The 226,183-nt window shown below is 46.1% G+C and overlaps 4 protein-coding genes and 1 long non-coding RNA gene across 11 annotated transcripts; 3 read left to right on the top strand and 2 right to left on the bottom strand.

The window, feature by feature from the left end:
- Nucleotides 1–14,654: 14,654 nt before the first annotated feature.
- On the top strand, nucleotides 14,655–55,628 carry LOC308343534 (solute carrier family 22 member 4; the record flags this gene model as incomplete). The annotated part of the gene is made up of 10 exons (XM_080804589.1): nucleotides 14,655–15,047; nucleotides 29,980–30,083; nucleotides 31,460–31,614; nucleotides 40,062–40,233; nucleotides 44,325–44,451; nucleotides 47,443–47,543; nucleotides 48,648–48,862; nucleotides 49,882–50,064; nucleotides 52,737–52,872; nucleotides 55,076–55,628. 10 exons carry the CDS (start codon nucleotides 14,655–14,657, stop codon nucleotides 55,149–55,151), a joined length of 1,662 nt encoding a protein of 553 aa, XP_080660715.1. The 3' UTR covers nucleotides 55,152–55,628.
- A 15,683-nt stretch (nucleotides 55,629–71,311) lies between these two features.
- On the top strand, nucleotides 71,312–95,231 carry LOC308342791 (organic cation/carnitine transporter 2). 4 transcript variants are annotated; one of them, XM_080803385.1, is made up of 11 exons: nucleotides 71,333–71,752; nucleotides 78,998–79,101; nucleotides 83,862–84,016; nucleotides 85,010–85,181; nucleotides 86,346–86,472; nucleotides 88,152–88,252; nucleotides 89,938–90,152; nucleotides 91,593–91,775; nucleotides 93,119–93,254; nucleotides 93,836–93,943; nucleotides 94,519–94,655. In XM_080803385.1, exons 1-10 carry the CDS (start codon nucleotides 71,360–71,362, stop codon nucleotides 93,921–93,923), a joined length of 1,674 nt encoding a protein of 557 aa, XP_080659511.1. In that variant the 5' UTR covers nucleotides 71,333–71,359; the 3' UTR covers nucleotides 93,924–93,943; nucleotides 94,519–94,655. The 4 variants fall into 4 exon arrangements, with proteins under 4 accessions (XP_080659510.1, XP_080659511.1, XP_080659512.1 ...); XM_080803384.1 differs by having other exon boundaries at nucleotides 71,312–71,752; nucleotides 93,836–95,221; XM_080803386.1 differs by having other exon boundaries at nucleotides 93,200–93,254; nucleotides 93,836–95,231.
- Nucleotides 93,588–111,832, bottom strand: LOC308342796. The gene is made up of 2 exons (XR_013966811.1): nucleotides 111,439–111,832; nucleotides 93,588–94,201 (listed from the first exon to the last, which is right to left on the bottom strand). It is a non-coding gene; the product is annotated as an uncharacterized lncRNA (long non-coding RNA).
- LOC308342794 (uncharacterized protein) lies at nucleotides 110,351–181,490 on the top strand. 4 transcript variants are annotated; one of them, XM_080803392.1, is made up of 5 exons: nucleotides 110,890–111,020; nucleotides 125,197–125,291; nucleotides 153,141–153,181; nucleotides 173,165–173,318; nucleotides 180,878–181,490. In XM_080803392.1, the coding sequence occupies exons 1-4, from the start codon at nucleotides 110,900–110,902 to the stop codon at nucleotides 173,310–173,312; spliced, it is 405 nt and encodes a 134-aa protein (XP_080659518.1). In that variant the 5' UTR covers nucleotides 110,890–110,899; the 3' UTR covers nucleotides 173,313–173,318; nucleotides 180,878–181,490. The 4 variants fall into 4 exon arrangements, with proteins under 4 accessions (XP_080659516.1, XP_080659519.1, XP_080659518.1 ...); XM_080803391.1 differs by lacking the exon at nucleotides 180,878–181,490 and adding an exon at nucleotides 175,566–175,725; XM_080803393.1 differs by lacking the exon at nucleotides 173,165–173,318 and having other exon boundaries at nucleotides 110,887–111,020.
- A 2,056-nt stretch (nucleotides 181,491–183,546) lies between these two features.
- On the bottom strand, nucleotides 183,547–190,824 carry IRF1 (interferon regulatory factor 1). Its single transcript, XM_080803389.1, has 10 exons — nucleotides 190,594–190,824; nucleotides 189,398–189,489; nucleotides 188,009–188,108; nucleotides 187,026–187,202; nucleotides 186,860–186,909; nucleotides 186,620–186,752; nucleotides 186,312–186,434; nucleotides 185,858–185,907; nucleotides 184,828–184,963; nucleotides 183,547–184,534 (listed from the first exon to the last, which is right to left on the bottom strand). The coding sequence occupies exons 2-10, from the start codon at nucleotides 189,482–189,484 to the stop codon at nucleotides 184,422–184,424; spliced, it is 969 nt and encodes a 322-aa protein (XP_080659515.1). The 5' UTR covers nucleotides 189,485–189,489; nucleotides 190,594–190,824; the 3' UTR covers nucleotides 183,547–184,421.
- Nucleotides 190,825–226,183: the final 35,359 nt, after the last annotated feature.

The raw sequence follows: 226,183 nt of genomic DNA, 5'->3' as shown, positions 1-226,183 counted from the left end.
TGACTCCTGGCTTTTGCCGCCGCGGCGTTCTTACGGGTTTCTCCCCGTCTGCTTTCCCGCCCCCTGCCCATTTTATGCTTGCCCAGACCCCATTTCCCCTTTTCCCCCAGCAGGGGGCGCGCTTTGAGGTCGGGAAGGGGCAGTGGGAGACAAGAGAAGCCGAGGCAAGGCGAGAGGAGGCGGGGCGGGGTAGGGGGGGTTTTGGGGAGAGGCGAGGTAGGAAGAGGAGCCTAAGGCCGCACCCTTCGCTTAGCTCCTATCGCCAAAGCCAAGGGTAAACACACCCCTTCTCCGAGGCCTGGCGGTTACAGGGTGATGGGGTGACCTGGAGCCTTTCACTGCTCGGTTGCACAAGCAGGCACAGACTCTAACTTATTAAAAATATAAATGGTTAGCAGAGTTGGTGAATTACGGCTGTTCACACACAACAAACTGTCCCAGACTCCAGGTCACACGGATCTGTGCTCTCCACAGCGAGCTCCAGGCCGGAAGCAGTTTCATTTACTTAGTCCGGGTTTATTTAGGGAGCCCCAACTAATGAACATTTGTGCTATTTTCAATTTTGTACTATCGCAAACCACAAAAGACTTATCAGTTCACACTCTTACCATAAGCACACGACAGTACCCTTTTCCTTCATGCTCTTGCCAACACAGGATATTATCTTTTTTTTTTTCTTTTTGGCAATCTGATAAGTAAAAGAAGATATGTACTTGCTTTAATTTGCACTCCTCTGATTACCGATGATGCGCATTCATTCGACAAATACTTCTTGTGCTTGCTGTTGGGCGCTGACTGAACAGTGGGGAACAGGATGGTCTTCTCTCTCCAAGAGTTCTTGCGTGAATTGCCCTAAACCCTTCACTCATTTTCTGAGGCTTATTTAACTTTTTTTTTTTTAAAGATTTTATTTATTTATTTGACAGAGATCACAAGTAGGCAGAGAGGCAGGCAGAGAGAGAGAGGGGAGGAAGCAGGCTCCCTGCTGAGAAGAGAGCCCGATGCGGGGCTCCATCCCAGGACCCTGAGATCATGACCTGAGCCGAAGGCAGAGGCTTAACCCACTGAGCCACCCAGGCGCCCCGAGGCTTATTTAACTTCTTAGTGATAGGACCTTTTCATATTTTTTAAGAGTCTCTGTTCCTGGACTCGATTCCACGGACACCATCGCATTGATTTAATTACTACTGTTGTAGAGTTTAGTATGCCAGTCTCTCCTATTTGTTCTTCATTTACAAACTTGTCAAAGCTGCTCTTGAACATTTCCAGTTGTCAAGCTTTAGACTCAGTGTGTCAAGCTCTGGAAGAAGAAACAAACAAACAAAACTTTTTGAACTGTGACCCTGTCTCTACACACTCACTTGGTAAGAACTTCCCTGTCCCGAAGAAAACTGTGATCCGTGCTTACTCTGCATTTTTTCAGGGGCTGTGTACATAATCTCGTAAATTTTTACTTCTACTTGCTTCTCTTAGACATCGTGTTCCTCCTTTAAGTCGTTCTGAGAGGCGCGTTCCAAAGGCTCCTCCCAATGACTCCTCCCCTCCCGGAGGGCGCAGAGGCCGGGGCAGCGGGCAGGTGTCCCTTGACAAGTGAGGCGAGAAGAAAAAGGGCTGGAGTCCAAGGCCCGGGTCCTGCGGATGACCTCGGGCGCCGCCCCGCCCGTGTCTCCTTCTGCTTCGCGAGGGGTCAGACGGTGAGCGGGGAGGCGGAGTCTGAAGCGGACTGAAAGTCCCTCCCGGCCGCGGCGCCGCGCGTGCGCGCATGCGCACACACGCACTCGCACCCTCTCACTCTCGGCCTCTCAGGCCCCGCGGGAGTCGGGTGCGGTGGTGGAGGCTTCTGCCTTTTCCTTCCCACCCAGCCTCGCCCGCGTACAAGGTCCGGGCCCCACCCGGTTCCAGGCGGGAGCAGAAGGGATGACAGGCAGCCAGGGAAGCCATTAGGCGCAGGAGCAAGCAGAAAATTAAATACCTGAGCCACAGGAACGGGGACGCCCACGGCTTAGCGAGGATCAAACTCGCAGATTCGGCTCCCCACTCCCACCCGCCGCTGTAGATCCACCAGGCACTTGTGCTAGCCTTAATCCCGGGATACACAGAGTGACTGTGTCACAAGTTTTCTGTGACCCAGGGTCCCAGTTCTGAGACAGGGCAGCAGTCCCTCCGGAGGAGACACAGGTTCAGGATCCCCAATTCAGAGTGCCCCAGCCCACCTGGCCCAGACCTAGGGCTCATTACCGACCCAAACCTGCCCCTCTCTCAGGTCCTTACCTCAGAGACCTTCAAACCAGAGATTTGGGTATCATCTGCACCCTCATCCAACCATCACATCCTACCCATCACTGTGTTTGGGGTACTGCTTCCTAACCATTTATGGGATCTATTTCAGGGCAGCTGGAGCATTCTCCCACTCCCTTGTTTCGGAGACCCCTTCAAGGCCCCCAGAGCCCTCAGGATAGAGTCCCTGATCTATCAGTTGTAGGCCTAGCCTTTCAAGCCTCTCTGACTCATGTTGCTGACTGCTTGGTCTCATTTCTTCTGCTACATCATACCATCCTGCCTTTTCATACCTCTCAGATCTTCCCTCAAACTCAAAATGTCTTTATTCTTTCTCCTCCATCCCGCAAACTTCTACTCACTCTCTAATGCCCAACTCCACTGCCACCCATCATCCATTCCCTTAGAACAAAGCCCTGGTCCTCGCATCCCCAGGCAGAGTAAGTAATTCCCATCCACACCCTTCCATACCTACCCCATGCTTCTGGGCACAACCTATTATCTCCTTTGTCAGAGCTTGGTTCAGACCTGCATCTGTCCTACCCGGACCTAGGCTGCTAAGAGCAGCACCCCACACCCCTTCCCCTACAGACACGCATGCACACACACACACACACACACACACACATGTTCTAGCCCTCTAGGCCTCCCACCATCTTCCTCCTGACTTTGCTGTACTTGTTTCTGCTGGCATACTTCCTAAAACTCGCTGGGAAGGCAAGGCCTAGAGGACAACTATATCCTTCTTCTATCCTCAGCCTCCCTTTGGCATCCTTAGTCTCAACTCATTCATTCAACTAATTTCGCTAAGAATCTACTATGTTTCAGGCATTGTGCTTCATCTGTGGAAAACATTTTGAACAAATATAAAGTAAGTACAGATTATAAGCACTACCATAAAATAAAGAAATCAGATATTACAGTAGAGAATTAGTGATCCCTTTGTATATAGAATTGAGAAAGATCATCGCACAGTTAAGGTGACGTTTAAGCAAAGACCTGAGGTGATAAGGGAGCATCTGTGTGGGTATCCAGGGAAATTGCATTGCAGGCAGAGGGAGCAGGAAATACTGCTGTGTGGGGGCAGGGGGAGGAGGCGTGTGCTTGCCATGTCCTAAGAACAGTGAAGAAATGGCTGGATTAGTGTGAGTGATATGCCTAGGAGGGGTAGATGAGGCCAGACAGATGTGGGGGCAGTAAAGCTGACTCTGGTTGACCCTGTAAGCCACAGGAAGGACTTCGGCTCTTACTCTGAGATGAGAAGCCAGAGGAGTGGCCTGACCTGGACTTTTATGTTTTAACCAGGATCACTCTGGCTACTCTATGAAGAATAGACTGTAAGGGGCAAAGGTGGAAGCAGGGAGACCAGTTAGTAGGCATGACTGCGTTCATCTCTAACTAATCCCTAACTAGCCCATTTCCCTCTGCCTTCATAGCTCCAGCTACCGTCCAGGCCCTCACATTCTCTTGCCTGGGTGCTGTAATAGCCTCCTGCTTAACCTTTCTGTCTTTTGTCTGGTCCCTCAATCCTTTCTCCACACAACAGCAAAGGGAGCTTTTTAAAATGCAATTTTGATTACATCACTCTTGTCTATTAAAGCTTCCATAGCTCCCCATTGGCCTTAGGACACAGTCTAAACTCCCAATCCCAGCACACAAGGTCACATGAGGTGCAGCCCCTGCTGATCCCTGCTGACATCCCTGCCTCATGTCTTGACTGCAGTCATGCTGACCTCTAAGTTTAATTAGAGCTCATCAAGCTCTCCTCCAGCCTCCTACAGCCTTCCTGGACCCTCCAAGGAGCTTGAAATGAAAATGGAGTCCTTCGTTTTAGTTCTCTGTGTAACAAGCTTTGTTTGCCCCACCTTTATCCTTGAGACCCAAAGAAAGGGCTGAGGGCAAGAGAAATGTCACTTCTTGCCAGCCATCCCTTCCAGTCTAAGGACTGATCCACTCCAGGGGGCACAATAGTCTGGCTCTGAGCTCATAGCCAATGAACAACTAAGTTGGGAGATGTTGTGACCAGCAGTGTGATGCCCAGATGATTAGGCTGGGGGCCCAGAGTCCCTCTGCCCACCTGGGGAGCACCCGGCCCCCTCCTCAGCCTCTGGGTCTCCCTGCCTAGCTTACCTACACTCTGGCTCCATCTTGGGCTGTACACTCTTACCCAGGGTAACAGCTTCTTGCCATTAGACCCCAGCCATCCCCTTACTTGTCTCCACAACTCTGGATAATTTCTTGATTTATCATTTTCCCACATAATATTCAGTATTTTTCCATACGCTATTCTTCATCACCTCTCAGTGGAGGTGGAAGTCTAAATAGGATTGAGGGTAATAAAGGGGCCTCTCTAACAAGCAAGGGCTATCCTCCTGTGCCCTCTCTACCACGATGGGGAAATTCTATTTGAGTCCCCACAGAAATCAAATTTCTTCTTTGCTCATATCTAACAAATGATTTGCAACCACTTGTGGTTGAAGGCAGTGGCCAGAAATCCCAGGAGAGGCTGCCAGAAGCCTCACCTATTCCTGCAGGGTCTGGAGTCGGCCTTAGCCATGCAGGCTCAGAAACTTGACTGACCAGGTTGAGGGGTCTGTCTCCGCAATTGGACCTGGTAGCCAAGCTCAGAGGTTGACGCACTTCTCCCCACACACATCTACACCAAGAAAGGCAGCAGTAGAAGGACACTCAGCAGTTGTCCAGGGCACTCTTGGCCTACGGGCATTTTTCACGGGCAGCTAGAGCACAGCCACAGACTTAGAGAAAGATAAATGGGCTGGATAATAGCTCTCACAAGAGCTGATGTGTCCCAGGCCTTCATCCTGGAGTCCTTGGTGAACTGATACTACTCTTTCTTAATCCTCATTCACATCAGTTTGAAAGGAAGTTATTCTCCACATTTTATGGATGAGCTGAGAAATGTTGAGAAACTTGCCAGTGTCACATACCGGCTAGCTAATCTTAATGACAAGGGCACGTAGGACAACTGCAAGTACTCATCTGCCCTGGAGAACATTGCCTGCCCTACTAATGATCTGGTCACTCCAACTAGGTCACTTCTGAAGGGTGCTAATCTGTCTCTGCTTGGTAGGTCTCCAGAAGGCCAGAGTGCAGGCTTCAGACTCATCTTCTCCTCACCTGGGGCTAAGCTTCCAACCCTCCATGGAGCATGAAATGATACAAGTTGGGCTGAACCAGGGTGACCCCTGAAGTTTTGGGTCTGAGTGTAGACGAGGCTGGTGTCCACAACATCTCATCATAAATTGTGGCATGCATGAACCCAACCCCATGCCTGTTTCTGGGGTCAGGTCATGATTTATGCTAAACAGCTGTTGGCTGCTTAACAGCTCCTCAGTGGTTCTTGGCGCCACTGAGAGAGAGCTGGGAATGGCCCCCTCCAGCTCCCAGGGCTCTTGCTCTGACCACTGGAGCCACCCTCATCACTCACAGAGAGATTCCTGGGCGGGGAGCAGTCTCTTGCCCCCAGGCCCTTAGGCCATGCTTTCTCATCCTATGTTCCTGCCCGTCTCCTGACTGTCCCTGAGGCAGTGGCCCAACTCCACCCGTCTTCTCCAGAAGCTCATTATCTTCAATGGCTTGGGTTGTTTGGGCTGTTTAATAGCTAGACCCCTTCCAAACTGCCCCTGCCATCCTTTTGTAGTCCCACCTCGAGCACAGCGTTTGGTCTGGGAGGACGGAGAACAAAGGACAGCCTAGCCCAGGCAAGGGGGAGTTCTTCCTCTAGGATCGATCTGAAAGCGACTGTCCTGCTCGGACTCCACTTAGGTTTGTTTACTTCCCAGCACCCAGAGCCACCTCCATGGAAGATTTCCACTTATCCCTGCCAGATGCCCAGCTCTCCCATCAATTCTCTGAGTCTGCTTGCAGCCAGGCAGCCTGACTGGCTCCAGTCCCTGGTGATGGGACCTCTGCTGTCATGAACATTCCCAAGTAGGTATCTCCAGCCCAGACCTCCGACTGGCTGTGCATGTCTACCTGGATGTCCCAAGGACACCTCAAACTCAAAATATCCCAAACCCATCTCACAATCTTCTCTCAAACCTACTTTTACTCCTGTGCTTCCATTTTAGACAGAGACAACACCCCAGATCAGGCATCTTCCCTTCCTCCTCTCCCTCCTCATGCCCACATCCAGCGGGTCGTCAAGACCTGTCCTGCCACCACCTTCGGAGTTCCAGAATCCATCTCTCACTTGGTCACTACCCCCATCACCCTCTCCAAACCCTGAAACAGTCTCCCTGGTGTTTTCTGCTTGCACCCTAGCTCCCTTCCCTGCATTCTCAATTTGGCCACCAGAGGGAACTTTCTAAAACACAAATCTCTAGGTTTTGCTCGGACTCTCCTTGGCCTCAGAATTAAATCTAACACCAAGTAACAAGAATGTTTAAGGTCAAACACGGTGTAGCCTCTGCCAACCTTTCCAAACTCATTCCTCTGCCTTCCTCCGCTTCTGTTTAGTGCTCACAGGGGAAGGGTCTGAGCTGGATCGCATTGTTCGGTGCCCAGAGTTAGCCCATGAAGCCACATTTGTCCCTGCAGACCCTCTTGGCCAGAAGGAGCAGAAGCAGGAGTTCATCTTATTAGTGAGGCTGCTGGGGGCCTGCCTCCCTCACACTCCCGAGCAGCACCCAGTGAAGGGCAGCACAGGCTGTGTCCTCCCGGCTCATACACAACTAGGATGACGGAATATGACACCTCCCCCTCGCTGCTTCAGTCTGTCCGGGCCTTACGGCAGCTGCACATGTCCAAGCTGGCCCAGTCTCAATGCGCTACTCACTTCCCACTTGTTGCTCCTGGGCGTCTCGGAGCCTGAGGCATGGAACACATACAGGAACCTGCTCAACACTCACACGTGTGCCATCTGAAAGTGGAGGGGAGTTAACACCCAAAGCAGCACCCCTGAGCCCAGGAGGGATCGAAACCGATGGATAAATGTTGCCTACTTCTGAACCTGAGATGGATATTTCTGAGACACTGTCCTCCAGTCTCCCACAACTGAGACAACCCTATGCTGTACCCTTGGAGTAGCTTTTCTTCTCTGTTTCACTCTCTTCAGTCCCTTACTCTTGTTTCCGTAGGTCCATTCCCAGATGGAAGACTGATTTTGAAGGGAGGGATTCTACAACTGGAACACTCTCCTTTCAAACAGGGTTAAGGAGCCCATTACTGTTAGTAAGTAGGCTGGTAGTGATCCCTGGTACTGGGTGGCAAAACTCCCATCCATGGAAGATAAGAAAGAGAGATAAGTGGAAAGTGAATCGTTGGCTGGCGTCAGTGTTTTTGAACCAAGGGTGATATAACCCTCCCCACCTCCAGTGGATTTTTCTGATGCCTAGAGATATTTTTGAAAAAGATTTTATTTATTTATTTGAGAGACAGAGAAAGAACACAAGCAGAGAGAGGGGCAGAGGGAAAAGGAGAAGCAGACTCCTCGCCGAGCAGGGAACCTGACGAAGGGCTCCAACCAAGGAGATCATGACCTGAGCAGAAGGCAGACATTTAGGGTGTCTGGGTGGCTTAGTTGGTTAAGCAATTGCCTTCAGCTCAGGGTCATGATCCTGGAGTCCCAGGATCGAGTCCCACATCAGGATCCCTGCTCAGCAGGGAGTCTGCTTCTCCCACTGACCTTTCTCCTTTCATGCTCTCTCTCTCATTCTCTCTCTCTCTCTCTCAAATAAATAAATAAAATCTTAAAAAAAAAAGAAGAAGGCAGACACTTAGCCAACTGAGCCACCCAGTTGCCCCCAAATATCTGCTTTTCAAAAGAAAAATAGCTCTCTGCTACAGAAGACATGACCTTGCTCTGGAACTCTAGAGATCTGTACTGAAATTCTTTTATTACAGCTTATCAGAGACCACCCAGCATTCTTATCACCAAGCACCATTGATTTTGCTGGATCATGTGAACCAAATGGCAGGGAACCTTGTACTATAGTTGGACACAGTGTAGAGCTCTCTCTTGCTCCGGGCTTCACCCACAACTGGGAGCCTTCCAAGGCACCCAATAAATGGGTCAGAGTAGTATTCTCATCAAGCCCTATGACTTTATTACTAGTGGGGGGACAGGGTACAATGACTTGACTTTCTCTTACGGAGAATCGCATGGCATACTCCACACTACTGGTCCTCTGGTAACTTGCCATATTATTTTGAAACAAATTGCTAAAGCTATTAGCATGTGTATGTCTTACTAGGACATCTAGAGCACTTGTTTATTCTTGCTTATAAGTCATATTAGCATTATGTCATCAATACAGCAGCTATCATGATGTTTTAGGGAATATCAAGGTAGCCAGTCACTAAGTACTATATTGTGACAGAGAATAGGAGAATTGACATAGTCCAGGGGCAAGAAAGTGAATATGGGAGTGCCTGGGTGGCTCAGTTGGTTAAGCGTCTGCCTTTGGCTCAGGTCATGATCCCAGGGTCCTAGGATTGAGCCCCACATCAGGCTCCCTGCTCAGTGGGGTGTCGGCTTCTCCCTCTGCCTCTGCTGCTCCCCCTACTTGTACTCTCTCCCTTCTCTTTCTCTCTCAAATAAATAAATAAATAAATAAAATATTTGGAAAAATGAATATGTACTGTTATCCATCCCACAGAAAAGCAAATCACTTTTGGTTCTCCTTACTGAAGGATTTTGAAGAGAAAATCCATGATGTTGGTGCTAATCTCACAATTCCTCCCAGGATATGGTATTACTTCTGATTTAATAAAATGGTCAAAAATGTGGGCATGTTAGAGGCTTCTATTTGTCCCTACCTACCATAATGGCTCTTATTTAATAGGGCAGAGAGTAAATATTAAGTTCTTGATAGAACCTAGCTATCCCAGCTATGCACTTAGGGACCAGGTATACACTTAGGGATTGCTACAGTATGGATCTTTACATCCATTAGACCTGTTTGAATGAGAACTCCATTAACTACCTGGCTTTCATGAGCCTCCAGTCTAACTGGGGGACCATGATAGGGTTTCCCAAACCCTGGGAGCAAGGCTGGCTCATACTCTGAATCCAACAGCTCCAGAAAGGTCTAGGACTTACCCTTTTCCTAGGCCAGAGTTGTTCTGGTAAAAGATCACCACTATAGACTGAACTGTGTCTCCCCTAAATTCATATGTGGAAGCCCTAACCCTCAATCATATTTGGAGATGAGGTTTTTGGGGACTAATTATGTTTAGATGAGATCATGAGAGTGGGGCCCTTATGATGAGATTAGTGCCTTTAGAAGAAGACACATGAGGGAGCCCATAAGAAGGTGGCCATCTACAAACCAGGAAGAAGACTCTCATGAGAAACTGAATCTGCCAGCACCTTGATCTTGGACTTTCCAGCCTCCAGACATGAGAAATAAGTTTCTGTTGTTTAAGCCTACCAGTCTGTGGTATGTTGTTATGGCAGCTTGAGCAGACTATGATAGCCACAGATCCCTTGTGGGAAGAGATTAGAGAAATAATTATCATATATACTTTTGGCAGTATAGGAGATTTGGCCTCCTTTCAATCAATATGCTCTGAGCCTATGAACTGGCCTACATCTGGGAAATTAAAGAGAAAATACTCTTTCCCATTGTGGTAGCATCCATCAGCCTTCTGCTTCTTAGTTTTTGCTTTTGGAGGTGAGTTTGTTATACAAGTCAAGTAACACTTGGTCATCTCCCCATTCACTTAAGTCCTAGGAACACCATGGTCGATTAGCCATCACCACCACATGGCTATAGGACCAAGCATGCTGGTTGCTACTTTGGTCTTGTAATGACCTCCACCCTGCCTCTGATTATTGTGTCACCATCTAGTCTCTGCTATTCTAGAATCTTATCGTCACTGACACTAGGAATCCTCACCTGAGTATTTTGTATTGCCTTAGAGAAGGGAGTATCCTCAGGACGTGCCTTGGGAATGCAATATGATGATATGTTCTCTGGTCTGGCATGATAAATACAATCTAACACTCTCACTCCCCTGAGCCTTCCTACTCCTTTCATAATCGGTCAAGAAAGTTCTGGCATCTCCAGCTTCTTTCAGTAGGCCATAATTGTGTCCAAAAAGTCATCTCAGAAGCAAATGGATATGTTTTTCTGTATCCTTGCTTCGATGTTAAACCCAGCATTATGACAGAGTGCTCCTACGTTAATAAAGTCCCACATGTTACTCATGTTCCTACGAAAACATAGGGCTTGTTTTTTTCTTTTCTTTTCTTTTCTTTTCTTCTCTTCTCTTCTCTTTTTTCTTTTTTCTTTTTCCCCAATGAATATGCCACTTCCTTGTGGATCAGGGTCTATATTTCCCCACCTGGGCTGTGCTGAGACTTCACCATAGTTGTTGGTCTGGAGGCAGTGGTGGGGAGTGGGCAGGGGAGGATCTTGAGGAAGATAAGCATCATCTTTGGAGCCCCTTGCCTCTAGAAGAGTCTTAGCAGGGATTTCCATCAAGGAGAGGTTACTCTCATATAGGAAGGAGAAGAGAGCTGCTGCTGCTGCAGCTGCTGCTGAACTTGAAGGTTTAAGAGAATCCAGGAATTCAAAATGCCCACATTAATTTACCAAATATTTCTGTTCCATGTTTCAGGATTCTTTGCATTTCCTATTAGGGGCATGACTTTGTCAGAGAACACCTGTCAGACCTGTGCATGCAGAGGTGTATGGGTGACTCAGTTGGTTAAGCAACCAACCCCCACCTTTTTTTTTTTTTTAAGATTTTATTTACTTATTTGACACAGAGAGAGACAGCGAGAGAGGGAAAACAGGCAGGGGGAGTGGGAGAGGGAGAAGCAGATTTCCCGCTGAGCAAGGAGCCCCACGCAGGGCTTGATCCCAGGATCCTGAGATCATGATCTGAGGCAAAGGCAGGTGTCCAATGACTGAGCCACCCAGGTGCCCCAACAACCAACTGAGCAATTTCTGTTCAGATTGTGATCTCTGGGTCATGAGATCCAGCAAACCCCTTGTTGGGCTCCTTGCCAGGTGTGGAGCCTGCTTAAGATTCTCCCTCTCCCTTTCCCTCAGCCTCTCCCACCACCCCCCAACTCATGCTGTCACGCTCTCAAGCTCTCTCTCTTAAAAAAAAAAAAAAAAAAGCTGTGCATGCAGTCTTTTTATGTAGCTGTCCTACTCTTACAGTTAAATCAGTTAAATCCTGGATTTGATTTCCAGTACAGCCTTCTCTGAGGCCGCAGGGAATGAGGGCCTTGTTAAGAGCTGCCATGGAGGTTTCCAGGCTTAACACAGTGTGACTTCAGTTTATAGATGGCTGACCTGGGCCTATCATTTTCTCTGTGTGCGTGTGTTTTTAAGCTTTTATTTATTTATTTATTTGAGAGAGAGAGAGAGAGAGCACGCACATAACTGAGAGAGAAAGAGAGCAGGAGGAGGGGCAGAGAGAGAGAGAGAGAGAGAGAATCCTGAGATTACAACCTGAGCTGAAGTCAAGAGTGGGTCACTTAGCCAAATGAGCCACCCGGGCACCCTGGGCCTATCATTTTCTTTCTTCAAGGCTCTAAAGCACTTAACAAAAGCCATTCAACTCCATGATTCTTATAATCACCATACATTCTATGTGCCATAATTGGGGTTTCTTGACTTTGGCACTTTTGAAGTTTTGGGCCAGATAATTTTTGTTTGTTATGAGGGGCTGTCCTGTGCATTTTAGGATGTTTCATAGGTTGCTGGCCTCTGCCTACTGAATGCCAGTAACATTTTTCCTTCGTTGTTGTAAAAAAAAAAAAAATATATATATATATATATATAGATCTATCTATATAGATAGAGATATATATAGATATATATATATAGATCTATCTATATAGATAGAGATATATATAGATATATATATATAGAGATAGATATATAGATAGATATATAGATATATATAGATCTATATATCTATATATCTATATAGATATATATAGATATATAGATATATAGATCTATATATATCTATATATCTATCTATATATCTATCTCTATATATATATATCTATATATATCTCTAGGGGCACCTGGGTGGCTCAGTCAGTTAAAGGTCTGCCTTTGGCTCAGGTCATGATTTCAGGGTCCTAAAAATCCATGGGTCTACATAAAAATCCATGATCAACAATATCAAAATTTGAAATAAAGATAAGATCAATATTATTAATTTTTTCCTTTGGCTTTAGGATCTAATATATTTCAGCATAACATAATTACTGACCTGGGTTCCAATAACCTACTCAGTTACACAGTCTTTGCTGGCCTTACCTTCTTCCCTGTTCACTCTTCCTAGCCCCTCACTTCCTTTTCCTGGGATCACTACTCGAAATTAACTATCTCCACATAAATTTTTATCTCAGACTTTGCTTTTCTCTTGGGGGAAAAGGGAAGGATGAAATTCAAGTTAAGTAAGACAATGATGACATAGATTATTGTTTAAAGGAAACTTTTTAAAAAGATTTCTTTATTTATTTATGCAGGGGAGTGGGGAGGGCAGGAGGAGAGAGAATCCCAAAGCAAACTCCCCACTGAGTGTGAAGCTCTTGGGGGGTGGGGGAGTGTCTCATGCAATCCCAACACCCTGAGATCATTACCTGAGCTAAAATCAAGAGTTGTGTACCCAACCAACTGTGGCACCCAGGTGCCCCAAGGATACTTTTTAAAGTAAAGAGATGTGCTATTAATAATTTCACACAACTAACAGGCATAAATCAGACCTGTCCTGGCGCAGAAGGACATATGGTCTTTTTCCTTTTTTTAAAAGATTTTATTTATTTATTTGACAGAGAGAGACAAAGCAAGAGAGGGAGCACAGGCAGGGGGAGTGGAAGAGGGAGAAGCAGGCATCCCCTCCCCTCCCCACCCTCCAGGAAGCCTGATGGGGTCTGGATCGCAGGACCCTGGGATCATGACCCCAGGCGCTTAAGGACTGAGCCACCCAGGCACCCCAGACATATAGTCTTATCACAGAAAAGAAAACAGGTTCCAAGGAAGTGAGAAGCCAGCTTGAGTGGAGAGGTCAGACTGTGAGCTATGAAAACCGAGGCAGAAATGTCCCTCAGTCTCCTAACCGGGGCCTGGAGAAGCAAACACCCTTGTACACAATCTCCAAACACCTGCCAATCTCATCTGATTGCCTCATGAACTCCAGGACCCTGAGCACAGTCTCTGGCTAGCTCACGCAATAGCAGAGGGCCCTAAGCCTGGGCACCGAGCAATGTGTGGTCCCTGCTCTGGTTTCCCTGCCAGATCTAGCCAAACTGGACATTCTCCTCCCCGCCAACCCCCCTTCCCAGAGTGGGGGTAGTGCCTTTTGCAACCCAGAGGCCTTCCAGTCCAAGAAAACTCTGGCAGTCAGCCCCAGTAAAGAACCCTGGGGCATGGGGACAATGAAGAGATCCAAATCAGACCCCAGAAGTGGTGAGAGGAGAGCCACCGTGACTGTGCTCTAACGGCCAGGCTCCGTGTGCATGTCCTCTGTAGAGGCCCCGGCGGGATCACGGGACGACTCGGTGGCCCCTGCCCCCACCTCCCTCCGTCAGAGCCTGTCACTGACGCCGCGTGACCTTGCTCATCCCTTCCAGGCTCTGGGCTTGTTTCCCCCTTTTCTAAAGGTGAGGCTCCGGGCTACCCCGAAGACGCTTTCCCGAGAGGCGCCGCTTGGGTGACTGAGCCCAGCCCTCCTCCGACTGTGGGGAGTGAGCGCTCTGGCGCCTGGCGCCGGCCACCTGAGCCGCGTGCGTGCCAGCGCAGAGGTCGCACTCCCGTCACCCCTGCGCCTGCAGAAGCTTCCCAGGAGAACCTACTCCTGGACTCGCCCACCAGCGCTCCGCCGGAGGCCCCCTGAACTCAGACTTCGGATTTGAAGGGCCAGGGAGAGACCCCTGTCCCGGGCGAGGCCTGGGGCGACGCTCTCCCCTGTGGGACCCAGTACCGCGGCTTGGGTCTGGGAGCTCAGCATTTGGGGTCGCGGGCGACGCAGGGTGCGCGGGAGCCGAGTTTCCATTGCCTCAGGCAGGCTACACCCCCGGCCGGGTCAGGCTCCGCAAAGGGGTCGCGGGGGCAGAGGGGCGGAGCACGAGGCGAAGCCGGCGGGGAGCCCCACCCCGGCCGCGCGGGCTCCCTCCCCTCCCCGCCCCTCTCCTCCCCGCCCCTGCGGGGACGGGGGTGTGGTCCCGAGAGCCTACCGTGGCTTCCAGCTTTGCGCCTCGTTCCCGGGAGCTTTCGAACGCCCGCAGCCTGTTTCCCCGGGACGCTTACCCGGCCGTGCGCCCGTCTCCCGCAGGCTCTCTGGCCGCCGGGAACGCTCCGGGCAAGCCCTCGACAGCGCGACTCTGTCCGGGGGCCGCTCTCAGCACCCCTTGTTGCAGCCGCGGAGCCGCGGTGGGCAGCATGCGGGACTACGACGAGGTGACCACCTTCCTGGGCGAGTGGGGGCCCTTCCAGCGCCTCATCTTCTTCCTGCTCAGCGCCAGCATCATCCCCAACGGCTTCAATGGAATGTCTGTCGTGTTCCTGGCCGCCGCCCCGGAGCACCGCTGCCGGGTGCCGGACACCGTGAACCTGAGCCGCGCGTGGCGCAACCACAGTATCCCGCTGCGGCTGCTGGACGGCCGCGAGGTGCCTCACAGCTGCCGGCGCTACCGGCTGGCGGCGATCGCCAACTTCTCGGCGCTCGGGCTGGAGCCGGGGCGCGATGTGGACCTGGAGCAGCTGGAGCAGGAGAGCTGCGTGGATGGCTGGGAGTTCAGCCAGGACATCTACCTGTCCACCATCGTGACCGAGGTGTGTATGTGAATGACCCTCCATCTGCTTCAGACCCCTGGAGACTCCCTGGCAGTCCCTGGGTGAGCGTTCCCCGCTTTCCATCAAACCTGAGTGGCTGGCGAGCAACCTGGGTGACCCGTCTAACATGTGTGGGCCACGCACAAGAGCAGGACTTCTGTGAGGTTTATTCATGATGGGTTGGAGGGGATGGCGCAGGGACTGTTGTCACCAACTGTCTTTTCCTTTACGAGTTTCACAACAGAGGAAATTGTTTCCCAAGAGGCCTGTCCCAAGCTGCTCAGATGTACAGTCCCTGTCAAGTTCCTGCTCCCCACATGAGGAGGGGTCTGGGGATCTCTGCTGAGCCCAAGTGCAGACACAAAGAGTCTTGCTGCCCAGTGTGCAATAGGCAGGTCTGACCTGTTCCCTGGCCACAGACTTCTCCAAGCAGCAGAGGGTCTACTGTTCTGCCATCCACCTTTTGGTGAGGCTTGAGGTCCTGTCTTGGGGCTCCAATTTCTTTGAAAAGGAACAGAGGCCCTCCTGATGGTGACTAGGTTCAGGGGACCATAGGAGCTATAAACCCAGCCCCAATGTACTGATAAGCAGACCGACTCACTTAGACCCCTTTGAGCACAGGATCCAGTGGTGGACAGGGGTTTCAGATTATGCCATTAGCCCCTTGGGATCCGAAGTGGTTTGGTGGCAAGTTTTCTAAGTTTCAGGAGTCAGGCTACACACACACTTCCTCCCCTATACTTCTTGCTTTGCATCTGGTAAGGGCCATGAGATGCTGGGTCCATTTGAGGAGGGTATACCTAAACTAGTTTCCTGCTTTTCCTTATCAGGAAGGTAGAATTTTCCCAGTTTCTTTTCCCCCACTCTATGTTCCTCCCAAGAAAAACCCGAGTGTGGTCCCTCTTAGCCCTTATTTCTCTTCCCAATGTGGCAATTGTCAGACTGGCCTTGTGCGGGCACCAGGCTGTAGACATCTGGGGTTTGGGGCCTGCTCTCAAAGCTCAGTTGCCCATGGGGCACACTGCCATGTTATAGAGGGGGGGCTAACTTCCACCCTGCTTGCTAATCGAGTTCTGGAGCCTGAATTCAAATTCTGACTGGCTTGCTGTGTGACCTGGGACAATATATATTACCCTCTCTGTAGGGATAACAGGGTGAGGAAATACTCCAAGAAGAAGAGATAAAATTTGACCTGAATCTGGAAATATGAGTAGACCTTGTCCAAGCAAAGAACATGGCAGATTCTGTGGATAGAATTCCCATAGATCCAGGTAGCTGGTGTTCAGGGAATGGCAGATGTGGCTAGAAATGCCTACAGAAATCATTTCACAGTGGGCATTGCAGGAATGTTGAGGAATTGATTTTACTCTGAGGAGAGTGAGGAAATTAGGAAATAATAGGGTTTCTAAGCAAGGGGTAACATGGCCATAGTTGGCAGAGGCTTACTTTAGCTTCTATGAAAAACAACAAGAGTTGTTTTTGCAGGAGTTTCCTTGGCAAGAGCCTGGTGGCCAGCTAGGAGCAGTGACTACAGAGTCTATAGGACCTGTGAAAAGTGGGCTCAGCCTGTGGACCACCTCTGGATCCCCCTAGCATTGGCACCACAGGTACCTTGGGCTGTGAATTGACCCTGATTCTCTGGTGTTGATCCCCTAGCAGGGGTTTCTAGTGTGTGCCTATCCTTTGCCCACAGCCTGTTCCTGGGGCATCTAAGATTGGGGGCAACTCCCTCCAACTCAATTCCTGGAAGTCTCATCGGAGCTTGAACTGGAGCTAGCCCTAGTAGCCACAGCACCCCCCGACAACTGGTTTGACTTGTCTCTTTTCCCTTCCTTGCTGGTGTCATTCACGTCAGGGTGAAGAGTGAGGTACCTGTTGGCCTCCAAGGCCATAGCTCTCCCTGTTGTGCTCTGCTCATAGTATCCTGTGAGCACCTCTGGGGCCGCATATCATCACGTTCACACTAATGCAAAATGGTTTGCTTTTTTCAGCAGCCTTTCCCTTCTCTGCTTCCTTTTTGGGTTGTGGGGTAAAATAAGAGATAAATGGGTGCTGCTGTTTGGGAGGGAGAAGGGGAGAAGCACCAGGGTAAGTAGGGGGAGGTGGCTCTCCCCAGAGAGATGGTGGCCCAGGGAGAAGTTCTGGAGTCAGACTGGAGGGCCGGTTCTGACCCCAACCCTAGCCTCTTGGCTCACCTCAGCAGGTTACATCACTGCTAAAAGCCTCAGTTTCCTTAACTGTAAGAGGGGATCCAAGTGTATGAAAATAGGCTCAACATGACTAATCATGAAGGAAATGTAAATAAAAAACACAATGAGATGCCCCTTCACATCCATTAGGATGGCTCCTATTTTAAAAATACAGAAAATAACAAGTGTTGGCAAGGATGTAGAGAAATGGGACCCCTTGTGCACTACTGGTAGGAGTGTAAAAAGGTGTAGCCACTGTGAAAAACAGTATGGTGGTTCCTCAAGAATTTAGAAGAAGAATTCCATTGAATCCAGCAATATCACTTCTAGGCATAAATACACAAGAATTGAAAGCAAAGTCTCAAATAAATATTTGTACGTTTATGTTCATAGCAACATTATACACGACAGCCGAAAGGTAAAATCATCCCAGATGTCCATCAATGGATTAATAGATAAAGAAAATGTGGCATATAGATATAACGGACTATTATTCAGCCTTACAAAGGAGGGAAATTCTGACACATGCTAAAATACAGATGAACTTTGAGGACATTATGTTAAGTGAAATAAGCCAGTAACAAAAAGACAAAAACTGTGTGATTTCACTTACATGAAATAACAAGAGTAGTCAAACTCATAGAAACAGAAAGAAGTAGTTACTAAGGGCAGGGGGGAATGGGAGTTATATAGGTCAATGATATAGAGTTTAGATTTGCAAGATGAAAAGAATTCTGGAGATGGAATAACAATATGGATATATTTAACTCTACTGAACTATAGACTTAAAAACCATTAAGATAGTAAATATTGTGTTATGTTGTTTGGGTGGGGTTTTTTTTGGTTTTTTTGTTCTTTACAATTTTAAAAATGAGGATCATAAGCGTGCATAGCTTCTTTGAGTTGTTGGGAGGACTTGGTAAGGCCATGCTATAGTCCCCAGCACCAGCAAATGGGCAGCATCCGCCAGTGGGTGAGGAGAGGTAGGGCAGGACCCCATTACCTCTGGCTGTACACATGGGCATTATGGGAGCTGTGCTAAGGTCAAGTTGCAACCAGTATCATAGGTGATGAGACTTGCCGCAGGCTGAGACCCTTTCCCCCTGAGGAAGTTCCAGGACCCACAGAATAAGACATAGTTCCAACCCCACACTGACTTGGCCAGTGCCCATGGGAGAAGTGGTCCTAGTTCAACCATAGGTTCAAGCCCAGGGGCCCTGAACAGGTTCTCTGTGTCCCACCTGGCACGATACAGGTAGAGGGACTATTATCAAATTGTTTCTGCTTTACACCTCCGTGCAGGATCTCCCAGAGGACATACTCTCTGGGACAGCTGAACCAATGCCTGACCCCAACAGGGATGGCAAGTTCAGCCAGGAACCCAAGGATGGCATGTTCTGCTATGTAAATGCCTTTCATAGAATGCCAGGAGGCAGGAGTCTGGTGTTTGAGCTGGGACTTGCTTGAGTGCATCTATCTGTCTGTGTATATGTATGTGCATAAGGTGGTTTCCTTCCTCAGGGGTTGTTTGTGAAGTCCAATTTACTATTCTTGTGTAGTCACTAAGAATTACATTTTTAAAAACTTCATTTTGATTTAATTTTTGACAGAGAAAAGTTGTAAAAATAGTACAGATAATTCATATATACCTTTCAACCAGCTTCCCTTAGTGTTAATAATTTACATAACCATAATTCATGTATCAAAATCAGGAAATCAATGTTGGTTGAAGTACAATTAACCAAACTACAGACAGTATTTGAATTTCACTGGTTTTTCTAGTAATGTTCTTTTTCTGTGTTTGGATCCAAGCCAGAAGCCCATGTTGTATTTAGTTGACATGTCTCCTTAGTCTCCTCCAGTCTGTGACAGTGTCCCAGTCTTGCCTTATCTTTCATGACGTTAACAATTTTTATGAGTCTATCAGTTATTTTGATGAATGTCCCCTGGCATGGATTTGCATGATTTCTCTCATGATAAGATTGAGCTCATATACTGTTTGGTCAGAATATCGTAGAAGCCATATGTCCTCAGGGCATCATACCGGTGGGTATATGGTGTCAATACAGCTTGTTTGTCTGTTTCTAAGATTTTATTTATTTATTTGTCAGAGAGAGAGCACAAGCAGGGGAAGTGGCACACAGAGGGAGAAGCAGTTTCCCTGCTGAGCAAGGAGCCTGTTATGGGACTCGATCCCAGCACCCTGGGATCATGACCTGAGCTGAAGGCAGCGGCTTAGCCAACTGACCCACCTAGGTTTCCCTCGGTACAGTTTGTTAATGGCAATGTCAACCTTGGTCACCTGGTTAAGTTGGTGTCTGTTGGGTTTCCCCACCCTAAAGTCACTATTTTCCCTCTTCATAATTGATAAATATCTTGGGGGAGAGACTTTGAGACTCTACAGGTATCCTGTTTATCCTCAAACATTTACGCACTGGTTTTAGCATCCATCTGAGGACCTTCACAGAAACAAGTAGCAGGTGGTGTTTGCCTAGTGGTGATTTTGCATCTCCCACGTTCCTTCTACATCCCTTCCAATTTATTAATTGGAATTCTTCTCTGCATAAGAGATTCCCTCTCACTCCCACTTATTTATTTACAAAATTATTACTTTATGTAAGTACAGACTCATGCACACTTATTTGATTCCATGAGTCACCATCTAATACTATCCTTATTTATCTTGTTGCTCCAGCTGGTCTACCTTGACCCAAGTTATTTTTTACTTCAAGGATAGAGACAGTAAGAATCCAAGGAAAGGTCCTTCTTCTGTCTCTGGAGTCAGAGCTGGAGGAACCTGTATTTTCCCTTGCAGGGTGGAGTGCCAGACACCTCTTAGTTATGTTGTCTGCAGGCTGGCAGCACAGGAATGGGAGCAGGGACTGGTGAGATCTGGCTCCATGGATTGGGACTGAAACTTCTGGTGAGGAAGGAAGGGACCCCAAGCATCCCCAGTCTGTCTGATATGGAGTCCTTGTTGCTGAGACCTACTGCAGTGGCGAGACCAGTCTCAAGAGTGTGGCTCTCCATATAGCCCTTTGGTGCCACAGACCCCAAAGAGAAAGGGACTTTGTGTGAGAAAACTCAAAGGCCTCCTGCCCTAAGGCTGAAGGAACAGAGAGGGTAGCAAATGTCCTGCTCTCCAGGGGACCTAGATTTATCAGAAGGGCCACAGGGCAAGCAGTAGGGGTGAGCCTGACTGGTGACATGGGCTCTCTTCCCCTCAAACATGCCCACTTTTCTCTTGGAACATCATTAGGTAGACCTGACCCCCTTTAGTCCATAGGTGGGGAAAATGAGGCACTCACTTCTGAGCTGAGTACTGCTTCCCTTCAGCCCCATGAAAGCCTTTTTGTTAAGGACCAGCTTTCTGTGACAGGTTCCTAGTGGCGTGAGGTAGGCATATTGCTTCATCACATGGACTTCTGTCCTCTCCAGCAGGTGGCTGCCTCCTTTAGGAACCCATGGGTGGAGCTCCTGGTGGGTACACCCTTGAGCTTGATACAGCCTTCAGCAAAGGGTCTGTACCTCTAGAGGCCTTGTGCCATCTTTCCTGGGACCTGGGGTCAGGGCATGGACAGAGCAGGACACAGTGATTCTCCACCCATAGCCCAAAGGTATGAGGTAGGAACAAGGGGGCCTCCTCTGTTATCAGGGCACTTATGGGAGGCATTTGGAGTAGCAAAGGAGGGATGATGAGACAGACCAAGGCTGGTATCTAGTTGGTCACTACATGGGACAGCATATGGAAGCTCCCAGGGATGTGAATCCTCTGAGGCCTGGGTGGGCTCTGGCAAAGGTAAAAACTTTGAGTAGTAGGCAGGCTTAGACTGTATTCTTTCTGTCAGGCCTACAAGTTACCAGGAAATACTGCTGGCTGGCATGGGGACTGGCCGCTCAGCTGTCAGCAGCCTGAATATTAACCACATTCATTCTCAGACTTAGCTCTCTGTCCGATTCCAAAGGGGAGAAGGTGTCGGGCCTCCGCCCAGCCAACAGAAGCAAGGTTTTCAGAAAGGTCTTTCTAGAAAACAAGTAAAGGACACTCAAGGGTTTTCCCTAGCTCTGGTATGAATGCAATTCCCTGTTTGTTTATCATCTGCATCACCCCGAACCTTTTGCTTGTTGCCTCCCAGCTGTGTTCCTCTGACAAAGGCCACCAGGATCTGGGTGTGCTTTTGTCTGGAGGCTACTTCACCCACATCTCCTGCCAAGTTTCTGGGTAAATAGACTTTGTTCACCCCTCCTGGTGGGCAGCAGAAGCCTCACACAGAGTGCAAGAGTTAGGATGGTGTACTGACCAAAACAAAACTTTGGCAGTGTCGGTCAGAGGAGCTGCGGGTGCCTCAGGACTCTGCATGGACAGGAGTTTGTGGCAGGCTAAATTCAGTTCATGTTCAAGGCTAGCGCAGGGCTGCTGTCTTATCCAAAAGCTCGGTCTAGTTTTAAGCATGCCTCTGGAGCCCAAAAGAAAAGCAAGGATCCCCATTTGGAGTATAGTGACAGTGGAGAGAGAATGGAGGCTCTTGGGAAAGGCTTGAGCCACATGCCCAGCAATGGGCACAGATAGCCCAAGGCCAGAGGCTTTTGCCGTGTATTTGCAGGACTGGAGGGCGGATTCACAGCGGCACCTTCCGGAATTTCGTCTCCATGACCTTTATTTATGTTCCCAGAGTGGAGCTCGGAGACCTGTGGCAGATCCAGCACCGGGATGCAAGGGGGAGAGCCCCGTCTTTGACTGCCCCTTCTCCTTCCCTCAGGTCCCTTTGCTCCCATCCTCACCATCCCACTCAAACCCTCTGAGTCTTTTGCTTTGGTTCCGCCTCCAGTGACCACAGAGCTCTCCACTGAGGCCTCCCCACCTAGCCTGCTTTTTCTTTATCTCTAATCTGAGAAGAAAGGATACAAAAACATTTTAAGGTTTAACCCACCTCGATCCCGTGAGCTCCGAGCAGTAGAGACTAGATTCCTGGCGAGTATAACCAATAGAATCTCTTGGTTCAGCTTGTCCCAGATTGTTTGTAAGGGAGATGTTCCACCCAGGAGAGACAATCTGAAAAGACAGAGGGTACCACCTTCATCCAGGATCCAAGCCATAAAGCAGGGTGTCTCTCCGAGGGCTACTTTGCCTACCACCAGCTCTGGGGCAAGGGTTCAGAGATTTGTCCAGGGGGACATGTAGTCCATAAGAACAGAGAGTTCTGAAGCTGTCCCCACAGGAAATAATTTCATTTGAAATAGGTTGAGGAAGAAAAAAACTAATCTGTACAGCTCAGAAACTCAATGAATTTCAAGTAAAAGAAACAAAAAGAGTTCCACACACAGACACTTTATGGTAAAACTGCTGAGAGCCAAAGATAAAGGGAAAGTTCCAAAAGCAGCAAGAAAAATATGACTTGTCACATACAAGGGAACCCTAATAAGTTTTACATTTGACTTCTCATCGGAAACAATGGAGGCCAAAAGGCAGTGGAATAACGTATTCAAAATGCTGAAAGATAAAAAGATGTCAACCAATAATCTTATTTCTAGCAAAATTATCTTTCACAAATGAAGTAAAGACCTTCCCAGATACAAAAACAAACAAAAAATATGGGGAGAAATTTTGATAGTCGTGCTGTCTTATAAGAAATACTTAAAGAAGTTCTTCAGGAGTTAAGGTTTTTTTTTTGTTTTTTTTTTTTTGTTTTTTTTTTTTTAAAGATTTTATTTATTTATTTGACAGAGAGAGAGATCACAAGTAGGGACAGAGGCAGTCAGAGAGAGATGGGGAAGCAAGCTCCCCGCTGAGCAGAGAGCCTGATGTGGGGCTCGATCCCAGGACCTGAGACCATGACCTGAGCCAAAGGCAGAGTCTTTAACCCACTGAGCCACCCAGGCACCCTAGGAGTTACGTTTTTTTTTTAATGCACATGAAAATGCAAATGAAAACTAAAAAACATCTTTGAAAGAAGTTAAAGGAGGGATGCCTGGGTGGCTCAGTCGGTTAAGCATTTGCCTTCCACTCAGGTCATGATCTCAGAGTCCTGGGATTGAGTCCCACGTTGGGCTCCTTGCTCAGCGGGGAGCCTGCCTCTCGCTCTGCCTGCTGTTCTCTCTGCTTGTGCTCTCTCTCTCTCTCTGACAAATAAATAAATAAAATCTTTAAAAAAAAAAAGAAATTAAAGGAGACCTAAATAAATGGAAAGACATGTCATGTTCTGTTCATGAAGCAGAAGGCATAATATTGTTAAGATGGCAGCACTCCTCAATTTGACCTATAAGTTCAACAAAAAGGTGTTCAGCATCATTAGTTGTTAGGTAAATGAAAATTGAAACCACAATGAGATACTTCTTTTTTTTTTTTTTTTTAAGATTTTATCCACCTATCTGACAGAGAGAGACCACAAATAGACAGAGAGGCAGGCAGAGAGAGAGGAAGGGAAGCAGGCTCCCTGCTGAGCAGACAGCCTGATGTGGGGCTTGATCCCAGGACCCTGAGATCATGACCTGAGCTGAAGGCAGAGGCTTTAACCCACTGAGCCACCCAGGCGCCCCCACAATGAGATACTTCTTAACACCCGCTGGGATGGTTAAAATTAAAATGACATACAATAACAAGTATCAGTAGGAATATGGAGAATTGTAACCCTCACTCAGTGCTGTTGGGATTATAAAACAGTGCAGCCACTTAACTGTTTAGAAAACAGTTAGGGAATTTCTCAAAACTTAGCAGTTCCACTCCTACGGATATACCCAAGAAAAATGAAAACATATATCCATCCAAAATCTTGTACACAAAAGTTCATAGCATCATTATGCATAAGAGCTGAAAAGTAGAAACAACCCCATTGTCTAGCAACTGATGTCTATTCATACAATGGTATATTATTCAACCATAAAAAGCAAAGAAGCAGTGATACATGCTAAAACAAGATGAATGAACCTTGAAAATATTATGCCAAATGAAAGAAATCAGTTACAAAATACTACATATTGTATATGTTCCGCTTCTATTAAATGTCCAGAATAGGCAAATCCCTAGAGACGGCAAGTATGCTAGTGGTTGCCAGGGGCTAGGGGAAGAGAGTGGGGAGGGACTGCGAATGGGTGTGGGGTTTCTTTCAGAGGTACTGAAAATGTTCTAAAATTAGATAGTGCTGATGGTCGCACAACTCCTTGAATATACCGAAAACCACTGAATTGTACACATTACAAGAACGAATTTTATGGCATGTAAACTGTACTTCAATGAAGCTATTATAAACAAAAAGAATAAAAATGCCAGGTTCCCCTCCCCATTTGCCCCCTGGCCCGCCCTACCATCACAGTGGCCAGGAAATGTCTTGCTTGGTCACAACAAAGTTATGAAAAAGAGTGGACATGTATTCTACTATTAACTACTCCCAAGTGTTGCCCTGGAAAGAAAAAAAAGTGTAAGATGACACAATAGAAACTTATTTTTCATTCTTAAGTGGACTATTGCTAGCTTTTCCTTCACAGTCATCTTTGAGATTCGTATCCATTTATAAAAGGAGTTTACACTTTGTGTCAAAAGTTTTTTCAGTTTTGAGTCATTGACCAGGAAGTTATTATTTCTAAGAATTACTGTTTTCTAGTCAGGTTTAAGTGTAACCTGCTTCACTTACTTATTCATGCTGTTTATTCTAAGTCATGGTTTTGCTGTGAGGACAAAGGCAATAGCTCCGTGGAAAGGGAACTACCATTTCATGATGACTGAAATGTGTCAGACCCTGTGTCAAACACTCCACTTATATTTCCTGTCCTGTGCTCACAATCCCAGGAGGGGGTATTTTTTTTTAAGATTTTATTTATGTATTTATTTGACAGAGAGACAGAGAGAGCATAAGCAGGGGGAGTGGCAGGCAGAGAGAGGGTGAGGGAGAAGCAGGCTCCCCGCAGAGTAGGGATTCCCTATGTGGGACTCAATCCCAGGACCCTAGGATCATGACCTGAGCCACTGAGCCACCAAGGCGCCCCACCCAGGAGGGAGTATTATTGTCCTGTCTCTGAAGATGAAAAAGGAGGCTGATCCAGGTGAATGAGTGCCTAAATTCACACAGCCAGAAAGAAAGTGCCAGGGCCCAAGAGAACCTGTGCTCTTCGTTCAGCACCAGAATGCCTTCTGGAGTTCTCAGTTCTACAGAGATCACAGCAATGATTTATCATTATGGTCCTTCGATGTCTTTGGTAAAGGCTAAAACCTCAGAACTGGCTAGTTGGAGAGTTCAAGGTTGAGGGTGATTTCCAAAGGACAGTGTGTGATACCTCGCATTTCCCAAAGTCATTTTCCATTACCCCAATCGTTCAGCATTCAGCACTCATGCATCAACAATTTGTGACGAATCCACCACGTGCCTAGCCTTGTGCAAGCATTAGTTATCGAAAATTATTTCAGGTTTTAGAATTCTGTCCATGTAGAGGAGGATGAGGAGGGGGTGCCTCTTTTCCTGTCTAGCCAGAGAGCAAGGGCACAGTGGTCCAGAACAGAGCCCGCCCCGCCCAGGACAGCCGGGCTCATGCATGCACATATGCACACCTGATCTGTCCTGTAAAGTATGCTTGACCTTGAGCTTTGTGGAGGTAGAAACCATGTCCGTTTTGTGCCCCACACAGGGTCTGGCCCAGAGCACGTGCTCAATGACAGGTGAATAAATAAGCGATTCATTTTACCATCCACTAGAACTTGGGCTAGTTGTTTCATTGCTCTGGGCCTTCATTTCCTCATTTGCAAAATAGGGATAAAGAGAGTACCCATTTCACATGGCAACCTTGAGACCCCATGAAATAATACAAGGCACACAGTGAGCACCCAACATACTATAGTTATCATTTCTATTATTACTGCTAAGCAGCATGAGAGGCATACTCTTCGATGCTGAGAGTGACCTCCTGTTTTCTAGCACCTTGTGACCTGGGTTTTTGTTTCTTAAAGCAAAGCTGAAGGCCAGATGGCCCTTGTGCAATTTTGGTTACACAAAGAGCTTTCTCTGCTGTGTTATGGAATTGTTGGTCTAATACCCTGAGGATAAGACAGACACAGTAACCCTAGGAAGGCATAGCTTAGGGCCAGTGAGTTCCCACAATCTACTCTCTGTCGTGTGTGTGTGTGTGTGTGTGTGTGTGTGTGTGTGGTGGGAGAGGGATTGTGTTTTAGAAATGTTGGCGCTTGGCCTGAAAGCACAGCTCCAGAGCCATGCCAGCCAGCTCCTCCCCAGACTGTCCACCACGAGTCTCTGAGCAGACCACATGTAGGTGTTTGTGTGCAACTGTGTGTATGCATATATGCAGAGACCCAAGGGACAGCTCTGTCTTATTTAGGAAAAGACTGTCTTCCGCGGGGTCTAACACTGTCCTTGTTAGCCCCAGGGACTTCTCTGGGCTCTGGCTAGTGGGGCCCTCAAGACACACCCCTCAAATCTCAAGGGGCTGGTCACAGGTAGGGCCTGGCCTTCACTAGAATAACCCCATGGAGAAAAGGACCCTTTTTCAGGCTGGAAGCTGATTTACCAGACTCCAGTCCCATGAGTTACAGCTGGAATTTGTATGCCAAGCCTGTGTCCTATTCCCGTCCTTCGCAGCTTTCCAACAAGATTCTTTGGGCACAGTACATCCTCAAGAGATGGCCCAACCTTGGAACTAACCATTAGTAGCCATGACATCAGCTGCCTTCCTCTGTTGGGTATGAGCAGGATTTCCAAAATCCAACAGCACCCACCTGGGACAGGTGGCTGCACATGGCTATCTCCTTTGCCACATGATGCCGATGGGGGCCTTCTGGGGCCCTTTTCAGGGAGGAAGAGGGACTTAGGGCCATGGCTGCATGGGGTCCAGTAGGAGAGCAATGGGGAGCTGGCCCATATCTCATTCTTCCCAGCACCCACTTCAGAATTTGCCCTACTCCATTCCCACTCTATTCTCCACTATGGAGCCATCTTTCTGGGCGTACAAACCGTGCAGTCACACAGGTCCTCACACTCGGTTGTAATGCCCTGCTACTGATGTCTTGAAATTCTTCATGATTTTTGGGCAAGGGGCCTTGCACTTTCACACGGCAGTCGGCCTGCAAATTAAGTAATCAGTCCTGCTCACTACCCATGCCATGTAATCCCTGCTTCCACATCTGACAGTCTTCTTCTTTCCTTTCTGTCTTCAAGTCTTATTTATCCTACCCTAAGGAAAATCCTGACAGAATAAATATTCAAAAAACCCACAAAGGAAAACACATCCTCTTTGGAAGAGCTTTTCTGCTTGACTGCAGATGGAATGGTGACAGTGGATAATAGACACATGGATACCCCTACCACATGTAAGATTTTCTCAGCTCTGCCCAGCGCTAAAGGCTGTGGTAAAGGTTTTTCACCCCAGTCCTAGCATCTTCCTTGTAGTGGATAGTATTTAATAAGCTCATTTTTCTGTCCTTTGGAGTTCTTGCTCAAAGCATAACATGGGTAAAGATTGAGTTCTGAGGCCTGAGTTGGTACCTAGCAACCCCACGTACTTGCTATGACATCAGACCAACACTAGTCTCAGAGCCTGAGTTTACCTTTTTTTTTTTTAAGTTATTTACTTATTTGAGAGAGAGAAAAAGCATGAGTGCGGGGGGGGGGAGGAGCAGAGGGGGAGAGAGAGAAAGAGAGAGAGAGAGAGAATCCTCAAGCAGACTCCATGCCCAGCGCAGAGCCTGATGCAGGGCTCGATCCCACAACCCTGAGATCATGACCTAAGCCGAAACCAAGAGTCCAATGCTCAACCAACTGGGCCACCCGGGTGCCCGAGCCTGTTTACTCCAATACAAAACAGGCAAAACAACATATTATGAGGCTTTGGAGTCTCAGTCCCTAATCTCTCTGTCTGTTGGGACAAATTCCAAGCTCTTTTCTGACGCTTCAGCCCGTGATTTTTTGGAAGGGTGTGGCCATTACTTTAGGTGCATGTCCTGCCTATGCCTTCTGACCCATGGTGCAGCAGGGCACCTGAATCCAGGCATACAGTTTTGGAGGGTTTGTGCTCTTTCCCCCGAAGCCCATTCAGGAACCTCAGTTGAAGCAACCATACTCCTGGCATGGTCTCAGATGCGTCCTCTGGTTGTGCCTGAGCATTAGAGAGTCAAGTGCCTGGCCCGCTGTGTTTTTCCCCTGCAGAGCTGTGCTTAGGCCTTCTGCCTGGAGCCAGCACTGTGGGTGCCAGGAGAGGCGGCCTCATGAATCTTGTTATTGTCTTTAGGACGGGGGTGTTCTCAAGGACATTATCCTCAACATCATGGCATGACCTCTTAGTGGAAGGAAGTATACAGGGGGAGACTTCTCTCAGGTCTGAGTACTTAGAAAAACTAGCTTTTGCAGAATGAATTTAACACTTTGCATAAAATGGGGATCATGTGAGCTGAATGGCTAGAATTCTCGGAGCCTGGCAAGCAGGCAGGCCCCTGGGCAGGACAACTGGTTGTCAGTCTTACCCTTGGCTTGCTTATTTTGCAGTCCCTCCTCCCCTGTGCTGTTTGCCCTCATTTCTTAATGTTTTGTTTTACACTTTTCTCTGGTCTGTGTCCTTCTAAACACCTCTCTCTGCTACAGAGTGAAGTGTGATATAAACATGTGAATTCATTTTTGAATCTATTATTTCAGAGGAGCTGTGAGGATTAAGAACTGAATTGCTTCACGAATGTCAGGGAAGCTGCACCACCACCGAGGGCAGGTGGGACTGGGCAGGAGGAAGGGGCTTTTTCCACTAGACGGAATCATCTTGCTACATACAGCAATCTCCTGATCCACAGCCCCCAGAATATTTGTTGGTACCTGTATGTATGTATGTATGTATGTATGTCTATGTCTATGTATGTATATATGGATATATATAATATAATGAAATATATATAGAGAGAGAGCTCACTGAACACACTTGGAAATGTTTGCAGCCTCCCTTGAGATTCTGCTGACTTGGCTTAACTGAAGAGCTGAGAACTGAAGTTTGTGTTGAAGCCCTCATTTTACAGATCCACCAGCAGGGACTTGTTAGGGCTACAACAGCCCACAGGCCCTGGGGAACGGAAGGAACCACCCTTCTAGGAAAGCTGGGTGGGAAGGAGTGTGGAGGAGTGTCGAGGGAGATAAAGAGTGCTAGAGAGGTGTAGCTACCCACCCTGACCCCCGCCACCCAGTGGGCCCTGAAGTCAGGTCCCAGGCTTGGCCTGTGGTGTGAATGGAGCAGGGAGGAGAGGGTTTTCTCTGAGTTTTCTTCTGAGTCAGCTCAGAAGATATCATCACAGACCACTTGCCCTTTTCACCAAGGCAGAGGAAACTTCTATGCCTGGACCAAGCGACCAGGCCTTCTGCCCTGCCCCTGGGGAGTTTCCAATACCTTCCCTCCAGGCTCGGATGCCTTCTGAGGCAGAAATACTACCTTGCTTCACACTACTTCACAGCTCAGGGGTTACCAGTCACAGCCATGGCCTCACTAGCTTCTCAATATGGGAGGCAAGCAGAGAGCTGAGGTATCGCTCTCCCTTACCCTCAGAAGAGGAAGGTGGGTCCCAGGGAGGACAGTGACTTGCCCCAGTAAGTGGCAGAATGAGGCGTCAAGGCCAGGGCTGTGAGGACTCTGCTCTCAGCACAAAGTCAACAGCCTGTCTCAGGAAGGAGAGAGCCCATTCCAGTGGGCCATGCGAATACTCCCTCAGTTCTGGGCTGGGGCTGGACTGGCTGGAGGGCTGGGCTCACACTTCATGTTGTCTTCCCTGGCAGTGGAGTCTAGTGTGTGAGGATGATTGGAAGACACCCCTCACCTCCTCCCTGTTCTTCGTGGGCGTGCTCCTTGGCTCCTTCGTGTCCGGGCAGCTATCTGACAGGTAAGGAGCCTGGGAGGGAGGAAAGGCGCAATAGGGCCCCTTGTCAATTCACTGCCTATCTTGGGTTGGAATGAATTGATGGTATTTCTCCCCAGAGAAAGAGAGGACCCCAACAAGTCAGTAAAAGGAAGAGCCATGACGTCTCATGGTTTCCGGTCTCTCCGTCCCTTGCTTGAACTTCTTTTGTTCATTTTTCCCAGACTCGCCCTGCCAGGGCTTTGGCCAACGGTCAGGAGAAGGCAACGGCCCCACTGCAAGCCAGTCCTTTTTGCACCAAAACTCTCAAATAAATACAGTGCTGCCATCACCACTGCCTCCCCATCCCACCCCTAACTTTTAGATCACAGGGCATCTGTCCATTACAGAGTAAGGGCCAGACAGTGGGTACCCACATTGCTGCTGGGGGTCAGGCCCCTGGCAGGGCCCCAAGGCTGCAGAGCTGACCCATGCTGGTTGTGGGCCTCCTGGAATGCAGAGTCTAGAGGAGACAGCACCACAGCTCCAGGAGAAGTGCCCTGCTGGCCCCTGAATGTTCTAAAGGGACCAGAGCAGGAAGGTGGGAGTGCTAAATAGCAGTGTTGGGAAGGCTTCCCGGAGGAGTGCCTGTCCCTTCTCCTGTTACAAAGTCCCAAGGGAACGCAAACCCAGCAGCCCGAGACCTGATTTTGGAAAATGAGGTAGGAGACTGTTCTGCTCACACCTGTGCTCCATTCTACCCACTGGTCACTATCTGAAAGTGAAATGAAGACTCAGGCCAACTCCCATGTCATGGGTACGGTGTAGAGCTACACTCCCGGTAGAGTGTACATCTGGTTGTACATTAGACTCACCTGGGTAAACTGTTTAAATCCCAATACCCAAACGGCATCCCAGAATATGAGAATCTCGGGGGAGGGGTGCTGGCCCCAGCATTTTTTGGCACCAGGGAATTTTAAGCACAGCTAAGGTGGAATCTTACTGCCACAGAGGGGATCTTCATTCTGGATGGACAGAATTCCCATAATGCTGATATTAGATGTCTCTGCAATCTGTACTTACCCATTTTCCAGAATCGGGTGGCAGCTTCTACCGTGGTTTGCTCTGAGGACCAGATTTCTATGGGGACCTTGCATGAGCTGCTTTGTGCTTTCAAGGTACAGGTTCTCTACAGAAGTTTTAGAATCTCTAAAGGCACCTCCTGGCAGATGGATGCCTGAGACATCACCAGGGAAGAGCTCAGGAGGATGAGACAAGGAGAAAAGTCTGTCATAGCCCTGAAAACAAAACAGAATAAAATGAACAAAGCCTGCTGCAATGCGTGACTCGGGGCTTGCCATGTGCCCAGAGTTACAGCCGCTGTGGACCGCGTGTGCCATGTGCTGTGCTATGTTCTACAGGTTTGGCAGAAAGAGCATCCTCTTCGCAACCATGGCTGTGCAGACTGGCTTCAGCTTCCTGCAGATTTTCTCCATCAACTGGGAGATGTTTACTGTGTTATTTGTCATCGTCGGCATGGGCCAGATCTCCAACTATGTGGTGGCCTTCATTCTAGGTAGGAATGTTCTCTGACCCTCAGAGCTTCTCCTTCCAACCCTCTGAGAGGCCCGGAAAGAGGGGGGCCCCTGAAGAGGGCCTAGGGAGCACCTTAACTCATGGGCTCTGTTTCTACAACAGGATCGGCCTTGGATATACATGTGTTGGGCAGGGGGTCTGTGGTCTTAGGATCTTTGATCTGGTCACAGACATGGCAGGCGCTCACAGGGAGCCTGCTCTGTGCTGCCCCTGAAATGTGGTGGTGAAGAGAGGCTAGAGCTGACCAGAACCACCGACACGATAACGGAGACACATTTCAGGAGCACAGGGCTTGGGAAAGACACAAAGTTGGGGTGCTGGGGGAGGAACCACCTGGAGAGGTCTTTGATCTGAGTTGTGAAAGCCTGGAACTTCTGCCTGGGCCAGGGCAAAAGTGTTTCTGACAGCTGTGCACAGCCTATGGAGGGACTTAGAGCAGCTGGTGTGGCTGGTACACAGGTGGAGGAGGCAGGTGTGGACAGAAGTTCAGAGCCAGGTCCGCCATCACCGGGCAGGGCTAGTCTCCCCCTGAGTCACTGCGCACCCCAGAGCCCATCAGCTGTGTGCAGGACGACAAGTTCTGTGGATAGGAGTCCTGTCTCCTTACTGAAGCCTTGCTTCGAGAGTGTAAGGCAGCATGAAGGGGATGCACAAACTCAAGGACATGAGGAGGCCCCCAGGGCCCTCACCAGAGCTTCCTGGGAGAAAGTGAGGTGAGCTCCAAGCAGCCTGGCCAGGGTCAGGCATAGGAGCAAGTGTCCCCCGACATGCTGTCTGTGCCGACCTGCTCTCTGACCAGCTGAGGGTAGGGGGAAATGAGGGCCACCTCTGGGACAGCAGACACCCATTCTCATAACCTCTTGTGTGATGGTATACCCCTGTTGGCTCGGTGGTGGCCCAGTTTGTCCCTACTGTCACAGTGTAATTATTAATAATGTCCTTTTATTGTCAGTCTAACAATTCTTCCTGTCTCAAAAGTCTAAATCTGTTAAGATGGATTCTGATTGCTTTTAGGATTCTGAAGGACTCATTAGCTTTGGAGATGCTGTGTCCTCTTAGTTGAGGAGGTGTACACTCTCCGCAAGGTTGCCAAGATGGGATTGCTCACATTCCGCTCGTGTAATCATTTGTGAAGAGCTCGTTGCCACAGCCAAGGTGTCTGAACGGGGGTAGGGGTAGGGGAGAGCATGCTGAAACCACATGGGCCCAGCAGCTAGCACCCTCTCTAGCAGGCCCCAGCAGGAAGGGGGCCTCTCTCCTCCCTGTGGGGAAGAAGGGGAACCAGATGTTCTTAAAGAAGGTCCTTTGTGTAGACGACACAGAGCTTCAGGCCAGTGGCACTAGAAATGAGGGATTAGAGGAATTTGGGATGGAAACTCTAAGTTCCTCATGTCTGATGGCCCCAAGGACACAGGGCTCTTGAGTAAAGCTTATTTGTTCTCATGGGCAAAATCTCCAGGACTCCATCTTCCTAAATAAATCCAAATTTATTTTGCACAGTTAACTGCCTTCCTGTCTTGACCGATCCACTAATTCAGTATTTTCCTAGTAATCCTCCCTAAACCCAAAAAGTCCAATTTGTGGCTCTGCCTCTGGACGGATATATACCAACATACAGACACATAGGGGACTGTGCAGGCCTCCTCAAAACAGGATTCTGCCTGAGGCCAGCGGACCCCTTTAAGGAGGACCTAAAGGACTGTCTGAAATGGAAGGGCAGAAAATCATAGAGAAGCCCCATCATTAGGACTGGGACGCAGGTTTGCGCCAGATATGACATCCCCCAGGTTCTACTGAATGGCCAAGATTGAGTCCTTCCTTTCCAGGGGCAGGGGATGCTTGTGAGGGCCTTGGAACCTCCCCTCTGGGAATGGCTGAGGCTGGGAGAGCCCACCCAGGGCCTCCTGCAGGGAAGTCCTCCATGCCAAGGGGAAAGTAAGATCTTGTAAAATCCATCGGAGCCCAGATTTACAAGCCAGCCATCAGTGAGCTGGATGCTGGGTGCAAGGGGCTCCCCATTAGCCTGGGTCCCTCCCTGGCTGTCGATTTACTACTCCACTGTGCTCTAGGAAAATTGCTCACTTTTTTGTCCTTGCATGAGACTCTTTGTGTTGGGTTCTCGGGTTTGGGCATTTAAGAATGTCACTGAAAACCTACCCGCCTCCCCCCCCCCCGCCCCGCCCCGTGCCGCCCCCTCTCCCCGCCCCCCCCACTCCCCACCCCGTGCCGCCCCCTCTCCCCCAGCTGCAGACTCAGGCCCCCCCCCACTCTCCACCCCCCCCCACTCCCCACCCCGTGCCGCCCCCTCTCCCCCAGCTGCAGACTCAGGAGTCAGGGCCTGGGGCGGGGCGGGGCGAGGCGAGGTGAGGCGAGGCGAGGTGAGGCGAGGCGAGGTGGGGGCGCGAAGTGCCGGCGCTGGGTGGCGCCCGGCTTCTCCGCAGCGCAGTAGCGCTCTCTGGCGTCCCAGGGCTAAAATAGTGAATTCTGGGTTCTGAGAAAAATAAACGAAACGCTTGGGGTCTGGGCCTTCTCTTTTGTCTTCTGGCTCTAGCGCAGGGTTGGCAAGACTCTATGATAATAATCTCAATTTAAGGGACTTCCCATTAAATCGGGAAACTGAATTACTCCCATTCTCAAAAAGATGTAGCAATGGATCCTTTCTTTCCTTGTTCTACTTTTTAAAAATTGTAAAGCTTGCCAGAGTCATAGGAAACAAGAAAAGGGAGGGAAGAAACAGTGCTAGCCAAAGAGACATAAAGGGGATTCACTTGGTAGTGAACACTCTGGCAAAAAGATGCTGATCTAGGAGGAAATGACCACTCAGGGCCAATGACACTGACCTTGCCTGCACTCCAGCTCCCCCTCACCATCTCCTACCGTTTCCCAGAAATAGTGCCTGGAAGCTGTCCACGGCCTTCTGGGTAAAATGCCAGGGGCTCCTCCTTTGTCCCTCGTAACTATTTGTTCAAATTTATTTTGCACAGTTAACTGCCTTCCTGTCTTGACCGACCCACTAATTACGTATTTTTCTAGTACTCCTAACATCAACCTCCTGTGCACTATTTGTGCCAGCATGCTGACCTGTTTCAAACTCTGCTTCCTCTCGTGAATAGATGCATGCTTCCTTTCCAAAAGGATGTAACTGATGGCATCCTCCTTTACAACTCTCCCTGCCAGAAGACTGAGGCAAAATTGAAATTTAACTCTGTCAATTGTACAGTCTTTCTCAGTCACATATATATTTTTAAAGTACTTTTAAATTGAGATACAATTTGCATACCGTACTATTCACTCTTTTAAAATGTATAGTTTTGTGGTTATTAGTATATTCCAAAGTTGTACAACCATCAACTCTTTCTAACTCCAGAACATTTTCGTCACCTCCCCAAAAGCCCTGTATCCATTAGCAATGACTCTCCATTCTCCTCTTTTCTTAACCCCTGGCAACCACTAATCTACTTTTTGTCTGTATAGTTTTATCTATTCTGGACATTTCAGATAAGTGGAAATATACAACCTGTGGCCTTTGTGACTGACTTCCTTCACTTGATGTTTTCAAGGTTGGTCCATGCTGTACTGTAGTGTGAACCACTATTCAATTGAATGGATTTACTACATCTTCTACATCCATACATCAGTTGATGGACATCTGGGGTGTCCCTACTTTTTAGCTATCAAAAATAATGTTACTGTCAACTTTTGAGGACAGGTGTTTTTTGGATAAGTGTTTTCGTCTCTTGGACATGTACCTAGGAGTGGAGTTGCCAGGTCATATGTTAATTTTATGTTTAACCATTTAAGGAACTGCCATACTGTTTTTCAAGGGGATCAGTTGCATAGTTTTTTCATTCCTCCAAGGCAGAACTTTTGCCTTTCTTTGTATTTTACTTTAATGCTGCTCTTACCTTATTGTGTTTGAATTATAAGGTACGTCAAAGACGTCAAGGGAATGAGATGGGATATAAATACATTAAGAGGACGTACAAATTAGCTGGCACCCCTTGTTTGCACTGTACTGTGTGAAGAAAGGCATTTTGGGATATATGCAAAGATAGCAAGGGTCACTTTTAACTAGAATGATCTCTAAGTTCATGAGAGGAGAGAGGAACGCCTGAGTAGAGGAATGTCTGTTAATTTGGAGAGAGTTCTGAGTATTTCCAGGGAGCAAAGAGAGGTTCTACTGTCTTCCATTGGGTGTTTCAATCAAAGGCACTGTACTTTCTTCATTCCTCTGACATTCAGCACAGTTCAGCTGTTGGACCAGGGATAGAGAATTAGCTACTCCTGAGCGCCTGCCACATGCCAGATCCTCTACTAGGCTCTTTACACATGGTATCTCAGTCCTCGTAATAAAGACCTCCATGAAGTAGGACTTATCAAAGTCACTCTAGTAGCAAATGACTGTCGAGGAGGCTCTCTACAGATGCCTCTCTGCACACGGCCTTTCAACTCACAACCCAGGGGTCCCTGGGTCCTGGCAACTGTACCATCTTCTTATTTCTTGAGCTGGGGTCTGGTGGGGTCTGCTGCAGGCCTCTGTTAGTCATTCATGGAGATGCATGTCCTGCCTTGCTGTGGAATGGAACCAGTGGTTCCTGGGATGACCACCAGAGAAGGGCCTCAATCAATGTTGATGTTTTCTACAACATCTCTGTGTTGAGTGACCCTAGCTCTCTCTGAGTCACTCCATCTCAGAGAGAGTACTTGGATTGGCAATAGACAAACACTCCTGATCAGGACATGCCTGTCAGGCTTAGATGACAGAGTTCATTCCCAAGAGACATTCTGAGGCCCAACCAGACCAAGACATACTAGGAACAAAACCCTAGGGGGCAAACAAACCCAGGACAGGTATCCCCAGCCAGCAGAGCCAGAAGTCACTGCTGTCATCTGTTGGACAGCTGCAGGTCATGGAAGGTTTACAGGAACCTGGGCTCCTCTCCTAGTGCTCCTCACAGAAAGCTGGTCAGCTATCAGTTGGCTCAAAGACTAGCCCAGTAAATCCTCATTTCTTGAAAGGAGGGCCTGTTGTGCCCCATCTCCCATCAGCATCTCCTTTAGGCATCTCAGCTGAAGGACTGCTTGATAAGGCCCAGTCTTTGCCTCCTGGTGATTTTTTTTTTCCTAGATGGTATCCATAGTTCAAACAGATCAGGCTTAAATCCTTACTGCCCCCACCTACTCCCTCTATGTGAGTTGAGGCAATTTGCTTCAACTCTTTAAGTCTCAGCTGATGATGTGTAAAACAGGATTAATATTAGTTCTTTTTTTTTTCTTTTAAGATTTATTTATTTATTTTGCAGAGAGAGAAAGAGAGAGTAAGGGGGAGGAGCAGAGGGAGAGGGCCCCCAAGTGGGGCTCCATCTCACGACCCTGAGATCATGACCCAAGCTGAAAACCAAGAGTAAGACGCTTAGATGACTGTGCCACCCAGGTGCCCCAGAAGCAATCTTAATTCTTGCATAACTATTGTGAAGCTTCAAAGAGATGATGTATGTCAACAGTCTAGGACCGGCTCAAACACAAATGTTAGCTAGGAAGATGATGCTGGTGACGACGACCATGATCATGTGTCAGGAGGGGTGGTTGTCTAAAGGTCAGAGGGCAGGAAGTTATGTTGATAAGATGCTCTTCGGGGTCGTGCCATCTGTGTTGCTCCCCAGAATGGCAGAAGGGTAAATTTAAAAGGTTCTATCCCCCATGGGTACTGTACAAAGTCAGAACAACTCTGTTCTGGCTTGAGACTCGAGCTTAGAGACAGAGGTTATCCAGGAATCCAGTGGTGCCTCTTCTCTCTTCTCTTACCAGGGTCATGGAAGCAGGGGGGAGCTCCCCTGCCCTCACGATTCTACCAGATTCTCACTTGGTCCCGTGCACTTGCTCTTTTCCGCAATCAGATCCTCTGCTGCTTCACTTCTGAAACTCTGCTTAGGAACAAAGTGCCCCCTATTCATTCCCATGTCACGATAATGACAGCCAAAGTGTTTAGAAACGTGGCATGGGGAGTCTGCCTCTGGAGTGGTAGGAGGGTCATTACTGAGGTAAGAAAAGATCTGGAAATAACTCATGATCCTCAAAGAAGTCAGGTCCTGTCTTTGGAAATTAGCAGAGAGGCTGAAAAGTGCCCTAAGGGGTTAGGCCTATTGCCTCCAGTCCAGAATGGGAGAAGCACACATTGTTGGCCATTTCCGTCAGTCTGGGTTTTAGAAATGGGCTGTTCAAGAGGGAACCACTGAGGCACACCTCTCAGTTATGATGAGTGAAGAAGAAATGGGCTGGGGATAAGGAACAAGTAGGCGGTGAGAATGGGAAACTAGCCGGGTATAATTGATCCGTGAACAATGGGGGGTTGGGGCAATGACCACCCTTCACCCACATAGTCGTAAATCCACATATAACTTTTGACTCCCCCTGAACTTAACTACTAATATAGCCTCCTGTTGATCAGAATGATCAGAATTACTGATGATGATGTGGAAACAAAGGCAGAAGGAAAATTATTAAATTTCCTTACAGCCTGCAACTCATTGACAAGTCCCTGAAACAGGCAGAGGGACATTCCTCTAGGGACTCAGCTGCCTCGATGTTAATACTTTGCTGAGGGCGAAAGACAATCCTAGCCTGACCCCTTCCTTCCCCGCCCAGGATCCTGTAAGTCTACTTTAACATATAAAAACTCCTTTAGAAATTTCCTTTATCTCTAAACTCCCCAAGAAACGTGTTGGCAATCACCCCCTTTTCCAAGCATATGGCCCACTGATATACATCTGAAGGGTCTCATGACTAAGGTTTTATTAGATGATAATAAATGACCTTTTCCCAACAATAGCTAGCCCCTCAAGGTCCTAGAAACCTTGTTTCCAAATTCCTTAGAGACTTACACTATCCCCAACCCCCTCACAACTTAAAAGTATACAATGGGTCACTCCTCATGACCCTGGTGCAGCTCCTTCTGCCCACGGGTCCTGTCCCATGCTTTAACAAAATCACCTTTTTGCACCAAAGACATCTCAAGAATTTTTTCTTGGCCGTCGGCTTCGAACCCTAACGTTATTTCCTACATCAATAACATAGAGTCAATGAACACATATTTTGTATGTTACATATATTATATACTGTATTCTCAAAATAAAATAAGCTAGAGAAAAGAACATGTTATTATAAAAATCATAAGGAAGAGAAACACATTTATAATACCGTGCTGTATTTATTGAAAAAAAAAAAATCCTTGCATAAGTGGACCCAGGGACTATAGTAATCAAACGGCTCCTCTGGAATTAGCCCTTAGCCTGTGCTCAGGGAATATAAACACAACTGAGAAAATACCTCCTGAAAGACAAGACTGAATGGTCTTTTGAATGGTCTGTTCTGTGTTTCCTGGGCTACTTTTCTGTACTGGTGGGCTGATCTCAAACAAAAAGCAGAGCTGTTGCCATTGGCCAGATCTCTCTGTCAGGGGAGGGAGAGAGACAGAAGACCAAGAGTAGGTTCTGGAAAGGGCCTGGAGCTCTGTGCCAACAGAGGAGCTTGTTCTTGGGCTCCCCCATTGCAACCAGGAGCTCCAAGAGGCGGGCACTATCTTTGGAAGACCCGTGGCACTGAGCAGAGCCAGAGCCAACAGCCACCTGTGTGTCCTGTCCCCAAACAGGGCCCAACACCACCAAGCAGTCTTGGGCCTTTGTGGTGTTCTGGGAAAGCTCTGTGAAGTTCTCTGGGTGTGTGGCCAACTCTAGGGCTGCCTGCCACCTACTGGGCCTGCAAAATAGCTCCTTCTTTCTTTCCTTGTTCTGAATAGATTGTGTCTGCCTGGGCCTGATCTCTGGGTACAATGTGGCTGCAGGGAATTCAGCTCGGGGTGCATGAGGAGGGGTTGGGGCGGGGCAGCTGCTCTGTGTACCTCCCAGGTCAGCTGGATCACAGTTATCATTTCTCAGGGCTCAAGGGTTGCTAATGGTATCCCAACACGACTTTGTTAACTATGAACTGTCCACTGTTTCCCAAGACCCCGTGGCTGTCTGTTTATAGGGGGGAAACCTGGGAAAGGCTACATGCATCGTGACCTCACAAAGCCCTTCAGAAGAGCCCCCACCATCTCCCAGGACACCCTGTCTGCTCCTCACCCTGGGCATTTATTTTGGAAACAGGGCCTCCTCAGAAGAGATGACCTCTCAGGGCTGGGCATGAGACAGCCTGCAAAAGATAAATCTGTGGCTCCTTTAAAATCTCATGAAAACTCATCTTCTCTGAAGGGGCAAGTCTTGGGTCACCTCCCACTTTCCTTCACCCTGATCTCACCTCCTCTGGGCCCAAAGGCAAATGCCTTTTCCCAGCAACTGTAGTTTGAACTCTTAACTGCCAGGTAATGATATAAAACGGCAAATATTAAAGTGAGCTAAAATGCTAATACTCCTCCCTTGTTTTGAACAGGAACTGAAATTCTTGGCAAGTCAGTTCGTATTATATTCTCTACGTTAGGAGTGTGCACATTTTTTGCAGTTGGCTACATGCTGCTGCCCCTGTTTGCTTACTTCATCAGAGACTGGCGGATGCTGCTGCTGGCGCTGACGGTGCCCGGGGTGCTGTGCCTCCCGCTGTGGTGGTGAGTGTGGCTCTGTCCCAGACAGCCCCCTGCCGCGGGCCAGCATGCCCGGAGCCAGCACCTGGTGCTGACGCTCGCACGGGCTCCGTCATCTCCTTCATCTCTGTGGAGCTGGCCGGGGCCCAGGCTTCCAAGCCCAGGGCGTGTTTGCCTCTCTGCAGGCGGGCCTGCGTGCTGCGGTCCTCGGATTCTCCACGATCCCACCCAGCACCGTTCTCAGGAAGCCCGTCCCTGCGGGGGCCCACCCCACTCTTGTCTGCTGTTGGTTGTTGGTGTTGTTTGTAGAGATGGTACTGGTGGGTTTTGTTTGTTGTTTCTAACTCTGCCCCATGCTGCTCTTTGGACACTTTTCTCTCTCTAGGAAATCTCTTTCTCCTTATGGATTCTATTAATGTAATTTCCTCAAGCTTTCCTATCACGGGGTGATTCACATCTAGGATGTGCCTGTTTATCTACTTTGTCTTTTTGAAAAATATTTTATTTATTTATTTGTCAGAGAGAGAGCACTCACAGGCAGGGGGAGTGGCAGACAGAGGGAGAAGCAGGCTCCTGGCTGAGCAAAGAGCCCCATTTGGGACTCTATCCCAGGATCCTGGGATGATGACCTGAGCCCAAAGCACTTAATCAACTGAGACACCCAGGTGTCCCTCTGCTTGTCCTGAAGGGCGAGAGAATTACTTTCATTTAATGAGAGAAATGTTCTCTCCTTCCTCAATCCTGCCACCCAATTTTGACACATCAGTGTGGGATTAACCAAGTTTGGAGATACTGGCCCCAGATTCACCCAACAGGATTATGTGGGAATTTTCAGGTGAGATTAGAAGAGATTAGAAGAGTGAGAAGAGATTAGAGTAATGGAATAAGGTCCCAGCTGCACCTTCTTTGGGGGATTCCCCATTTCTTTGTTTTTTTGTTTTGGGGTTTTTTTCCTCCCATATTTAAGCAAGAGGAAAGGGGATTTCTTCTATTGGTGGGTCTCTCTCTCGCTCTCTCTCATTAATTCTTCTTGCTTTGGTTTCACGATATCAATATCAAATCTCCCAACAGTGATAGGTTTTACCAAACTGCTTGATCTCCACCTACTTACACACAGTGAAAGTTTCTTTGACTATTTTTTAAAAACTCATGGTTTAGATTCGCCCTCATGGTCCTGTCCTTTGTACATAGCCTAGGAATTTGTCAGAAGGTCCTTTATCTTGCCGCAACTGTTAGGCAACCTTAGAGGCTGACAGGTGGCACATTTTGGCCCTGTTGGACCAGTTAGCTCAGGTTGGACCACTCCCAGTTACGGTCTTTTTATCGTGTCTAAGACTGCTATCGTTATTCAGGGTAAACTCTTGGCATGGATGTGCCTGGGAGGAGAAAGTACTTTTCCCTCAGTTGCCTGGAGTTTGAGAGACAGTGTGTTAAAGGTTAGATACTGCGCTGGTTTGGAGGTTTCCTCTGCAATCCGGTCTGAGGGTCAGGAAACCTTATGGTAAATAAGGACGGGCCATTAACTCCACAGCTCTGTCTCCAAGGAAGCACCCCAGATTTATAAGAGCAGGGCAATTTTCTGGAATGAGAGCCATCATGATCATCATCATAATCACCAACATCAGCTTCGTCACATCTTCTGACCCTCCTTCCACAATTCTCCTGCTGACTAAATTTGTTGTAAACAAAGTTCGTGACCAGAGGTTCTCTCAAGACACAAGACAAGACTATTCAAAGGTTATTTTCTGCCTCCACAGATGAATGACGTTAAGAATCTGTGATCCCTGGCTCTAGCTGTCATTTTGGCCCGAGAGACCAGTACTTCTAAAATATGTTATAACCAACCTTATTACTGTGTGATTCTATCAGAGAGAAAGAGAGAGAGAGAGAGAGAGAGAGAGAGAGAATAAAAATAAAAGGGCCCTGACTGACTATAAGAGGTTAGTAAAGATTTTAATTTCTAGGGCCTGGACCTTTGCTTTGGGTCCCAATATTGCCACAAGGAACAACTCTGACAGGTCAGCCCCTGTGGTTTACAGCAAAGACAGTCCATCCCATGAGGAGCTGACTTACCCTTGCCCTAAGGAAAAGTCTTCCTTCCGGACTGGCTTGTGAATGCTCTGGGCTGTGGGCACACTGTACAAGGGACAGAACTGCCCCAGACAGGGGGCAACCCGGGGACAGCACTACAAAGCCATGTGCTTGTCCTAAAAGTTTAACAACAGTCTTAGCATTTTCCTATAAAAACAAAATAGCTTTCTTATGAACACCTCGTTCTTGAGGGTGGGACTTCCTGAAGCCATGCTCATCAGTCTAGGTGGGCTGGGGTCATGAGGGGTTGGCTTTGGGCTGCCATGCTCCCTGCTGCCCGCTCAGTGTAAGAGACTTTCCAGCAATGCCCTGCCCCTGCTCTATCTGAATTCAGTCTGCAGAGAGTCTATAGTGTAAAGCTTGTTTGGCGCTCCACTAACTTCTACAATGATCAACTAGGCTTGATTCTCCATCCAGCACAAAAGCCACGGCCAAAGTAGAAATCATGGCACCCTGAGCACCATGGGCTGGAAATGGGAGTAAGCCCTACAGGTGGTTTGGGGATTTTTATATCTCAAGTTCCCTTTAAAAGGTTTGGCAAGAACAGACCACAATCATGAATGGAATATATATATAGGGGGTGGGGAAGGAGCCCATAGATGCAGCATGGGGGAAGCTTTGCAATATCTAGCCAACTAAACATTAGGAACTTGAGGTCTGTGAGGGCCCTTAGAGCCTGTGGGCAGAAAGTAGGGTATTTCTAAGAACAACCCATTGGAGGAAAGACATGGCTCAGAATTAGAAGTGTGGTATACATGGATATAGGCATGAAGTACACAGTGGCTGGAAAGCAAGAGCTCTAATTCTGCACTAAAGCAGTGGCCACTAGCCACATGCACATACTTTGATTAAAAGTAAATAAAATAAAAAAATTCCTTTGCTCATTCACACCAGTTACACTAGCTCAATAGCCACATGAGGTTATTGGCTACGATATAAGGTAACGCAGCTACAGAGCCCTGCAGAAAAGCTTTCCTGGACAGAGCAGCTCTAATTACGGAAGGTCAGTGACCTAACATCATCAGAGTTACTACAGGGACCAACTAAGGGCATGTTCCAAAGTGACATAAACTGGGTTCCTTTTTCAACCCATGTGCTAGGAGGCTGGGGAAGGGAGCTGAGGCTTGGCCATTTGACAAGTTGTGCTTTACTCTGAGGTTAATTCCTGGTGAGGCTTTGGAGGAGCCCCTTTAATGGGAAGGCCTCTGTGTCTGCTACATGTGATGTATTTTCTCAGATCACTGAGTACTGACCAATAGGTAAGAAAAACAAGAGCTGGCAGAGGAATGGCTAAGAGATACTGAGAAGCAAAAAGTAAGAATAGAATATATATAAATAAATATAAGTATGAGAAAAAGAAATACTAATAGAAAAAATAGAAAAATTAGGAAAAAAATAGAAGCGAACTCTGTGTAATAAAAAGTTTCTAGACATTAAAAACAAACAAACAAAAAAAAAATTGTCTCCCAAAACCTCATTTGGTGACTCATTGCCCTGGGGATCTGAGAGTCACAGGGACAGCCCATGGGGGGGCTGTCCACATTTCCACCTTTTCCTGTGACTACAAGAAAAGCCCAAAGAGCACAGATGCCTTGGCCACCTTTGCTTGGTAAATTTCTGACGATCATCAGTTGGGCACCAGGAGTTCTCCAAGGGATGGACGCACTGAAAAGACACTAGATTGTGTTTCTTTAAGAGCCACATTGGTTATTAAGTTTAAAATGACTTTCTCCCCCTGCCCTGGCTTACAGCACCTATAGTTAATGTTACCCTTTATCGTCTGATCCTGCCTTCTAGTCCAACTGATGATCAGCCTTGTGATTTGATCAGAACTTTGAAACTTGGAGGTACTTTTATTTATTCCTATTATCAATGAAAATCTTATGAGGCCTCCTTCCTGTTTTTTTTTTTTAATAGACAAACTACAATCTGACAAAATAAAAATTGCTTGGGGGCAACTTATGGTGATCAGTATTAAACCCTGCTATTGTGAAAAATTATAAACAATTACAAATTTATTCCAGGTTTATTCCCGAATCTCCCCGGTGGTTGATATCCCAGAGAAGATTTTCAGAGGCTGAAAGTATCATCCAAAAAGCTGCAAAAATGAACAAAATAGCTGCCCCAAGGGTGATTTTTGATCCTATGGAGGTAAGCATTTGCAGATGTGTCCTCTTAAAGTCAGCAATGCATTCTTGATTTAATTGAATCTGACATGTGCCCACTGTGCACCAGGCTCTGTGTGAGTCCTTGAGACCCTGTGATGACGAAGTGCTGACGTGAAACCCACCTCAGAGGGCTGCGAGGGAATGAGATGCAATCATATATGTAAACTGCTTAGTTTACAACATGTGTTGATTAAATACTAGTCCCCCTTCCCTTTGGCAAGTTTTATCTCCAACTTTATGTTGGTATTGCTCCATACCACTGGTGCAGTTACATACCGGTGATTTCTCAATGTCCAGATGAAGTGGAAAAAATGTGGTTGAGGGGTATGCCTTCCATGATGTCCCCACCATACTCTGAATCGTGCTGCAGCTGCTGAGGAAGCTGTGTTTGCCTTTGGTTTGCTGCGTCGTGTCTACACCCTAAAGGCGTGAAGGCACAGGCTCAAGGGGTCACCCCTGAAAACAGGAGGCCACAGGGAAAGATGATATTCTGTGGTAGCAGCCATACTCACTGACAGTCAGTGGGGAATTACAGTGTCCCTGTCCACACCCTCTGCTGGGTCCTAGAGAAAATAAGAAAATACAGTTTCTATGCTTAAGGAGCACAGCGTGTAGCTAAGGTAGTCCAGAGGATTAGATGTAAACATAAACGGGAGGAAGTGCTGAGTATCCAAGGTAGGGATGCTGTGTAGCAGCAGAGAAAGGCAGCAGACGGACTCCAAGCTGAAGAGGCAGGTCCAAACCAGGGTCTGGGGGCTTAGATGAATGGAGAGGATGGGGGCAGGGCATTTCTGGCTAGGAGAAGGGCAGGGGACTATTCAGGATACCCCAAGAAGATGGGGACAGCTGCAGTGACAGTATGCCTGCTCCACACTCAAGTCTACAGACTCAAGTCTGGCCTCCCCAGAAAGCAGGACTCTGTGGAGGTTGGGAGGCACGTGGAGCCTGAACTGGACGAGCCCGCTGAAGGAAAGGGAGCTTGTGCTCCTCTCCGCTGCTCACCTCCTGGCAAAGGTGTATATGCCAGCACATACAGCCTGCTCGGAATGACAATGGAGAGTCTACCAGATGTCAGGCATGGTGTTAGCTTCTTTGATGTTCATGCAAGCCAGAGCTAGTGGGTAGTACTCCAGGCCCTTTTTCCAGGAGTGGACACTGAGGTACAGGGAAGCTAAGGAATTAAGCCCACAACCACATAGCTAGAAATCTCACTAGGTCTCTCGGTACCAGAGTACATGCACTTAAAAGCATGTCATTTCCTAACTCATGTTAGAGGCAGTGGATAGAAAAAAATACAAAATAGTGTCATGTTGGAAAGCTATCTTGGGCTTTCCTGGCTTTCTTTCTGAAGTACCTTCGGCCTGCTCATGGCGTCTGGTCCAAAGGTATTTTGGTGACTCCATATAGGCACAATCCCTGGATATAAGACTATTCTTGTCCTTAGTTTTCTAAAACTGGCTGTTATCAAAATCACCCAAGGTGGGGGTGGGTGGGAAAAATCACCCAAGTAGCTTTTAAAATACAGAGTTGTAGGCATCAGGGCCCCAGGGAGTCGGCACGCCCTGGGTGGGACCTGGCAAGCTGTGTTTTCATAACGGCCCTGTGGAAGCAGCAAGTGTGAGCATGAGCCTGATGCACGGGTCCTATCCATGCATGGCACCACTTCCAGAACCCTCCATGAAGACTAGTTCCCACTAGTTTATGCAGGGGCTTTACTTTGATTGTGATAATAGGGTTTTGCTGCCAGGGGCATGTTCTAGGGCTGTTCACTCCACTGTGTAGAAGAAGAAAAGAAAAATATCTGTGAGCAGCAGGTGGGAGTGTCTGGTTATTCTTGGAAAGAAGGATGCTCATATCTGGGGAGCACCTGCTACAAAGGCAGGTCTGGCAGTCTTAATCCTTCACAGCAGATACTCCTTCCTAAGCCTCTTATTGCATATACCTCATGTCCTAAAGAGATTCCACACCTCAGAGCCTTGTAACTTTTTTACAAGCTCCAATAAACTTCGTTATCTAGATTTCTACCACATGGCAAGTTAACTTTAGTAAATTAAAAGTAGAGGAAGGAAGCCCATTGACAGCAATAAGAAACTGCCACCAACCAGATCATTAGCATCTTTTTCTCAATGGTGCAGTCATAGTAATAATTATAGTTAAAAAGAGTTGGGCATCTATCATGGTTCAAGTACTATGCTAAGCTATATATATATATATATATGTATATATATATATATGTATTTATGATCTCATTTAATCTTCTCAACTCCCAATTATTATATCTTTTAAAAAAAGATTTTATTTATTAACTTGACAGAGAGAGACACAGTGAGAGAGGGAACACAAACTAGGGGAGTGGGAGAGGGAGAAATAGTCTTCCCACCGAGCAGGGAGCCTGACGGGGGGCTCGATTTCAGGACCCTGGGATCATGACCCGAGCCATAGGCAGATGCTTAACAACTGAGCCACCCAGGTGCCCCTATTTATACCTTTTTAAAGGAGAAGTGAACTGATGCTCTGACCTCTCGTCCAAGGCCCTCCGTGAATCCAAATCTCTTCTGACCCCGAGACAACAACAAGAAAAATACAAAAAGCAGACATGGACCTCAAGGGAGTTGGGGCTGTTTGGCCCTATCCACTCAACAGGTCCTAAGGATCACAGCTCAGTGTGATTCAAGTCACCACAGTGGTGACCATGAGTCAAGAAAAGGCTATTAGCAGTCAGGGTTTATATAAAGAGGCAGTGAAGCCAATGTTACATATTTCAAAGGCTCTGTCTAAAATGGGCCCCAAGTATTTTAAAGTGTTAGGATAAGCATCTTATATGTAGATGCCCTTATTCCCCTCAAATTCCAGACTTCTGAGCATATTCAAGGTGAAGGAGCGTTATATGCATAACAGGTTTTTCCCACAATGCCAATGGTTGAAGATACCTCCTCATTACCTCTTAATCTCACAGTTATTTGCATTATTTTAGCTACAGGAACTAAAACTCCCTGGTCAGCAGAAAGTTCTCATTCTGGACCTGTTCAGGACTCGGAATATTGCCACAATAACCATTATGTCCTTGCTCCTGTGGTAAGTAATAAGTGATCTATGGATATGACACACAACACCTAAGGATACAACTGATTTTCTCTAATTCACAACAACGTCTGGGCAAGGGTTGAGTCTTCCTGAGACAAAACAGAAATTCTAGAATTCTAAGTTATTTGGAAATGGCTCCATTCAGCTTATGGAACTGGATGCTGAAAAAAAAGTCACAGGGAACGTAAAAAAGTAACATGACATTTAAGCCTGCAGTACTGTGGGCCACAGGGAAAGGGTCCCTCCCCTCCTACAGTCATTGGGATTCATACTAATTACGTTGCTGGTTCCTGAAAGTGAGAGGCTAATTCAGCTCCTGCTTCCCGAAGCTATACTGTCAACAGAATGGTGACATCAGAGTAACAATGTTCCTGAAAACATTTTTCAGATATCCTCTGCTTTTCAGTCATGTTAATAGTAAGCAAACTTCTGCACAGAGGAGTCTGCAAGGAGCAGTTGTTTTTGCACAGAAGAGCTTTACAGTTTTGCGGAAGTCGACTGTAATGACAGGGTGTGCAGTATGTACTCTGTTCCATGGGACTTTCATTCTCTTCCCTAAAGTTTGTTTTAATAAATCGATTGGAATTCACCAAAAGAGAATCCCACAGTATTACCTATGTGTCCTCGTTTTTCTTTTGGATAAGAATAAAATCTGGATTTTGTGTTCACTGACGTGACTGACGGTCTTTCTTCAGATAATAGTTGTAAGGGAACAAGGATGTACGAACTATTCAGGAAATACTGAAATTTGAAATTAACTAGACCAGGGTAGGTGTTGTTAAATGTTGGCAGATCTAGACTAGTGCTGTCCAAGAGAACTTGCCACAACAATGAAAATGTTTTATGTCTGAGTTGTCCATTGTTGTAACCACTAACCACAGGTGGCTCTGAAGCAGTGAAGTGTGGCCAGTGTGACTAAAGAACTGAATTTTTAATTTAATTTAATTTTAATTGACATACTTTTTAAATAGCCATATGTGGCTAGCGGCTACTTGTAGGACAGAAAGACCGAGACAATTTCTTGACCATCATGGAATCATTGAGTGGTTCAGGCTATCCCCTTGGCATTTTTGCCTTTTTTCTTTTGTCTTTCAGGATGCTAACCTCAGTGGGTTACTTTGCTCTGTCTCTCAACGCTCCTAATTTACATGGAGATGCCTACCTGAACTGTTTCCTTTCTGCCTTGATTGAGGTTCCTGCTTACATTACAGCCTGGCTGCTGCTTCGAAGGCTGCCTCGGCGTTACATCATTGCCGGTGTACTGTTCTTGGGAGGAGGTGTGCTTCTCTTAATTCAGTTCGTACCCGCAGGTAAGAAGTTAACCAATATTAACTGCTTACTGGAAAAGAGCTGTACCTTGACTAGACTAATCATTAGTCACTGCGCCCTGTTTGTGTCGCCTTTACATCATAAGCTCTTCATAAGTTAACCGGACAAGTGATAGCTAACTATGGCATTTCCTGTGTTCATAACTCCCCTGACATGGGAGTCAGCCTTAAGGGATCAGAAATCACTGCCTGAGAGGAAGCCTGATGCCGTCCATCATTCCCTTGGTACTTTCAGACCTCTTCTCTGAGAAGCATTTTCCAGTGTTGCAGTGCGTAGGACTGCCAGTTCCCATATAAGGCAGTGGTTTTTAGGGCCTGTAATCCTTAAGTAGTTGAAGAGCACACGAAGACATTTGCTTCTTTTTTCTCCTTATGCCTAACTTTCTCATATTAAAATGTTGTCAATAGATCACTGATAACCTAATATTACACATGAAACATATATCTCTTTGATAATTATAAACAGGTTAGAAAGGATAGGTCTTTCTCTTTGAAGATTAAACATAACTATATTAACATGCTAACAACTTACCATGAAACTGCTGTAACAAATAAAAGTGGGCAACGGTCACTGAATGCATAAATGATCTAGAAAAACAGTAGAGCAGAACAGAAAGCAACCTGTCACTCTCCATCTTTCTTTGTGTCCAATTATTAAGATATTTGAAGACAAAGTGTTACTTGGGGAATACCTCCTTTTTTTTTTTTTTAGAGAGAGACGCGGGGAAAGAGAGGGGCAGAGAGAAAGGGAGAGAGAGAATCTTAATCTTAAGCACACTCGGTGCACAGCCCAGGATAGGGCTGGATCCCACAATCTTGAGAACATGAGTTGAGCTGAAATCAAAGTTGGAAGCTTAACTGACTGAGTCACCTAGGTGCTCTGGGAACATCTTTACATTATAAAAACATTGCTGTACAAGCAAAGAGGACAATGAAAGCAACTGAGTTAACAAAGTCTTACTTCTAGAAGCACCTCTATTTACACGGGGTCTCTTTTCCAGATTACAACTTCTTGTCCATTGGTCTGGTGATGTTAGGGAAGTTCGGGATCACCTCTGCTTTCTCCATGCTGTATGTCTTCACCGCAGAGCTTTACCCTACCCCGGTCAGGAACATGGCCGTGGGGGTCACATCCATGGCCTCCAGAGTGGGCAGCATCATTGCTCCCTACTTTGTTTACCTCGGTGAGATGCATCTTGTCAATTTGTTCTTTCTTAAAAAATATAAAGGAATAGATTTTTCATTGTGAAAAAATGCAAACAGCACAGAAAGTACTGGAAAAAGTACAACTTCACTTCTTCTCCCTTGGCTCCCCAGACTGCAGCCCTAGAAGTAGCTAATATTAACACTTTGGTGAGTAGCCCTTCAGACATTTTGTTTTGCAAAAGATATATATATACACAATAAAATTAAACACACAAACAAAATTATATATATTGTTTCACAACATTTTAAACATAACATTGTATCAGAATATCTTTCCTTATTAGTGTATATAGCTTTTACCTTCTTTTTAGTTAGTATATATTCTTCCAATGTATGTATATACATAATTTGTTTAACTAGGCTCAATGGATAGACATTTATGCTATTTCCTGGTTTTTGTTATTACACGTAACACTGCAATGAACATTCCTCTATCCCCCTAAGACCCTTTGTTCATTTAATTACATACACTTGGATTCGTGGACTGTTGGAGCAAATTAAAATTTTCATAGATATTGCCAAACTGGCCTCTAAATATTGTACTAATTTACAATCCAACTATCAATATATGAGAGAGCCTGTTTCTCCATATCCTCACTAACAACGGGGATGACCCAATTTTTTAATCATTGGTAATCTGTTATCTGAAAAATGGATATCATTATTGCTTTCATTTCGAATTCAATTATAAATAAGGTTGAATATCTTTTTAAAGATTTCTTTATTTGAGAGACAGAGCACAGGAGCACATGCTCACATGAGTTGGTGGGGAGGGGCAGAGAGAGAGAATCTTCAAGCAGAAGCCCCACTGAGCACAGAGTCTGATGTGGGGCTCTATCTCAAAACCCATGAGATCATGACCTGAGCCGAAATCAAGAGTCAGACACTTAACCGAGGGCTGAGCCACCCAGGCGCCCCTGATTTATGAGAGCTCTTTGTAATTGAAAGAAACTAGCCCTTTGCATATATGTAGTAAATATTTTTCCTAGTTCATCATATACTTTGACTTGGTGATATTTTAGGAAATTTTAGTTTTTATATGGTCAGATTTTGCAATCTGGAGTAACACCACAGGGGGGCTTTGGTGGGTTGCTCAATGAATGTAGGATCTCATACTCCAAGCCTAAGCCTCATTAAGGACTCTGACGGTGAGAGATGCTGATACACCTCCTATTCTTCCTAGTCATCCATTGGTTACCTACTGGTTCAAACACGCATGCAAACAAATACTATATCTGAATTCTCACAAAAGGTACACCCTAATTTTTGCAGAGAAAGTGAAACATTTTCTTATCTTAAACATACTCTGCATTGCTGCCCTGAACAAGCCCTAAGAAAGCACATTACAATATTGAATGGTGTCGGGGCGCCTGGGTGGCTCAGTGGGTTAAAGCCTCTGCCTTCAGCTCGGGTCATGATCTCAGCATCCTGGGATGGAGCCTCCTGCCCGGCTCTCTGCGCAGCGGGGAGCCTGCTTCCCTTCCTCTCTCTCTGCCTGCCTCTCTGCCTACTTATGATCTCTGTCTGTCAAATGAATAAATAAAATTTTAAAAAAAATTTAATGGTGTCATTTTCCCCTTCGTTCCTTCTTCTTTCAAGCCATGCTCACTTGGTCTAAGGGCAGACCACTGGTACAGATGAAAGGGAGTAGTCTGAGACAGCTTTCTGTTCTACAACAACTACTCCTGTTAGTGACACAGACACCTCAGAGGAGCTTCCAGATTAACATCTGTCAAATAAAATTCTTGGGTGTGTTGTTCCTCTATAATCTCTGTTTGCAGAAAGGAGGCAAGATGAGGATCTGTTATTCTCCTGTCCAAGTAACGCCACATAAGGAAGAGGTGGAATGTTCTTATAAAACCAAGACACATATGGGGCGCCTGGGTGTCTCAGTGGGTTAAAGCCTCTGCCTTCGGCCCAGGTCACAATCCCAGGTCCTGGGATCGAGCCCCGCATCGGGCTCTCTGCTCAGCAGGGAGCCTGCTTCCTCCTCTCTCTCTGCCTGCTTGTGATCTCTGTCTGCCATATAAATAAATAAAATCTTAAAAAAAAAAAAAAACCAAGACACATAAATGTTGCAAAAAGAAACCAAATCCAGGTATACAGTGCATTCACTATGCCTGACTTTGAGTGATTGAAATTGGATTAAACATATTACTTAGGTTTTTTTTCTTTTAAGAGTTTCATGGCTCTTTGGACCTAGCTGTCCACTGCAGCCTACTTCACAGTTCAGGCAAAAGCAAAGTTCACACCAGTCATCATGGCCTGTACCTGTACCTGTGATGTCCTTTCTCCTCCTTGATGTCCTCTCATCCCAATCTCCAATGACTTCCACCTTGAGAGGGAAAACTTGGTTGGCAAAGACTTTCATCAATGGAATATCTGTCACTCATGGTTCAATAGTGGCTTAGAGAATGCCAAATGGCATGAAAGACTTTACAATATTGCGAAAGCACATAGGGAAATGATTATGGAAATCACAGAGGCAATGGCTTCTGCCAAAAAGAAACTATGATCTTTTGCATACCTTTTTCCTTCTGAAAATGTTCAGATTTGAATACTCTCAAATACTGTTTGCCACCATGACAAAACAATTCCCAGGAGTATCTGGAGAATCCCTGTATCCAACTGATGTTCTTGTGCCTTCCAGGTGCTTACAACAGAGTTCTGCCCTACATTGTCATGGGTAGCCTGACTGTCTTCATTGGAATCATCACCCTTTTCTTCCCTGAAAGTTTTGGAATGACTCTACCAGAGACCTTAGAGCAGATGCAGAAAGTGAAAGGGTAAGTGGAACTTTAAAAACTGGTAGCAAAATCCCTCAGAAGGAATAAATATCCAAGAATAGCCAGGAAATTTCTGAAAAAGCAGAGTAGAAAGTAGAGAGTAGCTCTATCAGATAATAAAGCATATTACTAAGCAAAGATAATTAAAACTGTATGATAAGGGTATAGGAATAGAACTCACTGGAATAGTATAGAGTTCAGAATTAAATCCAAGAAACTATGAGAATTCAGTCTATGCTAAAAAGTAGCAATTTGAAATCGGTAAGGAAAATTAGATTATTCAGTAAAGGGTGTTAGAGAATTCAGTTAGAGAATTTATCCAGCCATGCTGGATAAAGTAAAAACTTACATCTTACTTCAGAATAAATATATCAATAAATTGCAGAGTGTTTAAAAATTGAGGCCTAAAAATGTAAAATCATAAATGTACCAGAAGAAAACACACATATTTTTGTTATGTTTTGCTCAGAGAAGGCCTTTCTGAGCATGATATGAAAAGCAAAGAGACGTAAAGGAAAAGATTGCTACTACTGATTATGAAACTTTAGAAATTGTTGGCACAGCAAGAAAGGAAACTGTAAATAAAAACAAAGGTCAAAAAGCCAGGGGGGAAAATATTTGCAACACACAATATACACATGGGGCTTATACAGCTAATATACACAAAGCTCTCAGCAGACAGTGGGAAAAAGACAGACAACTCAGCAGGAAAACTGGCAAAGATCACCAACCATCAGCTGACAGAAACAAAATCTCATTGGCAGGTATATACATGAAAAACAATACTTGTCCACATTAATAAAGAAATACGAAATGAAACAATTTAATATCTTTTGGGGGGGCCTATAAGATTTATGAGAGTTTTCCCTCCTGATACCCACCATTTCTGACACCAACTAGGTGTCCTACAATATCATTCAATTCCAACACTAACCACCAGAGTTTGCATCAGAATCCACAGGTTTTAGAGCTTAGTCCCACAAGACTGCCCTCCCTTTGATGCCAGTGGTAAATATCAGGTCCCCAGGTTATTCATACTTCTATCCAACTTGGTTGCGAAGTCTGGTGTTTCCGCAACCTCCCCTCCCTCCACTCAAGTTCAGTAATTTGCTGGAATGACTCACAGAACTCAAGTAACAGTTTCCTTAACATTTCAGGTTTATTATAAAGAATGCACATGAACAGCCAAATGAAGAGGTACAAAGGGTGAGGTCCAGAAGGGTCCAGAGTGCAAGAGCTTCTGTCCCCATGCAGTTGGGGACCACCACTGTCCTCACACATGGATGTGTTCGCCAATTCAGAAGCTCTCCAAACCTCAGTGTTCAGGGGGTTTTATGGAGGTTTTATCATGTTGGCATGATCCATAACTAATCCAACCTCTAGCCCCTCACCCCTCCTTGGAGGTTGGAAGGTGGAGCTGAAAGTTCCAGGCTTCTAATCAAGGCCTGGTCTTTCTGGCAACCAGCCTCCATCCTGAAGCTATCAAGGGGTCCTCCAGGAGTTGCCTAATTAGAACAAAACACAGGATGCTCCTATGCCCCCTATCACCCAGGAAATGACAAAGGATTTAGAAGCTTTGTGTCAGGAACTGGGGCCAAAAATCAAATATCTTTCTACAGTATCACAGATTGGCAAACAATTAAAGATGAGTGGATTTCTAGAAGTTGAGATTCTAGAGTGAAACTGCCTGGCTTCAAATCCCAAATCTAGAGCGTGAATTTGGGAAAATTACTTAATTTTCACTAAACCTTGGGATTCACATCTATTATATGGAAATAGTTCATATGACTATCTTGAAGTTCTATAAGATAACACGTCTTTAGTGCCTGGCCATGAAGAACATAAATCTATGTATGAATGGATGACTCTGATCTCTGACAGAACATGTATAACAAAGTGTGCCCCAAAAGTTGTTTTCTTCTAATGATATAACTATTTCAACATTAACTTTAGCATGCTGAGAAGTCATGTTTACCATTCCATCCTTTCCTTGGGGAAACTGTAGAATTAGAGAATACAAGCTCTAGACTCCTGAGCTATTATTAGAGTTATATTCATTGACTGGATAAATGTTTTTCTTTTTTCTTTATTTCTTATTTATTTTTTTTTCAGTGTTGGATAAAAGCTTTTCAGTGTCAGTCTGGCATTATGAAGAGGAGAATCCTGAATATTTAATTTTCTTTAACCCTTATTTTATTTTCAGGTTCAGGTTTAGGAAAAAACCAAGAGATTCAGTGGAGAAGGAAGAAAATCCCAAAGTTCTAATAACTCCGTTCTGATAAGATCTCCACCCCATTTGGTGACCTGAAAACTAAATGCATCAGACTCTGTGAGGAAACCAAAGCCTTTCCTAAGCAACTGGACCAAGCCTAAAGATGAACACTAAGATGACTCTGCTGTTGAGAAATACTTGTCATAGAGCACACTCTGGGCCACTCTTCCAGATAATCTGCTTGTTTTAAAAACCATTCCCAGAGAGTCTACCATCCTAATGAATTCGATGAAATGGGTTCATAAGATTTTTTAAAAATCTTATGGTCAAGGACTGGTAAATCCATACAAATATTGACACTCATTTCCAAACATACAAATACTATTCAAATAAAAAGAATGTCATTGTATTAACGCAACTATCAGGTGATAACAGTATGTGTGTGTATATGTGTATCACTGAAACAGCACATTCAAAATTATAGTCATGTTTGAGGCAAACTCATATACTGCTGTAACTAAATGATTAAATGTGGTATTCCCATACAGAAAATTTTATATAGTCCTTTGAAGGGAATTGATGGCAGATAACAGTAGTGTTTTGCAAGTAAAATGCCACAGGAGATCAAGTAGCTTGTGTCGTATGACCCACTGGCCTTTAGGAAGGGAACCCAGACAGTTCCCTGCTACAGTTTCAGCGGCTATAACTCACCAGTCCGCATTCACTGTGATCTTTTTGAGCATGTGTTTAAACCATCTGTTTCTTTAGAGCGGCTGAAGAGGTATTTTGCTAGTAAACAGAGAATCAGGAGAGCCACAAACCAGTTAGGTCGGTAAAGACCGTTCGTATGCCCTGCAGCCAAGAGCTACCGGGCCCCCAGGAAGGAAGCTTTTTCAAGCCAACAATCTGGAGAGACGTTTAAAACAGTTCTTTCCATTAATAGATTCCTTCCTAAGTGTCGTCTACAGCTGCTAGTCTCTCCAGTCAAGGCTGCATCTGGTTTCAGCTCCACAAGTGAGCCGGGGAGAAGAAAGCTGGGGTCGTGTATCATGATAAGCTCAGGAGGGACCCATCCAATCTCTGTCTTAGCATGTTTTAGGCACACTGAGATGACAACAGAGCAGGACATTACTCCTGGACACCTGGGCGGCATGCTTTCATTGAAAGTGGCCTCTGTGACCACAGCACAGTGGTAAGCTCCCCTTTCCTATACCCAGCACTATGCTGTGTGCATAAAAATAGGTAGCCACTGGTTTTAATATGATGCTTGATGGCATCAGCTCCGAAAAACAATTATCCTCAAAAGTAAATTTTCACAAACTATTTTTTAGAGGAAACTTGGATGTAATATTTTTGATAAATAGTCCTTATTATTTCAGGTTCCTTATCTTGAACTTTTCTGATTAACCCCTAATTTTTTTTCTCTCTATTGCCATATTTCTAACACATATTTTATATCCTACTGACACACTGATCCTACCTTTTGACTGTTACTTTAAAATCCACCAGAATATTCTAGAATAATTTATGTTTCTCATTGGAGACAGAAGCACAGCTTCATCCACCCAGTGCTTTCATCTCCCCCATGGATGCAGCCTGTCTGAATCAGCTTTCCACCTACCTTGCTGAGCACTGGGCAGCCTGTCCCACAGAGAGCAGGCCTTGCTGCCTCCCAAGAAGCTCTTCTCAAACTTTCTTCCCACCCCACCGGCAGTGGCTGTTCCCTCCGAGCTCTTCAGGTACCTGTTAACCCTCACTGAGCTGGACTCTTGTCTTATTGCCCCCACAGCCTCTCAGCCTCTGGGGGGCTAGGACCCTTACCTTGTTTCTCTTTTTATCTTCTATAGATCTATTTAGCACAGTGCCTTCTTGCATTTAACAAGCATTGATAAATATTTTTTAGTTAAGAAACTTTGTAACTCCAGTTTGGTGGAAATGTTTGTTTGATACATAGACATTAAAAATTTTAAATGCCTATTTACAAAATGCTCTTAAAGCTTTTTCTAAATATAAGAAGTAAGGGTGTGATAATTACCTTTTACTGTTGTTTGTACATGGGGCGCCTGGGTGGCTCAGTCGTTAAGCGTCTGCCTTCAGCTCGGGTCATGATCCCAGGGTCCTGGGATCGAGCCCCACATCGGGCTCCCTGCTCAGTGGGAAGCCTGCTTCTCCCTCTCTCACTCCCGTGCTTGTGTTCCCTCTCTCGCTGTCTCTCTCTCTCTCTCTGATAAATAAATAAAATCTTAAAAAAAAAAAAAAACTGTTGTTTGTACATTAAAATAGTAAGAGATGACTTTTTAAAATGTTTCTATAAAGGCAACAAGTACACAGATGATTATCTCTTTGATAGCTCAAAGACCAAGTAGATCAACAGATGTCAAAAGATCATTTGATTAAATTCAAGATATGTTCCTGATTTTTAAAAACTGCTTTTAAAGTTAGATCTACAAGGCAACATCCCACACTGGCTTATGAATAGCAGTCTCAGACTGGCAGCCAATCTCACATTGCATGTTCTAGAATCTAGTGTCTTGCCTGGATTCTGTTAGCTTCTGAACCAGACCTTCCTCCTTAATTCTGCTCCTGCCCGCCCTGAGTCTATCCTCAGCACAACAGCCTGAGTTATCTAAACAAGACCATGTCACTTTTCCACTCAAAACCTTCCAAGAGCTTCCCATCTCAGGTACTCTTCTTCCCCCCTTTATGGTCTCACGGGACATGCTTTTATTTGCATGAGTTTCATCCTACTTCTGTCAGGTTTTTGAAAAGTTAAAGTCTTTTCAATAGTCTATACGTAGGAGGTTCATATGTCCCAGTTTTCCAAAGACAGTCATAGTATCTATCAATGGGCCTAGGGTGATTATTAATACCCCCCCAAAACCTTTCACTCTAAAAATGTCCCAGTTTGGATGACGAGTTATATATGCTCACCAATTATAGGGTCCTGCTCTGTGTGTCCCTACCCTATGTCTTTGCTCAAATGTCACCTGCTTGATAAATAGTTACCTGACTACCCAATTTTAAATTGTATCTTGTTCTTTCTGTCCCAAACTCACCTGTACCTGGTTCATTTTTCACCATAGTTTTTATTACCCTCTAACATCCTAATTTACCTCTTCATTTTTTTTTTTAATGTCCTTCTTCCTCATGGAGCTTAACATTGCATCCCCAGAAGTTCGAAGTATGTTTGGTACATAGTCGATACTTGATAAATATTTGTTTAAAAATAAATAAATAGGGGAACCTGGGGGACTCAGTCGTTAAGCATCTGTCTTCAGCTCAGGTCATGATTTCAGGGTCCTGGGATCCAGTCCCGCATCAGGCTCCCTGCTCAGCAAGGAGTCTGCTTCTCCCACTCACTCTCCCTCTGCCTGCTGTTCCCTGCTCATGCTCTCCCTCCCTCTCTGTCAAATAAATAAATAAATACTTTTTTAAAAAAATGAATAAATATATTATTATAATCATTATTATAGTTAAATTGACAAAAGTAATTCCTAGTTTTCAAACAAGAAAAGATTAGCCAATAAACATACCAAAAAAGTGTTCTGGGTCTCCTGGTGCCTCAATTGGTTAAATGTCCAACTTTTTTTTTTTTTTTTAGAGATAGTACATGTAAGTGGGGGGATGGACAGAGGGTGAAAATCTTCAAGCAGACTTCCTGCTGAGCATGGAGACTGATGCAGGCTCAATCTTAGGACCCATGAGATCATGACTTGAGTGAAAGCAAGAATCAGAAGCTTAAGTGACTGAGCCACTCAGGGGCTCCAAGTGTCTGATTCTTCGTCTCAGCTCAGGTCTTGATCTCAGGATTGTAAGTTCAAGCCCCATGTTGGGCTCCAAGCCAGGTGCAGAGCCTACTTAAAAAAAAAGAAAAAAAAATTCTGCTTCACAAGCAATAGAAAAGAATACTAATTGGCGTGAAAATGTGATGTCATTTTCCAGTTAACACGTTAGCAAAAATTACAAAATGATGGTATTCAGTAATAATGAGAGTATGATGAGATATATTTTCATATTCCTCTGGTGAGAATGTAAATTGGATTATTTTTTCTAGAAAAGAAAGGGCCTTAAAACGCTTGGGTATTTTTTCTTTTTCCTTTTCTTTCTTTCTTTCTTTCTTTTTTTTTTTTTAGAAAGAGAGACAGTGTGCATTGGGAGCAGGAGGGGGGATGTGGTAGGGAGGAAGGGTAGAGGGAGAGAGAGATTCTTTTTTTTTTAAGATTTTATTTATTTATTTAACAGACAGAGATCACAGGCAGGCAGAGAGGCAGGCAGAGAGAGGGGGAGAAGCAGACTCCCCGCTGAGCAGAGAGCCTGATGTGGGGCTCGATCCCAGAACCCCAGGATCATGACCTGAGCCAAAGCAGAGGCTTTAACCCACTGAGCCACCCAGGCACACCGAGAGAGAGATTCTTAAGTAGGGTCCATGCCCAGCATAGAGCCTGATGCAGGGCTCAGTCTCACAATTCTGAGAATATGACCTGAGCTGAAATCAAGAGTTAGACACTTAACTGACTGAGTCACCCAGGCATTCCACAAATAGTCTGATTTAAAAATGGACAAAAGATTTTAATAAGAAGTTCTCCAAAGAAGATATACAAATGACCAGCAAGTATATGAAATGATGCTCAACATCACTAATCATGAGAATCTCAAACCAAAAGCACAAGACACTGCCTTATACCCATTAGGATGGCTGCTATAAGAAAAGCGGAAAACAAGTGTTGACAAGAATGTGAAGAAATTGGAATACTTATGCACTCTTGGTGGGTATGTGAAATGGTGCAGTCACTCTGGAAAACAGCATGGAGTTCCCTCAAAAAAATTAAAAATAGAACTACAGTATGATTCAGCAGTCCCACTTCTGAGTGTATTTCCAAAATAGTATCTCGAAAGCAGTATCTCAAAGAGCTGTTTGCACACTCGTGTTCATCACAGATTTATTAACAATAACTAAGAGCTGGAAGCAACCCAAATGTTCATCAACAGATGAATGGATAAAGAAAACGTGGTGTCCATGTACAATGCAACATTATGGATCCTTAAAAAAGAAGGAAATCCTGTGGCATGCTCTAACATGGATGTGTCTCAAGAATGCTGTGCTGAGTACAATAAGCGAGTCACAAAAGGACAAATAGTATACGATTCCACCTACATGAAGTATTTAAAATTAGTGTGGTTCGTGGGTTTCAGTTTTATAAGATGAAGAAGTTCTAGAGATCTGTGCATAGCAATGTGAATACTACCGAATGATATGTCATACTGTTGAACTGTACACTTACAAGTGAGTAAGATGGCAGAATTTAATGTTATGTGTGTTTTTTTTTTACCACAATAAAAACAAAGCTGTGTGGAAATAGTTAAATAAATAAATAATAGTGTGCTCTTCTGAAAGAATACAATTCAGCCTTTAAAAATGGTATTTAAGAATTTTTTTAAGTTTTTTTTTTTTTTAAGTAATCTCTACATGCACTGTGGGGCTTGAACTCATGACCCCGAGATCAAGAGTCACATGCTCTCCCAACTGAGCTAGCCAGGTGCTCCTAAGAATTGTTTTTCATAACATGTAAAATATTTATGATATAATGCAAGTATTAAAAACAGTACATAATAGCATTAACTAAACAAGGAGCATATGCCTGAATAAACTATGTTTAAAACATCTGAAAAAACAACTAGAAGGAAAGATTTCAAGGTATTAACAGTAGGTATGTTTGGATGGGGGATGATGGATAACTTCTGTTTTAGGTTCCTTTTTTGTAGTTTTCCATACTTCACAAATGTTCCACAAAATACATTACTTTTATAATCAAAAAGAAGTTAAAACATAAAAACTTTTATTAAGTGTCAACTAAGTGTGAGGGCTCTGGAAGCAAAGATGAAGAACATGAAGAACGCAAAATTCTTGCTCGCAGTGGGCTTGTTGTAGCCAGATGGTAAATTCCTGTCTGTGTGGCCTCGGCAGCTAGCCCAGTGCCCCGACCTGGAGCTGAGTTCTGTGGAGCGGAAACCCCGGTCAAAGTCATTTTTCCCCATCCAGACCTGGGCATTTTTAGATCTCTCCTCTCTGCTTGAACAGTAGTCAAGTCTCCCATGATTGGGTTTTACCAAGCCACACTCATTCTTTTGAAGCTAATCACCTTATCACGGAGGTTATATTTAACAGATTATAAAAATGGATTATAAAAAATTATGAGGCTTTGCTAAAAAAAAAAAAAAAAGATTATGAGGATTTGAACTACCAATGCCTCTATGTTGGCACAGAAAAGTCTTAAACCTGAGTGTGAGAACCTTGAGAACTCCTTTCTCAAACACTGCAAATTTGACCCTCCTTGTCACTCTGATTCTGACTTGCCTCTGTGCTCCCTGTCCCTGCAAAGCCTACCACCTCATCCTCCCACTGTTGCCTTCCCCACTGCTGTGTTCCACTGTGGAAAAACGCCTGTGGTCCTTCACGTATATCCCTGGGTGCTTTTACCATATCTCTCCTGACAGAGATCTGGCTGCCCCCTGAGCACCCCCACTTCCCTCCTGGTCCTGTCCCAAAGGGAGGCTATTTACTTCCCCCTTCCTGTGAACTTCAGAGACACTAAATTCTCAGCATTGTCCTAGTTGCCCACTGCCAGTTCCAAACCACAAATCCTTCACCTTCATATATTAGAAATACTTCCCTCAAGGTTTGGGCTGTACCCTTCCTGTTGCTGTTTCCAACAATCTGCCTGGTTGCCTATCTACATTCTATGAGCCCTCTGGAATCCAGCCACAGGTACTGATGACTTTTGTGCTCAGGAGCATGAGTAATCCTACACCCCCGTCTCAGAGTACTTGACCTTTACCTGTACTTCAGTTCCTCCCTGCCAACGACACACCCTGGACCCTGTCAACCTCATTCCAGTCCCTTTTGTGTTCCTCACAACACTTCAGCTCCGACATAGGCATGGTTGGTTCCTTTTTCTTCTAGTTTCTACTTTGTGATCCCCTCAATTCACTCACCCATGGCCCTGGTCCATTTGTTTATTTTTCTTGCAATATCTAAACCAAAAATAAGTCAAACTATGTTCCTCTTAACTCTCAATCCAAGCTGCTGAATTAAGATATAGGAAAGGAGGTCATTCATGGGCTGGAGGAACATGTGGATTGAGAAAGGGATGAGTGGGTTGAGGGTCCAGCTGTGACTGGAAATGTCAGTGTGCAGAAATACCAATTCACATTGTTGTGTGATTTTTTTTCCAGAATCCCAGGGTAGGAATAAAATGCACACATGGTTGGATTTGGGGGTGGCAGTAACAGGGAACAGAATGACAAGACAGTGGAGGAACTGAGATTGATGAAAGCAAAGGACCACAGCATTTAGATTGAGGAGGAAAGGGAATGAAACATGACAACCTCTGTTATCCTAGTATGCTGTGCCCACCTACTTTTTTTTTTCTTTATTTGGGGTATATGAGAACCTAGCACATTAAGATCCAGAGTGTTCAAAGGAAGAACTTGCAGATCAGCCCAAGGCGGTAGAATCTGTCCCATTCACCAAGGATGTGACTGTGTTGATAAGAAACCTGAGGAGACTGAAGGCAGTTACTCAGTAGTGGCCAGGGGCTAGATTTCATTTTTTAGCATAATGAGATGTAGCATTAATAATTAAGAGTGTAGGCTTGGAGGCAGACAAAGCAGAGTTCTACTTTGGACCTGCCACATAAACAACTGTAGCAACTGGGCAAACTAACTTCTCCTCAGTTTCTTTGTCTATAAAGTGAGGACAATAAGAATATATATCTCATAGAGCTGTTGTGAGGACTACATGATGTCATGGGCTATTGTTAGTATTACGATAGCAGAGAGGACGGATGCTGGATCAGGACTAATTTCCACCCTAATCTGGCATCTAGCTCAGAGGATTAAGATCATCAGTAACTTTAGATTATCTAAACCTAACTCAGCCAAGGCCTCCTGATATTTTCCTATGGACTTTTACTCCAATTTGTCACATAGCCCATCATATCTCATAAGGAGACCTACATGTTCCTACATATCTTTTCTCTTGGGTGATCTTGTCCAGACCTGTGGCTTTAAATACCAACCATATGCAGATAACTCTCCAATTTATATCTCATTCTGACCTCTCCTATGGACTTCATACTTACATGTACAACTGTCTCCAAACTTACACTGAAATATAAGTTTAAAATATTAATATACTTAAATATAAGTTCATTTTTATATTTATAATAAAACTCTTCTACAGGCAACAAAAGAAAAAATAGATAAACTGGACTACCCCAAAATTTAAAATTCTTGCACATAAATGGACACGATCAACAGAGTGAAAAGACAACCATTGAATGGGAGAAAAGATTTGGAAGTCATGTATCTGATAAGCATTTAACATCCAGCAAATAGAAAGAACTCCTACAACTCAACAACAACAAAAACAAACAGCACAATATAAAAATGAGCCAAGGACTTCATAGACATTTCTCCAAAGACAAGACGCAAATGGCCAATAAGCACATAACAAGATGCCCAACAACACTAATCATCAAGTAAATACAAATCATAACTACCATAAGATATCATCTCATGCCCATTAGGATGGCTACTATTTTAGAAAAAGTAGAAAATAACAAGTGTATCATAACTGGAACTGTTGTGTGCTGTTGGTGGGAATGTAAAACGCTGCAGTCCCCATCGAAAACAGCACGGCAGCTCCTCAAACAATTAAAAATTGCATTGCCATATGACCCACGTAATCCCGCTTCTTGGTCTAGACATAATAGAATTGAAAGTAGGGACTTGAAGAGATATTTATGTACTTGTGTTCATACAGCAACATAATTCATGATAGCCAGAAGATGGAAGTGACCCACATGTCTATTGACAAATGAATGAAAGAATAAACTGTGGTATATACTTACAGTGGAATATTATTCATCCCTCAAAACAAGGAAAATTCTGACACGTGCTCTGGCAACACACGTGGACCTTGAGGACACTGTGCTTAATGAAACAAGCTGGTCACAAAAGGACAAATTCTGTAGGATTTCAGTTATATGAGGTACCTAGAGTGATCCAATTCATAGAGACAGACAGTAGAGGCATGGTTGCTGGGGCTGGGGGTAGGAGGAAAGCAGGGAGTTATTGTTTAATGGGGACAGGGATTCAGTTTTGCAACATCAAAAGAGATGGATGGAAAAAGATAGATGGCGGTGATGATTGTACAACGGTATGAATGTATCTAAATGCCATTCATTTGTGCTCTTAAAAATGGTTAGGATGGGGGCGCCTGGTTGGCTCAGTGGGTTAAAGCCTCTGCCTTCAGCTCCGGTCATGATCCCAGGGTCCTGGGACTGAGCCCCGCATCAGGTTCTCTGCTCCGCAGGGAGTCTGCTTCCTCCTCTCTCTCTGCCTGCCTCTCTGCCTAGTTGTGATCTTTGTCTGCAAATAAATAAATAAATAAAATCTTTAAAAAAATGGTTAGGATGATAAATTTTATTAGGATAAAATTTTAAAATAATAAATAATTTTAAATTATTTTTAAATTTAAATTTTTAATTTAAAATAAAAATTTTTAAATTAAAATGAAGTAGAACTCTTAATTTTCTATGCCCCCCACCCCATCCAATTTCTTCATTCTAAAAACTGGCACCAAGTTGGTTAGGCCAAAAACCTAGGATTCATCCTGCATTTCCTTCCCTGTCACCTATATCCAATAATAAGTTATGTCACCTTTTGCTTCTGAAATACATTCTGAATTCATCCATTCATCTCTTCTGCAGATACTGCTGTCCTTCAGGCTGTCACATGCTCTAGTCCGTGATGTTGTAATGGCTTGCTAACCAGTTGGCTTGTTTTCATTCTTGTCCTCTCCAGTCAATTCACAGAGCAGCCAGAGTGCTCTGTTTAGGGTAGAAATCACACCTTAACCTTTCTCTATTTAAAAATACTCTGATAGGGGCGCGTGGGTGGCTCAGTGGGTTAAAGCCTCTGCCTTCGGCTCAGATCCTGATCCCAGGGTCCTGGGATCGAGCCCTGCATCGGGTTCTCTGCGCGGCAGGGAGCCTGCTTCCTCATCTCTCTCTGCCTGCCTCTCTGCCTACTTGTGATCTCTGTCTGTCAAATAAATCAATAAAATCTTTAAAATAAAATAAAAATACTCTGATAGCTTCTCACCACACCTAGAATAAAATTCAAACTCCTCGCCAATGTTTACAGAGTGCTAGATGATCTGGTGTCCATACACACTGGTCTTCTGCCAACATCTCTGACCTTATGTCTATCACCATTCACTTTGATCACTATGTTCGTCACGCTGGTCTTCCCTCTGTTCTTCCAACACCCCAAGATATGCCCTTTCCTTGCAGCCTTTGCATTTGCTGCTCCTCTGCTTGGTACACTCTCTTCCCACATCTTCACATGATAGGTTCCTTCTGATCCCTTGTGTCTCAGCTGAGTTATTTCCTTCTCAGAAAAGTACTCATTTACCATCTGATCAAAGGTAGCCACTCACTGACTGTCACACTTGACACCGTCATCCTCTTTTCTCTCTTCTTGACACTTACCATTATTAGAAATTCGTATTTGTTGTCACAAGTTTATCAACAGCTTCATCATTCCCCAACTGAAGTGTGAGCTCTGTGAGAAGAGATACCTTGTTTGTTTCTTCAATTCCCAGAACCTGAACACTGTTGGGCGCATAACTTCCTAGTCAAATATTTGCTGACTGAAAGAAGAAGTGAATAATATTAATGATCCAATTTTCCTTCTGTGTCATATATATATATGAATATGTATGTATATCTATAATATGTATATATGTGTGTATATATATACACACAATATATGTATGTATGTATTTACATATATATGTATGTATGTATATTATATGTGTGTATGTATATAAATGTGTGTGTGTGTGTGTGTGTGTGTGTATGCCTTTTGAGAAGGGATATCTGGATAGCTTAGTCAGTTAAGCTTCCTCTTGATTTTGGCTCAGGTCATAATCTCAGGGTTGTGCGATCAAGCCTCAGGTGGGCTCCGTGATGGGTTAAGATTCTCTGACTCCCTCTGTCCTTCCCCACCACTTGTGGGCCCTCTCTCTCAAAAAACAAAGCAAAGCAAAACAAAACAAACAAACAAACAAAAAACCCACCTTTTGTGTAAACTGGTATTTCTAACATTAGACATCACCAGTGTCTTTTCTATCTATTCTAGAATGTGGTAGCCAGTCTTTAAAATGTAAGCAGCATATCTGACATTTCATTTTATGTAGATATACCCTGAAGAGAACAAGTTTACATAGCCTACTCTGGCCCCAAGTGTAGCAAAGTGTAATTATTTATATGGAATTTCAAAATTGTCCTGTATTTCTTAAAACCAAATTGTAGGCTTTTATATTGGAAATTACACTCATTCAAAGTAGAAGCCTAGACATTGAAGTCTTTAAAAGATTGTTGAAAGTATTTCATTGTATACTTTTTCTAGTCTAAAGAATGTTTCAAGATTCATTCTCTTTATGGTTAGTTATCTAACTGTCCAGGCCAAAATAGACTGGGCTTAAAGGGCAGGACCATATAGCAGCACAAAGGTGACTTCTCTGGTCCTTCGACCTATGCAACACCAAATCTCCTTCAAAGTCAAACTTCTAACCACAGCTGGACTCATGAATATAGACCATTCTGTCATTATTATTTTTTTTTACTTTTCATTAATAAAGTAAGACTTTATTAATTAAGAGATTTAAAAAGATAAAACAAAGGAATATTCTAATATAACAGTTCAATTATGGATTAGCTTTCCATAAACTGAATGTTCAATCTGCCAGTTAAAAGGATCATTCCTATAGGAAAGTGATTTAGCTTCTCTGCTCCATTTATATACTAATAAAAGAAAAGATGAAAAAGTATCACCTCGATAATAATATTAATAATAAAATGGTCTTAATGAGATAATGTTAAGGATTTCATTGAGACCTTCTCATAACAAACACATATTCAACGTAAAAATCTCTAAAATTGCAATATTTAATCAGAAATAGATACACAAGTTTACTCTGTAAACAATTATACTGAATTGAAAAATTAAGGGAAAGGGGAAAAGATTGAGTTTAAATTTTATAATAACTATCCAATATTATTGGGAAATATCCTGGACTCTGTCATTAATATTATAAATCTAGGGGCAGCACAACGATTTTGTGTTGGTTCCATGTTAAAATGATAATATTTTAGACATACAGGGTTATATAAAACATTATCTGTCACGATTTTGAGGTGTGTTTACAGTAAACAGCAGGAAAATGGCGCAAAACTGCTGCATTCCCACTGACAACTGAAGTCCTGTCATGCCAAGTTCAACTACAGCGGCTCTAGTGACCCCAAACGCTGATATGCATGGGTCATGACATGCCACTTGGGATGTCTGATGAGGTGGACAGACTCCTGTTCTTCCACTCTTGAGTCACATTCTGATGTTCTGAGGCCAAGGCAAATAAAATCTCACAGACATCTTGGCAAAAATAGCTATTTCAGATTTTACTCAAAGCGCCCATTTCATAAAAACTGTACATGCTCTGTAAAATCAACAGCAGAACATGGGCAGACCCTCTGAATCATCCTTCACTCTGATGCTGAAGCCTAGACCTCCTCTTTCTTTTCCCAGAGGAAGAGTCCTTTCTTAGGAGGCTTCCCCTTCTCTGGGCAAGTAAGGGTGACTGCTTCAGCTCACATAACTATAAAAATGTCCAAATCTAGGGAGAACACATAGTTCCTAAGGTGCTTCTTTAGAGGTAATAATCAAAATAAAAATAATAACTATAGCTAATATTTCTTTCACACTTAACATGTGCTGGGCACAGAGCTAACCACTACCTTCTAGAAAATTGAGGTTTGTGAAGTTTAAAAACTTGCCCAACCTTATAAGTTAGGATTTGAAGGAGTCAGCAACTGAATGTTGACAGCTATGCCCAGAGGCTATGCTCTTAACCAATACACTGTATTGTCTCTTATCCTAGAGGTAATTACAAGGTTTGTAAAATTCTATCCTGTTGAATATATGTTAAAACAAATCAAGGAGGTATAGATGTTTATTCTTCCTTATTTTATTTTTTAAAGATCTTATTCATCTGCCAGAGAGAGAGAGAGAAAGAACAAGCAGGGGGAGCGGCAGACAGAGGAAAAAGAGCCTGATGGCGGGACTCCATCCCAAGACCCTGGGATCATGACCTGAGCCAAAAGCAGACACCTAACAACGGAGCCACCCAGTCTTCCTTATTTTAATTCAACATATTGTTTAATAATCTGTGTATTAGTTATTCATTGCTTCATAACAAATCACTCCAAAATGTAGCCACTTAAAACAACAAACATTTATTACCTCTCTCAGTTTCAGAGGGTCAGGAATCTGAGAGTCACTTAGCTGAGTGGTTCCAGTTCAGGTCTCTTATAAGGTTGTGGTCAAGCTGTTGGCTAGGGATGCAATCATCTGAAGGCTCAATTGCTGCCTGGCTGGCTTTGTAGTAGAATATATGACTCTTGATCTCAGGGTTGTGAGTTCGAGACCCATGAAGGGTGTAGAAATTACTTAAAAATAAAATCTTAAAAGAGAGAGAGAAAGAAACTCAACAGATGCTGAAGTAATCGCTAACAAGCTCTCTCACACAGGTACAGAGGGCCACAGTTCCGCATTGGTTGTTGACATTAGCCTCATTCCTAGGCCCCACCTGGGCCTTTTAAAGGGCTACTTACTACGTTACAGCTTGATTGTCCAAAAGAAATAGAAAAGGGGGAGGGGAGAGTAAAGAAACAAAGAGGAAACACTCAAGATGGAAATCTTGTAAAACATAATCACTTAAGTGATGAAACATCACTTCTGCTCTTTGCTATTGGTCACAGAGACCAATCCTGGTACAAAGTTGGTGGGGCCTATGCAGGATATGAATATCAGTAGACAGGGATCACTGGGTGTCATCTTGGAGACCAGTTGCTGTGTCTGCTAGCACTTTAATCCATTTAAACTAGGGTTCTAACTTTGAATCTACTATCTGCCATGTAAATCAGTTTTACTTTATATTATTTATAAAATGGGAACATCCTAAACTCAGAATCTTGAATGTTGGAAGGCCTTAAGTAACTGATTCTCTCAGAGTTTAAGTTCAAACTCTCTTTTAAAAGAATCAATTTCAATAATAACATTCAGATGGTAATCATGGCCCCACCTAGAACTGGAAGATGCTCCTTTGCTTTGTGCAGTGACAAGCGGTTTTTGGCAAAAGGTTTCTTTTCTTAATATCTCCAACTTCTCCCATAACCTATCGAATTGTTTTCAAACCCCTTCAGGAGTGTTTTCTGATATCCAACTGATGTTTCTTAAAGTAAGACTTTTTCACATTGTTTGGTCTGGACACAGGTCAGCATTCTTCTCATAGAAGCTTTCGTTTATTTTGAAATATTGAAACAATTTTGAGAATTGATACAAGAAACAAGTTTATTTTCAAGACGCTTGGTTTTCCTTTTCAGTTAGTTCCAGAAAAGGACTGTTACTTGAGATAAGATGTTAGAAAGGATTAAGTGTATTTCTGAAGCCAAAGTCAGCCATCTTCTGAGGGCAGGAATACTGAACAGTAAGTATAAACAAAATGACTAATACCTGTTTTAACATTTTAATCTTCATTTTTAAAAAATTCTATTATGCTTTAAGGAAATTTTTATATTTCCCTGCATAAAACATGCTGGCTTGCTCTTCTTTATTTTTATTTTCAATTTAGAATATAATCACTATTAACTAGTGTTTATCCAATAGATCACATTTAAAAATGTACATTTAGTTCTCCATCACTAAGCCACTGTTATTACAAAAAGGAATATGCTGCAATGTTAAATTTACAGCCCTCATTCTTAAAGGCTTTAGAATAGTGCTGTCCAATAATGGCCACTAAATTGCCACTAAAGTTACATGTGGCTACAGAGCCTTAAAATGTGGTTAATACAAACTGAAATGTGCTGTAAAATACAAGGTGGATTCTTAAGATTAGTGGAAATGAAAAGGATGTAAGACTGTAAAATATCTCAATAACTTCTATACTGATTACATGATGAAATGGTAATGTTGGATATACTGGATTAAGTATATTAACATTAATTTCATCCATTCCTGTTTACTTTTAATATGCAGGGTTCCCAGATAAAAATACAGAACACCCAGTTACATCTGAATTTCCTATGTCCCTGCTCATATATTAATATTATGAAATTATTCCTTGTTTAACTGAAATTCACATTTTAACTGGATTTTTATATTTCTATATTTTTATTTGCTAAATCTTGTAACTTTATTAATATGACTACTAGAAAAATTAAATTACAAATGTGTTCTATCGGACAGTGAGGCTTTAGAATTATCTAGTTTTTTGTTTTGTTTTTGTTCTACCGACTGAGTTAACTGTGCAGAAATGCCTAATCGGAACATTTAATCCTAGACTGGGATCGACAATATGCTCGAAGTTAAATTTTTACATTTGTTTCAACAAGTTAAAGCCCAACGAAGGGGATATGTCGCAGACCAAAGTATAGAAAGGGCATTTGGATTAGAATTAAAAGGCAATGCTCCCAGCCTCCCCATCGGGGTACTTAAGGGTTCCGGTTTCAAAATAATCCCTGCCACTCTCACACGGATGGGCGGTGTCAAGGGCAGCTACCTGGCAGTGAAGACTCTGGGCTAGTCACAGTCCCTCAGTAAAAAGTTGGCGGGGGTCGAGGATGCAGTATTTTTAATACTTGAGCCTCTCACCCTGCTCGTCTACACATCCCCTCCTCTGGCTCGGTGCTGAGCCAGCGACCTGGGCCTCGGACGCCAGGGCTTCGACCCTTACCGCCTTCCTTTGCCAAGCCAGAGTTAACTGGCCTGCAAGCTGGAGGGGATAGGCCACAGCCAGCCACACTCCGCGGCCACTGCCCCGCGCGAGACCGAAGTCCGCGCGGCGGCCCGGGCCCGCCCCTCCGCCGTCACGCACAGCTCCAGCCCCGCCCCCCCGTCCGCGCCGCACAGCCCAGCCCCAGAGCCCGCCCCGGCTTTCAGCTCTATGTAAGTCGGATCCCTGGGGCCGCGGGAGATTCCCAGCCGGCTTTAGCTAAAGGAGAGCCGCCTTTCGGCGGGTCCTGCGTTCGGTCGCGTACCGAAGACCCGGCGCGCACGCGCACGCACACGCCCCGCCTCTGTCCCCGCCCCCGCGCGGCGCTGCGTCCTTCGACTCCGGGCCGCGCGCCGGGGGCCGCTGCCGACGGCATGCGGGACTACGAGGAGGTGACCACCTTCCTGGGCGAGTGGGGGCCCTTCCAGCGCCTCATCTTCTTCCTGCTCAGCGCCAGCATCATCCCCAACGGCTTCAATGGAATGTCTGTCGTGTTCCTGGCCGCCGCCCCGGAGCACCGCTGCCGGGTGCCGGACACCGTGAACCTGAGCCGCGCGTGGCGCAACCACAGTATCCCGCTGCGGCTGCTGGACGGCCGCGAGGTGCCTCACAGCTGCCGGCGCTACCGGCTGGCGGCGATCGCCAACTTCTCGGCGCTCGGGCTGGAGCCGGGGCGCGATGTGGACCTGGAGCAGCTGGAGCAGGAGAGCTGCGTGGATGGCTGGGAGTTCAGCCAGGACATCTACCTGTCCACCATCGTGACCGAGGTGGGTATCAGTCCCCGCGCCGAGGCCGGGGACCGGAACGTGGGGAGGACCTTTGCACTCCACCGCACATGGTGCGTTCTGGATGCTGTCCTTCTCTCCCCCAACACATTACACACCTCCAAGTGGGCATCCTCCAGGCACCACTTAGCGAAGTGACTTCTAACCAGACTGTGCCCCTCATAGCACGGGTGTCCTGCTGGCCACCAGTCTTGATGGCCACCTCGAAGAGGGAGCCAATAAGGCCATGGTAGCCCCTGGTAGATACTCTAAGACCCTGAATAATCAAAGACTTTTTCTAGATGAAGGTGGGAGTGTTGAATGGAGCAGAGCCAGAGCTTGGGCCACTGGGCTGTCACAGTTTTTCCTCTGGTCTTTTGGCATCCGTTCAGAGAGAGAAAAACACCCCTTTTCTTTCTTGAAGAACTTTTAAAGCTAAAGGAAGCATGTGTATAAAATTGTCACGGCCTCCCTTCTCCAGTTACTTTCCTCACCCACCCTCACCCCAAAATGACAGTCTGGTCATACCCTGTCAGGAATTGTTTACCTTGTGCTTTGGATTAGTTATCAGAATTTTAGGGTCTATGCATCTGAAGATCCATTTGGGGTGACTTGTTGGTCTGGGATGTTTTGGAGTATTTGAAGGTAGTGTCGTTGGTTAGATTGACTTAAAGCATACAGTTTTTTGGGTAGGAATTGTGTGTGGGGGGTGGGAAATTCTCATTCCCCAACCCCTTGGATTTTCCTTTTTGGGTGGCTTTGTCTGTCCCCTGGTGACCCTACAGCCATTAGAGCTACATGTATGGCTGGTGTGCATGTGCTTTGCGTCTTACCCAGATGCTGGAACTCTGACTCTGTGGAGTCTCAGCAGAAGTGATCTAGCAGAACAGTGTAAAGAGTCCTCAACAGGCAGCAGTTTCTCTGAGTTCAGGATCAGAGATTCACAGACTGGGAGAGCTTCCTGGAGGTGGCAGCCTCTCTGAGTCTGGGGTGTTCAGCTCTTCAGATGCCAGGATGGGAACAGCAGGCAACAACCTAGAAGGAGGGCAGGGTTCACAGGGAAAGGGCTAATGAGGAGGGTGCACAGGTCCTGGTATGGCCTCAAACTCTCCGGGAGACTCACAGGCCTTACAGGGGTTGTGAGGCCCCCTCTTATGTTTCTTCTGGGGGTGTCACCCTTCAGGGGAACCTAATCACTGCTCCGAGACACATGTGTGCATATACATGCTTGCACATGTGCACTCGCTCTCTCTATGTCAGTATGTTTCGACGTTTCATGTCCTCAGCATCTGTGCCTCCTTAACTCCCCCAAATATGTTGTGGGAGTGTGATCTGAGTCCCACTGGGATCTCTCAGCTAGTGACATCATTCCAGTGTCCTGAGGCGTTGTTATGCCTCACAAGAAAGTTTGTCACACTCCTGGAAGCCAATGAGGGTTGTGGAAACAGAGGCTGTCCCTCAGGTTGCTGGCAAGAGGCCTCCAAGAAGTCATACTTCGCAACACAGGAGTCCCTACAAATTCTGCTTCTGGCTGCCCATGGAAGGGGAAGGCATTGAAGTCAGAAGAAGCTCCTGCCATGTTTTTGGATTTTACCCTGACTTTTAGGTTCCCTCAGCTTACTCTACTCATTTGTTCTTGCTTCACCGCCCCCATTCTGTCTTGGGCTGAGGCTAGTGTTGGCACTACTGAGCTCCCAGAGGTCGGCTCTAACGGAAGGGTCCTTGAGCAGCGGCTACTTTGCTGCTAATGTCAGTCTTTCCTTTTTTGTATTTAGCCTATTTATTTAGCTGTCTTAGCAGTTTCATAAGAGCTCTGTGCCCTTTTACCTACTTATAGGTTGTCAGCCTTTGCAGGGAGGCAAGGTTAATACATTACTTAGCCTTTTGTTTTGGGATGCTGGAATGCCTGACTCTTAAGTCCGAGGCTGCCTGTTCCTCCCAGGTGAACAGCCGCCACCCTCGGAAGTTACTGCATTAACATTCTGATTTTCTTTCAACCCGGACTTGGCTTGCTGATCACTGCAGCTAGTCCTGTGTGTGCTAAATGTTTCAAGCCTGCCCTCTGCCCCAGATCACAAGTAGAGGTGTTTATAAGTACATTGGTATTAAATTCTTCTTTGTTTTTCAACAGAAGATGAAAACTGTAGGTCTCTTGTTTGATTTTTTTTTTTTAATTTGTTTAAGTATATATGTGTAGTACTAAACTCTGTGGTAGTTTTACATCTTGGCATCTCCCTGACATCATGCTGGATATAGACAGGGATATCCAGGGAAATTTTTGTTGAATGTGTTAATGAGAAATCTAAGAAAAATTGTCTACAGTTTAAGAGCTAAAGAAGGAAAGGACAATTTAATTCATGGAAGGGAAGCTTGGGGCTGGTCAAGAAGCATTGACTGAAATATTTTAAAAGAAAATGTAATTGCCCAGCCCTCAAACTGTGGCTTGCCCCTCTATGGATCTGCACAAGTTATTGGGATTGGTAGAGAAGAGGCGACCCTGTGAGGTGAAAGGGAATGTTTTGGGAATAGTTTGGTGGTCGTGCTTCTACGCTGGCCCCTTCCCCGGCCCGTCATTCATGCATGGAGTACTTGGAGAATCAGCCATTCCACCTGGCAGGGCTGCTCCAATCCCTGAGTGCTTCTTGGCCCAGGACTGCCCCCTGCTCTGAAACCTGGGTGATTTCTCAAGCTGCCTGGGCTGCCTGCTTTTAGGTGTCTCCCTAGCCCAACTTGTAGCCAGAAAGATTCTTTTAAAAACTTACAGTTCTTCTGGTACCCATGAGTTGGGGTCCCTTCATCTAAGACCTGGCAGTTTTCTGTGTCCCTTTGCTTCTTTCCTTTCTGTACTTCTCTGAAGCCTCCTCCCCCAGCCCCTAGCAATATTCTTATTCCTTGTCCTGAAAAGCGTATTTCTCTGGACTGTCTTTTCTGTCGGTCTTATCTCATGTACAGATAATCTTGGAATATAGGAGAGCCCCAGCTATTATTACAAGCCATCCTGAAGGAAAAGCCACATCAGCCTGGGAGGCAGGGCTGGGCTGACTCCTTGCGGAAATACCTGGAGTGTGTGCTCCACTGTTAAGTCTTTGCTGACTGTCTCATTTAAAGGAAACACAGATCTTAGCCTTGCCTTTGGAGCTCAGGGCAAGACAGAGATGTCACTTGCAGGGTCCCTGGGGCCCCTGTGCACACAGAGTCATAGCAGACATATCTGACCATGAATGGTCAGATGTAGCTCCAGTCTAGATAGCTGAGAACCAACACCCTGGGTCAAAGTTCTTAGAGGTGACACAGAGAAGAGGTTGAAGGAGCAAAAAAAAAATAAATAAATAAAATCTATTCTAGAGATTGAAGTTCAGGGTTCATCTGGGTTTTGAGCAGCCAAGCCTAATGTCCAAGCCCTTTGGTGTTGAAAGTTAACAGCCCTTTTTTTCATCCCTTCCCTCACTCACCTATATACCAAACAGCCTTTCCTCTGCAGGGCACTGCCAGGCATTATAGAGGATATAGCAGCAAATTCTTTGTCTCCTTGCCCTGACAACCTTGGGGCAAGGATCTGCCTTTAACTGCAGCAAGAGGCAGGACAAAATGTGGGTAGGAATACATGGCATTCAGTAACAGGTGCTTATCAGGGTGTTTGACCATTGATGTGCTTAGGCCGGGTACATCTCAGCAAAGAGCTTGTGCCCTCTGGGCACAGACCCTATCTTATTTCACTTCCAGCCAATTCACAAGTAAGAACATTTAGTTCTCAGGGGCGCCTGGGTGGCTCAGTGGGTTAAGCCGCTGCCTTCGGCTCAGGTCATGATCTCAGGGTCCTGGGATCGAGTCCCGCATCGGGCTCTCTGCTCGCGGGGAGCCTGCTTCCCTCTCTCTCTCTCTGCCTGCCTCTCTGCCTACTTGTGATCTCTCTCTGTCAAATAAATAAATAAAATCTTTAAAAAAAAAAAAAAAAAAAAAGAACATTTAGTTCTCAGGGACTACATCATCTCTGTATATCTCATAACTGAGAAGGAGCTCTAATTATATGGTGTGTACAAGAGACATAATTCTCTCTCTTCATAAAATTGTGTTAACAGCTTTATTGAAGTGTAACTGACATAAGTGGCACATAAGTAAAGTGTACAATTTGAAAATATTTGAGAGAGAGATCCATGAAATCATCACCACTAGAGAGGCACATTTCTGACCAGGAAGGATGGCAAGTCTAGGCCCCTTGCCAGAGTGGCTCCCAGATTTTTTGCAGGTTGTGCCCACTCTCATAGCTCACCCAGCTGAGGGGTCCGAGTGCTTGACTCATGACCTGAATCCTAAACCCACACATTTAGTTCTAATTCTGAGACTTGTTATCATCAGCCAGTCCAGCCCATCCCACACAGCAAGTGGAAGCATCAGTGAGCTAGTCTGTAGCTGCTTTAGTCCCAACTGGGGAGACGGGACCTCGGTAGAGGAATGCTAGATTCCTTTGCAAATGCAACAAGCCTTGGGTGCAGAGCTTGGACTGCGTGGGCTTCTCATCCTACCCACCTAAGGAGGGTGCAAGCCAAGTCCTAGCTCCACTGCAATTCATTAGGTGGTTGACAGGTAAGTGAATGGGCTTGGCTGGGTAGGATCTGGTCTGTGCGTGCCCTTGTGTTCATATTTTGAGACCTGTTATCTCTCCTGGCCCTACCCATAGGCTCCCTGTGGCCAGTGGGCAGGAAGTGTTAACCCATCCTGGCTTTTGGAGGGCCCAAAACCAGGTCCCGAGGATTGTTAAGAATCATCAGTGGTGGGGGTTCCTGGGTGGCACTGGTTGGTTAAGCTTCCGACTCTTGATTTCTGCTCAGGTCATTATCTCAGGGTCGTGAGATTGAGCCCCACGCTGGGCTCCACATTGGGCTCCACTGGCAAGGAGCCCACTTAAGATTCACTCTTTCCCTCTCCCTCTGCCCCTCCTTGCCTCCAGAATAAACAAACAAACAAACAAACAAACAATTGTCAGCGGTGGATGGAGAGCCCAGTTACTCCAGGGGGTTACATGTTTGCCCAGAGCAAGAACAGGCTGGACCCAGTGACAGGGGTGAGGCTACAGGCCCTGGAGAGATGCTCGGGAACCTACCCCAAGATGCCTTGTCTGCTGCAGAGTATAGTCAGACCTGGTTTGGGGTAGCACCTGGCCTTGTCAGCCCAGAATTCCTACCAGCCCGTACTGGGGGACCTGACATTGTCAGGGGAGGGGGCTGTAGAAGACCCTGTGGGTTTGTAGTCTGGCTCAGCTATAAGAGCCTCCAGCCCTTGCGAGAGTCCTGATGAGAAGCAGCTCCTGACCCTTTCTGCAGTTTTTCATCTCTGTTGCTACCAAAGTTAATGTGTGCCGGCTGGAAATGGATCCCGTCATAGGAGCAGCGGTAGCTGTAATCTGGCCCCTGGAGCTCTGCCTAACACCCTACCTTACACCCGGATGCCAATACACCAACACCATGTCCCCCAGCTCTGACTCCCTGGCCGCTCCCATCCCGACTGTATTTATTTATTTATGATTTCATTTATTCATTTGTCAGAGAGAGAGAACGCACAAGCAGGGGGAGCAGCAGGCAGAGGGAGAAGCAGGCTTCCTGCCTCTGAGCAGGGAGCCGGATGCGGGGCTCCATCCCAGGCCCCTGGGATCATGACCTGATCCCAAGGCAGCCGCTTCACTGCCTGAGCCACCCAGGCGCCCAGCCTATCCTGACTGTAGCAGCCATGTCTGTATGGGGGCTGCCCTAGGAGCACTCACCCTTCTAGAAGGCAGTTGGTGTCTGGGTGTTAGCACCCCCAAGGCTGCAGGGGTGGGAGGGCCGCTATATCCTGAGCACTCAGGTATTGGTGCTCCAATACTTTTGCCTCCTGCTAATCTGAATTTTCTTTAGATTTGAGTTTGAGATCTCTGCCTCTTCCTTGAGATCTCAGCCCACCCAAGGTTTATTCCAGAGTGAAGAGCCGGCTGTGTGGCTAAGTGATCCTTACCATTAGCTGCAGGGGTTCTTTGTGTCTACCCTGGGGACTGCTTCCTACCCCTCTGAGGTGCCTGGAGGCTTTGTGCACACACTGCCAGCAGGAAAGCAGACTTGTTTTTCCCTCTGTCGCTGGTCTGGAAGAAATGCTCTCTTGGAAGCTGTACATGCCCCTTGCCTCTGTGACTGGGGAGCCAGCGGGCTGCACTGAGTGAAGGCCAGCAGCCTGGCACCAGGTGGGCCAGGGTCTGAATTCTCTGGAGGGCAGCGTTCTTGGTGATTACTGAGCACCATCTCTCTGTTCTGGGAAACATTTTTCTGGGAATCACCAAAGTTCTTGTTTTGGCTTTTCCCTTTTTTCGGCTCCTTGTTAGGCTGGGGCGACCCAGCGTCTGAATGTTCAGCTGCTTCCCTCTGCCTGCAGGCCTCTTTTCGTGGGAACTGTAGATGGAACTGCCCATTACGAGCTGGGAAACTCGAGCAGTGCAGCCTCTTCATGCCCCCATCCCTGTTTCATACTCAGGGAAAAAGGCAAAATGGTGGGGGGGAACATCTTGTCTGACATTCGATAACCAATAAGCAGGGGAGTGGAAGCTAAACCCAGTTTCTTGACTCCCAGCTCAGAGCTCTTGGCTGTAACTGGGCCTAGTGTTGTGGGCGCAGCATGAGGGATCCCAGCTGTAAATGTTACCTGAGTGTTCCAGGGCTAATTGGCTCAGAGTGGCACCTGAACAGAACTGCAAGAACAGATCCGGGTGGTGAGTCCCAGGCCCTCTGGCCCTAGTTCCTTGGTGGGTGCTTGGACTCTTATAGCCCCAGAGCCCCGCTGTAGAACCACTCCTGTGCCATTCCCATCCATGACCTGAAGCCCTCTGAAAGGGTACCCTGCCCCATCCACAGCCCTGGGCTCCCCGCCCCCCCTTCCCGGTTCTCAGAAGTAACCATGAAAGGCCTCACCTTCTCCTGGATTGACAGATGAGCACTGTACTTGCTCCCTCCCTCACCTCCCTCCTCTTACTAGTAGCAAAACAATGGAGCTGAAAACTATGAAAATCAGGGTGGGAGGGGGCCCACTCTCCATGTGAGGGAGGAGCTTCTCTGCTTTGCTGCCCACAGAAGCCTTTGCCTGCCTGCAAGAGCTCAGGTACTGGTGCAATAATGCAAACAGAGCCTGTAGGGGTAGAGGATATTCTCATTTCATTTTCCAAGGGGCCATAAATGTAAAACATTTAACAAAAGAAGTGAGTGATACATCTCTTTACTCCTCTTACAGTGGAACCTGGTGTGTGAGGACGACTGGAAGGCCCCGCTCACAGTCTCCTTGTTTTTCGTGGGTGTACTGGTGGGCTCCTTCATTTCGGGGCAGCTCTCAGACAGGTAAGGTGGGTGTCTGTCTGCTGCAGCTGCAGGGACCATGGCACCAGACGAGGAGCATGTATGTGCCTGGCCCTTGACTTCAGATGGTGGTGTTCTCTCAGCCCAGGACCTTGTGTTTTATAAAAGGAGAGGAAGCTCTGTCTATAGGATAGACTCCATGCCAAGCAAAGAGAGCCAACAACCTCTTCCCCCTCGTTCTTCCTGAGCAGAACAATCTGAGCTAAGTGTATACATAATGAGTAGACCAGGAAATAGCCATGATTCACTGCTTGTACCAGCCTGGCTGGCCTTCCCGAGGTGACTCTTTCATGTCTCTGAGCATGGGAGAGGTAGACACCACATACACATGCAGGTGAACTTTGTTGATGATCCTAAGGCGTCCCGTGAATGGCCACCTCTGTATTCCCCAGACTGTCATTCTCTCTGTGTGATGAGAGGAGAGCTCACTGGCCAGTAGTGCTGTAATAGGCAGAACTCTTGTGTTCACACTGCTGATGCCCCTTAGCTTATAGCTTTTAGCACCTAGTTGACAGCAAGCAAGACATGTACTGTTTTGACCCATAAGCAGGTTATTTATATAATTCCAAGGCTTTTACCTCAAATTCCATTTATGGCTTAAGGAGTTCATCTACTCTTGAAATTATGTGCAAAATTTTAGAGATTGTATATGAACATTTTTTTCTGGAGAAAGATCCAGTTTCCCTGAAGTTCTCAGAGGGGTCCATTATGTGGTATCTTTCTACCCCAGGGCTCCAGGGTCTATTGGAGAAGCCCACGGTGAGAAGAGTAGCCTTCACTAAGGTCCTTGGCCATCCTGGACTCCCAGTGGAGTCCCAGCATCCTCCTAGCTGGTTGGGTTCTAATAGAGAAGTTCAGGATGAGAATGTCATCCTACTTTAAGAGCAAAGTTATATTATCCCAGAGCACAAACTCAGGTGAAGTCCCAGTGTGTTTACCTCTATAGATTATTGTCTTTACCTGAGAATTCATTCCTCATGAGAAATATGTGCATTTCTCACTAGATTTATGTTTCCCAAGTGTCATCTAGCCATTAGAAAAGGGACAAATTCTTGCAGTCTCCAGTGAGCATTAAAGAGTCAAGTAGGCCATGACCACTCATTGACAATTCTAGACAGGCCTGAGCCATGTGCCCTTTCAGGGGAGAGATCTTTGCTTCCTGAGATCCTTAATCTAGCAGCAAGTATCAGTTGATTATTTGTATTTATCTAACAAACGCACAGCACCTAATTGCCAGCCACTCTTAGAAGCACTATGCAAATTTAAAAGAAATAAAAGCAAATAATCCCAACATAACCCTTTGAAGTAGGAATTATTATTACTCTCATTTTACAGGTGGGGAAAATGAAACCCAATGGAGTTAAATGACTTGCACAGTCCCAAAACCGGCAGGTGGCAGAGCTAGGATTTGGGCCCAAAGAGTCTTGACCCCCTGTTCTCGGGCCATGCTCTTCTAGAACTTGCCTTCTAGCAAGGCAGAATGTATTAAACAATTAATTGAGGGGTATACTTGTCCTTCATGGTGTAAATGATACAGAGAAGTACAGGATGCTAAGAGAGGGTCTGATGGAGGAGGCCCGGAGAGGCTGCCCTGAGAAGGTGAAGCATGCCCTGGGAGTGGAAAGAGGAATAGAAATCAGGCAGCTATAAAGGAGTGGAGAAAAGGAAGGAGCATTGGAAACAGTAGAAGCAAAACTAATGAGTATGTTGAGGACCACCTTAGTCCTCTGAAGGGCAAGTACAGTGTTTTACAAACCCTCTAGAATCTCATCAGCAGACTTCTTTTAAGGGCATCTAAGTCGAGTAGATGAAGTAGCTAAAAGTGTGGCTGTTCTGACTGGGGCCCTCCCTTCAGCTCCCAGCATCACCCTACAAACTTGGCGACATCCCCATGGAAGATGCCAGACTCTGTGGGGTGGACAGTTTCTGATCTCATTACTTCTAAGTAAGCTGGCTCAAAAACCTAGGCCAAACAAATGACCTCAGAGCAGTAGATTCATGCCTCAACTTGTCTGGGATAGACACACTTTTCCTTTAGGGCAAAGATCAGTAAGCCTGAAATTCAAGAGCAATGAAAATAATCCTGGTGGGACGCCTGGGTGGCTCAGTTGGTTAGGCGGCTGCCTTCGGCTCAGGTCATGATCCCAGCATCCTGGGATCGAGTCCCACATCGGGCTCCTTGCTCGGCAGGGAGCCTGCTTCTCCCTCTGCCTCTGCCTGCCACTCTGTCTGCCTGTGCTCGCTCTCTCTCTCTCTCTCTCTCTCTCTAACAAATAAATAAATTAAAAAAAAAAAAAAAAAGAAAGGAATCCTGGGTGGTCACCACATTTTATCTGACCTTCTTGAGTTACCTTTGTGTGCATGAATTACAAGAGGGGCGCAGCCCTGGGAAGAGGTAGACTAATGTTTACTGTTTTTGTAAGCACATTCGTGGTTGACCTCTTGTTGACAAACTTTAAATCTGAGCCCAACCTCAGACTGGTTGCTGAGGACTGGTGCTATGTAAGGATTCGCTGGGTCTTTCTCTTCCCTACTATCCATCCCAGGGAGCCCATGGGAGGGGAAGCCATGGGTAGAGGTCACACCTGTCTCCCTGTAGGAGGGGACCTTCCCTTGGTTGTCATGTTTCATGCTCTTGTTATAGAATCATGCAGGGGGACTTAGTCTCCTTCTAGGCAGGGTTTCTCAACCTTGGCACTATTGACATTTTGAGCCAGAGAATTCTGTGTGATGGGACACTATCCTGGGCATTTTAGGATGTTTAGAATATCTCTGGCCTCTACCTGCTAGATGCCAGTAGCACAAAAAACCAACCAAAAAAACCTGTTTCAGTGGAGAGAAGTGCCAGACTCTTTAACGTGGCAATAAGGGTTTTGCAGCATGATCCCCAGCCAACCCCCATGGTCTTCTGTTGAACAGCTAACACCAGGCCCACCGGCTGCTGTCTGCTCATGTCTTTGTGCCACCTCCAACCACGCCTGTGTGTGCTCTTCTCAACATTCCCCATTCACCCCCATGACCTTCCTTGACCATCAAACCTAACTCAGGGTCCCCAGTTTATATTATCCTGCTTCCTTCTGCCTTTTCTTCATAGCACCCGTCAGAAATTGGTAAATAAGAGGTGTTATCATATGTAATGTTGGTCCTCTCCACTATACAGTGAATATCATCAAAAGCTTGGTCCCTATCATCTACTCCCCCTCATCAATAATAACTTCTTCTTCGGGCCTCACCTCGGTGTCCCGTCATCAGGGAAAACTTCCCTGAATCCCCATGTCCCCAGCCCCTACTCCCAGGCCAGGGTAGGGTCCTTGGTTGTGTCTCTTGTGAACCTGGGTGCTGGTCCTTCAGCACACTTGTGTCATTGTGTAATTGCATGTTCGATAGTATGAGTTGTTTGATGAGACTATGATTCCTGTCTGTCTTACCACCTGTAGGCCACAAGCCCCTTGAGGGTAGAAACAAGAGTTTTGGTCTGTGTTTTATAATTCACCTATGTCCCTAGCACCTAGTATATAATTGAGGTTCAAATATATATTCTTTGAATGAAAATGGGTGTCTGGCCAGAGTCAGGTGGAACCTGCTAGGTTGAATGAAGGACATTGACTTGTTCCTCCCTAACTACGACACTGTCTTTAAAACAGATCAAGCCCACAAAAAACCAACATTAAAAAAAATTTTTTTTAATGAACACAGATACAGAAAACCATGCAGAAAAAATGTGTGGGTTGATTAATTATTCCAGGTAAATAACCTTGTAACTACCACCAAGTCAAGAAATAGGACCTTGCTGGCCACCAAAGAACCCGCTGTGCACATGTCCCATCCCAGGAACCACAGCCTCCCCCCGAATAAGTAACCACCAGCATGGCTATTACAGTAATCCCTTCCTTGTGGGGTTTTTGCAGCTTTATCAGCCAGATGTGTATCCTTAAACACAAGTTTAGTCTTGTCCACTTAAAAATTTTTGATAAGTTTTTGCAGGATTGATTAAGGGATTCTCCCTCCATCCTTTTCTTTGCCAGATGTTTTATCTTTTGCACTCAGGGCTGTTCCACTATAGAAATTTCCAGTCTGCATTTCGCTGATTGCATTCTCATGTGCAGTTCAGCACACTCCTCCTTTCTTGGCGTTTTCTGCAAATTGGTGGTGGATCTGGAGACTTCATCAGAAGTCTCAGGAAAAGACTGTTAGTTGCTAATGAAACACAGTGCCCCCATCATAATGCCCATTTGTTGAGGAATATAAAATTGTGATATTCTAATTTTATCACTTCTTTTTCATTTAATAGTTGGAATACTTTTATAAAATGATATTTTCTCTTACCCGTTACTGGTTCCTATTCATATACTTTATGGTAATTTCAGGACAAGTGTTTCTTTCCCCCTGTTTGCCAGTCTTCATTTAAAATGACTTGTTTCTCTATCATCCTCCAAAGTAAATCAGTTCTTTAAAAAAAAAAAAAAGCCATATGAATGTATGGATTTAAGTATAGTGAATGCATTTTGATTTCTTGCAGTCATTATCATAATTCTGACACTGCCTTGAGGGCAGTCCTGGTGCCTAGGGGAGAGGGGTGAGTAACAGCCCTGGGACCAGAGACGGGGACTGTCCGTGCCCTGTACCCTGGCAGCCTCATCCATGACTCCTCCCTGAATGGCTCTGGGGAAAGTCCCTTTTGGTGGGCCCACTTCTGCTGCCTTCTCCCAGCTGGATCTCTGTTACTGTCTTTTCCTTTCCAGGTTTGGTCGGAAGAACGTGCTCTTTGTGACCATGGGCATGCAGACGGGCTTCAGCTTCCTGCAGATCTTCTCAAAGAACTTTGAGATGTTTGCTGTGCTGTTTGTCCTTGTGGGCATGGGCCAGATCTCCAACTACGTGGCAGCATTTGTCCTGGGTATGACCATCAAGTTGGAGTGGAGTACTTGATCCTGTGTTTCACTGTCACTCCACCACCCACTCTCTAGAGACAGCTGTGGTGCCCCTCAAGGGGAATTGGTCTCTAGCAACACCAACCAGCGCTGTGTGGTAAACTCAGTTTGCCCAGCCTTGAGTCCTCAGGAGCACGACAGCCTGAATGCTGAGTTCCAGATCTTTTCTGGTCTTGGAGATGTGCACCTTGGTCCCCTTAGTATTCCATAGCCATTTTACTAGAATTCACCCAAGATCATCTGTGGAAAAATGGGACCTTCCCAGATCTGAGGTTGCTGAGGAAAGATAAGAGACATGATATGAGGAGCAAGGGCCACGAATGGCAGGCCCGCTAAGAAAGAAGGCTGCCTCTTCTGCATAGCATTGTGTCCAGAGAAACTGACTGACAAGAACAAATTTATGTGAATACACTTGAGTTTCAAGACCTTCAGAGTTTTAAGTCCGAGTACACACTGTGGAGCTTTGGCTTGTTTTCACTGAAGAGTCACCAGTCTCACTGTCTGGAGGAATCTAACTCAATTTTATTGATCTTTGGATTCCTTGGGTTGTATGTTGAAAGGATTGTTTCTTTCTCTTCACATTCCGTAGAATAGGCTTTTAAAAAAAAAATACTTCCTTGAGTCCGCATGTGTGTTCTTCATGATGACTTCCCCTTTCATAAATTCTTCCTCGTGTGCGGATTACACGTTAAGGCCTCATGTGGCATCTTTAGCACATGGCATGGGGAAGTGATGAAATTTGCAATGCAGAACTGTTCCTGGGAAGCCTAAGAGGTCACGGTGGCAGTGGGGATGGGGGTACCCCAGCAAGTGGTCAAACTGCAGCTGGTTCAGAATCCCATCCCTCCCTAGGGCGTGGCTGCTCTCTTTCCTGTATGTTGAGAATTATACAAGAGAAGATGAATAAGGAAATGACCTAAATGAAAGGACTAACATGCCTCCTCCCTCGTTTCGCACAGGAACAGAAATTCTTGGCAAGTCGGTTCGTATTATCTTCTCCACGTTAGGAGTGTGCATATTTTATGCATTTGGCTACATGATGCTGCCGCTGTTTGCCTACTTCATCAGAGACTGGCGGATGTTGCTGCTGGCGCTGACGGTGCCTGGAGTGCTGTGTGCAGCTCTCTGGTGGTGAGTGTCACCTGTGCCCAGTGGTGCCCACCAGCAGTTGTATTCTGTCTAGCATTCACTAGGGGGCAGCAGCAAGCCACAAATCCCTATCAAGGCTCCCAGAGACCGGAAGTAGCAATTCTCTGCAAGTCATTTCAGAATGCTTTCTCCATACTCAGAAGAGCCAAAAAGAAAACAGGACGAAATCCCCAGACATCAACAGACTTGTTCTCAGTCCTGTGCTGCGCTGATCAAAGTGCGGGGAGAGGAAGAAGTAGTAGCTGAGAGATGATGGGGTCTAGCATGACCTTCAGGAAGCCTAGGCCCGAGTTCTGGCTTGTGTTCCTGAGGCCTCACAGTGCAGTAGCTGGAAGAAGAGGGAGAGCACTGGAAGTGAGAGTCCTCAGGGTGGCCACACAGAGGAAGCCAGACTCCATATGGGCCTCCAAGATAGAGGAGTTAGGCCAGCAGAGAAGAGGCCCTCCTTACCCAGAGAGGGAACACAGCAGAGAGGCTGAGGTGGGAATCACACCTTATAGGTGGGATTGTTGAGATCACGGCTCCCCTCAGAGCTGAGAGCATTTCAAAGCATAATGGAAGAGAACATAGAGCATAGCATGGGTCCTGGTCATGACCAAAGGGCAGAGGCCATCGAATGACATAGGAAATAAGATCCACAAAGTCTCAAAGTCCCAGGTTCTTTGATAAACTTATGTAGGGGGGTCTGACAGGTCACTTGGGTGGATCCAGTATGGGGAGTGAGGAAAAACTATAGGCAAAGAGGTCAGTGCAGAAGTTTCTGTGGATGCTGGAGCCAAGCAGGAGAGTACAGTGGGGCAAGGGGCTGGGCCAGCCTGCACCCACCACAAAAGCCAGCCTTCCAGAGCCCATCTTGTGCCTGTCTCCTCACTGTCCAGCAGGTGGCACCACCGCTCTTCAGAAATGGAGGTGGCCAGCCTGAAGAGGAGCAGGCCCCTCTAAATTTTATGCACTCCAGGATACTCAGAAGCTCACACTTTGGATCATTAGTGGGTATGGTGTGAACCATCTCTGCTTGGTCTGGAAACACCAGACATTCCCCAAATGCATGTCTGGTTCTAAAAGCCCGTTTTCCCACCTCCACATATGTTCCACCTGGTCTGTTGGGCAGGATGGTCTCAGCGAGATGGCTCCTTGTACTTCTAGGTTCATCCCTGAGTCCCCCCGATGGCTCATCTCTCAGGGACGACTTAAAGAGGCGGAGGTGATCATCCGCAAGGCTGCCAAAATGAACGGGATTGTTGCACCCTCAACTATCTTCGAGTCAAGTGAGGTAAGCTCTGCAAGGGAGCTGGTGAGAGGGTCTCAGTGACCATGATTTTAGGGCAACACCATGCAGGAGCCCAGCCCTCTCCCTGCCTGAGCCCCAGCGGCCCCCAAGCAGGCCCTGTTAAAATTCACAAGTTGGGGAGAAGGCACCAGCTGTCTAAATCTCTTCACCTTTCCCGTGGGTTTTAAGTTGTCATACTCTGTAATTCTTTTCTAGGCAATCATATAGTCAAACCATTAAGTAACACTTTGAGTAATAGGCCTTTCATGAAGTTGGCATTGTGGGAAATCATTGCTTCTTATGCCTTACACTTTCTCATTTTAAAAGAAATATAGTGCATAAAATATGAAGCAGAAGTAGGTTTGGAGTTAGAAATGTTTGGTCTCCCTCCACTCACCAGTCGCTAGTTGCTGCATATCCTCTTGGAGCCAGGTCCTTGATATCGGCCCCTTCCCCCTACCCCACCTCTCTTGCAAACCCTGTTCTCATACACCATGAGTAATTTCCTGGCTCTGCCTGATTCCTGGGTCTTGCTTCTGCTTCTCCTTCCTGTTCCCTCTCTCTCCACCCTCTGTAGCAGGCAGTTTTTCTTAGTCTCATGACTACCACAAGAGGTTAGAAGTTGTAATTGCTGGCTGATGGGCTTCTGGAATGTGTCTCTGATCTGATGGGAAGATAAGGGACCTGCTGTGAGAACAGTCGTACTCAAGTGTGTTCAGAAGGAACGTGAGAGACGCTTGGGATTCGGGATGCAGACCCAGGGCTTAGGAGAGGGAGACCAGCTACCATGGGCATCAGAGAAGCTGCTGGCTTGGACCTCACAGTTAAGTGCTGGCCCAACACCAGCTCCCACTCAGCATGTTCTAGAAGGGGCTCAAAGCTCTGATGTCAGGGTCGGAGGAGGTGGCAGGGAGGGCTTTTAAGTGTGGGAGCCTTGGTGGCTTTTCATTGGGGGGGGTCTGTCTGGGGGAACCCAGAACCCCACTGGCTTTGTTGAGGAAATGAGGCTATTTCAGGGGATCCATTAAGTCAGAAGTTGACCTTTTGTTGAACTGCTAACTCGAGAAAAACAAACTCCAAAGCTGGGTTTGCTTAAGAAAGCAACATCAGTGTGTTTAGACATGTGGTTTATTAATGTTTGTGGCTGTGCCAAATTTCATAGGAAGTAACTCTGGGTGAAGCTGAGGTCAATTTTCCTGTTTTTCTATCTGAAATTTTTTTCCTTGGAAATAGACCAGTAACTACATGGTATGAGGACTCAAAACATTAATTCTTTTAAAATATCAGATCAATAAACTACATAGCCAGTTTCTCTCTCTGACCCAGAGGGCAGGGAGCCAGCCTTGGGAAGGAATGCTCAGAGGCCTCCCTGGAATGTGGTCACTGATGGAGGCCGGAGGTAGGGCCAAGAGGCTTGGGCCTGTGCCTTGGCTGCCTCTGCTGAGGGGCTGGTCACCACTTTTTCTCCTTATTCTCGTTCACTAATGGGTCATTGACAAGGCCTGGGGAAGCCTTCTGCAGCTCAAGGTGCACTCACTGAACTTACTCTTCTTTCAAAGAAACATAAAACCCTGGCCAACTCAGAGATGCAGAAAGCTAAGGTCCTAGGGTTTTGGGTTTATTATTGGATCCCTGAGTCTCCAGCCTCTCCCTCCCATGCCCTTGTCATATCGTTCGTGCAGCTGCAAGACCTGAGTTCTGAGAAGCAGCAGTCCCACAGCATCCTGGATCTGCTTCAAACCCGGAATATCCGAATGGTCACTGTGATGTCCATAATCCTGTGGTGCGTAAGTGAGACCTACCTGAAGCTTCCAGACAAAGCGTCTGGCAGCAGCTGCCAGGCCTCTCATTGGCAAATGTGTCTCAGACCAAAACTGAAGATCTGTGTCATCAAAAGTGGAAAGGAGCTGCCATGCAATGAGAGAAGTGGGCATATCAAAATTCTGAGCTTGATGGAATCTCAGAAAAGGAGTATGACATCTGTTGGATTTTTGGGAAGCTGTGGAGTCTTCAGGGAATCCTTCCAGGTCATGAGACAGATCTTGGTCACTGTGGGCCCTAGTTTGTTTCTGTCCCTTGTGCTTTAGACAGTGACTGAAGATCCTTTAAGAAGGATCTAAGTGAAACCATTATGTCCTTTCCATTACAGAGACTGCTGAGTACTGTCTGGAAATGTGGAAGCAGGACATCCTCCCTCTGGGATGTTCAGAGACTGTCCTGGAGGCAGGGCCGTGGCTCCTTCTAAGGAGGCATTTCGCCAAGTGTGTCAGGAGGGCGTTTGTGAGTTACCAGAGAGAGGGGACACAGCCTAGTGCCTCAGTAGCATTTGCTCAAGGATTCTAGCACTTGCTAGAATCCTTGGGATTCTAGGAGAATACCTGAGCCTGCTGGGTGACAAAGGCAGACTTTATCTCCGAGTCCTTATTACTAGAGTCATCTACCTTTGCGGCTGCCAGCTCTTTGGCTCACTGAGGGGGTTACTGTGAGTCACCCATTTCTAAGGAATGGCCCAGGATCCCTCAGGGTAGTGCACCACCCTTGCGTTGGCCTCAGAGGGGACCAGCATTCAGCCTGCCCAGCAGACCGGCAAGCCTGCGATGAGTCATCTGTTCTGTGGTTCACCCAGGTGCTCCTCCAGCCCTGGATTCCCCAGGGACTCCTGGACATTCACTTTCCCCAGATGGCACCAACTGTGGTTTCTACGTGCAGATGAGTTAAAAACCTCTAATCCTTAAAGGTCTGGTTTGCCAAAGAGTGCTTATCATCAGCAGAGAGAGTGCCTGCTAGAGATGGAGTCTGGGTCTGGGATGCCAGGAAGCATGCGGATGAGAGATGATGTGGCCCGGCCACTGGGGGCCCCTCCCCTTCTCCACGAGTACAGTGGGGTTGGGGTCTGCTGCCTCTATCCAACCTCCTCCTGGCTGGTTGCCACAAAAAGAAGGTCTGCTGGGGGGTCTTTCTCCCAGTGTTTGACCTAATGATTGTTCTTCCTTTTATCTGATCCCTCCAGTCCTGTCACACCCCACTCCATACTGGCCTCTATGCTCACTCCCTCCCTCCTTCTGCAGTTGCTAGATTTGGGGAGGGTTAGAGGGTAGGAAAGTAGCTTTTGTAGGTACTTCAGCTTAGGGTTTTTAAAGCCAAAAGGCAGGTTGGAGGGTGTTACTGGGTTTTTGGTGTTTTTGGTTTGTTTGTTTGTTTGTTTTAAGAAAGTAAATCTGTCTGAACTCTATATGCCTTTCTGCTGGGACACTTTCTGTTTGAAATGTCCTAATACTGCTCTGGCTCAGAGTTAGCATGGGGATGGGAGGATATACTTTTCCGTTCTAAGAAGACTTGGGGTTAAGTCTGCTCTCCTCCTGGTAAGGATAGTTTTGAATTTCCTGCGATAATTGTATTTTAAAAGTTGTTCCGGTTGGGAGGCACGTGGCTGCTGCTTCTCCAGCTTCTCCCTGCGCTCTGTTTCAGGATGACCATATCAGTGGGCTATTTCGGGCTCTCCCTTGACACTCCGAACTTGCATGGAGACATCTATGTGAACTGCTTCCTTTCGGCAGTGGTTGAAGTCCCCGCGTATGTGCTGGCCTGGCTGCTGCTGCAGCACGTGCCCCGACGCTATTCCATGGCCACAGCCCTCTTCCTGGGCGGCAGCGTTCTCCTCTTCGTGCAGCTGGTGCCGCCAGGTAGGGACCCTGTGCATCTGCAGTCTGGGGTTTTCGCTGAGTCACTCACCTCTACCAGGCTGTCTTCCCCAATTCATAAAGAAAATAAATTCATGATGTGGTAGCTCACTTGCATATCTGCAGCCTTCACCAAACAATCAAGAGGAAGTGTCTCCTGGGACCAGACACCGGCCATGGCCGGGGCTTTTGGGGAGTGGTGAGAGCAGCCATATGGGCTGGTGGTTAATGGTACTCTCTGCCCCAAGTTAATGAGTGCGTATGTGTTTTTCTCTGAAGAGTAAGGGGCAGGAAAGGGAGCCAAACCCATGGCTTTTTAACCTGGCCTATCTTAGTCATTTATTCAGCGAGTGGCTCTGGAGTGCCTCTCTGGGCTAGGCACTGTGTTTGGGGCATGAAGTAATGATGCAGAAGCAAACAGGTCGGGCAGAACACCAGGTCTGGAGCTCACACTCTAGTTGAGAAGACAAGAGACAAGTAAATAATATGCTTAATATGGTACAGACCGGGTTACCTTTTATCATAACAAGAAAGGAAACGGAGAGCTAGTTTATATAGAGTGAACACGGACAGAATCCCTGAAGAGGGGGCAGTGGAGCAGAAACATAGATGAAGTGAGAAGGAGAGAGCCTGAGGAGGAAGAGGGAGCTGAGCTGGAAGAGGTGAAGGGAGGGGCCGGGAACAGCACGGTTCTCACAGGCCATTAGCTGGATTTTCTTTTCCAAACCATCTTGTATCCCACAGATGGGTGGGAGGTAGCTCTTTTCTGCAGTTTATAGAACACTTTGTGGACCCTCGTCTTCCATCGTGGTGCCCAGAGTTGTCAGTGTACGTATGGATTTGGGGGTCTCTGGTGATCTCTATGTGCGGGCCCCTGAGCCCCACAGCACTCTGCACAGGAACAGTGTCCCCTGAAGCCTGGCAGGGGAGTCCATCAGGGTATACACAGAGGGGTTCACCCCAGAGCCCAGGGCAACCCACAGGCCAGAGTCTCACGATCGGCACAGGTGGTTCGGAGGATCATTCTTGGGGGTCTGCTGCCCTCTGAATTGTTGAGGTCTGAGTAGAGGGAAACTCCCATCATCCACAAGTCCTTCAGTAACTCCAGTGCATGCAGAGTGCCCTTCGGGGTACCACCTGACCCCTTGACTGGCACATCTTTAATGACTGTGGCCTGGAGCAACTTTACTTGGGCTGTTGAGGGGCTCATCTCGGTGGTCTGTAGGCTGAGAAGAGTGTGTCCTCACACAGTGGCAGGTCCCGGCCTCCTCTCAGTAATCAACTGGGAGGGACAGCTTGGCTACATTCACTTATCCCACGGTAGGACATCAAAGAAACTGTCCCCCATATCCCAAAAAGCAGAAAGTATGTTTGCTTCGGGCATGCCCTGTAGCAGCATAGCATGAGTTGGTGCCTTCTACTCTCTTCCCTTTTCCTCCCCAGGTTGGTACTACTTGGCTACCATCCTGGTGATGGTGGGCAAGTTTGGAATCACTGCTGCCTTTTCCATGGTGTATGTGTACACTGCTGAGCTGTACCCCACCGTGGTCAGAAACATGGGCGTGGGGGTCAGCTCCACAGCGTCTCGCCTGGGCAGTATCCTGTCTCCCTACTTCGTTTACCTCGGTGAGTGCCATGGGCTGAGGGCATGTAGGAGGCGGGTTGGAAGCACTGAAGGCCCTTGATGTGAGCCATTGGGGGTCATTAACGGCAAAGCCAGCACCCACAGCAAGCGGGGTCCATCCAGGATGGCAACTGTGCCTGCAGAAGACATGTGTCCAGGCACACTGGGGAGGACACATTCACTGATACATGGAAAACAACTTAAAGACTAGCTGGAAATCAGTGAGATGAGCAAGCAGAGTTTTTCTGTTTTAGCCCTCCTAGGCCTTTCATCAGAGGATACGGTTTCTTTATCCTAAGAAACTGCATGGTGGTATGAGGAACCCATGTACTTAACAGAAGAAATTTCTTCTTGGAATCAAAGTATAAAAGGAGCACAGAGGGAAAGATGGCCATTTAAGAGGTCTGATGTGCTGAGAATTATTGTCATTTGGAGCAGTTTGGTTTTATACTGTGTATAGATCTGCCTTGTACCATTTTTTTTAAAGATTTTATTTATTTATTTATTTGAGAGAGTGAGAGTGCAAAGCAGGGGGAGCGGTTTTATACTGTGTATAGATCTGCCTTATACCATTTTTTTAAAAAGATTTTATTTATTTATTTGTTTATTTGAGAGAGAGCAAGAGTGCAGAGCAGGGGGAGTGGCAGACAGAGGCAGAGGGAGAAGCAGACTCCCAGTTGAGTAGGGAGCACAACATGGAGCTTGATCCCAGGACCCCGAGATCATGATCTGAGCTGAAGGCAGTTGCTTATCTGACTAAGCCACCCAGGCGCCCCTTGCTTGTGCCATTTCTGTGTAACAGGGAACCGATTTATTCTTCCTTGAAATTGTTCCCTCATGGCAGCTGCTGTTCCCTGGCACAGCCCTCGCCAGCACATCTTTGGGGTGAGTTGGCACCTTGAGAGTACCCAGAATGTGTTGTGAACATATTACATGGATCTGACAAGCAGAAACACCTTATCGGGCCTCAAGGCAAATCGAGCAAGTTGTGACCCATCTGGAGAGGTGGAGGAGTTATTTCTGTCCCTGGATGAGAACGTGGAGTTCTGTGGAAACCCAGCATTGAGAAATAGGAATAGTAATCACAGTTCAGTTCCCCTCCTCCCGGTCTGCTCCCTTTCCCTGCACCGTGGGGCACTGCGGGACATCTGGGCGCCTCTGTGCCGGCTCAGTTCTGAGAACTGTTCCGGTGCCAGATGCCAGTCTGGCAGCTTGGACTGTGAGAGATGCAGAAGCCTAGGAGTCATATGGTCCCCGATGGAGTCCTGGGAGCACAGAAGGAGGGAGGGAGGGAGACCAAGTCTGACCACATCCCTGGCGTGGGGTTCTGTCTACTCTGCTGTAGGTGCCTACGACCGCTTCCTGCCCTACATTCTCATGGGGAGTCTGACCATCCTGACAGCCATTCTCACCTTGTTCCTCCCAGAGAGCTTTGGCACTCCCCTCCCGGACACCATTGACCAGATGCTAAGGGTCAAAGGGTAAGATTGCTCTGGGTTGTAGTGTTGATGCCCTGGGTCGGGGCCTGGCTGAGAATTCCCGCACAGACTCTCATACACACCATGGACTAGTTTAGCCATCAGAGGGGCAGAAATGACAAGGTGCTTACAGACTGGCCTGTCTGGTCTGACCCAGACCACCGTGTCACCATGTACCTCTTGACTACCATAGCAACTCTGGGACAGCAGAGACTAGGAGAAGCCTTTCAGAATCTGCTCTAAGACTTTTTTCCCCCTTAGTGAGATAACCTCAGGTCTGGGTTTTGTTTGTCTGTTTAGAGACTGGTAGACGTCTTTTTTTTTTTTTTTTTAAGATTTTATTTATTTATTTGGCACAGAAAGAGAGAGACAGTGAAAGAGGGAACACAAGCAGGGGGAGCGGGAGAAGGAGAAGCAGGCTTCCTGCTGTGCAGGGAGCCCGATGCGGGCCTGATCCCAGGACCCTGGGATCATGACCGGAGCCAAAGGCAGATGCTTAACGACTGAGCCACCCAGGTGACCTGAGACTGGTGGACATCTTTTTAAAGATTTGTTACTAACATTGGTTTTACTTGTTTTTATAGAATAAAATACAGGCAAACTCCAGGCCACACAAGGATGTTAAAAGATGGTGAAGAAAGCTCCACAGTCCTTAAAAGCACAGCCTTATAACACAATCTCCAATACATGAGGTGAGGAGGGAAGACTGTGTCTTGTCAGAAGCAGCTTGTGTAGACACGAAGTCCTTCAGCAGGGGAGGTCTTTGCTGTTCACCCGCTTACCCGTGGGTCTGACTTGCTCCTGGCTGGATAGCTGGACTCAGGCTGCCTGTGGTCTAGGCACACCACCTTCCCTACAGACCAGCTTGAGATACCTCCGAATGTGCAGACTTGCCGGATGATGGATGGGTGCTTCCTAAGAAGTTAACTATTCACCAGGACCTATGGGACCTAGAAAAATAGGAGAGGCACCTGCTAAATTTACATATTAATTTCAGACCTCTTGGAAAGACTGGAGGTCCCATCTCCCCACCTAACCTTATCCCCGTTTCCCTCTCATGGTGCACTTTAAAGGAAAAGAAAGAATCGCACAGGGAGTTTGATTTCTCACACTTTCTTAGTCACTGGCCACATTAACTGGGATTGTTGGCTTCCCCAGGCACGAGAGCACAGATCTGGGGAAGTCTAAAAGTAATTACTTTGGAGGGAACTGAGCAGGTTTAGAACAAGGGCAAGTGCATTGATTTGTGAGCTCTTGTACCCCTCAGTGTGACTCCTGGGTAGACTTGTTTACATCTGATCCAAGCACTGGGCTTGTCCAGGCCCATACGAGGTGCATCACCAAATCTCCTCTTCTCGTTTTCCACTGCGGTGTAAATCACATCTCCTAGCTACTGTGGTTTCTGATGTGTGGTTTGAAGGAAGTCCATCAGTGAGAAAGAGAGACAAGCAAACTCATCTCTTCTCTCAAAACTATAAGGTAGAATTTATTTGTGTTTTGTTTGTTTGTTGTTTGATGTTATGTCTTTTTCTGCTTAAGTTATTTGCCCTTCAGAATAGACTTAGGAAGGGCTGGTTCCCAGCCTCCTGATCGGTGTCTTTGTTTGTGTTTTTGTGTTTTTCAACCCAGAACCCCTCTGGCGAAGGTGTGCAGTTGCCGTTTGTGCAAGGCCTTATCAGCCTTCGCCACTAGCACCTTCTCTGTGTGCCAACAATGCCGTCATTGTCTGTTTCCTTTTGTGATACCTAATCATGGGGAAAAATTATAAAGAAGAAAATCAAATTGTGTTCACAGTCTTTCAGCATTGCTCACTTGAGAGATATTTTGTGTTTGGTGTAACTGTCTTCTATGATTATGTTACCATGGTACTCCTAAAGCATAAGCCTCACCTGGATAAAAACCGTATTTTTGTGAAAGCTCCTGAAGTGCCTTGGGAAATGAAGATGTTTTAATAAAGAAAATGATTTTTTAAATAACAGCAACTGCCTACCACCTTTATTTCCACCATTTGGTGAGTCAGGCTGTACCATCACCTGACTTTGGTCTGTGTCTGCTTGTGCTCATTCTAGCCATAATTGGTGCTTAGTGCCTGAGGCTCGGATTTCATCCCCTTCACCCTAGTAAGTGACTGTAGACAGAGCAGCCTTCTCACACAAGTGTCTTGGACTCGGTTCCCCTGAAAGCAGGGGCTCAGACCAGCACTTCTATGTGGCTAGGTAGTGTATTTGGGAACAGGATTCCAGGGAGCAGGACTAAGGATGGGGAGGAAACAAGGAGAAGGGAGACCCAGCATGAGGATGTTAGAGCCAGCCAGAGCTTCTGAGGAGCCTTAGGGAATATGTCTCAAAACCATCTGATCTGCCTCAGGGACAGAAGGGCATTTATTTTTTGGCCCCCCTTCCCATCCATCAAAGGCAGCCCTGCAGGAGTCCCCTCCCCACATTTCCAGGTTGCCCCTGTGTGAGTTCTGAGCAGGGTCTTCCTTCCGGGTAGAAAGCAAGAGGCAATCTATCGCAGCCTCCAGGGTGAGGCACTGTCAGGTTTCGCGTCAGGGAACACGGTCAAAGCTTGTGTGAACTGGTCAGTGCAATAGCGACTAGAGTTAAGTGGTGGGGCTGGGAAGACAGTGGTTTGGACACAGTCCACAATACATGTATATATAAAATGTGCCACAGGGTGATTTGAGCTGGAATGTACAGAGAGACCTGGGTAAAAAGCTCCAGTGTTAGGTAAGTCAAAGGCCTGTCGCATAATATAATATGCAGCATCAAATTCAAGTGGGAAGGAAGGAAGCTCATCTTCTGTAACCCTGTTGGCTTCTCCACGCTCCTCAAACTTGATTCTGTGCCCGGTTTCTGATTAACTGCCTTCACTGTGACTCCAGAATATAAATTATGGTCCCGCCTGCCCTTTCTCCTGTTGCATGAATGAACAGTTTCTGAGTTTTCTCTCTTATTTTCAGTGCTACTGATGTCAATCATTTGTGGCTTTCTGGGGGCCAAAATCACAATTACCTGAAAGCTAAGAACTCTTCCTTTGCCAAGGCAATAGCCCATGTTACTGCTTCTGGGGATGAGCCAAGTATCTGAAAATCTAAGCCCTCTGTCTGGGCCTGTTGGACCTGTTTCTGTCAGAGCCATGGCTTGATAACCAAGTTATCCTGACCAGGGAATCTCCTCTCAGGGAGAGAGGGGTGCATAGCCTGTAGTCACAGGGGGAGTTTGTGCTTAGTTAATACCCATTAGAGTTAGAAACCGGGATACCCACAGAAATGAAAAGGGCAAAGCAAATGAAGTGAAGGAACAATTCAGATTCAAAAACTATTAAGGGTTCTGCCACAGATAAAGATAAAGGCAAGAGTATCCCCTAATGATCTTTTTCTATTCCTGGCAACTAGTTCCTCTCTCCCTCAGAGTTCCCTAAACAGTCTCATGAATTCCAGAAGGGGTAGTGTTTGCCAAAGAGAATTATTCTACATAACACCTAGTATAAGTGATGGTGAACGAGTTGGGCAGAGAGCCCTGCTCTCTATCAAGTAGTAAGTAGCCCAACAAATTTTCCCCCTAGGTGTTTATCATCTAATTGGTTTTCCTATAGGGCTTTGAGGTCAACAGAGCCTGGATTCAATACAATATTAGCAATACCTTATGTTGTGTGTGCCATTACTATACAAGCAATTTGGAAAAACAGAGGCCAATCCTGTTTTATTTATTTATCTTCACTTTGTTGTGCTTTTTACAAATTGAAGGGTCAACATATTAGTGGACGAAGTCACAGTGGTGGTGGTGGAAAGAGCAAGAGAACTAGAATTGAATTAGGTGTGGATCCCAAAGGTATGACTCACTCGCTCCCATCTCATGGTAGAACTTGAATGGATGAGGAGTTGCTTCTTGTGGCTGAGAAGAGAACATGGTTTCTTGAGACAGAATCTACTCCTAGTGGAGAGGCTGTGAAGATTGTTGAAATGACCACAAAAGTATATAAGATATGATTTAAGCTTAGCTGATCAAGCAGCAGCAGGGTATGAGAGGATAGACTCCAATTTCAAAAGAAGTTCTACTGTGGGTGAAATTATATCAAACAGCATCAGAGAGAATAGAAAGGAAGAAGCATTCAACGTGGCAGACTTCATTGTCCTATTTTAAGAAATTGCCATAGCCTGCCCGCCTACAGCAACCTCTACACTGATCATCAACAGCAAAAAGGTTGCTACTGGCTGAAAGCTCAAATGATGTTTAGCACTTTTTTTTAGCGTCAAAGTATTTTTAAATTAAGGTGTATATGTTGGTTTTTTACATATAATTCTATTGCACATTTAATAGACAATAGTGTAAACATAATTTTAAAAATTTTTACTTATTTATTTGACAGAGATAACAAAGAGAGAGAAAACAAGCAGGGGAAGCAGCAGGTAGGGAGAAGCAGGCTCCCCACAGAGCAGGGAGCCCGATGTGGAGCTCTGTCCCAGGACCCTGGGATCATGACCTGAGCCGAAGGCAGACACTTAACTGGCCGAGCCACCCAGGTGCCCCTAAACATAATTTTATATGCACTAAGAAACCAAAAAGTTCATTTGACTTTGTTTCTTGTGATATTTGCTTTATTCCAGGGGGCTGGACCAAACCTTCAGTATCTCCAAGGTATGCCTATTCCCCTATTTGCTCATTTGATCCTTATACAAATCCTGTAAGATTGACAGAGGCTGCCCAGGAAGACAAAGCCAGAGGTTCCTCAGCAGAAGGCACATGTCTTCTGGAGTCTCAGATGGACCCACCCTGGAAGGTCTCACTTTGGAAGGAAGGGGCTTAACTCAACAACAGTTGTGCTGGAAGTTGCCAGAAGACACTGGAACATTATCTTTCTGCTGGGCCAGCCAGAGGGCAGCAGTCAGGCACCTGACTAGCTCTTTTTACCTTAGAAGAAGTGTCACATGAGACACTCTTCTCATGAATGTGTAGAGTTGTGGGCATAGACTGTACACATCAAGAACAGGGTGCCAAGTGCATGCAGTGGTATGAGTTTTTCACAGAGCCAATCTCCTGAGGAGATCTGAAATATTTAATTATCAAGTAACCTTCAACCAGTTTTGAAAATTCCAAAAGCCCTCATAGAACTATGCTCCCTTACACCAGTCAAATGAGTATAAAAATGTACAAACCTATGAAATGTTTTCAACAACATCAGTCAAACAAGTATGCAGCATGATGTAAAACATACTCTTTAAAAATTGGTGAAAGGAAAGAGAAGATTCTAACACTGTTTTTAGAACATTCTGTGTACATCCTAGCAATGTAATACCTAATAACCCCTACACTCTTTAGTGATAGTAAAAAGTCATCAACATCTGGAACAATCTCCCTAATACTCTCAAATCTGGGTGACAGCAGACTAGATGAAGGCCTCTATTTACTTGCCTCTTCAAAGATTTTTGGAAACTATTATAGAAAACAAATACATGAAATGGAGAAAATGGACAGTGGGGCTAATCGCTTAAAGGAGTATGACCTGCCCTATGAGAAATGTTCAAGAGAGTCCTTCGGTATGAAATGAAAAGGATACTAGACAGCAGCTGAACTCCACATGAAGGAATAAAGCACATGGATAAAGGGAACAACCTAAATAAATATAAAAGACAGTTAATTAGTGAAAGTGAGGAAATTACTGCCAACTTTCCAGAAATAATAAGGATTATAAGAGAACACTATAAACAATTGTGTGCCAACAAGTTAGACAACCTGGAGGAACTGAACAAATTCCTAGAAACACAAAGATTATCAAAACTGTTTCAGGAAGAAACAGAAAATTGGAACAGACTTAAGGAGAGAGATTGAATTAATAATCAAAAACCTCCCAAAAAGAAAAGCCCAGAACCAGATGACTACACTGGTGAATACTACCAAACATTTAAAGAAGAATTAATACCAGTCCTTCTAAATTATTTGCACAAATAAAAGAGGAGAAAACACTTCCTGACTCATTCTGTGAGGCCTACCCTGAGACCAAATCCAGACAAAGACATCAAAAGGGAACCTTAGATCAATATCCCTTATGAACATAGATGTGAAATATTCCATAAGGTACTAGCAACCCAAATCCAGTAGCATACTAAGAGGAGTATATATTGCAACCTAGCAGGTTTATCCCAGGAACACAAATGTAGATCAATTTGAAAATATTAATAATGTAATACAACACATGAATGAGCTTAAATAAAAATTCTATCAATTGATGCAGCAAATCATTTGACAATATTCAACACAATTTCATGATTAAAAAAAAAACCCTCAATAAACTAGAAATAGAAGGGAACTTCCTCAACATGACAAATGACATCTACGAAAACACCACAGTTAACATTTTACTCAATGTTGAAACTGAAACTCACACCCTAAAATCAGTAACAAGAGAAGGATGCCACTTGCCACTTCTGGAACTATGCTGGAAGTTCTGGTCATAACAATTAGGCAAGAAAAAGAAATAAAAGCTATCCAAGTTGAGAATTAAGAAGTAAAGCTACAGTAATCAAAACAGTGTAATATTGGCAGAATGACAGATACAGAGATCAATGAAAGAGAATAGAATCCAGAAGTAAACCCTCACAGATATAGTCAAAAAGGGTGAATTTCAAAAAAAAAGTGCCAAGACCATTCAAGGGGAAAGAACAGTCTTTTCGTGAAATGATGCTTAGAAAACTGGATGTTGTCCACAAGCAAAATAATAAAGTTGGACCCTTGTACCATATGCAAAAAATAACTCTAAATAGATAAAAAAACTAAACATAAGAACTAAGATCCTAATACTTTTTAGAAGACAACAGAGGGGAGAAAGTTTCTTTGGATTTAGCAGTCATTTCTTGGATATGACACCAAAAGCACAAGCAACAAAAGAAAAAAATAAACTGGACTTAATTAAAAACTTTTGTTATATGTCAATTACATCTCAATAAAGCTAGGGAAAAATGAAAAAAATTTGTGTATCAAAAGACACTATGAAGATTGAAAAGGCAACCCAGAAAATGGAAGAAGTTATGTATCTACTAAGGTGTTAATATCCAAAATATATAAAGAATTCCTACAGCCCAACAATGTAAAAAAAAACAAAAACAAAAACAAACAAAAACAACAACAACAAAAAAAACAGGCAAAGCGCTTAAGTAGACATATCTCCAAACAAGATATACAGATGGTGAATAAGCACATGAAAAGAAGTGCTATTCATTAGGGAGATTTTTTATTTGTAATCAAAACCACAATAAGAAATCACTTTAGGGGTGCCTGGGTGGCTCAGTGGGTTAAAGCCTCTGCCCTCAGCTCAGGTCATGATCCCAGGGTCCTGGGATCAATCCCCACATCTGGCTCTTTGCTCAGCAGGAAGCCTGCTTCCTCCCTTCTCTCTGCCTGCCTCTCTGCCTACTTGTGATCTCTCTCTGTGTCAAATAAATAAAATCTTAAAAAAAAAAAAAGAAATCACATTATACTCACTAGGATGGCTGTTGTTAAAAAGAAAAACAGAAAGTAAGTATTGGTGAGGACATGGAGAAATTCGAACCTGTTCATTGCTGGTGGGAATGTAAAATGGTGCAGCTATATTATGGAAAACTGTATATTTCCTCAAAAAAAAATTAAACATAGAGTTACCATGTGATCCAGCAATTCCACTCCTAGGTAAATAACCAAAGGAATTGAAAGCAGGGACTCAAACATTTGTACACCTGTGTTATTGCATAGATAGCAGAATTTTCTACTGTAGATAAAAGGTGGAAACAACCCAAGTGTCCGTCAGTGGATGGGTGGTTAAACAAACTTAAGTATATACATACAATGAAATACTATTCAGCCTTAAAAAGGAAGGGAACTCTGATACTTGTTAAGCACTGAAGAATAATGGTTACTAGGGCCTGAGAGGAAGGGGTAATAGGAGTAATTGTTTCATGGGTACAGAGATTAGTTTGAGATGATGAAAAATTCTAGAGATGGATGCTGGTGTTGCCCACCCAACAATGTGAATGTACTTAATGCCACTGAGTTGTACCCCCAAAAGTAGTAAAAATGGGAGACTTTATGTCACATATATTTTACCACAATAATTAACTTTTTATTTATTTTTTTGTTGTTGTTGGATGACTATTTTTTAATGGATTCTGGAATGGAATTAGTTTTATTTTGAAATTCAGGTTTCATTTATTTTGAGTGTTTTAAAAATTATTTTATTTTTCAGTGTTCCAAGAGTCATTGTTTATGCACCACACCCAGTGCTCCATGCAATATGTGCCTTCCATAATACCCACCACCAGGCTCACCCAACCCCCTACCCCACTCCCCTCCAAAACCCTCAAGTTTGTTTCTCAGAGTCCATAGTCTCTTATGCTTTGTCTCCCCCTCTGATTTCCCTGATTCACTTTTCCTTTCCATCTCCTAACGTTCTCCATGTTATTCCTTATGCTCCACAATTACTGTGAAACCATAGGATAATTGACTCTCTCTTCTTGACTTATTTCATTCAGCATAATCTCCTCCAGTCCCATCCATGTTGATACAGAAGTTGGGTATTCATCCTTTCTGATGGAAGTGTAATATTCCATTTTATATATGGACCATATCTTCTTTATCCATTCATCTGTTGAAGGGCATCTTGGCTCTTTCCACAGTTTGGCAATTGTGGACATTGCTGCTATGAACATTGGGGTACATATGGCCCTTATTTTCACTACATCTGTATCTTTGGGGTAAATACCCGGTAGTGCAATTGCAGGGTCATAGGGTAGCTCTATTTTTAATTTCTTAAGGAATCTCCACACTGTTTTCCAAAGTGGCTGCACCAACTTGCATTCCCACCAACAGTGTAAGAGGGTACCCCTTTCTCCAGACCCTCTCCAACACTTGTTTCCTCTCCTGATAATTTTGGCCATTCTAACTGGTGGAAGGTAGTATCTCAATGAGGTTTTGATTTGAATCTCCCTGATAGCTAATGATGATGAACATTTTTTTCATGTGTCTGTTAGCCCTTTGTATGTCTTCTTTGGAGAAGTGTCTGTTCATGTCTTCTGCCCATTTTTTGATATGATTATTTGTTTTTTTGAGTGTTGAGTTTGAGAAGTTCTTTATAGATCTTGGATATCAGCCTTTTGTCTATAGTGTCATTTGCGAATATCTTCTCCCATTCCGTGGGTTTCCTCTTTGTTTTGCTGACTGTTTCCTTTGCTGTACAGAAGCTTTTTATCTTGACAAAGTCCCAAAAGTTCATTTTTGCTTTTGTTTCCTTTGCCTTTGGAGATATATCTTGAAAGAAGTTGCTGTGGTTGATGTCAAAGAGGTTACTGCCTATGTTCTCCTCTAGGATTTCGGTAGATTCCTGCCTCACGTTGAGGTCTTTTATCCATTTCGAGTTTTTCTTTGTGTGTGGTGTAAGAGAATGGTCGAGTTTCATTCTTCTATACATAGCTGTCCAATTTTCCCAGTACCGTTTATTGAAGCAACTGTCTTTTTTCCACTGGATATTTTTTCCTGCTTTGTCGAAGATAATTTGCAGCTCCAAGCATCATAAGATACCATACATAAGATACACCATAGCATCAAGAACCATAAGATACCTTGGAATAAACCTAACCAAAGAAGTAAAGGATCTGTACCCAAGGAACTACGGAACACTCATGAAAGAAATTGAAGAAGACACAAAAAGATCAAAATGCATTCCATGCTCATGGATTGGAAGAATAAACATTGTTAAAATGTCTATACTGGCCAGAGAAATCTATACTTTCAATGCTATGCTGATCAAAATTCCACCCGCATTTTTCAAAGTGCTGGAACAAACAATCCTAAAATGTATATAGGACCAGAAAAGACACTGAATTGCTAAGAAAATGTTGAAAAAGAAAAACAAAACTAGGGGCATCACACTGCCTGATTTCAAGCTTTACTACAAAGCTGTGATCACCAAGATTGCATGGTACTGGCACAAAAACAGACACATAGACCAATAATTAACTTTTTAAAAGAATTGTTCATGGATAATGGCAATAAAAATTCTCAAGTATCCAATTCAAATAGTAAGGTGACCATGAATTCTTTTTGAGAGAAACTATTTAAAAATTATGTCTAGGGATGCCTGGGTGGCTCACTTGGTTGATGTCTGCCTTCAGCTTGGGTTGTGGTCTCAGGGTCCTGGGATTGAGTCTGGCATCAGGCTCCCTGCTTGGGAAGGGAGGTCTGCTTCTCCCTCTCCCTCTCTCCCCATGCTCCTGCTTTCTCTCTCTCTCAAATAAATAAATAAATAAAAGTGAAAAAATTAAAAAATGAAGTCTAAGCTCATAATTAATCCATTTGCAATTCATATAACAAAGAGCTGACTTACCTAATATAAAAAGATTTCCTACAAATAAACAGGAAAAAAACCAACCCCAATTTAAAAATGGCTAAGAGGTATAAACAATATACCGAGGTTGAAATTGAGATGGCTTTTAAACCTATGAAAAGATCATATACTTTACTCCTAATAAGAGAAATACAAATGAAAACAATACTGAGATATTTTCACCTACCCATCCATCCTCTTCTCTGTATAAATGTGAAGAAAAATGTGTAGAATATTTTTCTAATAATATATAGCAATACTTTTTAGATGGTACCAACATTTGGAGAAGCTTTTAAGGCATTTATTGTACTTTCTATAGTGTTTGTATTCCTTACAAGGAGCACATACATGTTTCAAAGTGGTTTTAGTTAAAAAAATAAAGCTGGAAGTAGATATGCGAGATGACAATAAAGATGAATTCTTTTTTTCTGCATATTTTTTAGTGTTTTTAAAAACATCCCCAACCCTCTCCCAAACCTTCACATATTTTTAATTTTGATTCCTGATATAACACTCTCCCAATTTTACATTTTTCCTAGACACGCCTGTCGCCATCCTTCTCTGATTTCCCAATTCTACCCACGTTCAAAGTTCACCTCAAGTGCATCCTCTTCCTGGGATGCATGGTGGCTTATACAAGTGCCCAAGCCTGGAGCAGATACATGGTCTAGCTGGTCCAAAAGTAGCTTAGCAGCTCTATAACGTCAGGCAAGTCACTAAATCTTTCTGAGACTCAGTTTCCTTACTTATAAACTAAATCACCTGTCTCATTGGGGTATCAAATATTTTATTTATTTATTTTTTAAAGATTTTATTTATTTATTTGACAGACGGAGATCACAAGTAGGCAGAGAAAGAGGAAGAAGCAGGCTCCCTGCTGAGCAGAGAGCCCTATGCGGGGCTTGATCCCAGGACCCTGGGATCATGACCTGAGCTGAAGGCAGAGGCTTTAACCCACTGAGCCACCCAGGCGCCCCAAAGATTTTATTTTTTAAGGAATCTCTACACCCAATGTGGTGCTCAAACACATAACCCTGAGATCAAGAGTCGCACACTCCACTGACTGAGACAACCAGAACCCCTCTTTGGGGTTTTAAATGGATTAAATTAGCATATAAAATCCTTAACCATACTAAATTTGTGTTGACAATAAAATTGCTATCCCTCCGGGGCTCCCTAAGGCAATTATTAACTCTACAAATAATTAGTCCTTGTTACGTTCTGTTTGGTCCATCAGGGAAATTATAACTACCTTTGGGAGAAATCTTTTTTACTCATTCATCCCTTAATGAAAGCCAGAGCCCTCAGGAAAAACTTCATGATGCCCATACCCCCTCCTTTCTCTTTTTAGTCCAAGCAGGCTAATGGGCTTCTTGTAAACTCACCTACTGTCAGCCTCCACACTTGACACTGAGATGGATATGGGCTGTCTGGGGTCTGTAACTAGTCAAAGACATGTTGTTTGACTTATGAGAGAGGTTAGTGCTCAAATTATAGTCACGATGTGTGTCCAAGCCTGATTTAGGAGGATGAACCAATGTTGGACTTGAACATAACCTGCCATCTCACAGGGATTCACTCAGATAGGATGATGGGGACTGCTATCTTCATGACAGGGCCATCCTCTGCCAGCCTCTCAAAGGACACCTTGCTCAGGCAGACAAACATCAAAGCAAGAATGCCTTTGGGAGTACTGGCTTCTTTTCCCCACAGAGAGACAGATTTCCTTCTGTGTTGCCAAATAGGTAAGTGTTTTCCTTTAGGAACACTTATGAGAGACTACTCCTTTTCTCAGGAAACCAAGGCCACCCAAGGCAAAATTACTTATCTTTGTTCGAGAACAATTGTTAACTCATTTTCTATTTGTTTACTTTTTCCTCCTCCTTAAGAAAGTTAAAGGATATTTTTGCTATTGGTAGGTTGTATTTTTCTAGAGGTTGTTTTAGTTTTGAGCTCTAAACTGAGGTTTGGAGGTTGTCCATGGAACAAACACTTCAAAAGAAGACCAGACCCTAGCTCACATAGAGGACATAGTTGATAGTTCAGTAGCAAAGCACAAACATAACTTATGAGTGGGAAAGTGGACATGAGATTCTCTGCCCACCTGACACCTCACCCAAGATGGGCAGAATCAAAGCCCCACAAAATGTGATCCTTTCCCAAAATTCTCCAGCTCAAAGAAGGGCAGCATTGTGTTAGTTCAGGTCCTCTTGGAGCATATGCCAAGATGGAATTAAACACACAAGAACTTTGGGGCGCCTGGGTGGTTCAGTGGGTTGAGCCTCTGCCTTCGGCTCAGGTCGTGATCTCGGGGTCTTGGGATCGAGCCCCGCATCGGGCTCTCTGATCGGCAGGGAGCCTGCTTCCCCCCTCCCCCTCTGCCTGCCTCTCTGGCTACTTGTGATCTCTCTCTGTATCAAATAAATAAAATATTTAAACACACACACACGAACTTTTCGAAGGAAATGCTCATGAAGGGTAAAGGGGAGAAGGAATGAGAATAGGCAGAGAGAGACTCAGATCATGACGCGGTTCTGTTCCCTCTGGAAAGGGACAGTGAAGGGAAAAGAATCGGGCAGGAAGAGCTTCAGTCTGCAGATTAGTTCTGAGAAATTATTGACCACACTGAGGGGAAGCTGCACAGCACCAATCGCCTATTAGAGGAGTCCCAGCTTGGGCAGAAATGGCCTGGCTCTTGTACCACCACTGAGTTCATTCACTGTCTGAGAGCAGCCAGAGAGTGTGTAGCCTGGTGTGTGTGCTGCAACAGATCAAAAGGGGAGGCAGCTAGTGGCTCTCAGCTCTGTTCTTTGTAGAGGGTTCTCTTGAAGAGTGATGTGAGTAGCTACATGTCTGCCACAATCATTCATTCAATTATGCAACCTGCCTGATATTTTCTCCTTTAAGACCCAGTCCACTGGCAATATGCTAAACATTTCAACTCCTAAATATCTCTAACATCTGTCTGTTTCTATCTCCTCCACCACTACCACCATCATCTTGCTCCCAGCTGATGACCATCTTTCCAACTTTTCACCATACAGCATGTAGAGTAGGCTTTTTATTTAAAAAAAATTTTTTTTGTAAGATTTTTGTTTTTAAGTAATCTCTACACCTGACATGGGGCTCAAACTTATCACCCTCAGATCAACAGTTGCAGGCTCTACTGACTGAGCCAGCCATGTGCCCCAGGGCCATCTTTTTAAAACATAATCAGATCAGTTTAAACAACATCAGAGCTCATAGGATAAGGATCTAGGTCCTCAGTATGACCTTCAAGGCCCTGCCTATTATGGCTTTTGCCTTACTCTCCAGCCTCCTGAGGATTTGGGCTGTCCTTACTCTCTCTGCTCCATTGACCCTTTGAGCATCGGTTAGATAATAGTTCAAATCTAGCCTCCTTCGTTACCCAAATGCTCCAAGTTCTTTCCTGCCTCGGGACCCTTGCACATATTGTTCCCTCTACAAATTATCTTTTCTCCAATCCCATTCCCCTTTACCCAGTTAACTAATCCTCACTCCTTAGCTACCAATTCAAATATTATTTCTTGAGGGAAGCCTTCTCCAACCCTCACGCAAGTTCGAATCCTTTTATTTTGTCATATAGTAAATTAAATGCACTTTGTAGCATTTAGGATGGTATTCTGTATTTGACTAATTATCTGATTGACTACCTCACTATAACGTGTGTTTCCTGATGGTAGAGACTATGTCCATTTTTGTTCACTATGGCATCTCCAATATTAGCAGAGTGGCTGCATTTTGTAGTTGCAACAAAACTTTTGTTGAATAAAGGAAGCATCTAAAAAGAATTATTTGGTATTTTTTCCTTTTTATTTGAGTCACATTCCAAGTGTTTTCTAACCAGTGAACTTTATTTCTTTCTATTTATATTGTTCTCCAGCGGCATGATCTCCCCCCATGTCTACTCCCACCCTTCACCCATGGTAAAATCTGTGAGGGCTGGGCTGGGACTTGGGATTTTTCAAGGCTTCCTTGATGAGCACTGCAGGCCTGGATAAAGTGCATGTTGTGGCACACGATTTTATTCTAGAGCTAGAAGGTCTGGGAGTCAGGGAGATAGGAAGGAGAAAAAAGTGAGTTGCCTCCAAAGAGCTGGGATACAAAGTTGCTCTTTGAAAGTTAAATTAGAAAGCAGACCAATCAGAGCAAATATATACAACATGCCTCCTTTAAGAGCAATAAGGACTCCAGAATCTACAAGGCCTAACAGTAATGTTACTCACTATGGCCTTGCTCTATCTAAAAAAGAAATGTGTTCATCTAAGGAGGGACAGCCCTGATACATTAATAAGGAGAACAGAGAGTGTCCACTGGGCACTGCCCCGCCCCCGCCCCCAGGAGAAGAGCTGGCCAGGATAGCAGGAATGAGTGGCCAATCTTCCCAGCAACTTGTTTGACCCCTGGTGTGGAGAAAGATGCACCAAGCTCCCCAGGGCTGATTTCAGTCACATAATTTACCCTTCTGATTTTGGCTTTGAGCTCACCAAGCCACCTTCTGCAAGTAGGTTCCAAATTGTTTAAGAAGAGAGTGCACTCATCAGCTAACCTCAAGAGTCTTTTGTTCCTGACCGGTTTGCTTCTAACAGAAATGGTTAAGCTCCAGGCCTTCATATGAACCCTGACTCTACCACTTACATACTGTACATACTAACCTTGGGAATTCCCTTCATCTTTTTTACCCCAGCTGAAAAAAAGATCACAACATACCACATGATTACAAGGAGAATTAAAGAAAGCAATGCATAAGCAATGTCCACAATAGCCAAACTATGGAAAGAACCTAGATGTTCATCAACAGATGAATGGATAGAGAAGATGTGGTATATATATATATACAATGGAATACTATGCAGCCATCAAAAGAAATGAAATCTTGCCATTTGCGACGACGTGGATGGAACTAGAGGGTATTATGCTGAGCGAAATAAATTGATCAGAGAAAGACAATTATCACAAGATCTCCCTGATATGGGGAAGTTGAGAGGTAACATGGGGGGGTTGGGGGGCAGGAAAGGAATAAATGAAACAAGATGGGATTGGGAGGGAGACAAACCATAAGAGACTCTAATCTCACAAAACAAAACATGACAGTTGCTGGGGGGAGGCGGGCAGGGAGAGGGTGGTTGGATTATGGACATTGGGGAAGGTATGTGCTATGGTGAGTGCTGTGAAGTGTGTAAACCTGGCATTCACAGACCTGTACCCCTGGGGCTAATAATACATTATATGCTAATAAAAAAATTTTTTTTAAAAGCAAGCAATGCATGTGCTGTACTTAGTGTAGAGTTTAGCAAATAGTAAATGAAATCACTAAGTTCGCCTTCTGATTTTATACAATGTGGATTTTTAATCAACATTGCAACATTGAAAAGATGGAATTTCGGGTCCCACAAGATCAAAGACCAAATCTAGACCGTGGGAAATTACCAAGATGATAGACTACAGGCGAGACTTTTACCTCCTGGCACCTCTCCTGTCACATGGGTTAACATCTATAAAAGGTAACCAGGACATGGCTTTAAAATCTTGCATCTCTACCTCTCTTCCTAACCCTCATCTCCCACACATACTTTTTATGCAGAAACAGATTTTCAGATTTACCTCTACTTCACTCTCATGGAATTAAGAATGATTGTCCTATCACAAGGAAGAGCTTCAAGGCTTCCCTTGATTTATTTATTTATTTATTTTTTACTTTTTCCTTCATGCTACAGACCAAAAGCATCATCTCCTGGAGGGGGAAACACAGGCTCTTGTTTTTCTAAGGTCACCATTTGGCCTGCCCCACTTCCCCACATGCTCTTGAGGGAAATACTGCAATTACACTTAGAAAGCCACAACACCAGTCACAGATCAAGGCTTCTGTCATGCAGGGAACATGCCTGAATTTCAAATAGGCAAACCAAAGTGACTCTGCCAGGTTAGACAGTTAATTTTGTTTTTCTGTTCCAGTTATTAGACTGTTCCATGACAAACATGAACAAACACACACATGGTAAATTTGGTTTGGAGTACAGAGTCTTATCAATGTTTTCCAAGTAGAAACGCTTACTTACAAAAGTATTTTCAGATCTCAGTGATTGATGCTGGGAAGAGCTGTAGGGAGTTTCCTCAAACCTCAGTTGTAGCAGCACTCTACTTTAACAGAACTGGTCGATCCAGTGGCATAATTATAGGGGATAATTTTCAGTCGAGGTGTGAGGTGCCTTCCAAAAAGACTACAGGGCCTCTTCAGTCCTTCGGAGTCAAGATAACACAGTCTAAACTCTGAAAACGATTTTATTGTCATGGAGATCTTCAATTTTATCAGCTGACATTAGAGAATGTCTATCAGGCATCCAGAAAAACAATGACTCGGTTGTTGCCCTCAAAGAACCCACCGACAGCCTAGCAGAAAATGCCAACTATTTTCTCCCTCATATCGTTTCATTGAATTCCTACAACCTTGAGGTAAGTATGGTTACCATCCTTGTCCTACCAGGAAAGAAACTAAGGCTAAGGGATTCCACCCCATCACACAGCCAATAAATAACAGGCCACCAAACCCGTGGGTATTGATGGGCACTAGTTAGAGCAGGGAGTCCAAATCCTAAGCATGCTGTTCAGTTTTTCCTATCAAATGACGAGTCCCCCATTTCACGGGTACCATTGACTTCTATATCTCCTTGGACCCAGGATGAAGAGCCTGGCACCTCGTGGTCACAACCAGGCTGTTCGAAGCCACGGCGCCGCCAGCTCGGCAAAGAGTCCAGTGCGCATGCCTGGGCCTGGGGGACCGGCCGAGACTCAAGGGTCTGAGAAAGAAACCTGCCCGAGGTGGCTCAGCGCCCCAACCCAGGACCCCTCAGAGGTTCGCTCCCGGACGCCCAGGCCAGACCCGTCTCCTGAGGCCAGAAACCCACGAAGCGCGGCCGTCAGCCCCCAGGCCCAAGCAGGTGCTGACTGAGGGGCGGCCAGGGAAGAGGCCCTCATGGGCCGCGCGAGACGCGGTGGGCCGCGGGGCCGAACGAAGGCGCGCTGCGGGGCCTCTCCCCTTGCTACCGGGCTGCCCGCCTTCCTGCCCGGCACCGGCCCGCCGAGGCGTGCGCACCGGGCCCGCTTGCGGCCCCTCGGAGGCATGGGGCTCCGTCCGGCCAGCCGCCCGCGTGCAGGCCCAAGGCCCGTGCCCCCGCCTCTGGCTGCCAGCCCGCGCTCGGCGTTCACCGCGCTCGGCCCGGGCCCGCCTCTAAGCCGTTTTCGCTTTCGCTTTCCTGCCACCGTCGTTGAGGAAAATGAAAGTGACCGTGGCGGTGGCCCGGACTCGCGCAGCAGCTCGTCGGAGCGAGGGGCGCGGAGAGCGGCGGCAGTCCGCGTGGAGCCTGCGAGCTGGGGCCCCTGCCCGCACCAGACTAGGTAAGCGCGGCCCCTCGGCCGCCGCCTCGCGGGCTCCGCCTTGCGGACCGGGCGGGCGAGACGCCAGGAGGAGCTGTGACGCGGGGCGGGGCGCGCCGGGCGGGTGGGCTCATGCCGCGGGGCTGGGGGCGCTGAGCCGCGGCACCGCTGGGGCCTGTGTGGCTCGGGTCCGCCAGGCCTGACTCGAAGGCTGGGGGAGCGCAGACTAGCGTGCCAAGGGTCTGGCAGCCTGAAGCCGAGGTCGCACAGCGGCACGGCCGACCGTGAACGGTTCCCATCACACGTTTCCTTTTTGGACAACGCCACCGGTCCCCTACCTCCGCTGGCTTTCAGTAACAATCCAAGTGGGAGTAAAATGCTGAGCAGAGTGCCTCCCCTGAGCTCAGCAGGGAGGAACTCATCATTTGCCCCTGCTTACCGTTCGGACTCCTCTTCCTTCCCCATTTGGCTCCACTCCTCGTGTAGTTTGCCTTTCCGCATTTTACAGATAGGGTGCACTTGGGTGCCCCTGGGGTGCCTTCCAAGTGTTCGCTGAGCTGGCAAGCTTGCAGCTCGCCACCCTTGGCCATAGGCATGGACATCAGCTAGTCCAGGATGTCGCCCCTTCCCCAAGGCCCTGCCCATGAAAAGACAGGGGCTTTACTCCGCAGAGACTCCAACACCAGCCCCCCTTCTGGGCTGGCGAAAATGGTCAGGGATGGGAGCGCTCAGGGACTGAGTCCTTCCCAGACCAGGAAACTTCCTGTCTGCTGCATCTGTCAGCAGAAGGGTGAAAGAGAAGTGCTCTGGTCTTTGCCGTTCATCACATATACACAAACTTCATCGTGGTATGGAGAACTGCGCTCCACCTCAGGCTGTGGAAACAACCCCTGGCAAGGAAAAAAAAAATTCTATCTCTTCCCCTACCTCTACCCCTACTCCTACCCTTACCCCTACCCCTACCCCTACATGTACTGTATCCATATATCTACACATATGAGTTGCCCACGTGGCCAGTTGTGTGAGATGAGTATACAGGGTAGAAGGCACTAAGTGTTGAAAGTAAAGGGCCTAAATTTGCAGGCACTTGACTTATATTTGAGTGATGACACTCTTTGTAGCCAATACCAAGAACCCCCTTTCAGTCAACTTCTGTCTCAATAAAAATGAATTCAGCCTGATCACATGGATCTGATCATACGGTCCATTACTGAAACAAAACTCCAATGATCTTAACTTTGAAAATAGCCATTTGAATTTGACAAACGATGACATAAGATCTTAATTTTTAAAACACGGAATCCTTCCTCTCTCCTGCTTCAGGGCTGTGTTGAGTATTCATTGCTTTTAGAAAATGACTTTATCATGAGCCAGAAAATCAGAGTCTTGATTCAATGAGCTATTCCCTTTCTGCTGAATTCTCTGATGTCCTCTTTTCTCTTCCTCCTGTTAACTAAATTTGAACCGTTGGGGATGATTCTCTCCTTTTGCTCCCCTAGCTTCGTCTGCAGGGGTAAGAGGTGGTATGCTGGAGATACCAAGCCCGGCATTTCTACCACCCTGTGTTCTTGCTTCCATGTTCCAGAAAACGGAATTACTCACCAGAAGACCAAGCAAGCCCCTGTCTTTCCCCCTACCTTCTTTTCTCCATAGCTTTGTGATCCATTGAGTTAGCCACCAGCATGTGATGGACCTTTTTATATTTTTCACTAAAAAGTAATGCGTGGGATTTTGTGTGCTTTCCTAAGTATCTAAGGTCTACCAAATTTAATTGCTCATGCACCTTAGTTCTTGACACACTAATCCTTGCTCTATCTAGAGTCTTTCATGTACTTTACTTTATTTCCTCCCTTTATACTCCAGTTCTCTGTCAGTACCCTCCTCCCCGAGCACACAGGAACAGCCAGCCATGCGGGTGTATTTGTTCTTCTAAACTCCCTTTCATTATATTTTCTTAGAACATGTGTTATCTTTGAAACCTATGTCATGTTTTGCTTTTGTTGCACTTACCTAAATAAATACTTTTAGGCTAGAGGTGCCTGGGTGGCTCAGTCAGTTAAGGGTCGGTTAAATGTCCGATTTTGGCTTAGGTCATGATCTCAGGGTCCTTGGTTGGAGTCTCCGTGCTCAGCGGGGAGTCTGCTTCTCCCTCTCCCTCTGCCTGCCACTCCCCTTGCTCATGCTCTCTCTCTCAAAATAAATAAAATCTTAAAAAAAAAAAATAAAAATAGCGACACCTGAGTAGCTCAGTCAGTTAAGGGTCTGCTGCTCAGGTCTGGGATCAAGCACCTAGTTGGGCTCCCTGCTCAGGAGGGAGTCTGCTTCTCTCTGTCTACCTCTGGCCCTAATCCCACTCGTGCTCTCTCACACTCTCTCTCAAATAAACAAATAAAATCTTTAAAAAATGCTTTCATGCTATAAATCTCTTACCATTTCTTTTCCCCCCTACATTATGTGTTTGAGTCAAACCGTATTGCTGTATATAAATCTGATTCATTCCTCCTGGTTGTTACAGAATTTCATATGGAAAGTATACACCGCAAGTACTTAACCAGCCTCCTGGGGATAGACGTGAGGTGGCCTGTGACTTCTTGCTTGCATGAACAATGCTGCACCAAACATCCTTTATGGTGTCTCCCTGTGTCTTGTGCAAGAATTTTTTTTTCTTTTTTTTGAGACAGATATGAGATTGCCGGTTCTAGGATACTTGTGGGATGTCTTTGACTAAAAACTGCTACTTTGTGCTGCAGAATGGCTTCATCAGTTTCCTCCCACAAGGAGTGCTTCAAGGGTCCCTTTTCCAACATCTGCTGGCACTTACTCTTAGCTCACTTACAAATTTCGACCTTAACTGGTAGGTTAAAGCAGTATTCATTTCTGTTTTAACTGAGCATCTCGTCATATTGTTTTGCCATCGGTAAACTGCTTACCCATCTATCCATCTAATCTGCCCTTCTTTTCTTTCAGATTTCTGATATTTTTCTCTATAGGGTTTGCATTTTGTTCCTTATTGGCATCCTTATAAGTTAAAATGTTAGTTCTCTGTCAGATGTGGATGTTTTCAGTCTTCCCCTAATCTTGTCACCCGTCTGTTAACTTCATTTATGGTCTCCTTTTTATTATTACTAATAACTTTATTATTAAAGTAAGTAAATATAACAAATTCAATAAATATAATAAAAGTAAAAACAACAAAATTTATATACCATAAAATTCACTTATTTTTTTAAATTATACAATTCAGTGGTTTGTAGTCTGTTTACAGAGTGTGTAACTATCACTGTAATCTAATTTTAGATTTTTTTTTTACTCCGTTGGCAGTCACTCTCCACTTTTCCTTCAATATGCCCCTCCCCAGCCCCAGGCAAGCACTAAGCTACTTCCTGTCTCTTTGCATTTGCCTGCTTCAGGACATCTCATACAAATGGGATGATTCAGTATGTGTTTTTTGTGCCTGGCTTCTTTCATTTAGCATAGTGTTTTGTAGGTTTATCCACATTATAGCATATATCAGTAGTTTTTTCCTTTTTAATGCCCGATAATATTCAATCACGTGGGTATACTGCATTTTGTTTATTCGTTCATTAGTCAATGCACATTTAGGTTTTTTCTACTTTTGGGCTCCTGTGAATAATGCTTCTGTGAACATTCACATACAATTTTTGTGTGAACATATATTTTCATTTCTCTGGGATATATACCTAGAAGTGGAATGACTGGATCATATGGTATCCCGACGTTTAAACTTTTGAGGAACACCCAAACTGTTTTCCAAAGCAGCTGTGACATTTTCTGGTCTTACTGGCAGTGCGTGATGGTTCCATTTTCTTCATATCCTCATTACCACTTGTCCCTCATTTGGGTTAGAGCTGTCCTATCCTAGTGGGTATGAAGTTGTAGTACATGGTGGTTTTAATTTGCACTTCCCTGATGGTTAATGATGTTGAATGTATTTTCATGCACTTATTAGCCATTCATGCCTCTTCTCTAAAGAAATGTCTATTCAGAACTATTTTTAAAATTGTTATTTTTCTTTTATTATTAAATTGTAATGGTTCTTTATATATTCTTGATACAGTCCTTTTATCAGATATATGAGTTGCAAATAGTTTCCCCTTTTCTGTGACTTGTCTTTTCACTTTCTTGTTGGTGTTCTTTGAGGCATAAAAATTTTCAGTTTTGTTGATGTCCAGCTGGTCAATCTTTTGTCTTACCTTCTGTGTTTTTGGTGTCATATCTAACAAATCCTTGCCTAACTCAAGGTTATGAAGAGTCATTCTTATGTTTTCATCTAAGAGCTTTATAGTTGACACTAAGTCTATGGTCTACTTTTTTTAAAAACATAAATCTTTAAATTTTGTGTAGTCGTAGCCATCATTTTTCTCCTTTTAGCTTGTGCTATTTACATCTCATTTAAGAAATCCTTATCTACCTGAAGATTGTAAATTTTTTACTACATTTTCTCCTACTAATTTTATAGTTTCTTCTTCTACTTTTACGTCTTTAATCCAATTAGATTTTGTTTTTATTATGGCTTTGTAATATGTCTTAATATCTACTTTTTTAAACTTTTTTTAACTTTTTCTTATCTTTTCATGGGCTTGTTCTTTCATAAACATTTTAAAATTTGTAAAGTTCACAGTAGTCTTTCTGAAGTTTTGATTGGAAATTAATTGAAATCATTGGTTGATCTGGGAAGAAATTATACCTTTTATTGTCAAGTCATCTCACCCATGAATATGGTTTCTTCTCTCCATTTATTCATATTTTCTCTCAGATGTACTTTAATAGAGTTTTTCAAGTTTTCTGCACAGGTCTCTTGCATTTTTTAGTAAGATAATTCCTAGCTTCAATAATATTACTAATATAAGTGGTTTCTTATTTTGTCACATTGTTGCTGGTTACACTGTTACATATCCCCTCTCTCTCTCTCTGATTGGTTACTGTTAGTGTGGAGAAATGCAATCAGTTGTTTTTAGATTGATTTCATTTCTAACTACCTTTCTGAACTCATATTAATTCTAATGGTTTTTATGTGGTTTTTCTTGAGAGTTCTATACGAAATAATTATACCAGTTGCAAACACTGAGGTTTGTCTCTTTCCTTCCAATTTTATACTTTGTTCTACTTTTTATTATTTCTTATAGTGGCTACTTTTTCTATAATTCTATTACATGGTGGTGGGACTAGCTGCATCCTTGTCTTGTTCCATTCCTTAAAGAGAATACAGTTTTCTTTTAAGTATGATGTTACCTATAGGTTTGTAGATGATAGTCTTTGTTAAGGAAAGGAAATCCGTTTCCTTAGGATCTGAGATACCAAGAAACATAGATAAAATCCATATAATACTTCCTAATGAAAAATTGTATAACAAAGTTTATCACATGTGGTGGCTAAACCAATTATAATCAAGCTTTGAAGAAAAGACAGTGGTGGGAAAGACAGGGGCTTGGTCTCTTAATTCTACTTCTTTAAGACCTAGGTTTTGTGATTTTTTATTTTTGTTTTTGTTTTTAACATGAATTAGTATTGAACTCTGTCAAATGCCCTCTCTGTACCTGGTGAGATGATTATCTATTTCCCCCAGCCCAATTTTCCATGTATTATTAGGGTGTATAATCTTAGCTGTTGTAAGAGTCCCAACATTTCAGTGGCTTACACCAGGAATGCTATTTATTTATCACTCATGACACAATCCAGGGTTGTTGGTGAGATAGTGGACTCTCCTTAGTTGTTCAGGAACCCAGGCTCTTTCTTGCCAGTTGCTTCCCCATCTCCTTGGACCTAGGTCCTTCATCAGGTCCTCCATGATGGCCAGAGATGACGCAGATCACTGCTCCTCATATTCCATTGGCAAGGACTAGTCACATTATCCCACCTATTGTAAGGTGGTTGGAAGTTTTGTAGGTTTTTTTCTTTTTTTCCTTTTTAAAAAAATTTTATTTATTTATTTGAGAGACAGAGTGATTGAGAGAGAGAGCATAAGTGGGGGAAAGGAGCAGAGGGAGAGGGAGAAGCAGACTCCCCACTGAGCAGGGAGCCTAATTCAGGGATTGATCCCTGGACTTCGGGATCATGACCTGAGCAGAAGGTAGACACCCAACCCCATGGTGGGTGGGAAGTTTAATGGCATTCACAGGAGGAAAAGGAGAGCAGAGAGGTGATCATCAATAGTAACTTTTTCTATAATCCATTAATGTAGTGAATTACCTTGAGAGGTTTGCTGACTTTGAATCATTTTTTGTTACTTTATCATGACATACTCTTAATACTTTTCTGGATTTGATTAGGTATTATTTAGGTGTTTGGCATTCATGTCTATAAGTTTAACTGGCCTGTATTTTTCTTTTTTTGGACAGTCCATATTCCAAATTCCAAAATTATAAACTTTAGGTTGGGCAATGTTTCCTCTTTTTTTTTATTTTCTAAAGTAACACATTTAAGTAAAAATTGTCTGTTCCTTGGAAGTTAGTGGAATGCTCTTGTAAAACCTTCTGGACTTGAGACTTTATGGGGAAGAAGTGTTTTAAATTACTTCAGTTTCTTAAATGGCTATTCATGTTTGCTATCATTTTTGTGACATTTTGTGGCAGTTTTGGCAAATTTTCTAGAAATTTATTGATTTCAAAATGTGTGTTTTCAAAATGTATTGTCATATACTTATTTATAGTTATATAGAATAATATAGAATATTATATAATATAGAATATTATATAATATAATAGTATATATTATGTAATATTCTATATTATAGTTATATAGAATAATACAGAATAATAGAATAAAATTATTAAGATTTTATATTATTCTTTTATAAGTTTTTAAATGTTGGCTATATTTGTCATTTCTTCTTTTTTTTCTTTAGTCTTTTACATCTTCTGTCAATTATTGTTGTTCAGTCTCCCTGTGTTTAAAGAAATACTTTGGTTGTGATGAGCACTGAGTAATGATGTATAGAATTGTTGAATCACTATATTGTATACCTGAAACTAATATAACAGTGTTTGTTAACTGTACTGGAATTTAAAAACTTAAAATGAAATAAAATAAACTTAATTTTAAAATAAATTAAAATTTTAAAAACTCAAATACTTTGGGTTTTGTTAATCACCTTTATTTATTGTCCTCTATATCTTTTATTTCAGTGATTCTGCCCTTATATTTATTATTTCATTTCTTCTTGTTTCTTTGGTTACACGCTAGTTGTAAAAGTTTCAAACAATGTAGACACTAGTAAAGTGAGATAGGAAAGCCCACTCCTGTCTTATAATCTCACTATAAGCAACCATTCTTACCAAATTAGTGTTTTTCTGGATGCTTTTTTCTGCTTATACATTTGCCTACAACCCTTCTAAACTATGTAAGTCATGGGTCTGTTTTTCTGGTGTACACGCACACACACATCCATTAAAATGGCGTATCATAATTTATTTATCTCTTTTCCACTGGTAGGCAAATAGGTTGAAAGTCTTGGTTTTTTAATAGCAGAATTTAATTGATTCATATTTATTTTGATCACTAATAAGTGTGGCCTTATTTCTGCCACCTTGTTTTGCCAAATATTAATCATGAATTCTTCCTTTTCTTTTTTCCTTATGATTTCTTCTGTATTAATCAAAGTGTCTATCTCCATTCCTTCCTTCCTTCTTTTTATTTGGTGACGTGGAATTCTGTATCTTACAAGGAGCCCTCTTTAATTTCTTAAGCACAGATAAACTTATGTTTTCCTATAAGTACCAAAAATTAATCAGAATCTCTAACATCCTCCCAAACATAAGGACCTTTTTTTTTTTTTTTAAGATTTTATTTATTTCTTTGAGAGAGAGCACAAGAAAGCGAGCACAAGTAGGAGGAGGGACAGAGGAAGAGGGAGAAGTAGACTCCCCATTGAGCAGGGAGCAGGGAGCCTGATGTGAGACTCAATCCCAGGACCCCAGGATCATGACCTGAGCTGAAGGCAGACACTTAACTGACTGAGCCACCCAGGTGCCCCAAGAAACTTTTTAGTATGTTTTTAATTCTCTTCTCGCCCACTTTTCCCTCATAGGCACATACTCACATAAGTGTCTGCCCAGGAATTACAATCTGGAAACTTCCTGTTATTATTAATTCATCGTGCTTCAAAATACACTTTTCTTTTTCTACTTTAGAAATCTTTTTTTAACAATTGCATTAATCTGTAACCTATTTGTGTAGTTGCCTACCACATCAGGATAGGAAGGCTCACACATATGCTTCTTTTAGAGTTTTCATTGACTTCCTGAATATTTATAGTGATTGGTGTGTCATGAGTAATGCTTCTCTGGCTTCCTTATTTCTCACAAGTCTACTTTGGAATCCATGCTATTCTGATCCTCATTTGACCTTTGCTGGCACAAAAACATTCTGAAGTATTTGCAAATGCTAGTCACTTCCTCGTGTTTTACTGAGTTTACTTTAGCTTGGTTAAACCAAGAGCAATATCAGTTTGTGTAAACTTACCACTAACTGAAGGTTCATGTAATGGCCCTGCCCCAGGGTCAGAGACTGTCTAGAGAAATATGAAAATCTCTTTGAAAATTCAGCTGCTGAATATCTTATGCTAAAGAACTTAACATTTTAACATTTACTTTATAATACTTAACTATTTGAGGGTAAAGTAAAATGGGAACTGTCACAGGGAAACTATGGAAAAACTAACTTGGATGGTGTTTACCAAAAGCTTTTTTTTTTTACTTTCTTTAATTTATCTTTTTAAAAGATCTCATTTTTTTAAATATTTTTTAAATGTATTTATTTGACAGAGAGAGATCACAAAGTAGACAGAGAGGCAGGCAGAGGGAGAGGGGGAAGCAGGCTCCCTGCTGAGCAGAGAGCTTGAATGCGGGGCTCGATCCCAGGACCCTGGGATCATGACCTCAGCTGAAGGCTGAGCTTAACCCACTGAGCCACCCAGGCACCCCTAAAAGATCTTATTTAAAAAAAATTTTTTTTTGAAGATTTACTTATTAGAGAGAGTGTGTGATTACCCCTGAGTGGGAGGAGGGGCAGAGAGAGAGGGAGAGAAATCCTCAAGCAGATTTCCCACTGAGCACGGATTCAGACACACAGCTTAATCCCAGGACCCTGAGATCATGACCTGAGCCAAAACCAGGGGCACACTGCTTAATCAACTGAGCCACCCAGGCGCCCTAAAAGATTTTATTTCTAAGTAATGTCTACACCCAACATGGGGCTCAAAATCACAACCCCAAGATCAAGAGTCTGAGGCTCTTCTGATTGAGCCAGCCAGGCCTCCCTATCAACAACTTTTTAAAGTGTCCATACACCTTTATCTCAATAATTCTACTTCCAGGACTATATCTTAAGACATGTTTCCAGGTGCATGGGTGGCTTAGTCAATTAAGTGTCTGCATTCAGCTCCAGTCGTGATCCCAGGGTCCTGGGATTGAGCCCCAAGTTGGGCTTCTTGCTCAGTGGGGAGTCTGCTTCTCCCTCTCCACCTGACGCTGCCCCCTCCACCCACTCATGCTTGTGCTCTCTCTCTCAAATAAATAAATAAAATCTTAAAAAAGAAAAAAAAAGACATGTTTCCTATGCAAGGTGATTTCAGGTGATGCAGGGTAATTCTAGGTGGAATAGATCTGTGGCGTTGTCTAACCCCGATTCACATAGTGGGAAAGTCATTCCTGTCAATTCCTTTTCAGTCTTCTGATCAAGAGAAGGAGAAACCTGTCAGTTTGTCTAGTATGCTAATATGTCTTTAACACCTCTCTACACCTTTCCAGTCTCCCTTTCAATATAAAAGAATGAGCAAAGGAATAGCCATATCTTAATTCCATTTCCACAATGTTGTTTTGTTTTCCATTGTATTTGTCTTTATGATTGCCTTCTTTTATGACATAAGATGCTGGTTTTCCATTTATAATAGTAAATAAAGTTTGCTTTTAGGACTCATTTATTTAAGGACAAAAATGAATTAATTTAAAGAGAAAGGCTAAGTATAGGACAGTTGATATTTAATTATGCTGAAACAGTTGTGGTGTTTGGATAACTGAAATGTGAGGAACATGACCCTAAGAATGACCAGAGCTTCAGATACAGATTTTAAATGGGGGATTCTTAAATATAAAACTGTTCCTCTCAGTGAGACTTCTGCTATCAGAAAGTTTGAAACCACTCAGTTGTCCAACAATAAGGCATTAGTTAAATGAATTTGATATCATCCTATGATATGATACTGCTAGCTATTAAAAAGTATATTTAATGACATGGAAAAATTATATACTGTTAGGTAAAACAAAACTGGTTGCAAAAGAAAAATATATACAGTATCCCATTATTATTAAAAAGAAACTATATATATACTATATATAAGACTCTATGTATTTGTTTTATATGTGTGTGTGTGTGTGTGTGTGTGTGTATACACTAAAATTATTGGGAAAAGGAGTAGAAAAAAATAATTCTGAATAAGTTATGTCTGGGTGGTTGGGACTACAGATTTTTGTGTTTTCCTTTAATAAACATCTATCACTTTGTTACAAGAAAAACAATGTATACATATATCAATATCTATGTATATATATTTTTTACACATATCAATTTTTTAATTAAGCTGTTCCCACTCTAACAGGACTGCTTGGCATTTCGCCATCTGCAGGTGCTCCTGAGTCCTTACATGCTCCTGGAATCCAATTAGGTCCCTGTAGCCTGCTGCAGGGCCAAAGGAAGATAGTGCCCTCAGGACTTCCTTGTGACCCCTCAGTACACTCCAGGATACTTGGTCTTTGTGGGTGTATATTTATACTTCCAGAGTAAATCAGGAATATATACAAAATTGTTTGGAATCGTTTTTATTGCCTTTTCTTCTCAACAGTCCTATCAGGCAGGCTCACATCAGGATCCCACTTTTTTCAGTGGGTTTGGATCATTAAAGAGGAGTAGAGTAGATGCTGAAAGGGAGTCTCCTAGTTTCTCATTTGTTCTCATCCTGTAATTTCTGCAGTATTCTACTGGCCATGTTTTGTTTTGTTTTGTTTTTGCTTCTTAAATTTTTATTTGGAAATAATTTGAAACTTCCAGAAAAGGAACCAAAATAAAAATGATTAAAAGAATATCCAATAGTAAAAAGAATAGTTAAAAAATAAAAGTAGTAAGGGACGCCTGGGTGGCTCAGTTGGTTAAGCGGCTGCCTTCGGCTCAGGTCATGATCCCAGCGTCCTGGGATCAAGTCCCACATCTGGCTCCTTGCTTGGTGGGGAGCCTGCTTCTCCCTCTGCCTCTGCCTGTGCTCGCGCTCTCTCTCCCTCTCTCTCTCTGACAAATAAATAAATAAAATCTTAAAAAAAAATAAAAAATAAAAAATAAAAGTAGTAAAAAGAATCTTTACCTAGATTCACCTATTAACATTTTACCACATTTGCTTTATTTATATCTATATATACAAATATATATATTTTTCTAATTTCAATATATAAAGTATATACTCCCAATATAAAATACATATGTTATATATTTAAATTATATATGTGTGTGTGTATGTGTGTGAGTGTATGTGTGTGTGTGTGTGTGTGTATATTTCCTGCACCATTTTGCCATGAAATTTCTATATGTCAGATATAATCATGGTTCCACATCACCTGGGTTGGCGGTGCATATATTTAAATTTGGATGCCGTCTTTCCAAGATTACAAAATCTCTGTTGGGAAGAAAAAAAAAATGTCCACTGCAAGGCCTAATCCTTGGCAGAAACAATTGCTACCTTTTGCCTTCTAGAAATTCCTAGGATGTTACTTCTTAGAGCTTGTTCCTGGAAACCCCTGGATTCCTTTGTGGGAATGGGGTTGGCAGGTCCCTGTTGAGTGACTAAGTGCTATCTTTCTCAAAGACAGCTTCCTCCTTTTACAACAGTGTTGGGCTCTGCCCAGGGCCAGCTAGCCAGGTCCTGAGCCTAACAGAAGCCTGTTGTGGCAATCCAGTAATATCTGTCCAGGTTGTAGCAAGACCTTTGACTGGCCAACACCCCCCACCTCCGAGTGCCCTGCCCTGGGGTCCTTCAACTCCTCTCTACCCCCACTGCCACCACTGCAGTGATTCAGGCTGTCACTTCTCTTGTCAGTAACCTCTGACTGGTACCTACCTCCCCTTACCTCTTGCCTATTTTTTTTGCAGAAGCCAATGTGTGTTAGTCTCCTATTGCTGCTGTAACAAATTACACAAAACTAGTGGCTTGAAACAATACAAATTTATTTTTTTACAGGGGTGCCTGAGTGGCTCAGTTGGTTAAACATCTGCCTTCAGCTCAGATCATGACCTTAGGGTCCTGGGATTGAGCCCTCTGTCAGGCCCCCTGTTCAGCTGGGGAGTCTGCTTTTCCCTCTCCTGTGCCCTTCCCCCCAACACTTATGCTCAAGCACACACACTCTCTCTCCGTCAAATAAATAAATAAAATCTTTTAAAAATAATTATTTTACAGTTCTGCAGGTCAAAGTCCTAAAATCAAGGTTTTAACAAGGCTATGTTCCTACTGGAGGCTCTGGAGGAAACTCATTTCATTGCCTCTTCCAGCTGCTTGAGGCTTCCTGGATTCCTTGGCTCATGGCCCCTTCCTCCATCTTTAACACCAACAAGTCTTTCTCATGCCACCCTGCTCTGCTGCTCTTCTTCTGTAGTCAAATCTCATCTGTCTCCATCTTGTGATTACATTGAGCCCACCTGGAGGATGCAGGATTATCTTCCCATCTCAAGATCCATAATATAATCCCATTCTGCAACATGCCTTTTGCCATGTTAGGGAACATACAGCTTCCAGGGATCCAGACATCAATGTCTTTGGCAGGGCCATTATTCAGCCTACCACACAGTGTAGCCTTTTAGAAACACACACATCCAACCACATTATTCCTCTGCCTAAAAGTCTAATGTGGTGCTCCAGTCCTCAGAGGATGAGGGCTTCTTGGGCCTGGGGGTACCATGCAAAGGCTGCTCACACCCCTTCTCCACCTCCTCTACCTCCTCCCTCTCTCCTTGGGCTCTGGCTTGCTGTCTGTGATTCAGCCTTTGTGCGTGGTATGCTTTTTACCAAGGATGTTTCTCTTCCCCACACTCCATTCCAGGCCTTTGTGAGTCTCCAGACAAGGTCAGGCCTCCCTAGGATGCTCTCATAGTGACCTGTGTCATTCTGCTGTCACACTTACCTGGGCTGTTATACCTTGGCATTTATTTAAGTGATTATTTTATTCATATATGCTTCTCCTATGTGAGTAAGTACCCCACACAGGCTGGGACCATATCTGGTCTTTGCCCACTGTTGCATCCCAGCATGGTATCTGGCTTATGGTAGATGGTTAGTGAGTACGTAGGAATAAATGAATAAGTGAATGAATATTAACAGCATGGTCATCACTGCCCATCCCCTCCACGCTGCTGCTGCTTCTACACAACATTTATTGCCTCTTTTCTTGTCCCCTCCCTTCACCATAATGGAAGCCCACAAGAGCAGGGACTTTGTCTTTTGGGTGCATGTCTGGTCCATAACAGGGGCTTGAAAAATGGGGGATGCCGTATATCCAGGGTGCTCTGAACCTCTCACAGAGTTTTCATATCAGAACCCTCTTTGAAACTGGCTATTATCAAGTTCTTCATTTTAATTATTCATGCTAACTCAGATAATCAGGCAAATCAGTAAAGACCTTTAAAATTTTCAATTTTGGGGGGCGCCTGGGTGGCTCAGTGGGTTAAGCTTCTGCCTTTGGCTCAGGTCATGATCTCAGGGTCCTGAATGGAGCCCTACATCGGGCTCTCTGCTCAGCAGGGAGTCTGCTTCCCCCTCTCTCTTTACCTGCTGCTCTGCCTGCTTGTGATCTCTGTGTGTGTGTCAAATAAATAATAAAATCTTTTAAAAATAAATAAAATATTCAATTTTTTGGTGAAGATTAAATGAGTTAATAAATGTGAATCATTGAGAGCGGTGTTGGGCCCATGGTGAACACTGTGTGAGTTTGCTTGTTCTTGCTGTTAAGAGATGCTCAAGTCCTTGATAGTCTAGAATGTTTACTGACTGTGTCTGTCGCAACCCTGTGGTAGAACCCAAACACAGAGCTGAGCGGGTTCACCTGGCTCTTGCACCTGGATGGACCCAGCTATTCCAGTTGCCTGGCGCTTAAGGTGAGTGTTCTGCTCCATAACTTTGTGCTTTTCCTTGTTTTGCCTGCAGGTGGCAGCACGCCCTGGACTTCTCTGCCCTGCGAGCAGTCCCTAGGCTGGACCGCAGAGAAACAAGAAAATGGACTCCCAGCTGCCATCTGCAATGTGAGCATTTGTGGGAGGATTGTTTGTGTGGGAGGATTATTTCGACCCTATTTGCCCTGAACAGGCAATAATTCTAAGTTGCATATTTGGGAAAAAGTGTGCTTTCTGTCCGTAAAGCTAAGGGCAATGCACCACTTTTTGGCCTTGTCATGAGAAGTCTAGGAAAGCCCCTCCCTGATTTTCAGCACCTGCTTCCTTCGATGATGTTTTGTCCTTACTTGCAACCCCTGTAGGGCCCTGCCTGACAGTGACTCTATGACATCTTCTTTTAGTGTCCTGGTCTTTATCTGTAGGGAGCTTGATGAACCCTGTCCTTCATCCTCCCCCACGCCAGCTTTGCCCCAAGCCTCTGTGTGTCGGGCGCTGTGCTGTGCAGTTTCCACCTCATTCAGTCCCCACAAAAACCTGGCCAAATTGGGAGTATTACTCCTTTGTTACAAATGGAGCCAAGGCTCAGAGGTTAAATTATGTACAGAGCTCAGATGTAGCAAACGCAGGGTAGCAGCTTAAGGTTTCTAGAACTCTTGCCTCTTACCAGAAAATGAGGGTGGCCTCCTATGGGTAGAAAATGAACCATATTTGTTCTTGTAGACCTGAAAAAGGAACAACGTAAAACTAATGGAAAACAAATTATAATCCCTAAATAACCTCCCTCTCTAAATTTACCATCTTAACTTCACATAATCCTATTTTTCTTCATGATTTCTTTTAATCTGAATTGTTGGCTCACTAGTAAAATTTGCCTTTGTTGCTCTTTGCCTTATGCAAACCCTTATGTGTTTTATTCTATGTACCACCTGATGCAAGGTAGCTTTGTGGTTCATCTGGAGGACCTGTATCCTCCATAAACTGATGGAGTTTGAAAAGTGGCAAAGTGTGAAGAGTCTTCTGTGCCCAGGAGGTTGCATAACCAATCTGAGGGTCCACACACTGACACCCCTGAGCGCCCCAAGCAGGACTCTGTCTCAGCTTAGCTCTCATGACTGGTGCAACCTAAATCTTAAGTCTCATCACAATGAGCTATTTGATCAACCAGGTCATTCTTAAGTCTCTGCCAATATCTGAACATTTTAAAATGCTATCGTTAAAACTGTGGTCAGCAAAAGACAAGCTGTCCTTTTCCCCAGGGTGGGTGCCTTCCTGAGCACAACTTTGAGACATTTCATTTCCGGCCACTCAGGACAAATAGCCTCAAGGACACATTCACTGTGGATGTTTCAAACCGATAGATTTACACAACAGTCACTTACACAAGCAACAGTCACTAACTTATGACTGTGAGATATTTTTTCCTTGTCCTTTCTTTTTTTTTTTTTTTAAAATAACAGCTTTGTTGGACTGTAATTCTCATACCGTGCGGTTCATCCATTTAAAATGTGTGATTGAATGACCTTTAATATATTCACAGAGTTGCACGTCCATCACTAGAGTCAATTTTAGAACACTTTCCTTACCCCAAAAGAAACTGCACCCCTGCATGTTTGCCCACCTTCACTCCGCCTGTTTCCCCCAGTCCCCCCCCCCCGCCACCCCCACAGTGGCTCATCTACATCCCATCCCTGTAGACTTCCTATACTGGGCATTGTGGAGATAGCTCCTCACCACCTGTGATCTTCTGTGTCTGGCTTTTTCCACTTCACACGATGTTTTCAAAATTCGTCCATGTCACAGCATGTGTCAGTACTCACTTCTTTTCATTGCCAAATAATATTCCGTTGTGTCGTTATACCACTTTTGTTTATTCATTCATCATTTGATGGACGTTTGAGGTGTTTCCAGTTTGGGCTATTGTGAACAATGCTATGAATATTTTGTGCAGATTTTTGTGTGGGCTGTGATTGTGTCTTGTGAGTCCATAAGCTGTAATGAGCAAGTCTAGTTTCTTAGCATTTGAGAGAGGAATAGAACCATGTTGATGTTGTTTGAGATTTATAGGGATAGTTGCTTTGTGTAGACATAGATTTGCACTCAAAGAGATTAACTACACAAGACAAGGTTACATCCAAAAGGTATTTAGATATAATTCTTCTCCACATCACTTGAGTTTTCTAAGTTCTGTTTTGCTATTCTTTGCCTAAAAAAAAAAGAACAGGGAAGAAATATATGTTGGTCCCGAGGTCTCACTTGAAATAACATGGAAATCGTTTGGGTGGAGGGTGGCATGAGGTCTTTTTTTGGGTGCATTTGGCAGCTGGCTGGGTAAGGTGGAGGTAGGGGCCAGAGAGAGGAACAAGAGGGGAGGAGAATGTGGGGTGACGTGTGCTACCCATCCGAGTGGTTCAGCTTCCTGGTAGCCCACCCTTATGACTATGGGCACTGATGGGTCACACTTAGTGTGGCTATTGCTTGTTATCTGGGTGACGTGCTTCACAGCTGAGTACCTGTGGGTCTAGTTTCACTCTGCTTCTGACTCACAGAGCTCTGGTGTTGGGCTGTTGGTTTTTAGTAAAAGCAGGTGTTGGGAAGAATGTGTTGAAGGACAAATGAAGCCCCCAAGGGACTCTGCTAGATGCAGGACTAAAAATATTTCCGGGCTTTTTGTCGTCATCATCGTTGTCATTGTTGTGTGCGTGTGTGTGTGTGTGTGTGTGTGTTAACCCCACTTAAATTTTCAGTTTAACTGTGTTTTCCTTCCTGAAATCTTTAAGCGAGGCTATTCCTTGTGATTTATTCTATGCATTTTTTAGGGAGTTCCTCTACTTTTCACATCTGGGTTGGAGTTAGAGACCTTTTTTTTTTTCTTTTCACACCGACCCAGCTTGCAGAAATAGGAGTGATTTGAGTTTGCCTCTAATTTAACTTATTTCTTTATCTTTATTTTCCTTTCCTTGGGACATGAGAGAGTATTGAGGGGGGAGGTGTTTTTAACTGAATTCTGACTTCAGGTGAGTTGGCAGGAATTTTTATGTATTATTTAATGCCTGATGGGAGACAGATCTTAAGAAAAGAAACAGGCACCCTTCTAATTTGAGAGTCAAAACTGTGTTCCCGGGAACCTGGGTGGCTCAGTGGGTTAAGGCCTCTGCTTTCGGCTCAGGTCATGATCCCAGGGTCCTGGGATCGAGTCCCGCATCAGGCTCTCTGCTCGGCGGGGAGCCTGCTTCCTCCTCTCTCTCTGTCTGCCTCTCTGCCTGCTTGTGATCTCTGTCTGTCAAATAAATAAATAAATAAAATATTAAAAAAAAAAAAAAAAAAAAACTGTGTTCCCATCTGCATACGTGCAATCCTGAGGCCACCAAGGGCCCACTTGTGAGCACCCAGGAAAGCCCAAGTCGGAGAAGGCTTTGTAAGGTGGCCCCAGCACCTTGGTAGACGGGAGAGAGAAGGTGGGTGGTAGTTGCAGGCACATAGGCGTGACAGGGAACAGGAAGGTCAGGAAGAGTCCAGAGGGGTCATAATGGGTAGGTTGAGTTGACAGGATTTGGGTGGTGGTAGGATTTGATCGCCAAGCCAAGCCAAGCTTTAATACCATAAAGAATAGGAAGTAAAGGGACTCCTGGCTGGCTCAGTTGGTAGAGTCTGTGACGCCTCATCTCCGGGCTGAGTCTGAGTCCCATATTGGGTGTAGAGATGACTTAAAAAATAAAATCTTAAAAAAAAAAAAAATAAGAATAGGAAGTAAAGACTTTTGAAGAGTAACACACGCTTACTGTTGAAAGCAAAGACTTTTTTTTTTTTTTTTTCCATTTTACACCTGAGTAAAGAAGTACTTTTCAAGTATTTTCTTTTCAAATAATTCTCCAAGACCCCGTGGCCAGGGGAGGTTGGATATCACTGACCCCAGAGTACATATAGGTGTGCCCTGGCCTGAATCTTGGGATGGCCAGGGCGTCAGCCAGCTCCGCCCTGCGTGGCCCTGTGAGTCCCTGCGTGACTGCATCTGTTTGTCAGCGTCCCTCCCTGGGCGGAACCGGTTAGGGGCAGAGGGGGGACTTTGAATAAGTCACTTCCTAGCCTGTCAGAAGCCCTGGGAAGGCAGGGGGCAGGCACCCAGCCAGACCTCCATGGTCAGTGCAGCAACAGTCCAGGCATGTTCCCAGAGCTGCAGAGACCTGCAGGGAGTTTGGGAGCTGCAGGGCCCCAGGCAAGTCTCTCCTCCCCAGTGGGAGCCACAGGGCTGAGGCGGTCTGGGCAGGCCAAAAGCCCAGCTGCAGCCCCAGCAAACGTTGCCCCTTGTTATGGCCCTGCTGCTCCAGTGCACTTGTTTTGTTCCGAGGTTTCCCAGCCATTCCTTGGCTCGCACCTTCACAGAGTGTTTGGCAAAAAGTTAAGCACCTGAAATGTACGGGTGAGCTCCTGGCAATGGACAGAACAACCCAAGGCCCTAGATTCCCCTTGCTTCATCCTTCTGGTCTCACCTGTAGACTTTGGATAGGCATAGAGTTCTGGTCCAAAGGGAGGGAGGAAGGAAAACAATGACTTGTTGAGGGTCTCTCCCTCCTTAGTGATCTTTGATTCTATAGACAGATTCCATAGAAAGTTCTTAAAGGGGTTTGGAAGATCCCTTAAGTCATGTCCTGGGGTTTGTGATTTATATTTATATTACACAACCCCTGTCCCATCCCCCTTTTTATTTGCTTTCAAAACACTTTTACATCTGTCCTTGAACTTTATAAAGTAATTCTGTAGGTCACAGTGGACATGGTACTGAGACCCAGGTCCACTTTTACCAACCATGGACTGTGGACATGTTCCCTAACTTTCCTGTTCCTGCACAGTTTCCTTGTCGGAAAATGGATATGAAAACCGTACCTACTTCGGAGGGCACTCTAAGGATAAATGTGACAATGTTTCTAGCACAGGACCTGCCTCAGAGTAAAACCTCAGTGATTGGTGGTTATAATGATGTAATTATTCCCATTTAACAGGAAGGAAAACCTTAGGTCAGGGAGGTTAAGAGTCTTGCTTAAGGTCATAAGGAGAGTTAGAGGCAAAGCCAGAAATAGGAGCCAGGGCTCATGGGGTCCCTGGTCAGTGCTCTTCCTCCCTGGGATTCATTTTGGTCTCAGGAGATAATGTCAGTACACATGGGCAGTTCTGTCTGAGCCTGATCCTCTGGTATCTGGTTCTGGCTTTTGTAGAGGATTGTAGAAGGTTTCCTCAGCACACAGGACTCTTGATCCTGGGTATTAGGAGCCCCTCAGGGAGGGGTACCTGTGGGACTAGAGGTCAAGGAGACTCCCTCTTTGTTTTCTGAGAAGCATAGAGGGCTTGAAGGCATTGGGCTTCCAGTGCTCCCATGCTTCCCCCTTGCCTGGTGTGGCCAGATCCTACAGATCCCCCTGGGGCTTCACAGAGACCCAGCCTGGCCTGGGGTGGGCACTGGGAAAGGCATGCAGGTAGCAGGTGGGTACTCTAGAATTCTCTATCCCTGAGCAGAGCTGGACCCTTACTGCTGTGGGAGGACTGGGTGTAGGAACTGGGTATAGGTGGAGTCTCCTTAAAACCCTTTGGAAAAAGAAACCTGACTTTTGCTGTATTGGGCAGGGGTGGCAGACGCCCTTTGCAGCTGCCCCAGTCACCCTGTGGCCAGAGAACTGTTCCCACTGGTCTTAAGTACACAGTGGTGGCCCTTGCTTCTGACAAAGGAGAGTTAAAGACTGCCCAGATGGGTTTTCCCAGGAAATGGATAGTACTTTGAATTTCACTTCAGGCGGTCTAGCACAGTGCAGAAGTCCACAGTCCATCAGGCGTGGATTTGAATCCCAGCTCTGCTTCTTGGTGTGTGGGGGTGGGTAGGTGACACATGCTTGGAAAGTTACTCAGCCTCTTCAGCTCTTAGTTTCTACATCTGTAAAATGGGAATGAGAACACCTACCTCAGACGAATGCAGTATGAAATAAAGTAACCTATGCGAACATGCATGTGCTTGACCTGTGGGGGCTCTCATTCTTGTCATTATTATTAAAAACATCACTGGGCCTCACGAGTGTGTGGGTGGAAAGGGGTGTCATGTGTGGCCCAGCCTCATGGAGCCCCTGTGCCGCCAGTGAGCCAAGGTGCTCCAACCTCTCTCTGCTCTATGGTTGTTGGCAGTCGTTTCTGGTGTAGTGGGTCATTCACTGTATGCTGCTGTGTAGGGCCCTGTCATCTTTCACCGTTTCCTTTCGGTTTAGTTTGGTGTTTTTGAAAGGAGAAAAGTAATTATATCGTTAAATGTATTGAGGTTTACTCTAATGAAGTTTTAGTGATATGATCTTCTTAACTCATGTAACAACCAAATGAAGACACAGAGGTTAAATGATGGGCAAGGCTGCACTGTTTTCATGCAGCAGACCCCAGGTTTGCTGGCTGATTCTAGAACCCGCATGCAGCCCCCTAAACAGGGGGAGATCAGATACTCTGGCCTGTTCCCCAGCCTGCTCTCTGGACTGAGCTACGTGTCCCAGAGGGGAACATCTGCCCTACCTTAGAAACTTTTCTGGGGACGCTGCAGATCCTTCTTTAGTAGCCATTCCAGGGCCTTGTAGGGACAGTGGCTCCTCCCTCATTCTCCTGGCAGTGTCCCTTTCAGGCCATCCATCCATCCTCAAGAGTTGTGAGGGACTCACTTGGACAGTGTGCTCAGTGCCTGGGGTGGACAGGCAGACAGCAAGGGTGACGTTCCACTGGCATGTGGACAGTGGGGCCATCTGCCGCTGTGACTGTAGGACGCAGCATGCAGGGCCAATGTAGCCAGACAACCTCCCAGCCTTCCCTCCAGCCAAGCTGCCAGACCGCGGCTGGCTCCTTCCTCACAGGACTGTGTCTTCTTGGCTCTAAGGAAAGCAGGGGGCTACCTGGATGGCTGAGGAGCTGATGGCTGGAGCTGGCCCAGCCTGTCGTCCCTGGGTTGACTGGGGTGATGGGCGGGAGTGGGGGAAGGGTGGGGGGGTGGAATCTGCCCCAACCATAGCAGCCACTGAGTGGTTATTTAAGGACCTTTAGGTCTGAGAATGAACATATTCCCAGAGGTGCCTTATACAATGAGCATTTATTGAGCACCCACTGGGCGCCTCAGGAGACCATAGGAAAGAGGCCTCACACAGGAGTTGATCTAGAGCTGCATCCAGCCCAGTGGGCAGGGCCGCCAGTGGCCACCAGGGAGCTCCACTGCTCTCAGAAGGATCCAAGGCTGAGGCCGATGGAGGTGCCAGGTTGGTGGTGTTGCTGTTCATTGGGGCAGCTCCCATGACAACCAGGATATAAACACCTGAGGTCAAGAAAATCCTGGAGCAAGAGTAGGTGTCTGGATAGGGTGGGGCCTGTACTGTGATTTGGAGACCCTTAGGTGACCAGATCTTCCAGGTGGCCTCTTCAACGTGCCTACTTAGTTGTTTTAGTTAGTTAATTAATTAATTAATTAATGCCCCACCCACTTCCAGAGAAGATTCAAAGTGACTCTATTTTGCAGGTGTCTTAGAGGGAAGAAGGTGACAGGAGTTTGCTCTCAGTGAAACATTGGGGTTTAGGCCCTAAATGGGGCATTTACCAGCTGCCAGTTCAGCTCCATACTCCCAGGTCTGGGCTCCCTGAGAAGCACAGCCTTTGCAGCTTCTGTAATCACCTCTGGGTCCCTTTGCAACAAGTAGCTCAGACACCTTCCTGCCTTGAGGCAAATCATGTGACTTCAGAGAAGCAAATCTGACCTCAATTACCAGGTGCAAATATCAGTCACTGGGAGTAACCAGGAGGCCAGTTCCCTGCTTGTTTCAGCCTCTGGCGTTAAATATTAAGAGTGCACTGTTGAGGGTGTGATAAAGGCTGTCTCTAACGGTTTATGATTTCCAGTAAATCCGAGGGCTTCAAGGAAGGGCCAGGGCAGGTGGGAGGCTCTCGGCCTGGCCCTTGGCTGAGCTGGCAGAGCCATTTCTGCAGGAACGGGAGGGGCAGGAGCAAGGCCACAGCGTCTCCATGCTCGCCTTGTTCTACCGCAGAGCCCAAGCACTGCAGGGCCGGGTTTCTGCACCCGGCCCAGCAGTCCTGCGCACTCTCGGCAGCCCTAGCTGGGAAGGAAGACGTTGGTCAGCGACCGCCCATGCCTGCTTCCTTCTGGATGCTGGCTGGCTTCAGAGCTCTCGACGAATTCCTGTGTCTGGCTGGCTGGTGGGCAGCTGGAGCTGCGCTCCAGAAAGCTGGAGGAGCATTGCCAGCCCCTGAGACCCACCAACGCTGAGCTGAGATTCCTCAGAATCCAGCCACTAGGAAGCTGGAAGCAGGCAGCATACCCCACGTTGGGCTAGAAAGGGACCTGAGGTCCTTCTCCCACCTTCCAGTGCCATGAGGGAGACCCGTCTGAGTTTCTCTGGAGCGTCTAATCCAACAGCAGAGATAGAGGATATGCACCAAATCAAATCAGAACACAGTAACAGTAGTTCACATTCGTTTAACAAATATTTAAGGAACACTTTGCTGCGTGGTATACACTGTGCTAGGTGTGGTGCATGAAGCCATGAACAGCCATCCCTGCTCAAATGGAGGCAACAGTCTAGTGGTGAAGACTGGAAATAATTAAACACATAAATAAAATATTCACAGTAGCAATACGTGGTATGTAGCAAATTAAAATGCACTAATGTGTAATCAAGTGACCAAGTGGCTGCTTTGGATAGGGTGGTCGGGGATGGACCCTGAGGAAGTGGCATTTACAAGAATACCTGAAAAAGAAGAGAGAGGACAGAGGAGGTGAGCAGTCATAAGGTTACCTGTCCTGATTGCTGTTGGGGCAGGAGAGCGAGGGTGACAGCAGGAGACAAGGATGTTCTAGAACACATAGCTAAGTTAGGTCGATGCTTTGGGACTTGTAACATTTCTTATTTTCTGAATTATGCCCTACGCATTCATTCAGGAAACTTACCGAATGTGCCCTACATGCCAGGCACTCTGATGGACACGGTGAAAGCAAGATGGGCATGTCAGCATCCCTTCTCAAGTCTGTTGAGTCTGTTGTGAGGGAGGAGGGCAGGGAACCAAGGCAGTGTGGGAAGAGCTGTGGGTGAGAGAACCAAGGAGGGGCTTCCCAATCCCTGTGGACCTTGAGGGAAGAAGACACTGTATGTGAGGCTCCCTGAGGGAGGTGATGCCTGAGCCAGACAAAGAAGAGCTCTCATCTGCTCTAGGCAGAGGGAGTGACCTGTGCGAAGGCCCGGGGGTGGGGGGGGTGGGGTGTGGGGTAGGGGGGGCTGTTAAGCAGATGGGAGAAGAATGCCCTGGGGCTTGTACCACACATTAGAGAGCGGCTTGTGGAGTGAAGACAGGTTCTGAGGGGGCCAAGTGAGGCTCACAAGCTCAGACCCCTCTGTGGGCCTCCCCTCCCTCCAGGAGCCATCCCATGGGAGGACTAGCTCCCCCCACCACCATTCCCCAGATCAGAACAGAGAAGTCACCTGAACCAGCCACTCAGATGGGAGCAGGCAAGTATTTGCACATCCATGGGAACACATTTGAGTGCTTGGATTTTTGGAGGGAAGGGAGCACTGAGATAAAATCTGTTCATCTAAACGTAGGAACGAAGTTTTGCATTTCAGGCAGGAAGGCCTTTGGGAGCCTCATTAGGCTTTCTCGCGAGTCTGACTAGGCTGTAAAATTGCAAAGACTGTTATCACATCCCAATAAATGCATAATATGATCATAAAGTAGGTAATGCTGAGTTTATTCCAGCCTGATGGGAGCATTCAGCTCTCTCTCCTCCTTTCCTCTCTTCTCCCCTTCTTTTGTTTCCCTCTTTCATTTCTAGCCCCCAGAACCCCTGGTCATCTTTTTTACACACTCATTACTCCTTCAACACCCTCCAACATAGATAACCACACTTGATTTCTGGGAACTCATCTCAACCTGTGGAAAACCAGGAAGTAAGCAGTAAGTTAAAAAGGTAGCGAGAGAGAGAAAAAGAGAGAGAGAGAGACCAAAGTCCAGAATTAATCAGTATTTATTGAGGATTTGTGGACTTACTATGTTCAAGCACTGTGCTAAGCTTATCACATTCTCTGTTTCGTTTAATGTTCCCCAGACCTCTTCCATTTGCCCCATGAGATCTGCTTCCCACCCTCTCCCCTTTCTCTGTGCCCTGGGAGGCTGCTTGTATGCAGTGCAGTGCCATGTACCTTGGTCTGGCTTCCAGTTTTGGCCCACGGCCACCACTGGCAGAAGATCAGTGGGTACAGGAAAATTAGGTTGAGAATTTATTCCCCTGGGTCCACATCAGGTCATTACAATCCTGCTGTATCCTCCATGGAAACCCACGGCTCCTGCCAGATGCCCATCCAGATGGCTGCCTTCTCTGGGCTCCCTTACCTCTTCCCTTCCTTTATCCCTTCAGGCTAAAGGGGGTACCAGCTCCCCACTGTTGCTAACCCTAAAGTGCTCCTTTATCCATTGTTGGTTTCCTTAAACCCTTCCAGTGTGAGGAGGCCCTCTGTTTCCTATAGGATCCTGACAGTAGGGTAAGCTTTATGAGGTAAGTACTATATTTACCTCATTGTAAGAAAAGGAAAGTGAGGCTCAGAGAAGTTTAATAATTTGTCCAACGGGGTACAGGGTAAAGGGTAGAACTAAGACTCAAATCCAGTATTCCCGATACCATGTTCCTGACGTGACTAAGCACATGTCTGTTTAGTCATTCCATCCCCATTGCTTCCCATGCGTTGGAGACCATCTCCCCAGACTCCACTAAGTAACTGTTTGTTCCTTTATTTTGTTTCCCGATCTACAACCATTTAAAAAGAGCAAAAATTCGAAGTGGGTGCTAAAGGCAGGCTTTCTAGTAAATAATGAGAAGGACTTAGTGACAGTCTGCAATGGAGAAAGACCTCATAATGATTAAAAACAGGCTGAAGCACTTCAGAAGCCTTCAGACTCCACCGTGGCCTTGTGTTCTGTGTGTTCCGAGGGATGGTGGCATTGACATTACGAGCCTCTGGAGCCAGAAGTGAAGCTCCGAATTTGCCAAAAGTGTGACCTCAGGGTTGCCTAATTCTCCCTGACCCTGGTTTGAATTTTAGTGGTCAGTTTTCAGGCTTAGTTTGTAACACCCCAAGCACAGGGCAGAGGTTCTTTTTAGTTCTGAAACTGCTGATTCAGTTTGCATGAGGATATTACTTTTTAAGGAACTTTCAAAAACACCTAAAATTTAATTGTAGCTATAGTTTAGTTAGAGAATCCCTGGGTGAAGAATTTTCTCCACTTCCTAGCATTTCAGAGTCTGACATCACTTGGGTTGGAGGGAGACTCTGGGGAGAAGGGCCAGGAGCCATTCAGTAGGTAGAAGGGCCTTTACCCTGGGACTCTGTCCATAGGCAGCTAGCTGTACCTGGGTTGTCATGAGGACATCACGTCCTGGCTGTCCCACCAATGGCTTGTCTGGCCGGTCCTTCAAGATCATAGCTGGACAAAGGCATAGAGGGCTGGTTGACGTTTATTTGATTAGTAGTAAGGTCGACCCTTTAAAAATCTTTTATATTGTATTTATTTTGGTAATTCTCATCGCTTCTCGGCCTTTTGGCTAAGATCAAGTGTATTTTGGTAATTCTCTTCACGTGTATGGTAGAACTTGCTAGTTGCTTTCCAATATCCTATCTCCTCTTCTTTCTTAGTAACAAACTGAGTTTTTAGCTGAGCCCTTTGCCACCAACTAAAAGATTATGTGTCCTGGGCTTCCTTGCGGCCAGGTTTGGCCATGTTACTGAGTTCTGGCCAGTGAGATGTAAGTGAAAATATCATGTGGGATGCCCGAAAAGGAGAGGGATGTACCTTCTATTCATTCTCCCTGTCTCCAGCCCACTTTCTTAAATGAGGGCACAATGACCAGTGCTAATCAACCAACATGGACCGTGAGCACTGTGCCCTTAGGGATGGGGCAGAATGAGCTAGAAGAAGCATAGGTCTCTAATGACTCCTAGAGCCACCATACTAGCCCAGACTGACACCTCTGGATTTCCTTTTTTTTTGCTTTTTTTTTAACGTGAGAGAGAAATAAACTTCCATCTTATTTAAGCCAGTGTTTTTTTCTGTTATATGTAACTGAACTAAATTCTAACTAACACAAAATGCTCTGTTTTTCTTCTGGAGCATGTTTTTTCCATTACTGATCAGTACTGTTTACATAGGAAGGATATTTTCTCTGTAAATGTAGTGATTATTCTCCCCATTTTTGCTTGCCTTTTGATTTTGTGTATGAGTTTTTTTTTGTTAAAGCATAGTTTCTTTTTTTTTAATGTTAAAATCTCTAGAGTTTTAAAATGCTATTTGCTCTTGTGTTTGAAGTTCTTCTCCATTTGGAGCAGATAAATATCCACCAGTGTTTTTCTAGATTTTTTAAAAAATGATTCACTGTTTATACTTAGCACTTCATCCATTGGTGAGTCCTGCTGTTGGATTTTGAATCTCTTGTAGGTCGTGAGTTTCTAGTCCCAAGTAGTCTCCTGAGCTATAGGACAGGAGTATGTTACCTCTCGTGTCCACCATCTGTCCTGGCCTGAGCCTCTTAAAGGGCAGCACACTCAGCATACATACTCTCTCCTGTGCCTTCTCCCATTCACGCCTGTGGGTTTTCTGCCTGCTACTCAGGATAGCACCCTGGGCTGCTTCTGGGACTTTTGTCTTCACCACCCTCTTGTTCAACTCGATTCCAGCTCATCTCAAATTCCTGTTTACCTAGACCAGGCCATTGACAGATTTCCTAACTATCCCATTTTTTAAAATTATTTTTTCTCTGGAAAGGCAATATGAAGAATTTTTATATCTTTTTCTAAGTAGACGTAGAGGTTTTTAAATTAAAATTTTGGTTTCTGTTATGAGAAATGAAACATGTGCATCATCTAAAAAATCAGAAAATATGGAAAAGCCCTAAAGAAAATAAAAATAAAAGCCAGAAAGTCTCTATTACTGCTACTTTATGAAAACACAAAACAGCCTTGTATGATGACAGATAGAAGCTACACTTGTGGTGAGCAGAGCATAACATAGAGTTATTGAATTACTATGTTGTATCCCTGAAACTAATGTAATGCTGGTTGTCAGCTCTATTCCATTAAAAAAAAAAAATACATAGAGTAAAAAGTGAAATTCCCTACCACCTCAAGAAGTAACCTCTATCAACAGTTGTAAGTATTTCTTTCCAGATTTATTTATACAAACAAACATAAAAGATATATATATGCACAGTCTTGTTCCTGAAAATTCCATCATGCTGTAGACTTGTTTAGCAGCTGGCTTTTTAAAAACAGCAATATACTGTGTACCTCTTGCTCAGACAGTAGAGAGACCTACTGTCTACCTTCCAAAGGCTGCATGGGAGGATTTCCCTGCATGGATACGTCATTATTTCCTCTTCTCTCCTGTGATGATCATGGTTTTCCAATGTCATGTAACTAACTGTGTATGAGGCCGCCATAAACATTCTTATCCTTACACTTTTTATGCATTTGTGCCCCTGTTCCTATTAAATTTCTAAAATTGAGACTGTAGAATAAAAGGGTACCTACATAGTAAATGACACAGGCTGCCAAAACCTCGTACCAATAAATGCAGTGTCCATTTAAATGACCTTTTCATCACCCACCTCTGCCCCACTGATTGGCTTCTCACCCTGATGCTGGATTACTTTTGGAAAGTTCAGATCTGATCCCACCCTCCCCTGTTGAAGAAGCCTTGATGGCTCCTCATTGCCCACAAGACAGAGGCCAGACGCCTGAGCATTTATCCAGGGCCCTCAGTCAGTTTGGGTCCTCTGAGAGGCACACGCCCAGATGGAATTTGGGGTGCAGGAGACTTATGGGGGTGCCACCTGTGAAAGAAAGGGAAGGGGGCAAGGGTAGGCAGGCAGACTTCGGCAGAGGTCTGAGTTCTGAGACACAGGGAGGAAGATCCTCCAGCCGTGATGCAGGGTGGAGAATGTCTCCACATCCCTGTCGGGAGCTCCAGTGCAGGTCGCCCACAAGAGAAATCACACTCTGGGGAGAAATAGGCAGGCCCTAGCAGCCCTGCTATCATCTGCCATTGGCTAGGGGTTTCCCAGGAGAAAATGTGAGCTTGACCTGGATGGTTTGGCAGATCCTGATCGTAAGCTGTCACTCTGAACAGCAGCTTCTCTGAATGGCACTTGTCCATGCCTGTCATGAACAACAGCCTGCCTTTTCTTTCCTGCTTCCAGACCCCATGCTCTGACTACCTGCCATATCCCACACAGCCAACTGTCCATAATCCCCCAACCCCCGCCCCAACCCTGACCTTTGCTCACCCAGTTCTTTCTACCTGGTATGCCACTCCTCCCCAGTTATTCTAGTCTAAATCCTAATGTGTTTTCAAAGCCCAACTTCAATGTCACCCCCTCTGGGTCATCTTCCCTGATCCCACCATGCAGAATTAGTTGTTCCTTGCACCTGTGGTGCTATTTGTAGGTTAGTACTTCCCAGACTTGGAGTATTCTTAGCTATTCTTTTCTCAGAATCTTGTCCCCTCAAACCTCAAAACACAGCATAACAAATACTGACTGAGGTGTTTACCTGCCCCTCTCACAGCACCTTGAGGCTAGGGACCTCCGCCTCCTGGAAGGGTTGGAAGCACACAGTCAGTGATCCATAAATGTTGAATTACCTGTGCCTCATATGGGCAGGGCAAGGTCTTGGGGAGAGGGTGGGATGTTTACTGTCATTAAGCATCACCTAGCTTGGTACCAAGTCAGAGTTTCAAAACTAGAGCACGTCTTCCTCTGTTCATATATTCCTCCATGATTTGGAAAGACCCCAAATTTTTTTAAGTCATCATTTTATTGCCTCTGGTCAACAGATGGGAATTTTTGAGGGGGGCTTCCCTCTTTCAACCACATTTTTAGGAGTTGGGATTTTGCATTTGTTCATCACTCATTCTCCTTATGGGTGTAAGAAGAACCATTATAAGACCTGGGATGAAATCTCCAGGTCAGATGAGTAATCATTTTTTGGTTGGGTGTTTGTGGAGTGGAGGAAGCTGGGAGGGATGGAAATATTTTTTCCTTTTCTTACCCACAACCACCAATTAAAGAACTCCTCTTGGAGGGGACCTGTGGGAAATGGCTGAGGGTCTCTGGAGTGGGCATAGTTGGGCTAACATTAGAGGTTGGTGAGGATGAGGGTGGGTGGAGAGAACAGAGGAAGAAATGCTGGCCCAGACTCTCTACCCTCCTCCCCCCCCTTTAGATTTCCTTTAGCTGCTATCCCTCAGCTGTAGGAGCCTGGGGCTGGATTGGCCACGCCCTCCATTCTCCCCTCACCATCTCCAACCTGTCAGGATCTTAAGAGACACCCAAGGGTCTTCTTTTTTTTTTTTTTAAGATTTTTATTTATTTATTTATTTGACAGACAGAGATCACAAGTAGGCAGAGAGGCAGGGAGAGAGAGAGGAAGGGAAACAGGTTCCCTGCTGAGCAGAGAGCCCGATGCGGGGCTCAATCCCAGAACCCTGAGATCATGACCTGAGCCGAAGGCAGAGGCTTTAACCCACTCAGCCACCCAGGCACCCCCTAAGGGTCTTCTTATATCAGAGTGAGGGCCATGTGCCTCTGCCTTCTCCAGTACTGCACTCAGTGCAAGTATCAGCAAGGAGGTTCTAGGCTGAGGCCTTGGCTGTTGGTGCCAATTTGGCAGTGGCTAGGCATTCTTAGAGCTTATAGTGTTAGGAAGCCCATTGTAAGCCCAAGGTTTTTATCTCTGGGTTCACAGGCTTATCTTCAGAGGTTGTTGGACCCACCCTCTCTCCTCAAGTGGTATCAAATTATACATTTGGTGGAGTCAGAGTTCTCATCAAATTCTTTTTTTACCAGTAAAGTCCATGATCCAAACCACTTCTTTAATCCAAAGAAGATTAGTCTTTCTAAAAAAAAAAAAAAAAAAAAAAAAAGGATGTTTTCCGATGAGAGCCAGATTCCACTTGGATGGTGGGCACTGAGTAATGGAGACACCAGGTTGATTCTAGGAAGAAGCCCAGATCATCACCTTCACATTGTAATTGTCCCCTGAGGAGCTTTGCATCCCCTTCGTAATCAGAATTTGTGGTTTAGGGACCATATGGATTTGGTTGGCACAGATCCAGTGAGCTGAACCCCTTAGAGTTGATGCCCATCTCCAAGGAGGACAACCCAGAGACAGCAGACCCTGCTTGTGTGTAGAGGGCGGGGAAGAGAGCCCTGTTGATGCTAGTAAGCACAGAATATCTATGAGAAGACACTGTTGCTAGGCTTTTTAAATGAATTACAGCATCATTTTTCTTAAACACCCCTATAAACCTGAGTTCTAGGCAGATTCTGGTCTCCAGAGTGACAGTTCTGATGTGCCCAGAAACTGTCAGAAGCATTCGGTGCACAGCAGCAGACCTTGAAGGGAAAGAAAACCAGAAAAGGGCAAAAGGGCATGAAAAGAAACTTCTCAAAGTAGAATAAAATTTTGAACTGGGTTACGAAAGCACAGAACTTTAACACGACAGCCCCTCTAGTTTTGACAGCCCCTCTCCTTGATTTTTTAAGTCCTGGCCACAGTCACAAACAGGGAGCCATATCTGTTGAGACTTCCCGAGGGTTACATAAACAGTTTGGATGGTTCTATGTATATATGTTTTTTAAACAACAGTTTCTGAAAACACTGGAAAAACTCCCACTTATTTAACAGCGTGATGTCTGAGCCAGCCCTGGGAGTCCCTGGGCTACCTTACAGAATCACTTCCTCCTGACCGTAGTGGGGGCAGGGCCCTGGCTAAGTCAGAAGGCTCAGTGAGAGACCAGAGGAACAAGAGCTGGGTCTTCAGATTGTTCCTTGTGAGGGAAGCTATGACTTGTCACCATTGGAGAGTGGGGGTATAGAATGCAGCAGACATAGGTCTTCTAGGGACATCGTCCTTGCAGGAAGGAGCGTGTGCTCCAGGCACACTCTGCCCACTTGAATCTTGTGTGACAGAAGCGTGGTTCCTGGGCCCCTAAGTCAGGGTGGGAATCTTCTCTCCTTTTTCAAGGTCTTAGCAGCCTCAGTGGCCTTGAGGGTTTCTGAAACCTGCCGGGCTGGGCTCCATCTGAGAAACGCTTATGTCTTTTGACACATCCTCATCACCAACTCCCATTCCCCCTTCCAGTAGCCTCTGAAAAGTATCTTGAGAGAAAAACTGGTTTTATGCACTAGTGGTAGTGGCTTAAAGGAAACAAGAAGGACCTCCTGCTTCAGAGTCCTCCTCCCCCCGCTCAGGTACCTCAAGTTTGCCATTAGAAATGTATTTCCAGTTACGTATTTTCCTTACCCAGCTGTTATTTTGGAAGTGCAGTTAGCTGAAGATGCATAACTCATTAATGCAAATTAACTTTATCAAACTGATGCATTCTATTTAAAGAGGCCTGGCCCAGCTGTTCTAAGCCTTGTGGAGGTCACCCACCCCTTCCAGAATCAGAGGAAATAGATGGACAAACACCCAGAATTTTACACACTGTGTGTGGATTTCAAGGACCCTTTTCCTGTCCCTACCCTGGAGCTCTGAGTTCTGTGAAAAGATGGTAAATGGGAAGAGGTGGTGGGGAGGGGCGGCTTAAACAAGGAACCTGGGTGCTGCTAGAGATCACTTGTGGTTTTCCCCAAAGCTAGTAGTGCGAACATGTTAGAAATGGATGTCTGTCACCCAGCTGTGGTCACTGCCGTGCTCTAGAGAGGAGGTGTGCTTCCGTCCACCTATGATGTTGGGGGCTTGTAGGCAGTGTCTCTGAGCTCCCCAGGCCACGTGCACTCTATCTCCATTAAGCTGGATGGGAAGAAAGACACCCCCACCAACTCCAGAGCTGACTTTCTGCTGGAGGAGGCAGAAGGAGGCTTGGGTCAATCTGTTGGGTTGGGGTCCTCTTGGCAAGGGGACAGGGGCCACCAGCCTTCTACAACCACCCCCAGCTCTCTCCAGACTGCATATTAGAACCCCGAGTCTGAGACCTGTTTTGTTTTCTTTGGGGAAGTCAATTTTACAAGTCAGCTTGTGATTCCCTGGGTATTGTTCTGTTCAAACTGGGGGAAACATGGGGAAAGTTTTTGGATCCAGACTTCATTCGAAAGCCTCACAGGGGATTTTGGAGGTGATGCAGCATAATGAAACAAGCAGAGTGATCATTTGTCGTCCCGTGCTTGTTATGTGAAGCTCCTTCTGCCAGTGGTGACTCAGGGAGGGGAGAATTTCCCCTTCTCGAGCCAGCTGGACAAGTGTCAACACTTCTTTCTTTGCAGACTCTGGCACGGGAGGAGGAGCAGGGCCTGGGGTAGGGGATGCCCGCAGGGTTTGGGGGGCTGTGCCCAGTTGAACACACATGAAAAGAGGGGGTTCTTCTCTTGAGTCAGTCAGTCAGGGGCCCCCTGACCTCACAGAACTGTTCTCAGCCCCTGCCACAGCACCCCCCCCAAACTGGACACCAGTTTGTGTGCTTTGAACTGTCCTGAGACTCACCTCTCCCCTCCATCCCATCCCAGAAGAAAGCCCAGGTTTTGTGCGGCACACTCAGGCAGGCACACCCTCATGAGCCACTGTTTTTCCCACACTCACACTCAGACTTTCTCCATTACTTCTTTGTGTTTTTTTCTAGTAGTAGTGATTTTTGTCATTATTGCTGTGTCCACTGGATTTCCTAATATTAAAATAAAGATTTCTCAGATAGGATGCCAGGAAACACTAGTCATAGATGAAAATATAGATAAATTGACATTTCATGAACTTCTCTTCACCAAAAGTTACCACTGGAAGGGTGAAAATGCAAGTCACAGACCGATATTTTCAGTAATGTACCTGACAGGGGACTTCTATTTAGAATGTACAAAGAACTTCTGCAGGTCAATAAGAAAAAGACAAAATAAGCAAAAGTTTTTTTTTTTTTTAAGATGTATTTATTTGAGAGAGAGAGAGTGAGAAAGGCCCACAAGAGTGGGGGAGGGGCAGAGGGAGAGACCCTCGAGCAGACTCCCACCAATCTCACCACTCATGAGAACATGACAGGAGCCAAAACCAAGAATCGTCCACTCAACCAACTGAGCCACCCAGGCATCCCCAAAATAGGCAAAAGTCTTGATCAGCAACATCTTACAAGTGGATATCTATATAGCCAATAAGCAAATTAAAACTTACAAGATATACACTCACCCAAAGGACTGAGACTTGAAAGACTGATAACACCAAATACTGCCAAACCCTTCTGTGCTCCTGGCAGAAGTGCCAGTTGGTATAATCACCTTGGAAAAATTTTTAGCAGTACCAACTAACGCTAAGATTATCCCCATTTCATAGGCCATGAATTCCACTTCTGGTATATGCTCAAGAGGAATGAGTGCGTATATCCTCCCATGTTTGTAGCGTTTTTATTCATAGAAGTCCCAAACTGGAAACAGCCCAAATGTCCCCTCGTAATAGGAAGGATAAAGAAATTGCATCATATCCGTACCGTGGAATATACCACAGCCATGTAAAAAAAAAGAACACACTATGGTGACACAGAACAACAGAGACGAATCTCACAGACATGTGGAACAAAAGAAGCCAGACACCAAAAAAGTGCATATTATATGATTCTGGGACCACACCTCTCATCTGGGAACCCCTAGTGCCTGGCCCAGTCTCTGCCACATGCCACAGGCCCTCCGTTGATGTTTGTGGACAGTGAGTGACGTGAGACCCTTACTGCTGAAGGTGCCTTTGGAGCAACGTGGTTGTAAGCAGTAGAGTGGAATCCGTCTGGGAGGCCTCTGACAGGCTTACAGTTCTGCTGCACAATGAAGCAGAACATGCATGCTGTGAAGAGGAGCAGAAAGGAAGCCTTTTCACCGGAAGGGGGAGGGGCTGTGTGTTCTGGGAAGAGACCCTCACAGGTGCGCAGGGGACTAGGAGGGCTTCCTAAAGGGATAGTGTGGTGTTGAGAGGACAAGAGACAGAAGAGGCCTGAGAAGGGCAGCCCAGGTTCAGGCAGCCACATCACCAGGTGGTTCCTGAGCATTAGTGAGTGCGTGTCAGAATTGCCTGGAGGCCTTCTGAAAACACAGATGGCTGGGCCCCACCCCAGAGTTCTGAGTGTACCCAGAGGTTCTGAGAATTTGCATTTTCTAACAAGTCCCAGGTGATGTTGATGCTCCTGGTCTAGAAGCCCCACTTTGAGAACCACTGGCTTAAGCCAAAGCCACCTGGTCCAGCCAGTTGCACCTCACCTGAACCACAGTGTGAGGTAAGCCAACGGCAAGATGAGACGGCAGTGTGGACAGGTGTAGTGGACGGTGACCTGGAGGCTGAGGAATTTAGACTAATTTATAGACTTAATTTAAGGCCCATGGATGGACATGAATAAAGGCTATTCTCTGGGATGTCCCCGCTCCATGGTCTGGGTGCATACAGCCTGAAGCTTAAAGCTATACAGATATACAGGTGATAAATGCGTACTGCATTTGGCCTTGTAGAGATAAGCTCTATACGCATCACATCTACGGCCTTGTAGAGATAAGCTCTATATGCATCACATCTACGGAGGGATACTCCATTTACACTGATGGGCAAACAGGGATTTTTAAAAGGCTGTTATTTTACTTTCAATTTTTCTAAATGTAATTTTAAAAAATTTAATTCCAGGATAGTTAACATACAGTGTTATATCAGTTTCAGGTGTACAACATAGTGATTCAACAATTCCAACAAGTGCGCTCCTTAATCCCATCACCTATTTCACCCATCCCCCCACCCACTTCCCCTCTGGGAACCATCAGTTTGTTCTCTAGATTTAAGAGTCTGTTTCTTGGTCTCTTTCCCTCTGTCTCTCTCTCTCTTTTTAAAGATATTATTTATTTATTTGAGAGAAAGAGTGAGACGGAGGGAGATCATGAGCAGTGGGGAGGGGTAGAGGGAGAAGCAGACTCCCCACTGAGCAGGGAAACCGATGGGGGACTGGCTCCCAGCGCCCTGGGATCATGACCTGAGCCGAAGACAGATGCTTAACCAACTGAGCTGCCCAGGCACCCATGTTTCTCTCTCTTTGTTTTTCCTTTGCTCGTTCATTTTGCTTGTTAAAGTCCACATATGAGTAAAATTGTATAGTAATTGTCTGTCTCTGACCTATTTCACTGAGCATTATACTCTCTAGCTCCATCCATGATGTTGCAAATGGCAGATTTCATTCTTTTTTATGGCAGAATTATATTCCATGGTGTGTGTGTGTGTGTGTTTATCTTCTTTATCCATTCATCTTTCCATGGACACTTGGGCTGCTTCTAAAATTCAGCACTTGTCAGTAATGCTGCTATAAACATAAGGGTGCATATATTCCTTCAAATTAATGTTTTTGTATTTTTGGGATAGATGCTTGTGTGATTACTGGATCATAGGATAGTTCTATTTTTAACTTTTTGAAGAACCACAGTGGCTGCACTAGTTTGCATTCCCACCAACACCACATGAGGGTTCCTTTTTCTCCACATCCTCACCAACACTTCTTTCTTGTGTTGTTGATTTTAGCCATTCTGACAGGTGTGAGGTGAGATCTCATTGTAGTTTTGATTTGCATTTCACTGACAATGAGTGATGTTAAGTATCTTTTCAGGTGTCTCTTGGCCATCTGGATGTAAAAAGGCGTCATTTTAAATATGCAACATCAAGATTATTTGTAGCCATGCAGTACATGCTTGCTGTGGGGATGGCCAATGGAAAAGCAATCTGCTGATCTGACCTTTCAGGCAAAAGCAGCAGTTTTACTCTCAATAAAGAGATAACTGCTCTAGATTTCTCTTTCTAGTGGCCTACAGCCCTCCCAGGTTCCCAGGGACAAAGGTGTTACACCACACACCCAGTCCATTTCTATCATCAGAGGGACACATGGATCCTGGAGGTTTCTCCCAAAAGGTCTCTCCTTGGCTAAGGGTGAGAGAGTCACTTGGGTGGGGCTTCGGGAGGGAGGTCAACTCTGAATGCCTCAGGTGAAGAGTCCCTGCCCCTCCCCGGGTTGTCCTGGTCAGGACACTGGACCAGCCAGACAGGCCATTTCCTGGATGACCCAGGTACAAAAAGCAGATGCCATCTGTCGTCCTGGGTGCTGGCTTCCAGTTATACCTCCAATAAGCTACACTGAGTACCAACTTTCTGCCAAGAAATCTACTGGGTGTGGTAGAAACACAGATGAATCAGCCACAGACCTACCCTCCAGAAACACCCGATTTAATAGTGGGGAGGGAGACAGAGGCCATTCCTGGTCATTAAAAACCGTTCTTCCCAGGGGCACCTGGGTGACCCAGTCAGTTAAGCGTTTGCTCAGGTCATGATACTGAGATCTTGGGATTGATCCTCATATCCAGCTCCTGGCTCATGGGGGAGTCTGCTTCTCCCTCTCCCTCTGCGCCCCCCCCCCCCACCATGTGGGTACTCCCAAGTGCTCTCTCTCTCTCTCTCAAATAAATAAATAAAATCTTTAAAAACCCTTCTTCCTGGTCTCTTGTTCCCTCCTTTCACATGCCTGGTCTGAGTCTAGCTCCCAGCACTCCCCAGCACTGGAGGCTGGGGGCTTTCACCATTCAGCAGAATCCTGGAGTCACAGAGATGAGCAAATCAAGATGCTTTTCGTCTGGTGGAGAGCCCTTCCTGCCCCATACCTGAGGATAGGGCAATTCTGACCAGGTGCCCTCCGGCCATTCCCCATGATGCTGGGGCCATGACCATCAGCTCTGGGCTGGGGAAACCCAATTCCCCTTGCTGGCTGGGCTCCACATTGACCAAGGGAGCCCAGGGACCCCTGCTTTTGCATCTGCTTGGCCCAGACCAATCAAATCACAGGTCTCTGGGGATTACAGCTGCTGCATACATGATTATCCACAGGAAGATGAGATGGGCTCAGGTGATTGTCAGTGTCTGCTGACTTCCGGAGGACCTCCTTTTTTCCTGCCTCCCTTAGGAAACTGGCTTGCTCCCTCCTCACCTCACCCACCTGTCCCCTCCCCCAATCCCATTTGCAAGAGAATCACTTACAAGAGAACAGAGATCAGAAGCAGATTTAGATCTTGCTCTGCGGCTCCATTGGTGTGACTAGGGCAAAGCACCTAACCTTTCTGAACCTTAGTTTCCTTTATCTGTAGAATGCTGATAATGACCTTGCTTACTTCGTAGTATTGTTCAGAGGCACAGAGGATACAGAAGCAAAATTCTTGTCCTTAAACCACCTTAAAGCCTAACAAGGGAGTTGGACAAGCACACTCACTGTGTGATCTGTACCAGACCAGAGGCTTGTTTGGGGTGCAAATAGTGAGCAGAGTGGAGGCAAACTAATTCTATCTAATAAGGGGGACCTGCAGAGCTGCCATGGAAGCAACTTTCCAGGGCTTTGGACTGGCGCTTGTTGAGCACCAGACACTCTGTTAAGCATTTTACCCATTTTTTATTTAGTCCTCACAATAAGCCTGTGAGATAGGTTTTATCATCCCCATTTTATAGATAAGCAAACTGAAGGTTAGAAAGGATCATGCATTGCCTTGGCATAGTATTAACTGAGCATCACCTACATGCTAAATGTTGCCTGTATAACAGTACACAAAACTGACCCAAGTCCCCTGCTTCTGGAGCTTGCATTCCATAGGTGAAGTCACTTGCCCAAAATGAAACTGGAATGTGCCAGAGCTGGGACTCAAACTCAGGTTTTCCTCAGCTTTTCCCACCTCATTCCGGAACTCACTGCTCCCCAGGACACTCCTTTCATTAGGGGCACAGACTGCCCCTGCCAGCCCTTCTGGGGAATTTGGAGATTCCAAAGCAAGGCTGGGTCGGAGATAGGAGAGGAGCTGACATTTCTGTAGAACTTTCTGTGTCCCAGGCCCTTCCTGGCAGCACTGCCCCCCCCCCCCAAAAGACTGAATGCCTGACTACCTGGATGTTTTCCCTAGGGAGGGATGGAAAGGGGGAGCTCCCCCAAGGGGGATTCAAAGAAAGATGGGGGTGCTCTGTATCCTTCCCTCAGAGGGAGACACCCTCTTCCTGGCTCAGGTAGGGAATCCCTTTGGATTTCACTGGGTTTAAGAGTGGGGCCTATTGTTTCCCTAGTGTTTAGACCATTGAGGGAGGAAAACTCCAGACCAGGGTGTATCTGAGGATAAAATCAGCCTCTGGCATCTGAGTGGATTCTGGCTCCTTAGTAAAAGGCTCAGCTCTGCTCTTCCACTGTTTTGGGCTTCAGGCTGCTTCTTGATGCCATGAGACCCCTGACACTCCCACTGGGCAGTGATGTTGGTTTCCTCAACCCAAGAAGACAATCAGGGATTTGCAAACCTACCCCACTAAGGAAAAAAGATGCAGTTTACTCCTAGTGGCAGTCACTTGGAAACAATCTAAATGGCCAATGTTCGGGGATTAAATGAATTATGGTAAAAACGTGCATTAAGTAGAATACTGTGCAGGCATTAAAATCAGCACATGGAAGAAAATTAATGGCATTAGAAGGGTGCTTATAATAGGTTTAGTCAAAATTCATGACTAAAACGGTGTACACAGGGGCACCTGGGTGGCTTAGTGGGTTAAGCCTTTGCCTTCGGCTCGGGTCATAATCTCAGGGTCCTGGGATTGAGCCCTGCATCAGGCTCTCCACTCAGTGGGGAGCCTGCTTCCCCCTCTCTCTTCTGCCTGCCTACTTATGATCTCTCTCTGTCAAATAAATAAACAAAATCTCTTTTAAAAAAAACTGTACACAGAAAAAAATGGACAACCCCATCTTGCTTTTTTAAAAAAGATTTATTTATTTATTTGAGAGAGTGTGAGTTCAAGTGTGGGGAGGGGCGGAGGGAGAGAAGCAGACTGCCCACTGAGTACAGACCCCAGACCCCCAACCCTAACCCCACCAAGGCTGGATCTTGACCCTGAGATCCTGACCTGAGCTGAAATCAAGAGTCGGTGCTCAACTGACTGAGCCACCCAGGTGCCCCAACCTGATCTGATTTTTAAAAACTCTGTGTATATGCATAGAAAAATGTCTCCAAGGATGTATACCAAGTATGAGCAGTAGTCCTCTCTGGGTAGTAGAATTGTAAGTGATTTTTTTCCTCCTCTTTTCAGTATTTTCTAATCCTTCAGTGAAAATGCACATTTTTCGTAACCACAGAGAGAAAATCCCACAGTATATATTAAAGAGAGAAGAGGAAGAGAATGTCTCCTTTTGGCCCTGTACTTAGATGACCGCAGGCCCTGGCCAGCTCTGGGATATTTGGACGCCGAAAAGTAGTGGGTCAGGGGCCAGCATGTGGAGAACTAGCCCAACACGAACACCGCGCCCAGACAGGCCACCTGACCCCAAAGCTTCCTCTCACCCCATCTCATTGGTTGGCTTTGCTGCATTTGTTGGCATCTGTCTCCCCAGGATGATCGCCTCCTCCACAAGTCAGGCTCTATTACCTCTTCTGTTCCCTCTGACTTCCCATCAGGAGAAGCGGCCCAAATGAGATCTTGGTTTCTAAGCAGCAGAGGACATACTCAGCAGCCCCAAGCTCTGGGCATTGATCCTAAAGTGACAGGGAGCAGTGAGAAAAATGAGAACTCCTTCATGGGAGTCTAGAAATAGGCAGTTAGCTGGCTTACAGGGACAGACGCTGGCTGAAAGTCAGCAACCTGCAGAACCTGGTCCAGCTTGGTAACTACGGCTGCCACTGACATGGGCTGTGGAAATGCCAGCTTGGTGTGCTATGTTTTATACAGGAGTGAAGTACAGGTGGAAGCAATTCGTCTGATCACCTCTTCCCCCTTCACTCCCAGGGCTCCCAGGGCTCCCAGGACTCCCTGGGCTCCTGCGGCCGCCATCTCACTCTGCCTATAGGCTGATGACTTCAGCTCTCTTTTGAACCTGTTGCAGTCAGGTTGTCATCCCAGCCCATCCACTGAATCTGCCCTTGACCAATACCACCTGGGACTCTACGATGCCAAATCCAGTGATTAATTCTTTGTCCTCACATGACTTGACCTATCACAGTGGATTTGGCCATCCTCCTTGAACCCCTTTCTCCTGGTTTTCCTCCTATTGTACCCCTTCTCAGTCTCCTTTACTGTCCCTCAGTCCTTAGTGTCCCTGTTGACAGTCACCCCCTCGGTGGCCTTATCCTGTCACTGCTTTAAAGAGCCACACTCTGAGCACTTGCAAATTTTCATGGCTAGTCTAGACCTCTCCCCTGAATTCACATATCCACCTGCCTACAGACCTCTCCATATGAGTCTCTAAAAGGCATCTCCTACTTAACATCTCCAAAACTAAGTTCCTTATCTCCCTCCTCCAACAGGCTCCACCAGCACAATGCAAGCCAGACAGTAGAAATTCTAGTTCTAATTCTATTTGCTTGAGGCAAAAGTCTCAGAGTCCTGTTGGAATTCTTTATTTCAAACCCACCTCTAATCCATCAGTGATCCTGTTGGCTCTCCTTTCTAGAATCTGACCATATGTCTGTACCTCCATGCTGCCTCTGTAGTCCAAGCCACCATCATCTCTTGCCAGAATTTCTGTAGTAGCCTCCTAACTGGTTCTACTTGTGCTCCCCAATTTATTCTCAACATAGTGTCCTGAGTGATATTGGCGGGGGGATGGGCTTTTGTTTTGTTTTGTTTTTAAGAAGTGGGCAGAGGGGGAGAGGGAGAGAGAGAATCTTAAGCAGGCTGCATGCCCAGCGTGGAGCCCAGTGCAAGGGTGATCTCATGATCCTGAAATCATGACCTGAGCTGAAATCAAGAGTGTCAGATGCTTAACCAACTGAGCCACCCAGGCACCCTCAGAGTGATAGTGTTAAGGTGTGAGTCACATCATGTCACTTTTCTGTGTAAAACTCTCCAGTGGCTCCCATCTGAGTCAAAGCTCAGGTTTATCCAAGGGCCTTCTTTTTGTGCCCTGCATGTTCAGAATCTCACTCCCTCTCTGATCCCCTATCTTACCTCCCCTTCACTCACCCTGCTCTGGCCACACCACCCTCCCCAATGATCTTTACCATGTCAAACAGCCTCTCACCTCTGGGCCTTTGCACATGCTGTTACGTTCCCTCCACCTGGAAAGCTTCTTTCCCATTAAATGTCAGGGCTCAGGCCTTTATTTCTTTCAGGTCTTTATTCATAATTCACTTTCCCTGGCCATACTATTTAGAGTTTCAGTACTCCTGCCCACCTGCTCTAACACTCCCTTGACTTTCTCCTATTTGCTTTTCCCTCCAGAACACTTTCCTCTTCTGACTACTATATACTGTATTTTATTTCCTTCTCTGGTTGTTGGTCTTGCCTCATAGAATGCAAGCTCCATGAAGGCAGGGTATTTGTCTCCTTTGTCTACTGCTGTATCTCCAGAGCCTGAGGACAGTGCCTGGCATATAGCTGGTGCTCAGTAAAGGCCTGATGAATGCCTCTATGACTCAAAATACATGAAAGGATGATTTTCTGTTTATAAAAGGCCTTGAGGGGTCCCTGGGTGGCTCAGTGGGTTAAAGCCTCTGCCTTCAGCTCAGGTCATGATCCCAGGGTCCTGGGATCGAGCCCCGCATCAGTCTCTCTGCTCAGCAGGGAGCCTGCTTCCCTTCCTCTCTCTCTGCTTGCCTCTCTGCCTACTTGTGATCTCTGTCTGTCAAATAAATAAACAAAATGTTTCAAAAAATAAAAAATAAAAGGCCTTGAGACATGGTGGAAAGAGCCCTGGAGTTCCTGCCAGCATAGGAGCATCGAGAGACTGAGTGAGAAAGAAATGCCCCCAGTGGAGAATGTCCATGTGTGGAAGTCTGATGTGGGCCCGCATGCAGCCAGCTCACACCTCGGTGGCTTCTAAAGAGTCACCACAGATGAAAGGAGTCCCACTTCTCTTCCATCCAGGCCTTTTTTTGCCCCAAGGGCTCTGTCTCAATCACTTACTTTCCTTTTCTTCTCTAGGTGACAGAGTTTGTAGCCTTTTGGAGGAAGACAACAACAAGGTAAGAGAACAATAAGACTGTGTCTAGTTTGGGACTTCCAAACTTACAAGGCCTTCAAGGTATTCAAGGAAGACCAGGATGTTGAAAGTGTTGGCAGCTGGATGAAGCGAAGGTCCAGAGGACTCGTCTTGACTTCCTGGATAGAGTGTGGGTGCTGGGACAGTGAGGACAGCTCAGTATTTAACAGTGGATCATCAGCAGTGGCTGCAAGGTCTCAGACCCAAGAAGATTGTGCTTCCCTTGGGAAGACAGGGCAACCTCCTCCAAGCCAGTCGGCTGTGCCCGTAGCCTGGCTCTCCTGCTCTGCCTCCCCGACCTCCCTCCAGGCCTCTCTCTTTCACCCCTTGCTTTTCTGCCAGGCCTGCTGAAGTCAGGGTGTCCTGGGCATTCTTTCTTTTTTTTTTTTAAGCAAGGATGGTTTGGATGTAGATTTAGAGAAATATAGGATGCTTCCTGCATAGGGGTTCTCTGATTCTGTGTTAAACCACAGTCCAAATTTTAAAGAGTGGAAACTCTCAGTAAATAATGGCTATGGGGAATTGTGTACCAATGTACATAGTGTTAAAAATGTGTCCAGCTTTGGACCAAGCAATTCCACTTTCTGGAATTTATCCTAGGAAAATAATCACAGTTATGCAAAGATGTGTGTACAAAGATAATTTGTCACTGCTTTGTTTTTATAAGAAAGAGTGAGAGAGAGGAAGGAAGAAAAGAGAAAAGAAAGGAAAAGAATTGGAAAGCCCAAGAAAAAGGAATTGGTCCTTTAAAATCTGGCACATCCACACAAGGGCATGTCACACAGCAGAATGACCTAAGTGTATACTTACTGGCAAGAAAGATGTTTGCTGTTTGCATATATTGCTAAGTTAAGGAACAGGAAAAAAAAAAAAAAGGAAAAAGAAAATGTAAAAAACTCAGCAAACATGCAAAGCGAGTGGCTTGGGACACAGGCTGGAGGGCTGAAATCCAGGTCAGTCTCTTTTAACCCATGTGAGAGCTAGGCAGGTGATTTGATCTCCCTAAGCTTCTACTTCTTTCCAGTAGAATGGGCATAATAACACAGGTCTTGCAGAGTTGCAAGAATTGGGTGGGATTAACACATCTAAAGGCCTGGGCACAGAGTCCAGCCTGTGTTGAGTGCTCAGCAGGTGGGCACCCAGACGAGGTGTGAACCAGTAGTATTTCTACTTGTGTATAAGCCTGGAAACGTTCTGGAAATTCATAGTCAAGTAGTGGTTTTATTTGGCTGGTAAAATATTGAGTGATTTTCAAATTTTTCTTAATTTTATGCATGGAATAAATGTTACTTATTTAATGATGGTGTAATTTAAAAAAGGAAGTAACAATTGAAAAGGTTAAAAGAAAAAAAACCTGCCATGCATTTGGCAGGCAAGCCAGCTGTGCAGCCTGGGTGAGTAGAGGTGGGAGGGAGGGGGAGGAAGAAGGGCAGTGGCTAAAGGAAAGAACTGGAAGGACTGTTGGGCCTGAGGGCTGGTGCCCAAGGAGATGCACTTCAGAGGTAAGGCTCAAGCTGCTACAGGCATGTTCCCCACTCTGGCCCCTCCTGGGGAGCTCCTGGGGCTCTCCTGGCAGGAGATACGGTGACTCAAGGCCCATCTGTCCCATGAGATGGCGATGAGTGTGTGCAACCAGCTCTGGCAGCAGAGCACATCAGCGGAGGGGCCCTGGGCCTTCAGAAACCCAGCATCTTGTCCAGGCCCAGGGCAGGAGAGGCAGGAAGTCCTAGGGAGTTCCTCAGTTTCTCAAAGAATGACTAGCTCCTCTCTTCTTTGGCTCTCTGGCCGGATCCACACTCAAGAGCAGGGTCTCCCCAGTCAATACAACCTGCTGGGAAGGAGATTCAGTGACTGGTGACCGCCCCTGGGTTGCTGTGTGGGCTCCCGCCCTCACCCCCACGCGCCAACTGCCTTCACTGGCCAGTGAGATTGGGAGAAACTCTTCCACGTTAAGGAGGTGCCAATTTATTCAGCATTCTTGGGGCATGGCTCATCCATGCAAGTGACTTCTCCAAATAATCAAACTTAATCCCATTGCATTGCAATTTTTCATTGTACGCATTTTTTATTAATTTCTGTTTTATCACGTTGATCAAAATAATGCAGGCATATGGTTTCTGTATCAGCAGTACAGAAAGGCTGGGAATAAAAACCTTCTCCCTTAGCTTCCTCAGTCCTGCTCTCTCTAGAGATAGCCTCTTTCAACTCTTTCATTAGTTTCTATTTCTGCTTATACTGTTATTTCTTGATTTACCAATTTTAGACATCTGTTGACTTGTGGGAGATGAGAATTGAGCTTCCTACAAAGTCATTTCCAGTTCTCCCCCATCTCCCAGTAAGAATATAACATGATTTTTGGTTAACTCAGTAGTGAATATAGCGGTATTCTTCACCGCTGAGCTAAGTAGTGTGTTGTGGGGGGGGAAAAGTCTTGTATCTTTGATAATTTTCTCCCTTCTATTTTACCTGCTGGACCTACTGGGTTTACTCTTCTGAATTTCTTATATTTTCTCTATTTCCCTGCCCCTTGCCCTTGGGTCTCCTTTCTTGGGCTACTTTACTTGAATTTATCCTCCAAACTTGCTGCTGATGTTTTAATTTTGGCTTTCACATTTTTAATATACAGTTATTCATTCTTGTCTTCTGTGCCTTTTTTCATAATCACATTCTTGTTTTATGGATATACTCTTGATCTCTTACGTCTATGAAGGCATTGTTTATTTTTCTTCTATTTGTTTTGTTTTGATTTTCTTCTATTCTCTTTATTATCTTTGTTTCTATCTAGCTGATTTTTGCATGTTTGTTTTCTCTCTTTCATGTTGGAGGTATTCCTCAAATGTCAGATGTCCTGGCTGTCTGTTGATACTTATGAATGGAGCAATAAAAACCTGAATTAAACTGTATGTTTGGGGACAACATATCAGCTGGGACTTTGCTATAGGGAGCAAGCTGGTCTTTTCATTGACAAGCGTCTAAATGTCAGACTCTGTTCTCTAGAGCTAGGTTTCTCAACATTGGAGCTATTGATATTTTAGTGCAAATAATTCCTTGTTGTCAGGGGCTCTTGTGCACTACAGAATGCTTAGCAGTATCACTGAACCCCCAGATGCCTTTTCTAGACTTGTGATAACAAAAAAATGTCTATAAACATTGCCAAATGTCCCTTGGGGGGCAAGATCACCCCATTGAGAACCACTACTTAAGCCATTCCGCTTCTCCAGAGAAGCATTCTGACTCTTTGTTCCCATTACTTATAACTGCATAACAAGCCACTCCAGAACTTTGCAGCATAAACAACAGCCATTTTATTATTCTACAAGTCAGGAATTCAGAAAAGGCACAGCTCCACAATGTCTGGAGCCCAGGTTGGGGTGACTGAAATGACCAAAGGCTTGAGTCACTGGGATTTGGAACAGCTGGAGCTGAAGGATCCACTTTCCAGATGGTTCTCCACTTGGCAGGGACAGCAAGAAGCCTGGGCTCAGCTGGGACTGGTGACCAGAGAGGCTGCACATGGCGTCTCTAGCATCCAGCCTAGTAGCTGGATCTCTTACATGGTAGCTCCGAGCTCTGGTGTGAATGCTCCAGCAAGCAATGTGGGGACTGCATGGCCTTTTATGGCCTGGTCTTGGAAGTCACATGGCTTCACTTACCACTGCAGTCACAAGGGCCCCCCAGATTCAGGGGAAGGGACTGATAACCACTTCTCAATGGAAGATGTGTTGAAAAAATTTGCAGCTATGTTTTAAATTCACCCCACTCCAGAACAGGGTGCTATATGCCTGGGGCAGGGTGAGATGTGAGGCGTGGAGGCCTTGATGCTCACTGTTCAGTCTTCAGACTTTGTCCTCGTCACCCATTTGCATCCTTGTGTTCATCTGCCATCTCTTCTGCCTCCATCTCTCATGTTCAGAATCTTTAGTCTCCTGCTCCATGAGGCAGAGCGTGGAGTAGGATTGAGAAGGATTTACCTGGTTCCTTACCCCACTGACTCCTATGCCTGACTCCCACCATCATCATGACTAATTTCCCTGAGGTCTGAGCTCATCCAGGGTTCTGGGGGTGAAGGGGCTGGCCTCCTGTCAGCAGCCCTGTCCGTGGGCCCTAGGAGACCAGCTTCCTCCAGGCCAGCCCTCATTCCTCCGTCTGCTTTCTCTCTTCCTGGAGGCTACTCAAATCTCATCCACCCATGTCTCCTTTACCATTCCCTTTGCACTTGAAGGTCGATACTGTTTTCTTTCTTCTTTTTTTAAATTTATTTTCATTTATTTTTTAAGTTTTTATTTAAATTCCAGTCAGTTAACATACAGTGTAATATTAGTTTCAGGTGTACAGTATAGTGACTCAACAATTCCAATGCAGTGACCTCATTTAACTCTTTGCTGGTAATTCAGAGTCATCTTTATGAATGTTCATGTTTACCTTGGAATTATGAAGCTAAGTAGAGCAATTTGTCCCTGCGTGATGCGGACTGGGATCACTGTGCTAAAATCCCTTCAGCCTTTTTTCATGGTCATCTCTGTCTTGGACTGCCTCTCATCCCATTCATTTGTGGTGAGGGTGCCACATTATAGCACATGAACTTTCTTTTCTTCTTCTTTTTTTTTTTTTTTTAAGATTTTATTTATTTATTTGACAGCGAGAGAGAGAGAGAGAGAGAGAGAGAGAGAGAGAGAGCACGAGCCAGCGCGCACAAACAGGGGGAGTGGCAGGCAGAAGCAGGCTCCTTGCAGAGCAGGGGAAGCCCGATATGGGACTGATCCTGGCACTCTGGGATGATGACCCGAGCCAAAGGCAGTGGCTTAACTAATTGAGCCACCCAGGCGCCCAGCACATGAACTTTCAATCTACTCCTCCAGAGTGACTAAACCAGATGGCTGTTCAGGGTGTCCCTGCCTTGGCCCTGCTCCGACCTGTTTCCTGCCTACCCTTCCTCACTCCTTCCTGCATTCAACTTTTGTGGATTGCCTCAACCTGGCTCCATGGTACTTGCTTCCAGTTGGATTTGGCCAACTGAAGACCCCTGCGGGGACTTGGAGAATAATGGCGGGGTGCTTTAGGGTCCTTTATCCCTCCAGTTACCTCCCTTGCTATGCCTCGGGTCAGGAGGATCTGGGTTCTTCACTCTAAAGCCACAACGCCTATAGCAGCCTTCTCCTCCAGCCCTGTGTAGGTTCCACTAACTTCTCCCTTCAGGTTGGAGGTAACAGTTCCCTCACTGTAGCTGGCTTTAGGGGGCTTCTCTTCCCATTGTCCTTCTCCTTAGTCCTGCTCACCGTGGATGTGTACAAGCTCTCCTCAGTTACCTGGGCAGCGCGCATCTGTTTCCCACTGGGACTCTGATAATACAGAAACTTTTTCTCATTTGCATCTAAAACAAGAATAGTCCCTGAGAGAGATCCTCCCAGTTCTTTGTATGAGCTTTGTGACATCTCAGGACTACACAGGGGCTTTTAAAAATTCACTTTCGAGTTTTTAACTATGATGCACGATAGAAGGCACTGGATTAGTGACTTCTCCGTATGGGGGAATATGACTCACTAAAGTTTTTTGAGGAGGAAAATAAGCCTGTCAATAAAAGGAAACCAGGAGAGAGAGTATATGATGACTTTCAGAAATTATATGGCCGACTGGAAAACATCAACAGTTTCAGAAAATGAAGAAATATCTTCCTGAACAACAGATCCTTGTTGGGTCTCTAAGGTGAAGTGTAGGTTTGGGGGACATCCAGGCCATGTCTGGGCTGGATTCCCCTATATCTGACATGAGGAGTCCCTTCGGTGAGACCCACTAAGCTTGTGTGTTTCCAGCTCAGTGGCCTCCTTGATGCTTTTGCTCTGAGGAATAACGTGTGCTTGTTCCCTGGATGAGGATGACTTGGAGCCCAGACAGGCCCACAGCCTAGGCCCCGGTCACATCTTACACCCAGGAGGAGCACCCGGAGCCCACCTGTCCTTCAGCCACCTCCGGATCAGCCTGCATGACTCCCCTGCTGGAACGCTCTCTGGATTCTCTTGCCTCCTCGATCTCCTGGGCAGGCCAGGCCTCAGTTTTTGGTTGGATTTGTACAGTTCATTGAAGCACACATACCTCTAGGGAAAAAGTAGAATCAAGTACTCTTCTTGGCCACCCATTTCCTGAAGCACAAAGAGGAAACTTTTCATCAGTGCTTTGTAAAGGTGATGACAGGAAGGGGTAGTGGCTCCCCAGCTGGCAGGGCTGGCTGCGTAGTGTTTCACAGATGAGGGAGGTGAGATGGCACATGGGCGGGGAGGCCCCAGCCAGGGATAGCACAGGCACAGCCCTGGGCACAGTGTCCCATGGGTTACTCCGGCAGAGCCATAAACCCTCAGCCTTCCTGGGCAGGGAGGAAAGGCCTGGGGCATCACCCCCATTTCCCAGGGGGGAGACAAAAGCCAGATAAGTGGTGAGTGACAGCTTCAGTGGAGAGACACTGTCTTTACACCCCAGCTTCCTTATTCATGCTTCTTTCACTTCCACGGATTTCTTTTTTTTTTTTTTTTTTTTTTAATTTGGGGAATGGAGACTAGACAGTTGAAGACAGATTTGTTTCTAACCTGGCTACCTTCCAGTGATGTAGCCTTTATCAGTTTAGCTTGTCCTCTTCCAACCCACGCCAATCTGTGTCCCTTGGCCAAGGAAGCTCAGCCAAGCTGCCTCCCACCCTGCCCCACCACCCAGCATCCCACCCAGCAGAGCTGCAAGAGGCCCCACGCCCCTTCCTGTTCACTCCTATTCTGCAGACATGATGCCGTGAGCCAGACATGTAGGAACATGGACATGAGGGGCAGCCTGCGGCCGGATGCTGGAGGGCCCTGGAGGGCTGGGGGAAGCTTCTGAGAGAAGCAGAGTCCTTCCCACAGCAGAAGGTTCATGGTCTGTGCACATGGGGGATGAGGCCCAGGAGGACAGAACTCCTGTGTAGGCTGTAAGCCCGTGTCTTGTCTTTTCCTGTCCAAGCTGCCCATTGTGGATGAGAGCATGCCAGAGGTGGCCATTGCTGGGATGGCTGCCTCTAACCACAAGGAGAGGAAGGAACATTCTCAGCCTGGGCACTTGAACCTAGCACGCTGCAGTCCTCAGCAAGATGTTGCAAGTTCCTAATCTGGACCCAGAGGCCAGGGAGTTTAGGTATCCTCTGGAACCCAGAGTTGACTGTTAGCCACAAACACAGACATCCATGGGGCCAACACTGCCCCCTCCCCAACGTCACATCCTCAGCAGTGCCTCTGGTCTGGGTAATATCCTGGGCAAGCCTAGCTGCCTCATCTCTGTAAATGGCCCTGCGGCAGCTGTGTGACCAGCCACCTCTCTGGGGCGGGGCCGGGGTCCACCTCGCTGCCACACACACCATGACAGACTGATGCAACCAGCTTTCATCAGACACTGCCAGGGAAGAAAAACATTGCAACAGCGTGCGGCTGTACTTCCTCTGCCCATGCATGAGGCTTGCTTACCTCAGCCAAGATGGACCTCTTCCTAACCCAGTGTCGCACCCCAGCTGTGAAGTGCCTTTGATCAGGGCCACGTGAAGTCCCTGAGCGGATCTCCTCCTCCCACGATTAAACCAGTGGCTTTCAATCCTGGCGGGGCATTGCAGTCACCAAGGATATTTAAAAAATATTGATGCCTGGACCTCACTCTCACTCCAGAGATACCAACTGAATTGATCTGGGTTAAAAAAAAAAAAAAAAAAAGAAATCTAAGTGTTGAAGGGTCACATACATGCATCAGCACCACCACAACAAACCCAAGGTGTAATTCTCAGTGAATTTTCACTCAGTGAACTCAGTTAGCCAAAGTAACTGGCGTCCAGGTAAAGAAGCAGAGCATCACCAACATCTCCTGGTGCTCCAAAACGTAACCACCATTCTCACTTCTAACAGTAGAAATGAGTCTTGCCTGTTTTCAAGCTTTGTATTATATAAAGGGAATCATATGGTATTTGGGGTTTTGTGTCTGGATTCTTCGGCTCAACACTGTGTGTGTGAGATTCATGCAAGCTGTGGCTTATAGTTGCTGTAGTCTGTTTGTTCTCATTGCTATAGAGAATTCCGCCATATGGATACCACTGTTGCTGCGTATTTGGGTATTTGGATTGTTGTTTGGGGTTTGGGGTTAGGACTACTACTCCAATGAGCATTCCAGTGGTGTCTTTCGGAGCACATTTGTATGCATATCCCTTGGGTGCCTACTTAGAAGTGGCATTGCTAAGGCAGGTATGGATATGAATGCGTTCAACTTTCCTACCTTATGCCAAATGATTTTCCAAAGTGGCCGTACCCATCTGCACCCCTCCAGCAATGTGTCAGAGTGCCGGTTGCTTCATATCTTTGCCAGCAATTGGTATTTTGTATCTTTTTCATGTTGGCCCTTTTGGTGGGTGTGTAATATCGCAGTGTGGTTTTCATTTGCATTTCCCTGATGACTAATACAGTTGAGCGCCTTTTCTTATGTTTATTAGCCATTTAGATCCCCGCTTTGCAAAGTGTCTGTTGAAGTATTTGGACATCAGTATTTTTAAGAAGCTCCTTAGGTGGTTGTTGTGTGCAGCCAAGGTTGAAAACCATTGAACTAAACCACAAGTGAGTATCTGCTGCTCTGTTTCTTGACGTCCTGCCCTTGAACTCAGAGTATTTTGGACCTGAGGGAACTTCATGAACCTAGGGAACAGTGACCTTTACACCCCCTGCCCCCACCAAGATGGGCCTACCTAGAAGAAGCAAGTGATTGGAGCTGGAGTTCAGGCAGTTGCAACTCTCTTGGGAATGTAGCCTCCACTTCAGAAGGACCCAGAGAGGGCCTGTAGTGTCCACAGCTGCCACAGACATTTCCTGACCACAAAAATGATCCCTTACTGATCCCCCCAGAGCCCCAGGCAATCAAGTAGAGGAAGTGGAGGGGCCATGTGCCAGGTACTTCCCAGTTTCTGGGCCAACACGAACAGGACACAGCTCGTGTGGGGGTTGTGGTCAGCCGGGGACAGTGTTACAGGGGCCTGGGTGGGACTGAAGGAGGCCTGCCATCTGTGGCCTTTGTCCTGGGTGAAAGGGCAGCCAGTGAGGCTCTCCCACATGGGTCCAAGACTGGCCAGGTCTTGAGTTCTGCACGTTTGCACAGAGGTCCCCGTTGATGTTTCTCTCACCTGTGATGATCTCCTTTGTCCTCTGCTCCCCACTGTTGGGGCCCTACTCCAGGACCTTCCCTGGCTACCCCACCCTGTGAGCCCCTCACTCTGCTGAGCTTGTGCAGCACTCAGGGAGACCATGCAGTGGGGCTTCTGGTTGCATGCTGCTTTGTACTGCCATGCTGTGTCATCGGGCTCATCACATCCCCACACTGGACTGCACTCTCCCCAGGGACTGCTGAGCACCTATCTCTGCTCCCCAACAGTGGGTAGAATGGCATTTGGTAACTCAGTAACAACAACCTCCAACTTGAAAAGAAGATGCAATAAAAATACAGACCATACACCAAGTCAGCATTTTCCTTCCCTCAGACAGGAGCTGTGCAGGTGTCAAGCGGAGCTACCCTTTGTGGGTTCCCCGTTGGCACACGTGTCCCACGTCTGGTGGGTAAGGAGCTCTGTGCAGTGAGTCTGGATGAGACCTCCAGCAGGGTACTAGGATGAGTGTGCAGAAAGGCCCCTTAGGCAAAGGGGATCCCAACACCCTGATGGAATTCACCATGGTGTCCAGAGCTCGGGAAGCAGGGCGACAGCCTCGCCAGTGCCCGTCCACACGCTCTTTGAAAAGAGCACACTCCACCTTCTGTTGACCGAAGTCCTGCCGGCGGTGTGACTTGAGATGGAGGCACGTGGTCAAAGTTGACATATGGGAGACCCGTGAACACAGAATCAGCTCTGGACTCCCTGTTGTGCCGCTTTGCATGGATTCAGGCCTATCTTGGAAATTGCTCCGGACACAGAACTCTTTGTGTCTGGTGGTCTAAGTACAGATGTCCGTGTGCTCTTGATTGGCACAAACGGTAGTCCGCATTGCCCAGTGACCAGGGTGCAGCCTGCAGCCTGGGATGATAACGGATAGAAGCCTCTCTGTGGCAGTGCGCGAGCATTCAGGTTGCTTCACATCCTTGCCAACAACCGACATGTTCTGTCTTTGGCCATCTGAGTCTCATAAAAAGAGAGACCCCTCTCCTTCCCCTGAATGTGCATCCCAGCCTCTCCCCTTTCACCAGAGCCCCCTCACAGCAATCTTGCCCTTCAGTTCTCTCAAACCTGGGTCTTCACGCTCTCATCCACTGGCTGCCATGGTGCGGCGTTTGATGTGCTCCAGCCAAACTGTCTGTGTCATGCTTCCCTTCCCGCTTCCCCACACAGTCCAGCCATGCTGTCTGCCTCTCCCAGCCAAGACTCTGGAAGGAGAGAGCTCCTCTCTCCTCCTCCTCTTCAGGACTTATTCACGGTATTCATTTGACCTCTGCCTGTGCTGGGCTTCACACAAGTCCCCCTGGGTTTGCTCTCATGAGCTCTCAGCTTCCAGCTGAGGAGGGAAGACAGACATTAATTATTAACAAGAGCTCATGGAATGGCGGTGAGCATAAGCTCTGCCATAGCCAGATAGCATGGCCCACGTCCTCTCTGCACGTGAGCACCTGCAAATGTCCACGTGTCCTTCGAGGCTCAGCCCACATGTCACCACATCTGTATCACCTTCCCAACACTGTATCACCCAACAGGGTGGCCCTTTCGGCCCAGAACAGTCTTGGTTATAACCGCTCTGCGCAGAGGATGAAATCCAAGAGCAGAACCCAGATCATGCTCCCCTGAGTCCCCCACCCAGCATAGAGCCCAGAGCACTCATCGGAGGTGCTTAGTAGGTGATTGTAAACTCTTGCCAAGACCGAGCTAATGTGTGTGAACGTCTTTGTGGGCTGAGAATCATTGCTTGCTTGCTTCCTCTTTTTTTTTTTTTAGTAGACTTCTGTTTCTTTTTATCATGATGAAAGTAATTTGGATTAGGTCATAACAATGTGAATTTACTTAAGGATACTGAACGGTACACTTACAAATGGTTAAGATGGTGAAATTTATGCTATGTGCATTTTACACAATTTATAAGAATAAAATTATGCAAAGAATAAGTATAGATGAGAGAAATAAGGGAGAAAGTTGCATATTATTAAGAAATAAAGGACAAAGGCTTTGATTCAGGATTTGATTTAGACAGAACTGGATTAAAAATAAGTAATTTGGATTAATGAAATGCAAATCAAAACCATAATGAAATACGACTTCCTACCCTTTAGGATGGCTATTATCAAAAAAATAGAAAATAACAAGTAGGGGCAAGAATGTGGAGAAATTAGAACTCAGTGCATTGCTGGTGGGAATGTAAAATGGTGTAGTTGCTGTGGAAAATTATATGGTATTTCCTGAAAAAAACTAAACATAGAGGGGTGTCATTGTGGCTCCACTGGTTAAGTATCTGCCTTCAGCTCAGGTCATGATCCCAGGGTCTGGGATCAAGTCCCACATCAGGCTCCCTGCTCAGTGGCGAGTGCTTTTCCCTCTCCCCCTGCCTGTGCTCTCTCACTCACTGTCTCTCTCTCTCTCTCTCTCAAATAAATAAATAAAATCTTTTTAAAAAATTAAACAGAAAAAGGAGGCAGCAAGCGTAGACAGACACGCTAAATACTAAACATTCTGAGAATAGTGCCTGTGACGTAGAAAGAGCTCTTTAAATGAAAGTTACAAAGAAATCCATGCTATTATTCAACTATGAGAACTTATAAGGTAATACCAAGAAAATTGCACAGAATATAAGAAACCAGGAGAAAAGGTAGAAATAATTCCTGATTCCTGCTCTCAGAATTGGTGAATTTTTCAGAGTATCGGCATGTCCATTTCTTTGAATTAACTTAGGCTGTCTAGGAAATTCTGAACTTCCTAGATCTATTGTTATGATCTCTAATCAATAATTTTCAGACACCGCAAATTTATCTGCTTCTATTTCAATATTTAACATCTATTCTGCCGTCATGCTTCTATCTTAAATAAAATCACCTGACTTGTTTTAGTGATGATAGCAATTTGCTAAAGCATTTTGAAAATGTTATTTTTTTTGGTTAACCATAATTCAGTTAGAAAATTTTTCCCTAAATAATGAGTGTATACAGTTGTGTGTGTGTGTAAATAATATGTATAGTGATGTGTTTTTCTTTTCTTAGACACAATTTTCTTTCTCTCAAAAGCGTTGAGAAAATTGCTGTAATTGATCAGTGCTTGAATGATATTGGTGTAATTTCTCAGTTCAAAACTAATGTTCATTAAGAGTTATTACATGATGAATATTTGACAGAAAAAAAAATTAAACAGAATTACCTATGATCCAGCAATTCCAATTCTAGATATATACCCAAAAACTTGAAAGTAAGAACTCAGAGGTGTTTTTATACTTGTTTTCATATAAGCATTATTTACAACAGCCAAAAAGTGGAAACAATCCAAATGTCCATTGACAGATGAATGGGTAAACAAAATGTAGCATATACACAAAATGGAATATTATTCAGTCTTAAAAAAGAATGAAACTCTCCCACATGGGTTCATCTGGCGTGGATGAACCTTGAAGATATTATGCTAAGAAATGAAATAAGCCAGACACAAAAGGACAAATATTGTATTGTCCCTCATTTATATGAGGTAGCTAGAGTAGTCAAATGCATAGAAATAGAAAGTAAAATGATGGGAGTCAGTGGCTGCTGGTGAGGGGAAGAGGGAATTAGTTTAATGAGTTTGGTGTTTATGTTGAGGACGACAAAAAAATTTTGGAGCTGGATGGTAGTGGTGGTTGCATGACAAGGTGAATGTGCTTATCACCATTAAATTGCACACTTAACAATGGTTGAAGTGGGGCACCTGGCTGGCTCAGTTGGAGGAGCGTGTGACTCTTGATCCCAGGTTATGAGTTCTAGCACCACTATGGGTATGGAGATTATTTAAATAAATAAAACTTTTTATGTATGTGTGTATTTCTTCTTAAAGATTTTATTTATTTATTTGTGAGAGAGCGAACGAGCAAGGGAAGGGGCAAAGAGAGAGGGACAAGCAGGCTCCCCACTGAGCAAGGAGCCTGACAACCATCAGTTTGACCATCAGCTTGATCACAGGACCCTGAGATCATGACCTGAGCTGAAAGCAGACACTTAACTGACTGAGCGACTCAGGCACCCCATAAATAAAACTTTTGAAAAAGTGGTTAAAATGGTAAATTTTATATGTGTATGTTTTACCGCATTTTTTTTAAAAAGTAATTTGGGTGTATTATGAACATTTTAGAAACCATTGGTAAGCACAAGGAGAAAAAATTTAAATCTTACCAGCTAGAGATAGTTACTGTTAAAATTGAGGTGTGTACCTTTCTATTCATCTCTTTCCTTTCTATCTCTCCCTCTCAAAAAAAAAAAAAATGTGTGTGTGTATATTATTCTATCTTCGGAGACCCCATTCAACCTATGGGAAGTCTCTTCCTCACATGCATCTCTCAACAGTTCTGGTTAACACCGTTTCCTCCCTTTGAGCCACCCAGGACAAGTCTATCCCTGTCCTGGTCATCAGCCTGGAATAATTTCTCATACCCGATTTCACCCCCCTGCACCTCCAGGGTGACAGTTCTCTGAAAATGACCATTTCCTCTGTGTTCCTGAAAACACGGTACAAGAGTGGGACCAGTCATGAGTTGGGAAGGGTCGGAGAGAACAGCAAGTGCCTCTGCCCTTTCTCAGCTTCCACACATCTTAGATGGGTCCATATGAGCATGTTGGCTTCTTGTACAATGCACTTGTTGCGGGTCCTACAAAAGCTGCCAGCTACTAAACCCCTGAGTCTGCTGGTCTGGCCTGCACTTGCCCAGGTCCCCGTGCTCTGCTTTTTTGTCCTTGCTTCTTGGACCTAGTGCTGGGCCTCACATTATCCCTGTTGATTCTAGCCTATAGATATGACTTCTACAGTCTGCCAGGAGCCTGTGACCTTGTGCCCCAAAGAGCACACCCTCCCTCTTCACTGTGAGGGAGCTGTGAGAGGAGTGAGGGCCCCACAGCCCCTGACCCCGGCTGGGCCCTGCAGAGGAGCAACTGCTTCCTCTCTTCCTCCCGTGAGAAGTGGCCCTCCTGCTCCGTCCCAGGCACCACCATGCCCTGCAGAGCTCTAAGTCAGCAGGAATGAATGAAGCTCTCAGGAAGAGGGGCTCCCTCCACCACGTGGGCTAGTGGGTGGGCTGTGGTGGTTGCCCTGCTTCCACAGCCCTCGGCGTGGCCCCAGAGCCTTATCACACTGTCACGTCCTATGGATGTGCCCCCAAGCTCCCACATTTGGGCCCAGCTACAGCCTCCATCCCTACCTCTGCCACCTGGTCTAGGAGACAGGGCGTGGCCAGCTTCATCAACAGTGAAAAATGAAGCAAGAGGCCCCAGCCACTCAGGTGACTGAAGTTCATGTCTGTACCCCTTGATTAGAGATGGTGACTTCTTTTGCCTCCAAATCCAGCCACAGATGTAAGACCCTTCTCTCTTTGCTTTGAGGCTTCCACGGAAGGGTTTATTCAAGGTTTCCACCAGGATCTTTACAGCCTAGTCCTGAGAAGATTATCTTTTTATTGCGATTTTGATTAATGATTGATCAAAAACTGATACTAGAAACACTGAAGAACAAATTTGCCCTAGAGATTAGGAAAGGTCTACATCTGCCAGGCTTGGGGAGCTCACCACCTGTTCCCTCCAAGGTCAAACTAGGGCAAGGGTACATTAGAAGGCCCACCTCACATACACACATGCACACAGACATACACATATAGACACAGACACAGGGCAAAAACCAAAAAACAGATATAAATGTCCTTACAGCCTTTTTGGAATTAAACAGGCTATGAATTGCAAATAAATGGAAAAAAGAAGTGAAAGAAAGAACCTAAAGTCTCTCAATAGATTTTTTTCCTTGCTTGCTTCATTTCTATTAATGCCTATTGCAAAGTAACATCTTAAAGAGAAACTTGGGATGTGGAGAAGAGAGGAGCTTATGTGAAGACCATAGGCTGGGCTTCTTGTAGACCTCTAGTCCTAGAAAACGGTCATCAGGAATGTGTTCAACACCTGCTAGGGAAAGGGGGGGATGCTGAGCAAAGTTTCACAAGCGTTCCCCAGAGGAAGAGCCTTGGGGAGGAAAAGGACCGCACCTCAGCTGTGCTCTAGGGTCCCCATGCTTCCTCCCACCTCAGAGATTGGGGAGCCAGGAACCTGAATTTAACAATCTCCTGTACAGGGGGCTCGGCTAGTCCCCACCCCCTGGCAGCCCCAGGGAACAGGTGCTGGCAGGAACACTTTTCTTGCCCGCCTCCGCTCCCCTGTGGTACCCTAGAGCGTGGGGAGTGGAGCTGCTTCTAAACGGAAACTGGAAAATGAAACTGGAAATCACAGCCTCGCCACCCTGAGTGCCGGGGTTTCTTTTCCACAGGGAGAGTCCCCCATGGGGGAGAAGCATGTTTAGTGAAGGCAACGTGGTCGTTCAGGAAGCAGCCTGGCCCGGGGCAACCAGTGCACGCCGCCTGGGCACCCTGCGGGCCGGGCGGCACCAGCACCGGGAGCTGGCAGGTTGGCCTCAGTCTGTCTAGCGTTTTCTCACTAGGAAAATGTAATTCCATGATTTATATTGAAAACCTTGGTTCAGAGGTGCTTTAGAAAGGACCCTGGCTCTTGGTTAATCTGAAAATGTTTCATTCCAAAACTGTTTCTTAGAACTAACATGTCATACCAGCAGCTTCTTGCCCCAGCGGCTTCCTTCACCCACATAGCCTGCCAGGGCTCCCACACTTGCACAATGCAGGACCCTGATGAGGAATGGAGGTGCATGAGTGAAGCCGAGGCTCAGAGGTGCAGAACCGTAGTCTCTCCCAGCACTAGCAGCTGCCAGCAAGGACACTGGCCAGGGGCAACAGGGACAACAACAGTAGAGCGGGTTTCCTGGCAGCAGATTTCCTCAAGGGACCGACTGCGGGAGAGGAGGGCTGTGGGATGCGGGCCAAGAACCACTCCACACCAGCCCTCTGTTCCTCTGCATTGCTCGCCCTAATACCCAGCCCCACACACTTCTTCTTTGATTAAGACCGTGGGGCCTCTGGGTGGCTCAGTCGGTTAGGCAGCTGCCTTTGGCTCAGGTCATGATCCTGGGGTCCTGGGATCGAGCCCCACTTCGGGATCCCTGCTCAGCAGGGAGCCTGCTTCTCCTTCTCCCTCTGCCCACCCCCCACCCCCTGGCTTGTGCTCTCTGTTGCTATCTTTGTCTCTTTCTCTCTCAAATAAATAAATAAAATCTTAAAAAAAAAAAAAAAAGACCCTAAAGTTGCGCCCTTTCCTAGAGCCCTGTGCTCTTCAGCTGTCTTTATGACTATTTTCCCAGTGTCTGTCTCCCCACCTGAATGAAACTCTGCCAGGCCTGGAATTTGGTCTGCATCACTCACTGTTGTGTCCTTGGTGCCCCTGGAATAGGGCCTGACACATTGGAGTGCCCAATAAGGTATGCTTGATGCATGAGGGCAGCCTGAGGAGCCCAGGGAAAGGACAGCGCTCCAGGGAAGGGTCTGCACTGCACCCCAGCCCAGCCCCTCGGAGTGCCATCAGTTGAGGATGCTGTGAACAGATGCCCCAGCTCTGCTGCCCATGGTCCCCAGACCCCAGTCTATGGAATGCCTTAACTATCCTGGCATGTGCAGGAGATTCCTGACACTGCGGGCAGGTACAGGACATCTCCTGTGGCACCTCCTCTGAAGGGCCCGGCAAATGGACTCCTCAGGCTACCCAGAAGACAAAGGCCACTTTTAGCCTGGGCATCAGGAGGTGGGGTTGCAGGCAGATGCAGGATGCTGGTGGTTGGCCCTTGGGAAGCAGACAGGGACAGCAGCTCTGACTTGAGGCCGCACACCCTTTCAATCTTCTCGGACTCACTTTCTTTTTTTTTTTTTTTAATTTTTAAAATTTTTAATGATTTTATTTATTTATTTGACAGATAGAGATCATAAGTAGGCAGAGAGGCAGAAGGAAGCAGGCTCCCTGCGGAGCAGAGAACCCGATGTGGGGCTCGATCCCAGGACCCTGGGATCATGACCTGAGCCGAAGGCAGAGGCTTTAACCCACTGAGCCACCCAGGCGCCCCCTCACTTTCTCACCTGCAAATGGGATCTGTTCTTGTGCGTGTGCTTTGAAAAGCAATATAACAGAAGATAATGGGACAGACTTTGGAATTGAGCTCTCTGGGATAAAATCCCAGCTCTGTTGTTCACAGGCTATGTGACCTTGAGCTTGTTACCGAATCCCTCTTTGCCTTTTTTTCCCTCTCCAGTAAAGTGGGAACAAGGATAGTGGATCCTATGAGTTACATCATGTCCCTGACACATGATGAGGCTCAGTCATCCTTACGTATTATTACCTTAGCCAGGCTTAACGAGGATCCAACAAGATGGCGTATGTGAGCACAGGTCCTCTGGACTCGAAGATGCTGTACAAATAGGAGGAAAGAGTATTGTTTTGGAAATACTGAAGGCACAGCTTCTCTCCCATGTTTGTCTGGGGTGGGGCAACAGTTTCCCTTATTTAATGTTAGACTAGAGATGCACAAAAGGGAGGTGAAAAACAGAAACTGCCGACCGTTTGAGCTGTAGGCTACGCCAAAGCGGTGTGTCCGGTGCAGATGGTGAGGGCCCAGGCAGGCCAACTTCCTCCCTGGGTCTTCCTCATACCAGCTGCTTCCCAAAGCTGCAGGAAGCAGGGCCAGGAACTCTTGAGGGTGTGTGCAGAGAGGCCTGGGCAGGGGTCGGCAGCCGCCAGGGTGAGTAGAGAAAACTTTGCTGTCCTGGATGGGTCCTGGGCCCCTGGGGCCGTAGCCCCTGCCCTCTCTCTGCCCAGCACAGGTTTGTAGCAGATGCTTCCCCCTCCATCTTGCAAGTGATTGTACAAGAGGCATCCAACCCGTGAGAGGCAGGCTGGAGAGGAGAGCGAATCTTTTCTCAAAGGAAATGCAGTTGCGGTTTGGAGACGTTCATTTCACATCTGTGGTTGGCGTTTCCCAGGGTTCTAAGAGGTGAATGCAGGGTCAGCCCCATGTCACCAAATAAGGTTCACCAGTGACCCTAGCAACAGGCTTTGCTGCCCATTGGCTGCCACGGCGCCGCCTGCTAGTGTGGCTTGCTGGAGGCCGGCACCGAAGCTGGGCTGAAGCTTCCACGTGCTCAGGGATCCAGCTGCTGCCTGTCACAAATCAGTGCCAGAAATCAGCAACCACAGGTAGGTGGGAAGCTCTGGGCAAAGGTGCCTGCATGCCTGTGTTTCAGAGTCCACCCTGCCAGCACCTCACTGACCGTTCGCACACCCAGCCCTGGATCAGCTCCCGCAGCTTGGTGGCCTGGTACCTGCTTGCCAGGATGAGCAGTTCCTTCCCCCTCCCCTCCGCACTTCATGTGCCAGCTGTCAGTCTCAGGCACTCCACAGGTCCCATTCCAGAGTCCTGCTCATGCCTCCTCTGTGCCGGCACTCTGCGAAGCTCCTTCTTCACCTTGTCTCTTAACTCAGTAGCCCAGCGAGTCAGTTAGTCCCATTTTACAGGTGGGACACTAAGACCAAAGGAAGCCAGCTAACTGACCCCAGACTGCATCAGGAAGCAGGGAAGACTCGAGTTAAACCCAGTTTACACAGGACCAGATCCCACACTATGAACCGCTGTACTGTATCACCAGTCATTCAGTGTCCCTGTGCCTCAGTGCCTTCATCTGTGACACGGGGATGGTTACGTGTACCTCACAGTGTTGGTACACAGTGAAGGCTGCGTGGGGTGACCTACGTGCAGGAATCAAGGGCAAAGTGCACTTTGGTAGTCCACCTTGGCCCCTGTGGGCTTGGCGCCTCTAGGGCTGCTGCTCAGGCAGCTCGCATGTTCCTCTCCCATGGAGTATGCTGCTGAAACACTGAGGTCTGTGAACTGGACTTCTCTGTGGCCCTCGTATTTGGTTTCCACTTCCTCATTCTCAGCCTCCTCTCACCCCCACCCAGCTGCATCACCGAGGTAGGGAGGCTGGCGCAGAGCCTGCTGCCAAGGGCCCTTGACCTATGGGTACCGGACGGCACAGGGCAGCCGGCTGGGCTAGAAAGGATGAGATTCTGAGGACGGAAGGTGGGCTGATCAAGCTGCAAGGACAGGCATACCTCATTTCCTCTACCTCAGACAATGCTGGGGTGTGACAGCCCTATTTCCCCGAGAAACTTTTTCAGAATTAAAAAGTACATCTGGTGATCTGGTAAAGAAGAAGATACACATACCCTATAATCCAGCAGCTCCACTCCTCAGGATCTGCTCTGACCAAGCTCTTACCTACATATGCATGAGAATGTCCACTCAACACCAGGAAACATCCGAATGCCCATCAGCATTTGAGAATGCAGAGAAATTGTGCAACATTCCTGCAGTGAAAATGAATGAACTACAGCAACTTGCAATAGCTGTCATATTGGATAGTAATCGTGTAATAATGAATAACTCTCATCAACATAATATTAGTAAAACACACAAAAGAACTCATCCAGTATAATTCCTTCCAGGAAAAGTTTAACCAGTGACAACACTGGACTATATTGTTTAAGGATACGTGCAGAAAAGGTAAAACTATAAAAAGCACAGAAATCACTGTCACAAAAACCAACGTAGACATGATCACAGACGTGAGTGCGGGGTGTTGTGATGAGGAGGGGCCCACGGGGGGTCTTGGAGGGGAGTCGGCATTGTTTCATCCCTTGACCTGGTGGCGGTTGTACAAATATTTGCTCTCTATTTGATACTTACTAAATGGAACATGTTGTTAAAAACACTGAACATACGTGTTGTGCATTTTTCTGCATAATTACTGCTTCTTGATGATAAATAAAAGTATACGTGTGTCCATTTCAGCCCTGAACGAGGCAGTGAGTGGACAGGGCAGGGAGTGGAAGCTGTACCTGCAGCAGCCTCTTCTGGATCAGCTCCTCAAGTGCCACACCGGTTGCCGACTTTTAACTCTTACTGCAGACTGAGGGGCCTTGGTGGGAGTGGAAGATAAAGACTGGTATGTGATGTAGGACTGGAGGACATCCTTTGACATGTTACTATCACTCAGGAAGGTCACCCAGTGATTCCTGACTCTGTCAACTTAGGGGGCTGGCATTTCCTAAGGTTGTCACTTGTTTTATTCATCCTTATTTTTCTAGACTGGAATAGGCCAGAGATGATAGTCAATAAATGTTTATTGTGTGAGCAAGTTACGCTGTGGGAAGTAAGGCCTCATCAGGTCCCAGAGAGGCAGCCCTCCAGGCTCCCTGCTTCTCTGCTCCATCCACAGGCAGCCCAGCCAGCTAGAGCAGGCCCCCTCGGGGGGCGCTCAGGGCTAATGCCCGCTGGCCAAGCGCTCGTGGGTGTTACAGACAACCCTCCTCTTTCTTTCCAAGCTAAATATCAGCAGTTTCTACAACTGTTTGTCTTCTAGCCCTCAGCATTCTAGTTGTCCAGCCTGGAGAGGCAAAGAATATCCAGATGTAGTCTGAACGTGGATGCAAATGGGAAATTGGGCTTCGTGGGCTTTTGGCAGTCGCTGTGGTCAAGCTGTGATGGTATGGTCTCTGACATGGTAGAAGGGTTTAGGCTTGCTGCTCATCACCATTCCTTCTTTAGCGTTCTCATGGCCTTTATATATAGACACTTTTGTAAGCTTATACCATGCTGTATGGTCCTTGTCCCAGTGTTGTATGTTCCCTCAGCTCACCTGGAGGCTCCCTGAGAGCTGGCTTGTGGTAGGCACTCCATAGATACCAGCTCATATTAATTATTTTATTGCTTTATTCTTTGAATGAACAGTCGTGGATTCATCACTTATGGAGCATGTACTGTGTGTCAGGCATCGCTGGGTGCCAGAATATCGCAGTGAACAGAATAGGCCTGTCACTGCTCCCAGATGCTCTGGGAAGACTTGGGGTATTGAATGATAAACCCTGGTGGAGCTCACTGTGAACACTGCCAGCACCAGACATTCACTGGGTGCTCCCTGTGTGTTCCACTCACAATCTGCCCCACCCCCCCATGCTGGAATGTGGGAGTTGTTCAGGAGGACATTACAGGGGGTGGGGAGGAGCAGTGAGCTTCAAGTGAACTGAGTAGAGATCAAGTCCTAGCTTTGCCACATACAACACAGACCACGTGACTATGGGTGATTTCGCCTGGCCTCTCTGAGCTTCAGTTATATTATCTTTGAACTAGGGATGACAATACATCCCTCAGAGGCCAGGGAGGATCAGATAGGGTCTCCACACTGCACAACTCCAGGGGGTGCTGTTCCCATTTTCGTCTCTGCCATGGCTGGTGGCCTGGGATTAAAAGAGAGCACGTTGGCTATGTGGGCTGAAATTTAGAGCCAACAAATGAAAGCTGCTGTTATGCATGAATCAGAGAGAAGCAGGGGTCACTGTGGGGCAGCAGGCTGCACAGGCAGCCAGGTTTTGTTCTTCAAGGAAGGGCAGGGCTCTGAGAAGTGCAGCCTGCGAGCTAGGCACATGCCAGGAGGCAGGGACTCCCAGGGCGAGTCTGGGAGAGGCAGACTGTGACAGGGGGGTGGTTTCTACCTCAAGGCCTGAGTGAGGAATTCTCAGGGTACAGAGGAGCCCCTGGAAGCTGGGCAGGGAGAAGGGTGAGAGGAAGGTGACGTCATTTTTGGGCTGCAGAGCAACTTGTCCAGCCTCTTGCCTCACAAGGCCTGCAGGGGCTTGGCAGGGGAAGTCCTGAGTCTCCAGGGTCCCACAGGGTCCCACAGGAGGGATCCCGTCCAGGACTCCCTCCTGTGCAGAAGCTGGTTCAACCCTGGTTCGTGGCCCCATAAAAGGAAGTCCCTGGCATTTTTTATATATTAATATATGTATTTTTTCTGACTGTAAAAGTGATCAGAGGTCATTGTAGAGCATTTTTAAGTTAAGGAAATAGTAAATAAATAAATACAATCACCTATAATCCCACCACCCAGTTTCTTCCAGTAGGTAGTCCACATAAAGTTACAATATTCATTAGATTGGAATCGTACTGATTGTGCATAATTTCATATCTTACTTTTTCCCTATGAAAACGTGAGTGTTTTTATGAGAAGGAGGGGCTGTTTTCAATGTAAAAGAAACTCTAGAAAATTATTTTCCTTTGGGAAAAAAAAAGCTCAAAGCCATCATCTGTGGTGGTTGGTAGGACAGCGTGCCGGCCGCAGGGTGGCTGCGTCTCATGTCTGCGGGGGCTCCGAACCAGGGGCTCCAACAGAGACAAGTGTTGCTCTTTTCTCCAGGCCAGGCCGCGTGCAGCCTCCTACCTGCAGGCAAAGCAGAGTTGATGAGTGTGCCCTCCCTTCCGTCCCCAGCACAGGATGTGTGATTACCCACTCCATCCAAAGGCACATGTGGTTTATCGCTATTGTTTATTAATAAAAACACTGTCTGTGTCGGTGCAGCATGTTTCCTCTTGTGTCACCTCCCCCTGTGAGGCAGGTAAGACAAAAGCTGTTACACCCATTGTATAGATGAAGAAACTGAGGCTACAGGAGGTCTCATCTGAGGCTGCAGAGCTAGTAAGCCGCAGAACGAGGACTTGATGCAGATCTGGCTGACATCCAAGTTAGTGATTTTTCCTCGAAACTTTTTTCCTTCTAGTCCTAGCTTTTTCTGAGCCAAATTGGATTCTCTTAATGAAGCCAAAGACTAAGGGTGCTGTAAGTATAATGGGTGTGTGGAAATGACAGAACACCCTGGGAGGACAGGTCAGAGCCAGCACCAGTGGAGATTAGGGAAGTGGAGTCAAGGGGGTGGCTGTTTCCTGGGAGACATGTCCAACTGAGCCACTATTCTTTGGGTATCCTTCTTGACCCACCCAGGCTATGGGGGCCCATTCTCTGCCCAGTGCTCTAGAGTCTCAGGGACTCCCAGAACGGAATAGAGGCTTCCTCAGAGAGACTCTGGGTCTCTGTGAGACTGACTCTAACCAAGGGACTTGGGGGGCTGCCTCCCTCAACCGGTTTCCCATATTGCTGCTGTCACAAAGTACCATAAACTAAGTGACTTAAAATATAAATTACAGCTCTGTAGGTCAGAAGTCCAAAACGAGTCTCACTGGACTAAACTCCCAGTGTCATCAGGGCTCCATAATTTTCCCAGAGGCTCTAGGAGAGAATCTGTTTCCTTACCCCTTACAACTTTCTCAGAGGCCACTTGCATTCCTTGGCTTGTCGTCCCTTCCTCTGTCTTCAAGGCCAGCAATAGCTTTCACATAATGCTGCCTCTCTGGTTCTGCCTCTCCTCCCTCCTTCTTCCCCACTTAAGGACCCTAACCTGACTACATTGGATCCATCCAGATAATCCAAGATAATCTCTTTAAGTAGCTGATTACAAGCTTATTTCTATCTGCAACTTTAATTCCCTGTTGACATTAAGATACCATAGTCACAGATTACAGGCATTAGGATGTGGACGTCTTTATTCCACAGTGGACCATTATTCCGCCTACTCCTCTGGTTTCCAAGGGCCTCATCTTTAGGCATAGACAGGCCAGACCACAGTCAGGATATGCCCACCTGTGTCAGAGAGGTCCCTTCTGCCCAGGTCCCCTCCCACCTGCCTGCTTCTCACTCAGCTCATCCTGTCCTGGACTCCTCTTCTCTTCTCTATTCCCAGTCTTAGGTAGAGAGAAGCTAGGCAGGCAACTTGCACAGGTTTGGACACAGAGGAGGAAGATATGAGGCTGGGTGCACCAGGGCTGTGGAAAGCTCCAGGGAGCTGAGAACTTCCCACCCAGAGACCCTGCACTTTCCAAGAACTAGGGCCAGAACCTAGCCTATGACTCAGACCCTGAGGTCTAAGGGCAGCTTTTGGGCAGGAGGGGTAGCTGGCCAAGTAGGGGAGCCCCTCCACCTCTGCATTGGGCTGCTCTGGACAGCCAGGGTTCACCTGGCCATCTTCCCTCAGGGGATGATGCCTGTCTGCCCTTACTCATTCCCTTCCCCCCCTCCTTTTCTGAGCCTCACTTGGGAACACTTGGAGGGGGTGTGCCTAGAGGGAGCCTCTGTCCCAGAGCTGCTTGGTGAGTTCTTGGGGGTTCTGAGATGCAGCAGGATGGCCTGTGAGCCGTGCACAGAGAGAGGGGCTGGACAAGGCCTTTGGCTCTCCAAGCACAGTGACCATCTCGCCCCAGTTTCCCCAGAACTTTCTCAGTGGTAGCCCTGAAAATCCCTCTCCTCGGTCCTGAGCGAACTGGGACCGTTGGCTACCCTACATCCAAGGCCCTTTGTACCTGCTAATCTACTCTAGATTACCTCTACAGCCTGAACAGCCAGCTCTTTGGACTCTCAGAGGCCAAGCGGTGCACAATATGTGGGCGGGGAGAGACCTGTGGGCTGAGGAGGGGCCCCAGGCCAGTGCTGGGGAGTCAATTGCACCATTGCCAGTGGACGTGTCACGCACACGGAGACCATGACTGCGTCTGCATGGGATGGAGCTTCTAAATGCCTGCATGGGGGCCTGAGAAATTGTGTTTGCACCCAAGTCTCTCAAACTGTAATAGCCTGATTATCTGGGTGGGGTCTTGCAGGTGGCTTTCACGAATGTGTCTCTTCACTCACCTGTGTTTCTTATTCTGTAAAATTAAACTCTTTACTCATGTACATAGTTTATAAAACTAATGAATGACTCTGCCTTCATGTCTCCAGCAGTCCTGCTGAGGGACGTGGATGGGACGTGCTGCACGCAGCAGGACCCAGTGGCCTGGAGCCTGTGGCTCCCTGGGCTAGAGCCTGTGGCCCTGGCTGCTGGTTGGTCATGGGCCGAGGCTCTACTGCAGGGGTCAATCTAGCTACCATTCTGTCCTCCCTGCTCTCAGCCTGCTCCCTTGCCCTCCAAAGTCCAGCCTGGCTTGTCCCCCAAGGAAGGGCTCAAAGAAGCCAGGTGGGCGGTAGACAGAACAGGTAAGCAGATGCTGACCCAGGGTTTTACAGGAAATGCTCTCAAGGGCCAGTCCTACCTCAGCCCCCTGAGACTACAGAGGAGATGAGCTGCTTGCTCCTGGGAAGCTTCAGTCTGGTCGGAGAGATTGGGTACCCAACAGACCACAAGGGGAGTGGCAGACAGGAAGGGGACAGGCACTGGATGGTGAGGCTGTGCTCTTGGGGGCCATCAGATAAGGGCGGGCCCCCAGGTCACCTTGTATGTGTCTTAGGATGGCCAGAGACCAAATATGGGGTCCTACTGAGTCACCTGAGGCGGCATCCACCCCCAGTAGGGGCAGATGGTCTCCAAAGCTGGGAACTCTGGCTGCTGGCCAGTTCATGACAGCAGGATGGTGATGAATGGTCACCAGCCTTGGAAAGTTGAACACCCCTTCAGGCCCTCCTGTCTACCCTGCCCTGCCCGCCATTTATTTGGGAGTGCCAGGCTCTATACCTAAAAGCACAGCCCTCACCACGGCTCTCAGCATCCTCACATCTGCTCTCCTTCCCACCCTGGAAAGCCCAGAAGGAGCATTTGGAGGAGAGCTCTGGGTCCCCAGCAGAGACAGTTACCCTTCACCTCCCAGAGGCAAGGTCAACAGTCCCCACCAAAGTCCACCATCACCCTGATGTGACATGACTTCTCCATTGTTCTTAGTTTTAGGAAAGTGATAGCTATTCTTACCAATGACTCCCTCCCTCTCTGCACCTGATCCCCAAACCCCAACTCTGTATCCTTATGATTCCCTCATTCCACGAAGTCAGCTTTCTCAGAAAAGCCTGGCACAGAATTACCACCACCTGCAGCCCAAGACTCCTGTGGCCTTGGCCACTTATGTTGCTCCTGAACTAAGATCTCAGGCATATCCCCTCACCTGTCTTAGCAAAACTGTGGCTATTTGTAATTGCTGTGGAAGAACTCACTGTACCTGCTCTAATTCTGGGCCAATTCAGGATTGACAGTGTGAGTGAGAAGTGGTAGGGCAGAAACAGAGAAGGAGACCCAGGCCAGGTCAAGGCATTTGTCCAGAAATGGAAGTGAGGACCCTGACATCTAGGCTGGGGTCTGGAGGGTGGGGAAAAGCTTTTCCTGAAGGAATCCTGCCAGTGGGTCTGAGAACCCCCCTGATGTAGGGTAGCAAACAGCCAGTTGCCAGAGCTGCTGCATTTTCTCAGGGACCAAGAAGCTGGGTTAGTCTCAGGACATCCATAGGGTGACTCCAATCTCACGGCTAGACGTGAGGATACACCTGTGAGTGGTCCTGGCTGATAGACTCACCCAGAGTTCAGATTGCTGAGTACCCCAGGACCTAGCAGAGGGTGTGGTTTAGAGCAGGAGAACAGGAGAGTTCTTGTTGCCTTTCTCCCACAGAAGCACAGCAGAAACATCCTCTTTGATCCCTAGGGCCAAGATAAGGCCTAGTAGGCCAGAGTCCCCTGCAGTTGGAAGCAGGTTCATAAACACGCTGGGGTGGCTAAGCTGCCCCCTCCCCTGAGGCCAAGTTACAGGCCAGTCTATGTCCCATTCCCCTAGGGCCCCACCCCTTGAAATTGCAGGTGGCCTCCAGGGCGTAGATGAGGCATTCCTCCCTTGAGGACCTACTGGGGCCCAGAAGCTTGGAGCGGCAGAGCAGTATTGTCTAGGAAGAGGGGGAGCAGGGGAGCTGAAGGCAGGGGCCGAGTCCCATCGTGTCCACCACAGATGCAGCCTTTGTCACCTTCTTTCCAGGTCCCCAAATGCTCTCTTGGCATGAAGTGCTAGTGTCCTGCCCCAGGCAGCCTCTTGCAAACGTCCTTCCCAGGCCTCAGTTTCTCCCTCTGCTGACAGCCTGATACTATGGGAGCCATCTGGGTACTGGGCACAGACAGGTGTGGGTTGGAAACCAGGCTCCGTACTTTTTAGCTGAGTCATCGGGCAACCACCCTATACCAACTGAGCTTTGCTCACCTGGTCTGCAAACAAGGTGGTGTGGGCGCCAGTAGGATAGTGTGTTGGGGTGGTGGGGGCGAGGGTTGGCACCTGCTGCAGAGGGAGCACCCCAGACCTTTGTTGTCATTACCTAGCCAGACTTTAAGGTCCTTCCCCATTCCTCCCATTGGGGAGCCTGTGGAACTGGAGGAGGGATGGAGGGATGGATTTCTGCCTCTCCTCTTATACCCAATCCCTGTGTCCTTGCCTCATTACCTCTAGTATCCCCCAACTGAAATTAAACTGTTAGCATAGACTCCCTTGGCCTGCCGCCCCCCTAAGCCTACAGAAGTGGGGGCTGCTTCTACAATCCCTACCCCCAGAATATCAGCAGAAACGGGTCTCTTGGGAGCTGCCTGGAGCTAGGAAAACGACATGGCCGGCCAGCTATGCCCTTGCACTGCCTTAGATGTGGCCTCACAAGAGAACCCTGGCTGGCAAAGACAAACCTCACTCTGCCCTGTAGGCTTTATCGTGGAAGAGCGAGTGCACCAGCTCCCCGTTCTCTTGTCCTTGTGACCACTGGCATTAGTGGGAAGAGGTCAGTGCAGGGGTCCAATGAATTTCATGCATCCTCACCACGGAGGGTGAGTCATGCCTGAGTTAAGCAAGCCCATTACATCTGACAGAGACAAAGGCTCCCTGGGTGTTTCCACAGGGCTGCTGAGGAAATCTGTACCCTGCGAATACAACTTTGGAATCTGCATATAGTGTGAAAGAAGACCAAACGATCCCAGAGAATGACAGGCTGGGCATGGGCCAGCCCCCACAGCCAGCAGGGTTCACTTCCAGAGGAAAGGACTCCACCTCTAACCAGGCCCGGGACTTTCCCTTGTCTTCGGCAGTCCCTTTACCTAAAACCTCCAGAGATCTGAGGAAGCTCTTATCTTGCACACAGCCCACTGACAGATGTTGAAGACTGATATACCAAGAAGGTATGGTTTGTATCTGTCTTCCCTGAAGATTTTCTGCCTCCTTGACCCTCTCTGTGGGCAGCTAACATATTAGCCTCTCTTTCTTCCCATTATCAAGTGAGCTAAATGAATAAACCAACCCAGTTAAAGTGATACCTTTGGAGTAAGGCACTGAAATGCCTATGACTGGGACGCCTGGGTGGCTCAGTTGGTTAAGTGGCTGCCTTCGGCTCGGGTCATGATCCCAGCGTTCTGGGATCGAGTCCCTCATCGGGCTCCTTGCTCCGCGGGGAGCCTGCTTCTCCCTCTGCCACTGTGTCTGCCTGTGCTCCCTCTCTCTCGCTCTCTCTCTCTGACAAATAAATAAAGAAAATCTTAAAAAAAAAAAAAAAAAAAAGAAAGAAATGCCTATGACTAACCAGAAATGTCCCCGAATGGCCATAGATTTAACAGGAGTTCTAGCTGGTATGACCATGCCCCAATTTGCCACTTTACCCCAATGGAAAGTGGTCTTAATGACAATGTTATCACAACTCCAACAAAACAGATCTTTCATTGACCTCCTAGATTCTTTAGTCAAGAGTTTCCACCATTAGTGCTTAGGCCAAAACTCTTGGGAATGAGCCACAAAAAAAGCATTAACAGACCCCAAGAATGACCTTAAACTATTATGCCCAAATTTGGCTCCCATTATATTGATATTGCTTTGTTCAGCCACTGACTGGCTCATGAGTTAGTGTCAGATGCTGTCACAGTTACTGTCTCCCCATCAGGCCTGGGCCAAGGTCCATGGCAGGGTGTGATGGGACAGACTGGAAAGTCTGGTTCTATCCCACACTGCTTCTCCAGGCCTGGTCCCCAGAACCCAGCTGCCTTGTGATGGGGAGCAAGTAGTGTTTGGGAGTTCCTCCCTAGACATATCAGGGAGTTCTCAACTTTTTAGGACTCCTCAGATAAGAGCTAGAAAATGTCAGGACTTCACCTTGGCTTTGGAGACTGGAGGCCACCTGCTACTTACAGGGCATGACAAGATCAAGCAACAATACTTTCTGAGCTTGGCAGAATATGTCAGACTGATCCTTGCCCATTTTCTAGGTTTTTCATGATTTTCTCACTCAGCCTTTTCTTCACCACCACGGGTCCATACTACTTCCAGAGGGCTGGGCCCCGGAAGGGGATCTAAGTCCAAGCAATTTCTGAGACTAAGACTGGGAAGAAGTGTCCACAGGGCTTGGTTTCCCTGAGTAACCCCCTTACTGCCATGACCTCACTCCCTAGATGATGCTAGTGCTATCAGCTGATTTCCCTTGGCCAGCCTGCCTGCTGCTGGGTACTATTTATGCCTCGGGGCCCGGGACTGGGGGTGGGGAGACATGAAAAAAGCCCATATCCAGAACTTGCCCTCAGTCATTCCTTTAACTAGGCCTTATCTGAGGGGAGTACTGCCATATGGTAGTGGTTCCCAACCTGTGGTTTTCAGAAACACTCCTTCACAGAGATTTTGTGTGCCTAAACTCAGCCAGAACCCTGAGAAGAAACGAAGGAAACCTGCTTCATGTGAGGTTATCCAAGGTTTTCCTAACACTTTTGTGCATAGACCTGTCATATAGTACACTGTAGGGCTCACATTCAGCACCAAAGTAGCTATTGCTGGCAATCAAAATAGCAAAATACTCTTGAGTTGGCGGGTAAATAGCCCCAAGTCCGTCCCTAGTGTCCACCAGCTGCCCCAGCCTCTGCCTCTGAGATCTGTCCCCAATCCAGTATCTATCTGTACTGTCCAATGTGGTAGCCATTGTCCACCTGGGGCTATTTGCATTTTAACTAAGAATTCAGTTGCTCCATTGCACTGGCCACATTTCAAGCACTCAGTTGACACATGTGACTTTGCCACTGCCTACTATAGTGGACAGTGTAGAGAAAGGACATGTCCATCAGAACTAGACAGGTAATGCCTAGCACAATGGGCCTCCGGAACCGGTTTTGGGCTGGTGTCTATGGTGGTTGTCCATGACCAGGCCAGTACCAGGTGTTAACTTTTTTGAATTAGCATCTGAGTACACTTGGATTTGAGTTTAGCAGGACATAAAGTTTATGGCAAGGTACTCAGAACTCAAAACCTAACACTCTCCAGGCTTTGGCGCCCCAGTTCAACTCACAGCCTGGCTATAAAGCCAAGGGCAAGTGACTGCATCTATAGACTGCATCTATATGAGCATGTCTGTGTGCTAGGATTGTCCCCTCTTCCTGTCACCTTCTCCGCGAACATAACTCAAGGCTTCTGCAATAGGTGCATGTCACTACTTGACCCCCAGTCAAGTGCAGGCAGGGTGCCCAGAATGAGTTCATCAGAATGTCTCTATCAAAAGTAAAACCATCTGCAGTTTATCTCTAAATAAAAGGCCACACCCTTTATAAACAATTAACTTTTTATAAAAAGACAAATGTACATATTTACACACATGTATGTATGTAGTCACACATGATTTAGTGATTAGATGGTATTTCCAATTTAAAAAATCACACCAAGGCGCTCACACTTCCCTCCCAGGGCCTGCTGAGGGCTGCCGGGGCCTGCCTGAGGGGGGCAGGTGGGCGCAGGGCAAGGCACGATATAAATAAATGCAAGGCTGAGAGCTTGGGGGAGTCGTTAGTGTACACCTTGATCAGGAAAGTGGCAAGGTCCACCAGAAAAAGTGCCATTTTTTTTCCCAAGCCCCTCAGCCCGAGCAGGACAGAGCTCCTCTGAGGCTGAGGGAGCACTGTCCTGCAGGGCCCCGTTTTCCTTCACATTTCGCTGGAACAGTCTTTGGAACAGTCCCCAGGGCTCAGCTGGGAAGGGAGGGGGTTTCTTTGGGAACAGGATTCACTTAGTGCAATCGTCTCTTAGTGCAGAACCAGCCCTGGGGTCAGCGCTGTGTTTTTCTGAGGTCACTGGTCTGTTCCCTTGGGCCACCTCAGTGACAGTGAGACCCTCTCTCAACAGCTGGGCTTAGAGGGAAAAGCTGGAGGCTGACTCCTCTCTGAGACCTCCACCTGACACGTCCTTCTCAGAACCCCATCTTCCCAGGAGCCAGGGCCAGCTTTACCCTGCAAGATAAACCCAGACCATGGCCTGACTGACTGCAAGAGGTCACTATCCTAAGGAGGGAGGCCCCATCCCTGCTCAGCAGTGGAGTAACACTCTGCCATGTCAAGGAGCCCACAGGAGTCTTGTTTCTCTGCATCACAGCTACCGTGATGCCAGGTCCTGCTTGCCTAGGGGAGTAAAAGGGGGCTGGGGCCCAGCTACGGCGCACAAGGAATGGCCTGGATAGAGGGCAGCCTGACTGGGGGCAACAGGCCCTCCAGCCAGTTGGGGTCCATGGTCTTCAGATCTGAAGATATCAGTCCAATATACCCTAGAAGATGTGAAGAAGGTTGTATGAGGATGGAGGATGAAGACAGGTATGTTCTCCCGCCCCCTCAGCCTATTCCAGCCACAGACACAACTGCCTCTACTGTCCACCCGCAGCAGTAAGCCCCCCTCATCTTTAGGCAAAACTAAGTACTTGGGAGCAGCAGCCAATTCACAAGAAGCGTTTAAGAAAGGTGGTTTGCCTCTGCTGCTCCCTGGCCCAGTCCCCCACCCCTTTCCCACCCCCTGCAAGCTTCTCCCTTGTCGGAGAAATCCTTAGCTCCAGGGACTTCTTACCTCCAGGGCTGTCAACTTCTGGCTCCTCCTTGCAGCTGAAGTCTCCATAGAGAGGGGTGGGCTGGGCCCCGGGTTCATTGAGCAGGTACCCCTTCCCATCCACGTTTGTTGGCTGCCACCCCGTCTGCTCCAAGAGCTGTGGACAGAGGAGCAAGAAGCCATCAGCTTACTTCCAGTGCAGACTCATCCTCTGGCCCTGCCTTCAGTGAGCCAAAGCTTCCCTGCCAGCCTCATACCCTGGCCCTTTGCACATTCTCAGGTGGATGCAGTTGTGGAATGAGGTTAGGAAGAGGCCTGGGAAGGGAGAGTCTGCCCTGGACTCCCACTTCCACATTTACCCTCTGGCACAGAATCTCCAAGACTTTCCCCTTAACCAGGGGAGGAGGACATACCAACTGGGAATGTGGCTTAACGCAATGGGTAGCATCATGACTCAAGAAAAGATGTCTAGAAAACCTGGAGATAAAGAGCTACAGCTAAGTTTCAAGTTTTCTATGCTGATGAAACAGAGCCTGGGTAGAACTACTGCAAAAATGTTTTTATATTCACTTTTAAAACTGAAGAAAAAAAAAAAAAAGAAAAAGAAAAAAAAACCTAGAGAATAATTTGCTTAAAAAAAAAAAAAAGAAAAGAAAAAGGGAATAAACCCCATCAGATTACAGATCCCAAAGGCTGATTATGAAAACCTAACGTGCACTCCCTAACCAGCAGGGCAGCAGGCCTGGGGCGTGCTGGGGCAGAGGACGCAGGCCAGGGACCCGGTGCAGAGTGGCTGACTCAGCACTGTTTCAGGCTCTGGAGCTTTGCTCCTGGGCAGCTGGTCAGAGAGCAGGCCTCCCTCCTATTCTCACTTCCACGGTGTCTCTCCCAGTAGCCAAGGAGGGCACCATAGGTGTGACACCTGTAGGACTATGCAAGCAGTCCAGTCACAGGAGCTGCTGCCTATGCCCTCTGATTTGTAGGCTCTGAATGGCTTTCTCTCTCCTAAGCACCCACTTTGAAAGAGTGCCCAGGGAGGAATGGGCTTTACCTTCATGATGTCCTCAGTTATTTTCCCTTCTTCATCCTCATCAGTTGTGGCTGTGGGTGGGAAGAGCAGAGAGATTGGCTCAGCCCTGCAGCTCGGGCACCATCAGTGCCCTCACCTTTCAGGCACGCACACACACTGGCCTCCCAGCAGACATCTGCGACCACAGTGATGCCAGAACAGGACACAGTCCTAGTGACTCAGCCTCCCGAACCCCGAAGCCACACCTCTTCCCACCCCCCTGCTTCCTTCCTCACCCTGAGACTGGGCTGCAGAGGAGCCAGGAAAACCAGCCATCAGAGACCAAAGTGCAGCCCCCGGCTACCTCTCTCTTTTCTCCAGCACAGTCAGCTCCGTCAGTGCCTGGTGGAGTTCTGAGCATCCATCCTCTCTCCCTCAGGGAACCCTTCCCAGGACCCAAACAAGAGGCAGGCAAGCAGCCCTCAAAAGCACATACCTTCTGAAGTGGAGGGCATGGGTGACACCTGGAAGTTGTAGAGGTCACTGGTGCTATCGGGCACAATTTCCACTGGGATATGCCAGTCAGGGAGCGTACTAGTAACGGCACATGGGGACAGTGCTGAAGGACAGGAGAAACCGCAGGTCAGAACTGTGGGCTTTCTCAGTTTGTAGGACACCCAGCAGCCCTGGCCCTGCTGCCTGCTCCAACTGGCTACTGTCCTCAAGCACAGTGCCCCCTAGACCCAAGAGAAGGAGCCATCCCCAGGACCTATGTGCTCTCATGCCAGACCCGGCCCAGCTCACCTGGAGTTAGGTCCCGCTCAACCTCCAAATCCTGCCCTATGTAGCCCTGGGCAGTGTAGCTGCTGTGGTCATCAGGCAGGGTGGAGCTGCTGAGCGCGTCGGAGAAGGTATCAGGACTGGAGTCACCACATGGCTGCAACAGGAGGGAGGTGCTCAGGCCCAGGCTTGCTGTGGCATTTCTTCCCCTGCCCACCCTGACTCCCAGGAGACCAAAGACTAGCAGCTTAGGACCACACTCACCTTCCTCTTGGCCTTGCTCTTAGCATCTCGATTGGACTTGGACTTCCTCTCTGTGAAGCAGATGGGCTGTCAGTCTTGGGACAGGCACATCAGCCCCTGCAGCCCTTCTCACCTCCTCCCTACCCCCTCCCTAATTGCTACCCAAAGACCCAGAGCTCTTGGCTACCTTTCCTCTGGTTCTTGGTGAGGGGCGGGAGCATTCGGTAGACCCGCACGGCTGAGCTGCCCTTGTTCCTGCTCTGGTCCTTCACTTCCTCAATGTCTGGCAGGGAGTTCATGGCACAGCGAAAGTTGGCCTTCCATGTCTTGGGATCTGGCTCCTTTTCCCCTGCTTTGTATCGGCCTAGTGGGCAGAAGAGGGAAGAGGACTGTCAGGGCCATAGGTGGGGATCTTCAGCTGCCCCCTGGCCTGGGAGGAGGAAGACAAGAGTAGTCCTGAGCTGTCATGCTGCCAGAGACCCACACTGGCCAAACAGCCAGTATTCCTGAGTGACCATCTGCAGGCCTCAGGAATTCTCAAATGCCCAGGCTCGGCTCAGACACATTCAGCAGGCCTCTACGAAGGGCCCAGCCAGAAGCACTAGAGGGCCCGTATGTCCTGAAGTGCTGTATTGGTGCTATACCATGACCAGTCTCCCTGCTTGGGCTGTCAGCAGTCAGAGAGCAAGTAGGGACTAGGGTTTATCTGATATTTCCAAACACAGGAGTGGACAAAGAGGAGGCATCAAAGAGCAGTTACTGATAGGCATGCTGACTGATCTGAGATGGACCAAGAGCCCCAACCTTCAAGGATAAAAGGAGGCTGCTAACTCTATGAACCTTGGGCCAGGACCTTGGTGATCATCAAGAAAATGAAAGACCTGGGTCTCTTTCAGTATCCCGGCTCACAAGTGCTTGTGCCAGGGGGAGCTTTCAACCAGCCACGAACTCCTTGAAATCATACTTTCTAAGATACTGACTTTGCCTTTAAGAACTTGGTGAAATGATGGACCTCTTCCCCCAGAAATACAAGTCTGCCCCCTCCTCACCCCCAATTCTGTACACAGTCTCAGGAACTCAGAGACCCCAACAAAGAACCTCTGTGTTAACAGAAGTGACTCCCTTTGTCTCTTCCCTGGACCCTTCAGGGCTGGAGACCAGGGCACACACCTGTGTGAATGGCCCAGCTTCGGAACAGACAGGCATCCTTGTTAATGTCCCAGCCATGTTTGGCAGCGTGCTTCCATGGAATCTGGAAGATCATCTCCTCCTGAATGGCACACACACACACACACACACACATATACAAGGCTGTGTCATCTCAGAGGCCACAGGCTTTTTGCATGAGTCTGCCCAGCCCCCCAAGTCTGGGAAAAGTTTGACTTCCCCTTTTTACCCTGACATCTGGCTTGGGTTGACCCATCCTGAGAATGGCTTAAACAGACAACTGTATAGCTCTCAATCTCTCAGTAGGGGCTCTGGGTTCTGAAGAGCTATGGCAACATCAGCTCAGCAAAGGTCTCCCTCTGCCTGTTACAGATGTGTGGGACCCACACAGAGCACGTTGGGATGCTCTCTGGCTTTCAGCACCAACATGGAAGGGAGGACTCCATCCATCATACAGGGCTGCTTAGGACACCTGGGACCACTGGCTTCTACACAGGGGGTCCTGGCCATATACCTGAGGGAGCCCTCTGCCAGTCTTGGATGCTGACTACCTGTGTGACACTGGCACTGTCACTATACCTCTTGGTCCCTCACTGGTCTCTGTGAAACGAGAAATCACAGTGACAAATATAAAGACTAAGCCTCACTTTTGTCATGACTGGTGGTTAACGCTATGGATTTTTGAGTCTGACTATTCAGGTTCAAATCTTGGCTTTATCACTTCTTCTGTGAACTCACTATCTTTCAGTGCTTCAGTTCCCTTATCTGAAAATGGAGATATTAACAGGATCTACTTCACAGGGCTACTGTGAGGACTCAGTGACGCAATATAAGTAAAAGACTTAGCACAGTGTCACACTCTCTTGTAGGGAGTGTACCCTAAGCATGAGCTATCATTATTAATATTATTATTACTACTAAGTCTGCAGGGTCTGAGTTGCCGTTTGTGCACCAGCATGAGGTTTCCTGGGCCCGGGCCAACGGTGCAAGGTTAATTTTTGGGTCTGCTGCTGAACCAGCCATACTTCTTGTCACTAGTGCCCACTTCTCTGTCTCCTAGCTGACAGGAACCCTGTAGGATGCTGTGTGTTTGTAGTCTCCCTCAGAAGAGATCAGAACTTCTGGCTCTGCAGATGCTGGGAGGGTCCTGCTGCTAGAAATTGTCAGTGCCCTCAGGTGAGTGCCCCCTCCACTCTGAAAAAGGAAGGCAGGCAGAAGTTGACTAAGTGCAGTCCAAGGCTGGTTCTTGCACCCCCCCTGCACGCAGGACCCACTGGGAAGCACATCTGCCTCCTCCCCATCACTTCCCTTTTTGAGCTGTATCTGAACCCTTGGTCCCCCAAAGAACATGTGTTAAAATAGTGGCAGAAAAACCCAAAAGGTTACACTCACTTTATTGATCCAGATCAGCCCTGGGATCTGGTTGGAATTAATCTGCATCTCTAGCCAGGGTCTCATGCGCATCCGAGTGATGGGCATGTTGACTGTGAAGAGAAAACAGAGGCTCTGGTTTGGAGTCTGTAGAGCAGCCCCTTAGGCACTACTTGCCGGCCACCTATGGCCACCTATTGCCACCTATTACCACCCCTACCACCACCCCCCACCCCTCCAAATTCATTCAGTTACTTTCCTATGCCTTCCACCAGGTACCAAATACTACAATCATGGGGCAAGGGGCTTTCACTGTTATAAAACTGCCCTCCGAATATTTTCAGCATCTTGGGCAAAAACACTTAAGCCCCTTCCAGCACACTCCTCTAAACACTCTTGGGAGGAGACAGGAATGCAAGTGATAGTTTCAGGATTTATGTGCAGGAAAAACAGATAAAATACACAGATATCTTAATACCAGAACTTTCCTCCCAAATTCAAATCCTTTGGGAAGGGAGAGGCTTCTTTTGGTTGATGCCAATAAATTCCCCTACTTGAGTTTCTGCCACTACCACTAGCTGTGCACCTTCCCTAGTGGCAGGCAGTCACCCCGCACTCTACCCGTCACCCCCAGCCCCCCATCTAATCTACGCTGCTCCAGACAAGGTACCCCTCGGGCCCCTCTCCCCTCCTCCGCTTGGTAGCCGAAGGAACACCTGTGGCGCCTCTTCCATAGCCCCAGCAGGTCCGCCAGCCATCCAGGGCATCAAGCCCCAGCCCCCAACACCTGCACATACGGCCTGAAACCTAAGGCCTGGGCGCAGAGCTGGGACCGCCGAAAGCCCGCGCGAGGAGCACGGGGCGCCCACGCGCGGACGTACACTCGAGTCCCCGGCACCGCTCACGGATGCGCGCGACATACCTACCGAGCCACCCAGAAGGCTGGGTGGCTCCGCGCACAGAGATCTGCGACAGCGGCCGGGCGCCGGCAACCTCCGCTCGTGGGCGGTCCACGCCGCGCGGCCCGCCCTCCCCGCGCTACCGCTAGCCGCTCCTCCAGCGCCCTCCCGAGACCGCGCGGGGGCCCAGGCAACGCAGCGCGCCCGCGATTCTCCCGGCTGGGGTTGTCGGCCCCCACTTCCTGGTGCCCTGCGCGCCTTTGTTCGACGCCACCGGTGCCCCCCCCCCCCCCCCCCCCGCAGCGAAGGCGGGCTCACCTCTGCAGCTGGCGCGATCCAGCGGCGGCGCCCGAAGGTCCTGGCGCGGCTGGGGCAGCTGTGTCCGCGCCGGGAGCGCAGTTCCGGGAGGTAGCGCGGGAAGGCAGAGGATGCCCGGGTCGAGGGGCCGTTGGGCACGGCTGGCCTTGGCTTGGCACAGCTCCCGCTGGCCTCTGCTCGACCGGGTTTAGGCGCACGTCCTGCCTCGACGAAGGAGTGGCGCGCTCTGCCGGGGCAGCGGCGCCGGCGAGAAATCTAAACACTTAGCGGGATTCCCCCAACCCAGGCCCGGCCCCGCCTCCTAAAGAGCCGCGAGGGCGCCTATTGGTCGGTGCCGCCCCATCATTTCGGGGAAATCAGGCTGTTGTAGAGCTAGCGGCGAAGGGGAAGTACAGGGCGGCTGCTCCTCCCCACCCCCTCCGGCCCGGCGCCGCCGCCCTGGGGCGACCGCGGGCCCGCCCCGTCCGCTCCCACTCCACCCCCACACCAGCTAGCCCGGGAGAAAGCTGTCCTGGAAAGCCGAAGGCCCCCGACCCGCAGTTACTCCCCTCACTCCATATTCTCCCAGCCTGCTTGATCCTGTGGCCAACTCTTCACCCTCCTCTCCTGGGGGTGGGGGACTTCTGTCTTCTGAGCGCAGGTGAGGTGGTTACCCGGGCACCTGCCGTCCTCTTCAGGGTGAACATACCGGGATTGAATCCCCGTAAACTAGCCTGGTTCCTCAAGCCTGCTCATGGTTTGCCGAGAAAGAAGGGCCTGGGCCCTCATACTACCCCCTTCTCGAGCGGTGACCCACCTCCAAGGCACTCACCTCCCTTGACGACGTAAGGGAAAGCCTAATCTGCCTGGGGTGCTGCCTGGGGCTGCCGGAGGAGAGGAAATCCCGGTTTGGTCGCTGTAGGTGCACCTGACATGGGACTGGGAACGTCAGGCTCCTCAACTATAAAATAAGAAGCCCCATCTCTCTGGTTTACAGCGACAGAGAAATTATGTCTGTAAAACACCCTGCCGCACTTGGGGACAGCAGGTGCTCGTGGCTTTTGAGGTCCCTGCCCAGAGACTAACAATGGCAGAGAGGCACCTCCCCCTCTTGTGGGTCTACATCCTTGGAACTGCCATTCAGCTGACCTTAGGGAAAGGAAGGATTTCAGAGAAGCCCCGACTGTTGAATTGGGGTAGGGCTTGGGTAGCCTTGTTCCTGCTAGCACTCCAGCCTTAGGCCACCTACACAGCCTCACATGGCCCTTGCACTGGGAGCTCCTTCGTAGCTGCATTGGTATTGCCTGGGGTCCTCAGCAGAGAGATTCTGGGCAGCATGGGGGAAATTGCTTAGGGATGGCCAAGGCCATGGATGTGGCCAAAGAGTTGAGGAACCCAGGTCCCAGGCTCTTGGGAAGGGCAACTACTTAACTCTTGTGCTTTAAAGTAGACCTTGCCCCACTTGTACTCCTAGAGACTGGACTGAGTGTTCATTTCCCATCCAGAACTCTGGCCCAGCAGGTTGCTTCCTCACCTTCCCCAAAGTTGCTGACTCAGAAGTCCGTCGTTCCCCAGGCTGGGCTGGCCGTGCCATTCCCCTCACCCAGCTCTCCCTTCACAGCAGCAGCACCCAGTTGCAATGGTGCAGGCTATAAATAGACTCATTGATGCAGCATTCCACCTGTCAGTCACTCTACTGACTCCCTCCCACAGAGGAAATGGATGGGTTAATCCAATTCTGGTGCACTACAATCTGATGCTGTGATAACACAAAGCTTGGTTCCCAAGAGACCAGCAAGAATGGGTCAGAGCTATTTCCGAGTGTGATGGGTGCAGTCACTTAGAGAGGCAAAGAGGCAGGAGGAACTGCAGGGAAGGAGCCTAGCTGGCTGTTAAGAAAAATGGAAGATCTAGAAGCCCAGGAAGGCATAGAAGTGTTGGGGTGCTTTAAATAGCAGATGGAGTGGTAACCCACTACAGAAATCAAGACCTTCGGAGCCAGAAGAGCAGAAAGCAGGTGGCTCCTGAGTTGTGAAGTCTGTTCTCTACGAAGCAAATGGATGCTTGTCCTGTCTCTAAGAACCTGATATAGTGACTGGAAAATTCAAAATGAGATCAGGGAAAGGAAGTTTGCACCTCATGTGTCTCAGAAATTGATCAGAATGACCCTTTAAAGGCAATAGGAGCCTGTAAAAAGTGCTTTAAAACAAGAACTTTATTTTAATTCACAGATAATCATCTGTATCTGTATATCTTTCCATGTCATGAAGTGTACGTCTACAATACAATTTGTAATGGTATATATTATCTCTAATAAAGATAAATAAAAACTTACTGATTAATCTCCTATTGTAGGATATTTAGGTTATTTCCATATTTTCCTAATACAGACAACACTGTGTAGCTAAATCTTGCCCATGTCAATTTTTTTGCTTAGGAGAAATTCCCCAATGTTAGAATTTACTGATGAAATTGTCATTTACATCTTTGAAGGGGTGTTTGACCTTTTTTTTCCTTTTAACTTCTAAGTCTAGGGATTCTTTTTTGATATTGAAGCCTGTAAGAATCTGCTTATCATGATCAAGGGTGCTACACTACCAGTCAATGAAATAAAATTACACCCCAGTTAAGTGTCCCAAATATTTGTTGTAGCAGCTCTTGAATCCATTCTAAAATGTATCACACATTCCCTATGATGCTAAGCAAAACAGAGCCTTCCCTATGTTTTTCTTAGTAATTCAGGGCCAGGCCTTTAGTCCTCTTTGACTCAAAATACTCATCTTCTGTCATTTCAGCCATCCCCTGTGGACAATTAGCCTCCAAACACAAGCTCTGGTTGCCTTTTGGACACTACACTACAGCCCTATCCACAGATTCACAGAGATACAAGCAAAACTCTTGGCCTCCCTCCCCTTTCTACACTGCCCCTAGCAGCTTTCTCTCATCCTAATTCCAGCTCCTTCCTGGTTAAAGTCTTTTCCTATCCTCCTCCCTTCTTTGCCTCACCCAGTCCTCCAGATCTTTATTCCCTGCATCCTTGTGTTTTCACATACCAGGACCAGACTGTTACTGCTACAGCCTATCCTCAGGCCTCCCTCCCTCCAAGGCGGGCCTGCCCCTCTAGGTGCCTCTGCACTAGGATAATCTGCCTAACTCTGTTTGATCCCCTAAAAATTCGGGTCCACCAGGAGCTTCTGAGTTTTCCCCAGACTCCTTAGCCCCACATTCAGGTCGCTGCTCACTCTGATTTCCCAGGTACTATACCAACCTGATCTCCCTCAGCTCCCCTACCCTTGGCAGAAACTAGAGAGCAGTGGAAAGAACACAGGATTTGGGTCTGAAAGCCTGGGTTCATGTGCTTTTGCCACTTGCTGTGTGGCCCTAGGCTTTTGCCACTTGCCATGTGACCCTAGGCAAGTTACCGTTCCTCTCTGGGCCTCTGTGTTCTCTGTAAAAGAGACAGTCCGCCCACCTCTCCTAATTATTATGAAGATGAAATTGGACAGACTATCAAACTTTCTAAATGGTAACATGTGAGCAAAATGACATGTGTTAACAGTAGTGCGTAAACCTCTCACTGCATTTCTGTTCTTTGAACACACTATCTTTCCCTTGATGTCTTTGCTCCTTCCATTTGCTCCTCATCCCTATCTTCCTCTGGTGTTTGGCAACACTCACACAGACACCCCTCTCAGTCTCATTCCCCTCCCTTCCTCTCCCCACCCAACACACAAAGTGTCAGTCTCCATTTCTGGGCCCAGAGGAAATTCGTGGTCCTCTAGGAAGAACCCCCAAAGCTGCCAGACCAAATTCCTTCCCTGCCTTCTAAACCCCTGGTTCTTAACTTTCATGCTTCCTTTTCTGCACTTACCACCCGGGTGGTGAACTTCTAGAGAACAAAGTCTGCATTTTTCTGAACCTGAGTAGGTTCCTCACATCTGCAGGTGGAGTTAGCTGGGGTTAGCTCTGGTCTCACTCACAGCATGCCTCCCTCCATACCGTTACTTAATAAGGATAATTTGCACTGTATTAGGCCCTGGAGTTTTCTAGGTTGGCAGAGCCTCCTTTGAGGTGATTTCTGCAATAGGGATGCAGGGGTCAAGATCACCCCTATAGGAGCCTTTCCCCATGACCATTCCAGTCTGTAGCTCCCTCCCTTGGGCTCTCAGAACACAGTGTTCACCCCCTGGGGAGGTGGGGCTCCAGTTAGCTCTGAAGTGCAGAACTCAGCCAGGCTTTCACCAGGTTTTTGAAAGTAGGAGGGCACTTGGTCCCTATGGAGCAGGCTACCCAGAAAAAAGCCATGGTCCCCAAAGCAGATGAACCCACAGCATGCCTTCTAGCCTTCCAGGTCCAAAGGGAGGGCTTTCTAAGATACTCAAAATTCCTTCCAGCCATCATTTCTATTTTGACAGCAAACCTGGAGGCAGGCAGTCCTAAACTGTGAAGTGCAGAGCACAGGTCAGGCATGAAATCTCCCAAAAGCTTGGAGAATCCAGCCCTCATCACCCCGCCTGAAAGGAACCTAGTTGGAAGAACGAAAGTCGTTTCTTAATTCATTCAACAAATACGAATCGCACTCCTGCTCTGGGTCAGCTACGGGTTTGGTTCAAGACGAGCCCCTCCCCTCTCACAACTCTGGCAAAAATGCTGTATGACACAGCAAAATAAGCGTTGTGCTCTTACAAAAATCCTAAATACAGAGTGGGAGGCTGCAGCTGGCTGCACCTAGGGGGTCCTGCGATGGAAGAGTGGGCCAGGAATCGCTCCAGCGCTGTGGACTGTTCCGGAACCTCGGAGGGGGAGCGGGTGTCAGTGTGGGCTGCCGCTGATGCCCTGTGCAGTTTCATTTCTTATAAACACTGGGTTGGGAGGAAAGAGGCCTCGGCTCTCCATCCGCCCCGTGGGGCCCGGGGCCGGGGGCGGGGGGTGCTCTGGGGCCAGGCCTGGAGGCCAAGTCCCGGAGTGACTCCGCCTGGAAGCACCATCCTCCCCGCCCCCTACACGAATGGGTGGTTCGGTAGCGCCTGCTCCTGGCAGAATTCTAGGCTTTCCTGGGGGCAGCAGCACCCTTACTTCGCCCTGGGGAACCCGAATCCTGATCTGGAGCCCCTCACCTCCAGGTGACCCACGCTCGCGCTGCCCCAACCTGATCTGAGCGTGTGTGTGTGTGTGTGTGTGTGTGTGTGTGTGTGTGTAAGGGAGGGGGCACAAGCCTTTCAGGCTAACTTCCACATTCCTGCTCGGCCCTGGCTGGGGGTGAGTCCGGGTAACCGGCCGGCTTCCTGGAAAGGGAGGGAGGGCGGAGAAAAGCAAAGCCTCCCAGCCGTGCCGCCCTGGTGGCTGCCTGGGACCTCCCCTCCCCCTCCCCAGCTGGCTGCCCTGCCCGTGCCAGGCAGCTCACCTGCCCGCAGCCCAGGGCACTTCCTTCTCCACCCCTCCCAACCTCCCGCTGCGGGCTAAGCGTTTTCAGCTCCGCAGTTCCAGGCTGCGTGAGCTTGGGCAAGCTGCTGAACTGTTATTTATGCCATTATCACCCCCACCCCTTCCGCGTGATGAAGCTAGCAACACTCGGGGTGCAGAGCTCTTTGTAAATGCCCCTGCCATTCCTTCTCTCCCCACTGGGTGGCGGGCACACAGTAGGGCGCCCACAAATGGCGCCCACCTCTGGACTGCTGCAGCGGAAGGCCGCGTTGCGTGCCCCGCCTGGGGCATTCCGCAGTCCGCTGCAGCCCCGGCGACTCGGGCTGGACACGAAGCCATCCTGTGGGAGGCGTGGGTGTACTGAGCCGCTGGACGGCCGCCGCCAGCCCGGCTCCGCGTGTGGGGGAGGGGCCGGACAGGCCGCCCAGAAGCGACCAGCCCACCTGCGCGGGCCCCAGCCCCCACTCCGGGTTCTGCCGGGCAGCGCCGGAGGGGCGGGGCCTGGGTTTCGGTTTCTTGCTAATGCGGCTGCCACAGGGAAACCGAGGAATTTCCGGGAACCGCGCCGGGATTGCTGAGGTTCGCGCGGCAGCAGCGGGTGACGGGCGGCCGTCCAGTGTCGAGGGCCAGTGGCCCTCTAAAAGTTCCAAGAGGAGCTGGGGAAAACCGGTCCCGGAAAAGCCCCATCTGAACGCACCTGCCCCAGCCCCCAAGCAGAAGGGGCGCTGTGGGAGTGTGTGAGGGGGCTGTGCATGGGCAGGTGGAATCTGAGAAATCGGGAGGCCCCTCAAACGGATTAGCTCTCCAGTTGTACCACTGAGTGTATGTCACATCTCGTTTTATCGCCTCCATAGCTCTTATCATTGCTGAAATGATCCCCTCTATGTACTTTATTTATTTATTTATTTATTTATTGGACGATTCCTCCTTCTATAACTTGGAGCTCCTGGAGTGTGCAGCCCTGCCCCACTAGGGCCTAGAACAGAAGGGCCTTAACCGCAAGAGGGTCTCCGTATTAACTGAATGGGTGAAGAAATGGAGTGAGAAGCATTGAGGGCAGGCCTTGTGGCCCTCTGACTTGCTTCCAGGAGACCTCTGGGCCCAGCTCTCCTGTCTCCCTACCCCAGTCAAGTCCTGATGGTCCCAGCTAACAAAGACACCCCCCCTGCCCTCAGTAGAAGAGGCCTAAGGGGGGGGGGTCATCCCCTGTAGGGGGGAGTCCCCTGTAGCTCCCTGAGAACTGCCCTCCAGATGGGGTGGTTGGGCAGTGAGCAGACTATAGTCACCACAGAGGAATGCTGGCTGTGGGGGTCGGCCACTTCCTTCTCTCCCCAGGGCTTGCAGCTCAGGCCAGGCATGACTGTGGGTTGGGCCTGGATCTGAGCCAGGAAGGATGGGAGTTTGGAATGGTGAGAAGAGTCCTGGCCTCTTCAGACCAAAGCAATGCCTGGAGTCTGGGTGGGCAGGGTCACCTAAATTCTTGCTTTTGAGACCCCAAGTCTGTGACAGGGATCTCCTTTCCAATAGCTCGAAGACCATGACTCATGAAAAGACAAACAAGTGGAGCTCTCTCAGTCCAAAAGAGCTGGGGGGTGGGGCAGGTGCCACAGGGCCACGAGGAAGCAGCCAGTCAGCCAGTGGAGGGACAAGCAGATAGACCCTCTAGCATCCCTTGTCCAGGCCATCACTCCCTTCTTCTGGCACAGGCTAAGGATCAGGGTGGCTGGCCTGGGAGAGAGCCAGGGAAACTCCAAATGCTGCAAGACTAGAGCTTGTGCTCTGAGCACAGCCGCTGGTGACCTGGTGACTCATACTGGGAATCCCAACTCCGGGGGCTGCCCTAGGAATAAGGCTCAGGACAGAGAGGGGGGTGCCCCCAAGGGGACAGGCAACCATGATAGCAGTTTAGTGAAGCCCTAGACCAGTAAGTTATTGTCCCCTCCCTCTGTTTCCCAAGACTGGAGCCTGTGCGGTCCTTTGCCTAGTCCAAATAGTATCTTTGAGGCAGGGAGCCAAACCCTCATCCTCACCAATAAATTTGACATAGGAGAGGACCTGGTTTTCAGAGTGTCTGTGTTGGGCTCCGTTCGAGGTCACATTTCAGAAATAGTAGGTATACCTCAAGCTAGAAGATAACACAAATGTGTCTTTGTAGTTTGGACACAGCAAGTGCTGAGTTATAGTTATATTCATACAAGGAAAGCAGGGATGAGGCAAGGTGGGTGGCATGGTGGGTGCTCTCTCTTGTTCACTGCTGTGGTACTAGGATCCGGCGTTGGCTGAGCATAGCAGGTGCCCTGTGAACCAGTGTTCCAAGGAATGGATGAATGTATTCACATTGCCTCAGCAGCTTGCACACTTTCACTGAGGTCGTCTTGGCAACAAGACAGTTTCTACAGAAAGTCTTGGATCGCCCAAAGGGAGGAAGGATGGAGGGTTGTGGCTTCCCTGAGCAGCACTGTGGTCATTTCTGTCCGGTTCTGTCTCTCCAAGGAGACCTCTGCTCCCTTTGCCATTACCCTGTTCCCTTATGTGCCCTCTAAACCCTGCAGAGAGACTGGGACAGTACAGTGACAAGGGCCAGCCAGACACAGAATAAGAGGAAGGGGCTGCTAACAGCAGGTGGGTGCTCTTTCCTCTCTAAGAATGTAGGTCCACAGGGCACCTGGGCAGGTCGGTCAGTTTAGTGTCCCGTTCTTCATTTTAGCTCACACCATGATCGTGTCATCAAGCCCTGCAGTCTGGCTCTGCATGCTTGGCATGGAATCTGGTTGTCCTTCTCCTCCTCACCCCACTTGTGTGTGCCCGCTTTCTCTCTAAAATAAATAAATAAAATCTTTAAAAGAAGGAAGGTCCACAAAGGAGCTCAATTTAGGTAGGACCTCAGTCATGCGTGAAAGGTTGCAGTGCTTTCTCTGAATGAATGTGTCCTCAGGAAAGCATGTGTTGACTGACCGTCCCGCTGACTGGTAGGAGGAGTGAAGAGTCAGCAGAGAGCCACCCACCTGGATGGTCCAGGAGAAAGCATGACTGTCTGCTATCCAGCTTTGCCCATGACAAACCACAATGAGTATGTCACTGTGTCAGATAGCCAACATGAAATGTTGCTCTGGTAGTATTTGGGAGGACTGGATCTGTACTGGGGGATAAAATGGACCAGCCTGTGCTGGGAGAAGGAGGTCTGGGTACCCCAGGAAACAAAAGCCATTCTTCCTCCCTGGAAAACCATTATGAATGTTGGAGATGGCTTTCCACAGGGGCTGGAGGGTACATGTCGTACTTTGCTTCTAGTGAAGCAGTAATTCCAGAAGGCTGAAGACTTAGGGGCATCTGAAAGTCATGGAGTGTTGTTCAGCCCTGTGCCTGTGCTGGCCTTGTGGGGACTGAGAATTGAGCAGCTGTGGTTCCCACCACTAATAGCCTGAAGACCATGGGTCTTCTGAGTGTTCTCCTGGGGCAGAGGATGCAGATGTTAGCAGTCAGAGCAACCTTTCTGGCACCCCGCACAGTCCTCACAGACAGTAGGCATTTAGTAAGTGCACAGCTGATTGCAGAATGACGGATGTGTGTAATGCCTGGAGTATTAGACAAAGAGGCAGAGATGCTGGGGTATTGAGATGGGAGCAGTTGATCTCAGCAGGGTCCACAGATGGCTACTCTGAGGAGGCGGCATTCATGAGGGCCTTGAAGGATGAGTCACAGTTTAATAGGCCAGCCACGGGAGAGGGCATTCCAGGATGCGGGAACAGCCCAAGGAAAAGTGTGGAGGCTGAGAAGTACAGGACAGATCCAGCTTGCAAGTATGGCTTTATGTGGCCGCCCCAGGTGCTGAGCCCCGACCATCGATGGGGGCCACACTGGGAAGAAGCTCTAAGGTCGTAGTCAATAGTCTGGACTTTATCTTGGCAGACAGGGGCTCCTCAGGGCAGGACCTGTGGTTCCTCTCCTAGAGAACCGGGGTCTGTCACCAGATGTTTGTTGAAGTGAATTCTAGGGCAGGCCCTGGGAAGGTAACCGGGAGTGACCGATGCTTTAGAAGACTTCTGTGGCTGCCGGGATGGATGAAGCGTGGGCACACCAGGGGGGGACTTGGGTGTGGCAAACAACACGTAGGGAGGCAGTCACTCTCAGGAGCCAACTCTGTACTCGCACGACTGTGAGGGTGGGTGCCTCCTGACATTTGGCACCCTAGGCACCTACTTGCTTCACACTAGTCCAGGAGCCGACTGTGTACGGGAGGCAGGGCAGTGGAAAAGAGGCAGCTAGTTGATCTGGGTGGATTAGGTCTATGGCCATAGAGAGAAGTGGGCCTACTTGAGAGCAGAATCAGAGGACAGGATTTGGGGATGGCCAGGATGTGAAACCGGTTGAAGCAGGGCCCTTCTTTCCTTTTATTTTTCTTTCCTTTCCTTTCCTCTCCTTTTCTTTTCTTTTTTTTTTTTTTTTTTTTTTTTTTTTTTTTTTTTTTTAAAGAGCGAGAGAGCACAGGGAGACAGAGTGGCAGGCAGAGTCAGAGGGAGAAGCAGGCTCCCTGCCGAGCAAGGAGCCCGATGCGGGACTCGATCCCAGGACGCCGGGATCATGACCTGAGCCGAAGGCAGCTGCTTAACCAACTGAGCCACCCAGGCGTCCCTTTTCTTTTCTTTTTTAAGATTTTATTTATTTGAGAGAGAGAGCGCGCAAGTGAACAGAGCAGGCATGAGCAGGGGGAGGGGCAGAGGGAGAGGGAGAGGGAGAAGCAGACTCCCTGCTGAGCAGGAAGCCTGCAGTGGGGGCTCCATCCCAGGACCCTGGGATCATGACCTGAGCCCACGATAGATGCTTAACCAACTGAGCCACCCAGGCACCCTAAAGCATGACCCTTCTGATGCCCTCCATAATTCCCCATTCTGGGAAAAATATAGTGAGGTCTCCACTCTGCTAACATGATTTGTATGCCTGCATCTGGGGCCAAGGCCAGACCCCGGGCCTTAGCTTTGTCTAGATTATGAGTCTGGGGATCTGAAGGTATTGAGCTAAAATGAGTAGCGCAGGAGATTAGAAAGGTCACACCCTGCCCCAGGAATGCCCAGTCACCACTGACCATAGCTAGAAGCTGAAATAGTAGTACATCAAGACTCCTGGGCCCTGCCCTTTGGACACCGGGTATGTGGGCTCAACACGCGGGGAAGCCTGGATAATGATGCCTCCACTGCTGGATGGGGTGTATCTATCAAACCGTCATCCTTTTCTCATTCTGTTGTCCAGCAGGACCAGAATCCACCCTCAGGGCCACCTGTGTTCCCAGGGGATTAGTGGTTCCACTCCCTAGTCCCCACCCTTGGGAGTTCTGACCCTGTGGCAGCAGTGCCCCCTGCTGGCTAACAGAGAGATTTCCCCCTTCTGCTTTTGGAAAAGGGGGTGGAGGGGTCCAGGGGGAAAAAAAGGGTGCAGGGTCAGTGCAGGTTTAAAGGGCAGGCTCAGGAATTGAGGATGGACTTTGGCTAAGGCAGATAGGCGAGTGCCACCTGGTAAACAAAGCACCTGCCTCCTGGTCAGTTGCCTTTGAACAGGTGCCCGCGAGCAGGGGCCCAAGCAAAGACGGAGATGGCATTTTCTAAGATGACTACTGAGGGAGGCCAGAGAGCAAGGACCCTGTCATGCAGCCACCCTCTGCACCCCATCCTGGCATCATGGCCCAGGAAAGCCCACATCCTGTACTGAGCACATGTCTCCCCAGGTGGGCCCTTGCTGCCCCTTGGATTCCCCCCAGAACGAACCCCCTGGGCCCCACAGAGGATTTGTCCCAGAACTGAGGGTCCAGGATAGGCCTGTGAGGGGGCGGTGCCCTGGGCTCTGTAAAAAGAGGAAGAGTTATCCCCTGACAGAATTCCTGCCTCAGCTCTCCAGTCCAGGCTGGAATGGAGGTGGTGACGTGTCAACAGAACAAAATCAGAGAGCCTGTGAGCAGCTGCATGACTGCTCTGATTCAGCTGCCTCTGGACTCACTCCCTCCTGAGCTCCAGGCCAGGACCTCAGAACATACGGACAAGGTTGGAGTGCTGGGTGAGATGCCCAGTAGACGGAAGAGTGGAAGGACCCTGTACTGCCTCTGAGCCGGGAAGTCCACACACAGGGCCATACCACTGCCCAGAAGTTACCGCCACAAAAAAAAAGAGGGTGGCTTTTTCTAGTGATCCCTGCCCACCCATGGCCCTGGCACCTGGAGTCCCCATCTCAGATAAGTAGCTTATGGGAATTTGTTTACATCATGACTCTTGGTTGCACAGAAGTCTGAAGCTTCTTCACCTGGCTCTTGGGAGTCCAGGCAGGGGTGTTGACCCCAGGGGAACTTCTCTGCCAGGCCAGGACAGGGTGGGTGGCTGCTCTTCTCTTAGGACTCAGGCAGGGCCCAGTGCTCAGGAAAGCAGCTCCTCACTGTGCCCCGGGAGTGGCCTTAGCAGCCATCTTGATTCATCAGAACAGTGTCAGCTCTTCACAGAAACTCCTCAGACCACTCACCTACCAGGTTCTCAGGGAAAGGTGAGGCCAGGACTGTCTCAGGGGGAGAAGAGACTTCTATCCCTCTCTCAGGGAGAGAAAAAAACTGGTGGTGCTGTGTGTTAAAACCGCCCATGTCCCCTAGGTGCCATGCTCAGCCAGCAGGCCTGGTGCCTTGTGGTCCAAGAGAGGCTGGGAGCAAAGAGCTATCGCTGGTTGTGGGACAGCTGACCCACCAGCCTAAGGATTGTGGGATGGGAAAATCAAGTTGCAGACACCAGGAAGACAGGCTCAGAGTAGCACAGCTGAAGTCAGAGTTTAATTTCTCTGATAAGCAGGCCTTGTGAGGCTTTTAGGCTGGTCTGCCACTGCGCCATTGCCTCATGAGCCTTCCGGGTGGGCCTAACAGCCCCTGCAACCAAGGTAAGGCTGGTTCTCAGGTGGGAGCCCATGCCAGAGCTGGAAATGCAAACTCTGCCACAGAGTTCCCAGAACACTTCTAGAGGAATTGGTCTTTTCTTTAAGGTTTCTCTGCAAAATTTCTCTTGTCATTTTCCTGCCTGCGTATCTTTTCTCTCGCCAGAGCTGGAAATGCAAACTCTGCCACAGAGTTCCCAAAACACTTCTAGAGGAATTGGTCTTTTCTTTAAGGTTTCTCTGCAAAATTTCTCTTGTCATTTTCCTGCCTGCGTATCTTTTCTCTCTCCCTCTTCTAGCTCAGGGATGCTTTTGGACCTTGGGTACCATGGGGATGGATTACGTGACAAATTCAGATGGCAAACATTTACAATGTGGCCAGCTGTGTGGGACAGAGGTAGATGCTGTGGCGCAGGAATTCAGTGAGAATGCACTGAGCCTATAGAATGTGCTAGGCACAAGTCTAGACACTGGGATATAGAAGCGAACAAATTTTCTGCAATCATGAAACTCATATTCTAGTAAAGGCAGGCTAATAATGGGGGAAATATCATATGGTAATACCTGTTCTGCAGAGTACTAAAATAGCATGGTGTCACAGAGATTATGGAGGTGGGTACTTCAGATTTGGTGTTCAAGGTATGTCTGTCGAAAGCAGTGACATTTTCTTTTAAAGATTTAGTTATTTCGGAGAAAGAGAGAGGGAGAGAGCACGAGCAGGAAGGGCAGAGGGAGAGAGAGAATCCCAAGCAGACTCCATGCTGAGTGTGGAGCCCCATGCGGGGCTTGATCCCACGACCCTGGGGTCATGACCTGCTCAAAATCAAGAATCGGACACTAAACCGACTGCACCACCCAGGCACCCCTAAAGCAGTGACATTTTAACTTTGTAAATGATGGAAGGGGCAGCAAAGTGCAGAACAGGTCAAAGAGCCCTCGAGGCAGAGGTAGGAGCTAATGTGAAGGCCTTGGGACAAGACCAAGCTCAGTGTTTTGTTTTGTTTTTTTCAAAGATTTTTATCTATTTATTTGACAGACAGAGATCACGAGTAGGCAGAGAGGCAGGCAGAGAGAGAGGAGGAAGCAGGCTCCCTGCTGAGCAGAGAGCCCGATGCGGGGCTCGATCCCAGGACCCTGGGATCATGACCTGAGCCAAAGGCAGAGGCTTAACCCACTGAGCCACCCAGGCGCCTCCCAAGCTCAGTGTTTTGAGGGAAAAGATCACTGTGGCTACAGCATGATGGGTAAGGAGGACAACAGTAGAAGATGGGACCAGTAAGATCAACAGGGTTCAGAGGATGTAGGGCATCTTGGGCCCCCCTGCCAGGGGGAAATGAATGTGAAAGGAATAGAGTACCTTTGAAGGATGTGATACATAGAGGGGAAATGATCCAATGTGCCTTTTTAAATGCTTACTGGCTGCTGTTTGCAGACTGGAGTGTCATCCAGTCTAAGTCTTTCTACAAGTGAAGCAAGACCATGGGGCAGGCCAGAATAGGGGGATAATCCAGGGGAGATGAACCAGGGTGGGGTGGTATCAGTGGAAAGAACAGGGGATGGAACCAGGCAGAGTTTGGAGGGGGAGCCAAACAGAGATGAATGAAATATGGTGGCTACAGAATAGGAGAAAATATTTGCAAATTATATATTGAACATATATCCAAAAATGGGCTTACATATAGAATGTAGAAGTCACCTCTTATCTACAGTTTCGCTTTCTGTGTTTTCAGGTACGTGTGATCTAGTGTGGTCCAGAAGAAGATGGTTGTGCTTCTGATATATCGTATGAAGGTCAGTGGTAACTTAAAGCTATGTTACATTGCATACATCTCACATCATCGCAAGAAGAAAAATCGTATATAATTATGATATATAATAATATATATGCAGTATAAAAATATATTATAGCTAATAGGCAAACAATATATATTGCAGAAAAAGAGACATGTTATTTATAGGGTAGTACAATTTTTTCCCTTTAAATTTTTATTTAAATTCTAGCTATTTAACATACAGTGCTATATTGGTTTTGGGAGTAGAATTCAGACTCATCACTTACATACAACACCAGTGCTCATTATAACAAGTGCCTTTCTTAACACCCACCCCCTCCATCTAGCCCAGCCCCCACCCACCTCCCTTCATCAACTCTCAGTTTGTTCTCTATTGTTAAGAGTCACTTACAGGTTATTTCCCTCTCTCCTTCTTTTTCTTTTCCCCCTTCCCATGTGTTCATCTGTTTTGTTTCTTAAATTCCATATATGAGTGAAATCATGTGGTATTTGTCTTTCTCTGACTGACTGACTTTGCTTAGCATAATACCCTCTAGCTCTATTTCACTATTTGCAGATGACATGATACTCTACGTAGAAAACCTGAAAGACTCCACCAAAAAATTGCTAAAACTAATACATGAATTCAGGAAAGTCATAGGATATAAAATCAACATACAGAAATCTGCTGCATTTCTGTGGGGTGCTTGGGTGGCTCAGTTGGTTAAGCAACTGCCTTCAGCTCAGGTCATGATCCTGGAACCACAAATAACCCAAATAACCAAAGCAATCCTGAAAAAGAAAAGAAAAGCTGGAGGCATCACAATTCTGGACTTTAGGCTATATGACAAAGCTGTAATCACCAAGACAGTATGGTACTGGCACAAAAACAGACTCGTAGGTCAATGGAACAGAATAGAGAGCCCAGAAATCAACCCACAGCTATATGGTTAACTAATCTTTAACAAAGCAGGAAAGAATACCCAATGGAAAAAAGACAGTCTCCAATAAATGGTGCTGGGAAAACTGGACAGCCACATGCAGAAGAATGAAATTAGAACACTTTCTTACACCATACACAAAGATAAATTCAAAATGGATGAAAGACCTAAATATGAGACAGGAAACATCAAAATCCTAGAGGAGAACACAGGCAGCAACCTCTTTGAGCCCAGCGGTAGCAATTTCTTTCTAGACATGGAGGCAAGGGAAACAAAAGCAAAAATGATCTGTTAGGACTTTATCAAGATAAAAATCTTCTGTACAGCAAAGGAAACAATGGCCTACGGAATGGGAAAAGGTATTTGCAAATGACATATCTGGTAAAGTATTAGTTTCCAAAATCTATAAAAGAGCTTATTAAACTCAATACCCCAAAAACCAAATAATCCTGTATTGGGTAATACATTTAAATTACTTCAGATTTATCGTCAGAAAGAGAGAAGGAAGTCTCACTGTTGAGACCAGAAGGAAGTGGAATCACATCTTTAAGGTGCTGGAGGAGAAACAAAACAAAACCCATAGATCCAAAGTTCTGTAGCCAATAAAAATATTGGTCAGGAGTGAAGGTGGAAAGAAAGACATTCTCAGATGAAGGAAGATTAAAAGAATTCCTTGACAGTAGACCTGCTCAAAAATAATTGCTAAAGGAAGTTCTCCAGGCAGAGGGGAAATGATACCAGAACTTAACTTGAAATATCAGGAATGGTGGCTCAGTCAGCTGGGCATCTGCCTTCAGCTTAGGTCATGATCCCACTGGGATCAAGTCCTGTGTTGGGCTCCCAATTCAGTAGGGAGCCAATTTAAAAGAAAGAAAGAAATATCAGGAATGAAGGAAGTTTAATAGAAATGGTAAAATCTGGGTTAATTTAACATTTTATTATTTATTATTTGACATGCTCTTGGATTCTTTAAAATATGTTTTATGGTTGAAAAAAATCATAACATTTTCTGATGGGGTTTGCAATGTATGTTTCTTTCTTTCTTTCTTTCTTTTTTTTTTTCAAAGATTTTATTTATTTATTTGACAGACAGGTCACAAGTAGGCAGAGAGGCAGGCAGAGAGAGACAGGAGGAAGCAGGCTCCCTGCTGAGCAGAGAGCCCGATGCGGGGCTCCATCCCAAGATGCTGGGATCATGACCCGAGTGGAAGGCAGCGGCTTTAACCCACTGAGCCACCCAGGCGCCCCTGTATGTTTCTATAATAATGAAACAACAACATAAAGAAAGGATAATAAAGGAACCTGTATAATGGTGAAGTTTTACATTCCACTTAAAATGATAAAATATCAGGACACCTGGGTGGCTTAGTTGGTTAAACCACTGCCTTTGGCTCAGACCATGATCCCAGGGTCCCCACGGGCTTGTTGCTCCACAGGGAGCCTGCTTGTCTCTCTGCCGCTGCCTGATTGTGTGTGCTCTCTCTCTCTCTCTCTCTCTCTCTGACAAATAAATAAATAAATAAAATCTTTAAAAATAAAATAAAATAAAATGAAAAAATGTTTATCCTAAGCAGGTCTGAAAAGGTAAATAATTATATTATAATCCATAGAGCAACCACTTAAAAAAAGATAGTTATAAACAAAATAGATGCATTTAAATGGAATACTAAAAAAAATGTTCAAATAACCCAAACATGCAGAAAAGAGAAAATGAAGAGAGGGTGAACAGAGAAACAAATAATAAAATAGTGGACATAAATTCAGTCACATCAATAATTATGTAAAATGTAAAATGTAAATGGTCTAGGAGTACTGTCAGCAAAAATGGTGAAGCTGGGAATTCCAAAAGCCCATCTCTTTACAAATCAGGAAATACAGTGGCAAAAACTGTCAGAATCAGTTTTAAAGTTTATAACAACACTGGGGAAATGTTTCATCAAGGGGGAAGAAAACGCTACCTGAATCTTGGTAGAACTTTGTGGTGTTTTAACCTACCCAAGCCACATTTCCCTCACTCCGGTTTGGTGAGAGCCTTAAAGACAACAGCTTGCATTCCCAGTGTAAGTTCTTAGTACAAAAGGGAGCAAAATGGGCCTAACTAAAGGAATTGTGGTTGTTTTGACCTGTCCTCTCAAATACACGGAACATCCTCAAGGATAGATCATATGATAGGACACAAGATAAGTCTTAGCAAATGTAAGAAGATTGAAGTCATACCAAGGATCTTTTCTGACTGCAATGGTATGACACTAGAAATCAACAATAGGAGGAAAGCGGGAAAATCTATACAAATATGTAAAAGCTAAATAACATGCTTCTGAATAACCAGTGGGTCAAAGAAGAAATCAAAAGGGAAGTCCAAGAATATCTCAAAGCAAATGAAAATAGAAACATTTTACATTTTACATGCTGTAAAAGCAGTTTATTCTTTTCTTTTTGTTTCTTTTAAGATTTATTTATTTGTTTTAGAGGGGTGAGAGAGGCAGAGGGAGAGGGAGAGAATCCGGAGCAGACTTCTGGCTGAGTGCAGACCCCAATGCAGGGCTGATCTCATGACCCTGAGACCATTATCTGAGCCGCAACCAAGAGTCAATACTCAACCAACTGAGCCACCCAGGTGCCCCATTGTAAAAACAGTTCTGAGAAGGACATGTAGAGCCATAAATTCACATATGAAGGAATTAGAGCGATCACAAAGATTATAAAGACAGAAATTTTAAAACCTACCTTCACACCTCAAGGAACTAGGAAAAGAAGAGCAAATTAAGCCTGAAGTTAGTAGAAGAAAGGAAATAATAAAGGTCAGGGTGGAAATAAATGAAAAAGAGACCAGAAGAACAACAGCAGTTATCAATAAAGCAAAAAGCTGGTTTTATGAAAAGATAAACACAAGTGACAACCCCCTAGCAAGAATGAGGAAAAAAAAAAGAGAACACTTAAATCCATATAATCAGAAGTGAAAGAGGAGAAATAATAACTGACACCACAGAAATACAGGGCATCACAGGAGACTACTTTGAACAATTATATGCCAACAAATTAGATAACCGAGAAGAAATGGGTAATTTCCTAGAATCATAAAACCTATCAAGACTGAACCAGGAAGAAATAGCAGGTCTGAACAAACTGACAGTGAGTGAGGAGGTTGAATTAGTAATCAAAAATAAACCTTCAAACACAGAAAATGCCAAGACTAGATGGTTTCATGGGCAAATTCTACCAAACCTTTAAAGAAAAATTAATGCCAATCCTCAAACTTTTCAAAAAATTTAAAGAGAAGGGAATACTCCTAAACTCATCCTAGGAGGCCAGCATTACCCTGATCCCAGACCCAGATAAGAACACGCAAGGAAGGAAAACTGTAGACCAATATCCCTGATGAAAATATATGTAAAAATTCTCAACAGAATATCAGCAAACTGAATTAAAGAATTTGTTAAAAGGATTACACACCTTGACCAAGTGGGATTTGTCCCTGAGATGCAAGGATGGTCCAACATACACACATGAATAAATGTGATACACCACATTAGTAGAATGAAAGATAAAAATCATATGATCAGATCAATAGTTGCAGAAAAGTTGCTTGACAAAATGCAACATACTTTCAGGATGAAAATTCTCAATAGAGTACATATTGGGTACATAGGATGACCACACCTAAACATAAGGCCATATATGACAAGACCCGTGGCACATTATATGTTAATAAAAATAACTTTTAAAAATTCCAATGGCATTTTCACAAAAGTAGAAAAAAAAATCCTAAAACTCATATGAAACCAAAAAAGACCCTAAGTAGACAAACCAATTGTGAGAAAGAAGAATAAAATTCCCCAGAGTGGAGGCATCACATTTCCCAATTTTGAACTGTACTGCAAGTCTACAGTAATGAAAACAGTATGGTACTGGCATAAAAATAGACACATAGATCAACAGAACAGAACAGAATTAAACATCTACATCTACATCTACAGTCAGCTAATATTTGATAAGGGAGCCAGGAACATCCAGTAGGGAAAGGATAGTCTTCAACAAATGCTAATGATAAACCGGACAACCCCATGGAGAAAAACGAAACTGGATTCCTACCCGACGCCACTCACAAAATTTAACTCAATGTGGATCAAAGACTCAAACATAGGATACAAGCCCATAAAACTAGAAGAAAGCATAAGAAACAATTTCCTGAACATTGGCCTTGGCAGTGTTTCTTTGGATGTGACACCAAAAGCACAAACAACAAAAGAAAAAAAAAACCCACCATATGGAAATACATCAAACTTAAATCTGCACAGCAAGAGAAACAATCAACAAAACAACAAGGCATCCTACAGAATGGGAGAAAATTTTTGCATACTACATATTGGATAAGGGGTTAATATCCAAAATTTACTAAAGAACTCATAGAATTCAATAATAAGAAAAAATTCAATTAAAAAATGGGCAGAGGAACTAAATAAACATTTTCCCAAAGATGACATTTAAATGGCTAACAGGTACATGAAAAGGTGTTCAACATAACTAATCATCTGGGAAATGCAAAAGAGAATCATGATGAGATATCAAGTCACACCTGTCAAAATGATGATTATCAAGAAGACAAAGAACAAGTGTCCAGGAGGGCATAGAGAAAAGGGAACCCTTGTGCATTGTTGGTGGGATTTTAAACTGGCTCAGCTGCTATTGAGAACAGTATGGAAGTTCCTTAAAAAATTAAAAATAGAACTACCATGTGATCTAGGAATCCCACTTTTGCATATTTACCCAAAGGGAATAAACATAGAATATCAAAAAGATATCTGCACCCCCATGTTCATTGCAGCATTATTCACAGTAGCCATTATTCACAGAAACAACCTAAGTGTCTGTCAGCAGTTGAATGGATAAAGAAGATATAGTGTATTTATACAAAGGAGTCCTATTCAGTCATGAGAAAAAAGGGAAATTCTGCCATTTACAACAACATGGGTGGACTTTGAGGACATTATGCTAAGTATGTCAGAGAAAGACAAATACTGTATGATATCTCTTACATGTGGAATCGAAAACAACTGAAATTATAAAAGCGTAGAGTGATGTGGTGGTTACTAGGGGTTGGAACATAGGGAAATGGGAGAGGTATTGTTTAAGTTACAGATTTGCAGCTAGTACATACATAAGTCCTGGAGACCTATTACACAGTACAGTGGTTATAGATAGGAAAGCGGTATTACAAACATTGATAGAAGTGCTGGCTAATACTATTACAACAATCATATTACAATATAGTAAATGTATTGAACTTATATATACCTTAAACTTACACAATGTTATATTGCAAATATAACTCAATAAAAAATTTGAAAATAAGAAAATAAAAATAAAAAGTTACCCTACTGCTGCAATAATCAAAACAGTATGGTACTGCCACATGCATATTAGAATTGAGCGTACCATAATAAACCCTTACATTCAGAGTCAATTCATTTTCTTTTTTTTTTTTAAGATTTATTTATTTATTTGAGAGAAAGAGTGAGAGTGTGGCGGTGGAGGGGCAAAGGGAGAGGGAGTCTGAAGCACATCTGTCTGAGAGTCTGAGCATGGAGCCCAAGTTGGGGCTCGATCTCATGACCCTGAGATCAGGACCAGAGCCAAAACCAAGAGTTGGATGCCTAAATGACTGCACCAGACAGGCACCCCAATAGTCAATTCATTTTCAGTCAAGACGCCAAGGCAATTCAGTTGTATTTTCTACAAATGGTGCTGGGACAATTGAATATCCTCATGTAAAATGAAGAATCTATACACTTGCCTCACATCACACACAAAAATTAACTCAAAATGGATAAAAGACATAAATGTAAGAGCTGAAGCTGTAAAATGTTTAGAAGCAAACATAGAAGGGTATCTTTGTAACCTTGAATTAAGCGAAGCATTCTGAGTTATGACCCAAAAGCACAATCCATAAATGAAAAGTTAACAAACTAGGCTTCAAAATGTAAAACTGCTTTTCGGAAGAGACATCATCAAGAAAATGGATAGTCAAGCCATAGACTTCAAAGTATTTGTAAATCCTATATTGGATAGGGACACCTGGGTGGCTCAGGTTAAGCGTCTGCCTTCGGTTCGGGTCACGATCCCAGGTTCCTGGGATAGAGTCCACTTTGGGCTCCCTGCTCAGTGGGGAGTCTGCTTCTTCCTCTGCCTCTGACTTGCCCCCTGCTGGTGCTCTCTCTCTCTCCCTCTCAAATAAATAAATAAATAAAATATTTTAAAAAAATCCTATGTTGGATAAAGGACATATCTAAAATATATAAAGAACTCAGAAGGCTGAAAACAGAAAACAAAGAAATGAGAGAGAATAAACAGGGAACAAAAAGTGAAATGGTAGACCTAAGCCATAATATATTAATAATTACACCAAATGCAAATGTTTTGGTATCATTAGCCATTAGGTAAGTGCAAATGTACTGTGATGAGATACCACTCCATGTCTAATAGAATGGATAAGATGGAAAATATTGGCAAAACGAAGTTCTAGTGGGGAGATGAAGCAACTGCAATTCTCAGACACAGTGGATAGAAATACAAAACTATACACCACTTTGGAAAACAATTTGGCAGTTTTTTATAGTCAAACACCCACTTACTATAGGATGCAGTAACACTACTCCTAGGTATTTGTCCTACAGAGCTGAAGATGTATATTAAATGAATATTTATAGCAGCTCTATTGATAATTGTCAAATACTAGGAGCAACTCAGATATTCAATGAGTGAATGAATAAACAGATGCACACATCCAAGCAATGAAAACTACTCAGAAAAAAAAAAGTAAGGAGCACAACACAATTTGAATGAATTTCTAAGTCATTATGCTGAGCAAAAGCAGCCAGTCTCAAAAGGCTACCTACCTACTGCCTGATTCCATCAATGTGACACTCTCAGAAAGACAAAACTATGTTGATGGAGATTAGATCAGTAGCTCCCAGGGGCCCCGGGGTGGAGAGAGGTACAGCTCCCAAGGGATAGCACTCGAGAGTTTTTATTCTGTATCCTGATTGTGTTTGGTGGTTGCACAAACCTATACATGCATTATAAGCATAGAACTGTTCATCAAAGTTCTTATTTTCACTGTATGTTAATTTAAAAATAAAATAGGTCACATAAGAATAAACTATTGATACATGGCAACAATACGGATCAATCTCAAGATAATTCTACTGTGTCAAAGAAACCAGGCTGAGTATCATCCCATTTTTATAAAATCCTAGAAAATGCAAACTAATCTACAGTAACAGAAAACCAATCAGTGATTGCCTGAGGGTGAGGAGGTGAGGAGAGCTAATTGATCTGTTCACTATCTTGATCATGGTGATGGTTTCGTGGATGCATACATATTCTAAACTTAATAAATTGTACACCTTGGGTCCAGTTTCTCCTATGTTAATTATATCTCAGTAATGCTACCCTTGAGGAGCATAGGATCCAGGGACAAAGAAATGGGCAGTTTTGTAACCCAGAGTTATGTGAATGGTAGCTGTGGGATCCAAAGCTGGAACTCCCTTCACCCAGCTGAGAAATCCTCCTATGGCTGGTTACATTTAGCACTCTTCACCTTTTGTAGGCACAACCAGCATCACAGAAAACACACAGCCAGCTATCTCATGATAAGACTGAGCATTTGAAGGAACTTTCCACTCTTTTCCCAGTGCTCTCCCAGCACTGAATCTTTTGTCCTCATGGTGTTTCCCACCCAACCTACCATTCACAAATTCTGTGACCTTGAGCAAGTTCCACGGCCTCTCTAATCCTCACCGTTCTGAGCATCAATGAAACACGGATAATTAAAGTTCCCCACCTGGCGGGGGTGGTGTGAGGACTGAATGACATCAAGGCTATAAATTAACAACATGTCCCCATCTGACAGTTGATACTTCTGGGAGGATTTTGTCTTATATCATATATATAGATATGTATTACATCATGCATGTAACACTCTTGATATCAAAAAGAGAGTGAGAGAGAACTGCAACTCAGGGTCGGGACACTATATCCTAGGTAAGGTTAGATTCTTTCCCATCACTCGCTTCCTGGGGCCAAGACAGAACCCCCATCTCAGTTCACAGATGGGGCCATGAGAGACTCAAAGAGCTCATTGATGACAGAGCTGGAACTCCTGACTCCTAGCCCAGTGCTCTGACAACAAGAGCAGATATCTGAGACCAAGGCCAGACAGGACCCACAGAAATTGTAACCTGGGGGCTGAAAGTGGGAGAGTGAAAGAGGTAGTTGATAGGGAAGCTATTTTCAGAGCCATAGCCTGCTGCAGTCCGGGAGCAGGGGTAGAAGGCAGGAGGGCATGAATGAGCCACACTGATTACACTCATTCATTCCTCCACCTGTTATTTATGAATTGGCAGCGCCATGCTAGGATATGAGGGATGAGTAAGATGGCCCCTCTCCCCCAGAGCTAACACTGATATAGGCCGGAGGGACGAGGAGATAAAAAACAGCATTTTGGCACAATTCTAATTCTGTCATCCATTTGGTCCCCAAAATTGGCCAGAATCACCCTCATCCTCTGGGTTTGTTCTTGCTGCCCATTGGGAAAATGTTTAGCATGGGAAGGAAGAAACTGTGAGGCACTGAGTGGTCAAGAGAAGGACTTGAGACCAAGGATGGGTGCTCTCTAGATCCTCCACACCTTCCCAGCTCAGGGTCCCACCTGACTTCTCTCCTTGACTGGACTCAGACCACTCCCGAGAGTCAACTGGATAGACACCCAGAAATTAACGACTCCTTTGTCGAAGACAGAACTAAGTCCAAAGACTTGGCTCTGTCCTCACCTGGTGGATGGGCTGCTGGGAGGGTAAGTTTGGGAAGCCTGGTGATTTCGCCTCTGAGGTCTGACAGTCAATTCTTAACTTCTGTCAGCCACCAGAGAGCGGTGTTGGGGCTTCTCAAAACCCCAGAAAACCGTGCCTCAGCCAGGGGGGACAGTAAACAGACCTTGACTTCCATCACCCAGGTTTCATTTGTTTTTTTTCTGGTATGTTTTAAGCACGTTAAACTCAAAGAACTGCTGTGTGTACGAGGGCTTCAATGGCAGCCTTGCAGCCAATTCCAGAATTCCGCGTTAGTAGGAATCCTTGGGGGAATACCTGGAACAGCCAGTAGAGGGGGGTGGAGAGCTAAGAACGTGGGTCCCTAGGTGAGCAACGGAGAGGTCGCAAAAGGGCTCCAGAAATTGTTCTGTATTAAAAATGAACTGGAACTGGGTGAGGAGGAAGGTCAAGATGGCACAAGGCTGGAGAGAAGGGGAATGCGAAGTGGAGTGAAGAGGAAAATCCCCCACAGTGGGGTGACCACATGTATTCAAAGAACAGGAACACTGGTGTTTAGTTTGAGATGGCTTCTGCTGCAGAGAGATCTGTGTAGCTGGTCAGCTTTGTTGTGTGGTCAGGACTCCATGAAAGGGCTGCATTCTTTGGGCATGCAGGATCAGATCAGCGCTGGTAGAATGTCAGTATGGATCACACAGTGGGAGCAGGGCCCCAGCAGTTGTCATGCAAAGCAAAGCCTTTGGGGATGTATAGCCACATGGGCAAAGGCTTTGGACTTGCACGTGGGCAAAAATGAGTTTGAGCCTGCTCATTCAGGTCTCAGGAGCCTGGAAGAGCCCAGCTTACCTCTGTGTTACACAAGAGGCCTCAGGGCCATGACGCGGAAGGTGTGGAGAAGCGAATTGGGGAGCCGAGGTCCAGAGAGCCCCTACCACCTGCAGAGAGAACAGAATTCGAAGAGGGCTTTTCCTGCAGAAAGCGCAGCTCGGGTGTGGATCCTAAAGAAACAGAAGGAGCTGCAGGGGTGAGAGAAGACAGATTAGGCGTCCACTACAAGCCTTGCGTGATGGGGTCCTGCCTCCTCCAGCTCTTCCCACACCACCGCATATTACACAGAGACCCAAGTTCAAGCCACCAACCTCTAGAGCAGTAGTTTCCTAACTTATTTCCCTGATTAAACATGAACACCTCATCTCTTTCCACACAGACACAGAGTTCTTTTAAGAAGTAAGGCCAGGTAATGACGCTTCTCTGCTTTAAACCATCAGCAACTTCCCATTACTAGGAGAAATGCAGAGTCCTCTCTATGGCCTGCACGGGCCGTCCCTTCCCTCCCTAGCCTCATCTGCCACACAGCCCATGTGTTCCAGCCACCTCTGTCTTCCTACTCTTCCTCAACTGCACCAAGTTCATTCCCACTTTGGGACTTCCACCCTTCTGTTTAGCTGTCTCTTCCCCCACCCCAGTCTTCCACACATGTGGCTTCTTTTTGTCAGTTAGCTCTCAAATGTCACCTTCTCAGGCCTTCTCTGACACATAAGGTTACTCCCCAGTCCCTGCCGAATCTCCCTCTATCACACCAGTCCCTAGCCCTCCTCACTACCTGAAATGGCCTTTGCTTGCCATCTAGTGACTCCCTCTCCACTATGATAAAACACCCTGAGGGCAAGAGATTGCCTGGCAACTTCACTACTCATCCTTAGTGCCTGGCACCTCGAGGTGCTCAGGAAATGATTTTTGAAAGAATAAATGTTCCACCAACTCTGTTTGGTAGGTTTAGTGATGACTTCCAAGGTGGGTTTAGTGATGACTTCCAAGGTGACTTTAGTTCTTCCCAAGTGTAGGCAATAGAAGCAGAATTTGAACTCAGGTATCCTGACTTTTGTGCTAATGCTTGACCTTGGATTAGTTTATCTCGACCTTTGTTCTTTCCTGGATAGCACTTACTGCAATCTATTGTTGTTTTGCTTGTTTGTTGTCTGACCCCTCTGCTGGTGCCATGCTGCTAGAATAGGATGGCGTCCTGCCCCCTACAGTGTTGCCAATGCTGAGAACAGCGCCTGGCCCCTTTTAAGTACTCCGTGTTAGCTGGGTGAGTGGATAAACACCCAATGAGCAGACAAGTGAGGGGTGGCTCTGAGGAACATGAGCGTGCTAGCATTAGGGGACTTTCCCAGGCACTGGCCCAGCGGTGCCCAGGACCCGCCAAGAAGTTGCCTCTTGCTGTTGCAGAAGGCATCTTTCGGGGCGAATGGTGGCAGGCTTGCTCACTTTTATAGCAAGGGAGTGTCACCTATTCTGCAAATCTTCAAACTTGGGGGTCTTCCCTGATGCGGGGCCTGGGTTTGGCCTTGCTCCTGACCGTAGCCAAGAGTCCTGCCTGTCCACTGAGGTGATACCAGGGTTCTGGGTGGATCTGTGGAAACGTCTTCTTTTCCACTCATTACGTTATGTCAGCACCTTTTCAGCTTCTGAGAAACAGGAAGCACTGTGATGTGTGGTGGGGTTTGAAAGGATGATAAGAGACATAATCACATTTCTTTGGTTTGGGCATGGAGGACTGGGGTTCCTGTTTGCTCTGACATGAACACATTACCTTTTCCCTTTAGCCAGAATTCTGGAGGATGAGAACTGTGTGGGAAATATGTTTTATGGGGGAGAAGAACAAGGGGATAAGAGCTTTTAAAATTATTGTTATGAAACATTATACGTACAAAAAATGTACAGTTTAAAACATAACAAAATTTTTTAAATCCATGTGTCCATCATCCCATCCCTTGAGGTGACTCTCTCATAATATCCCACTCCCTCCCCACCAGAGACAGCCACTATCTTGATTTCAGTGGTTAATCATTTCTTTGCTATTCTTTATGATTTTATCACATATGTAAATAACCTTAAGTTATATATGATTTTATTTTGCCCATTTTTGACTTTTTAAAAAAATATTCATTTATTTTAGAGAGAGAGTAGGAGAGGGGCAGAGGGCAAGGAAGAGAGTCTCAAGCAGACTCTACTCAGCTTGGAGCTTTACATGGGGCTCAATCTCACAACCCTGAGATCAGGACCTGAGCTGAAACCAAAAGTCAGACACTTAACACACCAAGCCACCCAGGTGCCCCATTTTTTACCCTTTTATAAGTGGAATCTTTTTGGATATATTTAAGACTTGCATTTACTATTCAACAAAATGTTTTCAGACTCATTTGTGTGGACCAAAATAGCTGTACATTCATTTACTTTACTGCAAACCCAATGAATAACTAAGTAAGAATTATCTATTTTATACTGACAGGCATTTCCTTTTTTTCCGCAGTTTTAGCTATTAAAAACAGTGATGCTAAAAGGATGTTAGGTAAAAGCTAAGAAAATCTGAATAAAATATAGACTTTAATTAACAATAACGTATCAGTATTGGTTCATTAATGTGACAAATGTACCATCCAGTTGTAAGTTGCTCATAGTAGGGGAAATTGGATGTGGAGTACATGGGAACTTTGCACTCTCTTCACAATTTTTCTGTAAATCTAAAATTATTTAAAAATTAAAAAGTCGGGAGCACCTGGGTGACTCAGTCAATTGGGTGTCTCAGGTCATGATCCCAGGGTCCTGCGATCGTACCCCATGTCAGGCTCCCTGCTTGGCAAGGAACCTGCTTCTCCCTCTCCCTCTGGTGCTCCTCCCTTGCTTGTGCTCTCTCACTCTCTCTCAAAATAAATAAATAAATAAAATCTTTAAAAATAAATAAAATAAAATAAAATAAAAATTTGATGGTGCACCTGGCTGGCTCAGTCAGTAAAGTGTCTAACTCTTGATCTTGGGGTTGTGAGTTCAAGTCCCATGCTGGATGTAGAGATTACTTAAAAATTAAATTTAGTTTAATTTAATTTAAAAATTTGTTAAGAAAAATTCAATGGTGGGGCACCTGAGTGGCTCAATCGGTTAAGCATCTACCTTCAGCTCAGGTCATGATCCCAGGGTCCTAGGATCAAGCTCTGCATCAGTCTCCCTGCTTCTCCCTTTGCCCCTCCCCCAACTTGGCACACACTCTCTCTCTCAAATAAATAAAATCTTCAAAAAAAAAAAAGATAAAAGAAAACTCAGTGCTGTTATGAGCAGACTTTCTTAAATCTCTCAATATCCGTGTGCAAGAATTTCTTTAGAATGTATACCAGGTTGAAATTCTGGGTCACAGAGTACACATGTCTTCAATGTCCTTAGCTCTGCATTTCGAGAGTACCAATTTTTACTGTCCCACACACAATGTATAAGAATTCCTTTTACTTCACATCCTGGGCAAAACTTGTGATATCTGGACTTTTTACATTTTTGCCGGTCTGGTGGGTGTGAGATGCTATCTCATTGTGGTTTAATTTTGTATTTTCCTGATTACTAACAAGTTTGAACATCTCTTTGTGTTTATTGGCCATCTGTGCTTCCTGTTCTGAGAATATGCTCACTCATGTCATTTACCTTTTTTTTTTTTTTTCTGGTGGGTTATTTATCTTTTTCTTATTGAGGGCTTATCTTTTCTTATTAAGAGGACTTTGTTACTCATTCTGAAAACGAATCCTTTGTCATGTATACGTAACACAAATATATGTCCTAACTTACAACTTTTCTTTTACTCAGTAGATTTGTTGAATGTTGAGTGTATATATCTTTTCCTTGATGATCTGTGCTTTGAGGGCTTTATTTATGAGATCCTTCTATTCGTTCTGGAGAGCTCTTGTTTGCTCCTTTAGATCCACTTCTTTGCACTTTCCTGTGGCCCTGGGTAGGGGGCAGACTTGTCTGGACTACATTAATGACTTCTTTCCTGGATTCCCCTCTGGGTTTGATCTTGAGGATCCTGGACAGACAAATTAAGGGTGGGAGCTAAATGAAGTCAAGGTGTTTGTCTCCCCAAATCTCTCCTGGTAAGGCTGCTGCAAGTTAGCTGTGTCCCTGACTGAAGATCCCAGCTCCTACTGGTGGCCCTTTCCCCACAGCCCTCTGTGTCTTGGAGTTTGACCAACTATCCCTCTCCTGTTACATCTCCTGCCTTTTCCCTCCTGGTTTCCCTACATCCTGTTCTCACTGTTAAAATGGCCCAAATAGTAAATAACATTTCCTCAAATTACCCAGTTTTCTAGAAGTATTCCAGTTGTCTCCTGATAGATATGCTCATCCCAAGGTCATATTTTTATTTTACTTTATTTCTTTATTCACTTATTTATGTATTTATTTTTGAAGTAAACTCCATGCCCAATGTGGGGTTTGAACTCACGACCCCAAGACCAAGAGTCACACTCTACCAACTGAGCCAGCCAGGTGCCCTTCTTCTTCTTCTTCTTCTTCTTCTTCTTCTTCTTCTTCTTCTTCTTCTTCTTCATCTTCTTCTTCTTCTTCTTCTTCTTCTTCTTCTTCTTCTTTTTAAAGACTTATTTATTCGAGAGAGAGAAAGCATGCATGAGCAGGAGGAGGGGCAGAGGGGGAGAGAGAGAGAGAGAAGGAGAGAAGCAGACTCCCTGCTGACCATGGAGCCTGGCGTGGAACTCCATCTCATGACCCCAAGATCATGTCCTGAGCTGAAATCAAGGGCTGGACACCCAACCAAATGAGCCACCCAGGCGCCCCACCCCATCTTTAAAAAAATATTATCTATTGGTCTCTCTCTCTCTCTACCTGCCCTTGACACTCTTTCTCTTGCCCTTGACACTACTGACATTTTATATAAGATAATTCTTTGCTGTAGGGGTTGTTCTGTGCAATGAAGGATGTTTAGTAGAATTCCTGGCCTCTGCCCATGAGATCATGGCAGTAGCCTCTTTTTTCTCTCTAGCTGTGACAACCAAAAATTGCCAGATGTTCTCCCAGGGATGGGGAGGATTGGGGGGGATTGCTCTTTGTTAAGAACCACTGCTCTACCCTATGTAAAGATCTTGTTGACTTAATTATTAAAGTTTGATATCTCATGGGGCAAAATCTCCCACTCTGATCTCCTTCTTTAGGATTGTGTTAGTTATTCTTGGACCCTAATTCTTCCATGTACATTTTGTTTATTTTTTAAAAGATTTTTATTTATTTATTTGACAGAGAGAGAGATCACAAGTAGGCTGAGAGGCAGGCAGAGAGAGAGAGGGAAGCAGGCTCCCCGCCAAGCAGAGAGCCTGATGCGGGGCTCAATCCCAGGACCCTGAGATCATGACCTGAGCCGAAGGCAGAGGCTTAACCCGCTAAGCCACCGAGGCGCCCTCCGTGTACATTTTAGAATCAGCTTTGTAAGTACCATGAAAAAAATTGTTGGGATTTTGATAGGTTTTGTATTGAATTTATAGACCAGGTTCCAAATTATGGTATTGACTTTTTTAATCCATGATCATGGTGGGTGTCTGTGTTTGTTGAGGTCCTTTTAAAATTATTTCAATAAAGCTTTAAATCAACTTTCAGTAAAGTTTTTCACATTTTGTTAGATTTATTCTTTGGCACCTTATAGTTTTCTAAGTGTTATAAATGATATCTTCTTTAAGATTATATTTCTATTTGTTAGTGATGTGTAACAATGTAATCAATTCTGTATATTGATCAAGCAGTTTGATAAACTCTTTTTTTAAGATTTTATTTATTTATCTGACAGCAAGAGAGACAGTGAGAGAGGGAGTACAAGCAGGGGGAGGGGGAGAAGAAAATGCAGGCTCTCCACTGAGCAGGGCGCCTGATGTGGGGCTCGGTCCCAGGACCGTGGGATCGTGACCTGAGCCAAAGGCAGACGCAGAAGGTCTGAGCCACCCAGGAGCCCCTAGTTTGATAATCTCTTATTACTTATAATCATTTACTACCCCTACATCCTTTTGGGTTTTATTTTTGTCATTTTGCACCATCTGCACATATATATATATATATATATATATATATATATATATACACACACACACACACACACACAAATGTTTGTGTATATACACAAATATATATATATACACACAAACATTTGTGTGTCTGTATGTGAATTTTGTTTTTTCTGTTACAATCCTTATATATATTTGTACTAATTATACTCTTGTTGCAAAGGCCAGTACCTGCAGTCACAGTTTTGAAACAAAATGGAGTTAACATTATCCAGGGTCACCAGTAACCCCTATAAAGTTTCTGTGCAAATTGGAAAAAGAAGCTTCTTCCTCAATACCCTTTACTTCCATCTGGTAGGAAATTATCATGATACATATACAAATCCACAATGTCTGTGATGTAAAATGTGCTCCCTGGGAGTGTGCTGTGCACATACAGTGGTCCTGCACATTCTTGCATTGGTTCCTGGCTTTATTTATTTATTTATTTATTTATCTGTTTATTTATGGGAGGGGCAGAGGGAGAGGGCAAGAGAGAATCTCAAGCAGGCTCCATGCCCAGTGCAGAGCCTGATGCAGGGCTCAATCCCACAACCTCAAGAGTCACCACTTAGCTGACCAGCCAGGCATCCCCACATGTTATGTATATCTTTTTATACATTCTGAATTTGGATCGATAACATTTTCTTAACAATTTTTACATCCATGTTCATGAGTGACTATAGCATCATAATTTTCTTTTCTTTTTTTTTTTTTTTGTGATGCCTCCCTCTGGTTTTACTGATATGTATTAGCCTCTCAAAATGAGTTGGAAAATACTGTGCTTTGTTTATTTTCTGTATGAGTTTACATATGTTTTGAAGGACTCACCTTTGGAAGGACTCACCCATAAAACTGTCTAGGCTTTGTGTATTCTTTGTGGGAATATTTTAAATGATTAATTCAATTACTGTAATGCTTATAGAACCCTTTGTATTCTTGCATCAGTTTTTAGAATTTATATTTGCATGGGGCACATGTTTGTGTGCCTTCTCAGATTTCCTCCACTTTCTCCTTTCTCTCTCTTGGTCAGCACCTCACTCACACCAAGTCACCCTTATGCTTCCAGGCACAGTTGAAATGCCACACTATGTGGAATGAAGGTTGGCTCCCAAGTGGCTGCTAATGACATTGCCAATAATGCAACAGAGGTGAATTTGACCAATAGGATGTGGCAGACAAAAGGGAGCCTGGCATATGAATTCCCTTCTCCTTTGCCCTTTCTCTGTGCTGTTCTGCCTTCTTTCAGCACTCCTGCAGAAATTCCCTGGGATAAGCACATGTACCTGCAGAGAGATTTGCTATGCTTGCTCACACCTTGGTGTGAAGTTGGGGCCAGTACACTGATGTATCACACCACACTGCTGCATGGCTTTCTTGCCTCACCTCCCTCTTTCCCTCAACCTAACCAATATAAGCGTATAACTCCCAAATTAAGTGTCCGCTCTTTAACGCTTGCCTCAGGCTCTGCTTTCTGAGGAATCCCCGGCTATGGACAGTTGGTTTCAGATGTAACAAACCCTTGAAATGAAATTTTGAAGTTTGATTGCTCACTTCTCTGAAATAATAGGAACCTATTGCTGATGCTATGCAGACTGACTTCTAGCATGCAGTGGCTTTGGAGGTTTTGTTTTTTTTTTAACTTTTAATGGATTAATTTGGATAAAGTGCAGATGGGGAGCAAAGCAATGGAAGATGAAGTGGGTGAGATATATGGGAGCTATGTTAATTGCAATCCAATTGCAACTGCAAAGCACAATGATTCTTCTGATAGCCCTGGAGACCTTACCAAAAAAGAGTGATAGGCTCAGAAAAATCTAATTCCGATTTAAAGTACACTCTGACTAGCAGACTTCCATGGCAACTCTAAAAGAGACCCCTGGTGCACTTGGGTGGCTCAGTCAGAAGAGCATGCGACTCTCGATCTTGGGGTCATGAAATTACACCACATTGGGTGTAGAAATTACCGAATAAATAAAACTTTAAGAAACGGAGAACTTTATCTCTTGCAGCCACAGGGCAGACTGAACTGAGAATTATGCTCAGGGTCTGATCATTTGTAGGTCTTTGTAGAGCTTCAAAGGAGAATAGTTGTGCACCTTTGGCATTCCTCTATGGCAAAGCGTAGGACCTTATAGCAAGAGTGTGGGACCATGAGACCTGGGAAAGGAACACATGGGTGAGAAAATCTGAGACTCTTGAAACCCCAAATTCTTCTGAGTTCTCCTTAACCGGAAGTAGCAGCCCTTTCCCCCTTGCAGAAGAGGACTATTTCCTCCTTGCTTAAAGAGAGAAAAATTATTTCTCTTGACACAGGTGCCTCCCAAGATGATATTTTTTCTCCTCTTCACACTCCCCACTACCTGCAGGTCAGTAATCAGAATTAGAGCTCAGAATGTTTGTATCAATTAGGGCCCAATCAGAAGACAGAAGCTATACCAGCTATTTCAATAGAGAGAATTGAATATAAATAATTGTTAAGCAGGTATTGGATAACTAGAGAGGCAGAAAGGGAGCAATAAGGTATTATGAAGGTGGTGACTTGTGGGAAGCCGCTATTGCCTCTATTCCTGGAGATCAAAGGGAAGAGGTTAGAATTATTAAAACATACAACCTTAGGGGAAGGAACTCCCAGACCTGAAGATCAAAGCTCGGCCGCTGGTGGTGTTTCTGAGCTCAGAAAAGGGGCAGATGGTAATAGGATCCAGATCTCTGGGGGGAAGGTGCTGGTTGAGTGGTGCTGAGGTCTTAGAGGGGGGATGAAATACTCTAAGGTTTTTGAATGAATGTTGGCAAAACTGCAAACTGTAACCCATTGCTCCTACTGGAGGGAACTGCTGCTGCCAGGGTAACACTAAGATTTGGATTAGGAATGTAAAAGACAGGAATCAGAGGCAAAAACAAGGAATAGTAGGCAAACAGGAATGAGCAAGTCCCTTCTTCCTCCAGCCTCCTAGTCTAGCGCCCCCTATTGACAGATCCTAACAGAGAGTCAGCTGACAAAAGAGAACCTGGTTCACAGGGTCCCAGTTCTACTAGAGTATAGAAGGTGTGTTTGAAGGTGAGAGGCATTAGCTTCCCAGCTGACATTCAGGTGTGTGCGAGCTTACAGATATGTACTGTCAGAATCCAGTGCCAAGTGGATCCTGTTAGTCCAGAGGAATAAAGAGTTGAGTAGATAGAGTTGAATTCATTGATGAGGGGCTACTCACTATGATGCAGGATTTAATGTTTTGTCAAGAACACCCAGAGCTGAGGCACCTGGGTGGCTCAGTGGGTTAAGCCTCTGCCTTCAGCTCAGGTCATGATCTCTGGGTCCTGGGATTGAGCCCCACGTCGGGCTCTCTGCTCAGCAGGGAGCCTGCTTCCCCTTTCTCTCTGCCTGCCTCTCTGCCTACTTGTGATCTCTCTCTCTGTCAAATAAATAAATAAAATCTTAAAAAAAAAAAAAAAGAACACCCAGAGCTTATCCTAACAGTTTGCTGGAATGTCTCTTAGAAGCCTACAGAAAATGAAATGGAGATGCCAGAACTTCCTTTCCATCATGTTGAAGATGAGGGCAGATAGCTCAGGAAGTAGGAATACTAGATAGATGTATTGTATATGGTCTGAGTACCCACTATCTGGCCATGTTCTCTGTAGGTCACAGAGAACACTCCTTTCGCTATCATAGCACAAGATGCCTTAGTGAGGAGAAACAGGCATCATTGCAAAGGTTGGTAGTAGAAGTTCTCCATAAGCTGGGTTGAAGGTGGGGGATGCTGCCATTGACATGGGCTCCCTGATAATCAGTGGGCAAGATGGAATTCCTAGGAAGGCAGAGGCCAAAGTGGTCATAATTACTGCAGTGAGCAGTCAGGCTATACAAAGTCCCTTTGACCCTTGGATTTATAGTGGTGGCTAATATAGTAAAGCATTTCAAGAGGCAAGAGAGGTGGATAATTGATCAACATGCTATTCAGTGTATGGGTAGTTAGATACAATCAAAAGCTTATGGTTGAGGTGTGCAAGAGCCATCACAATGGAAAATCAGACCCTTCATCCATTTCCCAGATTCCAGTATCCATTCATTAAATGGGAGGGCCCTAGAATCCTACTTCATGGAGTAAGCTTTCTTTCTTCAATACTTTACCAAAGGGCCCTAGACCATTCATCAGAATAAACATGTACTGGTAAAGGACATACTCAGACTTTTCTCTTTAAAAAAAAAAAAAAAGCAAACACTTTATTTATTTATTTATTTGTTTATTTATAGGAGAGAGTGTGCAGGTGCATGTGTGTGACAGAGGTGGAGTGGGGGAGGAACAGAGGGGGTGGGAGAGAATCTCCAGCAGATTCCACACTGAGCACAGAGCCAGACATAGATCCAGTGTGGGGCTCAAAAATATATATTCTTGGATTTTTTTTTTTTGGTGTGGTTTTTTAAAAAAATTTTAATTTTTAAAAGATTTTATTTATTTATTTATTTATTTGGCAGAGAGAGCACAAGCATGGGGAGCAGAAGAGGGAGAAGGAGAAGCAGGCTCTCCACTGAGCAGAGAGCCCAATGCGGGGCTCGATCCCAGGACCCTGGGATCATGACCTGAGCCTAAAGCAGACGCTTACTGGACTGAGCCACCCAAGTGCCCCTGTTTTGTTTTGTTTTGCTTTAAGAGAGAGAACAATGCAAGCACAAGTGGGTGGAACAGTGGGGAGAGGGGGAGAGGGAGAGAGAGTATCTTAAGCAGGCTCTATACCCAGCACAGAGCCCAACTAAGGGGTTTGATCATGACCCTGACATTATGACCTGAACCAAAACCTAGAGTCACATACTTAAGCAACTGAGCCACCCAGGTGCCCCAGGAAATACTCAGACTTTTCAAAGATTGATTCATATGAGG

Source organism: Martes martes, assembly GCF_963455335.1.
Source record: "Martes martes genome assembly, chromosome: 5".
NCBI lineage: Eukaryota > Metazoa > Chordata > Mammalia > Carnivora > Mustelidae > Martes > Martes martes.
The sequence above is the reverse complement of the archived record's forward strand: the minus strand, read 5'-3'. Positions and strand labels throughout refer to the sequence as shown.

Bases quoted from the DNA above. Each gene is read 5' to 3' on its own strand.
- LOC308342791 (XM_080803384.1), top strand. From the start codon at position 71,360: ATGCGGGACTACGAGGAGGTGACCACCTTCCTGGGCGAGTGGGGGCCC. The intron at 88,253-89,937 runs GTGCGTAAGTGA...GCTCTGTTTCAG, and splicing joins GTGATGTCCATAATCCTGTG to GATGACCATATCAGTGGGCT. The intron at 91,776-93,118 runs GTGAGTGCCATG...ACTCTGCTGTAG, and splicing joins TCCCTACTTCGTTTACCTCG to GTGCCTACGACCGCTTCCTG.
- IRF1 (XM_080803389.1), bottom strand. From the start codon at position 189,484: ATGCCCATCACTCGGATGCGCATGAGACCCTGGCTAGAGATGCAGATT. The intron at 188,109-189,397 runs GTGAGTGTAACC...TGTGCCATTCAG, and splicing joins GGCTGATCTGGATCAATAAA to GAGGAGATGATCTTCCAGAT. The intron at 185,908-186,311 runs GTATGTGCTTTT...TCCCACCCACAG, and splicing joins CATGCCCTCCACTTCAGAAG to CCACAACTGATGAGGATGAA.
- LOC308342794 (XM_080803390.1), top strand. From the start codon at position 110,599: ATGGGCCGCGCGAGACGCGGTGGGCCGCGGGGCCGAACGAAGGCGCGC. The intron at 111,021-125,196 runs GTAAGCGCGGCC...TTTTGCCTGCAG, and splicing joins CCCTGCCCGCACCAGACTAG to GTGGCAGCACGCCCTGGACT. The intron at 125,292-153,140 runs GTGAGCATTTGT...TTTCTTCTCTAG, and splicing joins TCCCAGCTGCCATCTGCAAT to GTGACAGAGTTTGTAGCCTT.